Source organism: Arvicola amphibius, chromosome 4 (genome assembly GCF_903992535.2).
Source record: "Arvicola amphibius chromosome 4, mArvAmp1.2, whole genome shotgun sequence".
NCBI classification, from domain to species: domain Eukaryota; kingdom Metazoa; phylum Chordata; class Mammalia; order Rodentia; family Cricetidae; genus Arvicola; species Arvicola amphibius.
Window position 1 is genome coordinate 105,555,819 of NC_052050.1, and position 280,133 is coordinate 105,835,951.

Here is a 280,133-nt window from a genome sequence, read left to right on the forward strand (position 1 = left end):
AGACAGAGCCCCATATTGGAGCACCGTACTGAACTCCCAAGGTCCAAATGAGGAGCAGAAGGAGGGAGAACATGAGCAAGGAAGACAGGACCACGAGGGGTGCACCCACCCACTGAGATGCTGGTGCTGATCTAATCGGAGCTCATCAAGGCCAGCTGTACTGAGACTGAAAAAGCATGGGATAAAACCGGACTCGTATAACATGGCAGACAATGAGTGCTGCTGAGAAGCCAAGGACAATGGCACTGGGTTTTGATGCTACCTCATGTACTGGCTTTGTAGGGGCCTAGTCTGTTTGGATGCTCACCTTCCTAGAACTGGATGGAGAGGGGAGGACCGTGGACTTTCCACAGGGCAAAGAACCCTTACTGCTCTTTGGACTGGAGAAGGAGAGGAAGGGGAGTGACGGGTTTGGGGGAGGGGGAGGGAAATGGGAGGTGGGGAAGAGTCAGAAATTTCTAATAAAAAATAATAATAATAAAAAAATGGAATGGGTACAGGATGTTGGAAAGGGTACAGGAAAATGGAATGGGTACAGGATGTTGGAATGGGTTCAGGAAAATCGAATGGGTACAGGATTTAGGAATAGGAAGAGGATGTTGGAATGGGTACAGGATGTTGTATGGGTACAGGAAAATAGAGGGACTGTAAGGGGTACAGGATGTTGGAATGGGCTCACGATAATGGAAGGGGTACAGGAAAATGAAATGGGTACAGGGAAATTGAATGGGTAGAAGATGTTGGAATGGGTAGAGGATGTTGGAATGGGTACATGAAAATGAAATGAGTACAGGATGTAGGAATGGATAAAGGATGTTGGAATGGGTACAGTATGTTGGATGGAAAGAGAAAAATAGAATGGGTACTGGATGTTGGAATGGGTACAGTATGTTGGATGGAAAGAGAAAAATAGAATGGGTACTGGATGTTGGAATGGGTACAGGATGTTGGAGTGGATACAGAAAGATGAAATTGGTACAGGATTTTGGAATAGGTTCAGGAAAATGTTATGGGTCCAGGATATTGTAATTGGTACAGGAAGCTGGAATGGGTACAGGATGTTGGAATGCGTACAGGAAATGGAATGGGTACAAAAATTCGAATGGTTACAGGATGTCGGAATGGGTTCAGGAATATGTTAGGGGTCCAGGATGTTGGAATGTGTATAGGCAGATAAAATGGGTACAGGATGTTGGAATGGGTACAGGATGACAAAATGGATAAAGAATGTTGGAATGGGTACAGGAACTGTAAGGGGTACAGGATATTGGAATGGGCACAGGATAATGGAAGGGGTACTGGAAGATGGAATGAGTAAAGAAAAAAGGAATGGGTACAAAAATGTTATGGGTCCAGGATGTTGGAATGGGTACAAGATGTTGGAATGGGAACAGGAAAATTGAATGGTACAGCATGTTGGAATGATTTCACGAAAATGTTATGGGTCCAGGATGTTTGAATGTGTCCAGGAAGATGGAATGGGTACCGGATGTTGGAATGGGTACAAGAAAATGGAATGGGTACAAGATGTAGGAATGGGTAAAGGATGTTGGAATGGATACAGGATGTTGGATTGGTATAGGAAAATGGAATGGACACAGGATGTAGGAAGGGTAAAGGATGTTGCAATGGGTACAGGTACTGTAAAGGGTACAGAATGTTGGAATGGGTACAGCATAATGTAAGGGGTATAAGAAAATGCAATGGGTACCGGAAAATTGAATGGGTACAGGATATTGGAAAGGGTTCAGGAAATTATGGGTCCAGGATGTTGGAATTGGTACAGGAAAATGGAATGGGTACAGGATATTGGAATGCGCAGTGAATGTTGGAATAGGTACAGGATGTTGAAGTGGGTACAGGAAGATGGAATGGGTACAGGATGTTGGAATGGGTACAGGAAAACGGAATGGGTACAGGATGTAGGATGGGTACAGGAAAATGAAAAGGGTACAGGATGTAGTAATGGGTACAGGATGTTGGAATGGGTTCCGGAAAATATTATTGGTGCAGGATGTTTGTATGGAAAAAAACAAGAAACCCAGGATAGCCAAAACTATCTTATACAATAAAGGTTCTTCTGGCAGCATTACCATTCCTGACTTCAAACTCTATTCCAGAGCTACAGTATTGAAAACAGCTTGGTATTGGCATAAAAATAGAAAAGTAGACCAATGGAATCGAATAGAAGACCCGGATCTTAACCCACAAACTTATGAACACCTGATTTTTGATAAAGGAACCAAAAGTACACAATGGAAGAAAGAGGGCATCTTCAACAAATGGTGCTGGCATAACTAGATGTCAACCTGTAGAAGAATAAAAGTAGACCCATATCTATCCCCATGCACAAAACTCAAGCCAAATGGATTAAAGACCTCAATATTAATCTGGACACATTGAGCTTGATAGAGGAGAAAGTGGGAAGTACTCTACAACAAATGGGCACAGGAGACCATTTCCTACGTATAGCCCCAGTTGCACAGACATTAAGGGCAACATTGCATAAATGGGACCTCCTGAAGCTGAGCAGCTTCTGTAAAGCAAAGGACACTGTCACTAAGATACAAAGGCAGCCTACTGACTGGGAAAAGATCTTCACCAACCCTGCAACTGACAAAGGTCTGATCTCCAAAATATATAAGGAACTCAAGAGACTAGACTTTAAAATGCTAATTAACCCAATTAAAAAATGGGGCACTGAATTGAACAGAGAATTCTCAACAGAAGTTCAAATGGCCAAAAGACACTTAAGGGTATGCTCAACCTCCTTAACAATCAGGGAAATGCAAATCAAAACAACTTTAAGATACCATCTTACACCTGTCAGATTGGCTAAAATCAAAAACACCAATGATAGACTTTGCTTGAGAGGATGTGGAGTAAGGGGTACACTCATCCATTGCTGGTGGGAATGCAAACTTGTGCAACTGCTTTGGAAAGTAGTGTGGAGGTTTCTCAGGAAATTTGGGATCAACCTACCCCAGGACCCAGCAATCCCACTGTTGGGAATTTACCCAAGAGATGCCCAATCATATTACAAAAGCATTTGTTCAACTATGTTTATAGCAGCATTATTTGTAATAGCCAGATCCTGGAAACAACCTAGATGCCCTTCAGTGGAAGAATGGATGAAGAAAGTGTGGAATATATACATATTAGAGTACTACTCAGCGGTAAAAAAACAATGACATCTTAAATTTTGCATGCAAATGGATGGAAATAGAAAACACCATCCTGAGTGAGGTAACCTGCGGCGAGCGAGCCCCGACCAGCGGGGAAAGATCACCACCGACACAGGATTCTTCTCTGATCACACTTTAATGAAGCGCTGCTTGGTTGAGGGAGAGCTGGAAGCAGGGCCCCCCCCCCCAGCCGGGCTGGGTGGCGGCTTATATACAGGAGGACGGGGCGTGTCTACTGATTAGGTGACGTGGCAGAAAAGGATTGGTGGAAACCTGTTGCTAGGCAGATGTGGCGCGAAAAGTTCGCGCCACATACTTGTTTACTTTAGCCCTCGGCGCCATCTTGTAATGGCGAAATGTAAGTGCGGCCGCCACAGTTCCCCCCTTTTAATTTTATGACATTTAAAAGACAGTCAAGGCTGAGGTCAGAGGACCTTACCCTGAAAATGTAGACATGTCCCGTTTTTCTCAGGGATGGGAAAAATAAGCGGGACTACCCATATGCATAAGGTCATGATCTCCTGAGTGGATCTACTCAGTGCACTCTTAGGTGCAAAACCTCCTGTCCAGGACAACACATCCCCAGATTCAGGGGAACCTCATCGATCCCTCTTTCCGAGTGCAATGGCTCAATGGCCTTCGGGTGCAAAAGCAGGGATTAGGGTCAGGAGTCCTGTAAGATGCTGATCCAAGCTTGGGGGGAGTTGCCGGCCTCCAAGGCTGCGAGGGCACGTGCAATGGCCACCTTTTCCCGTTTCCTTACCCGAATCAGCCTTAGAATCAGAAACAACGCCAATATCACTCCCGAAGTTAATATTAATCCTAGCACGCCAACCCCTGCCCATTCCTTAATATATGAAAAGGTATCTACCAGCCAATCTGTAAATTCCCCCAGCGAAACCATAGTCGCCTGGGTTTGATTCAAAGCCAAAATCTTCAAACTAAAATTGGCTTGCAATTGTTCCAATTCCCTTGTCCAATTGCCATTTAGATATTGAGAAATCGCTCGGGATTCATTAAGGGTAGCAGTATAGGGGGTAACACACAAGTGCTTAGTACGATCCACACAACCAAAGGTAACTATATCAAACATTTCTAACATATTTCTTTCCACCAAATCAACTCTCTTATTTAACAATAAAATACCTGACATTAATTGATGATTAATCTTTTCTTGTATATACATAGCGTCCGAGGTTTTTTGTACCACGGAATTGATAATAGTAACTGTCTGAACTTGATTGGCCATAGCTACTCCTGCAGTAACAGCCGCAGCAGCAGACACTGCAATAGCCGTCACAATAGTTGCTGTAATGCCAAAATCCCTTTTCCGGCGAACCAGGGTGGCTAATGGGAAGTTCTTAGGATTGGCTTTTACAGGCAAAAACACAAAGGTAGGGATGCGCATAACAATCGCACCTGAATGGTAGAAATTCCAACATTGTGACAGAGAGCAATTATCCTTCTTGCAATCAACTGCAGTATTATTTGAACTCCCTGTAGTATTAAACAAAAGCCAGACAAAGGGAGGATCCAGGCAAACTCTGGTTTGCCGTAGAGTAGTATTATGTTTTTTCTCTACACTAGTTATATTAATTTCTTTAGAAGTGTGATTCATAATCCCTGTATAATTATTTAACGTAATTATTCCAGAGCGAACAAATGTAGCAAATGGAGACAACTCAGTTATAGCTCCTCTGGAATTCATAAGTATCCACGGAGTAAAGGGTGATCCAACCTTTATCATAAGTTTTCTTTTAACCTTAAAATGGTTAAGATTCCTAAGAACCCATCCAGAATTATTGTAAAACTTATCATATCGTCCTCTGCAATCCACAAATTCAGGGGGATAGCTCAAATCATTACCAGAGCATCTAGGGACAGACCAAGAAAAATATTATTACTAGTATGATTACTATTGCCAACCTGTGAATCACTATTATTAACCTTGCTAACCTGTACCCAATTGGGCGTTGTAAGGTTGCAACTGATCCCATAAGTGGTAACATTAACAGTATCATTGAAACCGGAATAGGAGCCAGATCCAGATTTAGCTCCAGATCTAACCTGAGGCAGGGCTACGCTAATGGCCTTTCTCAAAAAATTGGGGGTATCTTCTAAAAATGGATCTCTAGCTACAGTAAGATTCATGGCATCTAGCAAGATGCAGTCTGAGATAGAAGTGCTCTGATTTGTGGTAAAACATAAAGTTCCTGCTAGGGGCACTACAGTTTGATTAAATTTTTGTTCCTGTGCATCCACCTTTTTGCAAACTAAGTTCAGTTGGCAACTATCAACAAAAAATTGTGGCAATATTGTGGACTCATTGTGAACAGGAATTGGAATGGGCCATGTACGGGCCACAGCCCAGAAATAAGATTCTTCAGATTCAACTGGAACCGGTAGGTTCACCAACAGGATCAGGAGCAGCAACATCTCCTTGCTCTTCGTCAGGCTGTTCCAGTGTTGTCACGATTCTTGTCAGTCTGGTAGGGATCCACACCGGATCTGGCCGATTCTGAGGAAAGACACAAACAGCTCCCCTGGACCTCTGTATCACAGGGTCCGGTCCATACCATTTGTTATCAATTACATCCTTCCATTTTACTAATTCTGTATTTCTGTGTCTGTGGTCCATATGTCTTTCCGCGGCTGAACGGCCATTGGAATCCAAGGTCAGAAAATTAAATGTAAAGAGAGCGAGAGATATTCTATCTCGCGGGGATGCGCCCTCGGCTATTCCCCCTTTTTGTTTTTGAAGCAATTCCTTAATGGTGCGGTTAGCCCTTTCCACGATGCCTTGTCCTTGTGGATTATAGGGCAAACCAGTAATATGATTAATTTCAAAAATAGAGCAGAACTGTTGAAAACTTTTAGAGGCATATGCCGGGCCATTATCAGTTTTTAAAGAATAAGGCTTGCCCCAAGCAGCCCAGGCTTCTAGGCAATGGGTCCTTACGTTAAGGACCTTTTCACCACATAACGGGGTGGCATGTATAACACCTGAACAAGTGTCCACGGAAACATGCAAATATTTTTGTTTGCCAAATTCTGAAACATGAGTAACATCCATCTGCCAAAGGGTAAGTGGCTTTAACCCACGTGGATTAACCCCAATATGAGGCGGATGATGAAAAACCACACAGGAGGAACATTGTTTAACTATCTCACGCGCTTGGTCGCGAGTAATATTAAACTTAAGGCGAAGGGTATTTGCAGGCACATGAAACTTTCTATGAAATTGTTCAGCCGATTGCATAGGATCCAGGGCAACTAAAGCCATTTCCCTGGTAGCCCTATCAACCATATCATTAGCTTCAGTCATAGGTCCAGGAAGACCGGAATGAGCTCTAATATGACCGATAAAAAATGGTTTAGCACGTTGAACTATACAATTCTGAATTTGTAATAACAAAGATGCAACCATGCTACTAGGTTTAACATATGCAGCCACTTCCAGATGTTTTACAGCATTAACTACATAGCATGAATCAGAATACAAATTAAAAGGCTGATGGGGAAAGGCCTTAAAGACCTCCAACACTACTTGACACTCCACGACTTGGGGTGCTCCAGAGCGAAATTTCAGAGTAACAGGCGGGGAGCCATATACCATATAGGCTCCAATTCCAGTTTTGGACCCATCAGTAAAAATAGTCAAGCCATTATTCAAAGGAGAAGCACTGGTAATCTTTGGAAAATATACAACATTCTGTGCCATAAAGGACAGCAATTTATCAGACGGATAATGATTATCAATAACGCCTGAATATGAGGAAATCAATACGGCCCAATCATCAGTAGTCCCTGTCAAAACCTCAATTTGATCTTTGGTATAGGGCAATATTAACTTCTCTGGCATTTTTCCAAAGGAGGTCAAGCTGAACCTCACTCCCAATAATGCCTGTTGTGCCACTAAATCAGGATAATAGCTTAACGTGCGCGAACCAAGTGTATGACCATGTATCCACCAAATCGGGCCTGTCTGCCACAATACTCCAGTAGGATGACCAACAGTGCGCAGAATGCAAAGCAATAATGGTTGTTCTGGATCAAACCGAAGAACCTGCGCTTGTTCTATGGCCTTTTCCACTATCTTTAATGCTTCTTTTCCTTTTGGTGTAAGCTCTCTAGGTGACGTTACATCAGGATTTCCTTCTAATATTGAGAACAACGGCTGCAAAGCTTCACGGGTAATGGGGAGATATCCTCTCAGCCAATTTATATCTCCGAGCAACTTTTGAAAATCATTTAAAGTGCGTAAATGTGATGTGCGAATGCAAATTTTCTGTGGAAAAATCTGTTTTGGGGTAACACGGGCTCCTAAAAACTTTATAATACTTGTCTTTTGAATCTTATCGGCGGCAATAATCAGCCCCTTTTGTTTTAAGGATGCCTCCAGGGCAACTAATGCCTGTTCTAGCATATGCTCTTGTTTTGCTGCCAATAGGATATCATCCATGTAATGGATCAGCCTAACTTTGGGAAAACTACGTCTCACTGGTTGTAACGCCTGATCCACGTATAGCTGGCACATGGTGGGACTGTTGGCCATACCCTGTGGTAAGACCTTCCATTGATAGCGTTCATCAGGCTGTTCATGATTTATAGAGGGAACAGTAAATGCAAAACGATGTTTATCTAAAACATGCAAGGGTATAGAAAAGAAGCAATCCTTAACATCTATGGCAAAAACAGGCCAATCTCTTGGTAAAGCACTTAAAAGAGGCAACCCTCTTTGGACAGATCCCATGAGTTGCATCTGTGCATTAACTGCTCTAAGGTCATGCAGCAGCCTCCATTTTCCTGACTTCTTTTTTATGATGAAAATAGGGGAATTCCAAGGAGACACAGAAGGTTCAATATGACCAAGCTGAAGTTGTTCTTTAACTAATATGTGTGCGGCCTGGAGCTTTTCCATAGACAGGGGCCACTGAGGCACCCAAACGGGTGTATCTGTGCCCCAGGGGATGCGTAACGCATCATCAGTGGCCCCTAGGAAAAACCCAAGCCCTTCCGATCAGATTTGGGAGTGGGCAACACGGGGTCACTTCGACCTTGAAGGCGAGCCCCCAGCCCTTTTCCTGGTACAAAGCCTTGTGCCTTCATGACATCTTTACTCACTTGAGAATAATCATTGGTAATTATCAATTCTAATTGTTGTTGTACATCCCTTCCCCATAAATTTAAAGGGAGGTCTATGACAAAAGGCTGAAAAATGCCTTGACTGTGTTCCATCCTCCAATGCAATTGCTTAGCACTCATATCTGGAGTATTTTGATATCCTAGACCCTGTAAGGTTTGTGCAGCCGTCTGTAACGGCCACCTCTTCGGCCAATCCTGTTTACGCATCACACTTCTGTCCGCTCCGGTATCCAATAGGCCCGTAAAGAGCTTTCCTTCTATTTCTAGGGTACACATGGGGCGATCATCAAGTCCTATAGACAAGCATGCTAGCTCAACCCCAGAGGAGCCGAACCCTCGCTCGCCCCTCTCTTTCTCACAAGCGGGAAATTTTTCATGGTCTGATCGAAGAATTAACAATTGTGCAATACGATCTCCGGGTGCAATCGAAATGATGCCAAACGGAGAATGACACATTACCTTAATAATGCCTTTGTAGTCAGGGTCGATCACTCCAGGTAGCACTAATAACCCTCTAAGAGTACTGGAGGATCTTCCTAAGACTAGTCCCACTGTTCCTTCCTCCAGAGGTCCTGACATATCTGTGTCTATAGCTTGAACACCCATACTCTGAGTCAGTACCAATCCGGTGGTGGCACGGAGGTCCAACCCTGCGGAGCCTGTGGTGGCCCTTCTGATGACTGGGGTGGTCTCATGTTTGGCTCCTGAATTGCCCCATAAATTCTCGGGCCCTGGGGTAGTGGGCCCTTCTGCCCGTTTTTTGACATGGCTGATGTTGCATTAGGTATGGGCTGTCCATTGATATCCTTTACGGATCGACACTCATTCGCCCAGTGTTTTCCCTTTTTGCACCGCGGGCATGTGCCCGGCTGTCTCTGACCTTGGCTCTTTTTATGTGTGCCTTGGGGGCAATTTTTTCGTACATGCCCCGGCTTCCCGCAATTAAAGCAGGTACCTGATCTTCCCTGCCTCCTGGAGACTGCTAGCATAGCAGCCGCTAGACCAGCATTAGTTAGAGGGCCGCCTAACTCTCGGCAGGCCTTAAGCCAAGCATCCAGTCCTTTATTTTTCCACGGCATGATGGCTCTCTTACATTCTTTAGTAGCCTGTTCAAACACTAACTGCTGAACCAAAGGCATGGCCTCTTCGGCTTCACCAAACACCTTCCCTGCGGCTTCCATCATGCGAGCTACGAACTCCGAAAATGGTTCAGTAGGGCCTTGAATAATCTTCGTAAGATTGCCCGTTACTTCACCTCTTTTTGGTATCATTTTCCATGCTCTTGTATAGATTTCATTAATTTGTTGATAAACCTCCACTGGATAGGCTGTTTGATTAGCCATCCATTGCCCTTGCCCTAATAACATGTCTGCATTCCAGGGAGCTCGATTTGGCGTTTGCGCATTTACTCGAGCCTGAGTGTGAGCAGCTTCTACCACTATAGATCTATAATCTAGATATTGACCTGTAGAAAGGCATGCTCTAGCAATTTCCCACCAATCTGTTGGTGTCATAGCTCTGGTGGTCAACCGAGTCAGTAATGTGCGGGTATACTGCGCATTAGCTCCATAAGTCTTTGCCGCTTCCACTAAATCTTTTAACTCTTTATAAGGGACTGGCTCATGATATCTTTGTTGATTTTGATCCTCAAAAACAGGAAATACCACCACTGAAGGTGGATAATGCACAGCTAACTGCGCAAGAGTGCCCCTGTCAATGAAATGGCAGCTACTCCTGGGCTGCACGTAAGGAGGGGGAAACTCTCTAGTGGGCACTTTTAGAACTGGCCCATATCTCTCCTCCTCATAATGTGCATCTTCCTCCTCTAAGCTCTCCTCCTCTGCCTCTACCAGCTCCTCTTCAGCCAGCCGCAAGGCTGCGAATTCATCCAGCACCGGATACAGGGGAGGTGCTGAAGGTTTATTTATCTTAGGATCCTCTTTTTCTTTTATATCTTTCTTTTCCCCTTTTTTGTTCCTTATTACCGTGCACTTTTCTTCAGTATCCTCCTCTGTCTTTGAACCTGCTTCTGAAAGGCTGTCCTGGTGTCTTGCCAACATTTTCCTTCCTTCTCTTAACTCCTCTACATTTTTTCCGTCTTTCAAACAGGAGTGTACTAATCTCCAAAAAGGATAAGTTCCCTTCCTTAATTGCCCCTGTTCCTTTGCTGCCTCCAAATCTTTGCCTAGCTTTCTCCAGCAATGCAGATTTAGATCCCCAGACACCGCAAACCACGGCGCCATGCGATCAATATCCCCGACAATCACCTTTATGGTGGATTTCGAGATTTTCAATCCTCTCTCCTGTAGTAACCGCTGTATGGGATCTACAAAATCGCATGCACTGGAGACAGACTGATCATTGCCCATCTTTGCTTACTTTTCTACAAGAGGCTTACAAAAGGGCAGAAAAGTCGCATTATCTGCCACGGACTTACTTTCACTTTAGATGTTACAGCAGCGACACTCCTCTCCTGGTCTATGACAACGGATAAAAATGCAAAAGGCATAAACCACTACAGCAAAAACAACCACTGCTAATGCAAACCACAAAGGACTAATTCCTCCAAGAAGCATACCTGAGGATACTTACCGGCGCCGACCGCTTCGTGTGTAGAGTTCTGAATCCTCTTCGCCCCCCCCCCCCCCCCCCCCCGTGTGTGTCCGCCGAAGTTCCCGGGTTTCGGCACCAGCTGCGGCGAGCGAGCCCCGACCAGCGGGGAAAGATCACCACCGACACAGGATTCTTCTCTGATCACACTTTATTGAAGCGCTGCTTGGTTGAGGGAGAGCTGGAAGCAGGGGGCTCCGAGCCGGGCTGGGTGGCGGCTTATATACAGGAGGACGGGGCGTGTCTACTGATTAGGTGACGTGGCAGAAAAGGATTGGTGGAAACCTGTTGCTAGGCAGATGTGGCGCGAAAAGTTCGCGCCACATACTTGTTTACTTTAGCCCTCGGCGCCATCTTGTAATGGCGAAATGTAAGTGCGGCCGCCACAGTAACCCAGGCCCAAAAAGATGAACATGGGATGTACTCACTCATAATTGGTTTCTAACCATAAATAAAGGACATCGAGTCTATATATAATTCGTAAAAAATCCTAGAGAAGCTATATAAGAAGGTGAATCCAAAGAAAAACATATAGTTATCCTCCTGGATATTGGAAGTAGACAAGATTGCCAGACAAAAAATGGGAACTTGGGGGTGGGGTGAGATGGGGGGATGGGGGATGGGGAGAGAAAAGTGTGAAGTGGAGGATGGGAAGAGCTCGGAGGAATAGGATGGTTGGGATATAGGAAGGGTGGATATGGGAACAAGGAATTATATATCTTAATTAAGGGAGCCATTCTAGGGTTGGCAGAGACTTGACTCTAGAGGGGTTCCCAGGTGTCCAGGAAGACGCCCCCAGCTAGTCCTTGGGCAGCTGAGGAGAGGGTGCCAGAAATGTCCAGATCCTATTGCCATACTCATGAATATCATGCATATCACCATAGAACCTTCACCTGGCATTGGATGGAGAAAATGACAGAGCCCCACATAGGAGCACCAGACTGAGCTCCCAAGGTCCTGATGAGGAGCAAAAGGAGGGAGATCATGAGCAAGGAAGTCAGGACTGTGAGGAGTGCATTTACCCATTGAGACAGTGGGACAGATCTAACGGGAGACCACCAAGTCCAGTTGGAATGGGACTGATGAAACAGTGAACCAAACCGGACTCTCTGAATGTGGCTGACGGTGGAGGAGGACTGAGAAACCAAGGACAACGGCAATGAGTATGAACTCTACAGCATGGACGGGCTCACTGTGAGCCTTGTCAGTTTGGTTGCTCACCTTCCTGGACTTAGGGGGAGCTGGGAGGATCTTGGACTTAACATAGTGAAGGGAACCCTGATGGCTCTTTGGCTTGGAGTGGGGGTATGGGTGGAAGGGAGGGGAGGGAAGGGGAAGGAGGATGGGAGGAGATGGAAATCTTTAATAAAAAAAATGGGGCGCTGAACTGAACAGAGAATTCTCAACAGAAGAAGTTCAAATGGCCAAAAGACACTTAAGGTCATGCTCAACCTCCTTAGCTATCAGGGAAATGCAAATCAAAACAACTTTGAGATACCATCTTACACCTGTCAGATTGGCTAAAATCAAAAACACCAATGATAGCCTTTGCTGGAGAGGTTGTGGGGTAAGGGGTACACTCATCCATTGCTAGTGGGAATGCACACTTGTGCAACCACTTTGGAAAGCAGTGTGGAGGTTTCTCAGGAAATTCGGGATCAACCTACCCCAGGACCCAGTAATTCCACTTTTGGGAATGTACCCAAGAGATGCCCAATCATACTACAAAAGCATTAGCTCAACTATGTTCATAGCAGCATTATTTGTAATAGTCAGATCCTGGAAACAACCTAGATGCCCTTCAGTGGAAGAATGGATGAAGAAATTGTGGAATATATACATGTTAGAATACTACTCAGCGGTAAAAAACAATGACATCTTAAATTTTGCATGCAAATGGATGGAAATAGAAAACACTATTCTGAGTGAGGTAACCCAGACCCAAAAAGATGAACATGGGATGTACTCACTCATAATCGGTTTCTAACCGTAACTAAAGGACATTGAGCCTATAATTCGGGATCCCTGAGAAGATAATAAGATGGTAAACCCAAAGAAAAACTTATAGTAATCCTCCTGGATATTGGAAGTAGACACGATCGCCGGGCAAAAATTGGGAACTTGAGAGTGGGACGAGACGGGGCCAAGGGAAGATGGGGAGAGAAAAGCGTGAAAGGGAGAATGGGGGGAGCTCGGAGGAATGGGATGCTTGGGATACAGGAAGGGTGGATATGGGAGCAGGGAAGCATATATCTTAATTAAGGGAGCCATCTGAGGGTTGTCAAGAGACTTGACTCTAGAAAGGTTCCCGGGTTTCCAGGGAGATGCCCCCAGCTAGTTCCTTGGGCAGCTGAGGAGAGGGAGCCCGAAAAGGCCAGTTCCTATAGCCATACTGATGAATTTCTTGCATATCACAATAGAACCTCTACCTGGCAATAGATGAAGAAAATGACTGAGCCCCACATTGGAGCACTGGACTGAGCTCCCAAGGTCCTGATGAGGAGCAGAAAGAGGAAGAACATGAGAAAGAAAGTCAGGACCGTGAGGGGTGCATTCACCCATGGAGACGGTGGGACAGAACTAACGGGAGATCACCAACTCCAGTTGGAATGGGACTGATGGAGCATGCGACTAAACGGGACTCTCTGAATGTGGCCGATTGTGGGGGCTGACTGAGAAGCCAAGGACAATGGCGCTGGGCTTTGATTCTTCTGCATGGACGGGCTCTGTGGGAGCCTTCTCAGCTTGGTTGATCACCTTCCTGGACCTGGAGGGAGTTGGGAGGACCTTGGTCTTAACATAGAGTAGGGAACTCTGATGGCTCCTTGGCCTGGATAGGGAGGGAAGGGGGGTATGGGTAGAGGGGAGGTGAGGGAAGGGGGAGGAGGAGGTGAGGAGATGGAAATTTTTAACTATAAAAAAAATAAACAATAAAAAAGAATGTTGGAATGGGTACAGGGACTGTAAGGGGTACAGAATGTTGGAATGAGCACAGGATAATGGCAGGGGTACCAGAAGATGGAATGAGTAAAGAAAAAAGTAATGGGTCCAGTAAAATATTATGGGTCCAGGATGTTGGAATGGTGACAGGACAATGGAATGGGTACATGATATTGGAATGGGTACAGAAAAATGTAATGGGTACAGGTTGTAGGAATGGGTAAAGGATGTTGGAATTGGTACAAGATGTTTTATTAGTACAGGAAAATGTAATGGGTACAGGATGTAGGAATGTGTAAAGGATGTTGGAATGGGTACAGATTGTTGGATTGGTCCAAGAAAATGGAATGGGTACAGGAGGTAGGAATGGATAAAGATGTTGCAATGGGTACAGGGACTGTAAGGGGTACAGGATGTTGGAATGGGTACAGGAAGATGAAATGTGTACAGTATGTTGGAATGTGTACAGGATGTTGGAGTACGTACAGGATGTTGGATGTGTACAAAAAAATGGAATCAGTACTGGATGTTGGAATGGGTACAGGATGTTGGAGTGGGTACAGGAAGATGGAATGGGTATAGTATTTTGGAATGGGTAGAGGAAGATGGAATGGTTACAGGATGTTAGAATAAGTTCAGGAAAATGTTATGGGTCCAGGATGTAGGAATTGGTACAAAACGATGGAATGGGTACAGGATGTTGCATGGATACAGGAAAATGGAATGGATAGTGGATGTTGGAATGGATACAATACTGAAATGGGTACAGGAAATTTGAAATGTTACAGGATGTTGGAAAGGGTTCAGGAAAATATTATGGGTCCAGGATGTTGGTATGTGTAAAGGAAGATGGAAAGGGTACAGGATGTTGGAATGGGTACAGGAAAATGGAATGGGTACAGGATGTAGGAATGGGTAGAGGATGTTGAAATAGGTACAAGATGTTGGATGGGTACAGGAAATTGGAATGTGTACTGGATGTTGGAATAAGTACAGGATGTTGGAGGGGTTACAGGAAGATGGCATGGGTACAGGATGTTGGAATTGGTACAGAAAGATGGAATGGGTACATGATGTTGGAATGGATAGAGGGTGTTGGAATAGGTACAGGATGTTGGATGGGAACAGGAAAATGGAATAGGTACTGGATGTTGAAATAGGTAAAGGATGTTATAATGGGTACAGGAAGATGGAATATGTACAGGATGTCAGAGTGGGTACAGGAAGATGGTTTTGGTACAGGATGTTGGAATGGGTTCAGGAAAATATTATGGGTACAGGATTTTGGAATTGGTACAGGATGTTGGATGGATACAGGAAAATGGAATGGGTAGTATATGTTGGAATGGATATAAAAATGGAATGGGTACAGGAAAATTGAAAGGGTACAGGAAGTAGGAATGAGTTCAGGAAAATATTATGGGTCAAGGATGTTGGAATGTGTACAGGAAGATGGAATGGGTACAGAATGTTGGAATGGGTACAGGAATATGGAATGGGTACAGGATGAAAGAATGTGTAAAGAATGTTGGAACTGATACAGGTACTGTAAGGGTACAGGATGTAGGAATGGGCAGACAATAATGGAAGGGGTACAGTAAGATGGAATGAATATAGAAAAAAGGAACAGTCCAGGGAAATGTTATGGATCCAGGATATTGGAATGGGTACAAGATTTTGGAATGGGTACAGGAAAATTGAATGTGTTCAGGAAAATTAAATGGGTACAGGATATTGGAAGACGTTCAGGGAAATGTTATGGGTTCAGGATGTAGGAATGGGTAAAGGATGTTGCAATGGGTACAGAATGTTGGATGGGTACATGAAAATGGAATGGGTACAGGATGTAGGAATATGTAAAAGATGTTGGAATGTGTACAGGATGTTGGAATGGGTACAGGAAAATGGAATGGGTACTGGACGTAGGAATGGGTAAAGGATGTTGCAATGGGTACAGGTATTGTAAGGGGTTCAGGATGTTGGAATGGGCACAAGATAATATAAGGGGTACAGGAAAATGGAATGGGTACAGGATGTTGGAATGGGTACATGATGTTGCAGTGTATACAGGAAGATGGAATGGGTACTGGATATTGGAATGGGTACAGGATGTTGGAGTGTGTACAGGAAAATGGAATGGGTACAGCATTTTGGAATGAGTACAGGAGGATGGAATGGGTACAGGATGTTGGAATGGGTAGACAGTGTTGGAATAGGTATAGGATGTTTGATGGGTACAGGAAAATGGAATGGGTACGGGATGTTGGAGTGGAAACAGGAAGATGGAGTGAGTACAGGATTTTGGAATGGGTACAGGAAGATGGAAATGGTAAAGAAACATGGTAAGGGTACCGGAAATGGAATGGGGACAGTAAAAAGGAATGGCTCAGGATGTAGGGTTGTGTACAGGAAATGGAAAGGTTACAGGATTTTGGAATGGTTACAGGAAAATGCAATGGGTCCAGGAAATGGAAAGGGTACGGGAAGTTTTAATGGTTAAAGGAAAATAGTTGGGGACAGGAAATGAAATGGGGACAGGAAAATGTATTGGGTACAGGAAAATCGAATTGGTACAGGACGTTGGAATGGGTAGAGGAAATGGAAGGGTTACAGGATGTTCGTATGGGTACTGGAAATGGAATGGGTACAGAAAAAATGGAATGGTTACAGGAAATTTAAGGTGTACAGGACGTTGTAATGCGTAAAGGAAAATGGAATGGATACAGGAAATGGAATGGGGACAGGAAATGGAATGGGGACAGGAAATGTGAATGGGTACCGGAAAACGGTTTGGGTACTGGAAAATGGAATGGTTAAAAGAAAATGTAATGGTTACAGGATTTGGAAAGGGTTCAGGAAAATGGAACGTTTACAGGAAAAGCAATGGTACAGAATGTTGGAATGGGTACAGGAAAATGAAATTGGTTCAGGATGTTGGAGTGGGTACAAGAAGTGGAATGGGTACAAGAAATGGATGGGTACAGGATGTTGGAATGGGTACAGGAAAATGAATAGGTACAGGATATTGGAATGGCTACAGGAAATAGAGTGGGTACGGGTAGTTTGAATGGTTAAAGGAAAATAAATGGGTACAGGAAATGGAGTGTGTACAGGAAAATGGAATAGGCACAGCAAAATGTATTGTGTACAGAAAAATGGAATAGGGACAGGATGTTGGAATGGGTACAGGTTTGGGTATGGGCAGAGGTTGTTGGAGTTGGGCCCAGGCTTTGGGAAATGTGTGCAGGTGTGGATATGTGTAGAGGAGCTGGAATGAGTGCTTGGAGGAAATGGGTCTACGTTGTGGGACAGGTACAAGTTGTGAAATGGGTATAGGATATTGGAATGAGCAAAAGTTTGCTGGGAATTCTGTCACAGGTCCATTATGCAGTCTGAGAGACAAGGTTTACATAAATGATTGGCAAGACTGGGAAGAAGGGGGGATGCGGAGCGCGAGCCCCTTAAGCTGGGAAGAAAGAGATGGAAGTGTGTTTTCGCGGTTTGGATTCGCCTCAGTTTTTCACCCCCCACCCCTTTTAGCTTTTCATATTTTGTACGGGATTTGTTTATTAATAAATGGCAAAAGAAATCATTTTCATCTTACACTCAGTGTCGGCATTAGTTTCTGCCATACCACCCGCTGTGGTAGAGGAGCACCCGGGGGCACACTTCACTTTTTCCCCATCCCCTTCCTGAGATGTTTTCCTTCATTTGGGGAGCTTTCTGAACCCCTCTCTGGGCTGCCAATCAAGGCAGCTGAGCTCGCCTTGAGACCTGCTTGGGGCTTGGAAGTTTGCAACTGTGGTTCACTGTGAGCCTTGTCAGTTTGGTTGCTCACCTTCCTGGACTTAGGGGGAGCTGGGATGACCTTGGACTTAACATAGTGAAGGGAACCCTGATGGCTCTTTGTCTTTGGAGAGGGATGGAGTGGGGGTATGGGTGGAAGGGAGGGGAGGGAAGGGGGAGGAGATGGAAATCTTGAATAAAAAAACGAGGAAAAAAAAAAAAAAAAAAACCACAGGCGGCAAGCAGTCAAGCCATATCCCACGGCTTCTAGGCACCTCCAGCAATGCCCGGGTAACACAGCTCTCCTCTCAAGCCAGTTCTACCTGGCGCTCCCAAGCACCAAGGTAGAGACTAGCCTGTTTGATTGCCAGAACCTCCACAAAGTGGTCGCCCATGCTCCTAAAGTGCTGAGCTCAGCTTCTCCTGCGCCTGCATCTGCCAGGGCTGCCTTGGTGCTGCTCCACCTGCTGGTCAAACATCATCACTACATCCGCGCGACTCATCGGAGGCATCAGAACTGGTAAGACGCTTGGGAACTTCTAAAGGGTAAACTAGGCTATTTAATTAATTAAAATAAATAAATATTAAAATAAATAAATCTCAAATAAAATTTTAGGAAAGTAAAAATGGGAAAGGATAATTTTAAAATCTTTTTATATAAAGACTGGAATTATCACAATGCAGGGAATTATCACTGCCTCTACGGAAGGAATGCAAGTAGAAAAAAATAAATGAGGAAATAACAACTTAGCTGGGATCAATGTAATGTTGGTCGTAATTATTATCAGTCTGATAATTCACATTTTATCCTTAAAATGGTTTGATAACTGTGCCAAATATGAGAAATTGACTGAGATGATTGAACCCTAGAAAAACTAAAACTTACTACTCATAAGATACAAGCCTTAGAGAAGGTTACTACTGATGATAAGCAAATCCTACAAGAAACACTAAAGAAGGTAATCCAATTTTGAATAATAAGTCAAATAAGGAGAGTGGAGTTTACCTGGCATCCCTCAGGAAGAACCGAGGCTGCCCAGCTCCCTACCACCTCCACACAGCAATGACCTAACCCCAGATGTCCTATCCCAGGCATACTGTAGGCGCTTAATGAGGGTTGGCTGAATTGACCTGGCGAGGATCCAGCAGGGTGACTGCACTTTCCTGAAGCTCACGGAGGGAGGAGCCACGTGATAAAGCTGGAGTCTCCAGAGATGGTGTCCTGAGGCAGTCACTACACGGTCGTGGGAGCCGGAGCCCGAGGTGCCCCTCAAACTGCAGCCGCAGCAGCCAGAACTGGTTCGGATAACGAGAACTGAGTGGACAAGTCACTCAGTCTGAGGCACAGAGGAATTTCGACGGGGTCTACAGAGAACAAAACAGGTGGGGGTCTGGTGGGCAGAACCCCGCCTAGCTACGCCCTCAGGCCGGCAGGATGAAGTGAGAGCCTCGTCCCCAGTTCATACTGAGTCACTCTGGTCAGAATCCTCGCCACGTCTCCTTGCTCCTCTATGCGCACCTAACCAGAAAGGGACTGACAGGGGCCACCGACCCAACACAAAACCTCTAACTCAGGACTGTCTCGGGGAATGAAGATGCTGGCTGCCAAGCCTAACCGCATGACTTCAGTCCCCAGGAAGAACTAATGGCTGCAAGATGGCCTCCGTCCCCCACGTGCTCGGGACGCAGGACTTTATTTTTTTGTTTTATTTTTTGTTTTTCAGGACAAGGTTTCTCTGTGTAGCCCTGGCTGTCCTGGAACTCACTCTGTAGACCAGGCTGGCCTCGAACTCAGAGATCTGCCTGCCTATGCTCCCTGAGTGCTGGGATTAAAGGCGTGCGCCACCACCCCTGGCTAGAAATGACTTTTCAAAAGGACCCCATCAGAGGGGTTCACAAGGCCCACCCCCATGGAGGGGTAATTCACGGCTGCTGGTTAAGGATACCCACTTGTCTGTGTGAGGTGGACATCCGTGGGTGGCTGTGGGGAATTGAATAGGAATGGCCACCATTGGGAGGTATGGCTTTGCTGGAGGAAGGGAAGTGTGTCACTGGAGGTGGAATGGGGGTCTCATATGCTCACACTATACCCAGTTTAGCACATGGCTTCCTTCAAGATGTAGGACTCTCAGCTCTTTCTCTAACACCATGTCTGTCTGCGTGCTACCGTGATGATAATGGACCTCTCAGCTATTAAATGTTTTCCTTTATAGGAGTTGCTGTGGTCGTGGTGTCTCTCCCCAGCAACAGAGACCCTGCCTGAAATAGTTGCCTTTGCCTCAGTGGACAGCACCACATCCATGTGCATGTGAGGAACAGTAGACTCAGTGAGCTACTGAAAAGGGGGAGGAGGCTGGAGACAGGGCTCAGCAGTTAAGAGCACTGGCTGCTCCTCCGGAGGACCAGGATTCGGTTCCCAGCACCCCCATGGTAGCTCACAACCATCTGTAACTCCAGTTCCAGGAGATCTGATGACCTTTTCTGTCTTCCACAGACACAGACAGATATGCAGGCAAAACACACATGCATAAAAATAAAATTTTTGAAGGGTCAAACACACACACACAAACCCTTTATATTAATCCTAGTCCAGTAAACATTTTTCAGCCCTGAACCTTGGGACTGTCCTGCAGTGGCATTCTGGTGGCTGGCTGGGGACACTCCATCAACCCTTGGCTCCTCCGCCCTCTGTACTTGTGGTGACCCAGTGACCCTTAGAGCTCAGTGAGTCCTTGAAATTTATCAAGTTTACAAAATCCCTCCCTCTCCAAGGTCACAGCAGCAATAAGGATTGCTGAGGGGGACACTCTGGCCTGTAGGCTGCGGGGAGCTCTGGGGTTCCAGCTCTTGTGGGCTGTCAACCCACGAAAGGCTCTGCCGGTGAGGCCATCTCTGAGTTACTTCTGCTCCTGTGAGAAACCCCGGTGAACGTATCAGTTCACCACGCTGAACTTGGTGGTGTCTGTCCTTTGCTCCTTTGCTTTGTCTGCCCTCTGTCCCACCGGGGTGAGGAGATGTTTGTCCACATCATTCCAAGAATAGTGCCACACAGCAAATACTGAGTGCTCTCCCTTAGCCCACAAGGAACAGAGATCCACTGGCCTACAACTCCAACTAAACCTGTCCTTGAGGCTTCAACCTCCTTATAACCATCTCTTCCAACTCGGGTGCCCATAAATGCCTCAAGGCCACCAGAAGGGCCACTCTTGCACTGGGTGACTGTAAGTGATAAGCAAACCTAACAGGCTCTCAAACTGCTGTGCCCCCAGGCTCACTCTTCTCACCCTCCATGTAGCCCACGATAATTTGAGTGCAGAGCCAGGAACACATGCCCCCCTGGACTCTCCTAAGGGAGACCCCTAACCACGACCCTCAGGCTACATAGCTCACAGAAGGCTCAGGACATCTTCAGAACATGGGACCTGTGTCCTAAGTATATCCCTCCTTTTGTGGGGCCAGTCCTGAAAAGACCCCCAGGCCCCCTTGCTCCATGTAAGAAACTGAAGGGCACACGTGCTCTAGCAGATACCAGGTGGATGTTATGTTCCTCATCAAAACAAGGCCCCAGAGCTAAGCAATCAGAAGACATGCCACCCAAACTCTAAACTCCCTGTCCCTAACATGTGATGATAGCCTACTTTTCATTTCCAGTGTTGCTCTGAAAGTGGGGAACCTTGCAGAGTATGTGGTACCCCAACCACAGCTGCTCTGAAAGTGGGGAGCCTTGCAGAGTGTGTGGTACCTACCACAGCTGCTCTGAAAGTGGGGAACCTTGCAGAGTATGTGGTACCCCAACCACAGCTGCTCTGAAAGTGGGGAGCCTTGCAGAGTGTGTGGTACCCACCACAGCTGCTCTGAAAGTGGGGGGCCTTGCAGAGTGTGTGGTACCCACCACAGCTGCTCTGAAAGTGGGGGGCCTTGCAGTGTGTGTGGTATCCCAACCACAGCTGCTCTGAAAGTGGGGAGCCTTGCAGAGTGTGTGGTACCCACCACAGCTGCTCTGAAAGTGGGGTCCTTGCAGAGTGTGTGGTACCCACCACAGCTGCTCTGAAAGTGGGGGGCCTTGCAGAGTGTGTGGTACCCCAACCACAGCTTCTCTGAAAGTGGGGGACCTTGCAGAGTGTGTGGTACCCCAACCACAGCTGCTCTGAAAGTGGGGGGCCTTGCAGAGTGTGTGGTACCCACCACAGCTGCTCTGAAAGTGGGGGCCTTGCAGAGTGTGTGGTACCCCAACCACAGCTGCTCTGAAAGTGGGGGCCTTGCAGAGTGTGTGGTACCCACAACAGCTGCTCTGAAAGTGGGGGCCTTGCAGAGTGTGTGGTACCCACCACAGCTGCACTGAAAGTGGGGGGCCTTGCAGAGTGTGTGGTACCCCAACCACAGCTGCTCTGAAAGTGGGGGGCCTTGCAGAGTGTGTGGTACCCCAACCACAGCTGCTCTGAAAGTGGAGTCTTGCAGAGTGTGTGGTACCCCAACCACAGCTGCTCTGAAAGTGGGGGGCCTTGCAGAGTGTGTGGTACCCCAACCACAGCTGCTCTGAAAGTGGGGGGCCTTGCAGAGTGTGTGGTACCCCAACCACAGCTGCTCTGAAAGTGGAGTCTTGCAGAGTGTGTGGTACCCCAACCACAGCTGCTCTGAAAGTGGGGGCCTTGCAGAGTGTGTGGTACCCCAACCACAGCTGCTCTGAAAGTGGGGGCCTTGCAGAGTGTGTGGTACCCACCACAGCTGCCTCACTGTAAGACCAAGGCACAAACCTAATTCTTTTCCCTTTTTTCTGTTTTAGTGTGCATTTAGGGGGTGCATGCACACCTATGTGTGTCTGTGTGTGTGTACTTGGGCAACTGCAGGTGCATCTGTGTGTGTCTGTATCCATGTGTGTGCACACGCATATGAAGAGGCCTGAAGTCATACCTTTGGGTTTTCATTTCTATGAGGAGACACCATGGCCACTGCAACTCTTATAAAGAAAACATTTCATTGTGGTGGCTTACAGTTCAGAGGTTCAGTCCATTATCATCAATTTGGGGAGCATGGTGCTAGCTATATCTTCATCTGAAGGCAATAGGAAGTGGACTGAGACATTGGGTGGGATCTTGAACTTAGGAAACCTCAAAGCCCACCCCCACAGTGACACTCTTCCTTTCTCCAACAAGGCCACACCCACTCCAAGAAAGTCACCCCACTCCTCCCAATAGTGCTTATGGGGGAAAATTACATTCAAACTACCACAGGTTGGTTCTGGGAATTATTCTCCGATCCCCCTCGGTCAACCCAGAGCCCACTGCCTTGAGTCTTCTTCCCGGCCACCTGGATCTGGGTCACCTGTCTCTAAACTCTGGCCCTCACGCTTGTGCAGCAACTGCTCCAACCACCGCTGTCTTCCCGGTCCCTTGATGCATGTGGTCCCACCAGAGGCCAGAGACGGGCATCGGGTCCCTCAGAGCTTGAGCTAAAGGCAGCTGGGAGCTGGGAGCTGGGGACAGAACTCAGATGCCCTGCAAGAGCAGTCACCTTTGGCTTCCGAGCCATCTCTGCAGCCATGATCTGGCTTTTTTGGTGCTATTTGTTCACCGACTTGTTTTTTTAGATGAATGTCTCTATGTAGCCCTGGCTGTCCTGGAACTTGCTATGTAGACTGGATTGCCTCCAACTCCCCTACCTCTGCCTCCCGAGTGCTGATATTCTAGAGGTAAGCCACCACGCCCAGCCTCTGATCTGCTCCCTCCCATGCCAGTCTGAAGCCTCAACAGTGTGGACCTTCCCAGTCACCCCACCTCCTGACAGGCCATTTCTCAGGACACCCAGACTCACAAAAGTCTGCCTCTGTGTTGTGTCTCGGGGACAGGTGGTCAAGGCCAGTACTGGAGTGAGCACAGCCCTGGCCTGACTCCACACAAGCCTGTGGTCTATCTTAAAACCTCCCTCAAAATAAAAGGGCTTCCAAAGCTGTCCCAGCAGCCCCTACAGAGTCCTCCTCCTGTCCCAACGGCAGCTGCAGTTCTTGCCAGAGATGCGCCTACCCAGAGTGGAATTATCTCCTCCCCAGAAGCACAGCCAACCATCTCCTGAGTGTCCTGGACATCCCCGTGTCCCCATTTCTGTCCAGGGAGACCCAGATAAGACCTACCCCGACCCCTGGAGACTCACTCCTGTGAGAACCAGAGTCTCTCTCCTCTCTGAATATAATTTATTCACTAGCTCTCTCCTCTTCACCCTGAATTTTCTATTCCACACCACCTACCAAGGACAGAGAGCTCGTCTTAGGCCTAGCTCTTCAGACAGCGGAGACTATACGTGGAGCCATAACCCCTGTTCCTACTTCTTAAAAAAAAAAAAGAAAAGAAAAGAAAAGAAAAATGTCAGTCCAATGATGGCTCCTGGGCAATGGCATCTGTTGCCAGGCCTGACCACCTGAGTGCCATCCCTAGGACCGACGTGGTGGAAGAAGAGAACCAACTCCCACTGGTCATCCCCTGATCTCCATCTTTTGGCCTTGGCGTGTGAACCCACACCCACAAACAAGCAATAAAAAAAATGAAAAATGTAAAAGATCTTTGTGTAGGAACAGTCTCAAGACCTTCAGTTAGCCCTCAGGTAGAACTGGGAGACTGGCCGTTGTATGTTCAAAGGCGGCCTGAGTTCCAGACACTGCCTTCAAAGGCATCCTGGTGCAGATTGGTCCTCTCAGCAGGCAGAGCCAACTCCCAGCAGCACATTAGCCCCGTTTCCCCAAAGAATGCTGGACTCTGAGAACGCCCGCCCGCCGCCGGGGGTGAGAGAATGGCTCGGGCATCACCCCAGCGGCTTCCTGCACTCTCCAACACCCACCGGTGTCCTGCCCTGCAGCTGCCTCTCAAGGAAGGGTGCCCAATCCCAGCTGGATGGGCTTGGCCCGGTAGAGGCGGGTAGTCCAACTCCCGGCGGGCGTGACAGCAGTGGGCGTGGCTCTGTGAGATCACTGCTTGTGTATCTCTAAGCAGCAGGCCTGAAATTTAGGAGTGGTATGTGTGTCAAAAGAGATTTTTCTGGGGGGTATGGTCTGTTTGGGGGTGCGGTTTGGGCGTGGCCTTAGTTGGTGGGCTTCCTGTGGGCGTGGTCATCTATCTGAACGTGGGCTTTGCCCAGGCTGGGTGGTCAGCTTGGTGCTCCAGACAGGGACTGTTCTTCCTCAGTGGCGCTTCCAGGTGGTGTGACCCAAGACTGGTGGGCAGCCTTCTAGAGGAAGAGGGCAGAGTTTCCCTTGTATCCTGAGAGGGGACGCCCACTACCCTACAACACACACGATATCCCCACAGCAGCGACGCAACCCCAAGCGGTCCACAGAGCCAAGGTTGAGAAGTCCTACCTCAGGCATACAGTAAGCGTTTAATGGGTGTTAACTGAGTGAATGAATACCTGGTGAGGTTCCAGCAGGGTGGCGGGCCATCCTGGAGATCCATCTGGGTGGGGCTGAAGGGTAAACAGCAGGAGGGACTTCCCCGTGTGCCTGCAGATCCTGCTGTGGGCGTTCCTGAGGCTCAGGGAGGAAGGCAGCCACTTGGTGATGCTGAAGTGTCCCGAGAAGGTCACCATGCTGCCGCTGCGGTGGGAGCCAGAGCCCAAAGTGCTGCCTCAAACCTGAGTTGAGACTCCTTAGAAGGGCGAAGGCGGGGTGGGCGGGGCCTCGCGCCAGTGGGCGGGGCCAGACCCCACCCTCCTGTTGGTGGCAGGAGACTGCCTGTGTCAAGAGCCGGTACTTTGTTCTTAGTGGTCTCCACCAGGGGTCACTGATACTTAATATTTTTCAATTTTTAAAAAGATTTATTTTTATTTTATGTGTATAAGTTTTGCCTGCATGTATATTGTGCACCATGTATGTACCTGGTGCCTGCAGAGATCCCCTGGAACTGGAGTTACAGACAGTTGTGAGCCGCCATGTGGGTGCTGAGAACCAAACCTGGGGCCTCTGCGAGGGCAGCGGGTTCTCTCAGCTGCTGAGCCATCTCTGCAACCTCGTTGACGTTATTCATTCTAGGTGATGAGTGGGTACAGACCAAGAGGAAAGTAACCTGTTGCGTTCACAAGATAACAAGTGGCTCTTCGGGTCCTCTGACCTCCACGTGGGTGTAACAAGAACAGCCAACACACAAATGCACACACACGCTCACGCATGCACACACACACACACACACACACACAGAGTGAATGAAATTTTAATAAAACTTTAATTCCATTTGATTAGTTCTAAGTGGTGAGTTGGTCAAACAACATTTGGTTAATGAATGGACTTATTGGGGTGCTTAGACCAGGTGGCTCTCAGTGGGGCCACGGAGAACCCCACACTCACGCTTGGGGTGGAGATTCTGATTACAAACTCAGTGCTGGTATCCCTGACAGCCTTGGGAGGAAGGGCCCACAGCCCAGAAAGGGCAAGAGCAGTTCAGCCCCATGGAATGTTCCCCACAGCATCCCATGAGCCTTCCAATCATGCCCATGTCTCTGACAGTGACAGAGTTCTTATTTTTTTCACTGTGTGTGTATACATGGGAGTGTGTACATAGGCCAGAGGACAACCTGTGGGAGTCGGTTTTCTCCTGGGTCTGGGGACTGAACTTGGTGGTCAGGCTTGGTGGCAAGTGCTTTACCTACTGAGCCCTTTTGCTGGCCCCTCTGAGCCCTGCCTTGAAAATCTGTTGGTTGAATGTCCAGCTGTCCATCACTGACATAAATCTGGACAGAATCCTCTCCAAAGGTGAAAAGGTTTGTGTTGGCTCCTGGTTGCCATGGTGAAGGGTGTCATAGCTCTTCACCTCACTGTAGGCAGGGAGCAGACAGTCTGACAGCTCAAGGGACTTTTTTGGGGGGGGTTGTTTTTTATTTATTTTATTAAAAATTTCTGCCTCCTCCCCGCCTCCCATTTCCCTCCCTCTTCCCCCACTCCCCTCCCCCTCCCTCTCCAGCCCGAAGAGCAGTAAGGGTTCCCTGCCCTGCGGGAAGTCCACGGTCCTCCCCCCTCCATCCAGGTCTAGGAAGGTGAGCATCCACACAGGCTAGGGCCCTCCAAAGCCAGTACATGCAGTAGCATCAAAACCCAGTGCCATTGTCCTTGGCTTCTCAGCAGCCCTCATTGTCCGTCATGTTCTGGGAGTCCGGTTTGGAGGATGAGGAGAGTGTGTTTCTTTGTTTTTTTAAACTTTTCTCAAACTCACAGAGATTCACCTGCCTTTGCCTCTCAAGTGCTGGGATTAAAGACTTGCACCAGCACACAGCACAAAATTTATTTTTATTAATTTCACGTATGTGTGTCAGGAGGTATATGGATATGGTACTTACAGAGGCCAGAAGAGGACGTTATATTCCCCATGAGCTGGAGTTACCGGTGGCTGTGTGACGTGGGATGTTCTTCTGTATATGTGTTGCTTTTATTGGTTAATGAATAAAGCTTTTTTGGCCAATGGCTTGGCAGAGCAAAACCTGATGGAAATCCAAACAGAGACCAAGAGAGAATCGGCAGAGTCAGTGGGACTAGCAGCCGAAGGAGTAACATGCCTCATGGGCAAAACACAGATTAAAAGAAATGGGTTAATTTAAGATGTAAGAACTAGGTAGGGATACTCCTGAGCTATCGGCCAAACAGTGTTGTAATTAGTACAGTTTCTGTGTGATTATTCGGGACAGAAAGCAGAGTCACTGTCTACAGCTGAGCTCTTGACATGGGTGCTGGGAACCCTACAAGAGCAGCAAGTGCTCCGAGGTTGAGCTATCCCTCCAGCCCTCCCAAGGGATTCTCAGGGTAACGCCCTAGTGACCACGTGACTTCCTACTGCTGTTGTCCTGCTTAGCTTTCTGTCTCCGTGGTAAAATACCATGAAAGGGTAAAATACCAGGAAAGGGGTTACTTCACCTCACAGACTCAAGGCAGAAACCTGGAGGCCTGAGCTGATGGACAGGCCACGAAGGGTGCTGTTTCCTGGCTTACTGGCTTGCTCCCCATGCTCGGCCAGGACCATGCCCACAGTGGGCTGGGCCCTCTCCATCAATCTGTAATGAAGAAATTGCCCCAAGGGTTGCCCACAAGTCAGTCTCATGGAGGTACTTTCTCAATCTGTCCCTCTTCCTGAATGGTTCTAGCTTGTGAAAAGGGTAACCAGACAATTAGCACCTTCCACAGACTGCTGACTCTGCCCCAGCCATGCAGGGCAGCAAGGCTGCAAGTGTGCAGGTTTATTTGTGATGTCCCTCTTCTTCCCTTGTGGCTCCAGTAGGGCTCAACACTCACTGCTCTCTCTAGTCCACTGATCCCTCCCCCAGCTCCTTGAATCCTTCGATCTGATCTGCGTTCAAAGCCACTACAATCTGGTGCCTAGACTCCTCCTGCCTGTCTGAGGACATCAGGTCCTGTATCATTTCCCAGACTCCTGGAACTCTGTCTGTGTCCCCAGAAAGTTCCCTCCCAATGCTGATACTGAGGTGATGAGGCTTGGGGACAGCCAAGGTGTCACAGGTGGAAGTGTCGGATCCCAAAGGCAGGCAAATAATGGGGTGCAGACCCCCGAAGTCTAGGAACCAGAAGCAAGTTTTATTGCAGTCACCACAGGGCAAAAACCCTTCCAGCTCACCAGGGCCACAGGGCAGAGTTCGGGCTTCTGACACTGACCATGGGAGTTGGTTTTGAGTCTCAGGAGCAGGTTTTGAGTCTCTTTTTATAGTAAAAATCAAGACCAGGTGTGGGTCAAAGGCGTTTTACAACCTTGAGGTCAGACTTAAAGTCACATTACTGTTATGCCCAAATCTGCAAAGTCCCTGCAAAAACCAACAAGGAGACCGAATCCCATATGTAAAAAGCAAAGAGCCTTCATTTTAATCAAGTTTGCAAACTCAGTCTCTCTGCACGTCCAACGTACTGGAATAACCGGAGAGCCCAGAACTCAATTAGAATTGGGTTTTTAGAGTAGTAAAGGTGGGGGTGAGGGGTTTCTGAGGTTCAGGACCCCCGATTGGCTGACATTTGTCTAGGGGTATCCTGGTGAGTGTGTGCTGGCAGGTGACCCTATCTACAGCAGTTGGATGGTCTTTTCTTGGGCGGTGGTCCAGTAATCTCAGCTTGTAGTTCCTCTTGCAACCAGGTATTGCTTCAGGGTAAACTTCTGAGACTCAGGCCTCTATTAAACTTATCGATGGCTGAGTCCTACTCTGGCAGATGATAATGGTTGGAAGTAAAGAACTTCCTTTGGGTGACCTGCCCATATTTAGCTTACCATGGCTGGCTCCCACAGTTACATTTTAAGATTTACAACTTTTGATTATAGGAAGCTAACTTGTTTGCGGAAGCCTGTGGCTGACCCAGCTTCTTTTCGCTGTCCCTGGCAGAATGCAAGGCAGACAGTAGTGTCTCATAGGAGGACAGTTAAAAGTTAAGGGAGAGACAGGTAAGTGAGTGGCCGCGCAGGTGGGATGGTCCTGGGGGCGGGGCCGGGCTTCCTGGGAGGCCTAGGGGTGGGACAGGGCAGGGCTTCCTGAAGGGCCCGGAAGGCAGCTCAGCAAGTGCAGGCACTTGTTGCAAAAGTCTGACTATCTGAGTTTGACCTGAGGGGCCCACATGACAGAGAACGGGTGCTGACTCCCAGAAGCTGTCCTGTGACCTCCGAGTGCACTGGTGGCGTGCGCAACCACATGTATACTCCTGCACGAATGAAATCAAAAGTGAATGCTGTGTGACAAAACTTTTCCTGGGGAATGCAGCACACTCACTCCAGTCACCGTGGACAGAACCAAACGCCAAACACCAACCTACAGACACCACCAGAGTCCAACCTGGTGAACCAAAGAGTTTTACTGGGGCAGAAATGACTCACAGACAGCTGCATCATCAAAGCCACACAGCAGGGCTGACAGCTCACAGGCTGGGAGCCTGGAGCACATTGCACGGCCTGCGGGCTGGAGAGTGTCCAGTCCATGTAACTCTGGTCTAAACTTCTCCAGGCCGCTGGTCTCAGAGGAGCTCCTTACCCCAGCAGGGAGAGGCCTAGTGAATCTGCTCAGTTTCAAGGACTTCCTGAAGCTGTTTGGAGTTGTTTGCCTTCTTGCCTAAGGAGCTTCTTGGCAAGGTGGAATGTTTCTATCTTGGAAGACACTGTGAAGAGAAACGAATTCTCAGAGAGAATCATACCTGAAGAAAGAGGGCATCCTTTCATAGCGGCAGAGAGAGGGTCCTGCCCTGAGTGCCAGGCCACTGTCTGGAGCTTATTGGAATAGAGTTGAAGAACTCCACTCAGTGTGTTGAAGAAATAAATCTATCTGCACCAGTTGTCAGGGACTTATCAGTGGATTAGATAGAGTGCTTGCAACTCAGTGGATACAGTGCTTGCAGCTCAGAGGGTGTGGTGCTTGCACTTAAGAGGGTGCAGTACTTGTGGCTCAGAGGGTGCGGTGCTTGCAACTCAGTGGGTGCAGTGCCCGCAGCTCAGAGGGTGCAGTGCTTGCAACTCAGTGGGTGCAGTGCCTGCAGCTCAGAGGATACAGCACTGGTATCCTAGCATACACAAAGCCCTGGTGCGACCTTTAGCATTCCATAAATGGAACTGGGCTTGGTGGTGCCTGCCATTCTAATGCTCAAGATGGAAGCAGGAGGATCACAGTCATCTGTAGCTGCATGGTGAGTTTTGAGTCCAGCCTGTGGTGTTTGAGATCTTGTCTCAAAATGCAGGTATGGCGTTTGCTGGCAGGGCCTACACAGAAAGTGTTCCTTCTGTGAGAGACCAGATCACCTCAGAGACCTCTCTGGGGGCATCAGATAACTTCCTGTGTGGCACTGTGGGATGTCTCTTACACAAACCACAGAAACACATGCCTGTAGTGGCATTTCAATTGTATTTAATAAATAAAGACGGCCTGAAGATCTGAGAGTAAAACAATCCCTCTGGTCAGCCTTACAGACCAGATTATGGTAACACACACCTTTAATCCCAGTAGCCACACTAGTTGCCATAGAAATCAGGAGGTGGAGCCGGGCGGTGGTGGCGCACGCCTTTAATCCCAGCACTCGGGAGGCAGAGGCAGGTGGATCTCTGAGTTCGAGGCCAGCCTGGTCTACAAGAGCTAGTTCCAGGACAGGCTCTAGAAACTACAGGGAAACCCTGTCTCGAAAAAACCAAAAAAAAAAAAAAAAAAAAAAAAAAAAAGGAAATCAGGAGGTGCACACCTTTAATCCCAGTGGTGCATGACTTTAATCCCAGCCCTATAGAGGAATAAGATGGGGGAGACAGTTCTCAGACACAGTCTCATTCTGAGAAATCTGGAAGCAGAATCACCATTTCAGACTGAGGTAGAGGCAAGAGCCAGTGGTTGGCTGTTTTGCTCTTTAGATCTTCAGGTTGAAACCCAATTTCTGACCCTGAGTTTTTATTAATCATGATTCACGTGCATTTCAGGACACTTGAAGGCCACGCCCTGTTAGCCACACCAAAGATACTGGGTAGCCACTCACTTTTCCTACTAAAATCTCAAATAGAGCCCAAGTTGGGTTTTAAAATGCTGGGCCTGGAGAGGTGGCTCCGTGGTTAAGAGCACTGGCTGCTCTTGCAGAGGACTTGGGTTTGACTCCTGGCACCCACATAGTAGCTGACAACCACCTATTACTCTCACTCCAGAGAATCTGACGCCCTCTTCTGGCCTCCATGGACACTGCATGCACGTGATGTACATACCTGCAGGCAGAGCACCCATCCACGTGAACTTAAAATCAAACAAAGACAATTTGCTGTGGTGGTGCACACCTTTTTTTCTTTAAAATTTTTTCAATTTTACATACTATTTTTAGTTTGCCCTCCCTCTCCTTCTTCCTCCCCTATTCAATCCCCCAACCACTTTTCAGAAGATGTAAGGCCTCCCCTGGGTAGTCAACAAAGTCTTGTATACCAAGTTGAGGCAGGACCAAGCCCCTCCCCTCTGTGTCAAGGCTAAGCAAGGTATCCCGCCATAGGGAAGGGCTCCAAAAAGCCAGTTCAGGCACCCAGAATAAGGCCTGGTCCCGCTGCTGGGTCCCCCCACAGATCAAGCCATACAGCTGTCTCCCACATTCAGAGGACTTATTTCGGTCCTATGCAGTATCCACAGCTGTCAGTCCAGAGTCCATGAACTCCCACTAGCTCGGATCGGTTGTCTCTGCTGTTTTCCCAATCATGATCTTGAAGCTCCTTGCTCATAGGATTCCTTCTCCCTCTCTTAATTAAGTTCCAGGAGCTCAACCCAGTGCTGAATCCAGTGGGTCACTGCATCTGTTTCTATCAGTTACAGGACGGATGTAGGTTCTATGATAACACTTAGGGTACTCACTCATCTGATTATGGGGGAAGCCAGATCAGGCACCCTCCTCACTATTGCTAGAGGTCTTAGCTGGGGTCATCTTCGTGGACTCCTCGGAATTTCCCTAGCACCTGGGGTTAGAAATATTTTCTAACACGAGCTCTCTGTCGACACAAAAATCTCAATCAAGCCAAATCAAAACAAGCCGAATTAAAAATATCCAGGTTTAATAGGACTCCTGCGTTCTCCCGTGGCCCTGAGGGGAGCCAAGAAGCCGCCAATGCGACCAGACCACCACACGTTGCCTTTGCCCTTTGCGAGGAACAGTTTAAATAGACTAGGGGAGTGGTCCTGACCTCCTCTGGAGAGGGGTCAAGGTTTGATGGGCTACCTTGACCCTCCTTGGGGAGGTGTCAAAGTGCAAGGGGCACAGGGGTGGGGCCTCCAAAGATGGAGGCCAGAGTCCGGGATTTACACCTGGTTTCTCTCTAACTCCTCAGTGGCTCCCTCTATCACGAAATCTCTCTCATTGCTCTCCCATTCCATCTCGGGCCCTCGTATTCCATTGCACATCCCCTCCCTTTTATTCCCCTTTCCAGTTGACCCATGAGATCTTAACTATTTTACTTTCCTGGGGCCCTCCGTGTGTCTCTCTTAGGGTTTTTTCTGTTTTTCCCTAGACAGGATTTCTCCGTAGCTTTGGAGACTGTCTGGAACTCCATCTATATAGACCAGGTTGGTATCAAACTCACAGAGATTTGCCTGTCTCTGCCTCATGAATGCTCAGATTAAAAGGGGTGGGCCACCACCAACCAGAAGGGTCCTCCTTTTTACCTAGCTTCTCTGGGGTTGTGAATTTCAAAATATCATTGTTATTTACAGCTAAGTAATATTCTACTAGTGTGGGAGAACAATTCTATATCTGTCAATTATATTTTAACTAAAACACTGATTGGCCGATAGCCAGGCAGGAAGGGGATACCAGACAGGAAGTAGAGTTAGGGAATAAGAACAGGAGTATTCTGGGAAGAAGGAAGCTCTTTCCCCAGTCCTGCATAGATCACCAAAGAAGCAGGATGTGACCTACCCCGCTGAAAAAGGTACTGAGAATAAACAGGTTAATATAAGTTTAAGAGCTAATAAGTCTGAGCTAATGGGCCAATCAATTTATAAGTAATGCAGACTCTCTGTGTGTTTTCTTTGGGACCTAACAACTGTGGGAACTGGGCAGGACAGAAACCCAACAAGTAGGCCCTCATGTTACACTCTACTGTGTAAATGTACTACATTTTCTTTATCCATTCTTCAGTTGAGGGGCATCTAGATTGTTTCCAGGTTCTGGCTATTACAAATAAGGCTGCTATGAACATAGTTGAGCAAATGTCTTTGTGGTATGATTGAGCATCCTTTGGATATATGCCCAAGAGTAGGATACTTGGGCCTTGAGGTAGATTCCCAATTATCTGAGAAACCGTCACACTGATTTCCAAAGTGGCTGTACAAGTTTGCATTCCCACCAGCAATGGATGAGTGTTCCCCTTACTCCACATCCTCTTCAGCATAAGCTGTCATCAGTGTCTTTTATCTCAGCCATTCTGAAAGTATAAGATGTACCTGAGAGTCATTTTGATTTGCATTTCCTTGATGACTAAGGATGTTGAGCATTGTGTTAAATGTCTTTTGGCCATTTGAGATTCTTCTGTTGAGAATTTTCTGTTCAGATCTATTTCCTGTTTTTTTTTAATTGGACTATTTGGGTTTTTTGTTTGTGTTTTGTTTTTTGGTTTTGATGACAGGATTTCTCTGTGTAACAGCTCTGGCTGTCCTGGAACTCACTTTGTAGACCAGGTTGGCCTCGGACTCACTGACATCCACCTGCCTCTGCCTCCCAAGTGCTGGAATTATAGGTGTGCACCACCACCCCTGGTTTGAGTTCTTTATATATTTTATAGCTCAACCCTGTCAGGTGTGAAGCTGGTAAAGATCTTCTCGTTCTGTTGGCTGCTGCTTTGTCCTATTGGCCGTGTCCTTTGCCTTACAGAAGCTTCTCAGTTTCAGGAGGTGCCATTTAATTGCTGCTCTCAGTGTCTGTGCTACTGGTGTTCTATTTAGAAAGTGGTCTCCTGTGCATTCAAGGCCTCTTCTGACTTTCTCATCTATCAGGTTCAGTGTAACTGGATTTATGTTGCGATCTTTGACCCATTTGGACTTGCATTTTGTGCATGGGGGTAGATATGGATCTATTTGAATTCTTCTATATGTTGACATCCAGTTATGCCAGGTGGTGCACACCTTTAATCCCACCACTTAGGAGGCACATCTCCAAGTTCAAGGCCAGACTGTTCTACAGAATGAGTTCCATGACAACCAGGGCACAGAAATCCTATCCTGGAAAATATATAGGTGCCAACTGGACTTGGTGAGTAGCCCAGGTTGGCCTCCAATCTGGTCCTTGTACCTCACCCTCCCAGTGGCCACCATGAAGAAGAGGACAGAGAGGGAAAGCAAGAGATATCTTGATTGAGGGAGCCACTATGGGGCTAGCAAGAAACCTGGCACTAGAGAAATTCCCAGGAATCCACGAGAATAAACCCAGTTAAGACCCTAAGCAACTGTGGAGATGCCTGAAATTGCCTTGCCCTATAGTCAGATGGATGACTACATTAAATATCATCACAGAACCTTCATCCAGCAACTGATGGATGCAGATTCAGAGATCTACAGTGGAGCACTGGGCTGAGCTCATAGAGTCCAGTCAGAGAGGAAGGAGAGATAATATGAGCAAAGGGGTCAAGACCATGATGGGGGTGTCCAATGAAACAGCTACCTGAGCTAATGGGAGCTCACTGCCTCTGGTCTGACAGCAGGGGAACCAGCATAGATCCAAACTAGGCCCTCTGAATGTGGGTGACAGTTGTATGACTGGGGCAGACTGCAGGGCCACCACCACAATGAGACCAGGATTTATCCCTAGTGCTTGAACTGTCTTTTTGGATCCCATTCTCTTTGGATGGATACCTTGCTCAGCCTAGATATAGTGGGGAGGGCCTTGGTCCTGCCTCAAAGCAATGTGCTAGACTTTGGTGACTTCCCATGAGAAGCCTTACCCTTTCTGAGGAGTGGATGGGGTGGAGTACAGGGGAAGGTGGAGGGAGGAGGAGGGGAGGGAGTGGGAACTGGAATTGGTATGTAAGATGAGAAAATATAGTTTTTTTAAAAAATTAATTAAAGAGGGGCTGGAGAGATGGCTCAGAGGTTAAGAGCATTGCCTGCTCTTCCAAAGGTCCTGAGTTCGATTCCCAGCAACCACATGGTGGCTCACAACCATCTCTAATGGGGTCTGGTGCCCTCTTCTGGCGTGCAGGCATACACACAGACAGAATATTGTATACATAATAAATAAATAAATAATAAATAAATAAATAAATATTTAAAAAATTAATTAAAGAAAAAAGTCTCTGTGGTCATTGTGTCTCTTCACAGCAATAAAGTCCTTGAGACAGCCACTGAGCTCAGCAACTTTATTTTTAATTGTATGTGTGTGTACATGACTGCAGTTGCTTGAGAAGGTCAGAGGAGAGTGTCAGGTCCCCTGGAGCTGGAGTTACAGATGTCTGTGAGCCACCTTGTGGGTGCTGAGGACCAACGCCAAGTCCTCTGCAAGAGCAGCCAGTGGTCTTAACCTCAGAGCCATCCCCAAGCCCTCAGAACAGAATTTTTCCTGTTTGGTTTTTCAAGACAGGTTTCTCTGTGTAGCCCTGGTTGGTCCTGGAACTCACTCTGTAGACCGGGTTGGCCTCGAACTCAGAGATCCATCTACCTCTGCTCCCTAAGGGCTGGGACTGAAGGTGTGCACCACCACCTCTTAGCTCAACAGAGCAGACTCAAGCTAAGCACCTCCCTGCGCTGTCCTCGGGAGAAGGCGCAACACTCGCTGTCTATCATGTGAGCTGCACTAGCAGCAAGCGATTTCTTTTTTCTATAAAATAAACTCCAAATAAAAGCTGAGTCGCTTATGAGCCACAATAGGCAGGGGCCTGAACTGTGTAAAAGTGAAGAGCTACCCAGGATCAGCCAGCGGGCAGCATGGACCATGCATCTTCTCTGTCCATGGTGTGGCAGCAAGGTGAAACCAGGCTGTAACCTCCAACAGCGAGCCAACACAGCCTTCCCCTCTGGCATGCAGCAGACAAGCAGGGCACTGCAGCAACTGCACCCCAGATCCTGGCACCCCAGGCCAAGCAGCCACCACTCAAAGTGTGCTCCTTCTGCTGGGCATCTAACTCCTGGCCCGGGTAGCCCTGACCTCACAGGAAGCTCCAGACACAAAAGGACAAGGTCCCCTGGGGACTGTCCCCAAATGCAGGTGAAACAATGAGGCAGGAGAGGGAGACTCAGCACCACAGGCCGCATGGGACAGCAACATGACAGGCTGGGCCCGCACTCCCAGCATGGAGACAGTGCGGCAGCTTTGCTCTGTGAGCAACCTGAAGGTGACTGTAAACACACTGCATACTGAACCGGCGTTGAACTCCTGACCTCCTGGCAGGATGCTACAATCCTGCTCTGCTAGCTCAAGGTATCCAAAACCTTTTCTAAAGAAGCCGATGAGCAGAAATGGCCAGCCCCTGGTTTAAGGACACTAAACCACAAGTCCGTTGTACTGAGACCGAGTTCTACTGTGCATCTCAGGCTGGCCAGGCACACACCTATCACAATATCCCTCTTTCCTTTTCCTCTTCCCCCGCCCCATCCCCTGCACCTCCAAAGCCTCCTGCAGGCTAGGCCAGCACCCAGACATCTCAGGCCCTCGTGGCTCTAAACCCTTGCTAATGATTGAGTCTCCTTTTGCTAGCTCCACAGGGACATTAAGAATTTGTGCTGGAGCCGGGCGGTGGTGGCGCACACCTTTAATCCCAGCACTGGGGAGGCAGAGGCAGGCGGATCTCTGAGTTCGAGGCCAGCCTGGTCTATAAGAGCTAGTTCCAGGACAGGCTCTAGAAACTACAAGGAAACCCTGTCTCGAAAAACAAAAAAAAAAAAAAAAAAAAAAAAAAAAAAACAAAAAACAAAAAAAAAAAAAAAAGAAAAAAGAATTTGTGCTGGGGGTCTGGAGAGATGGCTCAGCGGTTAAGAGCATTGCTTGCTCTTCCAAAGGTCCTAAGTTCAACTCTCAGCAACCACATGGTAGCTCACAACCATCTGTAATGAGGTCTGGTGCCCTCTTCTGGCTAACTGTATACATAATAAATAAATAAATATTTTAAAAAAAGAATTTGTGCCGGGGCTGGGGAGATGGCTCAGTGGTTAAGAGCACTGGCTGCTCTTCCAGAGGACCAGGGTCCAATTCCCAACACCCACATGGCAGCTCATTACAATAACTCCAGTTCCAGGGACTCTGACACCCTCATACGACATACATGAAGGCAAAAACACAATGCACATGAAATAAAAATAAATAATCTAAAAGAATTTATGCTGGAGCCAGGCAGTGGCGCACACCTTTAATAACAGCACTCAGGAGGCAGAGGCAGGCAGATCCCTCTGAGTTTGAGGCCAGTATGGTCTACAGAGCAGGTTCTAGAACAGTCAGGACAACACAGGGAAATCCTGTCTCAAAAAAGCAAAAGAAAAACAAACAAAACAAAAAAAGTATATGAACTGGGAACCTGGCTTCTTGGCCACAACCAGCCCTCAGCTAGCATTTCAGTGAAACAGAGGGCTGCCATTTCCAAGCAGCCCTGTTGCAGCAGCAGGCAGCAGCACGGAGAACCTGGGGGCGTGGCGCCCGGAAGGTATGGCCCTCAAATGTGTCAATCTATGTCCAAGTAAAGGGGGCGGCCACAATTCCACAGCTTCCAGGTGAGTGTGGTTTCTAGGCTACAAGCCTTGCTGTCTTGCTTTAAGTGGGTGTGACTTGTGGTGGGCGTGGTCTCTGCCTGGGCAGGGCTGTCCTGGAGGACTGAAGAATCAGTGGCGCTTCCAGGTGGTGTGACCTAAGACTGGTGGGCAGCCTTCTAGAGGAAGAGGGCAGAGTTTCCCTTGTATCCTGAGAGAGGGGACGCCCACCACCCTACAACACACACGATGTCCCCACAGCAGCGACGCAACCCCAAGCGGTCCACAGAGCCAAGGTTGAGAAGTCCTACCTCAGGCATACAGTAAGCGTTTAATGGGTGTTAACTGAGTGAATGAATACCTGGTGAGGTTCCAGCAGGGTGGCGGGCCATCCTGGAGATCCATCTGGGTGGGGCTGAAGGGTAAACAGCAGGAGGGACTTCCCCGTGTGCCTGCAGATCCTGCTGTGGGCGTTCCTGAGGCTCAGGGAGGAAGGCAGCCACTTGGTGATGGAGAAGGGGTGAGGACCGGAGAGGCCACAACCTCAGGTTGGCTGGATGCTTAGAGGGCTGCGGAGGGGTAGGGCATTCCTAGGAACACTATAGGCACGCTCAAGCACGCGCGCGCACACACACACAAACACGCATACACACTCGGCTCCCCGTCAGTCCGAGCTCTGCAGCCTTGCTTGACCCTCAATGTGCTCCCAAGAGCATATTTTGGGCCCTGGACTGTGGACACCTACTGGGGAAGGATTGTCACCACTAAACACCCACAGAGGCCTCCAACCAAATACAAATGTATGCCAGTTTCCAGTCTCCAGGCTGGTCTCCAACTAGCAATTCTCCTGCCCCATCCTCCAGAAGGTTGTGGTGGTAGGCCACCACTAACATGTCTGGTCTGAAAGTAGAATGTTCTAGAGGCCCTTCTGCCCCTCGGCTGGTTTGCCCTGCACACACAATGGGAAGCTCACTACCTATCCAGGCGCACCTAGGCATAGATAGCATCACTCACACACTTCAGCACACGCGTACACACTTGCACACACACACACACACACACACACACACACCAAGCCTTTGAAGCCAGAGTTAGGGACACAGTTGGGGACGTGCCCCTGGGATGCACAGACACCCCATGGCTCATGCTTCACTATCATGTCCTCAGCACTCAGCCTCGGGCCTGGATGTCCTGAGGCCTCAGCTCGCGTTCCCCCTCAGCCAGGAAAACCAGCAGAGCCCGGTGCAGCAGATACACCCCCAAGCGCCGCCGCTTCGTGGGTGGCCAATGGGCAACCTCTCCATAGTAGTGGCCCTGTTTCTGGTTGGTCAGTGTCTGGATACCTGAACAGATCAGAGGCAAAGTCATGGCGAGGCCTCCATCCACCCCTCCACCACAAGCGGCACAGACTATATTTCGACAGGCGTGTTCTAGGTATACAGGCGGCGCTCAGTAACTGCCCACCATGGGAATGAACATGAACAGTGAGGGAATTCAGAGCTCACTTTCCCTGAGACCTCAGCCCTAGAAGCCAGACCCTTACCTAGGGCGTCCAGCAGGCAGGCCTCCCGCGTATACGCCTCCACAGCGGCCGTGTGCTGGAAGCAGTGTAGGGAAAGGACACCGCGGCCGCTGGCCCAGATGTCTAAGATCCGGTGTACCTTGGGACAGGCCTGGGGGGTGGTGAATCAGGAGTCGGGTCCTAAGCCTTCTGCCCTCCGACTGTCTGAAAGCTGGCTGGCCTGACCGCTCCTGCCCCTTGTCCTCACCTTTTTCCCTGGGCGTTCACGGTAGCCGAGGGCTTCCCAGAGGTGGGCATCCGGCCGGGCGCGGGTCCCCTTGCCCACATAGAAGATGGCTCCCACGAAACATTGCAGACACTCAGCCAGTGTGAGGGAGGAGGCTCGGGCAGGCAGTCCCTGCGTTTGCCTGGGTACAGAGTGGCACAGAAGGTGAAGGAGCCTGCTGCCTGCTAACCCTGACGCTGCCAACCCTGACGACCCACATGATGGAGGAGAAAAATCAGCTCCCAGAAGTTACTCTTTGACCTCCACATGTGCACATACAGACACATGCACAGAAAATAAAACATGTATAAAAAAAAAAAAAGGGTGGTGGGGGTGGAAGGATGTCTCAGAGAGGGAAAATGACCGCTGTCCCCAGAGCCATGGGCCCTTTTGAACCCACATCCAGGGGCCCCTATTTTATAAGCTATGAAATGGGTACTCACAGCCGGAACTGACTCGATTAACAGAGAAGGCTAGTCCCTTCCCTAGGGACACACAGCAAATCAAAAATAAATAAATCCCCACCAACTTGTGTGTGTGTGTGTGTGTGTATGTGTGTGTATACAGAATCTCCCTGTTACAACCCAGGCCTTGTGCTCACAGTCCTCCCCCTCGTTCTCACGAGGCAGAAGCTACCAGCAAGAGACAATCCAACCCTTCCCCACCTCTGTCAGTGCGGACCCTGGACCCTGCGGAGCCAGGATCCTTCTAATCCCAAACCCTAGCTTTACCGTCACCATCATACCTGGGGTCAAGAAGAAGATATGTAAAGCTGGACTTGGTGACGCCTCCCCGCCACCTTTTCGTGGGGTCGGGCTGCTGAAAGTGCTGAGCCAGGGCGGCCTCATCCGCCTGGCAGTCGGGAACGCGGCCTGTTCTCAGCACCTCCGCCAGTTCTGGGCTGTGCCCTGGAACAGTTGGGAAGGGGAAATCGAGCCAGAGCTGAGGACAACAGCCGGTGAGGACGGTGGGGCTAACAGGCAGGTCTTGGGATTCCAGACTGCCACGGGACTCCCAGTCCTGCCAAGGGACTCACCCGGGCTACCCTGGGCTTCCTGCAGCCGCCGCAAGTAGTGTCCACGGGTGAAAGGGGTGACCGGGCCAGGACTGTGGCCCAGCGCTCGCAAGGCCTGGAGCAGCTGCAGGTCGGACATGGGGGGCACCGAGCCATGTGGATGCAAGGCCCCCGAGTCCCCGTCACCAGGCACGTTGGTGGCCCCTGTGGTCAACGTCGGGGCCTGCAGTTGGCAGCTCAGTACCCCATCCCCAGCTGCCTCAGCCCCATCAGATGGCCACAGGGTGGCTGCGGGCCCCAGTGTCCCCGCAGGGCGCTGGGGCTGCAGAGAGTCCTCCAATGCAGTGGCAAAGGAGGCGTCGCTGCTGCAGTCCGGGCTCCCAGTGGCCTCAGGGCTCCCGGGTTCCACCGCCACCTCACAAGCAGTTGCCAGCTCAGCTCTGTGCATGAGCCGCTCTGAGTCTGGTGACAAACACGGAGGTATAAAGATGCCAGGAGACCTCACAAAGACACGTCCTCGACCCATGGTGGATTCAAGGCCAGCCAGGGCTACAGGTAACTTCTCTAAATACAGATAAACATATATAAATATATAGATAGATGATAACTAAGCAGACAGATAAACAGATATAAATAGATGATATAGACAAGATAGATGACAGATAAAAGTTAGGTGATAAGATGGTTGAGAGATGATGGATGGTGATTGACAGATGGCAAATGGGCAGACAGAATTGACCCCAGAAGTGAGGCAGCGCGGTGACAGGTTCCTTGCACTCCCTGGGCTCTGCTCACCAATTGATTCCAGGGTCTCCTTCCGCGTCCGGGTGGGGGTGTCCAGCTCCCGCAGCAGGCGTGCACAGTCATGGTGTCCCTGCTGCAGAGCCCAGTCCAGTGGCCGGAGCCCGTCCTGCATAGACAGGTCAGCTCAGCAGGGGGCGCCCACGGCCCGCCCTCCTCCATCCCCCACCCCCTCGCCGCGCGAGAAGCGAGGGGTCCTGACCTGGTCTCGCAGCGTCGGGTCGCCCCCTCGGCTCAGCAGCAGCTCCAGGGCGCCACGACAGCCCCACACGGCGGCCACGTGCACGGGTGTCAGCGCCTCAGTGGACCTGGGACCCCGGGAGAGAGGAGGAGTTTCCTTTTCCCGGCCTTGAACTCTGTGCTCCTTCTGCCTCAGCCCCCTGTGCTGAGACGACGGGTGCCCACTACCAATGGGGGTGAGGGGGAAGTTGATACTCTAACTCACGGTCATCCTCCTGCCTCACCCTCCGGAGTGCCAGAATGACCTCGTCCCGACCTCGGGAGCAGACACCTCCTAGACCAGACGCCTGGGACCCGGGAGCCTGATGCCCAGCGCCGCCGGGTCCCCAAGTCACACCCACCGCACCAGGGTGACCCGGACGGCGCCTCACCGAGCATTGGGGTCGGCGCCCCGGAGCAGCAGGATCCGGAGGCAATGCAGGGCGCGCGGATGGCGAGCTCGGGCCGCCAAGTGCACCGCCGCCACGCCATCCTCCAGCACCAGGCTGGGGTCCGCCCCGAGGTGCATCAGCTCCTCCACAGCCCTGCGGGGGACGGTGACAGTGGACATCAGCCCTTTGGCCGCCCGGGAAGCAGAAGGCAAGGGAGGACCAGCGCCCCGCGCTCACCACGGATCTTCCTCGCGCAGTGCGACCAACAGTTGCCGGGCAGCGTCCGCCATGTCCCAGCGGTGTCACGGCCCTCGGATTCAAATTCGCGCGGCGACCTCTGCGCGCGCGCAGGCGCGTCTCCCGGCTCCCCAGCCCTGCCTCTGGGAACGCCCTGGGAACGCCCTGGTTCGACTGGCATCGCTTGCAGCCGCTGACGGAGACAGGGTGTGTCCTGGACCGTCAAATCACAGGGACTGGAGGTGGGGTCGGGGGCGGTGCGCTCGGCTGGGGTCCCATTCCGGGATTTGGAAAGCTGAACCTAATAGATTACCGCGAATTCCAGGGGAGTTTGGGATGAAGAGCAGAACCTCTCCTTGTCTTTAACAAAACAAACTACTGAGCCGGGCGGCGGTGGCGCACGCCTTTAATCCCAGCACTCGGGAGGCAGAGGCAGGCGGATCTCTGTGAGTTCGAGACCAGCCTGGTCTACAAGAGCTAGTTCCAGGACAGGCTTTAAAAAAGCTGCAGAGAAACCCTGTCTCGAAAAAAACAAACAAACAAACAAAAAACAAAAAAAGCAAAAACAAAACAAAACAAAACTACTGGGTATCCTAGACTTAGCCCAAGCTGTCCAGGAACTCAGCGCCATCCTCCTGCCTCAGTCTGCGAGTGCTGGGATCTGCCTCCTGAGGAACAGCGTGGTGCAGAGCTGGCTGTCACTGTCGCTTTGTGAGAAAGGTCTTCGCCAGGGCCTGGAGACAGCTCAGCGGATAAAGGTGCTTGCTGCCAAGCTTCAGGACCTGAGTTTGATCCCAACCCCAGGACGCAGACATTGGAAAGAGAACAGACTGACATCCACAGCTTTGGCTGTGGGCCCCACACACAAATTAATTAAATAAAATTTTCTAAAGAGCTGCATTTTCCTTATTTGCAAATGGAGGACAGGACTCAACACTAAGTGGCCAATAAATGAAGGAGCCAGAAAGCAGTTAATCAAGCTGACCTACTTTTTAAAATTAAGTGTGTGGGTGTTTTGCCTGCATGCCTGTCTGTGTACCATGTGTGCCTAGTGTCCATGGAGACCAGAAGCGGCATCGGATCGCCGGGAACATAAGTTGTGAGCCCAAACGTGGAAATCGAACCCGGGTTCTCTGCATGCACAACCAGTGCTCTGAACGGCCAAGTCATCACCAGGTCCGGTCTAGTGCTCTGAACGGCCAAGTCATCACCAGGTCCGGTCTATTTCTGTTCGTAATCCTTCTGAACCAAGGCTTCTCTATGTGGCCCCTGCTGACCTAAAACTGGCCATCCTCCTGCCTCTGTATCCCACATCAAAGTGAGCCCGACTCCCGCCCACTGCCATTTTGGTTTCTATCAACGGAGAAGGTGGAGTGGATGAACCTCTGTGGCCTGACCTGGAAAGGCAGGAGGACTCCAGGTTTGCCTTCCTCTTCTAGGGTGCCCACCATATGTCCCCATCCTAGAACCCTGGGTGGTGATCGCTCATGGTGAGGCCACATGGTTACACAAGTCCAAACAGTACTACAGGCCAGTTGGGGTGGTGGGGTAATAGATGTCACCCCAACCCACTTCCCACTTGGAGCTGGGACCCTGGGGTGTCCAGGAGGACCCAAAAAGGAAACACTTCCTGTGGGAGCCACACGGGTCTTGCGTGCAATAGATCATCCCTGTCTCTGGAGGAAAGGACGTCTGGGGTGGGTTCTGTAGGGTGAAGAGGAGTTTGCAAAGTGCAGTTCACACCAGTCCGAGGGGAGCGAACAGCCCAGGTCACACTGGCATCAGGACACTGAGATGGATCCTGCCGAGCCAGAAGCCACACCAGACTGTTCAGCTCCTGTCTTCTGTCTCAGCGAACCTAAAGTGACCAGAAGGCAGGCTCAGAAGCCTCAGATTTTTATTCTGGTGACAAACTGGTCCCAGGAAGAATTTACAGCAGACACAGTAGGAGTGGGCGTGGGTGCACCGAGCTGCCACGGGTCACACGGTGGCTTCGCCCTCACCAGCCTCCTCATCCTCCAGCAGGCTATAGCTCGCATGGGTCTGGCAGGGCCTCTGAAGTGGATGGGCCAGCAGCTTGGCCATGCAGTTGTGCAGCTCGAGGGCCGGCCCAGCCAGTGCCACCTCATACTTGTAGCTGGTGCCCTTGGTGTCCAGGCTGCCCATGAAGGAGAATACATCCTGCGGGGGGCCAAGGAGAGGCTGTTCAGGGTTGGCATTAGCCCTCAGAGGCCCTCCCTGCCCCTGGAGGTCTTCCTAGAGGAACGGGCATCTACAGCGGGTCCTGAGGGGTGAAGGTGAGTTGGTCAGGCCAGAAACTACTAATGCAGTCAGCAAACATTGGCTGGCACCCACTGGGCAGCCAGGACCTGGGCACTCTAGAAGCCCAAAGTGCTGGCAAGAGAGGGCTCAGTGAGTAAAGTATCTGCCAGGTAAACGCTCGGTCCTGAGTTCAAAACCAGAACACATGGACAGCTGAATGCAGCAGGACATGACCTTCATCCCAGTGCACTCCCTTGCAGGGTGGCCACCGTGGCAACAAGAGACTCTGCTTCAAACCAGAGGGGAGGGCGCAAAAGGGCCCACAGCAGCACCTGCCACCCGCATTTCCTTGTCCTTCAAACTAGTCCGGAGTTTTCTATGAGATAAACATTCTACCCTGCAGGGAAGCTCCTTAGGCAGGAAGGCAAACAACTCCAAACAGCTTCAGGAAGTCCCTGAAACTGAGCAGATTCACTAGGCCCCTCCCTGCTGAGGTAAGGAGCTCCTCTGAGACCAGCGGCCTGGAGAAGTTTAGACCAGAGTTACATGGACTGGACACTCTTCAGCCTGCAGACTGTGCAGTGTGCTCCAGGCTCCCAGCCTATGAGCTGTCAGCCCTGCTGTGTGGGCTTTGGTGGTGCAGCTGTCTGTGAGTCATTTCTGCTCCTATAGGTGACCCCTCACCCTATTCCTGTAAGCAACCCCAGTAAGTTCACTGGTTCATCAAGCTGGACGTCGTGGTGTCCGTTGGACTTTGGTGTGCCGTGGGCTCCTCTCAAGGGTGAGTGTTGTCTGTCGAGGAAGTCTCCATCACGTCACAACCCCTGCCTCAGCCTTTCAGGTGCCTCACTCACAGGTGTGCATGGGTGTGTGCGTACATGTGTGAGAATGTGTCTGCATGTGCATGTGTGTGCCCACATGCGTGTGTGCATGAACAGGTATGGGGGTGTCTGCATGCACTGAGTGCAGGCGTGTGGAAGTCGGGATATAACCCCTGGGAGTCAGTGCTCCCACCATGCTGGTCCCGGGACTGAGCACGAGTCCTAGTGCTTGCCTGCCCTGCCTTGCAGTCTGTAAACTGAAACTCACAGATCTTAGTGACCACTCACAGGGCGAGTCCGAGGATAGGAGGCAGTGAGACCTGGAGAAGTTGGGAGGGGAGGGCGCTTCAGGCAGCCGGTGTGGCTGGCTGCTAAGGCCACAGCCTCCCAAGTCAGTCACCACCAGCTCAGAGTGGGATGTAGGAAGCAGCTGTTAAATGACTGCCGGGGCAGGTCCAAGTCAGACTCCACTGTGATGTCTCTCTCACCTTCCACCTCCTCTCGTCTTCCTTCTCCTCGGTGCCATTGTGGATGCAGACGATGTCGAAGAAGAAGTAGGGACATTGGAGCATCTTCTGCAGTGAATGAGAGCAGGGTGGAGGTGCACTTCAGCCTCTGTGGTCCTGGGAGGTCCCTTTTGGTGTCTAACCACTGTCCTCCCTTCCCTCCAGGCTTACCTTCATGGGCTCAGTCAGGGAGAACTGGGGCTGGCAGGGAGGGCGGCTGTAGACCAGGATGGTGCGCACGACATAGGGGGGCGGGATGGTTTGCACATTCTCTGTGACTGGCAGCTCAGTTTTCTGCTGGCTGCAGAGGGAGACAGGGAAGAGCTGGGTCCTCAGCCACCTACCAGCCCTGGCTGGAACCCCACCTATCACAGCTGAATCCCACAGCCACGATCCTAGCAGCCCTGCATGTTAAAGCCAGGGCCAGAGAGACAGCGCCGGGGCCAGAGGCACCTGCAGTCAAGTCCAAGGGCCTGAGTTTGATGCACAGACCACAGGAAGAAGCAGAGGATTCTCACAAGTTGCCCCCAACCCACACAGGCACCGTGGCACATGTGCTTGCACACAAAATAAATACATAATGAAAACCGTATGACTTCTTTAAAAGCCTTAACAAATTCAAGCCCCACCGCTGGACACAGAATCTTGTCCCGGGCTGCCCCCCATGCCTTCCACATACACACACACACACACACACACACACTGGGCAGCCTGGAGAAGGAACCCAAGACATCCCCACTCCGGATGACCACTCACATGAGACTGAAGAGACCTTCTAGATCTGAAGGGACGCTAAGGACGAGGTGCCAGCTCGGAGGCAGGGGGCCTTCCTGACCTGGATCCCGGGAGATGATGGGCACCTCTGGGGCCAGGCAGTGTGACCCCTGGCGTAGGCAGTATGACCCCTGTAGTAGGGAGTGTGACCCCTACGTAGGCCGTGTGACCCCTACATAGGCCGTGTGACCCCTACATAGGCCGTGTGACCCCTGGGGTAGCCATGTGACCCCTACATAGGCTGTATGACCCCTGGGGTAGGCGTGTGACCCCTACATAGGCCGTGTGACCCCTGGGGTAGCCATGTGACCCCTACATAGGCTGTGTAACCCCTGGGGTAGCCGTGTGACCCCTACATAGGCCATGTGACCCCTGGGGTAGGCACATATTCCCACCAGCACAGCACCTCTCTGAGCCCGCTGCCTCTCACTCATCATAAAGTAGATGGTGGCCTTAACCCCCTGCAGACCCTCTAGGGCTCTGCTCTCCTGCCACATCTACTGCCTCCTCAATTCTGTGAAAGACAGGGTTGTGACTTTCCAGGTAACTGCATGCCAGCCCTGCTGCAGTGGAGCGTCCCCTGGATGAGTCACGCTGGCTGACACCCACCCCTCCACCACTCTGGGCAGATGCCAGGGACTCTGGGCGGCCTGGGTTCTCGGTGGCTGTGGGTTTGGCATCACTGTGGATTAAAGCCAGCTTTCCATCACCGCTTTTTTGGGGGGCGGAGGGGTGATTTTGTGGTTTTGAAACGGAGTCTAGATATTTGTTGGTAAAGCTGGACTCTAACTTGGAATCCTCCTGCCTCAGCTTCTGAGTGCTGGGTTGACTCTCCCGCACCCCAACACCTGGCCGCATGTTGGGTCTTGTATGTAAGTCCTATAATATCATACATGGAATATTCTATTTGTGATTTCACTGGGCAAAACCCCTGAGCTTTGCTGGGGCTGGGATTCAGGTGCAGTGCCTGCAGCAGCTCAGCGGTCATGTAGCTGAGGGTTCCTCTCCAGCACACTGTCATCTCAGTGCTCAGGAGGTAGAGGCAGGTGAATCAGGAGCTGAAGGCCATCCTGAGCTACACGGTGAATTCAATGCTAAGCTGGGCTAAATGAGAAATAGTCTCAAAAATATATTGATAAATTTGATGTGAGGTGGTGGTGCACGCCTTTAATCCCAGCACTCAAGAGGCAGACACAGGTGGATCTCTGTGAGTTTGAGGTCAACCTGATCTACATAGTGAGTTCCAGGACAGCCGGGACTACATAATGAGACCCTGTCTCAAAAAACAAATATTTAAAAATAAAGAATTAGGAGCATGGTTCTGAACCATTGCCATTCTACTCTCAGGATGCCGAGGCAGGAGGATCATGGATTCAGCCTGGGCTACACAGCAAGGTCCTGTGTCAAAACCCAGCACCTATAGAAAAGTGCTGACTTCAGAGTCTGGAATGCTTTGGGTTCTGGTGCTGTGTGTTGGAGGGAGCCCACACCACCACTGAGCCCCCATGGCAGAGGCGCTATCTGGGGCCGGGGACTGTGACAAGGATACTGAACGTGGAGCAGGACGCCGTCTCCAGGTCGTACAGGCAGCTGCAGAGCTCGCGGGGGTCAGAGGTCAGTCCAGACAGCTGCGGGAAAGGCAGAGTCTCAACACTGGGGTTCCCGGCCCCGAGGTCTCCCAGAGTCCCGGTCAGCCCCGAGCCTCACCCAAGCAGGGTCGTCATTCACCACGACCAGTGCAAACTCGTGGCTCTTGTCAATCTTGTGCTTCGTGCGCACAAACATCTCAACCATCTTCTGAGACACGTTCAGGGCGTTTGTCCTGGAGCTGGGAGAGGCGGGGTGACAGTGGCAGAGCTAGTCTTGGTTGTCAACTTGACTGCACCTGGAATTAACTAAAACCCAAGGGGCTGGGCATGGTTGGGAGGAATTCTGTCCTTTTTTCTCTTTTTCTTTTTTTGGTTTTTCAGGACAGGGTTCCTCTGTGTAGCAGCCCAGGCTGTCCTCGATATCACAGAAATTCACCTGCCTCTGCCTCCCAGGTGCTGGGATTACAGGCATACGCCACTGCTGCCCAGCTGAGACACTCTTTTCTTAATTAAATCATCTGAAGTGGGAAGAGCCACCTTCCATCTGCGCCACAGCCTCTGCTGGCAGCCTATGTAGATGACACGGGTGAAGGGACACTTGGCTCTGCCTGCTTGCTCCGGCTCTCACTAGCAAGTCCATTCCTTCACTGTCATTAGGGCCTACGTCTTCAGGACTGAGACCAGCTGAGACACCCAGCCTCATGCACTGAACAACTTTTCTCTTAGTAGACTGCCACTGTTGGAGTAGCTGGGCCACAGCCTGTGAGCCATTCTAATAATCCCCTTTATAAACATATATATATATATATATAATTGTGTATGTATACACATTCATTCATCAGCTTTGTTCTTTTAGAGAACCCAGACTAATACACCAAGTTAGCCTCAAACTCACCAAAAGTGCAGACTAGCCTCAAACTCACCATAGAGTGCGGGCTAGCCTCAAACTCACCACAGAGTGAAGGCTAGCCTCAAACTCACCATAGAGTGCAGGCTAGCCTCAAACTCACCATAGAGTGCAGGCTAGCCTCAAGCCTGCTGTGGAACCCAAACTGGCACCCAAATTACTGATTGCCCAGACCCCCTGATTCCTCCATCTCCACCTCCCAGTGCTGAGATGGCAGGTGTGTGCCACCGGCTCCTGTGGCCTTATTCTTATCCTACACAGAGCCCTGAGGCCTCTCCAAATGTGACACCTGCTACAACTGCCAGGGGCACACAGAACTCGACAGTGGTCTGCCCCATCAACCTGAGCCCCCACCACACACACACACGCCGGTATCACTAGGCTCCTAAGAGTGTCACACATATGGACAGAAGCCTAGAAGGCCACAAGCCCTGAAACTGTGTTATGCACACCTGGATCCTACTGGGTAAACAAGGTCCCTATGCATTCTGAGCTGCCCATATTCAAGCCCAGTGCCACCGTACCCATTAAAGGACTCCAGTTTTGGCACAGACATCTCCTCTGAAAGATCCAAACAGATGATCTGAAACACAAACAGAAGACAGAGAGTATAGGATAAAACCAGACAGAGATAGGACAACTAGGGTGGGACCCAGTCAGTGCTCGAGAGAGGCTGGGGGCGTGGCTCAGGGGTGGAGCCCCCGCCTAGGATCACCAGTGAGGGGCTGGGGGCGTGGCTCAGGGGTGGAGCCCCTGCGTAGAACCCCCAGTGAGGGGCTGGGGACGTAGCTCAGGGGTGGAGCCCCAGCCTAGAATCTCCCAGTGAGGGGCTGTGGACACATGTGGAGGTCCAGGTGCCACCCATAAAAAAATATGTATAAACCACCAAGTGTGCAGTGCTCCTGGAACCCACAGGAAAATGAGGTAGCAATTTAGAGACTCTCACAAGGCAGAAGTGCCCTGTCTGAGGACCCCATCCCTGCATCTCCGACCAAGACATACCACCTTCTCTGGACAGTTGACCCGTGGTGTTCGAATCTGGACCTCAGGTGCTTGTGCTGGTACCTGCCAGGGCTTGGGCCCGGCTCCTGGGACACTGGCTGCTCCATCATCTGCACTGGCAGCCTCACCCTCGCCCTCGCTGCGGCTGCCCACGTTGGTCTGGGCTCCCAGAGCCCGATCCTCGGCCCCCTCAGGGTTGGAGCGAGTATGAGGCCTGGGCTCAGCTGTTGGCTCCTCCCCTTCCTCCTCCTCTTCTTCCTCCTCCTCCTCGGTGGGGCTGTTGGCCTCAGCCACCTCCATGGCTCCTGAGTGCTTGGATGGAGAGGGGATAGCGGAAGCCAGGGTCCTGCTTTAAGAGTTTTTAAAATCAACTGGTTACTAAAGCCAGAAGCTGAGCTATGAGCCCCTTGCTGCTCTCTGATGGTTGCAGAAAGGCTCCCTCAAGAGTGAGGTCAGGACAGATTCAACACAATGCCCAGCAAAATCCCAGCAAAATTCTTCATAGATCTCGAAAGAACAGTACTCAACTTCATATGGAAAAGCAAAAAACCCAGGATAGCCAAAACAATCCTTACAATAAAAGAACTTCTGGAGGCATCACAATCCCTGACTTCAAACTCTACTACAGAGCTACAGTACTGAAAACAGCCTGGTATTGGCATAAGAACAGACAGGAGGACCAATGGAACCGAATAGAAGACCTGGATATCAATCCACACACTTATGAACACCTGATTTTTGACAAGGAAGCAAAAAAATATCAAATGGAAAAAAGAAAGCATATTTAACAAGTGGTGCTGGCATAACTGGATATCAACATGTAGAAGAATGAAAATAGACTCATATCTATCACCATATACAAAACTCAAGTCCAAATGGATCAAAGACCTCAACATAAAGCCAGCCACACTGAACCTTATAGAAGAGAAAGTGGGAAGTACACTTGAATGCACTGGCACAGGGAACCACTTCCTAAACAGAACCCCAGCAGCACAGACACTGAGAGAAACAATTAATAAATGGGACCTCCTGAAACTGAAAAGCTTCTGAAAAGCAAAGGATATTGTCAACAAGACAAAATGACAGCCTACAGATTGGGAAAAGATCTTCACTAACCCCACATCAGACCTCTGTCTGATCTTCAAAATATACCAAGAACTCAAGAAACTGGACACCAAAAGAACACATAATTCAATTAAAAATGGAGTACAGGCCTAAACAGAGAACTCTCAACAGAGGAATCTAAAATGGCTGAAAGACACTTAAGGAAATGTTCAACATCCTTAGTCATCAGAGAAATGCAAATCGAAACAACTCTGAGATTCCATCTTACACCTGAAAGAATGGCCAAGATCAAAAACACTGATGACAACTTATGCTGGAGAGGTTGTGGGGAAAGGGGAACACTTCTGCATTGCTGGTGGGAATGCAAGCTGGTACAGCCCCTTTGGATGTCAGTGTGGAGATTTCTCAGAAAAGTAGGAAACAACCTTCCTCAAAACCCAGCAATACCACTCTTGGGTATATATCCAAAGGATGCTTAATCATGCCACAAGGACATGTTCTCAACTATGTTCATAGCAGCTTTGTTTGTCATAGACAGAACCTAGAAACAATGTAAATGCCCCTTGGCCGAAGAATGGATAAGAAAAATGTGGTACATTTACACAATGGAGTGCTACACAGTAGAAAAAAGTAACAACAGCTTGAATTTTGCAGGAAGATGGAGCTAGAAAACATTATTTTGAGTGAGGTAACCCAGACACAGAAAGACAATTGTCACTTGCACTCACTCATGGGTGGTTTTTAAACATAAAGCAAAGAAAGCCAGTGTTCAAACCACAATCCCAGAGACCTTAGACAACAATGCCGACACTGAGAGACATAGATCTAATCTACATGGGAAGTAGTAGAAAGTAGAAAAAGACAAGATCTCATGAATAAATTGGGCACATGGTGACCTTGGGGGACGGTTGAAGGAGGGAGGGGAGCAGAGAAAAATGTAGAGCTCAATAAATAAGAGTGAGGCCAGGAACCACCCACAGGTGAAGTAAATAACAACTTCTTCATTTTCCTTCTTTTTTGTTTGTGACACAGTTTCGTGTAGCCCAGGCTGGCTGCTACCTCACCTACATAACATACATGGTTTAGAGTGACCTGGTGACCCTGACCCTCGGCATCCACCTTCTGCATGTTGGGATTGCAGCACCATACCCGGTGTGTGTGGTTCCCAGGGCCTCATGCATGCTGGGTAAGCACCCCACCCACTGAGCCGCAGCACTCCATCCAATGAACTGTGCCCCAGTCTTAGCTTTCCACCTCTTGTAACAGGGCAAACACTGTCTCTGCCCTTCACTGGGCCAATAAACACAGCTGCCTGGTCACCGGAAATACTCAGAGATGGGTATTTGACCCAGTAAGGCCTTCGGTGGCTCCCGCACCTGAGAGTTCCAAAAGACAGAAAAGGAAAAGAGACCTAATGAGTTTGCCAGGCTGGGAACATGCAGTTGAAGGCTTTTCAAAGCCCCCCTTTCCCCTGGGGCGGCGCCTGCGCGAAGAGACGCCTGGCTGACCGCCTAAGCCACTTCTGGGCGCCTGGAAACAGTTGTACCTGAAGCCTTTCCTGAGCGCCCCACTTGCCTTGCTGGCTTTGGCGAGCTTGTGTCTGGGTTTCTGTCGCCCGAGGCTACAGCGCGTGAGTGACTGGATCGTGCACGAGAGCGTGGCGCGGCCTCGGGTGGTCAGGTCTGTGGGAGGCAGACGCCCATCCAAGTCGCCGATGGACCGCGCAATAGATGCACGTTTCTTGCGGTGGCTCCGACTCGGGACTCCACAGACCCCAGCTCCTCAAGCAGAACGAACGTAGAGCTGCAGCAAGCCGGATCAAAGTTTGGTCACAGCGAAACAAAGCTCGCGCGCGGTCACACAGCCAGGGTCCACTCTGCAGCCTAGGTACCGCAGCCAGTCAGTCACAGGATTCTAGATAGGCGCCATCTTCCTGGCCGGAAGTTTGTGCGGAGTTGCCGTGACGCCTTCTGGGAAATGTAGTTCCAGGAACCTCAGGGTCTGGACGCTGATAGGCTGAGGCGATCCCGGAGATATAAATTAGAGTATAACTGGCGGGAGTGAGGCTGAGGTAGGGTACTATTGGGAATGGGTGTGTTCCGGAGTTGATTTAAGCAAGATTGGGCGGAGCTTGTAGTTCTGGCTTCATCAGACAACAGTTGTCAAAGATTCTGCTGTGATAGGGCAGGAGACTGACCTGGGTGGGGCTGATTGATGATTGACAGGATAAGGTTTGGCTTGGGTTTGCCAAAGGCTCTCTTAACTATTTATTTCTGCTCATTTGTTTGTTTGTTTATTTATCTATATCTATCCACCTATTTACTGATTGATTTTTTGAGGCAGGGTTTCTCTGTCTTAGCTGTCCTGGAACTCTCTCTGTAGACCAGGCTGACCTTGAACTCCCAAGTGCTCTCTGGCCCCCAAGTGCTGGGATAAAAGGCCTGTGCCACCTCCACCCGGCTTATTTCTGTTCTTATTTTACATATGTTGACACTCATCCAATACTATCGCTAAGGGGGCTGATAGCGCCCAGCTGTCATTACAGCACCCCAGAGATCAGAAGATGAAGATCGGGTGTTCAAGTTATCCCGCACTATATAAGACCCTTCTAAAAACCAAAATGGAAAGAAAAAGTAAAAAGAAAAGCCAGCAGACACACTGTGGACAGGCTCCATGTCCCACCGGAGCCTTCTGACACAGACAAGGCAGACAAGTAGGGCTCTGTGGGAACAGCAGTCCTTGCTGAAGAGAAACATTGTGGCGTGGTGAACAGAGGCAGGCACCCCAAACCTGAAGACCTGACTCAATCCTGGGGACCTGCATGGTGGAAGGAGAAGAGCATGTAGCTTACCCACCACAAACACAAATAAAAAAAGCAAAGGCATGAAAGACGTAAGTTTATTCCAATGCTGGAGCCCACACCTACAGGGTTTTGTTTTAGAAACACATAAAAATAATAATTAAAAAAGACATTACAGTGGAGTGAGCCCCTCTGAACATGGGGACACAGAAAACCTGAGGAAACGGAGGCACCAAAGGTTTGGAATAAGAGGGTAGCTGGTATCTTGGAGTGGGACAAGAGTCCCCTACCCCATCCTGTCCCTGTTCTGTAGGAAGCTGACATCCTGGAGAAGGAAACAAGACAATAACTGTCCATGTGACCAGGGCAGGGACCTTCCTGTTTCTCAGCGCCTCCCAGACCAGCCTTGGCCAGTGCAGCCTCAGTAGCCAGGGTGACCTGAGATGTGCCCCGGAGCTCAGGCCTTTCCCAGGGTGCCCTGGAGCAGAGCGGAGGGTGGAGACACACACACACACACACACACACACACACACACACACACACACACACATGGAGAGAGAGCCTGGTGCTAGGAGAGTCCTGGGAAGAAAACAGATTCTTGGGATCCCTATCCCACACCTCCATAGGGGAGAGGGGGACACAGATAAGAGCAACACCTTCAGGCAGCTGAGAGAAAAAGATTGTCAGGTAGGGAAGAGGGCGAGAGGTTGGGGCAAATGGACAAGAGTGGGTGCCGTCAGTTGAGGCAGTCAAATATTCAAATGTGTTCAATCGATGCAGTTGACCCAAAACTCCTACGGGGGAAAACCAAGGATCCAGGCCGACAAAGGGAATCTGAGAGCAGGCTGTGATCAGGGGTGGAAGAAGCCATGAGTGCCCGGGCCACACGGCCCCGAAGTCGCCGAGGGAGGCATCCTCCACCCGTAAGTGCGCTCCTCTTCCTGCTGTGCCCAATTCCATGGATCCTGGAGCCCAGGAGTGAGCCTGCTTCACTCAGAACCTGCAGTGGTGGCGAGCAATCATTCTCAGGGGGAGCTGGACCTGACGGCCGAGAGCTTGCGGGATGGGGTGTCATTTGCAGGGGGAGCTGGAGTCAGTGGCGGAAAGCCTGCAGGATGGGGTGTCTTTTGCAGGGGGAGCAGGACCCAGTTGCTGAGAGCCTGCCGGATGGGGTGTCTTTTGCAGGGGGAACTGGACCCAGTGGTTGAGAGTTCAGAGGAGGCGGAGGCCACCAGTGGGAGCTTCGAGACCAAACTCAAGCTGCTTCCGGAACACCTTAGTCCTGACCTGCAGAGACCCGGGAGCCGGTAGGATGAATTTAGTGCTTCCTATTCCAGCAGGTGCTCCTCACAAAGCTGCCCACCCCCACATCTGCCTTAGCTTCCTCTTGCCTCCTCTCCTCCATCCACTCCCTTCCCTTCCCTTTCCTCCTCAGCCACGCAGCTCACTGCCTGCTCACCCTTCCCAGGGACTCTGAGGTCTAGCCCCAAAGTCCCTGCTGGGCTTCAGGTGGCTGGGGTCCCGATTGTCTTCACAGGCCTGAGGATTGTTATTGTGTGGGATCCCATGGGGCCCTAGCCTTGAAGCCAGAAGAAGGGTGCAAGGCTGAGGTGGAAAGCCCCCAGAGCCCGTGGGCAGCCATCCCGGATAGTGGCCCTGCTGAGGCGTCAGTAGCCAGCGTGTTCCAGACCCTGCAGAGCAGGCTAAGCTCCCTTGAGGCCACCGTGGCCGCCTGGCGCCACCACTCCCTAGGCTTTGCAAGGCCAGCGGAAGGAGAAGACAGTGGCCAGGGGGCACCTGGGTCCTTTGGTGGTCAGGAAGAAGCCGGGTCTGGACAGCAGGAGGCAGCTCGCCTCATAGAGAGGAACGCCTGGCTGCGTCTGGCCCTGGGCAGCCGGGAGGAGGAGTTGGTTTGCGCTCAAGCTTCCCTGCAGGCTGCCCGAGCAGAGAAGGAGACCCTGCAGAAACAGGTGAGCTTCTGACTGGGGACGGGCAGATTCTGCCTCCAGAACACATTTGTTCAGTCAACAAACCGATATGGAGCAATGAAAACCATGCCAGAGAAGGGACCAAGGAAGACAACAAAGTAAAAGAGGGGTCTCGAGGCCCAGAGTGAAGGTCAGAAGGAAGCCAGGCAAGGTGCACCCCATGAGCTCAGCGCTCTAGAAGCTGAGAAGAGGCGATCTCAAGTGAAAGACCGTTCAGCCACTCCGAGGTCAAATTCTCCAGTGTAGATTGAGTTGAAGCCAGCCTGGGTGTCCATTTTTTTTTCTGTTTGTTTTTTTAAAGGTTCTGAGTACCTTGGCGGTAGAGGGCTTGCCTGAAGAGTGTGAGGCCCTGGGCACTGCGTGCGCGCGCGCGCGCGCGCACACACACACACACACACACCACACCAAATAATCCTGTTTTAGGGTTTCTTTTTGTGATAAAACACCACAGCTAAAAGCAACTGGGGAGGAAGAGGGTTTTTGTTGTTGGTGGTTTTTTTTTTTTTTTTTCCCATCTTAAAACTCTGAGGGAAGCCGAAGTGGGAGCTCAAGGCAGGGACCTGGAGGCAGGAGCTGATGCATAGGCCATGGAGGGTGTTGCTTCCTGGCTTGCTCAGCCTGCTTTCTTATAGAATCCAGGACCACCAGCCCGGGAATGGCCCCACCCACAGTGAGCTAGGCTCTCCCACGTTAGTCATCAAGAAATGTCCGCAGGTCTATCTGAGGGAAACATTTTCTCAACTTTTAGTTTTCTCTTCTCAAATGACTCTAGCTGATGTCAAAGTGACAGAACCAGCACAAATCCTGAGGTCACTGTGGCTGGAATAGAGTTGGGGAGATGGCGGCAAGTGGGGGACCACCACAGTATTCAGGATGTGGCGGGTGGAGCAGGATTTACCGCTGTGTTTTGTGTGTGGTGGGACCGCAGAGGGTTCTGCGTCCCGAATGGAACTGGACCTGCTGCAGGTGCTCCCTTGCGCCATCTGCTGACTGTGGGAGGAACAGTCTGGTGGTAGACCACGCCCCTGATGGTGGGGGTGGGGTGACAGCAGGGAAGTGGCGAAGGGGACCGGAAACGGGCAGGTGATGGGAAATGTCAAACCCAGCTATAGTGGGACAAGCCTGCAATGCTAAGAACTTCAGAGGCTGAGACAGGAGAATCACAATTTAACAGTAGCTTGGACAAGATAAGCAAACATTGTCTCAAAAGAGAATTAAAAACAGACGGGCAGGGTGCAAACAGCGCCCTGCCTAGACTCCTCTGCTCTTAGCTTGCTGAGACTCCTCTCGCCAACACAGAAATGAAATTCTCCTTCCAGAGTGTGGTGGCGCACACCTGACATTCCAGCTGCACGCAGGGCCCACGCCTTTAATCCCAGTACTTGGGAGGCAGAGGCAGGTGGATCTCTGTGAGTTCAAGGCCAGCCTGGTCTACAAGAACTAGTTCCAGGACAGGCTCCAAAGCTACAGAGAAACCTTGTCTCAAAAAAACAAGAAAACAAAAGAGAGAGAGAGAGAGAGAGAGGGAGGAAGGGAGGGAGGGAGGGAGGGAGGGAGGGAGGGAGGGAGGGAGGGAGGGAGGGAGAGCGAAATCCCAGCTACACGGGAGACTGAGGCAGATGGATGGCTTGAGTTGGGGAAATCCAGACAACACAGAGAAACACTGAGTCTCCTAAAAATTTAGAAAGGAGAAAAGAGCAGTGGCTGCTTTTCCAGAGGATCCACGTTCAGGTCCCAGAACCCACTTGACAGCTCACAACTGCCTGTAACTCCAGTTCCCAGCAACCCAACACCCTCACACAGACATGCATGCAGGCAAAACACTGATATACATAAAATAATAAAAATAAATAAATCCTAAAAGAAGTGGAACTGTCCCTCCTCCACCCCCTGCTAGTAGCTGCAGTCCCCAGGATGGGGGGTGGTAAGTGTTGAGTGGCAGCTGGGGACCTGTCTTGGGTCATATGGACAGGGCTTGGCTGGGTTCCTGCTGCTGACAGAACTGTCTGTCTGTGAAGCCACAGTCTGCTCCTCCATCACTGGCAGGTGCGGGAGCTGGAGGATTCCCTGATGCAGCTTGAGGCTTCCCTGCCCACCCCCCTCCTCAGAGCAGGGTGTACAAACAGCAGCAACTCCAGCAGTTCTGGGGCAGAAGGGCAGCTCTGGGCACCTCAGGTGAGCCTGAAGTCTTCAGAGTCTGGGCCATAATGTCCTCTGCTTTTCCAGTGTGGGGTAAGCTTCAATGTGTGCTCTATGGCTTCCCTAGTGGTATGTGACAAAACTCTTCCTGGGGAGACACTGTACACATCAACTCACCCAGGTAGGGAGCCGTGACAAATGAGAGTACAGACACCACCAAAGTCCACCAATGAGTTTATTGGGGCTACATATAGGATCATGAGTGAGAGGTTACATACATGAGCAGAAATGACTCAAAGACAGCTGCATCACCAAAGCCCACACCAACATGGCTGACAGCTCACAAAGCTGAGAGCCTGGAGTGCAATTCACAGCCTGAAGGCAGCTCAGCAGATTGAAGAGTGTCCCATCCAAGTGACTCTGGTAGCTGGTCTGATCTCTAGTCTTCTTTGCAACTAATCAGCTGGTCTCAGAAGAACTTTTCTTACCCAACAGAGAGGAGCCTAGTGAATCTGCTCAGTTTCAAGGATTTCCTGAAGCTGTTTGGAGTTGTTTACTTTCCTGCTTAAGGAGATTAGAATGTTTCTATCTCAGAGAAAACTGTTACTACAACACATAGTATCTGAAAAATCCTAAACAGGGCCTGGAGAGATGGCTCATTGGTTAGGGGTGCTAGTTGCTTTCACAGGGGACCAGGTCCAGTGCCCAGCACCCACATCTCACAACGATCTGTAACTCTAGTTCCAGGGATCTGACACCCTCTTCAGGGCTCCACAGGCACCAGGCAGGCACATGGTACACAGACAAACTTGCAGACAAACATCCATACACTTAAAATTAAAGTAAAAAAGAAGAAGCTTAAATCACTAATTTTCTGCTTAGGGGCCTGAGACGGAAGGACCATGACCAATAACTGTAGTGAGATCTGTCTCCAGATAAAACAATAAGCATTGGTGAGGTAGCTCAGCTGGAAAGAGCAACTGCTGCCAAGTCTGATGAGCTGGATTCAGTTCCTGGAACTCCCAGAGTAGAAACAGAGAACTGATTTCCACAAGTTGTTCTCGGACATTGATTCATGTATCATGGCACAAACTTGCATACATCCCACATGTGTGCACTCACATACATCTAAAGCACAAACCAAAGCTGAAGTTGTGTCTCAGTGATGCAGCAGGTATATAGCATGTTCCAAGGCCCTGGTTCTACCCCCCCAGCCCTGCCAAAACAGAAGATGATGAGTAAATCAAGTCATGTCCTCCTGGCAGGACTCCCCCTTGGCTCACCCTCTTCTCCAACGCCTCCGGAGTGACTCCAGCACCCACATCTTTGGGTGCCTTTCCACACAGCCTTCAGCCCCTGAGACGCACCTCATGGAGGACCAGATGGGGCAGCTCCAAGGGTGAGTGACTTGAGTCACAGCTGCTGAGCTTTTAAGGGCACCATGCCTCCTGCCCCTGGGTTGTGAGAGAGATGGAGGGGAGGAAACTGGGCTCTGGCTGATTGGGCCCTCACTCATCTTCATTGTTGTCCTTCTTTGGAGGCAGAAGCATTGAGAAGTTGAAGTGCTTCAACCGCCTCCTGCTGGCTGTGCTCCAGGGTCACAAGGGCCGCTGTGAGAGCCTTAGTATGCAGCTGGGCCAGCGGGAGGCTGAGGCCACAGCCCTGCGCCTGGCCCTGCAATACAGGTCTGTGCCTACTGCAAATGATGGTGGTGGCTGGGAGTGGGGCAGGGCTGCATCCCAAGATGATCCTATGTAAAGAGGGACATGGGACCTTCAGAAGGCACATGTTCTGACCCATAAAGTATGTAGGGTGGGGGCTGTCTTTTAGTGGTTTGTGGTATTTTTATTTGAGACAGGGTCTCACTGTGTAGCCCAGGCTGGCTTTGAATCCACAGAGCTCTGCCTACCTCTTACTGGGCTGGGACTGAGTGCTGAAACACTCAGATCCTGTCCCACAGCGAGGATTGTGAGGAGGCATATGGAGTGCTGCTCACTCTGAGGACTGCTGGAGCTGGAGCCACCAAGAGTGACCTGCAGGCTGCAGAGACAGAGGCATCTAGGCTGCTAGTGGAGAAGGAAGCCGCTATGGATGGAGAGATACCATGGCCCAGGTACCCTCAGTGGTGGTTAAGTTTGCCTAACACCAGGTGTGGCAACACAAACCTTTGATCCCAGCACTCAGAAGGCAGAATTTGAGGAGGTCAAGGCCAGCCTGGTCTACATAGCAAGTTCTAGGCCAGCCTGGTCTACACAGTGAGATTCTGTCTCAAATAAATAAATACAACACCAAGCATACAAGCAAATCACCACGTAGTCTCATATAGATGCATAGACCCTGGTTTCAACCTCTAAATCTGGGGGGGGGGGGGGGGGAATCAGTGAAAAAAAAATTATTAAATTTTGGATCTTGACTTCAGAAGTGTCGATCCATCCTGGCAACAGGAAGCAGAGAGCAGTGCTCCAGGAAGTGCCCAGGCGTGGTGTCGCCCTAAAGCAAGGAGGCACCATAAAGCCCTGTGGGGGCCTGGCAGGGTGAGCAATGCACTTTATTCTGCCGTCTGTCGCGGTACCTGTGAACTCACTGCAGAGAGCGTCTCAGCTGTCCGTGCAGCCTCAGTGTCCAGTGTGGACTGTGCATACCACAGAATTACATCCAAACTCCCCTGGTGGTCTAACTACCATCTAGGTTCCTCCACCTTGCTATGTATCTGACCCTCTCGCCTCCATCTCCTGAGAGCTGGGATGTTTAAATGGTGATGGAATGGAGCCGCATGCATGCTGGGCAAGCTCTCTGTGGGCTGAGCCCCAGCACCTGCCATATTATCTTCTGGAAGACTGTGCCGTGGAACAGTTGTGTAGCATGATCTCCCTCCTGTCTCCCGTAGCCCTGAGGGCAGCAGTGTGGACAAGCCTACACCACAGGAACTGGCTGCTCAGCTCCATGACTATATCCAACATCTCCGGGAACGCTGGGCTCTGGTGAAGATCCCCCCGGCGCTCAGCTCTGACGCCACACCCAGGCCCACTATGCCCCACGCAGAAGCAACAGTGCAGGCCATTCTGGAAATACAGCCTGGCCCAGCCCTGCCCCGGCTAGAGAAGTCTCAGATCCAGCAGGACCTGGTGGCTACTCGGGTAGGAATGTGTTGACAATGTCACAGCACACTCTTGATGATGTCAGTGGAGACCAGAGGCAAGCAGGGTTTCCCTTGGATGGCTGTCCCACCCGGTCCTGCAGTCATTCAGTCCCAAAGAAACACGGAGGCTTATATTAATTATAAACTGTTTGGCCTTTTAGCTCAAGTTAATTATTAACTAGCTCTTACAACTTAAATTAACCCATAATTCCTGTCTATGTTTAGCCACGTGGCTTGGTACCTTTTATCAGTGAGGCATTCATTTGAGTCTGGCTGGTGACTGCATCTCTTCCTTCCCTCTTCCCAGAATTCTCCTAGTCTGGTTGCCCTGCCAATACTTCCTGCCTGTCCACTGGTCAATCAGCATTTTGTTAAACCAATATGAGTGACAAATCTTTACAGTGTACAAAGCATTCTCCCACAGCAATAGGTAGTTGGCTTCTTATAGGAGGAATTAGAGTTGAGGAGGGTTTTTTGTTTGTTTGTTTTTTCCAAGACAGGGTTTCTCTGTAGCTTTTGAGCCTGTCCTGGAGCTAGCTCTTGTAGACCAGGCTGGTCTCGAACTCACAGAGATCCGCCTGCCTCTGCCTCCCGAGTGCTGGGATTAAAGGCGTGCGCCACCACCGCCCGGCTGGAGTTGAGGTTTTGAGGGATGCATAGGAGTTTCTCCTCCTGATTAGGTTTCCCTTAAGATTCTGTAAGTTGCCTTTGTGTTGCTGTTATGAAATCCCTGACAGGAACAAGTCCAGCAGAAGGCCTGTTCAGCGTGGCTGGCAGTGACAGGGGCCCGTCCATCATCAGGCTGTGACTGTGAGAGCCTGAAGCAGCTGGCCACATTGCTTGTGTCTGCACTTAGGAGGCGAGAGGAATGAATGCAGCCCAGGACCCCAGCCCCCACCCACTACTCTAATTTAGATACTTCTTCGCAGGTGTGTCCACAGGGTTGGGGTGATTTTAGATCCCATCAAGTTGACAGCCAAGATCAGCCATTGCAAGGGGTGTTCCCAACATCCTCTTCCCAGGACAACGAGTTCCTGGGGCTGGGGGCAGGGTGGCTCCGTAGTAGAGCACTTGCCCAGCACAAATGAAAACCTCCTTGCTCCCCGACCCCTTCCATGAAAGAAATGCAGACCTGATGGTGGTACATGCCTGTCGTCCCAGCCCTTGAACCGAGCTCCATAGTGACATCAGGTCTCAAAAGTATATAATAAGAAAAAATTTAAAAGATAGAGAAATGGAGAGATGGCTCAGTGTTTGAGAGTGCAGGATGCTATCACTGAGGATCCGGGTTCAGATCCCAGCACTCATATGGAAGCTCACAACTATTCAACTCCAGCTCCGCCGTCTCTGATGCCCTCTTCTGGCCTCTTCCAGCACTACACTCGTGTGCAAACCCACTTAAACAGGCACTCTAGCCCTGGCTGGAACTCTCTAGGTAGACCAGGCTGACCTTGAACTCACAGAGATCCACCTGTTTCTGTCTAAAGTACTCGAACTAAGGCCTGCACTATTCTGTCTGCCTGCCATAAAATAAATTTCAAACAATAAAAAGATTTGAGATCTGAGAAATTCTAGTCACTTCCACAATGTCATTTCCCGGCTGTGGCTTTTACAAGAAGGCCATGACGCAGATCAAGGTGTTTTCCTGGCCTCCTGACTCTTGGCCCCTGCAGGACAGTCTGGGGGAATTGATGCTGCGGCTGCAGCTGTCCCGGCGAGAGAAGCGAGGGCTGGAGCTGCGGGAGTCGGCGCTGAGGGCCCAGGGCCCCGCCCACCTGCTGCTACTGCAGCAGCTTCGCTGGGAGCGGACTCACCTGGCTGGAGATGGCAGCAGAGGAGGTAGCAGCGAGGATCCGAGCAGCGAAGAGGAGGACGAGGAGGAGGATGGGCAGCAGCACTACCAGGTACTGTGCCCACCGTCGAGGCGCCTCTGAGCATCCTCCTGCCCAAAGAACAAGCGGTAAAGGCACTTGCTGCTGACCCCAGGTCAATCCCCAGGGGTGCAGGTCTTCTAACTGAAGTATGAAAAATAGGGGCGGGGGAGCGGATGGAGCAGTGGCTCAGTGGTTAAGAGCTCGGGCTGCTTTTCCAGAGGACCCAGGCTGGATTCCAGCACCCACACGGTGTTCACAACCGTCTGTAACTCTAGCTCCAGAGGGTCCAACGACCTGTTCTGGACTTTGGGTACATGCTACACAGACATAGGCTTGTAAACACCCATACACAGAAAATGAAAATCAATGAAACTTTTAAAATAACAAAAAATAATTAGAAATCAGGAGAGAAGGATTACTGAAAATCTTGGGGTGCCTCAGCAGAGCTGGGAAATCAGGGTCCCTTTGTAGGTTCTTAGCTCCATTAAAAAAAGTAATTTAAGGGGCTGGAGAGATAGCTCAGAGGTTAAGAGAACTGACTGCTGTTCCAGAGGTCTTGAGTTCAATTCCCAGCAACCACATGATGGCTCACAACCATCTATAATGAGATCTGGTGCCCAGAACACTATATATATAATAAATAATTTAAAAAAAAGTAATTTAAGAATGTAGCTAAAAGAAACTCAATTTATTAGAATTTGAAAGGAAAACCCCAGGGCAGACAAGCTCCCTGAAGGGAGGAGGGGGATGCACGAGGGGGGTGGCAGCTCGTGGTCCGGGGAGCTTTAGTCCTTAGTGAGGAAGCTGAGTCACTTAGGGTCTTAAAATGCAGTGAGGTTCTGGCAATATCCAAAGGAAAGGAAAACAGTCCTGAGTCATCCTCAGAAGGGGGAACCCCCAGACCTCATGGAGATGCTGGCATGTGTGTCCTATCCTTTGTGCGTGGGCCCACATAGTGGGAAAAGGACGATACCCACGAGTTGTCTTCTGACCGTCACATGCACACTGTAGCACATGTATACATGCACATACAACATTAGTAAATAAGTACAATAAGTAGTGTAATAATAAAAATCAATCTGGCCAGGTGTGGTGGCGCATGCCTTTTAATCCCAGCTCTTGGGAGGCAGAGGCAGGCGGGTCTCCAAGAGTTCAAGGCCAGCCTGGTCTGCAAATCGAGTTCTAGAACAGCCAGGGCTACATAAAGAAACACTGACTTAAAGAAAACAAAACAAAGCCCTGACTGGAAACAGAGCGCCTTCGATGTCCAGCCTGGGCTAAACACAGCATACACATTGTCTCTTTTCTCCTGTCCACTTCCCTTAGGGCCCTCCTGCCCTCCCCGGCGGCCAGATGGGCAGAGCGTGGGATTCTGAGACCTTGTCCCAGGAACTGTCGGCATCCCTCGCCCGGTGTGTGTCAGGGCCCGGTTTGGTGGGGGGTAAGTGGGTGTGTCGGGAGGAGAGCGAGTGGGTTGGGAGTGACTGGGATGGTCTCTATCACCCTTGCAGGACAGTGGGCCTTCGGGCACAGCTGCTATCCCTGCGGCAGCAGCTGGAACAGGTGGCTCAGAAGGGCCGAACCCGACGTGCTCAGAGTGCAGAGCTGAACAGAGAGCTGTGCAAGGCTCACAGGTAGGCCTCTTCTGTGCCAGGCTCACAGGTAGGCCTCTTCTGTGCAAGGCTCACAAGTAGGCCTCTTCTGTGCAAGGCTCACAGGTAGGTCTCTTCTGTGTAAGGCTCACAGGTAGGCCTCTTCTGTGCAAGGCTCACAGGTAGGTCTCTTCTGTGCAAGGCTCACAGGTAGGCCTCTTCTGTGCAAGGCTCACAGGTAGGCCTCTTCTGAGAAAGGCAGCAGCGAGCCCGCAGCCCCTGCCTTTAGTTCAGACAGGCCTGTGACTCTCCCCTCCCCCGGCAGCTCCCTGGTCTTGGCCTTCAGAGGAGCCCACCAGAAGCAGGAAGAGCAGCGCCGGAAGTTGGAGCAGCAGATTGCTCGGATGCAGGCCCAGCAGGTAGAGGAGCTGACAGTGCTGACAGCCACCGCCAGAGCCCTGGAGAAGCCCGGGACTCCACAGCCAGGCCAGACTTTCCTGTAGAACCCAGACCAAGCTTGCATGTAACATGCAGCTGTGGCAGGCATGTCATAAAATGTCTTGTCAGGGGCTGCAGAGATGGCTCAGCAGCTCTTGCAGAGCACCCTAGTTCAGTTCCCGCTCTCCACAGCCACAGTGCCTGTAATGTCAACTAGGAGGATCTGTCTCCCTCTTCTGAACTCTACAGGCTCTACAGTGATGCACACACACACTCTTAATTAATAAGTAAAGCATCCTATTGTGACATCATACCATCTGTCCTTTGTCCCTTGTGGCCAGACCACCTTCTGAGGAGGTGCTGAGTTTCCCAAAGGGGGACAGAGATGGGAAGCGTTCAGGTTAGAGGTGTTCCCAGGGGTGCTGGGGAAGAGGACTCCCAGACTGCTTTGGGACCTGCATTTAGAGGAAGACAAGGGTGGGGTGGTTGCTCATAAGTAGGTCATGTACTTGAAGCCCTCAGAGCTGCCTCTGCCTGCCCATCCCACCAGCCTATGCTGAGGAGGCACTGGGTTCCATCCCTAGCACCGCACACAAAGGGAAGTCTGTCCCTGCCTGTAATGCCAGCACTTGGGGTTCAAGGCTTTCCTCGACTACATAGTAAGTTTAAGGTCAGCCCGGACTACATGAGATAGCATCTAATAATGATGATGATGAAGAAGAATGAGGAGCTGGAGAGGTGGCTCACTGCTGCTCTTGCTGCTCTTGCTGAGGACCTTGGTTCCATTACTGGTATAATGGCCCACAACTGTCCGTAACTTCAGTTCCTGGGGATCCAACACCCTTTTCAGGCACACACAAGGTACACAGACACAAATGCAAGAAATCACACATACATATAAATATTTTAAAAAATGATGACTGAGGGGCTGGAGAGATGGCTCAGAGGTTAAGAGCATCGACTGCTCTTTCAGAGCCCTGAGTTCAATTTCCAGCAAACACACGGTGGCTCACAACTGTCTATAGTGAGATCTGGCGCCCTCTCCTGGTCTGCGGGGACACATGCAGGCAGAACACTGTATACATAATAAATGAATAAATCTTTTAAAAGGTCCTAATGAATGAATAAGTAAATAAAACTAAAAATGGGACTAGAGAGGTGGCTTACTGGATAATGGTGGCTGCTGCTGAGAATGACAGTTTGAGCTCAGTTCCCAGAGCCCACATAGGTGAACTAGAGAGCAGACCCACAAAGCTGTCCTCTGACCGCTACACAGGAACCACCTGTGTTTCCACAAACGCTATTTTTTAGTTGTGTTGGGGCTCAGCAGTTAAGAGCACTTACCTCTCTCTCTCTCTCTCTCTCTCTCTCTCTCTCTCTCTCTCTCTCTCTCTCAATTTTTTGAGACAGGGTTTCTCTGTGTAGCTTTGGTGCCTGTCCTGGAACTAACTCGCAGATCCTCCTACCTCTGCCTCCCGAGTGCTGGGATTAAAGGCGTGCGCCACCACTGCATGGCTCACTTACCACTCTTTCAGGGAACTAGACTTTGGTTCCCAGAACCCATGTCTGGTGGCACCTCTGACCTCCTAGGGCATTTACACACAGACTGAGTGCGGACACTTGTCACACGGTGACATTGCCACCCTGGACTTGTGCGGAGAGGAGGTCAGGAGGAAGGGGGAATGTTTTATGTGTGTAATAGCAGCTGACTGACTGGCAGTGTACCCGCCACAGCCCTCACTCTGGGGGCTGGGATGGGGTCCAGCTGTCCCCTCCAGCCTGAAATCCTAAAGCAGGATTAGTCTGGGGGTGGGCCCTGCAGGCCACACCTGTGCAGGTGTGCTGACCAGCTGTCTGCCCTCAGGGGACAGCCACAGTGCCCCAGGGCCGTGAGCCCGAGACTGAAGCAGTCACTGGGGCTGGGGACCTGTGTTTGTCCCAAACTCTTCCACCCCCTGCTGTGAGGCAGGTTACCTTGCTGGTGTGTGGGGGCGTGGGGGGCAGGGTCCTTCTTTCACTCTCCCCCCTCCCTACAAATCTTTGGTCCTCTCATGCCACCTTGTAGGTCCCTGGAGTTGAATTCAGGTCTACAGGCTTGGCAGCAAGCACCTTTGCCCACTGAGTAGACAACGACATTTTAGCCACCAGTTCATTAGTGGTCAGCCAAGGTCGCCTGCTGGGGTGAGGGGCAGGTTCCCAGCAAACAGTGTCTGGCTGTTCCCACGAACATCCCAGCGGCAGATGGGCCCAGTGTCTTTGTCCCCAGGTCCTCAGCAGCCACAAGGTCAAATGTCACCTCAGGGCCTCGGGCAGGGGTTATGGGGGCGTAGCTAGGCCCTGCCCACCCTCAGTCGGGCCTCAAGAGAGAGGGGGTGGTGGGGACACTGGGACAGGGGCTGTACTCTCCCACCCCAAACTCTCCCTTCCCTTAGACTAGCCCCACAAAATTTGTTCGGGCTTCTGTGACCCAGTCCCCCTTCCCATGGCTTTTCTCCTAAGCCCCCTGCCCCACTTTTAATGGTTTCTCTGAGATACTGCCACCAAGGATTCTAGAACAGTCCAGTCTAGGACCCCTGGCCTCACCGCAAACAACCATGACTCCAAAACTATTGTACCTCCGGGCCCACCCAGGCTTTGTTCCCACTAAAGCAGAGCTGTTTTAATCAGATTCGTGGGAAATCCTTCCTGCTTTGTGTATTTGGCTTGTCACACAGCGCCCAGACAGAGTCTTGGGGGCGGCAGAGGCGTGAGCATCGCTCTTCCTTTAACCCCCCACCCCGCATGTGTAGTCTCATCTTGTGGGGCGACTTTCACAAGGCCCCTCAGGGGCAGAGGACTAGTTAAGAGGGCACAGGGAGTCCCAGCCGCTAGCCCTAGTGGCCACACTGGACCCAGGCCTGCGCAGGAGGCAAAACAGGCCTGGCGGGCAGAACCATGACTCAGAGGTGAAAGGTCACCCCGGGAGGGGCTTTTCCAGACAGTTAACGGGTTAAACGTTAACAGACCTGGAGTTAGGCCTCAGCTTCCCACCTAGACCTCCAGCATGAAGGGAGATTAATAAATGCTTGCCCTGAAGGTGCCCTGCATACAAAGGGTGTTTAATAAATGCTTGCTCCCTAGAACTTGGGTCTAGAGAGGGAGGTGGGAGGCTCCGGGGAGCGGGTAAGACATCTGTGGCCCAGCCGGTCACCAGGCCAAGCCCTTTCTATGAAGCAGAGAAAGAAAAGGAAATGAAGGGGGACCGGGGACAACAGCCAGGGGCTGGCACGCCTTCCGGCCGCCTCGAGCCACGCTGGAAGGGCGACGGGCGTCCTGCCTCTCCCCGCCCAGAGGCCTGAAAGGAGAAGGGGACCCCTTGACCTCACGGCGCGGCCGGCAGACCTCGGGAGGCCGCGTCCCCTCCACTCCCAGACTCGGGGACCAGGTGTTCACCGGAGCAGAGCGCGCGGGGCGGGGCGGGACCGGCCGCGGAGACTTTGGGGAAGGGGGGGCGGCCGGCTCCAGCTGGCAGCCGTGCGGAGCAATGCGGAGCGCGCGTGTGCGGCGGGGGCGTGCCCGGGTGCAGATGTCCCCCGGGGGCGCGGCGGCGGGGCGCCGCGCGGAGCACGCGGAGGCCCCGGGCAGGGCGCGCAGGGGTTAAGGCTGCGCGGCCGCGTGGGGGAGGGTCAGCCGCGCGCCCCGCCCCGCCCTCTCGCCGGCCCACGGCTCCGGGCGGCGCGCGGCTACCCCATGCCCTTATAAGGGCGGCCGTCGCCGGGGCAACGAGCGCCCGCCCCCGGCCGCGCCGCGCGCCCCCGCCCCGCCCCCGCCGGCGCCGATGGAACGCGGGTGTCAGGCCGGCCGCAGCGCGGGGCCGGCGGCGAGCGCCAGGGCGAGGCCGAGGCTCGGGCCCAGGCGCAGGCCCAGGCCGGCCGCGCGCGCGCTCGGCGGGGAGAGGAGCCGAGGCAGGCCGCGGGCCGCACTCCCCACTCGGCTCTATCGCCCGGACCTCCGCGGTTGCGGCCGGGCGCGCGCGGCGTCCGGGACTCCCGGGCTCCGGCGCGCGCTCCCGCCGCCCCTCCCCCCTCGACGCCCAACTTGCGGCCAAAGTTTACCCCCCCGGGGTCGGGGGCGCGCGCGCGCCCTCGGATGGCGAGCTACTAAGTTGGCCTGGGCGGCGGGGCCGGGCCATGGCCCGCGCGTCCCCACCGGGTCCCCAGGACTCCGGACCACGGGACCCGGGCGCCCCAGACCCGCGCCTCTAGCGCGCCCCCGTCGGCCGCGGGCACGCGTGGGAAAGTTGGCCTGGAACCGGCCCGACCAGTTCCTGCCGGGCGCGCGGACCGGCCGCAGGAAGTTGCCGCAAAACTTTTTACTGGGGGTGCGACCCGAGCCCCCCGAGCGCGCGGGCTGCATGCGCGCGGGGTAGCCGGGTCCCCCTCGGGTCGCCAGGCGTGCCCAGAGGGGACGGACTCGCCCCGGGGCGCCCCGGCCCCGCCGTCCCGGGGGCTATGGCCATGGTGACCAGTGGCTGGGGCGGCCCCGGAGGCGACACGAACGGCGTGGACAAGGCCGGTGGGAGCTACCCACGCGCGACCGAGGACGACTCGGCGTCGCCTCCCGGGGTGTCCAGCGATGCGGAGCCGGGCGACGAGGAGCGCCCGGGGCTGCAGGTGGATTGCGTGGTGTGCGGGGACAAGTCCAGCGGCAAGCACTACGGCGTGTTCACCTGCGAGGGCTGCAAGAGTTTCTTCAAGCGCAGCATCCGCCGCAACCTCAGCTACACCTGCCGGTGAGCCCCACGCACGGCCACCGGGCCGGCCCGGACCTGCACGGTCACCTTGGGCCTGGCACTGACCTTTCCCGCACCCGTATCCCTACCCAGGCGACGGGCTCGGCCCCGGCTGCGATCGGGTATACAGTTGGCGATGCATGCGTGAGGTCACCCCCCCCCCACCCCCGCTGGTGGTCTTCGGACCTCTCCTGCCCTAGAGAGAGCTGGTTCTATCGCGCGGGGAGGGCTTTCAGACGATGTCAGGAGTGGGGACCCCTTTCCCAGCCGTCAGGGCCCCCATTCTCGTGGGAGTCCGTCACGCGTGGTGCCCCGCGGGAATCAGACGTGCAAGTTGCACCGCGGGGCTGGCGGCGTCCAGGGGCCATTGTCTGCGGCCGCGCGGATCGATTCGGCGCGCCCTTGGGTCAAATATCACTTCCAAAGTCGCCCCGGCACGGGCAGCTGGAGTGACGCCCGGGTGGCTCGGGATGGCTGCCCTCGCCGGCGGCAGGGGGCTGCTGTGCACGGGGACCTGGGCCTGTCCATCAGAGGGACACCCCATGGGCTCTGGGTCACCGGAAGCCGCCGCCGGAGGGCCAGCAAGGCCACCGGAATTGACCGCACCCCCCACTCCGGGGCTGGTGCAGCCTTGGGGCCCCGGGACTATCCTTTAAACTTCGGGGCCGCTCTAGGAGTGAGAGACCCGTGGGAGATGGGGACCCCTCTGCGGGGCCCGGCAGGGCGTGGCCTTGCTTACTGGCAGCTGCTGGGGACAGAAAGTCCCTTGGAGAAGAGGTTGGGTGCTCAGGCCCGGCAGGGGATGAGGACCACTTTTTGTCTAAGCATGCAGGAGCCGGGCTCTGCGCCACCAGGAGCCTGCAGGGCCTTAGAGCAGGGCTGACAGCCCTGTTTCCCAGGTACCCAGAGCTGAGCCCCAGAGAAGTTGTAGGCCGCCCCGGGTCAACAGAAGGGTCCTGGCCCCGTGGACTTAGCAAGGGGATCTGTGGGGGTTGGGATGTGGAGTTGTTGGGGTGAGGAATTGGTGGAATCAGGAGTTGGGTTTCTTTCCCTCCCAGAAGTTAGCAGCTTGTGACTGGTCAGTTGGGGGCTGCCACCGTGTTAGAATTTGGACTTATTGGAACCTGCTTTGCTCCCCTCCCCCAGCTGTAACTGGGCCACCAGACTTTGGCCTCATTCTTGTGTCTGGAAAGAGTTGCTAGGTCTAGCTGGGTCTTTGGGGAGAGTGAAGGGGGCTGGGGGAGCTTGGGGTCCCACCTGCTCTCTGCATTCCTTGGGACCTATGTTGTGTGATCTTGTGTGGCCAGTGTCCCTCTCTGAACCTGAGTGGGTCAGCAGCTGTCTGGAGGGGGCCCTCAGGAAATGGCCTCAAAGCCCTGGCAGGCAGAAGAGGAAACCCCAGCTGAGGGTTTAGTGGGTCAGGTGAGCCCACCTAGGCCCAGACAAGGCGAGTGGGCGCAGCATGCTAGGCAGTACTTAGATTGGGTTGGGAGGTTGGCAGTGTGTGTCACACACTGTCCCAGACACTCAGGAGGCTGAGGGCAGCCTGGACAGCACAGCGAGGGGACACTGCCCCCTTAGCCGAAAACAACAAATGAATACAGAAGCAATGACAGCAGTTGGAGTTAGACTGTGCCTTTGGTGAGGTAGCTGGAAGAGTTTACTGTGTTTGGTGGGTTTTAATCTGTTCCAACCATACAGTGGGGAAGGCAAGACAGAAGGCCTTCCCTGAGCAGACCTGCTCACCCATCCAGGGCCTGGCCAGTTCCGCCTGGCCGCCCTGATCTTCCACCACCCGCCTGGCTGCTGGCTTTGTTCTGGCTGTGCCTGAGTTCTCTCTGCCCCAGCTGGGCCCCTTCATGGGGCCTTAAGAAGTCACGGGTTTCGGCTCTTCCAGCCCTGCACAGAGCACCACAGCTGGCTCCACAGCTGGCTCTCAAGGCTGTCCCTGGAGGCCTCCAGAACTCTCAGCTCGGTGTCTCCTGTAGAGCTCAGCAGCTGTTGCCTAATCCAGGAATGGGGTGGGAGGCAGTGTCCAGCTCTGGGCTTGATCTCTGCCCACATCTCTACTGTGTCTGGATGCTCCTTGGTACCCAGATTGGACATGGTGGGCTTATGGAGAGACTGGGCGGCTGGGTCCTCAGAGGAGAAGCAGTGCTGGCACTCACTCTTGACATAGGCTGGGGTGCTGGGCTGCACAGTGCTGTGACCCTGCTACCGGTGGCTCTTGGCCTGATGGTGACCAAGTCAAGTGAAACGGATTCATTCTCAATCCTTTCAAATCTGTTTCACCATGTCCTCTGCCAGAAAAGGCTTCTCCATCTCTGCCCTCTTGGGGAATTTCTCTTCAGACGTCAGAACCCATTCCTAAAGTGCTCTCCTTGTGTGCTGGTCTTCACCCATTGTGATCCAGTGGCCCTTCCCAAGCGGGGGACTGAATTCCTACACCTTACCTTTGGAGCTACTGTCGCAGTCTAGGGGGCCCCCACTGGTGGCACAGAGGATGTGGGTGTCACTGGGAACTCTGGCCTCTGTCTTCAGGTCTAACCGTGACTGTCAGATTGACCAGCACCACCGGAACCAGTGTCAGTACTGTCGCCTCAAGAAGTGCTTCCGGGTGGGCATGCGCAAGGAGGGTGAGTAGCTCTGGGTGCGGCCTCAGCTAGGCAGTCCCTCTGGGGCACCAGGCTGGGGGATCCAGCTAGGAATGTGTGGAGTGTGACCCTTTGAGCTCTTTCCCCAGGCCCTCCATGACCTCTGACCTCCCAACTGGAATTTTTATTAATTTGTTTACTCTCTGCTCTCTGTGTTTGCTGAAGGCAGGACTCAGCCAGATTACAGCCAAAGCCTGCCAGAGGGAGGCCCAGCTGCCTGTCCCTGCCCAGGAGTCCTGGGTAGACAGACACACTGGACACCTGCACCTCAGGGTCCCCTAGAATTCAGGTGGAGCCCTGAGGGTTGAGAGCCTGGGCTGGTGGGGAGGGGTGGGCCAGACTAGAATGTCACCCAGCTATTGCTTGCTTTGACATTGGTCACTTTCCTGCGGGACTTCTGAGAATGGCCACTGCTTAAGGTCTTCTGCTTCAGATTGGAGAATCAGGCATAGTGGTGCAGGCTTATCATCCTGGTAGTTACAAGGCTGAGGCAGGAGGATCTCCGGTTTGAAGTCAACAGACTGCATAGCAAACCCTGGTTAGAAAAAGACATATACACAAGGAAAAACATCAGCCTTATTTGATGACTCTTTGTCCCTTTAAGTTTAAAGGTGACTCCTGCCCTGCCCGTGCCCAGCGTGGATTTCTGTCTCAGCCTGTCTGTTAGATGGGAAGTTGTGATAGGTCTGTAATTGGGGCCTGCGAGACTCCTGCTCCCAGTGCCTCTGCCTCAGGGCCTTTGCACTGCGCTCCTGCAAAAGGGGGCCTGGTGCCCTCCCTTGTGTCCTCAGGGCGACCGGCTCATGTCTGTCTACCTTACCCTTCACCCACGTAGCTTAGCAGTCATCAGCTGCATTTGAATTCCAGCAGTCTAGATTGGGTGGAAAAAGGGAAGGGTGGGGCAGGAGTGGGATTTTGAGGCTCAGAACATTCTGGGCAAAGGCCCTGGAGTAGGGCTGGATGAGGGAGTAGTGGTGAGGGTAGGGTTAGCATCTTGAGAGCGAAAGCAGCTCTGAAGAACCATGGAGCGTTTGGGGTCCTGTCCAGCTACAGTTGTTTGGCAGGTGGCTGGGAGACTCCCCATGTTTCTGGTATTTGGGCTGGGTCCCTCCTAGTGTCCCCTGCACTCTGGTTCTGGCTCCACCTGGGTTGACCTGGAGTTCATCCACCAGTTAAGACAGGTGTCGGCTTATTAAAGCACACTCATTAATAGCCTCCTGGCTCCGTGCCCAAGCTGCCTTCCCCGGGTTAAAATACCTGTGTCCCCCGAGCCTCAGTTTTCCTTTTCACCCCGTCTGTGATGAGGACTCGGATAAGTACTGGCTTCTCTTGTCAGTTATATTTTGAAACAGGGTCTCTTGTAGCCCAGGCTGCCCTCAAACTTACTTTGTACTGAGGCTGGCCTTGAATTCCTGACCTTCCTGCCTCTCGGCTCCAGAGCTAGGATGACTGGTATGCATCACCAAGGACAAAGGTGACAATGACGACTGCCCTTTAGGATCACTACTGTGCCACTTTGGTGATGTGATCCGACAGGGGAGCTGTGAGTGGTGGGAGAGCCCCGGTGATTGACAGATGTGGTCTCCACGGTGCAGGAGGAGAGCGTCTGGTGGGTGGAGACCCTCGGGGTGGGCGCCAGACGCGAGCTGTCAGGGCCCTAGTGACCAGCATGTGCCTGGTTCCTTGTGCTGCCACATCGGGTGGGGGTGGCCCTCCTGCACCAACGCCTGACGCTGCCCTATCTCCGCAGCCGTGCAGCGCGGCCGCATCCCGCACGCGCTCCCGGGCCCCGCGGCCTGCAGCCCCCCGGGCGCGGCGGGCGTCGAGCCATTCGCGGGGCCGCCGGTGTCCGAACTGATCGCGCAACTGCTACGCGCCGAGCCCTACCCGGCGGCCGGACGCTTTGGCGGCGGTGGCGCCGTGCTGGGCATCGACAACGTCTGTGAGCTGGCGGCACGCCTGCTGTTCAGCACGGTCGAGTGGGCTCGCCACGCGCCCTTCTTCCCCGAGCTGCCGGCTGCCGACCAGGTGGCGCTGCTGCGACTCAGCTGGAGCGAGCTGTTCGTGCTGAACGCGGCGCAGGCGGCGCTACCGCTGCACACGGCGCCGCTGCTGGCCGCCGCGGGGCTGCACGCCGCGCCCATGGCTGCCGAGCGCGCAGTGGCCTTCATGGACCAGGTGCGCGCCTTCCAGGAGCAGGTGGACAAGCTTGGCCGCCTGCAGGTGGACGCGGCGGAGTACGGCTGCCTCAAGGCCATCGCGCTCTTCACGCCTGGTGAGCCCGCCCCGCCTGCTCACAGGCGACCCTGTGCCAACCAAGGCCCCGCCCCAAGCAGACTCCTAGTTTCACCAAGCTGTCGGGCCCCCTCCACGCCTCCCATAGGCCGCGGCTGAGCAGGCCCTGCTCTGCCACAGACTGGGCTCCCAAACAGACCCAAGCCACCTTCCAACCAAAGGCCACGCCCCTAGCCCGGATATTGCCCTAAACTGACCCAGGCTTCTGCCCTGAAGGCAGGCCACACGCACTATTGGCCCCAGGACATAGCCTTCCCTCTCGGGTAACACTAGCCAGCCTGGGCCATTCCACTGCCTCAGGTCACACCCTTTTGACACAGGTGACATCCCTAATCTGCCCAACCCCGCTTAGACCTAACACTGCCACAGGCCTCACCTCAAGTCTCTGACACAGCTCCAAGCCATTCTCCAAGCTGCTTTAGACCCTGTTGCACGTCCTACTCCTGATAAAGCCCCATCTTGCCCCCAACTTATCCAGACATTCTGGAAGCTACTGTATAGCCAAACTCCAGGCCACCCATAGGGCGGCCCTGTGGGCTCCCGCCTCTGTTCTGGAGCCATGTTCTCTGCCCCCAGTTCCACATGCCCTCAGCTTCATTTCAGACCACTCTTGCCCAGGCAGGCAGGAGTTAGGCTCTGCCGGTGGCCACACCTCAAGGGCCACTCTATGGCGTGCATTTGCCATGGTGAGGAAGGGCAGAGAGTCATGTATGTAGGCAGTGGTCTTCAGAGGCCCTGAGAGGACCTTCGGACCTCATCAACATGCTTGGTGGTGTAGTGCTGGTAGCCCCCACCCTTCAGTGGGCTGTGCCGAGAGTTCCAGGGCAGGATGGACTGCAGATCCAGAACTGCGGAATCCCCACCAGAAAACAATTTAAAGGGATGGCGTGGCCCTGCTCTCCAGGTGGACCTGGCTTAGGAGAGGCACCTCCCACAAAGTGAGGCAGATCAGTAGTGTCCCTTCCCTAGGACTGTGCTCCCTTAGCAACTGTCTGTGGTTGGTTACTCAGGGTTCTCCACGTGTCTGTGTTGGACCCTGGCTTCCACTCACATCGGTGCCCTTGGGTCCCACCCCTACCCCTCTCCCCTGTAGGCCTGTTCGCCCTGCTTCCTCAAAGGTGACTTGTCCTCTCTGCTTCCTGCAGATGCCTGTGGCCTTTCTGACCCAGCCCATGTGGAGAGCCTGCAGGAGAAGGCACAGGTGGCCCTCACGGAGTACGTGCGTGCCCAGTACCCATCTCAGCCTCAGCGCTTTGGGCGCCTGCTGCTACGGCTGCCAGCCTTGCGTGCTGTGCCAGCATCCCTCATCTCCCAGCTTTTCTTCATGCGCCTGGTTGGCAAGACACCCATTGAGACGCTCATCCGGGACATGCTACTGTCAGGGAGCACCTTCAACTGGCCCTATGGCTCGGGCTAGTGGTGGACACCTTCCACGACATGCAGATGCTGGAACCTTGCAGGGACCCTGGGGTCAAGGCCCCGACTTCTTTCCTGAGACTGATTCTTTTTTTAAAAAGACTGAAATGTTTGTCTGTTTTGTTTTTTAAATAATCATGAAACCAAAAAGAATTTGCTTTCCCAGGCCCCAGTCTTGTCCTCCTGGCAGCCCCTGGTCAGAGTGGGGCTGAGGGTCTGGAGCCAGTATGGTGGTGGCCTTGGTATGATGGGTGTGGGCCTGGTATTCTGGAAGGGCCACTGCAGCTGGGCAGGGGTACTGTGCGCCGGGAGGGTCCCCTGGATACATGGCCCATGACGGGCCCTGTGATATGAAACCATGGCCAATAATAAAGATATTCCCCTACTTGCTCAGCCTACCTTTTCTTCTGTGGTACTGGGGGGAAAACCCCAGGAACTAGCCTGTATTCAGCAGGCTCCAGAGGGGTAGAAGCTGTGCCTGCTGTGGAGATGCAGGAGTCCCTGGCAGAGGCTTTCCCAAGACAGCTTTGCATTTTCTGGATCAAGCCACACCTGAAACCCTTAGGTGTTTTTCAGAGATTAACCTACCTTTTGTTTTTCTTTATTTTTTTTTTTTTTTTGTTTTTTTGATACAGGGTTTCTCTGGTTAGCCATGGCTGCCCTGGAACTGAATTTGTAGACCAGGCTGGCCTCGAACTCAGAGATCCGCCTGCCTCTACCTCCTGATTAAAGGCGCGTACCACCACACCTGGCTTCAACCTACCCTTTTAGGTCAGAGTAAATTTGATTCAATTTCCTCTCAACATAAATCGTTTCTAAAGAAGAAGACAAGGTGGGGACAGGCTTTGAAATGTGAATTTTTTTTAAATATGAATTTAACTGTGCTGCTGTGCAGTGCTAAAAGGCACAGGAAGTAGCCCGGTGGTGGTGGTGCACGCCTTTAATCCCATCAGGGGCAGAGGCAGGAAGGAGGATCTCTGAATTTGAGCAAAAAGTACCAGGGAGTTAGGGGTCCAACTGCAGAGTGGTCGAGTCCAACACTAAACCCCCGCTTAGCAAGCCCAAGGCCTTATGAGCTACTTTTCCTGTAAAACCCCACACGAGGCCTCTCTCTGTTAGAAGACATCTGGGACTCACTGGTTTTGAACTTGCCACATTTCCAGGACCAGGAGTAACTGGCTGTCCTAGTGGCCAGAACTGGACGCCTGGCCTGGTTTTTGTTATCCTCTGTGACTCGGGATTAGTCTCAGATGACACACACAGCCTGTGTCTGTCCAACACCATTCTAACTCCACCAAGGCCAGGTAGAGTGAGGCCTATGTGGGGTGCAGGGGAACAGGGTGCACCCCCTGCAGACGCCCAGGAAGCCCCAGGTGGTTGGATCTCACCCACCAGGCATGCCTCCATCACACCTACAGAAATGATTCGTTTGGGGCAGTCTCACCATAACCCAGGCTGCTCCCCAACTGTTCATCTGCCTCTGTCCCCCTCCCCCATACTGGAACCGACTCCGTAGCTGCCCGAAACCTGTGACCTTGGATAGTTTACTCCTCTGTAAAATCAAGGAGTTGCTCCAGGCAGCTGCACACAGCAGGTGTCTAACGCGTGTTTATTTTCTGGGATTCTCAGCAGTACTTGCTTCCCCTGGAAGAACTAGAGTGTGTCCCCATGGGACAAAAAGCCACCACCATCTTCAGGACACTCAGAAGTACACGGAGCCCTCACGGTCGCTGTCCCCTTGGTCATCAAATTTTCGGATCTGGGCCTTGATGTGCCTCAGTTTACTCTTCAGGTACTGACAGCGAGCCTGCTTATCCAGGAAGCCAGGATCCTGGGGGCGGGGGGGGGGCGAGCCTGCTTATCCAGGAAGCCAGGGTCCTGGGGGGGGGGGGAGTTGAGGAAATCCCCCTGGCATTCTGACCTGAGGCCTTCAAGATTTTCATTCAACTCTTTATAAATTCCAATCCCAGCTTTCACTACATGGTCCCCGCCTCGGGACAGGGCCAGAGGCCACAGCCACAGGAGTCTCCACTCACCGCCCGCTTCTTCTCAAACTCTCTCCAGACTCGAGCTGCCACATTAGCCTCCTCCTGAAAGGACGAGGTGGGGAAGGGGCTCAGAAGGATGGGGAAGGGGCTACACGGCCTTGATAGCAGTGCCCACCCGGTTGAGGAAGCACAGTCGCAGGGAGTTGGGGACACTAGAGGCCCGGGGGCTGACCTGGCTTCGAGGTGGGGGCAGTGACATCAGCAGGGCCTCCAGCTGCCGGAGCTTGGCCTGCGTGGCCCCCACCTCGCGCTGGAGCTCCAAGAATTCTCCGTACTGGTCCTGGAACACGGCGGCATAGCGGCTCCGGTCCCTTCTGCTGCTCACTGGCGGGTACTTACTACAGATTGGAAGGGGGTCAGTGTGCGAGTGGAAGGAGATCTGTCTTTCCACTTCATCATGGCAACTGGCTTTTCTTTGCCCATGCTGGGACCCCAGCTCAAAATGCCCCCATTTCCTAACTCAGTCCTGACCCCTCCTAATTCCGAGGCATTAAAAACCATGGAGGGTACAGGAGCGTGGTGACTCAGGAGACTAGGGCAAGGAGGTTCATGACTTTTAAGAGGTTCCCTAGGCTAGAAGGCCTTACAGCAAAGAGCCACATAGGGCACTCACAGCTCATAGTCAGGTACTGGGTTGGGACGTGGTTCCAGAACTTTGGGAGGCTTCTCAGCGTGCAGCGGGGCCCGGGGGCGTAGCTCGTCCGCAAACACGATCTTCCGGGGCCTCGTATGGAGCTCCCCGGGCGCGGGCTGGCACTGTGGTTGCCGAGCGCGAGACACTGGGCTTCGCGACACCCGCTTCTGCGCAACAGTGGGGATCGCGGTTAAGGGGTGTCAGGAAGCGGGGCTCCCCCACGTAGGACTTCCGAGTGTGGTACTCACTCGGGGCTCGTGGCCGGCCAGGCGGGGTTGCGGGCGCTCCGGGACTGGCATGCGCGAGGCCGCGGCGCTCGGGCGCCTCCCGACGACGGGAGACGAAATGCAGGCAGTGCTGGGGCCTGAGCGCCTGGAGCGGAGCCGGCCGGCGGCGGGAGGAGCCGGCGAACCGCGCCTGGGGGCGGGGCCTGCGGATATTTGCACATGCGAGCGCGGTCCGCTGGTCGCGCAACCCAGACTCCGCGCCTGAGGACGCGCACCCCGGAAGGGGGCGCTGGAGAGGCGCCGTGGCGTCACCCCGCCTGCGTTTGCATGAAGGCACGCGGTTGGCTGCCCGCGCAGTGCCGACCCGCCCCCGATTCTGAAGCCGGAAGGGCGCAATGCGGCGAATCCTGGACTCCGAGGCGACCCCAACCGCTGCGCCCACCGCCGCAGCCCACGATCACGTCCCCGCGGAATCCCCGGCCTCCGCCCGCCCGTCGGTCATTCGGGTCGTCCCGCTCAGGGTCACCTGTCCCACAGCCGCGTATCCGCGCCTGGCCCTGCTGCCGGGAACGCAGCTGTGCAGGAACTGCCTGCCGACCCGCTATCCACGGCGTCCGGCTGCCGGGGCGCGGCTAAGCGCGGTGGGTGGGGCCTGTGAAATGTTGACGCGCGGGCCGCTTCTAGGAGCACTGTCTGGACCTACTCACTTTCCCAAATCTATTTGGAAAAATGGGTAGTTTTTTCCAGTTTGACTCACTTTTTTTTTTAGTAATTGTACTTAAAAAAATACCCTGTGATTCTGTGTGTAAGCAGAGGCCAGCTCAGGTTATTGGGCGTCTTCCTCTGCCTCCCCATTTTTTGATACTGATGCTTCCCGTTTTGGCTTTGGCTGGTCAGCGAGCTCCCAGGTGCCTGTCACTACTCCTAGCACTGGGATCACAGCCTCATGCACCCCAGCCCTGGCACCCAATGATGAGTACTGAGGATTAGAATTTTCGTGTGCATACTGGGGCAACATGCACTTTAACAGTGAGTCATAGCCCCATCCCTAAAAAACGTTTAGACTTTTATGATGTTAAAATAGGTGTGTATGCCACATGCGTGCAGCTGCTGAAAGGCCAGAGCTGTCAGGTTCCTGGAGCTGGAGCTACATTAAATATATTTATTATTAAATAGTTTTTGATAGCTGGGTGGTGGTGGCACACGCCTTTAATCCCAGCACTCAGGAGGCTGAGGCAGGCAGATCTCTGTGGGTTCGAGGCCAGCCTGGACTACAGAGATAGTTCCAGGACAGCTAGGACTGTTACACAGAGAAAGCTTGTCTTGAAAAAAAAAAAAAACAAAAAAAAGTTTCGAATTGCCTTTTTCCCCCAATTCTTACTGCACTTTGTGTGTGCTCCCCTTCCGCAGTGTGTGCTCTGGAGCAGAACTCGGGTTGTCAGGCCCCGTGGCAAGTGCCTGTACCAGCTCAAGTGGCTAACAGGCCTTTTGCTATTTGGGGGGATAGAATCAGGGTTGCACTATGTCAGCCAACTTCAGGATAGCGACGGCGTGAGCTGGCAGTGGCTTTATTTCAGCCGGGGCATGATTCGGATGAACAGGATCATGCTGATGAAGACGAAGCACACGACAATGAGCATGGCCCACAGCAGCCAGTTCACCGACTTCTGGGCGTGCTGCTCCAGGCGCTCCGATTCCATCTTCAGCTTCTCCAGGTTCTGGTCGGCCATCTTCAGAGAGTGGGACAGGGTCTGTGGGAGAAGCGGGGACCAAGTGTGACCACTGCCTCCTACGCCGTTTGCGCTTCTAGTCCTAGCGGATGCCCTCTGCTAGGCATCCCTCAGCCACCCCTCCTTGGGCTTTAACTCCTGCTGAGCCTACAAACACCAACGCTGGTCACAGTTCCATCCCTCTTGTTCAGACCTTCCTCAGTGCCCCACACCTGGTTGTCCTTCTTGATGACACTCTGGGCAGCCAGTGTGTTGGTCTTGAGGCTGCGTGCCAGGCCTAGCATTTCCTCCGCCAGCTTTTCCTGGAGGCCCTGGTGCCTCTGGAGGACGAGGTCGAGCTCAGACGCTGAATGCTTCTCATCTGCAGGTCTGGGCCCCTTTGCTCTGCCGACCCCACATGTAGTGGGTACCCAGGAGTGACAGGGAGAGATATAGACACCCACATGGTGCCTTCCCAAGGATCCCTCAGTGCTGCCCGGGACTCAGTTTCCCCTGCTTTTTTACATCCCAGGAACAGCAACCCAGAAAGGACTACCAGTAGGCAGTGGGTCCGTGTAGCAGCACCTCAGAGGCCCCAGCTTCACCCAGAGCCCCCTTTCCCCACCTCTCAGTGGCTAAGATACTCACATGCGTTTCCTCACGTCTATCTCAAGCTCTGGAAGCAAAAGAGGCCAAGGACGAAGGTTGGTTTCCTGTTTCCAACTCTTGCCCATGCCCTGTGCCAACTCTGCTACCCAGAATGCTGTTCGGCCTGTGAACTACTGTCCCCTGGTCTCACCACACTTGATAGGTAGAGTGACATGTAGAACACCCGTCCTATCCCCAAGGTGCCAGGCCCCTCCCAGTGGCCTAGCATTGCACTGGGGTGCTTGATGATGTCTCTTCTGGGGACACCTCCTCTTCCTCAGCCCCCTCCCCCCAGGCATTACTCAGTTGACCCTGGGTGGCCTGCTTCCAGGGCTGGGAAAAATCAGACCAGGCAGGCATGAGGAGTGTGACAGCAGGGACAGTCAAGTCCTCAGCATGACTCACCCCCAGATGGCTCCTGTGGGGAGAAGGGAGAAGCATGAGGCCATGCACTTTGATGTTGTCCCTAAATCTCTCTACCTTGGGATGACCCATGTGAAGTGCTCTGAGGTATTGTAAAGAAACTGACCCAAATTCTGATGGGGGCCAACTCTGGGGCTTAAACAGACATGTTCCTGTTCCTTCCGTTTTTTTTTTTTTTTTTTTTTTTTTTTTTTTTTATGAGACAGGGTTTACTGTGTAGTCCTGGCTGTCCTGGAACTTCTCTGTAGACCAGGCTGGCCTCGAACTCACAGAGATCTGCTGGTCTCTCCTCCCGAGTGCTTGGGATTAAAGGCCAGTGCCACCACCATGGTTTATTTTTCCCATGAACCAATTCCTATTCCTTTGGCAATGTCTTGAGCACCTTCTCTGAGGAAGCTTTGTCTGTGGGCCCTTCAGGGTTCCTGGTACTATGTTCGATCTCTGTCCCTGTACAGACTACTCTGTTGCTGTCACGAGGATGGTCCCAGGGACAAGGGAAGGAATCCTACCGTGCCCAGCAGCTCACTCCGCATCTCACTGGTGTAACGTGCCCGGGACTGCAAATGTACGGTCTTGGTGGCAGAGACCCGCTCCCTGGCTGTGGTGGGCACGCGGCCAGGGGCCAGGAACTGGTTAGCTAGAGCCTTCTCGGAGGAGGAGGTCTGAGGGAACGTGGGAAGGGGGGGATAAATCACTGGAGGCTGTGTCCAGTCCCTTGGGGGGCGTAAGACCCGAGGGGTGGGAGGACAGGCTCACCAGCTTCTCAGCCTGCAGCATGCCCTTCAGAAAGTCCACCTTGCGCGAGTACTCGCTGATGACTTCGGAGGCAGGTTTGCTGAAAGGCAGCAAGAGGAAGTCAACCTGCCACTGTCGCAGCATCGGGGAGGGACTCAGTGTCAAACACTCACCTGGCTTGGATTTTCAGGACCTGCAGCATGTCTTCCAGGGCACCCACATACTGGGAGGGAAGGGAGTGTGTCAGCCAGGCCAGGACCCCAAGGACTGCTTGCAAGAGAAAGGGGTGGGCCCAAGGGGCGGGGCCGGGAGGGGCGGGGTCACGGACCGGGGGAGGGGCATATAGTCATGACGTGGCACAGACAGGGAGTGGCCTGTGCACGAAGTGGTGAGATCAAGAAGAGCAACCTGGGCGTTAAGGACCTGTGCGCCAAGGGGCAGAGCCGCACTTGAAGTGCAGCACCAACCGGAAGGGGCGTGGCCAGTGAGATGGCTCGTCTGCCTCTAGGGTTCAAGGCCTGTGCGGGAGCGTGAGAGTCCCTCACCTTCTCCAGACGCCACTCGTTCGGCTCCCGCTTTTCTGCCGCCATCGACTCGCAGCGACACAGCAACCGCACAAGGTTCAACTCCAGCCGCGACGTCGCCATCGGGCGGTGACTGGCCCCTTCCGCCTGCGCCATCTTGGAGAAGGGCGGAAGTACCTGTAAGGGGGCTTGCCTTTGGGCGTTCGTCCCTTCCCCTCCGAGGTCCGCCCTGCTGGGCTTCGGACGGAAGTAAAGCTTTGTTTCAAGCCGCGGCTCTGCGTCTGCCTTGTTCAAGGATAAATCGTTGTTGTTGTTGTTTTTTAAATAAGAGAGCATCTTTTAAAGCTGTACTTTTGTTGTTTGACCTTTTTTTCTCATTTTGGGCAGAATCTCTAACCCAGACGGGCCTGGGGCCGCATCATGCTCGGGGAGCGTTGGCTGGCAGGACCGGAAGGGCCGTCGTCAGCTTCGGACCCACGCGCAACGCTCCCAGATCACTGCGTTCCGCTTGCTCGTCACAGCTCCCCAGTGCGCCTCTCTCCTCTGAGCCAAGCCCCAGCCTTCGCTTTCTCCTTTCGCCTGGAGCTTTCCCCGAGCCTGGCATGATGACATGCCAGGTGGGCGCTTCCTTCGGACAGACCGGCTAGTTTCCTGCCCAGGCAGTCGGCCTCCCGAGCTCTGACCCAGCCGTTTCTATCCTCAGCCAAGATCCTTTTCATTCTGTAATATATCATTATGATCCATTTTATGATAATGGAGCTCGCCGGCGAATCACAAACCACCATCACGAGGCAATAGGCCCCTCTTTCTTTTTGTTTTGTTTTTCAAGACAGGGTGTCTCTGTGTTATAGTCCTAGCTGTCCTGGAACTCACTTTGTAGAACAGGTTGGCCTCGAACTCACAGAGATACGCCTGCCTCTGCCTCCCGAGTGCTGGGGTTAAAGGCACCAGATCTCATTATGGATGGTTGTGAGCCACCATGTGGTTGCTGGAAATTGAACTTAGGACCCCTGGAACAGCAGCCAGTGCTCTTAATCGCGCCCCTCATCCAGCACTCTTAATATGAAGTGAGGATTTTTTTTTCTCATATTGCCCAACTCTGAAATTGAGCCAGCTTCCTTAACTCTGTTGGAAAAGCAACTGCTACATTTCTCTGCCTTAAGGGGACAGGACCCAAGTGGGGGGCCAAATCTGGATCACATCCAATACTTAGCATCCTATAGGAATATAGGAATCTAATGTCAATCCAATCAGGCCACCGTGTGTGTGTGTGTGTGTGTGTGTGTGTGTGTGTGTGTGTGTGTGTGCGCAAGCGCGCGCGCGCGCGCGCGCGTCTGTTGAGCATTCGTGTTTGCATGGAGGCCTGTTTCCTGTGGAGGTCAAAGGGCAACCTCAGTGTCATTACTCTCTCCTATCCCCCCTCTCTCAACAGTCGCACACAGACCAGGCTGGCCTTGAACAGAGATCTTCCTATCCCTACCTCCCAAGTGTTGGGATTCAAGATGTTTAGCAGCACGCCTGAGTTCCAGACACGGTCTTTGGCCTCTGTGGGCTGGGCTAGCTAGCTCTTCCCAGCACTAGGGTTACAAGCCTCAGTGCTACACCAGCTTTTAGTGTTTTGACTTTGAATTTTATTTAAATTATATGTATGTGTGTCAGTCCACGTGCATGTATGGATTCATGCCTGTAAGTGCAAATGCCCATGGAGGATCATCTGGAACTGGGATCACAGGTGGTTGTGAACTCCCCAGAGTGGGTGCTGGGAACCAGAATCGTCCTCTGCAGGAGCAGTATGTGCTCTCAACCACCGAGCACCTCTCCAGTCCCTCCCATGACTTCTGAGAATGAGAAGTGTAGGGCAAACCATCTCCAATCTAAGCAAGTTTCTAACAAACCCTGGGCTGGATAAATGGCTCAGCAGTTAGAAGCTTGTGGTGCTCTTGCAAGAGTCCCTGAGTCCAGCACCCATGTCAGGTAGCTCACGATCTCCTGTAACTCCAGCTCCAGGAGTTCTGACACCTCTGACCTCTTCAGGGACCTGCATTCACAAGTACACACTCACGCATAGACACAATTAACACACATTTTAAACTGGGCATGGTGGCTTATGCCTTTAATCCCAGCACTCAGGAGGCAGAGACAGGCAGATCTTTGAGGTAGAAGCCAGCCTGGTCTACAGAGTTAGTTCCAGGACAGCCAGGACCATACAGAGAACCCTGTCTCAAAAATCATATATATTAATACTTATATATGAATAAATATGTATTTAAGCCTTAAAAAGCAAAAATGGCATTGGCTCCGCTGATACCGGAGTTAGGGTGTGAGGGTCGTGTGGTCCTGCGACCTGAGCTAGGGTCCTCTGAAAGAACAGTAAGCACTGTAACTTCTGAGCCAGCTCTACCAGGCTGTAGAGCCAAAGCCTCACTCTGCAGCCCCAACTGGCCTCAGACTCACAGATCCATCGTGAGCAGCATACAAACAGAATGTCTTTCCTTTCTAAGATGGGGTGACCCTGTGTTGTTTGTATGCACCATATGTGTTGCTGCGGCCTGCGTGTCTTTAGGACTGACCCAACTGGGTGACACAGGATGAAGAAACGACACGCACAGAAAAGCTGGCACTGGGTGGGATTTTTTTAAATTTTGAAACTATATTTATTTGTGTGCATATGTACTCCTGTGCCCTATGTCACAGTGCACAGAGGACTTGCGGGAGTTGGTTCTCTTCCACCATGTGTGAGTCCACCTGCCACTGCTACTGACTTCGTTAAGGGAAGGAGAGGTCTTCATGAGTACCAGAGCATGGCACGATACCCACCCCTCAGGTCACCTGGGTCCTGCTCACTTCAGAAATACCCTGGAGGACACTGAACCCAGCGTTCACAGAGGGACTCTGGGGAGTGACGATGCCAGGTGTGACAGCCTTCCCTCTCCAGCTTTGTGACTTGGGACAGGCAGAGTGCTGTCAGTATTAGTCGTGTTGAGCTTGCCTTGAATCTGAAACACAAAAGTGCTGTGCATGCCTTGATGACCACATTTGTCCAAGGGGCTGGGACATGGCTCAGAGGGTAAAGAGGCTGCTGAAAAGGACAAGGGCTTGCATTCAAACCCCAGCACTCACATAATGAACCAAGTGTAGTTTACAGTCTGGGGCCAAACTTGAGTCTGCCAGACTTCAGGCTGCCCTGCGGTGGTCCTGTCCAGTTAGGGTCAAGGACAACATGTAAAGGTGGTGGCACTGGGGAGATAATTCAGAGGTTAAGAACACTGAATGCTCCCCAGAGGATCCAGGTTCAATTTTGAACACCCTCAATGGCAGTTACACCCATCCATAACCCTAGTTCTAGGGAGCTGAGAACCTGCTTCTGGCTCCACAGAAATCAGCCATGCCCATGGTACACAGGCATACACATTCTGTCAAAACACCCGTTAACATAAAAGTACATAAGTCTCAAAAATTTTAAAAAGGCAATAGCAACCTTCCTGAGGTCTGGAGAGGGGGACCTCTGGGGTGAACTTCCCTTGGAATTTTCATGTGTGTGGTCCAGCAGGAGGAGGAGGAGGCACAGGGCTCCCAGAGAGGTCCTGTAAGGCTTGTTCGCCAGGCTGGCCCTTCATCCTGCCAGATCTCAGCCATACCAATGGACAGAGATGGACTGTGCTCTTACAGGCATGAATCCATACATGCACGTGGACTGACACACATACATATAATTTAAATAAAATTCAAAGTCAAAACACTAAAAGCTGGTGTAGCACTGAGGCTTGTAACCCTAGTGCTGGGAAGAGCTAGCTAGCCCAGCCCACAGAGGCCAAAGACCGTGTCTGGAACTCAGGCATGCTGCTAAACAAGATCTCCGGCTTCTACAAATGTATACAGAGACAAGTTTAAATTTTTTTTCTTTTTCTTTTTTTCAAGAAAAGGTTTCTCTGTCTTGGAACTCAGCTCTATAGACCAGGCTGGCCTCAAACTCATATTCCCCTGCCTCTGCCTCCCAAGTGCTGGGATTAAAGACATGTGCCACCACTGCCTGGCAAAAAAATATTTTTTAAACTACCAAGAGCTACCTGCTGTACCACTCCTATTCCCCAGTCTCATGCCTAGGAAGCAATGATTCCCACCCCAGGCAGAGAGGGTGCTGCAGGTTCCACGGGAGCAAACACAACCTTAATTTGAATGGAGGGCTGTGACTGGCAGGACACCCTGGCCACACTTCCCCTCCTGGACACACAGACAGGCTCTTTGCTTGCTTCCACGGGCAGCCTGGTGATGCTCTCCTGTGTCCTTATGATAGATTAGCACAGGGTTCCACAAAAGGCTAAAGCAGTCAGTTCTTTAACGGGCACACTATCTAGTCCTGGAACTTGTTACGTCAACCAGGCTGGCCTCAAACAGTGTTGAGTTCACCTGCCTCTGCCTCAGGAGTATTAATATGCCTGGCTTGTTATTTTGAGACGTGGCCGGCCCATGTATGTATCTGGTTAGTTTTATGTCAACATGACACAAGCAAGAGTCATCAGAGATGGCACGGGAAACCTCAAATGAGAGTCTTTATAAGCTGGAGCTGTAAGCAAGCCTGTGGGCATTTTCTTAGTGAATCGTGCGGCCATCCCTGACCTGGTACTGGGTTCTGTAAGAAAGCAGGCTGAGCAAGCCAGTAAGAAGCAGCTTCCATGGCTTTTCCACAGCTCCTGCCGCCCAGGCTCCTGTCCTGACTTTTAATGAGTAGTGACAAGGAAGAGCACACCAACAGACCCTTCCTCCTCCCCAACTGTTCTTCTGGTCAGACAGTAGCCCAGGCTAGCTGTGAACTCTTGGCATGTAGTTAAACTCCCCAATTTTACAGACTCCAGTCACTTCGGAAACAAACCCGAGTGTGCTCACAAGGGACAGCCAAGGCTTAGGTTACTCTGAGCGTCCAGTTGCCATGTCTGCCCTTGTATCATGGACTATGGACTCAAATTAGGAGCCCAAACCAACCCTTCCTTAAGTGACATTTGTTGCCAGGCATTTTGCCAATGCAATGAAGTGGCTAACAGTGCCACCTGTCAGACTTCTCTATCTGCCACCCTTGTGGAGAGGCTGGATAAGAATGCAGGGCAGATCAGGAGAACAGCTCAGAAGATATATTCTCAGCACTACCTTGTGGCTCACAAACATCTGTAACTCCAGCTCCAGGGAATTCAATGCCCCCCCCCCCCGACACACACACACTGAAAAAAGCTTCCAAGTGTCAGGAACAGGGAGCAAAGATGAGAAATATGACCCTGTCACTATAACAGCAGACACACTAACAGCTAGAGGGTAAAAGACAGAGCAAGCAACATCCAGCCTTAGCATCTAGAACAGGCTCTCAGCCTGTGGGTGTCAATCCTTGGGGTGAATGACTTGCACAGAGGCCACACATATCCTGCATATCAGATATTTACAATTCATAACAGTAGCAAAATTACAATTAAGTACCAACAAAAATAAATTTTATGGTTGGAGGTTACTACGTGAGGAACTGTATCAACAGATGGCAGCACTTGGGAGGTTGAGAACTGCTGCTCTGGGGCCAATAGTCTCCAAAACCTGGGCCAGTAAGTCCCAGCTCTAGGGGCTTGAGCTGTGAGCTTCTGCAAGTCTCCCCAGGCCTAAGGAGTCAGGGTCCTTACGGGAGATGAGTGGGGTGAACTTTTTTCAACACAGACCAAGCTAGTTCTCAACTCCTTATCCTGCTGCCTCCATCTTCTGAGTGCTGGTACTAGGTGTGCCCCCAGGACCAGCCTGAAGGGAAGTGTGTGTGCACGTGCTCTTGCACACAGGCTGGAGGAGGATGTCAAGTGTCCTGCTCTATCACTTTGTCCTATTCTCTTGGCACGAGGTATACCAGCTTTTACACGGGTGCTAGAATTTGAGCTCAGGTCTTCCTATTTGTATACCAAGTGTCCTGAGCTGTCTCCCCAGCTCCTAGTGGGAATTTCATACATTTTTAGTACACTACTTTAAAAACAAAAATGGTATTTATTTTATGTGTACAGGTGTTTTGCCTGCATGTTTGTGCACCGCCTGCATGCCCGGTGCCTATGAGGCCAGAAGAGGGCGCCCAACCCCTTGGATCTGGAGTTACAGGTGCACGTGAGGCTCCAGCTGGTGCTGGGAACAAAGCCAGCTCTTGGTCAAGAGTTCTTCACCGCAGGGCCATTTCTCCAGGTCTTGGGCACTTGAGAGCAGGTGTGGAATCTCTCACCTGTTCAACAGTTCATTTCAGATTATGGATGCCTGAACTGGCCTCTGCAGCTGCCAGGGTAACAGCAGCAGCCTCTTCATGGAATGAGGTCTTAATGGTCCTTTTCCTTCTCTTCATGCAGGCCTCACTCTCAGCCCAAGTTAGCTGGAACCTCGTGCTTCACCTCCTTCTGGCTTCACCTTGTCCACCTTGGGAAGGACAGCTCAGGCAGCACTGGCTGGTGCTTCAGGCAGGCCTTTCCTCAGACAGGACCCCACCCACCCGGATCCAGCCCCACAGCAAGGCCACACCAACACTTCTCAAGTACTTTTATTCCACACCTCCAGGAGCGGAGCTTCCTTGGTCCCAGGCTGGTGGCCTGCGTGTGTGTCTAGGAGGGGGTGGAGCCTGAGAGAAGAGAGCTGCGCTCTGAAGGACCCAGGTTGTCACTGGGGCTGCAGAGGAGCTCCAGCCTGGGCTGCCTGCCCCGACAGGTCCGGAGTCCCTGGCTCCTTACAGCCCATAGGGCAGGCAGCCCCAAGGCACAGTGGGCAGAGCCAAGTGGGCTACATTCAGGCTTCCCCAGAATGCAGGTTGGTGGGGCTTCCCACTCCTGTCCTGTCTTCAGCCAACAGCTGTGACCCTGCGGAAAGCTCCAACAATGCTGGAAGGTTCTCTGGCCATATGGCCAATTCTGGGAGGCATCTGGGAGGGAAACAGATGCCCTACAAGTCTACTGTCCACTGTCCAGGGGTGGAGCCAGCAGCCGGGCATGGCCACCCCCATGCAGGTCACAAAGGTGGAAAGAGCTGATATGAAAGCTGTCACATACACATACAAAATAACAGTTTGGTCCTCCAGTAAGGCTGTTAGAACTAGTTATGTAAACAACAAACAGAGAAACAGTTACTGAGACTAAGTACAAAGGTCACCACTGTGCAGACTGGGGCTCCTGGCCAGCAGCCCCGAGCCTTCACGCCACACAGAGCTGGTGCCTGTCTCATCCTTCTGGATGCTTTTCATTTTGGATCCTTCTCAGAGAGCGGAAGGCCAGCTCCGCAGCTGGGGTTCCAGGTCATGCAGACTGCCTATCATGGTCCTCAGCCATTGGCCTGGCTGGAGTTGGGGGGCAGGCAGTAGGTAGGGGGATCCGAATATCTGCGTTTTGCTCCAGGAAGTCTGACATCATGGTCCAGGGTGCCCTGCGACGGTAGGTCAGCCCCAGGGGCGATGTATACAGAATGTACCTGGTCCTGTCGGCGGGCAGGTGGCTCTCGACGCCTCACCAGAACAGCAGCCTCTCGGAGAGCAGGTGCCCAGTCGGTCAGGTGTGACGGCAGGCCCGGCGGGAGCTTGATGTTTGCCATGGGCATGATGGGGGTCCTCCGGGGTGTCTTCACTCTGACCGTGACGAAGGATGTCGGCCTTCGGCGTGGAGGGGCAGCGGCCGCGGGGAGGGGGTTCGGGGTGGACACACTGGGGCAGGGGAGAGCAGGTGCGGGGGGCCCTTGGAGAGACAGACTCGGGGTTACTGCAGCGGGGGCATGGGTGAGCTCCCGCCCTGGGCCTGCCGCAGCAGGGAGAGTCATCGAATGCCACCTTCACACTGACCTTCCACGCCCCCCCGTGCGCCCCTCTCCTCCAGCAGGCTCTCGGTGCTAGCCGATGTCTCTGAGTCCAGATTTTCCTCGTCAGAGCCCCGCGGGTCCAGCTCAGGCAACCGGTATGTGATGTCCTCCCTAAGGGTGGAGATACCATATCTGAAGCCATTCCTGCCAAGAGACAACCCCCAAAGTAGTCTTGCTCTCCTGGGCCTTCCCTCATACCAAGCACAAGCAGTCAATAATGCTCTTGGCCCCTGCCCACCCCACAACCCCACAGTCAGTTTTGCATCAGGCGCCTGCTGGGACTAGATGAGTGTTAGCAGAACGGGCACATGATACTTGCTTCTCCTCCTTGATGGACTGAATCCGCTCCATGAGAATCTCCTTCTCTCGGTCCTCATCGCCACCTGCCGTCTCCTCAGGGAGGGCCTCCAGCTCCTCCAAACTGCTGTCCTGCATCACTGGGGTCCTGGGGCTTTTGGTCTGAAACAAGGAAGTGGCAGATCTGACCCAGAGCTGGAGGGCAGAGTTCAGGGTTTGGGCAGATCCTAGTGCATGGAGGAAGTGTGGGCAGCATCAGCTCCAGGTTAGTTGTGAGGTAGACGCACTCCAGGGCTCTGTGCCTGGAGTTCTGCAGGAATCTAGTGGGAAACAGCATGCAGTTCCAGGAGGTTAGGACATGCTTTATGCTATGGCCAAGACTACCCAGCATGCATCTGGAGACATGCAGCCCGGCCCACACAATGCGTACATACCCGGACCCCCTCATAGGGAGACGAAAACCCCAGTTTGAGAGGCCACGGCTGGGAGAAAGATAACACAGGTGAACCGGTGTGCTGAGCCTGCCACACTAGCATGAGCAGGACCTGACCAGCAGCTGGTAGCAGGTTGAAGATCAATTGGCTCCCATGGGAGCCCAGGACCTGCCCCTCCCCCAGCACCAGAGTGGGCGCTTCTGCAATGGGAACTCCTATGCACTATGTTCAGGCGAGGAGGAAGTCAGGCCAGGCATGTCTGGGCAACAGAGGGGCTGTGTCTGGCTAAGTGGAGCTAACCATTTGGTGATGGCAGGGCTCTGCCCCACTTGCCCACGTGGCCACACCCTATGGCTTAAACCCCTGCCCAGCCACACAAGGACCAGCCCCAAGGCCAGCACTCACAGCATTTTGCCGCAACAGGGAAAGCCTGCGGAATGCGATGCTCTCAGCGGCCTCCAGTTGGCTGATCTCCTCCATCTTCACCTTGTACTTCCTCATCTGTTCTTTGATGAGCATCTCCACACACCTGTGTGCACACTCAGTCAGTTCCTGTCTAGTGGCTGGGCCAGGGCTGGGACCCTGGGATACCTTGTGACCTCAGGGGGGCTCACTTTGCCTCTTTGAGAGCACCCAGGGCAGGAGGTAAAAGGCTGGTGTAGGTTGGCAGGGTGGAACTACTTCCCTAGGAAAGGAGAGGGTCCAGAGAGGCCGGGTGCCCTGGCCTGGCGTCAGCAAGCGCCTGTCAGAGCTCTGCGAGCTTGACCCCCATGGCACCCACTCGACGTTCAGCACCAGCAGGGCTCAGCTCAAAGTCAGCACTAGTGAGGGGAAAGGCAAGACTTCCTGCACTGGGAGTGAGTCTGTGCCTGTCCCGCCACCTCCCAGTGGCTTTGGGCTCCTTCCTCACCCAAAACATTTTTTGTCGGTGGCCAGGAGCATGGCTGGGGATCAGAGGGATTCTCCTCAGCTTTACCTTGAGAAAGCTGCCAAGGGGACAGGCCATTAAAGGTCCTCTTCTGGCAGGCTTTTAATGTTTTCACTGGGGGATAGGGCTAGGAGATGGGACAGAGGTCCTCATGCATGCTGAGCAAGACCTCTAGCACAGAGCCACACTCCAGCCTTTCCGAGTTCTAAAGAAAATGATGGAAAACTGTCCAAAGGTGGACACACTGCTCTAATGGCCACCTTTCCCCATCAGGGGGCTTAGGGGTCTCGTCCCTTGAATGCTTCAAGCAACTCAGATCATGGTCTTCACTGAATAGGGAGACGTGAGGCCGTGCTCTCCCACTGTGTGGAACCCTGCCTGCATGTTGCCTGCACTGGGGTGGCTTCTGGAACCCCAGTTCCACTCATTTCAAATCTGCCTTTTGTTAAATATTAGGTTTTAGTTAAAACAGTGTGCTTGCTACAGCACACACTGAGGAGGGAGGGCCTGGCAGGCTTGAGCATGTGTGTTGGGGACACATGGAACCCCGCTTCCAGCCCTTAGCATCACAGGGAAGAAAAAGAGGTGTATTCGTGTATGCATGGTGTGTGTGCGTGTGGAGGGGAGGGGAGGGAAGACTGTTGAAGAAACCTAAGGGGCCACTAGAAAAGCAGCTCAGAAGGTCAAGGTGTTTGTTGCCAAACCGGATGACCCGAGTTTAATCCCTCAGACCTTCCAGGAAGAAAAGAACCAACTCCTGGAAGTTGTCCTTTGAGCGCCACACGTGTCACGGTGTGCGTGACCTGAGATTCCTGGGTGATGGAGGCTAGGCGGGCTTTGACTGAGCTCTCGTTAGATTCTGGAGAAGTCATGCTCTGTAGCTGACCTGGAACTCCCCGACTGTGAAGACAAAACGGGTGTGGGAACGGGACAGGGGACTCACGTGGTAATCTTCAGTACATCCTTCATGCTGGTCAGGGGGTCCGAGTTGTCAGGGCAGCGGAGTAGGCAGGGTGCAAAGATGATGGCCAGAGCTCCTGGTGACATGCGGTTCACGTCCTCAAGTAGGGCCACCCTGTAGGGCCAACAGTTAGGGGGAACCCCTCCTGCACCCCTCCCTGGGATATCCCAACGCCAGGTTCATGTCTTGGTATTAGTGGCCAGGACAGGCTGCAGGGTCACAGGGCCCAGCCGTCTCGGCTCCTGGGGGAGGGGCACTTGCTTGACAAGATGGAAGATGAGCCTCTCCAGAGAGGTGTGGTTGGCCGCAGGCAGGTGGTCCAAAACCGCATAGATGGCAGCCAGCTGTTCCTGCTTCTCCGGAAGCTCTGGGGGAGGCCGGGTCATCAGTCCTGGGTGGCACCACCCATGCCCAGTCCTCCTTCACCATGCATTTGGGGTGCACCAAGGCCCTTCATGTTTCCAGAGGGAAACAGCAAACCCAAACTGTGGGCCCCAGCTGGAACAGAACATGCTCCAGGCCTCATCCCTTTCTCTGTGGCTCACCAACAGCCCTGAGGAAGTCTCCATACTGGGCAAAGGTCATGAGGGGCTCAGGCAGCTCCCTCAGCCACTGCTTCAGGACCCCAGTGATGGCGTGGATGGGGAAGTCTTCCAGGTTGACTGCAGCAGGGTCTGCAGGCAAGAACATGGTGAGCAGTGTATGGGGCTGACCAGCGGGCCTGGCGAGGGCGTCTGCTCCTAGTGCCTTACCTATCTGCAGTGCCTGCCTCAGTTCCCGAGTCCGGTTAGCAGCGCCTGATTTGCGGTAGAGGCCCTCGGTATACAGGCCGTGCATCTCTACATGTTCTAGAAGTTTCTCCAGCACGATGGGCACGGAGGCCTTGTCACTGGTTAGGCTGTCCACACACACACCGAAGTGGCCTGGCTCGGCACCCGGCTCACTCTACAGTTGGGGTGGAGAATCAGGCCTGATGGCCACTGGCCCCAGCCCTCTATCCCTGTCTGCCCACTTTGTTCTTGAAGGGATGTTAGGGGTGGGTCCTGGGCTTGCGGGCTCCCTCCATGCAGCACCCATAGGCTGGATGGCCCTTCCTGGGGAGAAGGCGCCCCAGCCCCACAGCCCTTTAACAGATTTGGCTCTAATTCTTGTTGTGCCACAAACTTGGACCCCAACACCTTCATGCACATGGATCCCTCTGTGAGGCCCAGGACTCTTTAGCAGGGGTTAGGAGCCTGACTGGCAGCATCAGTATTAGGAATGGACACTGCAGGGGAATTCCTGCAGGCACTCCCCTGGGAGGCCTAGCTGTAATGTTCTAGAAAGCTCCAGGTTTAGGCACTCACCTTCCTCCTTCCTGTGTAGGAGCAGTAGCTCTGAATCTTGTGCACGCATTTTTTGTGGCAGGTCATCTTGCATACTAAAGGGCCAGAGCGGAAGTTACAGAGGGTACAGAGGACCCCAGGTTCCTGAGAACACCCACTCACTGTCGGGGACCTTGACTGCATTCTAAATCGTATGGATCATGCTCTGCTCTGATTCTCAAGAGAAGATGGGTGGGTGGTGACTGGTGCTCGGGAGAGACCTAGGTCTTGGTTAGACAGGAGGTACCCGTGGGAACTCAGCCTGACAGTGGCTGAGTGATACTCTTTCAGCCACACTGATCTCCAGACCAGGATGTCAGCTAAGATCTAGGGCGGTGGGGCTAGCACTGTCAAGGTGTTGGTGTGTGTTTGTGTGTGTGCATGCATGCGTGTTGGGGTGGGGCTTCCAGTCCTGAGCCCAGAGGAAATGAAGAGACCCAGGACATTGAGTCAGGAGGTCAGCTAGGCCTGGCTTGGCCACCCTCCGGCTGCACAACCAGCCAGCTCTGGGTTGCATTTGTTCTTGGCATGCTTTAGATAAACAAGGTGTCTGTGAAGTACTGGAGGGGTGAAGGTTGAAGCTGTGTGAGCACCATGAACCATGGTACATAGGTAGGCCCATGACAGTCAAGTTACCTGCCTCTGTGTATGTATATGCGTGCCTGCCATGTGTTGAGAGGAGCATTCTGAAGAACGGGCAGGAGGACAAGGAGGGTGGCAGAGGTAGGGCACCCATGTGGCCAGGACAGGGTGGGGCTCACCACTGCACAGCAGAGCCTTGTCCATGAGCCAGATATAGGAGAGACACTGCTCACACGACTGCGGGATGTTCACCTGGTAGCTGGCAAACACATGTCCATTGTGCTCCTGGACCTGGGGTGGGAAAGGGAGTGGGAAGGCTGGGCTGAGTGGGCACTCTTCCCACTCCACTGTCTCAGTAGCAGCTCCTTCCCATGGCTCTGATGTGCTGGATCAGGGCTGCACACAATCAACATATGAGCCCAAATGGACACACAGCTACTCACAGCATGCTCCTGCACGCACACACACACACACACACACACACACACACACACACGGCTACTCACAGCACGTTCCTGTTTCCGCTTCTTCTTCTGGGCTTTGCTCTGCTGAGAGAGAGAGAGAGATGAAGTCCAGGTGGGGATGAGTAGTCAGACCACTGTCCCCTAGGGGAATATCTCTGTCCTCAGAAAGGTGGTAGGAAGCTTGGAAGTACCATGACCCACCTGGATTAGCATAGGGCACCCTAAAACCCACAGCCTGCTCAACAGAGCAGCATCGGGGCCATGGCTGACCAGGGAGATGATGGTGCCATGGCCGGTAGGATGAGGTCTGCTAGGGTGGTGGGCGAGGCTGGGAGAGATGTGTGTGACTAAATGGGAGGGGCTGGGCAAGGAAGACATGGGGAGACACAGCCAGCTACTGCACAGGGAGGACCCAGGACAGGATGGGTTGTGGGGGTGAAGCTGCCTACCTTAGTCGGCTCAAAGTCGGTCTTGGTGTAGCTGCGGGTGAACTCATCCAGCAGTGACTGGAAGACATTGAGGACCAGGTTGGTGTCCTTCTGCCCACGCTCAGCAGCCAGGTTGTTGACAACGATCTGGTAGTTCTCCATTAGGTCCTTGTAGCCTACATGGATCTTTCCGTTCTGTAGGAACATGACAAGGTGTCCCCACGACCCAGCCAAGGGGTTGTGGAGTGGGACTGGGGGAGGTGAGGTATGGGCAGCTGGGGTGGGGGCCACGCACAGGCACAGAGTACATGGTCTTAATGTTGCTCCTGAACCGTTCGGTGGCCTCGATGAACAAGCTCTCGATGGGCGTCTTCTGCGAGCGCAGGTCGTTCACCTGCAGGGAGAGAGTGGTCAGGGCTGCCCACGTTTAGTCAGTGCCAGCTGTGAAACCCAAGGCAGCATGGGGCTCCTGTCCTACACAGCCATTCTAGCCTAAAGAATGTCCTGAAGATGGCTACAGGACAGAGTTTTGTGGGGCTTCGCAATGCGTGGATGGAACCAAGGGCCTCAGGAAGGTGAGGCTTGCACTGTCCCACTCAGCCAAACTCTAATTCTTCAGAGCATTTTTTTTTTTAATAGTTTGGCCAGCCTGGGAGTTGTAATCCTCCTGCCTCAGCTTCCCAAGGCCTGTGGCAACTGCAGCTGTGGATTTCAAGCTGGAACAGCAAGATGATATACACTGTGCAGCAGAGAGCAGTACACACTCTGAACATGAACTCCTATCACTACTCTACAGCCCTTTGCCTGGAGCTCTCAGGAGAGAACGGAGTATGGCTTCCCCACACATCCACGAGCAAGGCCTACTAATGTTTACAACACAGACACTGACTTGGAGTGAAAAGTACAGATGGGCAAATTGTCCCCCATGAACACATGATGGGCTATGCAGGGGACCAGCTGGCTTTAGACCTAGAATTTAGAATTTTCTTTAAAAGAACTAAACCACTTTCCAGGCTGTGGAGACGGCTCCCTGCTTTAGAGCACTGGATGCTCTTCCGGAGGATCTGGGCTCTGTTCCCAGCACACACGCTCCAGGGGATTTCATGCCTTCTTCTGGCCTCTGTGGGCACTGTGTGCAGGTGCTGAGCATACATGCAGGCAAAACACTCATACACATTTTTTTTTAATTTAAAGAAGTTTGTGTACACACATGCATGTCACAGCATGTATGGGGTTAGAGGACATTAACCTCTAACGTGTGAATTGGTGAACTGGTTCTGTGTAGGCCTAGAGCATCAGACTCAGGCAATCAGGCTTGGCATAAGCACCTTCACCTGCCACCTCAGCAGCCCTACTCCGCTTTTTTTCTGTAGACCTGAATTTAGCTCCTCCCTGAGTGCTGCGGAGAGGGATAGGGACCTCCTGTGCTCACTGTCCCCAGAAATGAACAGCACCTCACTGCCATCTCCAGCCTGGGTGTGCTAACAGCTGGCACCCTGTGGCGCACCTTGTTGAGCAGGAACTCATCCAGGAACTTGAGCTCGTTGGCATTGGTGATCTTGCGGAACACTGATTCACGCCACTTCTCTGACACTGTGATCTGGCCGACCTTGCGGTTTCGGTTCTTTTTCCCTTTCAGGGGCTTCTCGCCCACAGCATGGCGGTGCTGCTGGCTAGAAAGTGCTGCAGGGACACAGGGCAGTCAGAAGCAAGGTTAGAAATGAGCGCCCAGGTACACACTTAGGTCCACTCCCAGGACTCAGACACTGCCACTGGGACCTGACAGTTGTGGGCATGGCTAGGCAACTGATTCTGGAAGTTATGGGGAACCAACCAACCTTCTAGATTCTTCTTGGCGGAGGCTTCCTGTGCCACCTGCCCTCCATTGCTCTCCATCTCCTCCACGCCCTCCAGGCTAGGTTTCTTATCCTTGGTTTTGTGCAGGAACAGCCGCTTAAAGGCAGATCTGCAGGAGACAGTGTTTTTGTTTAAATTTTTACTTACGGGTGTGCGTGTATTTGTGGGTATACACACTGTGAGTGCAGTGCCTTTGCGGGCCAGAGGAGGTTGTGCGATCCCTCTGCAGTGACAATTACAGGAGGCAGTGAGTCACCAGACATGGGGACCCAATTTGTGTCCTCTGGAAGCAGGGCAGGTGCTCTTAACCACTAAGCCATCTCTCTAGTCCCACTTTTTCTTTCTTTGAGACAGTTTTACTATGTTGGCTAGGCTGGCCTCAAATGCAGAGACAGAGACCCCTCCCAGGCACCAGGATTAAAGGCATGTATCAGTATGCCCAGCCTACTTGCTTTTGAGACAGGGGTGTGTTATGTGCCATGCCTCTCCTCTGCATGTTTTTTTTTTTCTTTTCTTTTCTTTTCTTTTTTTAAAGATTTACTTATTATGCATACAACATTCTGCCTCCATATATGCCTATAGGCCAGAAGAGGGCACCAGAACTCATTATAGATGGTTGCTGGGAACTGAATTCAGGACATCTACAAGAACAGCCAGTGCTCTTAACCTGAGCCATTTCTCCAGCCCTTGGTTTTGTTTTTTCTTTGCAGCTTTGGCTGTCCTGGAACTCGCTCTGTAGACCAGGCTGGCTTCAAACTCAAGTAGATCAGCCTGCCTCTGCCTCCTGAGTGCTAGGACTAAAATGTGCACCACCACGCTCGGCTCTGCATGAAGTTTAAGGCCTGAAAAGCAGAAATTATAAGACTGGACCCTCTCCACGGGAAGCCATGTTCTCATCAACGGAGGCCACCTAACAAAGACAATGGTTCATTGTGGAGATCTGGATGAGGCATGGTCAGACAGACGGCATTTGTCTGCCTGAGCTGAGGAGGATGCTGCACAGGACTCAGCCTGCCCCAGTGTCATAAAAAGAATGCAATGAAGGGCTGGTAAGTGGTAAAGGCGAGCCACCAAGCCTAACAACTTGTATCTGGGACTGACTCCAGCAAGCTGTTCTCTGACCTCCACACATGGCACGTGTGCACACACACGCAATATAAATGAAAATAATTTAAAATAACGAGCTCTTGCCCCCTGATGGCTTTCATGGACACAGTATGTAAAGAAAGCCAGATAAATGGTGACATTATTAACAGTGGCTGCTGGGCACTGAAGGGACTAATGGTTACACACCAAAAAGTTACCTCAGACTCTGGAATCTTGTGTGGGAAAGGTCTTTGTGTTTGTGACCAGCTGAAGAAATATAGGATGAGATATGAATTAACCAACACAATACAAATCCAATAGTAAGTATTATAAAACAAAACAGAAGGGCCTGGGGGTGTGGCTCAGGGGTGGAGCAGCCCAAGGCTTCTTCACTAGAACTGTAACAGACCAAAAACAATTTAAGAAAAGCCACTGGTTGGAGAGAGCTCCATGAAGGTGGGGGCAGGATCAGTCACTGTGAACAAGGATGCCTGGAGTCCCCAGATCCAGGCCAAGGGCAGCCCCTCTGGGCTGAGCAGAGCCCAATTTCATCTGACTTTGGACCTCTTATGAGATTCAACTCCTCTTGGTTATAGCCCCTGGATTCTGACACTTGGCAGCAGAGGCCTCCTTGTGCCCGTGCCCCACCCTCACCCCATTCTATGTTTTTCTATTACTTGCTATGGTTAGGGCAGAAGTATTCCTGCCCCACAGACTCTTCTGTGAAAGAACCATTCTAGAGCAGTCTAGCAAGGCTGTCTGGGCGGCACACCTTCAGGAAGTTGTCAAGTCTGAGGGCCCAGCGTGGTCGCAGAGGTGACGAAGGGGTTTTTGAGATGGTATCTTCATAGCCCACGATGGCTTCAGACAGTGACCACCCTCCTGCCTCAGCCTCCTCAGGGCTGGGGTTACAGCTATGTAAAACTAAGCCTATCCAGGATCTGCTTTTGACTTCACTGAGGAAAAGAAATGGAGGGCTCGGCATGGTGGTACACACCTTTAATTTCAGAACTCAGGAAGCAGAGGCAGAGGCAGAGGCAGGTGGATCTCTGTGAGTTAGTTCACCAGGTCTACAGAGTGAGTCCCAGACAGCCAGGGCCACATAAACCCTGCCTCAGAATAAAGAAGTAAATAGATGAAGAAACGGAGGCGGCTGGGAGGCAGCTCAATGGTAAGCGTGTGCTGTGCAAGTCTGAGGGCCTGGGTCTGCACCACACAACACTGGGCGCAGGGGTGCACGTGTGAACTCCCACCGCTGCGGATGGGGGTGGTAGATTCTTGGAGTCTGCTAGCCAACCAGTCTAATGACCTCCAGGTCCAGGGAGAGGCCCTGACTAAAGTGTGGTGGTTTGAATGAGAGAGAAGCCTCACAAGCTCACTTTGAACTGTTTGGGAAGGATTAGGAAGTACGGCCTTGTTGGAGGAGGTGCGGCACTTGGGGTGGAGTCAGGCCAGGCCCAGTGTCTCTCCGCCTGCTCATAGCTACTGCTCCAGCTCCATGTTTGCTGCCATGATGATCATGGACAAACCCTTCGAAACCATAAGCCAGCTCAAATGAAATGCTTTTTTTTTTTAAAGAGTTCCCTTGGTCATGGTGTTTCCTCACAGCAGTAGAAACAATGACTAAGACGAAGGACACAATGTCAGCTCCTGTCAGCCATCTGTGCAATCAGGGCAGGTGACCTGGTCTGGCTGTGGCTTTCTGAGACATCATTACAAGCAAGTGGCCACCCTGGTCCTTGAGGTGTCTTGAGCTGGGCTAAGTAGGAAGGGTCAATGGACAGGTGTTCAATAAGGCTCTTGGGAACTGTGCCTCAAACAACTGCTGAGCCCAAATGTGTCTCATCAATGCAATCAGCTTAGGGGAGCTGCAGCAGGGCCCTGGGCGTCTCTAGTGGGTGGGTACCCTGATCACTTACTTGGAGTCACCTTGGGAGCCTGGAGATAGGCCTGCATCAGGACCAGCAGACACATCTCCTGACTTCTTCTTGTGGATGGCTGGCTTCTTGGTGCTCGGATCCCCATCTATTTCAGCTGGAGTCTGAAAAGGATAGGTTCAGGGAGAGCACTGGGAGAGAGCCGCAGCTGGGGCCAAACCTCCCTGTGCCCCACCAACCAACTTCACCCTGAGTTTCCTATCTTTAAAGATTTTATATTTTGGTTTTCGGGACAGGGTTTCTCTGTGTGGTCCTAGCTGTGTGTGCAGGAATGTACACACATTTGCGGGTGCTCACAGAGGTCAGAGGTAGGTCCCCTGGAAATGGAGTTACAGAAGGTAGTGGGCCTGACATGGGCTGGGAGCACAGCTTGGGTCATCTGCAGGAACAGCAAGTGTTCTTAGCCACAGACACATCCCACCAGCCCTCTGTTTCACCTTTGGAGGAAGGCTGTCAGGCTGCTCTGTAACATCCCATGTGGCTGAGGCTGGCATGCACACAAGAGCATCCTGCCCCTGCCTCTCGAGCGTCACAATGACAGGTGTGCACTACCAAGCTTGCTCAGCAGTGTGTGTGTGTGTGTGTGTGTATTGGTGTGCTGCAGCTTTACTCGTACCTTGACCGGAGACAACTTGGAGACGTCACTGGTGGAGGAGGAGATGCGCTTCTCCCTGTGAGACCGCAGACAGCACTGTTACTGAAAGGCACCATGCAGAGGGTCCCAGTGCAGTGGCTTTCACTTGGGTGGGGTTTCCTTGCCCATCCCAGCAAACATTCACAGAGCAGACAGAGAGGACAGCTATACAGCATCCCTTCCATCTATCCCTGGTTCCATCCATCACCTAAGGACTCAGCCATCTCATATCCATTTACCAGGCAATCTCTTTTTCCATTCAACCATCCTTCCAACACCCACCTACACACTAATCCATTCTATTTGATTCATCATGTTTACCTACTCACCTGTCAAACTCGTCTACCCTCCACCCACCTACCAATGATCTGCCAGGCACTGGCACGTGATGGGAGGGGCCAGTGATAACATTCAGCATTCTGACACAGGGTGTCCCCAGTTAACTCTGGGCCTCAATCCAGCAGTACCACAGCCAAGAAGTCCTGCATAGGTGGCCTGTCTCCAATTCCACACTCCCTTTCTTCAGTCCAGCATGGGTCCCAGAGGCTAGAAATGGGGTCCCTGAGGTACCTCTTCTCCTTTAAGCCATGGGTGAAATTCTGTGAGCTTGTCACAGAAAGGGAAACTGAGACCTAGGGAACATGGAGTAAAGGAAGACCCACAGGGGCCTGGCTTCTACAGCCAGTCCTGTTACAGACTGCCTGGCCAATGTTCATCATCTCTGCAGTGCTTGGGATGGCCAGGACCTGACACATGCTCAGTGAGCTCCTTGTCAAACCTTACTCTAGCCTGAATGCTGGTCTGCTCCTACTCCTCGCCTTTCATTCTATTGACCCCTGCCTGACAAGCATGGCCACACGGCCACACAGTTTAAGGCATTGGGCTCTGAGCTGGTGCTGCCCACCCAGTACCCCCAGTCCTGCATAGTGGGCAGGCTTACTCTGTAGGAGTCAGGGCTGCCCCTACAGCCCGGTGCTTCTCACTCAGGTCCAGGGATTGGCTCAGCATGGCACTGGTACCACCAGCGGCTATCAGCTTCTTGCCTCGCCATATCTCCACGGCGGTGGCCAGCCGTTCTGTGTCCGGGTGTTGGTAACGTTGAATCTGGGTAGAGCCACTGGGACTCTCTGGCTTGTCCTGAGCCTTGGGGCTGTCCCCACCCTTGGCCTTATCCTTGGGGGATTCGGGAGTGCTGATGGAGACCACTGGGGTGACCCTATTGTCTAGGGCCAGGCTAGTGGGCCGCTGTATGGGACTGAGACTTGGACTCCCGGGTGGGGCTTCCACAACCTGCACCTGCTTTGAAGGAGAGTGGGCTGTGGCCTCAGTCCATGCCCCCGAGGGCAGTCCATCTTCCCTGTATCCCTTTGTGTCCTCAGGGAAGTTCTCCCCAGTTTCCAGACTGGCCCTACTGGAAGGTTCTCTTAGGGTGCTGCTCTCCTCCTTGCAGGAATGGATGTGTTTGTTCTGTAGCTCAACATGTTCCAATCCTCGTTGCCGCCGCGACTCTCTCTTCTCCCGGCTGCTGGGGACTTTCTCGTGATTTTCTGCTGGCTCCGTTTTTTGCATTGGGGTGCCCTTCTCCAGGCTGGGTGCCTCCATCTTAGGTGAGGAGGTGCCAGCTGGGGACCTGTCATTCATCCAGGTTTCAGTCTGTACACCCAGACTCTCAAGGTCTCCGGTCTGCTCCACAACAGGCTGCTCAGACAGCTGTTCCATTGTAGTTGCAGGGCCCAGCTCAACCTCTGATGTCTCTGCTGCAGCTTCCCTGGCTTGTTCCTCTGCCTTCTGCTTCTTTGACATCATCTGGCGGAAGCTAGTGGGAAGGAAAGTGTGACACTGTGTCTGAAGTGGACATCTGGGTGACTTCGGGAGCACAGAAGGCTGAGGTCCACTAGGCCCCACCTGCAGAGACCCATTCAGCATCCACTGGGGGTGGTTTCCCAGCCAGCAGGACTGGATGCTCGGGATGGGAGTAGCGGAAGAGAGGTATTTCGAGTTGGTGCAAGCAGCCCCTCCACCAGGCCTGAATCACCTGTTCTGGATGGCATGTGGAAGAAGCAGCCAGAATTCTCCCTCTTGAGCCTGCAATGGCTTGTTTGTAGGCAGGCCTTCCCCATCTCCCTGCACCCTGCCTGAGGTCCCCAGTTCTATCCTGAGGCTAGGTGCTAGTGATCTTGGGCATTTCTTCAGGGAGTGCTCCTGGATGGGAATTCCTGTTCCACTTACCTCCTGCGTTGCAGGTGGCCACGACAGAGGCTCTGTAGGCGGATGATATTATTCCTCTGTCGGTGGTAGGCCCGACGCTGCAGGTAGCCCCTCCAAGCGGCCTGCAGGTACATAGCTGCCTGTGCCCTCTCCAGCGAACGGCGTACACGGTATGAGCGCCAGTAGGCCTGGATGGCCAGGGCAGCATGCTTCATCTGCAGGAAGTGCCTGCGTTCCAGCACCATACGGAACCAGCTCTGCAGTAGCAGGATCCTACGCAGGACCTCACTATGCAACCTCTCCTGCAGGGCCTGTCGCTCTGTTTCCTTCAGGAAGACCTGTGGGCAGGGGTAGGGGTGGGTCACCTGCAGAGCCCTGCAGAGCTTGTGTAGCAGGGGCAATGCAATCACCCAAGTAAGGAGTGACAGCTGTGGCTTTAGTGACCTGAGACTATGCTGTTTTTGCTAAACAGGCTCTTGTGTAGCCCAAGTTGGCCACAAACTTACCATGTAGCCAAGGCTGGCCTTACACCCCTGATCTTCCTGAGAACTTAGGTGTGCTCACCAGCAGGTTAGGGATTGTAGTGTGTTGAAGCAGAATTCATGTAGCACAGCACTCATCACTGTGTGCACACAGGGCACAGGCCAACACCAGGCTACTTCCACACCTTATGTTTTGAGACAGGGTTTCTCATTGAACCTGAAGGTTTCTCACTGACCTGTCTCCTGGCTCCGCCCCACCATGGTGGGGATTGCGGGAATGAGTCACCCAGCCAGTTCTCAGTGGGGGCTGAGAATCCAACTCAGGTCCTCATCCTTGCATGGCAAGTGCGTACGAACTGCACCATCTCCCAACTGAGCCATCTCACCGCCCTTTCTTTTCTTTTTCTTTTTTTTTGGAGGGGGGGACGACAAGGTCCTACTATTGGAACCCAGGCTGGACAGGAGCTCACAATTTTGTCTCAACTATCCAAACACTAGGATAACAGGCACATGCCAGTTCTGACATTTCATGTCAATGGGATCACACAGCAAACAGCTTTTTATGTATGGTTTCTATCACTCAATTTGTCTCCCAGTTCAGGACATAGTATGTTAGAGTTCTGTTCCTTTTTGTGGACAGGCCACTGTCTGTTCACCCAGTCTGGTGGGCACTTGGACTATGCACACTGAGGGCTGTGACTAGTCTAATATGGTGTGTGTGTTTCTGGGAACATCTGGTTTCAGCTCTCTTGGGCACTACCCTAGTATGGAACTGCTGGGTCCCCAGGTAACCCGTCTGGGACTAGAACTGGACTGTCAGGGCCTGAGTGCAACTGTGCAGCAAGAGCAGCTGAGTGATGCCAACGGCAGCCACCAGCTCACTCTGAGACTCAAGATGGTGTTTGGAAAGGAAGACACAAGAAAGGGAAGCAGCCTCATGCCGACCTATGGTCTGGATGAGCCTCATCCCTTAACATTTTGTTTGGAAGCTTCAGTCAGTGTTGTAACCCTGAGGTGAGGGACCTTCAGGACGTGGGTCCCAGTGGAAAGAGGTGTCGTCTCCACCGGTGCCCGTCGAAGAGAGTAAATGTGCTTCTTATGGGACTTGCTGGCCCTCTGTATAGACTGTGTGGGTCTGGACGAGCTGGCCTGGGTCCTGTCCTCCCTGCTGCCTGGCTCTCCAGCTCCCAGAACAGTGAGTATCAGAGACCTCTGTGCTAAGCACCCAGCCTCAGGTACTCCGTCCTCGTGACAGAGAGCACTTTGCTGCAGAGCCCAGACCCTTCAGAGCAGTGTGGAGTACTGAGAGATGTCACACGTGGGTGGAATGGGTGTGGGATGGCAGCTGCAAGTGTGGCAGTACTCACCTTTGTCTTCCCGATCTGGTAGTTGCGGCCATCCACCTGTAGCTTCCCCAGCAGGGCAGCAATGGCCTCCCTGCAGGGTTGGACATCCTTGGGCAGGAGCACCTGGAACTGCTCCGTGAAGTCCTGGCACAGGTAGGGAAGGACAGTGTAAGCACAGTTGGTGGCTGCAGTTACATCATGAGCAAGGCCAGGTTCCCTCTCTTGGTGTTGGTGCTACAAGTCCTAGGGCCTGTGCCAAGTGAGTTGGGCACAGCTGGACCTCACCTCCAAACTTATTTCCTGAAGCTCAAACTTGGTTTTCTTTATGTGTATGTGCAGTGCTCACAGAGGGCAGCAGAGAGCATCAGACCCCCTGGAGCGGTGTCACAGACGATTATGAGCCTCTGTATGTGGGTGTATGGATCCCAATCCCTGCTCCTCCTGCTGAGTCATTCCTCCAGCTCTCAAAGTTGTTTCCTGTGCTTATTATTCCCTGAAGTTATGCATGAGTGACTACGGAAGACTTCGTGTGACAGTGGGGACAGATATGATTGAATACTTGGACCCAGTTGAAGGAACTGTTTGGGAAGGATTAGGAGGTAAGGCCTATTGGAAGAAGTATGCCATGGAGGTGGCCTCTGAGGCCTCTCAGTGTGCTCTCTGCCACTCCTGATGACATGTGTTCACTTTACCAGCACAGACTAATAACCCTCTGGCCCTAAGCCCAGTTCAACACTCCTTTTTACATGCTGGCTTGGTTTATCACAGCAACAGGAAAGTGACTACGACAGAGCTCAAGCTGGTCTCATGCCAATGGTGACACAGGACAGGATATTTTATTATTGCTTTTTTCCATTTCCATGTGTGTATCATGTTTTTGCATGTGTGTGTGCATGCATGTGTATGTGCAACCAAGTGCGAGCAGAGGCTGGAGACTGTTGTAGGGAGTCATCTTCCTTGGCGTTTCTACCTTATTCTTTGAGGCAGGGTCACTCAGCCAAACCGGAGCTCACGGATCCGGAGAGTCTCAATAATTAGCTTACTCTGGGACCGTCTTGACTTTCTGAGGCTGGATTTGCAGGTAGGCCAGGGTCTTATCAGGGCTGGGGTCTCTGTACTTTAGCACTTGCCCACTAAGGCATTTCCCAGCCACTGAGAAGGGGATCTTAGTGGTGGAAGTGGCACTGCCCTGGCACACTGTGGGGATGTCCGTGGCTAGAACCTGGGGCACTCATCCACTGACACACCCTCAGCCACTATGTCTTTTTGTTTTGTTTTGATAGTCTCTTTCTGCATCCCAGGCTGGCCTGGAAGTCACAGCAAGCCTCCTGCCTTTTTTGAAAGCTGAGATGAAAGATTCGGGAAGTCCTATCCATGTGTTTTAACTAAAAGGAGGCAGAGGAAGGGTCCAGCATGTTCCTGGGCACCGTGGAGCACTCACAACAGTGTTACAACTGCTGTCACTGGGCCGGTGAGGTGGTACGGCTCAGTAGGTAAGGAGCTGGCAGCCAAGGCTGACAACCTGAGTTCAAGATCTAGGACCCACATGGTGGGTTGACTCCTGCTCAAGTCCTTTGACCTCCATAAATATGCCGTGATGAGTTTATGTCATAAAATACAAAATAAGTGTGAACAAACAAACTCAAGACACGCCAAAACACCAGGCTAGAAGATGATCAGTCAAGGACCTGAATGAAACTTCCAGTTCATTCAGTTCACAGGTATTTCCAGGTCTGCTGTGGTGGCCACCCCTGCAGGGCAGAGGGAGCGGGTGTGGGCGGCCTACCTGGAAAGTGTACTTGGCACTGTAGCCGGAGCGCCGGATGCGCACAGTCTCCAACATGCCCGTGTAGCGCAGCTGCTGCAGGACCAGATCGTCATCGAAGCAGAGTTCCTTCTGCAAAGGCATGAAGTGCTCAGGGGCTCTGTGGGACGCAATGTGTACTGTCATGTCGTCCGTGCCCCGTCCTCCCCGCCACTTCACCCTGTGCCCAGCTCAGAAGCTGGCCACTCCTAAAGGTTAAATTTTTTTCTGCCCCAACCTTTTTTCTTCTTTTCTTTTCTGAGGCAGGGCCTCATGTAGCCCAGGGTACCGTATACTCTATTTAATTCTCCAGCCTCCACATCCTCAGCGATGGGATGGCAGGCATGTACCCACCTGGCTAACGTGGTGCCATGATGGACTCTGGGCTTCTTGCTGGAAAGTGCTCTACCCATTGAGTGCCAGCTCCAGTTCCTGCTTGTGGCTATTTTAGCCCCCGCCTTGGTGGTCAAGGCCTGGCCCCCAATATTCTGTGGTCCCCACTCACCTTCTCAGCATTGGAGCGAATGCAGCGGATGAAGAAGGGCTCGGCCTTGCCCAGCGCCTCCAACAGCTTGTTAAGAGATGTCTGCAGGAAGAGGGAATGCAGATAGAGCTGCTGGCCAGGTGCGGAGCTCAGCGGAGAGGAAAGCACTGCACTGCTAAGTGAGGGACACGTCTGGGTTGCTGGGGGTCATATATGCAAGGGAGCCATCCAAAGGCTCTGCTTGCTGTCTCAGCTGTGAGGATCCCTATGGTTGACCCAAGACTCTTTTGGGGCCACACGGCTGCCGTTTTTGCAGAGGTGGAGCAGATGAGTCACCTTGGAGGGGAGCATGGAGTTGACTGTCATCTCTCTTTTCCTTTCCTTTTTCCTTTCCTTTTCCTTTTTCCTTTCCTTTCCTTTCCTTTCCTTTCCTTTCCTTTCCTTTCCTTTCCTTTCCTTTCCTTTCCTTTCCTTTCCTTTCCTTTCCTTTCCTTTCCGTTTCTTCAGGGCTGGGGCCAAACTCAGTCCTTGCACATGCCAGGCAAGCACTTACCCCTAAGCTACATCCTCAGCCTTACAGATCTGTGGAGATGTCCCAGGCTCCATCCCAGCATCACAATAAAAATAATTTAGCACATACCTATTGACTATCTGAGGACAACTTGGAGGACACGAGATCCTGGACCAATAAATAACAAAGTAATATCTCTCAGCTTCCTGGAAGCCAGGGGAAAAGGAATATGACCTCAGAACATGGCTCAACAGCCATGGTGACTAACTTGCTCTAACTAACGCTCTCCTTTGAATCTCAGTGGCTTTCAAATAAGGGTGATTTTGTACCTAGGGCACGTGAGTAACACCAGACACCTATGAGCATATTACGAGGCGTGGGACAGAGGCCGCCCTACCTGGAACTGCGCACTGATGCTGGGTGGCTTCTTCTTCTTGTGAAGGTGCAGCAGCGACTTGGTGGTGCGGTCATGCAGCGTCATGCCGATGATAAGCCTTAGAGACTTGGAGTCCAGTAGGTTCTATGACAGACACATAAGGTCAGGCCTGCTTGCCACAGCCTAAAGGCGGCACTGGCTCCCTGGGTAAGCACACTCTCCCCCCACATCCCTCACCCTCAGGACGGGGCCAGGACTCAAGTCCTTCCTGCCTATGCCAGGAGTTTCATGAATTCAAAGCCATCAGACCTCAAATGCCAGCATGAACTGTTGAAAGACAGGAGGACCATGTTTCCTCTGGCTGTGGGTAGGGCTAGGGGCCTGTTTAGACAGAGGTCTGTGAACATCAGAAGCCATATGGCTCCCAGGACATGCGGATTCCTCGCCTGTGACTGAATGCACTGGTCCAGCACACCACACTGAAACCAACATGCTTTCAAGTCTGTGGTGATACTTTTTCCCCTTTAAAACACTCATGTAGCCCAGGCTGGCCTTGAACTCCTTATCCTTGCCTCCATTCTCCCAAATGCTCTGAGAACTGGCACACACCACTACACCTGGACTGGACTTTTCATTTATGGGGACAGAATTCTGCTCTGTAGCCTCGCCTGCAACTTAGTTCCCCTGCCTCATACTTCCCTAGAGGAATGACAGGCATGCATCACTATACATAGCCAATCTTATACTTAACAAGTTTTTTTTTAAAAAATGTATTTTATGTGCACGTGTGGAGGTCAGAGAACAACTTGCAGGAGTCAGTTCCCTCTTTCCATCATGTGAGTCCTGGGGACTGAGCTCAAGTGGTCAGACCCTATCTGACAGTTTAACACAAACACACACATGTAACCACTAGTGCTGTTGTGTCAGATTACTTTCTAGCTATGAGTCTAAGGTGAAAACGGAATACACTCTGTAGTGATACAGCACCATTCTGGCACCTGTATGCATGGACATGTCTCAGAATGCTTAACAACAGTCCAGAGTCTCAGCAGCTACTGCTCTGCACAGTTTGACAACAACTACCAACTGTATTAAAAACAAAAGAACAACAAAACCCCCACACCGCCTGTTTTCTCTTCACGACTGTAGTCCAGGGTGTGGACAAGTGTGTGCCTTACACTCAGTCACAGACGCTCGCCTTGTCCTTATTCAGCACAGCACAGTGGCAGGTACAGTGCAGTCACTGGTCAGGCTCTAAGTCCCCAGAGAAGGCTCAAAGCCTGTGGCAGAATGAGCCTGGGCTCTGAAGACAGAGTTGCCTGTGCTCCATTGGTAACCAGGGGTCCTGGGAACTTTCCACTGTAAACACTGAGGGAGTTTCCAGGGCTCTGGCCTGCCCTGTCCTGCAGAGGGGTCTCATAAGCAGCACCTGACTCATGCTGGGTAAGGATTAGCCCAGTGGCTTCTGGGAAGTACCAGCTCTGGGGCCAGGAGGACCCTTCAGGGGTCCAGTTGGATCACTAGAGGGGCAGATTTAAGACGGAGTCTGGCTTTCTTTCCTGAGAGTGACCTCAGCTCCTCCTGGGCAAACCATCCCATTGCAGGTCCTACTCTGATGAAACCCCAAGACAACTGAAAGCCAGGTCACCATGGGGAAAAGAATCTGATTTCTGTGCTGGGAACCCAGAGGCTGATAAAGGCTCAGCAGAGGTTTGCATCCCAGCTCCTCACTGGGGATTCTAGAAAGGGGCTCCACCCTAAGCCACATCCCCAACCCCTCACTTGGGGGTCCTAGACAGGGCTCTACCTCTGAGCCTACCCCCAACCCCTCACTGGATGATCCCAGGCAGGTGCTCCACCCTGAGCCGCACTCTCAGGTGACACAATTTTGTGTTAGAGTCAGCTGGAGGAGTGAGAAGGAGGAATGAAAGAGGTCCCAAAAGTTCAGTGTCTCTCTCCCACCTCCCTGTCTCAGAACGACTTGAGAAAGGTGTTCTCAAGCCATGTATGATGTCGCCATCTGCCCATGTGGGTTTACCTTTGGAATGATCTGCTTTTGTTTGATACCTTTACTCTTCCTGTCAAAATATTAAAAACGGTGTGAATGTGAGGGACACAGGGCTGGGGATTGTGTTAGTTCAGCAAGCCACGCCTTGCGGGTTAGATCCAGAGAGACAGAGAGAGGAAAAGTGCAGCAAGGTCGCCACCGACTCCCCAGACACCCGAGAGCTCCTGCCTTCCACACAGCAGACCTGTCACAGCTCAGTGTGCAGAACATGCTGGAGATTCCAGGATCTCTATGCAGCAGTGATGAAGTGCACACAGCACTGAGGGCCCTGATACACTAAGTGACTGTCCCTACTCTGCTATGTCTACTCTCCACTGGTGGGGCAGACTTGCACTGCAAAGAACAATGGCCGGTTGACTCCTCACTCGATTCTCCTAAGGGCATTATTATTGGTTCTCCACACTGGGTACAGAACCCAGGACCTTCATACTGAGATGTCCCTCCTCTGAGCCACACCCCAGCTCCAGGATGCTGATGGTAGAAAGAAAACGTGAATGTTTGGTTCAGGGACTGGCAATCAATCCCATGGTCACACATTAGAGTCTCATGTAGCCCAGGCTGGCCTGTACTTGCTATGTAGCTTAGGGTAACTCTGGACTCCTGGTCCTCTGCTCCGCCACCCCAGTGTTAGGATAATAGCACACAATATCAGCTTTTTTTCCCCCAATGGAGGCAGGTTAGCCTCAAACTCATAATCCTCCTGCCTCCGCCTCTTTTATGCTGAGTATGCTTGGGCAAGTGCCACAGTGCCTGGGTGTGACGTGGAAAAACTAGTGCACACAAGAACCCTAATCACTGTGCACATGGCCAGAAGCTGCCGTGTGCTCTCGTGCCTCAGAGCTGGGGATGCTCACCCAGCTTCGTCCCTAAGCCACATCCAGTCCTCAGCTGCATCTCAATTAATCTGGGTTAAAAGAAAGTAACAGAGAAACTTATGCAAAAATCACCTTTGGATATAGTGGCACATGCCTGGAGCCCCAGCTGTTCCCAGAGCTGAGGCAGGAGGATTCTTTGAATATTTCTTTTGAAGCATGTGTACACACAAGCGCAGTACCCATGGAGGCTAGATGAGGGGATCCTCAAGCTGGAGGTCCAGGTGAGTTACCCAAGATGGGTGTAAGGAACTGAACTCTGGTCCACTGCAAAAGCAGCCAGAATTCTGGAGTACTGAGAACCTCTCCACTTGGAGGAGGATCCTTGAACCCAGAGGTTGGAGGCCAGCTTGGGTGACATGGTGAGCCCCTGGCTCTGGGGTGGAATTGGGAAGAAGTACCAAAAAGTCAGGCTTCTCATGGGCACAACCAGTCTGTGGCTGTTGACTGTGGGTGCCCTGACAGGTCAGCACAAAGGAGTTTGAGAATTATCACCCCGTTTTACAGAGGAATGCTGAACCCCAAGGGAACTTAGTGGAATGTAAGCAGGGGTGGGTTGGAACCCAGGTTTATATACTGGTCCCTGGCTTCATATGTTCCTTGCTTGCATGGGCTTCATAACAAGGTCACAGCAGGCGAAGGCCAGGCAGGGTAAGCTTGTGCTCTGAGGGCTGGCCAGGGTAGAAAGGGTCAAGTTCAGAGCAGGACTCCTCACAGGAGCTGCTAGGGACATTAAGGCTGGTCAGCAATGGCTGGCTGAGAGCTGGACTGTGAGGCAGTGGTGGGGGTAGGGAGAGTGTTAGTGGCTGATCGTATGAAGGATGAGCAGGCCAGCTGCACTGGTGATGGGTGGCGGAGTGGCTGCTGCACTTGGAGGAGCTGGGGGGGGACTCACAGGAAGAAGGTGCGGGGCTTCTGGAGCCGACTGAGGGACTGGAGAAGCCTCCGCGGGTCCTCGCCCTGCCATGGCAGTCCTTTGAGGCTCTTGATGATTTGGTTATGCAAATCGCTAAGGGCCAGAAGGGGACCCGGTGACAGAAAGAAGAATAGTTAGAGCATGGCCCGCCACCTGGGGCCCCCAATGCCCACCAGGGTGTCCCCAGGCCACAGGAGACAAAACATGCATCTGAGGAAGGGGTGCGCACGGAATGACCACTGTGTCCTTCCAGAAGGAGGGGACTGAGCCAGATACAGCCACTGTCCCTGAGCTCAGGGGGTCATGGACTTATAATAGGACCTTGGTTAGCCTGGATCTTGATACATAAACCAGGCTGCCCTTGAACTCACAGAACTGACATCTGTTTGCCCAGCTTCCCTTGTTTTTTTTTTTTTTAAGTATATTATTTATGTGTGTGTATACATGTATGTGCATGTGTATCTCTGTGTGTGTAAGGTACTCTGGAGGTCAGAGGGGGTACTGGGTGTGACAGAGGGAATCAAGCATTTGTAAGTAGCCCATGTGGGTGCTGGGATCTGGGCTCTAGTCCAGCAGTGAATGCTCTCAACTGTAGGTTCATCTTTTGAATGCCAGGGTCTTCTATTTTTAAAGTGGTTTTCTTTACATCCTGGGGGATGTGCCATAGCCTGTGGAAGTCAGAGGACAGCTCCAGGCTGCCATGTGAGGGCTTGAAGATCAAACTCAAGAGTGTTGGGAGTGGCAGCAGGCGCCCTTCCCTGTGAGCTGTCCAGCCAGGCAGGATCCTATATTTATGAGCCTGTATAATTTGTATAAAATAGGTTGGGTCTACAGAGCATGGCCCAGGCCTGAACCTCCCGGGTGCCCTTAAAAGACCCACATTGCCTGGTACTTCTCGGCTGCCTCCTTCTAGCCTCAGGGGACCAACCTGTGTCCAGACATGTATGGGGACATGTGACTATTCCTGGGGTTTGGTACTTTTGGTACCTGTCAAATGGCAGCTAGAGACAATGTTCAACACCCTTTAGGACACAGGTGACCCTCACTGCAGGGACAGGACTAACTAAGGTTAAGAACCGACCCGAAGAGGGTCAATTTTTTAAAAAAAATTATTTTATTTTTAACTATGTCCATATGTATGTAGATACAAGTAGAGTTGGCACACGTATGCAGTGCCCACAAGGGTCAGAAAAGGGTGTCAGACTTCTTGGTGCTAGAATTGCAGGTGGTTGTGAGCTGGCCTAGGAGTGCTGGCAGCTGGGTCCTCTGAGAACCCTGAACCACTTCTGCAGCCCACACTTTTGCTGGGATGGTGTCCAAGGCCTCATGCAAACCAGGCAGCTGCTCTGCCACTGAGTCTTGTCCTGGCTCTCACTTGTTATTCAGTATTTGCTTATATATTTGTGTGTCTGTCTGTCTGTCTGTCTGTCTGAGGGTGTGTGTATTGACTTATGTATCGGTGTGTGTGCACACACACACGCGTGTGTGCAGGGAGGGGGCGTTGGCCCTCTCCACCATGTAGATTCTAGCATGCGAACCAATGTGGGCAGGTCTGTGGCTCCTTTATACAGGAGGCTGTCTCACAGGCCTTCAGTTGTTCTCAAAGCATGTTTAGACTCTGAAAGTTGGCCTGAAGGAGCCCCTGTGTGCAGCCCCGTACTGTGATACATGCACCATGCCTTGTGCCCAAATGGATGCCACACTTACCTCTGCTCCCTCGCTCTCCAGGGAGGCACAAGAGCAAAACAACACGGGTGACACAGGGTTAATGGGTCTTTACTTCCTTTACATGGCCTTCCTGTCTAGAGGGCTCAGAGTAGCGGCCATGGCTTCTGCCAATCCCTCAGTGCCCTGACCTGGCCAAATGTGCCAGTGTGTCCCCAGGGAAGGACACTGCTCTGAACTCCCAGACGGCGGCCCTGGCCTGTGCCTCCCTGGTCTTGGGTGCGAAGGCCTGGCTGCTACTTACTTCCTGCTCTCATAGAAAGCCATGATGTCCTCAAAAGCGTTAACATCCAACTCCTCAGAGCGGTCAAAGGAGAAATCTAGCCCTGCACAGCTGCAAGGGAGAAGCTCAGTGAACCCAGCGGACATGCAGCCCTGACACAGCTCAACTAGGCAGGGGCCACACACAGGAAAGAAACAGCTGTGGGGACGGCACATTTCCTTTACTCGTCCCCTATAGACATGCAAAGCTAACTCCTGATGTGGTTCAGGGCTGTCTATGCAGCCCAGACTGTACTCAGCCTCAGCCCTCCTCTCCTGGCTACTACGGCATAGCTAGGCTGAGAGATGTGCACCACCATGCCTGCCCATGCCGACAGTTTCCAGCCTTGTGGGGTTTGTCCGGCTCTAAGACTGCTGGGACATCACTTCCTCATCTTGAACTCCTTCTGGACAGCTAGCTGTCAAACATGGCTGACCTGCCACATTCCAAGTGCCCCTACTTTTTTGGTCAGTGCAGGGAAGTGAACCCAGAGACTCATTTGTGTTAGGCAAGTACCAAAACACAGAGGCATACTCCCAACCCTTTTATGGGTGCCATGGTCTTGCTCTGTAGTCCAGGTTAGCCTTGGTCTTGCAATTCTTCTGCCTCAGTCTCCCAATAGCTAGCTGCAAGCACAGGCCAACACCCCCAGCCCCATTCACATGCATTTTTACACCTTCTTGGAGCCAAAGAGGAAGGCTTAGGTCTCTGTCCAGGCTCACAAACTCCTCCCACTCAGGAAAACTCAGCAGAAGGTAGTGTGGTGTCCAGACTGGGACCAGAGAAGAACCATCCCTGCACATTCCAGCCCTCCCTCAGGCTCAGGAGCCCAGCATTCTACAGCAGAATCGTACCCTCAGACTGGGAGACTCTCTCAGCGGCTGTCACTTGGCAGCTGCAAAGATCCCATCCCCATCCCCCCAGGCAAGGGAACCGAAAAGCATCCTCTGTGCTGACCTGCCCAGAGCAGATGCTGTCCCAGGACCTGCCTTCTGGGGACAGAAGGGCACCAAGCATGGTCTTTGTGTCCATTCAGCTGCCTGAAAACTTACTCAGGGCCACAAGAACCCTGGTAGATAGTAGAGTGTTCCATAGCCATGTAAACCATGACACCTCACAGGGCCACTGGTGAACAAACTGAAGTCTCGCTCACCGATACAGTTTTTCCGAAGGGGTATTAGCTCCTCTTGGCAGCTCTTCCGTGTGACTTCGAGTGCCAGGACTACTTATTCCTGCTGGAGACACAGAGTGCACACTGTTTGGTGGGGTCCCCCGTGGTACAAAAGCTGCTACTTCTGTGGAGTAAGCAGTCAATGCTTTTTTTTTCTTTTGAGGAAATGGGAATTGAACCCAAGACCTTGTACATGCTATGTAAGCACAAACTATGTCCCAGCCCCTCACTGGGGATCCTAGGCAGGGGCTCCACCTGAGCTACAACCCTAACCCCTCACTGGGGGATCCTAGGCAGGGGCTCCACCCCTGAGCTACGCCCCCAGCCCCTCACTGGGAATCCTAGGCAGGGGCTCCACCCCTGAGCTACGCCCCCAGCCCCTCACTGGGAATCCTAGGCAGGGGTTCCACCCCTGAGCCATGCCCCCAGCCCCTTACTGGGAGATTCTAGGTAGGGGCTCCACCCGAGCCACGCTCCCAGTCCCTTCACTGGGAGATTCTAGGCAGGGGCTCCACCCGAGCCACGACCCCAGTCCCTTCACTGGGAGATTCTAGGCAGGGGCTCCACCCGAGCCACGACCCCAGTCCCTTCACTGGGAGATTCTAGGCAGGGGCACTACTGCTGGGCTGCACCTCAACCCTCTTTAGTCCTGAAATCATGATTTTCTGACTCTGCCTCTCAAATAGCCATGCCTAGATTTAGAACTTGCAGGGAGCTGATTTGCTGGCCACCATCACAAGATGGTGCCAAGCCCCTGCAGCGCCGAGTAAACAACTCCATATTAGGCAAGGCTCTAGACAGAACCTCCCGCAGGCACGACCCGTGTCCATTCCCCCTATATAAGCAGCTGCCGCTTAGTCCTCGGGGGCCCCTCGCTTCCTGCTCTCCCTTCAACCAAGAGGCTCCAATAAAGCGTGATTTGAGAAGAATCCTCAACTGGTGGTTGTTCTTCCCTGCTGGCCAGGGGGGTTCGCCGCAAGAACTGTCAATCATGTTGCTTGCTCTCAGGATTGGAACCAGGGAGGGTATCCCTTCAATTCCTACCTGCTGCCTTTTCAGCTCTCTCTGCACGCAAGCGCCCAGCCTCCCGCAGCACAGCCATGGCCCTGATGGCAGCCCGCAGCACAGCCCAGCGGAACACAGCCACTGGGTCCATGCCGATGAGCTGGCGCACATAGGAACTGTCACTGCCCCGCAGCAGTGCTACAATGTCAGGTCTCATGTAGTCCATGTTCTTCTCCCGGAAGTCCTGGTAAGGTGAGAGTGAAATCATAATATTGGTGCATGACTCAGCCAGGCTCTCTCCGTGTTCCCTCCTGCCCTTGGGCACATGGACTGAGGCATGCGGGCATCCTGGATCTGGACCACTTTTCAACTTCCTGTCTGCTTCATCACTGTGCGCAACACCTACTGAATGGTAAGATAAGTCAGCTCTCACTGACATTCATCTCTGCTAATTCCCATGGCTGAAGACTGGGATCTAGTTTCTCATCTCTGACTGTTGTCCCTTGTCTCAGCCCATTCAGAGTAGCCCTGGTCCCCAATCCCTGTGCCGACAGTCTTTGGACTGGTTTGAATCAATCTGCTTGCTCCTTGCGTTATTTTAGGGATGCCTAAATTAAATTTGCTATTGGATCTCATCTCTCATCCCTTCCTTAACTTTGGGAAATGGCCTATGTACTCCTTAAATAACAACCTAAAATGGCCGCCTAATGACAGATCCCAAGACGGGAGCTTTCTAATTTCTGTCAGTGAACAGGCAGATGGAAAAGTTTCTATCAGCCATGCTAAACTCTTTCCTGTCTGCTTTTCCCTCTGCTGGGCTAAGCCTGTCTGGGGTGGGCTATTCCCCCGCCTCTCTCACTCCTATCCTGCCACTGCACCATCTAGGCCAGAGAGTGGGTCCCCGTTCTCACCACTCTGCAGAGGCAGCGCTTCAAAGTTTCCTGTCTACTTCATGTATAGAAGAATGTGTGAATGGTGTGGCCACACAGATGTAATGTTTTAAATGTATGTTCTATATGTCCTATATGTCTCGCTTGTTATTTCTATCTGTTTAATTCCTGTGGTTCCTCTGTGCTCTGTACCACGTGACCTTGGCACCATCTTTGTTAGTTGGTTTGGTTTGGTTTTTTTTTTTTAAACGGGTGAGATTTTTAATGCCTCCAGTGAACTGGAAAGTAGAGTCCTTGCAGGTGGAGGAGAGCAGATGCACTGTAGAGGTGGTCTCTGTGTGTAATAAATGCCTTAGCAGGCCCTGCCAAGGTGGATCATCACACAAATACACCATGCGTAGCGGTGCATAAAAGTAAATTTTGAAAGCATAGTTGGTGGCTTAAAGTGAGTCATGTAGGGAACCTGCTGCTGGGGGGAGGAACCTTAGGGGAGGAACCTTACAAGTCCATGGCTCCTCCCTCTCTTAAGCTCAAACAAAATGATGGCAGTTGCCCCTAACAAAGATGGTGCCAAGGTTGACTGCCTAGCTGCTCAGGGCAAGGTAGGCTGGTCTTCTTACAAACTCCTAACACACAGGAGTTTCTGAAGCCAGGCAGGCCCTACGCTAACAGCAAAAGGCAGATAGCCCTGAAGCCCCTGGCCTCAAAGGTCATGGAAGATCCTGAGAAGTGGTTCTATCAATTGAGTAAGTTCTCTGTCATTTTTTTTTAAATCAATAACTCCAAGGAAAACTTTATCCTTCTCAAAGATCTCTGATACAGTTTGACAGCTGAGAGGTTTTGCCAGTTTAAAAAGGACAACCTCACAAAACAGATTTCAGGATAACTTCTTTTTTTTTAAAAATTATGTATACAATGTACTGTCTGCACATATCCCTGCAGGCCAGAAGAGGGTACCAGATCTCATTACAGATGGTTGTGAGCCACCATGTGGTTGCTGGGAATTGAACTCAGGACCTTTGGAAGAACAACCAGAGCTCTTAACCTCTGAGCCATTTCACCAGCCCCCAGGATAACTTCTTACCATGTTTAAATAAAAGATGTTTTAAGATACAAAACTCAAACAAAAAGGTGTTTTAAGGTATACAAATGCAAGTTATTAAGGTGTGTACCTACAAGTTATAAAGTTCCAAGGACAAATGCAAGTTATCAGATTTCTCTCTCATTATGCTGCCATTCAGAGTCTTAACATTCCGATAAGCTATTAATCTAACTGGCAGAGTGCTGCCACTACTATACTGCAAGATCAGGATTTCAAAGACTCCTTGGCCGTTTTCTAAAGATACTTTTCATTGTGTAAAAACATCTGTCATGGGGCTGGAGAGATGGCTCAGAGGTTAAGAGCATTGCCTGCTCTTCCAAAGGTCCTGAGTTCAATTCCCAGCAACCACATGGTGGCTCACAACCATCTGTAATGAGGTCTGGTGCCCTCTTCTGGCCAGCAGGCATACACACAGACAGAATATTGTATACATTAAAAAACATTTTTGTCACATTTTGGCATAAATATACTGCTGTATATACAATGCATGTATCTAAAACTTAATGTTTTCACAAACTCAAAGAATTCTTCAAGGGAGCCAAACTAAAGGATTCACCTTAAACAGGTCAGATACACCCCTCTCTCAATTCCCTGGTCCTAATACACTCCTCCTCAATTACCAGGACCTAAGGAAAAAGATTTTTCTTCCTAAATTTAACCTTGTCCTCTACTCTGCCAACACCTTGCCAGGTCCAAGAGGCACTGGACAGTTCCACACCACAAATCCTGGACAGCTACCCCAGGGTGTAACCAACTTTCTCAGGTCTCCCAAGACTGACGCCCACAAATCAGCAGGAAGCAGTCTTGACAACTTGACATCCTCATCCCCTTAACCTGCCATACCTAACTCCTTGCCTTTCGCCTTTTTATTATAAGAAAAAGACGGGAATGTTGTAATTATTCTGGCCTGCCCTGTCACCTAGGAACCCTGGCCCTTTAAAAGAAAAGCTCCACCCACTCCCAATCTCCCCTTTCCCACCAAGAGAAGCTGATCTTCGGCCTCTTCTCTTCCTTTCTCTCTTGTCTGCTCTTCTGAAGAGGCAGTTTCTGCCTCTTTCCTTCATCCCTTCCTCTTCCCCCTCTTTCTCTGTCTCTGTCTTCCCCTGTTTCCCCTCACCCTTATGCCCTCCCATTACCCACTGAATAAACTCTATATACCCAAGCTCTCTTCGCATGGGGTATCTGTCTGTCTCCCACCTGCTGCTCCCATCTGTAGTAGGACCTGCCAGGATTATCCACTCCATAAACCTTAACAGTCAGTTAGCCCTTGGAACCCATGGATGCTCTAGGAGCATTATGAGAAAGGACTGACAATACCCTGGGGCTTGACTGGCATCGGGGGTGAGTCCAAGCATCCCCAGAATGTGCTGTCCCCACTGAAAAACAGCAAAGGGTCCAAGAGAGTGTGGGCGTGGGGCCACACCTACCTTGATCTGATACTTCACTCTGCCTGCAAAGTGCTGGATGATGAAGGCGGGCTCCAGGACTGGCGTGCCCAGGAAGTACTTGTTTTCCTCATGCTGCTGCTTGAACTTGGCCAGCAGGGTGTGACTCGTAGCATGTGGGAAGCTGCAGACAGGGAAGGACACACTCAGCCAAGAACCCACAGTGAGCGGAGAGGGGAAAGGCACCAAGCTGCTGAGAGGGGCTGATGCCAGGTAGTGTGGACAGAGGATGGATGAGGAGAGGACAGATGAGTGCTAGCCCCTCTTTAGTTAGTTCTTTATTGGCATGGCGCTTAAGTGTGAGCATGCATTTGTAGAAGTCAGACAGCCTGCAAGAGTTGGTTTTCTCTGTGCACCAGAAGACCCTCGGGATTAAACTCAAGTCTTCAGGCTTGCTGGCTGTCATCTTAACTGACCAAGGGATTAACACAGAGCAGAGTTCCAGGGGTACAATTCTTATGTACCCCAAAATGTTGTTTCTGCTGTCCACTCCACTGTAGATCAGGCTTGTTTGTCTCTATCAATCTCCAGGCATGGGTCTGCTAGCTTCTCAGATCCCACTCTGGAATGGCCTTTAGTTTTGGATCCATGTGTACCTGGATGTGTGCCTAGAGCTGAGGTCCTTGATCCCCACACGAAGGAGAGTGAGCATGGCCTCACAGATAAAGTAAGGTTCTGTTCTGCTGGGAGGGAGGAGATGGAGGAGTAAGAGACTCCTTGTACCTGGCTATTTTTGCCACTTGGAAGCGAAATGCCTCCCTGGGTTTTGGCACACCCTGCTGGTTCCAGCCTCACTGTAAACAAAGGCAATGCTAGGTATGTACCAGATGCCTGGCTCTGGGGCTCCACAGCTTGATGAGGAAGAAGGGCTTTCTGGCAGGGGAAACACAGTAATTCAGGGCTTGGAAGAAGGTCTGGGAGGTGGGATACTCACTGCCTTGGGCACCCAAAAAAAGAAAATAGTTTTAAAAATTGCAGTGATAAATATTAACATGGCTGTTTCAGGAAGCTTAACCAGGGCCAGCAAGACAGCTGATGAGGATACTTATGGCCAAGCCTGACGGCAGGAGTTCCATCCCTAGGAACCACATGGTGGAAGGACAAAAACAACCAAGTTGTCTTTTGGCTTTTGCATGCACAGTGCACACCGGCCACCCGACAACAACACACCTGCCTCCCTACAACACACCTGCCATCCAACAACATACCCGCCACCCAACAACAATACAACTGACACCTAATAACAATATATTTTTTAAGAGTGTGACACAGGGCGGGGCACCCAGTGAAACTGCAGGCAGCAGTAGGTTGTAGGCTGGTTTTCCTCAGTGGCTACAGACAGAGTCAGCTTCTGTGGCTCCTGTCACAGAGCTCGCCTGGTCCTTTTCTCCACGCGAGCTTGGTCACAGGCTGGGGATTTGGCCTGAGGCACACAATCTGAAGCAGGGGATTCTGGAACCCTACCCCTTCTCTCAAGAATGACCTTGGAGCCGGGCGGTGGTGGCGCACGCCTTTAATCCCAGCACTCGGGAGGCAGAGGCAGGCGGATCTCTGTGAGTTCGAGACCAGCCTGGTCTACAAGAGCTAGTTCCAGGACAGGCTCCAAAAGCCACAGAGAAACCCTGTCTCGAAAAAAAAAAAAAAAAAAAAAAAAAAAAAAAAAAAAAAAAAAAAAAAAAGAATGACCTTGGAGTCCTAATTCTCTCGCCTCCTCCCTAGAATGACAGGCGTGTTATGTGGTGCCTATGGGCACGCCAGGCAGGAGCTGCACCAATAGAGCCTCCAGCCTCACCACAGGCACAGCACCACAGACAGGGAAAGCTCCTCTGGCCTCTTCTAGTGTTTCTAGGGGAAACTGTCATGGGGTGGGACTCTAAGATTCTGACGGTTTCTTGATTTGGGGACATGTAGTCTCCAGGACCATGAGAGGTCAGCACAGCCATGGAAACCAACCCAAAGCCAACTGGTTTCTGCAAGGCAGTTGGGTGACTGAGATCCCTTTCACCCTTCCCAGCACACACACTGCTGGTTCTGCAAAGCCTCAGCCCTGCTTCTGGGACACAGGAGCCTTCCTGTGAAGATGTGTTCAGCCAGCACAGGTGAGTCACACGCCTGCTGTTTCCAGAACATGCTGCAGAGACACTAGGCAAATGCATGTGAGAAACTGAGCAGTTCAAGGAAGCTGACTGGGCCCCTACATTGGCAGCCAGGGCAGGGACACTCACTTGCTCTCCTCGTCCAACAGGTAGAAGAGGCCTGTGGGCTTCTTGCTGATGAGGTGGATACAGCCCACGTTGTCCGTGTAGTCAATGTTGTGCCATGCAATGCCCTCACCCTGGTACTCCTCCTGTAGGGTGAGGAAGGTTAAGGAGGGCACCACCTTGGATTTGGAAAGGGGGCCCCCTGCACACAGTGGGGTTGAATGGAGGGCTTTGTATAAGCTCAGCGGGGGCTCCACCCCCTTGCCCACCCCCCCAGCCCCTCAGTGGGGGATTCGAAGCAAGGGCCCAGCTCTCCTGAATCGCTCCCTCACAGGAACTAGTCCCTCTGATCCCCTCAGGCTTCAGGGACAACAAAGAGATGGTTCCCTGTCACAGTGGACAGTTCAGGGAGCCATGTGGGGCTCCAGCAATATCCCCCTCAGTGCGACTCAAGAGAACCCAAAGTGCAGGTCCAAGAGGACTTGTACATGTGTGTTCACAAGACAAAATGCCACAGCCACAGTGCCAGATGATTGAATAAATTCAACACAACCTGGCCATGAGATGGAATATCACTCAGCCTTAAACAGCAAGCAGTTCTGACACTTGAGCAGGGATGAAGATGGAGCCATTCTCCTAGGTTAAACAACCCAGCAGTGGAAAGGCACACACTGCACAGCTCCACGGGCCAGGGGCTAGAGGGTCACCAAATTTACAGCGTTTCCAGGGCCTGTGGGAGTGTGGGGTGAGCGGGTGAAGGGGTGAGGAAGTGACTAACTACACTAGTTGTGTAACTGGGATGGAACCTCAGACAACTGAGATATGAGAATGTGCATATGGCTGCCTGTCCATACCTACGGGTCCTGCCTCCTCAGAGAGGTTGCCATGGTGAAAGGAAAAGACACAGAGGTCATGCTTTGAACACCTTTAGGGGACACACAGATTGGTATAATAGAATGTGCACCCCCATTGCCTTGCTGCAGTGGCATCTAACATCCAGAAGGATTGAAAGACTCTAGGAGGACTGAGTGTGCCACTGAGTACAGGGACAGAGCATTGGAGACCGGGGAACCTGTGGTCCTGAGCCCCATGCACTGGTACTGAAGGGCACTGCTAGGCCTTCAGGGTGCTTGGATTGGGGTGGGGAGTAGGTGTACAGGTCTCACCTGCTCCAGCTTGAAGATGTGCTGGGTGAAGTAATACTGCAGCTGCTCGTTGGCGTAGTTGATGCAGAACTGCTCAAAGCTGTTCCGTTCAAAGTCCTCAAATCCAAAGATGTCTAGGACACCAATGGACAAGCACTGGGAAAACAAGGTGTAGTTATAGCCAGGGCCTCCCAGGGAAGCTGAGCTTGCTGCATGAGCAGGGATGTGTGGTCCTGATGTCAGCTGGGCACAGCTGCCACCAGCTTGGCAAACATCATTTTTGCAAACTTATTGACGGAACCGGGCTCCCACATATGCAATAAGCGTTGGGGTGGAACCCAGGGTCTGGGGCCTACATGCTGGGTGGGCTGGGACAAAGAAAGGCTGGCCCACCACATTGTGTTGTTCTAGTGCCTGCATGAAGACACCAAGTTCCTGTAGAAGGTAAGGGGTCCTCTGCCGAGCCTGCTGTTTGCAGAGACCCTACAGGTTCCCAGCCTCCATGGTTTATCCCAAGGATGGGGTTTGTGCTTGGCCAGTTCAGGGCCTGTGTACTCACAGAAACGGCCTCTTCCATGTCCTTCTTATTGAGGAGGGCATGGTTGATCCTCAACACAATCCAGTCAAACAGGGCACTGTACAGAGACTTGGCCATGGAGTCCCGAGCAGTTATGGCCTGTGGGGAGAGGGGTGTCTCACTTGGGGTGGGTCAACCTTGCCAGGTGCAGGCCATGGTACTGAGATTCAGGGAACCAATCTAATTTTGTCTTAGTTTCATCAACAAAATCTACGTATCCCAGGCTGGCCTTGAACTTGCCGTGTAGCCAAGGACGGAACAATATCAAACAACTGACCCCGCCTTTCCCCCATGGATGGTTGGTTGCAGATGGGTGTCAGCACAGTTAGCTTTTGTAGGTATACCAAAGATCTGGATTTAGGGCCAGCACATGCATAGGCATTTCTGACTGAACTATCCCCTGGCCCTCATCCAGGGTTTTTACCTTCATTGTGTTGAGGTCTGCCTGCTCCTACACTGGTCACTGGGTCACACCTGTTGTTTAGGCTCAGAGTCTGAGGGCTCCAGCACCTGGCATGGGTGTACAGTTTGGCAAGCCAGCTGAGGTGTGTGTGAGACGAGTCATGCCACCTGCACAACTGTGGAATAGCCATGGAGCAGGCAAGGGAGCACTTCTCAGCACACCTACTATAAAGAGTGTCTATTCTTTCCTCCTCCCAATGGATGTGGCCAGCTGCCTTAGCTGCTGAGTATGTCCCTCTGGTTCTGACTTTCCTGGATGTCATGGCAATGCTATCACACAAAATGCTGCCTCTGCTGGGGATACTCGCTAACACAGCCTCTCTGGGGGATACCTGAGCCATACAGGGTATGGGCTCACTGCAGAGATGTCAAGTCATGTCAGGGGTGCCTTGGCCCACAAAGGCTCAAACTGTCCATGCCGTCTGCTGGCAATGTAAGCTGATTCCCCTGGGCAGGGTTCCTACTGGGAGCATCCCACACCCTGTTATCAGGTCCTTTCCTGGTGCAATCCAAATTCAACTTGTAAGTCGCACTGGTCTTGAGATGTAAGGAGCTAAGAGAACTGTACTAGGAAGAATACACCAGCAAATTGAGAAGATAACATAGAGACCTATGAGCTGAGGGTCACAGAAAGGCCAACTCAAGCACATAGGCCAGTCACCTCTTTCCAGAACAAGGCAAGGGCTTGATATTTTCAGGTTTGGGGGCCTGAGAGGGGGCCCTCTATTGCAGTACTGAGCACTGCAACTGCAGCCAGAGCAGCAGTGAGCAGGATGTAAATGAATGAGCATGGCTTTGTTAATAAAACTTTATTTACAAAACCAACTGGGGGCCAGATTTGTCCTAAATCATGCTGGACTTGCATGGCCACTGAACATCTGAAAGCACAGAGGGGAATGTTAGGCTCCAGTTCTGGCTCTGAGCCATGCAGAACTTCTCACTTAGCTATACTTTTAGATATCTGGAGCTACCTACGGTTGGAAAATTCCAGAAATTAACAACTCAATACTTTAAAAAAAACTCTGAGCACTTGTGATGCAGCCTTGATACATCTTGAGATGGTTGTACTTCATCTGGGTGAGGCCTCATCTGGTTATCCAGTGGATCCTGGTGTTATATGCTATCTGCCTGTCAGTCACTCAGTCATCAACCAGTGCCCTGGACTGGTTCATGAAGAACAACTCTGCCTAACAGGCAGAGCAGTAGGGAACAGTGGCATGCCGCCATCATCCTGGAGGAGGTTGGGGTGTTCTAAATTTAAGGATTGCCTGGGATATGGAGTAAAATTGTCTCTGGCCAATAAGAAAATAAAGGGTAGATGCTGGCAGTTGACAAGAGCTTGGAAAGACTCCCTTCAAGTGACAAGGGAGCCACAGGAAGCATCTCTATTTTGAGCCATGAGACCACGCCCATTAGACTGGTGAGTGAGCCACTGTTATTTCTGGTCTGTTCTGAGGGGCATTACTGCTAACTTCATGCTGCACCCAACTCCTACACCAAGTTCTCCAGCGTGTGTGCAGAGGAAGGAATTTTCCACATGGGCTCTGCACTTTGTGGCTCAGCAGCAGTTGCACATTTGAGACGATCTCATGAGAAGCAGAGCCACAGGAAGCAGTCTGGCCACAGCAGAGGTGCCCTGGTTCTGCAGGGCTGCGGTCCTACCTCACTCAGGCTGTAAGGCAGGATGAGCTTGTCGTTGACTGTCACTGCTTTCCTCTTGGTCAGGACTTCCACCAGGGTCTCCCGTTTCACCTATTTCCAGGGTGGGGAAGGAAAGGTCGGGAGGTAAGGCACTTGGTGGGCCTTCTGCATCTGGAGGCCAGCCCTGAAGAGCTGGGGAGGGCAGGACAGACCACAGAGGCTGGCCTGGGAAAGGCCTCCCCACACCTAGCACTCTCTTCTGGCCTCCTTCTCGCATAAGCACATACCTATTTTTGAGACTCTGTCTCAAAAATAAACAGGTAAATAAAATAAAAACTAAAAATGTAATATAAAACTTGAAAGCAAAACCCCACAAGGCCAGGTGTGGTAGCACATGCTTTTAATCCCTGCCCTCAGGAGGCTGAGGCAGGCGGCTCTAAGTTCTAGGCCACCTAGAGTGACACTATCTAAAAAATAAAACAGAAAGGTAAGCTGTAAGCCTGGCTCACCAGGACAAGCTTAAAGATTTATCTAGCCAGCTCCAGGCCCTGAAGTTCCACCCCCAGCAGCGTTAGGAAAAAAAAAAAAAAAGAAATAAAAGAAAAAGGAAAAAAAGAAACAAACTTGTGGGGCTCAAGCTCTTCACTGAAGGCGTCAGGGGGCATCTCCACCTCCAGCCACAAGGTGCCAGTAGTGCTCCCAGAAATCTCCCCAGGCGAGAAGCAGCAGAGACCACACCTGCAGGAAAGCTGGACTTCCCACTTCAAACCATCACTAGCTGTGTCTGCACATGTGGGCTTGGCATGTTTGGTGTAGTGAGAGGGGCCTGGGATTCCATGTGTGTGAGGGAAGCAGCCATCATGGGCCACATCTCCAGCCCCCATCATACACTTTCTTGAATTGGGGAGGGAGGTCTCACTGAGGTTCTCAGGCAAGTCTTAAATATGGAGACTCCTATCTCATTCTCTGAGTGACCAGGACAACAGGCCTATGGTACCACACCTAGCCCCAAACTATATGGTTTAAATTTATTTATTTTTTAAATAATTTATTTAGTTTTATAATATTTGCATTGGTGTGAGGGTGTCAGATCCCCTGAAAATGAAGTTACAGTTGTGAGCTGCCATGTGGTTGCTAGGAATTGAACCCGGGTCCTCTGGAAGAGCAGCCAGTGCTCTTAACCACTGAGCCATCTCTCCAGCCCCATATGTTTTAAATTTAATTGTCAAAAAAAAATTATGTTCAAGGCTGCCTGGTCTACAGAGCAAGTTCAGGACAGCTGAGACTACAAAGAGAAAACCTGTCTTAAAAACAACAAAAGCCCCAAATCATGCATATGGGTATGGGTGTTCTGTCTAAAATCTGTGCAGATGCCTGAGGACACCAGAAGAGGCTGTCGGATCTCCTGGGACTAGAGGTACAGACAGTCATGAGGGTGCTGGGATTCACACCCAGTGATCTCAACTTCTAAGTATGTTTAGCTCCCAATTGTGTTTTTTGGAGACAGAGCTCCATGCAGCCCAGGCAGCCCTGAACTGCTTATCTCCCTACCTTTACCTCCCAAGTGCTGTGCTGACAAGGGCATGCTAGCACATCAGCTTTATGTGTGGTTGGAGGGCGACAGGGTTTAGGGAAACTAGACAAGCCTCTGCCACACAGAGCAAGAGCAGCAGCCCAGGAAACCATGGTCTCACTTGTTTACATGGACCTGTGTGTGTGGACATGTGCCCGTGAATGGAGACCACGGAGGCTGTGGCCAGGAAGCAAGTGCAAGGAAGGATGGTGGAGACAGGAGGTACCTTCAGGAGCTCTGAGAGGGTATCCAACACCTCAGGGGGCCCAACCTCCAGGCCTTCATCACGGCCTGTGGCTCTCTTTTTGTAGGTGACATTGCCCAGGTACAGGATAGCTGAGAGGACAGAAAAGATCCTGGGACAGAGAGAGAGGTTACTGTGGCCTGTGTCACTTGTTTCTGTAGCAGTGTATCGTGCAGCCAGGCCAAGGGTGCTCTCCACTTCACACCCCCATCCCCACTCCTGAGTGCTGCTGCCAGATAGACATCACAGACAGAACCCAGAGTTCACACCTGCTACCAACTGCGCTCCAGCTCCAGCCCTGCTCGTTTTAGAGATGGGTTCAAGCTGTGTAGCCCAGGCTACCCTCACCTGACACCTTCCCATGCACTAAGGGCGCAGATATACACGACTACACAAACTTAGTTTAACTTTTTTGCTTGTTTGTTTTTGCTAACAGACAGGGTCTTGTTTATGGAGACCACGCTGGCCTTGAACTTTTAACCTTCTTACTGCGAAATGATTATTGTTTTGCTTTTTTAATTTAAGGTCTCACTATGCAGCAAAAGCTGCCCTTGAACATGCAACCCTCCTCTCTGTCTCTCCAGTGTGGGGATGGCAGGTGCACATCATCACGCCCAGTTTTAACTGGTTTGGACGACTGCCTCCCAGATCTTGGCCGCAGCCCTCTCCTGTGCTCTGTGTGGAATCCCTCCTCCCTCCTACTTTCTATAGGGCGGCAGGTCAGAGCTCGAGGCTCAGCAGTCCACTTACTGCTTCTTGGTAGCAGGTAGGAAGCCCACCATCTCCATGGCCTGCTGGAGCCTTTCAAAGTCATGTCTGAGGTCTTCTCCATCTTCGATATTCAAGTTATGCTGAAAAAAACAAAGGCGTGGGCACTCAGGCATTTCCGGTCTAGAGGGCAGTGAGCAGGGCAATCCAGGCTGGACAGAAGGAGGGCCAGGGCTGCGAATGAATTGCAGCCTTTGTGTGTGTGCTCAAGGCTGGGCTGGTGACCCAGCAGGGCCAGGGTGGTGGCCTGACCTCCCTGTGGCAGACAGTCTTGGGGCCAGAGGTGGCGCCATGGCTGGAGCTGTTTACCTGGTTGAGGTAGAAATAGTCTTGAGGCTGCTTCAGCCGGAATTCCTGGCGCTCCTCCTCACTAACACCCAGCAGCAGATAATAAAACACATGGTAATTCCTGTGGGTGACCAGCAAGGGGAGTCAGTATGCAGCCAGGTCCACAGCACAGAAAAGGATGGGTGGGATGGCTCAGCTGGTCAAGGCACCTGCTGCTAAGCCAGAGGACCCAAGTTCAATCCCCAGAACTCGCTTGGTAGGGAGAGGGAACTGACTCTCCAGTTGTCCTTTTACCACATATGTACATGCACACACACACACACGCACACTGAAATAAACAAATATAAAGTTAAAAAAAAATAAAATCTCGGCTGGTGTGGTGGTGCATGCCTTTAACCACAGCACTCAGGAGGCAGAGGCTTTGAGGCCAGCCTGGTCTACAGAGTGAGTTCCAAGACCCCGACTTAATATATAAATAAAAATTTTAAGTGCTGTTAGAAAAAAAGAGGGAATTCCCCAAGTGAGTGAGTGTCACAAGAGCAGGGAATGCACGTCTCATCCGCTTCTTAAGCAGGTTTGTTATTCTGAGTTGGGCTTTCCATGAAGTCCCGCCTGGTCTGGACCCTGAAATCCTCCTGCCTCAGAGTCTTAGTGCTGGCTCACGGAATACCAGCTGTGCCAGCACTGTGGTATTACTCAAACACATTTCAGTGTGGGCAGTAAGGAGCACAAGGCTGGAGGGCATGGTGGCAGGTATGTGGGCAACACAACACTTACTTCACCTCTGTGAGGGCAAAGATTAAGCAGGGCTGTGTTCAGCAACATCCCACACCCTGGGTGCTGAAGAGGTGGCTGCTCTCGTGGAGGACCCATAGTTCCCAGCACCCAGATACTGGCTAACTAACTTCTCCCTCTTCTGTTCTCCCTGGGCTCCAGGCACACACAATGCACTTACAAACACATACACGAAACAGCCACAGACATAAAAAGGAGAAACAAATCACACCCCACCTTTCATCCTTCTCCCGGGATACCAGGCGCGATTTTTCAAGCAGGTATTTCTCCACAACAGCTCTGTCATAAAAGAAAAAAGGGAGAATTTAGTATTAATATTTCTTCTTCTTCTTTTTTTTTGCCTTGGCTAGAGTTGAGGATGGAACCAAAAACCATAAATTTAAAGCAACCACCATACCACCAAGCCCCACTCTCAGCCCCTCACTTGCGGGATCTTAGGCAGGGGCTCCACCCCTGAGCCACGCCCCCAGTCCCTCACTGGAGATTCTAAGGCCATTATCTATGTCTAAGTCAAAATCTTTACTTGGATGTTGTATGGTTGTTCTTTTTCCCTTCATTTCACTCAGGTTCTCATACAGCCCATGAAGGCCTCTAACTTGTGCCTAGGGGACACCTATCTGCTCCTGATCCCCTCTCTGCATCTCCTGAGTGTTAGCATGAGTGACAGGACCATGCCACCATGGCCTGGGTTACAGAGTGTTGGGTGGAACCTTGGGCCACTCCATATACAGAGCTAAGGCCTACTGTCCTCTTCTAGTGTTTGAGACATACCTCACTGTGTGGTTGAGGTTGGCCTTGAACTGCTACTCTCCTCAGTCATCCTTTCTGCATGCTGGGTTAAGGTGCACCATACACAGGGTCTCTGTGGTGCTGAAGGGGAACCCAGAGCCTCAAGCTCGCTAGGTGTAGCCACATCCCTAAGCCGTATCTCTGCTCTGGCCTATCATGTGGCACCATAGTACTGCCTGCTGCAAATTCCCTGAAGATCACCCATGTTCTGACGTCAAACTCAGAAATCAGGAATCGGCTGACCGATGTGTTCCCGTGCAGAGAGGGCTGAGCATACTCCAAGGAAACCTGACAGGACCTGGGCAGGTGAAGGGACCGCAGGCTAGCCCCGCATAGGTGAGGAGAAGGAAACCTCTCCTCAACAACAGAATGCTGTTAGATGAGCTTCAGGCATCTGCTTGGGCATACATTGACCTGGAACTTCTGTGTAAGCTCAAAGACGATGTTCATGGCTTGACTGCTGACTGATAGGCAGACAACAGACAGCTCATTTTTAAGGTACAACCTGGGTACATGCTGGCCTTGAACCCAGAGATCCGCCTGCCTCTGCCTCCTGAGTACTGGGATTAAAGGTGTGCGCCACAACTGCCCAAGATGGCCCTGCACTTATATCGAAGTCTTTTTCTATTTTTACTGGGTTGTTGACCCTATTATCTAGCCACGTATGCTAACATACGAAAGCACAAGGCATTCCTTGCACTCACTGGCAAGTGCTCTATGGCTGAGCTGCACTCCATCTCCTCACTTTATAAGTTATGTCCATTCAACATGAGAACACACGCAAACCATGGCACACATGAGGACGTGTGTCAATGGACGGTGTCTGGGAATCCCTTGTTTCCTACCTTGCTGAGGCAGAATATCTGTCCTAAACTGCTGTGACAAAAATACTCTCACCAAAAGTGGCCTAGGGAGGAAATCAAGACAAGCCCCCACAGGGCCAGTCTGGTCCAGACTACCTGTCAATCCAGGCTTTTCTCTCAGACTGACTCTTGGCTAACTGGAGTCTCTCCTGTTGTGCTAAACACAGCTTCTGGCCGATTCTGGGCTTGCTGAATTCCATCTCTCCTGGCAGGAGTGCCGGGATGGCAGATGTGTGCTACACTGGCTTCTCACATGGCTTCTTGTCAGGCTGTGCAGTCAGTGCTTTTCCCACTGAAACATGCTCCTGCCTGCCACATCACCTCCGCTACAGCAGAGGCCTCTGACTCTGACCCTCACAGGTCCCTGGCTGTGTCCACACAATCTGGTTTTCTGGAGCTACTGTTTCCTCCCAGTTCAGTTTGGGTCACCCATGAGGTGCAGGGAGCAATGGAGACTGCAGTACTCTTGAAGCCCAGGCTTGAGTCCCCTTCATCTCCAAACAATAGGGAACACAACTACTCTGAATTTTTCATTTTGAATCCTACATATGTGTATCTCTATATATGTTTGTGTGCTGTCATGTGGGAGCTGAGGACCAATCCTCTCTGGCATGCTGAGGAGCAACGGGCGCTCTTCACTGCTGAGCCAGTGACTGGAGTATCTGTATGTATGTCATGTTGTGGGGATGGAATCCAGTGTACACATGCAATTATGTGTATCACATGTAGATCCTCCACACAGTTATACAACCTGAGACTCACAACCTGAGTCTCGCAGGGTCTCTTGCTGAGCAGTGAGCTCATTCATGTGGCCAGTCTAGTTGGCTAGCTTGCTCTGGGGATCCCTCCTCTCTGTGTCCTGAGTGCTGGGATGACAGGTGGCTGCCACACTCACCCACCCAGATTTCATGATGGTTCTGGGGATTCAAAATCTAGTGCTTACACCACACAGAATTTCAGTCCCTTGGCCGTCTCCCCAGGACCTCTCGGGTCCTTTATGCCGTACTTCTAATTTTGAGTAGGCCTATCCCTGGAAGTAGAGGCGTGGCATCTTTCAGCTACGGTGCTTGCTGAACCTGAGAATCTGGAACATCTTGGATTTAAGTTTTGAATTCTGGGTCCTTGGGCTATAGGAGGGGCAGTACACATTTCTGGTGGGGGCTATGGTGTTCCAGGCCTTATCTCAGGCATTCTTAGGCAACCCTCCCACCCCAGAGCAGGTGCTACAGGTCCTAACAACAGACAAGGAACTGAGGCCCCGACCTGTAAGGGTTTGTAGATCTTTCCATCTGAGTCTACCTTTTGATTTTATTTATTTTCTGTTGTTATGAGACAGGGTCTCACTGTGTAGTCCCAGCTACCCTGGAACTTACTATGTAGACCAGGCGGAGATCAGCCCTCTGTAGAACAGTGCCAGTAAGCCTGTAGGAAACTCAAGAGCACAGGGTGGACACGTAAGGTACTGCCTGGACTCGTGATTTCTTTAAACAAAGAAGGGGCTGGAGAGATAGCTCAGCTCTGCTGTTCCAGAGAATCTGGGCTCCATTTCCAGCACCTATAAGGCAGCTCACAGCCATATGTTAAGTCCAGTTTCTGGAGATCCAGTGCCCTCTTCTGGCATTTGTGGGCAACACACACACACACACACACACACACACACACACACACACACACACACATATACACAGAGCACAGCACAGCACAGATATGCAGGCAAAACACCCACACAAAACAAACCCTAAAATAATTTTGAATAAATAAGCTAAATAAGAGAAAACCTTGTTTTTTTTTGGGGGGGGGGTGGTTTTGTTTTGTTTTTTGTTTTTCTAGACAGGGTCTCTCTGTAGCTTTAGAGCCTGTCCTGGAACTAGCTCTTGTAGACCAGGCTGGCCTCGAACTCACAGAGATCCACCTGCCTCTGCCTCCCGGGTGCTGGGATTAAAGGCATGTGCCACCACTGCCTGCCTTCTTCTTTTTGTTTTTACAGGCACAATACTGCTATAGGGTCCAGGCTGGCCTGGGACTCCTGACACCCCTGCTTCTGTCCCAAGTGCTGAGTCACACAAACACTTCCTTCTCTTCCCTCAGCCACTTAGCCCCTGTACTAAGTTCATGTTTCTAGGGTCAGACTCTCCTTGCATCCAGGGGTGGGCAGTCATCCTTTGGTGGACAGGCTAGCTCTGTAGAACCAGGCTAGCATTGCTGGAAAATGGCTGGCCAGCTCCCTCCCCCAGTCTTTGGTGATTTCTTTTTTAGATTCTAGGCAGGAACTCCATTCCTGACTACACCTCCATCTTTTCAAATTTTGAATTTAATTTTTTTTTAAAAAAATTTATTTTATCTTACACCCCAGCTGCAGTTTCCCCTCCCTTCTCCCCATCTCTCCCCACATTGCCCTTCTGTTCTTACCCCCCAGTTCACTCCTCCTCCACTCTGTTTAGGAAAGGGCAGGTCTCCCATGAGTGCGAACAGAACACACCATGTCGAGCTGCAGTAAGACTAAGCACACCCCATGTATTAAGGCTGAGCAAGGAACCCAGTATGAGGAACAGGTTCCAAAAGTCAGTAAGAGAGTCAGGGATAGCTCCTGTTTCTACTGCTAGGAGTCCCACAAGAGGCTAGGTACCAATCTGTTCACAGGAGAAGGTTAGTTCAGGCTACATATCTGCTATTGCTAGGAGTTTTAAGATGGGGCCATCCTTGTAGACTCCTGGGAGATTCCCTTATGCCAGGTTTTTACCTGACCCCAAAATGACCCCTCTTTTGGCACTGAATTTAATTTTATGTATATAAGTACTTTGTTTGCATGTGTGTCTGGGCACCAGGTGAGTGCCCATGGAGGCCAGAAGAGGGCGTCAGATCCCCTGGGAATGGAGTTACAATCAGCTGTGAGCCCCATTTGGGCACTCAGAGTTGAACTTGGGTCCTTGCAGGAGCAGCCAGCCTCTAATTTGTTTGTTTGTTTGCTTGGTTGGTTGTTTTTTGAAACAGGGTTTCTCTGTGTAGCCCTGGCTGTGCTGGAAATCACTCTGTAGACCAGGCTGGCCTCAAACTCACAGAGATTCACCTGCCTCTGCTGCCTCCTGAGTGCTGGGATTAAAGGCATGAGCCACTACACCCAGCCTAATTTTTGGTTTTAAAGGTCTGAGGCCAGTAAGGGGGTCCTGTGAGAGGAGAGGCCTCCTCTGGGCCAATCTGCACTCACAGGAAACTGAAGCCTCAAGAATGAGGAACTTGGACTCAGACCGGCCCTGACCCTTCCTTGGTTTGTGAAGAAATAGTGACAGAAATATGACCAGACACAGCAGGCAAAGGCAGCCGTGGGTGGCAGCCTGTTTAGTACAAGGCTGTGGCAGCCCCGAGGCCAGGAGGCTAGACCAGAACACGGATACTGGCCAACATGAAATTCCTTTCTTGAACCCAAGACTAGCATTTGAGCAGGGCAGCTTGCTGGGAGCCCACGGAAGGGAGGGGCAGCTGGGCTAGTGTACTAGGCCAGTCAGTGCACTCAACAGACCTGTGCATGTGACCTAACCAGGTACTTATTTATCCGCTCATGTCCTGTTTTAGTAGTTTCTATCTACCCAAGGTTAGAAAGAAAGAAATGGAAAATTCCAAAGTAAATGATTTGTAAGTCTAAAGTTGTGTGGCATTTTAACAGCACTATGAAACCCATGCCACCCTCACTGGCCTACCAGGATCCTGACTACTCTTGTATATGCCTACCTCCTGTTAGCTACTCACCAGACACCCTGGTTACCAGATCAACTGTCACTGTACTGTGGTGCTGGCTTCCAGAGGCCAGATTTACCCTAATAATGCCCCAAAGCCCGCAGAAGTCATTAGAGAGATTTACTTAGCCCAGGGTCCAGACGCTGTGATAGAGACTGTGTGGCAGCTGGACATCTGAGCATCAGGGCATGGGCACCCAGCTCAGGTGGCAGAACTCAGGGTACAGCTGAACCCTAGGCGGGTACATCGGGGCTGAAGTCAAGCAAAGAATGTGCAGTCAAGAGCCCAGAGCTGACTTGACCTTCACCAACTTGTACCCCAGCAGAGCCTGCCCCTGCTCATGTGGGGATGGAAGGCCGTCAGAGGCTCAGATCCCCTCTTCCACACCCAATGTGAACTATCAGTGGACAACTGGGACTGTGGCAAACTTCACTGTGCTGCAGAGCTTCAAGGTGCATCTGCTGCCACATAGCACAAACCTGTGAGTGACTATGTTGCAGGCCCACCAGAATGTCACCTCCACCCACCCCTACCTAACATCCTCATATCCACCTGCCAATGATCTGCTGCTCCACAGGTATGTCTGTTTACTCACCTACCAGCCCATAAACCTTCTGTCCACCAATAGATACACCCAGCCCTGAGCTACATATCCTCCCACCCACCTACTCACCAACCCGTCACTCTATTCAACCACCTATTTCCAACCACCCCAAACCCATTAACCACTCCATGAGCCAAGCTACCTACCAACATACCCACCTAAAATCTATCTACCCACTCAGGAATCCATCTGTGCACATATCTTCCCATCCACGCACCCTTGAATCTACTCACTCACAGATGATCATCCAGCCCAAGTCTACCCACTGACATACTTGGGAGTCTTCAGTATACCTGCCCACCCATAAATCACTCACTTCCCTGATATAGATATGAATAATTTACATTGGTATGGATCTTGGTTTATTGATATAAATTTAAGGTCAATCTTGTTATATGTATATTTCTGCTCTTGATTGAGGTGTTGTGATTGTGTAGTTCAGTTTAAAAATGTAATCTATAATTAAGAAATATAGGTTAATAGATAATCCTCTATAACAGTCAAGTTTGTAGTCATGTTAGTTAGATTTTCTAGATGTACAGAGAAGTATTTCAGATGAATAGGGAGTCTTCAAATCTTTCAGAGACCTTCAGAAAATGGCATTTAAATGTTTTAAAAATTTAGGATTTTTCATAACAGTGAGACTATTGTGCTCCTGGCAGCACCAAGCTACTTCAAGAAGAAGATGGGCATCGAAAAGACTACTTAGTCATTTGGGCAAGAAACTGCTCTTGCTTGGACTGATTCACTGGACATGCAGTACCCACAGAGAGATGACTGCTGAACTTGTCTAAAGGTGAGATAGTCCTTCAGGGTTCCTGCTTCATGAAAGAGTCTGCCAGACATTCTGCAGGACACAGAAGAAAGTGACTGACCTGTCTCTCAAATTTCCAGCTTCATGGAAAAATCTGCTGAATACTATGGGCCTGTAAGCTGAAGATGGATGCCCCAACCATACAGAACTTTGAGTAAATGTCTAGGCAGCGAGATGTCTCTGTCAATTCTAGAGTTTTGGAAGTTGTTTATAATGCACTTCCTGTTTACTTAGGTAGTATTATATCCTTCTGGAGTCTTTGATGGAGTTGAAGATAGATAGTTATAGTTTTCCTTAGTTATGATAAAAGATGAAGTAGATATAAATATTGTAACTAATTCTTGCTTGATAACTGTTTTGTTATATATAATTTTACTATATTAAAGTTAAAGCCTTCCTTTTTGTTTAAATAGAAAAGGGGAAATGGTGTAGGAGTTCTTCTGTTTGTGTGTTGCTTTCATTGGTTAATGAATAAAGAAATTGCCTTGGCCTAGTTGATAGGACTGAACTTAGGTAGGTGGAGAAAACAGAACTGAATGCTGGGAGGAAGAAGGACAGAGTCAGAGAAGCCATGGATCCTCTGCCTGAGATGGACGCTGGTTAGAATCTCTGGTAAGCCACTGCCACGTGGTGATACACAGATTAGTGGAGATGAGTTAAACTGGTATGTAAGAGTTAGCCAATAAGAAGTTAGAGCTAATGGCCAAGCAGTGTTTAAATTAACAGTTTCTATGTGGTTATTTCGGGCGTAAGCTAGCTGGGCGGCCGGAACAAACAAGGGGCCCCCTCCTCATGTAACACTTCCCTCACACAAAATCTATCAATCTACCCATAAATCTATAACCTACCCATCTACCCAATTCATATACCAACCCTCCCACCCAGGAATTACTCAAGTACCCAAAATGCCATTTGCCTATACACAAAATACATGCATAAATCCAGCCACCCAGACATGGATTCCTCAGCCCATGAATCTATCTGACTGCCTTTGTGCAGTCACTGAACCTCCTTCAGGTACTTCCCTGGACCATCTCATCATGTTGCTGCCCAGAACTGTCTCTTTCTGGGTAAGGGCCTCACATTTGGTTGACACTGGGGTCCACACCCTACTTTGCCTGTGACACCCCAATATCTTACAGAGTGGAAACCTTACAAAGGCCAGCAGGCTATGCAGTCTGGTAGGTTCTGACTAAAGGGTCAAAGATCCTCACTGCATAGACCTGAAACCCTCAACACCACATTCGCAGATGGGGGTACACTTCAGGGGCAGAGTACTGGCTAAGCTCACAGGGGGCTCTGAGTTCCAGCCTTAGCTTGAGGGGCACACAGACAGAGCGACTTACCCCCGCACGATGCCGCTCTCCAGGTAGTTAACTTGGATGAATTTCCCAAAGCGGCTGGAGTTGTTGTTGTGGGCTGTCTTGGCATTCCCAAAAGCCTGTGGGCAGCAAAGACAACAATTCAGATCCTGGCCTGGAGTCTCCACGGCTCCACCCTGGTCCCAGAACGCTTTGTGTGCACAACGTCCTCGTCTCCAGAACCAGCGCACAGGGCAGGAAAAGATGGTTCAGTGGCTAAGAGCACTTGCTGCCAAGTCTGACAACCTGAGGTTGATTCCTGGGACATACATGGTAGAGGGAAAGAACTGAATCCTGCAAGATGTCCTCTGATCTCCATACATGCACACATGTACACAGACACACATATAAATGTAATAAACTTTTTTTTATTTAAGGGCTTGTTACTATAGTTTGTGTGTTTGTGGGAAGGGTATTTTGCTTGTACTGTGCACCATGTGTGTGTCTGGTGACTATGGAGGCCAGAAGAGGGCATTAGATACCCTGAAACCTGAGTGTCAGATGCTTAAGTCACCATGTGGGTGCTGGGAATTGAACCCAGGTTCTCTGCAAAAGCAGCCAGTGCTCTTAACTGCTGAGTCACCTTTCCAGACCAACAAAAAAAAATTTTTTTTTTTGAAAAGCAAGTCTCAGGTGTGTGTCTGAAGCACAGTCTGCCTCATGCAGAAGTCAGGAGTGCAAAGCCACACCCAGCTTCTCACGTGAGAGGTGGGGATTCAAACTCTGGCCCCCATACTTGCACAACAAGCACTTCTATCTACCCTCTGAGCCATGTCTTCAGAGCCTGTTTGTTTATGTTTTGAGACAGGTCTCACTCTGTAGCCTGGAGCTAGCAACCATCTTCCTGCCTCAGCCTCCCAAGTGATAGAATGATACACTTGCACTCCTGTGCCCAGCTTGTAACCCTCCTTCTTTAACAATTATGCAGCTTTAGCTGGGTGTAATGGCACATACCTTTAGTCCCAGAACTCAAGAGGCAGAGACAGGTGGATCTCTGAGTTTGAGGCCAGCCTGGTCTACAGAAAGAGTTCCAGGACAGCTAGAGCTACGCAGAAAATCCAACCAGCCAACCAACAAATGACGCCATCTATAGCACTGGACTAGTGATAGAGGATTAAGACAACCAGCAACAGGTGGCCTCTGTGTGGTAGCCCAAAGGGAAATTCTACAAAGAACCTGATGGTGGAGGACCATGTGTTCTTCTGGGACAGTGGAGGAGGGTCCAGGAGTTCCTCTGTGATGGAGAACCAGGTGTTCTTCTACAGCTGTGACACTTCAACACAACAGCTGAGTGAGTACTGGTGACTACATGCAGGCCCCCAAAAGTCAAGCTCCTCAGGTCCAGAGGAAGAGTAAACAACCAGGAATTACCAAGCATGTAGTAAAACCTGAGTCAAGGACCAGGCCTAGTGGCCCATATCTTTAATCCCAGCACTCAGGAGGAAGACACAGGGAGATTTTAACAAGTTCATGGCTAGCCTGGTCTACATAGAGAGCTCCAGACCAGCCAGGGCTACATAGTAAGACCGTCTCTGGGCCAAGCAGGAAAGCAGTAAGGACCCATGCTGGGAAGGGGCCTTCAGGGGCTGGGTGGCAGCTGGGGACTTTGAGGCCTCCATAAGGGCCCACATAGGTAGCACCTCAAAGGACTCAATCTTACAAGTTAAAGTGTTTGGAGCCTCTGAATGTCTAGAGCAGGCACAGTCTCGATACCTGACGACTCTGTGATCCACATTCTCAACAGCCAAGTGAGGGCAGGCTTTGAATGGGCTGTGTGAAACCAGCTTGCTGCAGGCACAGGGTGCAGGGGTGTTGCTAAGGTCCCACAGAACTCGTGTTCCTCAGCCTCTCCCTGTGGACCTGGAAATGGAGTTCCACCCACCCACCCACCCATCCACGTATGGCACTGCTGGAGATGGAACCCCTGGGGCTGTCACTGCACACGGTGTACGGCGGGGCTGCTAGTTGTGTCACCATTCTGGCCTACAGGAGGCCAGCTAGAGTCAGAAAGGGGCCCCTCCTCTCTCGGGGGAGACTTCAGCGGAGCTGCCTGCAAGCTGCTGCACAGGCCCCACCATCTCTAACAATACAGAGGGAGGCTAGCACTCAGCAATGTTCTGGCCCGCAGCCCCCATGCCTGGACAACAGTCTATCCTGGGAGACATTTACTATCTACACAAGAGGCACATGCCGGCTGTTGTTTGTTCTTTTTTTTTTTTTTTTTGAGCCAGGTTTCTCTGTGTAGCTCTGGCTGTCCTGCTGGAACTCACTCTGTAGACCAGGCTGGCCTCAAACTTAAGAGATCTGCCTGCCTCTGCTTCCCAAATGCTGGGATTAAAAGTGTATAGGTGTGTGTCCCCACTGCCCAATTTTTTTTCCATTGAGATTACATTGTAATTAATTTATTTACTTAACTATTTACTGTGTACCAGTGTCCTAGAACAAACCATCTGGTTGGTTCAGCAAACAAACAAACAAACAAACAAACAAACAAAAGAATCCAGCAAGGGGCAGGACTAGGAAAAGACAACTTTCTGTGTCTGATCGCTGTTTCTCCCAAAGTTCAGCCCTGAAACTGTGGTTTTGTTTGGTTGAGTTCCAGGGACTCAAGATACTAAGGTATGAGCTCACATGGGGCATGAGCTTAGCCTGAGGGCTGGGCCTTGTATACAGGTGGAGGACCAGCCTCTCCCTCCCCACTCCCAGTCAGCCTCTGATCCCAGACTCAACAAACAGAGCCAGGAGGATTTCCATGATTTCTAGGCAAGTCTGGGTTACAAAGAGATTCTTATTATTTAGGGAAAAAAAAAAAAAAGACATAAGCCCACGTCAAAGGGTACATGGAATGGGCCCACCCATCTTGTCCTCCACGGGGCTGGGGTGTCTGCACTTGGGACAGTTCATTTCTCAGAGAAATTGCCATGGTACCTCAGCCTAGAGTTAAGCAGTTGCTACAGATGAGTTCCCCAAATTGCTTCCATATCCCTTAGAGGCAGAGCTCACTTTTAAGGCCCTGCAGACAACTTTCCATGTAGACCTCCAAACATGATGGTCAGGCCCAAATCTGGGGACAGCCAGCCAGCAATGCCACAGGGTGAAGGGGAGGCTGCTTTCTGGTTCTGTGATTACAGATGACCTGCAGGCCAGGGTTTTGTCTGTGCCTGGTGACCTCACGTGTCTGGTATGTGTCTGAGTACGCAGCGACTTTTCAAAGCCCAGCTAAAAATATCCAGTTGACACTATGATATATAGAGGAGGAAACGCCAGCTACAGGCATGCTGCATGGCTCAAAGCAGAGTTGGCCCAGAAGCTGAAGGGGATGGAGCTGGGCTCTGGGTGGCCTGGAAGGACGAGCCAGCCCAGGGGTGGACACTCTGCTAATGCTACTGAATCCACAGGCCCAGATAAGGTGCCAGGGCAAGGGCTCAGCTTTCACAGAAACATGGTTTTCCTTCTTTCTAACATAAAAGACGCACTGCTAATATTAGTTTGTGCACTGCTAAAAATAGATCCTCATTAGATCTACTGATGCCCGTGCGGGTACAAGTCCAGAGGAAGACAGGGCAGACAGGGTGTTGAGGGCACACAGTGGAGGCTGAGAAGAGTGCTAAAAGCAGCAGAACCACAAGGATGGCGGACACAGGAAAACTGCCCAGAAGCGAGCAAAGCAGGACCCTGTGCCTCAAACAAGGTGAATGAGGGAACTGACTCAAGTTGTCCTCTGACCTTCATATACATGCTGTAACATACAGACACGCAGAGACACCCACATGCAGACTTATTCAACGGTACACACTTTATTAAGAGTCAAAGTCTCACTGTGTAGCCCAGACTGGCTTGAAGTTTCTGATTAGCTGCCTCAGCTGGGATTATAGTTATGAGCTATCAGTCTCAGATTTAAACAAACAAAAAATTTAGATTTATTTATTTTATGTGTTTGCCCATTTGCCTGAATGTTTATCTGTGCACCATATGTGTGCTTGGCACACAGAGGTCAAATTGGAGTTACAGACGGATGTGATCCAAGTGGGTGCTGGGAATTAAGGGTAGCCAGTGCTCTGACTGCCCAACCATCTCTCCAGCTCGACCTTGTCCCCTTATTTTTTGGGTCTTACTATTTAGTCCAAACTGGCTTGGAACTCGAGATCTGCCTGCCTCTGCCTCCCAAGTGCTGGAATTAAAAGTATATGTACCATACTGATCCAGACTCAGATTTTTAAAAGCACATTTTCTAGTGAGTTCAAGGCCAACCTAGATTACATGACACCCTATCTCAAAAAGAAAAACCCAAAGCACATACTCTGTACCCTTGCCTTACCTCACCCCAACACTCACAGGCTGTGTCCCCCAGTCTGTGACACTCTCCAGCTCCCCCTCTTAAATCTTGACTGGTGGCCGGCCACGAGGTGCAAGTGGCAGCTGTCCCTCCAGACACCAGAGACTGAGCAGTGCATTTCCATGGTTGTGATGTATGGTGCTACCTGCCTGTCCATCATATTCTGGCACCTGGGAAGCTGAGGGAGGAGGACTGTGAGTTTCAGACTAGCCTGGGCTATGAAGTCAAGACCCTGTTTCACCAAACAAAACTACAACAAAAGGAAACACAGCCCAGGCTGAAGGCGCACGTGCAGCAGGATGCACTCACTCCTCTTGTCAACTTCAGACCCCTGAAGCATGTAGGAGGTGCTCATGGGAGGCCTTCTGCTTGGAAGGTTCAGGTGAGCCTGGGGTGGCTTCCTCTAAGGAGAAAGAAGGGGCCATGCTAGGGGATGGGTGAAGTAGTACCACCCGAAAAACTTTGTTGTCCCCTGACTAGCAACTAGGTTTTTGCTTAGAAAGTTCTAGTGTCTCCTCCTAGGTGTCTTCTGTGGCCGTAAGTGAACTGGCTGCAGGCCCACGGTTCCTAGCGTTCTATGCAGCTGCAGCTGGGATGTGTGAGATGAGTGGGAGACTTTACATGTCTTTTGTCCTTTGTCTTTGATGAGATAGGGTCTCATGCAGTCCAGGCTGGCCCCAAGTCCTGAGTAAGCATGAATCTTCCTGCCTCAGCCTCCCAAGTGCTAAAATGACAGGTGAGACCTACCCAGAATGACACAGGGCTGGGGGCAGAACCCAGGACTCTGCAGCTCTGTGCCCCTGCCCTTTATGGCTTTCTGAGATGGGTCCTTTGCTCTATGCTGCCCAACCTGACACTGAACTCCTGCATTCAGAAGACACCTTGCCAAGCCCTGAATGCTGGGGTCACAGAGGAGTGCTGTCAGACCCGGTCCCCCTTGCTTTGACAGCTGCTGTGAAGGACAGAGGTCAGGTCACGGTAGTCACAGAGAGAACCTAGCCAATGAAGACAACCAAGGCCATGGCAGCAGAGGTGAGCAGCAGATGCAGGGACAGAAGAGGAGCATCACCCAAACCTCTTAGCTCCTTGCTCCATGAAGGAGGAAGTGGAGGCTCTCAAGGGCCTGCTTCATACCCCACTTCCACTCAGAGGCCCTTCTGGTCTCTTCCGGTCTTAGGGCTCAGCATAGGCTCAGGAAGGCTGCTGGCCCCAAGGCCACATGACCACTACAGCTGTCAGGGATGTGGTTAGGCCGGGTGACTGTGGGGCACAAAGCCCCCCCCAACCTTCGTGCCCCCCCCCCAGTGCCCCTGACCATGGGAGCCACCAAGTGTCAGCCGCAGATGAAGTGGGAAACGCCGCAAGGACTCTGAAGGCCACGGTGAATCCTCCAACACGGACCAGTTCCTATGCAAGAACAGAACAGTAGCAAAGTCTCAAGTATGGCTGGAGATGGCTCGGTGGTGAGTGGGTGAAGTGTTTGCCACCCAAGTGTGAGGAGCTGAGTTTGAACCCCTAAAATAAAGAACTAACATAAAGCTGGATGCACAGTGTGACAGTCTGAGTAGAGAAAGAATGCCCAGGCAGCAGAAAACAGAGACCGTGTCTCAGCAAGATGGATGGTGAAGACCACACCTCTTGAGGTAGCCCTGACTCATTCACACAGACACACACACAGACATATTCTCTCTCTCTCTCTCTCTCTCTCTCTCTCTCTCTCTCTCTCTCTCTCTCTCTCTCTCTCACACACACACACACACACACACACACACACACACACACACACACACACACAAACGCATACGCCAGCAGTGGTACAAATAACTACTGTTACAGGAGTTTACCATGTAGCCCAGGCTGGCCTTGAACTTGCTATATATAGCTCAGGCTAGCCCACAATTCTCCCTCTCTGCCTCATGGAGCAGCAGAATGGCAGGTCTGCACTAGCCTGCTGAGTCACTAAAAAATCCTGAGACCCTGTCCGTGTCACAAAAGGACATCTAGGGTTCCCCTCAGTTAAATGGCTCCTGAGACTACAGAGAGGGGGAGCAGATGCACCAGCCTGGCTCCAGCTGTGCAGGCTTATATCACATCTTTGAGGCTGTCTTCCCCTGCAGAGACCACAGCTTCTCTGGCTGCGTCTCAAGGCGTTTTCTCTTTTTTACGGACAACAATGTCCACAGCCCACTCCGATGTTTGCTTTTTTAATGACTTCATAGATAGAGGACAGACAGGTTCAGGGGTCATTCCTCAGGCTTTGTCCACCTTGTTTTTTGGAACAAGTTTTCTCATTGGCCAGGAGCCCCGGGGGCTGGACTGAAACCCAGATCCTGATGAGGGTGTTGGGGATTGACCCAGGCCCTCACGCCTGCTGACAGCTATCTAACCAACTAGGCTACATACCAGCCCCATAACCACAATGTGCCTGCCGACTGTCTCCATGTGTCCTTACAGCCAAGCCCCGCCTGTTCCCAACCGAGGGCCATGATTGGCTGCCCTGTCTGTGACAAAGGAGCCCCACAACAACTTGAGATGGGAGCCCTGCCTGCTGAGCCATCTCCTGTCATGAATCACCATACCAATGCCTTAGCCACATCAGTGGCCTCTGTTACCTTGGATAGCCCGTGGTCTCTAGCACTAGGCTATATATAGGGTGGGGCTTAGGGCTCATCTGGCATGTGAAGGCCCTGGGTTCTAGCCCACAACCACATAAACCTACAGTGGGACATGCCTGTCATCTCTCTCAGCACTTGGAAGATGGTGGCAGGAGGATCAGGAGTTCAAGATCATTCTCAGTTAAATACTATGTTAGAGGCCAGCTTTGGCTTCACTCAAAAACAAGGAAAATTATAAAGCAAAGAAATCATGAAATTTCTAAAAACAAGCCCCTCAAGGGTATAGTCATTGAGAGTCTAAACACTGTAGCCCAGGCTTGTCTCCAAACTCCTGGGTTCAAGTGCTCAAACAATCCAACCTCAGCTTCCTCAGGTGCTTGACAACAGGTGCAAGCCACTACAAGCAGCTTTGTCTACAAGCTAAAGGGTTTATTATGCATCATACGTATAGAGTCAGATGTGGTGGCAAAGGCCTGTGAGCCTAGCACTTGGGAGGCTGAGTCAGGGGAATTATGGGTTTACAGCTACATTTGTTTAATGTGACACCATTAAACAAGCACAACAGAAAGAAGCACAGTGCTTGTCCTGATGAGTTTTACGTCAACTTGACACAGCTAGTCATCCGGAAAGAGAGAACCTGACTGAGAAAATGCCTGCATCAGACTGGCCTAGGCAAGCCTGTGGGGTGTGTCCCTGACTGATGATTTAAGTGGGATAGCCCAGATCACTGTAGGCAGTACCCATCCTGGGCTGGTGGTTCTGGGTCCTATAATAAAACAGGCTGAGCCGGGCAGGGGTGGCGCACGCCTTTAATTCCAGCAGAGGCAGGTGGATCTCTGTGAGTTCAAGGCCAGCCTGGTCTACAAGAGCTAGTTCCAGGACAGCTAAAGCTGTTAAACAGAGAAACTCTATCTCAAAAAACCAAAAATAAATAAATAAAAATAAAGCAGGCTGAGTAAGCCACATGGAGCAAGCCAGTAAGCAGCACCCTCCATGGCCTCTGCATCAGCCCCTGCCTCCAGGTCCCTGCCCCGACTTCCTTCAGTGATGGACTCTGATGTGCAATTCTAAGTAAAACAAACCCTTTTCTCCTAAAATTGCTTTAGTCATGGTGCTTCATCACAGCAGCAGAACCAAGAAAATAGTGGTGCACACCTTCAGCCCCAGCACCTGGGAGGCAAAGGCAAGTAGATCTGAGTCTAAGGTCAGCCTGGTCAACAGAGGGATTAGGGCTACATAGTGAGACCTGTCTCAAAAAAAAAAAAAGCACATATTTTATAAGTATTTTTTTCTTTTTCTGTCTTTTAAAAAGTTGTGCTGTTGTGAGCTACCTGACTGTCTCTATAGGGTGTGCAATAGCAATTTAAGTTCTTAATTTACTTATTGGGGGAGGCACATTGCACTTACAGGGCAGAAGACAAGTTGTAGGAGTCAATTCTCTCTTTACAGTATGTGGGTCCCAGGGATTAAACTTAGGTCCTCAAATTTAGCAGCAATCACCTTTACCCAATGAACCATCTTGCTGGGCCCAAATTATTTCAAGCCCCCCAGAGTATTTTCATTTGTTGAGGTAGGGATGACAGGAATGCACCCCTCTCCTGAATGACATCTGTTACCTCAGGACACTACCAATACTGGCCATCAACTGCACTGCTCCAGTCCTGACACCTGACACCCTAGTCCTTGCTCCCCTGCTTCAGGACAGAAGAGATCCTTGCTCTCAACCTACATTGCTAAGAAGCAAGTGCTGGCTGTCCCCCAGAAACTGGGGAAACTGAGGGCAGCAGAGAGAGGTAGTTCAACCAAGTCAACTTCAAGGCATGTGGGTGCAGGATCCCTGGGAACCTGACTGGGAAACTCCTGATGCCACTGGAGCCTAGAGGCAATGTAACCTGTATGCAGGTGTATCACAAGGACCCAAACTGGGCAGCTTTTAGAGGCTTCAGCGACAGCTACCTTGGAGATGGAGGGCAGGACCAAAGGTCCCTGAACAGAGCACTGCCACCAAAATGGGGAGGTGGGGAGGGATACTGTTCCCTGTGATCACTGAGGCAGCTGGAAGCCTCCTGGTTTCTTTAAAGATAGGCTCTCACTGCGTAGCCTGGAACCTGCTGCCTGGATCAGACTAGAGTAGCAGACAGGCTCTCACTATCAAGCCCCAGCAGCCTGGACTCTGCTACATGGATTGCCCTTCCCTGCAAATGCTGAGCAGACAAACCAAGTGCTTAGCTGTCACCACTCCAGCAGACCCTGGAACTGCTAAGGCACCACCCCAAAACTGAAATGTGCTGCCTCTGACAACAACGTGTGCCCTACCTTCCACTCCACAAGTCTCTCTCACTCTCTCTTGGTTTTCCAAGACAGGGTTTCTCTGTGTAATAGCTCTGGCTGTCCTGGGACTCTATATATAGACCAGACTCGCCTCAAACTCACAGAGATCCACCTACCTCTGCCTCCCGAGTGCTGGGATTAAAAGCACAAGGTACCACGCCCAGCTTGATTCCTCATGTTTCTAAATGATCCCACATAGCCCAGACTGGTCTCAAATCTGGCCATGTGGCTGAAGCTGACCTGGACATCATGATCCTCCTGCATCAGCTTCTTGAGCTGGACTACTTATCTGTGGGCTGCACCCTGCTTCTCTTTACCTGGTCATGTAGACTCCAGGAGATTTGGGGCCACAGGGTCAATGCTGGTCTAGTGGCTTCAGGAGTTCTGGTAGTGGGGGAGGAGAGGTCTAGTGGGGGAGGTTAGTGTATATCTTTTGTGATTTGTCCATAATGGCTGAATAGCACGTTGGCCTTTGATGTTACAGCACTGTGCACTCTGGTCTGCATATCCATGGGAGTCCCTCCCCCAAAAGACAGCACACTCTGGTCCCCCACAGTACTCACACAGGCCCTGAATATTTCTTCTGAGACATTTGCTACTCTGTTTTGGGGATGGTGCCAAACTTGCCTCAAATTCTTAGGCACTGGGATAACAGGCGTGTCCTACTGTATCCAGCTCAAGGAGACTTTTTTTGTGCGCTTAAACTATACCCCATAATTTCACTCTACTCTTAGATGTGGTCTTCCCAAAAATTTAACTTCCCCCAGGTCTGAAACAGCTTTGAAGGAGCAAAGGACCTTCCCTCATTGGCTATGCAGGGGAGAAGCTGGGAGGCTGCGTGGCACAGGGCAAACTCAAAGTGCACAGCTGTCTCCTGGCAAGGGATGCTCAGGGCCACCCTGACCCTGCCTGCAGCTCGCAAGGACCTTTTCAGGAATGGTCCCAGGACACATACCTCTCCTCATCCACCCAACACCCTTCCTGCGGGCTAACTGCTGGTCTGCCCTCTCCCTCCTCCTGCAGATGAACTGGCTCTTGTAAGTCTCCACTGTTCTCCAGCTTCCAATGTCCTTGAGGTGGGCTGGGTGCAGGCAGCCTGCTGGTTTGCCTCAGCTATTGGGTGAAGGCACCAGAGCCAGGAACTCAGTATCCCAGTGACCACCTCCTCCCCAGCTGTGGCTAAGCAAGAGCCCCTGCCTCAGCCAAGCGTCCCTGCTTCACCAGCCCTGGTTGTGTGACTTGCACTTCTTGGAGTTCCCAGGGGCACATCAGACACTACAGATACTGGCCACAATCCCAGGTGCCCACAAGCTCATGGTACTGTTCCACTCATGTAAGGAAGGAAGTGCAGGGGTGCCGAAGAGGGAAAGGGACTCCTGGGCCTTGTGCAGTCTTTGGACCTGGGTGTCCCCAGGTCCTTGGCAGACAGAATGAAGGCAAGAGTGAGCGTTTCTAGGAGGCTGCTGGAAACGCTGTACAGAGCTGGGAGCACGGTGATGGGAGATTCCTAAGGAAGTGGGGCTTGGTAGACAGCCATGCAAGCATGAGGACCCGAGCCCAGCACCTACTCAGGAAAGGCAGCTCTGTGCTCAGCTTTCTTTTTTCACTCCAACAGTCTAGGACCCAAGCCTAAGGGATGCTGCTGCTGAGCGTGATGTCTTTCCACCTTAACGACACCATCAAGACAGACAGTTCCCACCTGATCCAGACAATCCCTCAAACACCATCTTCACAGCTGATCCCAGACTGTGTCAAGTTGATAATTAAAACCATGCATCCCAGACTCCCAGTGGACGCCCATAAGCATGGGTGGTGCCAAACCAGACATTCAGCTGAGATGGTCCTGCATACTCACTAAGCCATCAACGGTGAAACCTGAAACTGCTTATTTCTGGATTTTTCTACTCAGTATTTTCAAACTGCAGTTAAGCATGAAAAACTGAAGCCCAAGAAATCAAAACCCTTTAGAAGGGGATGAATGTCATTGTCTGTAGAAAACCTGCACTGGGCTGCGGATACGGCTCGGCTGGCTGACTGTAGCTTATTTGGTAGGGTACTTACAGCTCAGTGAGCACAGTGCGTGCATAGCACTTACACGGGCTTCCATTCCCAAAGCCACATAAAGCAGGCCTTTAGCACACATCCTGGCTCTCAGGGGATGGAGGCAGGGGGATCAGGAGGATCCTCAACTATATTGCAAGTATGAGGCCAGCCTGGGCTATATGAGAGCGTGTGGAATGACAGTAAAGCTGATGGAAATGGGGTGGAGAGAGGTGCGGGAAGCCTACTGATCTTGAAGACAGTCAGGCATGAACCTCCATTTCTGGTGAATTCCTGCTATTGATTTTCAAGCCCTCTTTCCAAGTCAGTCTAGAGACCCAGCTCCAAATCCCACACCCAGGTCTCCTCCTCAGCAACAGAGAACATTCTGGCGGCAGGTGGATGGTGATGTGCCTGCAGGGCTCGGTCACATCCACACACAGGTGCAAAGACATGTGGCTCGATGCACCACAAACACAATACCCTGAAAGCACTCAGGCTGGAGGCTCCATGACACCTAGACACCCCTGCCAGCAGCTCTAAGTTCAGTGGCTCCCAGAGGAGCCTGACTGACATCTGGACACATGGTGGACAGGGGCCTGAACCCCAAACATGAACAGCAGGGAAGGGACTGGATTTGAATAAATGTGACCTTTGTGGGGCTCTCTGTACCCTGATGCATGTGTGACCTGTTTGTCTGGCTCCTTCAGAAACTCTGCAACCCAGGGGGTCCCCTAGACTGTTTCCTGCCATGGGTCTGTATGTATCTGGTTGTTCCTCCATCCATCCCTCAGGGACCTCAGATCCCAGTCACAAGGTTCCTTTCTGCTTCTACGTAAGACACCCACTCCCAAACACGACAAACACTATGGTCTCCCTCCTCCATTGTGACCCTGATGGCCACAATGAGACCTCTGGGGACCCAGACAGGTATAAAGTGGGGTGGCAAGGGTCTCCTGAGGAAGCAATCCTTCCCGCCTCATGGGTCTGCAATGACCTTGTCACCTCCCTGTTACAATCCAACTCCCCAGCTCAGCCCCAAACACATCAGGCCTCCCTGATCAGCAACATCCTGATCTGTCTTCCTCTCAGATACCCACAACACCCGTCTTTGTTTAAACTTTGAAATATTTCTATTTATTTTGTGATTGTGTATGTTTGTGTACCCACATGCACACACATGTGGAGGTCACAGGACATCTTTCAGGAGTCAGTTTTCCCCTTCCACCATGCAGGGCCTGAACTCAGGTTCTGAAGCTTGGCAGCAAGCTCCTGTACTCATTGAGTCATCTCGCCAGCCCACAAGCCTAGGAAGCCTCACTGTCTAAGGTGAGTCATGGTCCTTGAGCCTCAAGCATTCTGTTCTGTCTTGGATAAGCCATCAGTTGACCAAGGCCCACCAAACGGTTCCTGCAGCCATCTGAGACCACTGTCTGACTCCACCGAGATTAGTCCCTCAGTCACTGGTCCTGCTCCTGAGTCATGCCTAGCTCTGATGCCTCTGCTCAGGAAGCTTGAGCCAATGGTCCTGCCTGCTTCTTGCCACCCACAGCTCTCCAAGGCAGATTGCCCTTGACTGCTGGTCTCTTGGTAGGCTGAGGACAAATGTCCTGAGGTGCACTGGCCTTCTTTTCCTACTGCCCCAGGATCCTTGGGCACTTCAGCCCTCAAGCCACCCTCAGGAGGCTGCTAGAGCAGATGCTGCTTCATGTGGGCAAACAGTGATCCTACAGCATTGCTCTGTGGGGACCCTGAAGAACAGAGATTCAGATAGCTGGGGAGTCTAACTGTAGTCAGCCATGCTAAGGAAGGAAATGTGAACATAGCTAGCAAGCAGAGGAACAAGGTGGGGGTCTGACTGCAGGGTGCAGTATTACTCAGCCATGAAAAAGGAACAAAACTCTCACATACCAACACATTGTAACACAGATGTATCCTGGAATCATGCTTTTGAGTTGACAGAAGCCAAACCAATAGTCACCTGACACCTGCTGAATTCACATGAACCATATCAGGCAAAGCCAGAGATGGGAAGTAGATACAAGAGGAGTGACAGTGACAACTGATATGGACAGGGTGGGGGATGGCACGTTCTGGGACTAGACTGTACAACACAGTGACGATACCAGATGGTTGTAAAACAGTTGATTCTGTCAACATGACACACCCAGAGAGAAGGGACACCAATCGAGGAACTGCCTCCATCAGATTGGCCTGTGAAGCATTAAGAAGAAGGGCACAGTCCACTGTGGGTGGTACCATCCCTCAGTAAGCTGACCTGAGCTGTAGGAAAAAGGCAGTTGAGCACTGGATGTGATGGCGTATGCCTATAATCCCAGCACTCTTACAGTTCTAGGCTATGAGAGACCCTGCATCAGAAAAGAAAGGCAGGCAGGCAGCCTGTGAGCCTGGGGTAACCAGTGAGCAACATTTCTCTGTGCTTTCTGCTTCAAGCTCCTGCCTTGATTTTCCTCAATGGCAGGCTGTAATCTTTAAGCTAAACATGTCCTTTACTACTTGCATTGCTTTGGGTCACAATGGCCATCACAGCAGTAGAGAGCAAGTCAGGACAAGCCTTGTGACAGCCCCTGTGTCACTGTGGTGAAATGTGGAGGCAGGCTGACTCTGCAAATGAGTGCTGGCTCACGGTGGCCAGGGCCCTCTTGCCTGGATCACACTGCAGCATGAGCACACATAACAGCAAGCAATCAAGCCAAGCCTGAAGCCAGAGAAGAGACTAAGGCCCCTAGACTCCTCAATGCATAGCCTCAGTAATGTCACCAACTCCCACCAGCTCCTAACATGGGCGCCTGGGGACAAATCTCCAAAATGGGGTATTTTAGAGGCTCCCTTCAGATCAACAGCTGCTGAGCCATACTCTTGGCTGACTGACAGAGACAGGGTCTCATAATGAAGTTCAGGCTGGCCTCAATTCCTCCTGCCTCAGACTCCAATAGCTAAGTGACAGACCACCATTCCCAGTATATCTACACACTTTTTATCTGTCAGTATCAAGCCTCTTAAACACCCCTTTGGTACTCCCAATTCCAGAATCTGTATCAGCCAGGCTAGATACCTTTGTCTGAATTCTCAGGTTCCTTACATCAGTGAAGCCATGTGGTTAGGCAGAGTCAAGCCACCATACCCCATGAAAGCCATGGCCTACGGGCAAAGGTCCAGTAATCACAGTGCCGTGGCCCTGGTGACCAGCAGGGTGGGGACGGAGTTTGGTTTGCAGAGTCTCTAAGGACACAGAGCCTGGCCTTGAGTAGGAGGCAGCAGCTTCAGGACCCTTCTCTGTTCTGGAATGCAGGTACCTGTGGTGACTACAGTTGTGTTCTGTCTCCCTCCCTCTCCTCTCCTGGTCTGGCAGAGCCTGTGACTCAGTGAAGCCAGGGCCCCTGGGGAAACAGCCCCCAAATGTGGTCCATGTTTCATTTCTGCTTTCAGAATCAGAACCCATTCTGGCTCACACAGAAGCATCTGGAAATACACTAGGACCAGCCAGGCTGTGCCCTGCTTCCCTGGAGTAACCCTGCCCAATGTCCTGGGTGTGCTTTAGGATGAACCCCATAACCAGAATTCCAGGCTACTCAGCTGAACTCAAGGCTGTCAGGATTGCTGTGCCCAGCAAGAGTGACAGTCCACCAGGCTTAAGTCCCCGGATGGTTTACTGTCCTTTTAGCTAAGGCAGCCCACAGCCCACACAAGCGTCTCCTTTCTGAAGGGAGGCAGTGTGGGGGGTCCTGTTCCTTGCCTACTGGAGAACGCTCCAGTCCTGCTGTCCCCACATCCTTTGAAATGGCAGCTGTCACTGGGGCATGCAGGAACACTGACTGATAGGCCCTTGTCTTCCACAGGCATCTTCCTGTTTTCTGGTCAACACTGCACTATGAGGCTGCACCCAGGCCTGAGGGGGACAATAGGCCCAGAGACACCCTAACCTCAAAGCAACCCAACTTCTTCTTTTGGGGAGTCAAGAAAAAGTCCCTGGCTCTGCAAGCTGCATGAATCTTTGGCCTTTGCAGCCTGGAACCCTCAGAGAACAGGAATGAGTTGGAAAGTCACATGAGTCAGACTGACCTGTGACCCAAGATGTACCAAGGCCTGACTCCTGGCAGCTGTGACCAGGGAACAGGGGCCTCAAAGATACAGCTAACACAAGGTTCTTTTTTGTTAGTCAGTGCCTTTCATATAGTACTCAAAAGCTGAGGCAGGAGGATGAACAAGTTGGAACCAGTTTTGGTAACATAGAAAGAAAAGAAGGGAATCAGGTGTAGTGTAGTACATGCCTGTCACATGAATACTTGGGAGGTGAAGACAGGAAGGTCAGGAGTTCATGGTCATCCTTGGCTACGTAGGAAGTTTAAAGCCAGCCTGAGCCACATGGGTACCTGTCTCAAAACAAACATAATACAAAGAAAAAAAGCTTTTGATCACATGTACACACCTCACCCAACACACATAATTAAAAATTAGGCTGGGTGTGGTGGTGCACACCTTTAATCCCACCACCTGAGAGGCAGAGGCAGGTGGATCTCTTTGAGTTCAAGATTAGCCTGGTCTACATAGAGTTCCAGGACAGCCAGGGCCACAATGAGACCCTGTCTCAAAATAATAAGTAAATAAATAAGCTAAATTAAAATTTTCAAAAAGAAAACCTGGCCAAATTCTCTGCCTCCCAGGATAGCTATGGGCAGTATACACGTGGGCGGGGACAGTGTTCGTGCACGAGACAGTGACAGTGATCAGACACTCTGGTGTTATGCCTGCAAGAGCACTCCTGACATGTGGTGGATGGAGGCTGCAATACTAGCTGATGCCCTCAGAGTACAGTTTGCCCACTCTGCAGAGAAGGACCTGGCACCAGACATGGGAAATGCCCACGCTGAGAAGGCCAGCTCTGAGCTCTGAGCATGGGAACCCCAAGCTAATGGGTACCCTGGGAAGCATGCTGCCTCTCAGCCCCAGAACTGGCTCTAGTTCACCTCTAACCCAGCAAGGCCACCACCCTCCCCAGCCAGTGACTGCCAGAGAGAACTGGTCAGGCTGCTCCATGGCTGAGGCTCCAAGAAGGAAGTGGTAGTTGGCTCACACCAGTGACTAAGCGCTTGACAGTGACGACAGCCAGTGTCGTGCCAGCATCCCTAAGCAACTGATGAGGAGGCTGGCAATGGCTTCACCAGCTCAAGAGAAAAGACAGGTCCTAAGACAACTATGAAGTTGGTCATTGGTCCCCAGGAACAAAGTCGCTGAGTATCACCAGTGGTTGGTCTATAGGGGCCACAGTGGTCAGACCTGGAAGTGTGACCTCATTTGGAAACAGAGTTACAGAAATCTGTATTCTGTGGTTGTAACAAAACATTCTGGAATGGGAACCTCACAACAACAACAGTTCACTTAGCCACCTGCCCTCCTCATGGTCAGCTCCTTGAACTTTTGCCTTTTCAGTTCAAGGAAGGGCTCTGCAGGTTCTGCTTGAAGTTTCCCAGTGACCAACAGCACCACTCTTGCCTCTGTTGCCATTAGTAAGGCAAACAAGGGCCATATCAACATAACCAACAAGATACCACAACCTCTTGTGACCAAGGCAACTAGTGCCCATCACAAGAATCACATGCACAGCACAGCACCACTGCAGACACTCCAAAATGTAAAGGAAGCTCACTGTGCCATACTGAACAAGGCCCATTTAAAACCTACAAATGAGGGCTGGAGAGATGGCTCAGAGGTTAAGAGCATTGCCTGCTCTTCCAAAGGTCCTGAGTTCAATTCCCAGCAACCACATGGTGGCTCACAACCATCTGTAATGAGGTCTGGTGCCCTCTTCTGGCCAGCAGGCATACACACAGACAGAATATTGTATACATAATAAATAAATAAATATTAAAAAAACCTACAAATGACTTCTTTGGGAATTTTCCCATTTCTTAAGTTCAGATCATGGCTCACTGTTGGTAACTGAGGCTGAGGGAGGCTTATATTTGTGGAAGTCCACACAGATGGACTGATACAAGTTGGGAACGTGAGAATCTAAAGAGAACCTAAGTTCTCTTCTCTCTTCAAGACAGGGTCTCATGTAGCCCAGGTTTGCCTCAAACTCTAAGCAGTCAAGGATGATCCTAAACTGATCCTCCTGGCTCCGCCTCCCAAGTACTGGGACAAGAGATGCACGCCATCGCACTCAGCTTAGAAAAATTAATCTGCTACTCATTGGTTTTTTTGGATTTTTTTCTTTTTAAGTTTATGAGACATGGGCACTGAACTAACTAAGGGTTGTGGAAGAGAAAGCAGAAACACATCACCCATGCTGGTGCACAGCTGAGTCCTGTGACCTCAGACAATGGCCTGCAATGATCTTGGAAGGAAGAGGAACCCAGATGAATGCAGCAGGCTAGAAGCAACTGCATCAAATCTGAGAGCAAACAGCAGCTCTCTATGCAGGGGGTGGTCAAGAGGTCATAGGTCAATGGGGGCTACCCACCCCCAACTCCCTTCCTCCAGGGACCCTAAGGATAAAGAAGCCTTCCACATCAGAGTCATAATCCATTCTTATTTGCCACTCCAGGGGTGGGAGTAGCCTTAGTTCAAGGCACCCCATGCCATAACCTCCTGTAGCCTTTTTGCCATCTCCAATGAGAATCTGGAACGGTCCTGCTTGGGGACAATGACAGAGAAGTCTGCATGATCAATACAGACCAAATGTGGCCCCTACATTCCTGATTTTTTTTTTTTTTTGCTTTGTTTTTTAAGATTTCCTATGTATTTTATTTGTTCTGTGTGGTTGCTTTCATGAGTTTATATGCACTATGCATACAGGAGTCCTTGGAGACCAGATTTCCTGGACCTGGAGTTACAGATGGCTGTGAGCCATCATGTGGGCACTAGGAACTGAACTCTGGTCTTCTGCAGGAGCATTAAATGCCTTTGACTGCTGAGCCATTTCTCCAACTCCATTTACCTTTTAATAACTGTGCACAGCTTGGGTGTCTGGCTGCCACACCCCTGGAACTCTGTTGACCTCCTCTGAGACACGGTCTTTCCCTGGCCTGGAGCTAACCCCTTATTCAAGCTTCGCTGGCTAGAGAGCCCCAGCCTCCCGTCTCTGCCCCCAAGTACTGGGATTACAAATGTGCACAACCACGCCCAGCATGGAGTCAAACCTAAATCCTTGTGCTGGTGAAGAAAGCACTCTGCTGACAGCCACCCCAGCCCCACACAGACTGGTCTACAGTAAGCTGGCTCTGGAGACAGAGCTGCAATATGGAGGATCAACTGTCAGAGGATGTTACTTAGTGAGGGGAAAAAAAAGCAAGCCCCCAAGTCACAAAAGGCAGAGGAACCTTGGGCACAAATGGATTAGCAAGGTAGGGGTTGCCAGGTGACAGTGGGGTTAAGAAGAAGAGCAGGTTCCCATGATGGTGGAACAATGCACCACACTAAGGTAGTAGCCAAAGGTGTCACACTCGTGCCCCCATGCACCAAGACCCAGCCCTGAGGTATGCTGCAGGCTTAGGGACACAACATCAGCACTGACTTCAGTTACAATGAGCACAACACAACAGCCATGAACCAAAGACAGGAGGTAAGAGGCGACTTCTGAGAAGTTTGTTACCTGCTGACATGGCTTTGAAGAAAAAAAAAATCAGTCAGATGGTGGTGGCACAGGCCTTTAATCCCAGCACTCAGGAGACAGAGGTAGACTAGTCTCTGTGAATTCAAGCCAGCCTGGTTTATACAGTGAGTTCTAGGACAGCCAAGGCTACATAGTAATACCCTGTCTCAAAAAACTAAAGTAAAATCCACTGGCCAATGGGTAAGACACTTGATACCAAGCCTGATGACCTGAATTCTATCCCTGGGATTCATATGAAGGGAGAAAGACCCCCAGAAGGTTGTCCTCTGACCTCCACATGTGCACCGTCCATACACACACGCTCACATAAATTAACTGACTTTTAAAAGCCTATTGAGCAAGAAGAGCTGGAGAGATGGCTCAGGGTTAAGAGCACTGGCTGCTCTTGCTAAGGCCTCAGATCCAATTCCCAGCACCATGTGGCAGCTCACAACTGCCCATAGCTCAGTTCCAGGGGATCTGATGCCTCTTCTGGTTTCTGCAGGCACCAGACATCGACACACATGCAAGCAACCCTACCCCCCCAAAACATGCACACATACAAAGACACACACACACAAACACACAGAGAGACGCTAGCCCATGCCCAGAAGGCTTGCCCGCAGTGACACTCAACGGCTCCTATGGAATCTGGTAAACGGGGACCCCGGACAGCAGGCATAAGGTACAGGGTCTGGCAAGGTTTTCCCTCAGTACAGCCTGGCATCATCTCCCCGATGCTCCTGAAATTCCCTCTGATATTTAACATGAGCTCAACCTGTTCATCTAGGACCCAGAGGGCAGATGAACACCAAGGAAATTTGAATCCTGCCATTCTCCTCTCCTGTTCTGAAGCCAGATCATGCAGCCTCCTTAAGCAAGCAGATCACTAGCAGCCTCTGTAAGTGCCTCTGGGCAAAATGCACAACTCATGGCTCCCCTCACATCCTGAGCCTCTAACCTCATCCCAGTTGTGCCAGAGCCTAGACCACTAGGAGTGGCCGACACCCCAGATACACAGAATGTCTCACCCAATCCTGCCCTCCAAAGCCAGAACATGTGTGCACTTTCTCTGTGTGTGCTGCTAGATGTGGAAATGTGAGTCCCAAGCAAGATCAGTGCACTCTGAGATGGAGACCCAGCTTCGCACAGCTCAGTAAGTGGTGGGAAAACCCTGAGCTTCACACCCCCCACACTCACCTCCAGCACAGGCCCTGCACCTAGGATGGTCCTCTCGACACCACTGGCATAGCCCTTCTGACTGAGTGCTGTGAGGCAGTGGATGAGAAAGTTGGTGCTCTGCGTCTTGCCAGAGCCACTCTCGCCTGAGATGACGATGCACTGGTTCACACGCTTGCGCAGCATGGCGTAGTAGGCCACATCTGCCAGAGCAAACACATGTGGCTCCAGTTTGCCCAGCTGCTGGTTCTCATACATCTTGACATACTTGGGATTGTAGATGGGCAGGAACTTGAAGGGGTTGATGGCCACCAGGATGCTACCCGCATAAGTGTAGATCTTGTGCTGCATGAAGCGCAGCTTCAGGTTCTGAAGCAGATTGGCTTCAGTCAGTTCTGGCAGGTTACACAGGTCGTCAAAGTCGGCCTGTGGCCGTGGCAACAGCCCACGCTCCACCAAGCGCCGAGCGGCTGTGGGCTGCGCCAGCAGTTGCATGTGCACGTACTGAATGCTGCCATCGGCATTGCGCTCCTGTAGCACAAAGTAGTAGCCATCCTCCTGCGGGTGGTCGTCCTGGGCACGTCGAGGCCAAAGCAGTACACGGTGCACGGGCGAGTCGCTGGCATCCAGCACCCACTCCTCCCCGCCTGACTCCTTCACCTCCACCAGCACGTAGTGCTTTGAGCCATCCAGGCGCAGGCTGGACACCGCATCTCGGATGACGTCGGTCGTGGTACTGTCCTTGGTGGCAGTCACACGGCATGAGGTCTGGCTCCCAGTGGTGGACAGCTGCGGGTAGATGTGCAGGTGGTAGGTGGCCTGCTGCCGACGGCCTGAGCTGCCAGCCTCGTGTCCACTCATTCTGTCGGCCTCCTGGCCTCAGCATGCCTCACCAGCGGGTGCGTACCCCTGGCAGCTGGAAGGAAGACCAAGATTAGCATGGTGACCACCCTGGCACAAACCGCGCCAGTCCCACAATAGAACCCACCAGGCAGCTCAGACCAGAAACAATCTGCTGGTCTTGAGAGTGACGACTCAAGTGCCTCCATTTACCTTCTTTTCTTCATGGCAAATATGGAACCCAGAGCCTATTGTGGGTAGGGCAGGACAGATATCCCCGAGTTATGACACAGCACGAAGGCAGAAGTGGGGTGTATGATTCTAGGCAGGAACTCCACCCCTGAGAGATGACTCCAGCCCCTTGCTGGGAGATTCTAGGCAGGGGACCCACCAAGCCATGCCCTAACTCTGGCAAATATTATATTTAACAAAATACGTTTACCTCTGTAGGATGCAAGAACAAGGAATGAGTAGAATGCTGATAATAGCCTGTCTGGTATCTTGCAGAAAAAACACAAATGCAGGATGGGTCAAATGCATGAGAACACTGTGCACCAACTGAAGACAATGAGGCCTTTACTCAGGCCAGCAGGAGAAGCTAGTCTGCAATCCCAACAGTAAATGAAACACAGGAGGAATTTCTCTTAGGGAGCTGAGAAGCCTTAAAAGGGAGTAGCAACCTGAAAGAGGGGCTCCGAAGGATGAAGAGGAGTTTGTTCATGAGACTAGCCGATAGAAGGGGGTGTGGTAGTCTTCACTGCCTGTTTTGATAAATAGAAGTTTTATTCCAAGGCAGAAATGCTATATGTGACCACTTTTGCTACAACACCAAAAAAGCAAGGTCACAAGAGAGACCGAGGGCTGACAAGGTTGCAGTATTCACCTCGCAGTCACTCCAGATGTTTGATGGCCTCTGACTTTGCAGAAGTATGACTCAGCACAAGCCTAAAAGACAAGCAGTCGAGGGCTGGCTCTGGCACTGGGATCCTAGGCTGTGAAACATGAGGAGGGACAAGGCTGAAAGAAGCTCCCTATGACAAGGTGACAGCAACAGTTCCCACAAGCACCATGGAAAATGCTCAAGGCAGACAAGACACAAGCTTCACTTCAGGTCTTTCTCCATGAAACCAAGGAGCCATCTTTTGGTAGAATATGGATCACTTGAGGTCAAGGTACTGCTCAGTGGTGGGAAACGCCCCTGGTAGTCTCGAGGTCCTGTGTTCTAGCCTCGGGCCCCCAAAATAAAATATTTGGTTCAATAGTTACAGGTACACCTGGTTGGCAGCACACACCTGTCACCCTAGCTATCAGGAAGCAGAGACAGGAGGATTTGAATAAAAGGCCAGCCTGGGCAGGTCAATCTCTGTGAGTTCAAGGCCAGCCTGGTCTACGTAGTGAGCTGCAGGACAGCCACAGCTACACAGAGAAACTCTGTCTTGAAACAACAACAACAACAAAAAGCCACCCTGGCAACTCAGCTTGATTCTGTCTCAAAATAAAAAGTGAAGAGGGCTGGGGGAGGAGGTATGGCCAGAAACCAAGCGCTAACAAGGTTATGGTATTTACCTCAGTCACTTCCAGACGTTTGCTGGCCCCTGACTTTGCAAAAGTGTGACTCGGCACAAGCCTACCGGGCTTCAACACCCAGTATTTCAAAACAGCAGGAAACAAACCCTCAAACACCCAGCCACACACAGAGATCCACAAAGATCTGAAGAAAACTTCACACATGCGAATCCCATGTAGACACTTCTTATCATTACTCCAAGCCCACACACAACCCTGACACTGTCTTTGGTATTTAGGACATTTAGAAATGGAGGCCACAGAGCTGGCTCAGCAGCTGAGAACACTGGCTGCTCTTCCTTCCAGAGGATCCAGATTCAGTTCCTAGCACTACATGGCAGCTCACAACCACCTGTAACCCCAGTTCCAAGGGATCTAGCACCCTCTTGTGACCTGCTTGGACACTAAGCACGCATGTGGTACACAGACATATATGCAGGCAAAATACTCATATACACTAAATAAAAGAAAAATCAAAAAAATAAAGACATCTAGACATGGTTTACTGTCTTCAGGACAGACAGCTGATGACCCTGAGGGTAGACATGCCTGCTAACACCTGACAACTGGGTTGGACCCTGGAACCCACAGAGAACCAGCTATGTTAGCGCATGCATGTAGTTCAGAGTCCCACAGTGAGACAGGGGCCACAAAGAAGCTCAAGGGCCAGCTAGCCTGAGGTACACAGTACCAGCACTGCAGAAATGGGAGACAGTACCCAGAAACAAGGCAGAGGTTGGTTGGGGTGGCACACGCTTGTTGCTGTGGCATCTGTAAGGCAGAGAGAGGTTGGAGGATGAATTCAAAGCCAGCCCCAGTTATATAGTAAGTTGGAAGCAAGTCTGGGCTACACAAGATCCTGTCTCAAAAAAAAAAAAGGAAAGGAGAGAAAACTGACTCCCAAAAGGCCTCTGACCTCTGATTGTGCACCATGGGAAGAGTACACGCAAGTGCAAACACGCACACACATGCACTTACACATGTGCATGCTTGCTCACACACACACACACACACAAACACACAGGCACATGACATGCTGTGTCATTGGCTGACTCCGGGCCACACACTTTTGTTGTTGCTGTTTTTAGCTTGTCCTTTCAGACAGGGTCTCACTATGAGGCACCGGGCGCCCTGGAACCTGCTATGAAGACCAGGCTGGCTCAATTTACAGGCCGTCTTCTGCCTGTGACTGCCTCTGCCCTCCCTGCTGTGGACTGGGGTCAAAGTTGTGCACCTTTTCCTATTGTGTGTATGTACCTGTGCCATGGGCACATGTGGGGGGTCAGAGACTACCTGCAGGAATCAGTTCTTCCCTCTACCATGTGGGTCCTAGGGATTAAATTCAGGTCATCAGGTTTAGCAGCAAGTACGTTCCTTTAACTGCTGAGCCATTTCACTGGCCCCTGGAAGTCTGTTTAAATGTTAAGCATTACTCCAGCAGATCCCAGGCATTCCCACCACCTCCCCTCTGACCCCCCCCCCCCCCCGTAAATCTCTCTGGAGAAATAAAGTGGAGGCAGATGAATGCTGCAGCAGTGTGGTCCCAAGAGCTCTGAACCAGTCAGCACTGCAGCATCCACAGCCAGAGGAGGAACAAGTGCAGCACAGCACACATCCTCTGCCACTTCCTAAGACGGAGCCACTGCAGCGTGAAAACACTGCCAAGAGTACACACAGACTTGGCAATTTGCTCTTGGTTCTAGACCCAAAAGCACTCAACAAAGAAACTCAAATCCCAGCACACAAATGCACACAGAGTGGCTCGCATTACAAGGCAGAAACACACCAAATGCTCATCAATGGATGAAGGCTAAGTAAAATGTGGAATACCACTCAGCCACTAAAAGGAAGGCTCCACTGGGACAGAACATGGGTGAAACCAGGAAAGATGATGGGGCATTAGTCACCCGGCAGAGCAACAACCTAACATGTATGTAAAAGTCCTGGGTTCCAACCTCTAAAGTGTAACCTGAAGGCAGTTGTACCTGCCATCCCAACACTGGGGCAGTGGAAGGAGGAGGATCGAGGACAACCTTGATTATGTAAGAAGTTTAAGGACAGCCTAGTATGTATGACAAACAAAAGAAATAGACAACAACACTGATATCCAGTGTGTGATCCCACTGAAAAGAAATGTCAAGAACAAGCCAATCAGAAAGGCAGGAAGAAAAGCAGAAGCTGCCAGGGGCCAGAGTGCTGTGTCTTCCACGGCAATGGACAGGTTCTGGAATGAGCAGCTGTGAGGATCGCACAACAATGAACCACTACCCTCTGAAGAGTTGTCCACTTTCAAGTAGTAAATTTTACACAGCTTCACTTCAATAAGACGGAAGCACTCAGGCCGTGCACTCCACATCCACAACAGTCTTTAAACCATAGCTGACAGGCTGTCTTGGGTGTAGTGGGGCGATAAAGGAGGGTGAGGAGACCCGTGCATCTCTGACCTTGGTCACAGCATTAGGCTCATGCCACAACCATACAAATGCCACACATGGCTTCCGGTGAGGCAATCACACCTTTGTAGACTGTTTGGGAAACTAGGCGATGTGAGTCTGGAGATGGCCTGGGCTCCGCAGATAAAGGTATTTGCCACCAAACCTGACACCTGACTGAATCCCCAGGACCTACCTGTGGCTGAAGCAGAAAACCTCCCACAAGACCCACAAAGTTGTCCTATGACTGCCACAACACGCCAACACACACAACCAATAAAATGGAAAACGAAAACCCACAGAATAAAAAGATAGGCTTGCTAATTCACACATGTCATCCCAGCACTTCCGAGGTTGAGGTATGAGAATCCTGAGCTCGAGGTCAGCCTGGGATACTGCTAGAGATCCTGTTTCACTCAGCAAGAGAGGGGTGGGAGGCTGCTAGTGCAGCAGGGGCTCTAGGGTGGGGCCTGAAGCCATGCTCACCTGGCAGTTCAGGTCACTCTAGGAGTCAATCATAGAATGTTCCAGGTGATGCCCGGAGGGCAAGCACAGTCTAGGTGAGAAACACAGGGACTCAAAGTGCAATTCTATACCTTATCAAGTCACACACACTCACATGCCGACAGTCCTTCACTGCGTGTGGACTTTCAGTTAAAGGTGCCCTGTGGATACCACAGGGGTCCTGTACATAACATCACCTAATGATGGTGAGCTGGGTCAGTCCACTGTGTAACGTTTAAAAAAGTGACAGAAAAGGCTAATGATGTTGCATTTGAAAAAAAAAAATCTGTCAAATGACACCTGACTGCACACTTCTTGTGGACCCACTAGTACCAATAAGGGTGTCTACATGCCCACAAGCTCATCTGTACAACACATGCACGAGTACACACATAAAAACACATGCCCTGTGCACCCAAGCCCCCACACCTTTGCACATACGATCCTGCATGCATTCACTCATGGGTCTATGTCCAACACCACAAAAATATGCCCATAGCCAGGCTCAGAGACCGTCACCCCTCCTAGGGCATGTGTTCTGAGAAGTGACCCCTGGGTACAAGCCTACTTTGGACTGTCACCAGACTTCCTAACTTCCTAGATACAGATGACCAGAGGTTACACTGGTGCCTACCCACTATCCCTAACAGGGACCATCTCCCATGGGAGAAGCCAGCAGGGCCTGCTGATGGGGTGTGGCTAGTCCCTGGAGCACTGCCACCTGTCCTGCCCAAAGCCCTTGACTGAGTCCCTTTGACCATGCTGTAGATGTAGGCTGGGCAATCTATGCCCAGTTCAGGCCCTTGCTTCAGAAACTGCCCTCTCAGAGGCAGGAATGAGTGAGGTTTGTGGGACAGCTAACAGGACCTGCTCAGCAAGCCCCATCTCAAACCGGAAGAAAGCTGATAAGACTTCTTGCCCAAGATGCCTGCTGCCCTGCTAGGCTGTGGGTAGAGGGGATGGAAGGCAGCTAACAACAGGTAAGGAGACTGCACCTTAGACAGCACCTCTTTCCATGTTGGACTGCCTGCTTCCTGGGAAATCCCTGCCATGGGATCAGCCTAGGGAGCCCCTGGCAACTTGCCACCCTCCCCAGGTGCATACTGATGCAAAGAGGAAGAATTCTGCTTGAAGGGAGCACTATACCCACCTTCAAACCAGAGTCCAGCAGCCCACAGGTGCAAGTAGGGGGATTGCTTGAGCCTAGGGTTTCAAAACCATTGAGAGTCTGGCTCAAAAAAATAAACAAAAGCTATAAACAAAGATAGAGACACAAAGATACAATAAGAGAAACATCTAGCCAGTCAGTTGTGGCACGCACCTTTCGTTCTAGCACTCAGGAGGCAAAGGCAGGTGGATCTCTATGAGTTCAAGGCCAACCTGGTCTACAGAGCGAGTTCGAGGACAGAGAAACGGTCTCAAAAAAAAAAAAAAGACAGACAGACAGAGAGAAAGAGAAAGAGAGAGAGATCCAGGGCTCCACTGGGGGATCCTAGGAGGCAAGGGCTCCACCTCAAGCCATGTCCCCAGTCCCTTATAAGGGATTCTAGGCAGGGGCTCCACCTCTGAGCCACGCCCCCAGCCCCTCACGGGGCATTCTAGACAGGGGCTGTACTGCTGAGTCACAGTTTCAATAATTATAGCTTCATGACATCTTTCTCCAGGGGACTTGGTTTTCTGTGACTTCCGGTACACCTACCTCATGCAGTGTTCAGAGTCTGGGACCCGGAAGCTCATCAGGCTGTGGCCCAACATCCTGTCTTAAGTGGATGTGAAACCCATACCCTGAGAATCCCCGGGTGTGTCTAGAAAGGATACACACATGAAACCATGAGCCACTGTCTGTGTTCCCTGTGGAAAACAGCTTGGCTGCAGGGCAGGCTTGAACAGTAGGTCCTGAGAAACTATATTCTGTCTCGCTTTATTATTAATTTATTTCAAGAGACACAGTCTGTGGTCTTAAATTTACAGGAAATGCTACTGCCTCGGGACTACAAGTGTGAGCACATGACTGGTGATTTTCTCTCGTTAAGTGTGGATTTTTTTTTTTTTTTTAAAGAAAAACTGAAGAGGTTTACTGTGCAGTGCATGCTGACCTGGAATTCCACTGTCTGCCTCAGCCTCTGGACTGCTGGAATCATAGACATGGAACCATGTCTATGGAACATGGCATGGAACCATGCCAGCTTCTCAGTTCTTAAATACTGAAAAGCTAATGTGCTTGACCTCCTCAAGTACCAACCACCCCATTATGCTCCCCCCCCCCCACACACACACGTAAGCAGAGGAAAAAAGAAACAAGCTGTCAGAAGCAGTTTCTCAAAAATTAGTACAAAAGCAATCCCCTTAGGGCTGGGGAGATGGCTCAGTGAATATGTGTCATGCACAAAGTAAGTCCTGATCCCCAAACCCCCATAAAAAGTCAAGGATGGGCTGGGTGGTGGTGGCACATGCCTGGAATCACTGCACTCAGGAGCAGAAGCAGGTGGATCTCTGAGTTTGAGGCCAGCCTGGTCTAGTGAGTAAGTTCCAGGACAGCCAGGGCTACACAGAGAAACCCTGTCTCGAAAAAAAAACAAAAACAAATAAAAAGACAAAACCAAGAGTGGAAACGCAGGCTCACTGGCCAGTCTGGCTAGCCAACTGTGTAGCTTCTGGTTCCATGAAAGACCCAGCCTCGAAAACTAAAGTGAAGCACAACTGAGGAAACATCTGACATCATCATCTGGCATCTACATACAAGTACCATACAAGTTGCTAACATGTATGTGAGTACACACATTCAAACACACACACACACACACACACACACACACACACACCAATCCTTTTGTCCAGATCAAATCAACCTGGTAAATCATTAAAGGGGAGTCATCAGAAACAAAACTGGTTAGTAGAATGTGGAACTCCCACCCAACAGAATACTACTCAGCAACAAAACAGAATCAAGTTCAGGTCCATGCAATAGTGTGGAAAAACCTCAAAAACACCATGCTGCAAACTTCCTAGTTCACAATGCAATCCCAGCACTAGGGAGGCTGAGGCAGGAGGACTGCCACCAGTTTGAGGTCAGTCTAAGTACACAGTGAGTTTGTACTTCAAAAAAAAAAAAAAAGCCACAATGCTAAGGGCAGACAGCCAGACTAGAGAGGGCATGTGGTACATGAGTCATCAATGACAAACTCCCAGGTAGACCACTCCACAGAGGATGGCACATCAATGACATTAGTGCCTGTACTGGGCTAGGAAGAGAATATCTATGGTAAAGGATTCCCTTTAGGGGATGTGGAATGGCCTTCAAAGGAGATAATGTCCACACGTGTGCACACGCATGCACGCATGTGCTTGTAGCATACTGTGTCTCTGCTAACATCACAGCTAGCAGCATGTAAGTTGGAATGTTCCCATGAACTAAGACCAAGTCTCAATCTGCAGTCAAGACTGGTCCAGAGCACACGATCCTTCTCTCCAGCCTCCCCAGTGTGCCGAGCACAGATGAGTGACCACACCTGACCTAAGCATGCCTCCTAAAACCTGAAAGACAGTTGGCGAGAGGGCTTGGCCACTAGGACGTTCACTACCCAACAATGAAGACTAAAGTTTGAATTCCCAAGCCCATGTGAAAAGCCAGGTGACACCTTTAATCCCAGCACACTGGAGGGAGAGGCAGGCAGAGGAGGCCAGCCTGGTCTAGGTAGTGAGTTTCAGGTCAGTCAGAGCTACACACTAAGACCCTGTCCAAAACAAAACAAAACAAACAAACAAAAAAAAAAATCCAAGCCTGGCTACATGTGGTGACCAGCATCCGAGGGTGGTATAGACATAGGAGGAACCCGAGAGCGCAACCATCAGCCAGCCTCACCCAACAGCAGCACATCCTGTCCAAAGGACAGAGGAGAGAGATAGCCTGCTCTGGGCTCCACATGAATGAACACTTGCACACATGTAGCACATGAATTCAACACACACACACACCTCCATGTGCACACCAAGCTTTTATCAGCAATCCAGACTCAAAGAAGACACCAACTCTTGGCCCATGCAAGGACAACATGAGGCCTAGTGTTGGGATTCGGCTGAACACAGGCAGCCACTCTTCAAGTCTCCTGCGTGAAAAGCCAGGCTCAGAGCCACATTCTGGCAGCCACTTTGGAATTCACTAGAGGAGGCAGAATGGGGCCCCACAAAGAGCAGGGCAGCCGACTCGTTTATATAAGGCCATAATTTGAAGCCACGTGTTTAGCGGGTGAAATCATTCCCCAGCTAAAAGAAGAAGGCTGGCGTTAGGGCAGGATGGGCTGAGCAGTGGGGGGATCAACTACCCATGGTACCTCTCTGTTCCCTGTGGCTCTTAGTTTCCTTTTGTATTTGTATGTGTGAACATGTGTGTGTGTAGCCCGCTGCCCCCCCCCCCCATGAAAACCAGGGTCTAGCTATGTAGACCGGGCTGGCCTGGAACAGCCCATTCTCCTTCCTCAACCTCTAGAGGCCTAGGACCACAGGCATGCACAACCATGTTCCAGAGGGCTAGGATCATAGACATGCACAACCATGCTCTAGAGGGCTAGGATCACAGACATGCACCACCACACCCATTACTTAATTACTATTTGGAAGGATCCGAAATGCGCTGATGAATGGCTGAAATCAGCTGATCTGACAGTTGCAGAGATCAGAGCCGAGGAGCCACAGAACAGCCCTGTTCCAGTGTTGGTCCCAGCCCCAGACAGAAGACAGTACTATGCACAGGAGAGGTTGGGAGTTAAGAGAGCACCTCATGCCAGGCAGTGGTGGTGGCACTCGCCTTTAATCCCAGCACTCAGGAGGCAGAAGCAGGTGGATCTCCGTTAGTTTTAGGCCAGTCTGGTCTACAGAGCAAGTTCCAGGACAGGCTCCAAAGCTACAAAGAGAAACCCTGTCTTGAAAAAAATAAGAGAGAGAGAGAGAGAGAGAGAGAGAGAGAGAGAGAGAGAGAGAGAGAGAGAGAGAGAGACAGAGAGAGAGAGAGAGAGAGAGAGACAGAGAGAGACAGAGAGACAGAGACAGAGAAAACACCTCACAGCTCAGTTTATAGGAGATGGTCCAGTGATAGGAAATAGGATCTCACAAGAGGAACTCCCTCCTCCCCCAAGTGGAGATGGGTTGGGGCATGGTTCATGGGTGGAGTCCCTGCCTAGAACCTCAGAGTGAAGGGCTGGGGGCAGATAGGGTTCACTGGTGGAACCTCTGCCTAGAATACCCCAGCAAAGGGCTGCAGGCCTGGCCTAATGCTACAACAGTTGCCTACTATGCACAAGGTCCTGGTTTCCATTCCCAACACTGCAAAGAATAAAGAAAAAAAATAGTGTAGGTGGCCCTAGAAATGTATCATGAGTTGACTGGACTCCAGCCAAAGTCCAGCATGGAATATTAGAAGAACTATTAGGTGTCTAGTAGCCCAGACATTGCCACATTTCGGGATGCCCAAGGGCCACGGGGGCAAAGCAGAGGTCTGCAACTTCTACCTAGAGCTCTCAGTGAGCCAGCATGGAGGACACCATTGGCCAGGCTGGAAGTTGTCTGGACTGCTCGCTGGGATCCACACCCCCTGGGAACACTGGAGTATGAAGCTACTCGGGAAGGGAATCTTGATGGAACAAGAGTTGAGAAAGTATCACAGAAAGATAGAACAATCCCTAAAAGCAATGTCTGGCACTCTCAGAAGATACAGGGTAAACATGGGCTCACAGCACTTGAGTGGTGTGGAAGTCTCCCCTGTATGCTGTGAATACACTCAGTTTTGGTTTTTTTTTTTTTTTCCTTTTCAGCATTGGGAATGGAACCCATCACCTTGCACACACCATGCAAACACTCTACTACCATAGAGCTAGAGCCCCAAGGCTGACCCCACACAGGAGAGGCTGAGGCAAGCGGTCTAGAAGTTCACACCAGCAGGGCTACTCATCAAGACCCTGTCTCAAATAAGGACATAAAAAAGAACATACAAATTCAGAGGGAGGCAGAGATGGAGACTGCTGGGATGTGACCTGAGCCATAGGCCACCCAAGCCCAAGATCCTGGAGGGAGCAGGAAGGAGCTTTTACCTGGAGCCTCTGAAGAAGGCAGTCTCCTGGACTTGGGACTTTGGGCCTCCAGAACCCAAAAGTTTCATCCCTGCTGTTTTAAGCCATCTGGCTTGTGGCCACTTATGGCAATCTAGCATCCATATCTATGTGCCCAAGAGGAGACATGGGGTGTTCTACATGCAATGGTTCTGGGGTGCTGCCAGCAAGACCTGGAGGTGGCTGCGGCCTTCTGTCTCTCCAGCTTGAACATGGTACAAAGGTCCTGTGGAGTCTCCCCTAACTCCACAACAGAACTCAGAACATGCCATTTTTCCTTTCTGAGGCCACTCTTGACATCTAAGGATCAGATACCATGGAGAAGTATGAGCTGGGCCACTTTAAATACCATCTGCCACCCATTTCTCAAGGCATTCTCCCTGCCTGAGGTCTACCTGCCTATGTCCTGAAAAGCCAGTGTCTGTCTTTCTCTCTCAACAAGGTCTCGTATAATCTGGCTGGCCTCCCACTCACTATGATCTTCCTTCCTGTCTGGATGTCAAGGCATGTTTACATGATGCTCATATGGAGCTTGGGGCTTTGCGTACCCTAGGTAGGCTCTCCAAGAACTAAACTCCCATCCTGGTCTGCCTGTCTTCTTTGAAGCAGAGTTTCTGTAGCCCACGATGGTCTTGAACTATTAATCTTCCTATATCATTTTCCCCAAAGCTGGAATGACAGGCTTGTGTCCTCTTCTTCCAGTCACTGAACACCACCCCAGTGTCCCCAGGGTCTGGCATTGGGTTACTATCTTGAGAATGTGGCCATGAGGGAGGTGAATGACACTCAACTAGAACAAAGGCACATTCCCACAGTCACTACGCACCCTGGCATACCTACTCACTGATAAGCTCAGCACCAGTTTTAGCTGCAACTACTTGGGTGGAACACTACTGGTATAGATGGAGCAGGGGCCTCAACGTTGGTCTGCATCCTCCAGTGTCAGGACAACCACAGCAAAGAACGACTTGTCTCAAACATCTGAAGAGTGGAGAGACCCACAAACCCACATGTCATAGTGGATGTTTGGGATTGGGAGGTAGGAATGCAGGGAAGCAACCAGAGGTGGACACAACTGGAAGGAGCATGGGGGCAGGTGCCAAGTGAGGGCAGTGACGGCAGTGAGGGCACAGGCCAGCTATGGCTAGTTAGGAAACAGGTCCAGTACGGATGTGAGATGAGTCAAAGAAGGATGGTCAGATCCTGAGGCCCTACAAATGTGGGAAGGAGTTTAGATAGTCACGTGTGTCAGATAGGGACACTGTGGGGACTGATAAGAGTCTGGAAAAAGCAGGATCCCATGCAGTGGTCTCTGCAGGTGTCAGGGGAGCTTACAGTGGCAGATGTCAGACCTATGACAAGCAGGCAAGCTCTGGGTGCAGGTGGGAGGCAGGGCACAGGCCCTATAAGTGAGTAGGTTTGGGATCATTCCCCATGCCTCACAGGCTGCAAAATAAAGGCAAAGCACACTGAGAAGCAGACAGGTCCCATGTACAGAACAGACATCTCTGTGGATCTTTCTAGAATTTCCACAGACCACTGAACACTAGGTCCCAGAAGCAGAGCCACCTGAAAGACACCAACATCCTGCCTGCTGCTTAAAGTTGGTGAGACAGCTAAGCCTTACTCCAGTCACAGGGCCCCTGGGAGGGCAGGAAATCACTCAACTCCCCCCACACACACACCCATTTGATTACTGAAACAGAGTCTCTCATGGAGTCCACACTGGCCTTAGGCTCCTACCCTCCTGCCTCAGAGTGACTGGGCTCCCAACTTGTTTTGAAGGACAGTTGACTTACAGTCTAGGAGGTAAGACCAGTTAAGGTTCTGTAGTTGGGGTCATCTAAGGCCCTGAGGGTGGTAGGATAATCAGTGACCTAGTGTCAGGCTCTTGAGTGGGTTTCCCCAGCCTAACGGCTCTGCTGTGTGGGAACTCCCCAGTGATGTCATACCATGGGACTCTCCATCTTATTGGCTGCTATGTGGGTCTGGGCCTCAGGCTGGGAATGAAGTAGTCACTCAAAAAATACTGTCTCCTATATTTCCAAAGGTTAAGAATCCTCTGTGGGAAATGCCTGGAACCATAGCATTTTAGATTTTTGATATTTCTGGATTTTACAACATTTACAAATACAAAAAAAAAAAGCAGCCTGGCATACATGCCTGTGATCCCAGTACTTGGGAAACTGAAGCAGAAGATTGTTACAAAGGAGACTGAACACTGCAAGTTCCGGGCCAGCAGTCTAGCTCTCAAAAAAAAAAAAAAAAAAAAAAAAAGCATGCTGATGATTCCACCCAACTATACGCCAAAAAGCTTCTGCATCGACCCTGCCATTCATCGGTCAGCCCTGCAACATTTGCACTGGGTCTCTGTTGATGGCAATCCATCTCATGATGCCGCATGAGGAATATTCTATCCATGGCATTACGTGAGTGGCTCAGAAAGTTCCAGTTTTGGGAGAATTTACAAGTTTGGATTTGGAAATGATCTTCTGCTGTGGCAGAGCCCTTGCCCGGCATGCAGGGACCCAGGTTTGGTTCCAACAGTGAAAACAAAATCCCAAATATTAACAGTAACAAATTCCTGTCAAGTTTCCTCCAAAGTCCACAGGGACTCCACCTTCAGGACCCAGCAGGACCTCTGTGACCTGTGAGACGGGATCTAACCAGGAGACCCAGTACCACATGCCCTGCCCTTGTGTATACTTTTGGTGACACTCACCAACTAACCCACTGGAAACCTATACACATGGGGGCTCGGTACTCATGTCACCAAACAAAGCCCAGGCCCTAGGGCCAGCATGGACAGGTAGTGTGGAAAGCGTGTCTCTCATGTACATCAGTGACTGCCACTGGCCGACTGTCTTCAGGGAACGCCATCAGGAAGTATGGGTGTCACTGAATCCTTACAGACCAAGGCCGGAATGCTGCTCAAGTCCCACAGTACAGAACACTGCCTGCTATAGAGAACAACTACCATCCCCAAACGTCACGGAGTGACTGCCACACAGTTCAGGGGTGCCCTAAAGTCTCAGGGGTACAGAAGGTAGCTTGGCTCCTCCCATGCCCACAAGACTCATGACAGATCCAGCAAAGGGACGTAAACACAGTGATCTTAAGAAATAACCACCTGGGCTGGAGAGATGGCTCAGAGGTTAAGAGAGCTGACTGCTCTTCCAAAGGTCCTGAGTTCAATTCCCAGCAACCACATGATGGCTCACAACCATCTGTAATGAGGTCTGGTGGCCTCTTCTGGCCTGCAGGCATACACACAGACAGAATATTGTATACATAATAAAATAAATAAATATTTAAAAAAAAAAAAAAGAAATAACCACCTGTCTCAGTGGCCGAGTCCACACTCCACTTCCAACCTCTCTGTCTTTCCCTGCTAAGCCCATGAGAAAAGTCAGACCAAGTCCCCAGTGGACCAGATGCTTCTGCTCACATTTCCTTTCGACAGTCATGCCTACCTATCCTGATAAATTCCATCTCTGTGGACAATGAGATCCTGTCACCATCCCAAACCAAGTCCAGGAACCCAAGCATCCTCACCAGGAAATGAGTGCCTGGGGAAGTTCCAGTGACCTAAGGACAGAGAGGGGAGCCCCTTACTGGCTTCACTCATTCAAGAACAGATTACGGTAGCTCTGACTCTGGGAAGGGTAACAGGAAGAACCATGGTCTGGGTGCTGTTACTGATGCACAGCTGTAGCCTTGCTGCTCAGGAAGCAGCATTATTACCTCCAAGGTCTGGCTCCCTGGTACTCCATAAGAGCTTATTTACTTTTAATTATGTGTGTCTGTGTTGACTTATACTGTGTTTGCAGCTTTTCCAGAAGACAGTGTCAGAGTCACGTAGAGCTGGAGTTACAGGTGACTGTGAGCTGCCCACATTGGCTTGCTGGGAACATATTTCTGGTCCTCTGAAAGAGCAGCAAGCAATTTTAACCACTGAGCCATCTCTCCAGCCTTCCCCATGGCTCTAGAAAGAAGCTTTCTGCCCCTGGACACCTTCACAGCTCCTGCCAGGGTGTGAACTCCTGACTACACAGACAAAACAGTTCCTGTTCCCCTCACTGTCCCCAAGGGCCAACTCCAAGCCTGGATCCCAGTCAACCCTCCATTCTCACTGAAAGATTCTGAAACCCTTCCAGAAGCTTCTTTAAACTAATTGTCTCAGATAGTAGCTGATCCATGATGGAGTAGCTTTGGATGTTTTTCTCTGTGACACAGAAATGATATGAATGGGGCATCCCATTTCATGCTGTTTGTAAATTTCACCTGGCCCCTTATCCAGTACTCACAGCCCCTTGCAAACCACAAAAGAAAGCCAGCCAGGTGTAAGCCAGGTGGTGGTGGCGCACACCTTAATCCCAGCACTCGGGAGGCAGAGGCAGGCGGATCCCTGTGAGTTCGAGGTCAGCCTGGTCTATAAGAGTTAGTTCCAGGACAGGCTCCAAAGCTGCAGAGAAACCCTGTCTCGAAAAACCAAAAGGCTAGGTGTGGTGGTTCAAAACCTGCCATCCTGCACTTGAGAGGCTGAGGTAGGAGGACTGGGGAATTCAAGGCCAATTTGGGCAATCCCTCTCCGCAAAAGTCCCCAAAGATCACCAGCTCCTTCCAGACAGAACCCCAGCCACTCTGGATTTACTGTGAACATAAGAGGGTAGAATGCAGAAAACTCCCTTACCAGGAGCTTCCCAGAGTTGACGTGGTCAACCAACTTACTCATTCCTTAAAGTGTTTATTCAACAGAGAAAGAACTGGATGAACAGTGTGGGGGGGATGATGTGTCTCCCCAAAGCCCTCTACTGGCTGAAAACCAAGTTTGTCACTGATCCAGTGTTAAGGGCCAAGACGCCCTCACCCTTTGCTCATGAGCTCAATTCTTAAAGCCCAGGATGCTTAATTTTACCTTTTTGGTCATTGAAACTGTAGCTGTACAGCCCAGGTTGATCTCAACTCAGGATCTTCCTGTCTCAGCATATCTGCTGGGGCTGCACGTGAGGCCACTCCAAGATCCCCACCCCTGCACTTTAAAGACAACTCCATCAGGAAACAAGGTTCTTTACAATGACGATTAAAATGAAGCGAGATCCCCAACATGGACTTTCATCTGTGTGGTTAGTGTCCTCCTAGTTAAGACACAGGGACAAGCTCAAAGAAAGATGACAGGAGACAAAGGGGGAAGATGGGGCCACCCATGAGCCTGGGGTAGATTACCATGAACCCCAGTGGAGGCGGCCATGCCTGTACATGGTCTTGGACTCCTGGCCTTCAGAAGCTCATGACGGCCTGTGGGTTGTCCATCTAGTCTGTGGCAGACGCAAAACTGCCAGAATTAGCTCTAGCTTGATCCATCTCACACGTACACACATGTGCGTATGACACCCTGCAGAGCCGGGATCTACATAATGAGTCAACTCTGCCAGCTTATTCATCACCACACAATCCTCCAGGCTGAACCCCTGAATCACTTCTCAGGGATCCCTGACTAGGAAATGAGCAGATCCCTAGCTTATCGGCTGCATTTTTCCAATGTGCCTTAATAGTGGAGGCTTTTCCCAGTCAAAGTGGATAGCAGTGCAGAGACAAGGCCCTTTGTTCTGTCCCTCCGGGAACCACGAGGGCAGAAGAGAAGGGCCTGTCTTGCTCTGTGAGGAGGCCACGCCTGGGTCTGGCTGAATGGTGGGCCGGGCAGGGGCTGCCTGGCACAGCTAGGTTGGGGACCTCAAAGACACAAAGGCTTGGCAGGTGGGACATGGGGAGGGGTGTACATCTGAGAGAGGGTCATTAGCTGGATGAGCTCCAGAGTAGACGACCTTCCCCACTGAAGTAAGCAGTTATGTCACTGTCATTGGTGAGAGGAGTCAAAAGAAACAGGCAGAAAGAGAGGGAACAGCAAGGAACAAAGATACAAACCCCAAAAACTTCAACAGTGTGGGAAAGGATGAGTACCTTGGGGGCCTGGGCCCGTGGAGAAGATAATGCCATTTATCAGAGGCATGGCGATCAGACAACCTTTGATAATGGAGTCTGGTATAGCTAATCTTGCAAGAAAAGTGACAGTTTGTTCCCAGATGGGGACAGAGTCTCCTGAAACTCAGGTCAGTGATGATACAATGGCAAGAGAGACAATGGCCCTGCTGTGCCTGTCAGGCTGTCTCATGGGGCCCACCTGCCTTGGTCCCTCCAGGGTATCCCTCCTCCCACCCAGCAGCTAGCAGAATTGGCATCCAAGGTCTCCCCACCTATCCCTCAACTCCTGCAAATGCCGGGGAGAAGCACTGAGTCCAGGAGGGGCTGTAGCCATAATTTCACACACACAGCATCTATTCTTGACTTGGGTCCGTTCCAAGTGGCTCACTCCACACGACACAACCTGTCATCATCTCTGGTCACCACCCTCATGATAGTGTGAGCCAGGGATGCTACAGCATCACAGGGTAGACAAGGTGGCCCTGCAGCCAAAGAATGACCCCCACACCAAATATCACAACAGTTTGACAGCCACATCTGAATTAAGGGCTATTGTAGAGGGTTGAGGATCAAGAACTTCTTGGCTTTTTGTTCTCTTGTGGTGCTGGAGATGCCTGGGCCTTGAATGTGCCGAGAGCTGGAGTATGAACCTGGCCTGTCAGCTATGCTCCCTAGTTCTAGAGTCTAGAGATCCATCTTCGAAGCTAGCACTATTTTGAGGAAACAAAGACCCACTTTTGGTGGTTGAATGGAATAGACAGCTGAGACAAACAAAAGCAGGGGTCAGCAAGTGTGCCAAAGGGCAGACCCCATTGCGATTGGGTCTCTGCTCATGTCATTGTGGTTCATCACTAACATGACTTCCCAGGTTTGGCTGGGATCAGCCACCTCTTCGGAGGATATATAATGAACTCACCTCATCCTAAACCTCGATCTCCAAGTCCCCAATTCTGCCCCTTTGATAACCCATGCCGCCTGTCACTGTGCGCACCTGCCTGATGGGAATACCATTTTTTCTATGAAAAGGGACAGTAGTTGTCCCTCTGAGGTACAAGGAGGTCTCAGCTCTGCTCTCGGGAGGCAGCCAAGCACTTGGCACAACCAGCTCTTGCTCTGTTAGACTTTGAACCCATCCAGCACATGCCACTCCAGAGATGAGGGAAGAGAAGCCACTATTTCAGAGTCCTGTCAGGAAGGGTGTCAAGCCAAGAGTCCTGAGACCCAACTGACCCACACGATCACCAGCTGGACTTGAGAGAGGGTTTTACCAGCTTTGTGCTTTGTGCAAGAAGCACACTGGATACCTGGATAGGGGTGTGGCTCCACGGTGGAACACTTACCCAGCATGCATGTGTAAGGCTTTAAGTTCCATGCCCAGGAATATGCAGGAGACAGAGGAAAGTCGGGGCTGCATAAAACCAAAGGGTATGTACCAGAAACACGAAAGTTAGTAAGTGGGGTCAGCTCTTGAAAAAGAGACCAATCCAGTTACTTTGCAGAGGAGGAAACCAGACACAGGGCACTTCTTCCAGGAGACCCCCACGGAGTCACATGCTCTGAGTGCACAGTGGAAACCACATGGCCTTGGCATAGGAAGATTCAGGTCCTCCCTGGGGTCTCCAGACCCAAGCAGTCTTTGACATTGCAAGAGGCATGACTGAGCAGTGTGCCCTAGGGCAGGCTAAGATGAGAGCTTTCTTACAGAACATTCCAGAAGTGAATAGGGCAGTCATGTCTCTGAGAGTTTCTTTATATTCAGATTTGTGTACTAAACCTGGCTTTCTTCTGCAAGCACACAGCAGATAGGGAATCCTAGCAATCGGGGAGGGGAAAGAAGAAAGTCATGCCATCCAAAACTAGGCAGTTTCAGGCCCCTGTAGGAGCAGATGGGCCTTTGACAACTTTCCAGTTGTCTATGTCACCTCCAGTCATTCCTGGACACCTTAAGATTCTGGAGTCTAAGGCCAGACAATACTCAGGGAAGGAAGGAGCTGTAACATGAGGGGCTGCATCCGAGCCAAAGAGGCAGATAGGCCTCCCCTCAGAAGCCCTGGGGCTAGGAGACCCCAGAAAAAGAACGGAGGGCTTGCTGGAGCTGTGCTTCCCTGGTGCTGAGCTCACAACCACTGCCAGGGGACACATTTCCTGTATGTCGGGTTTTACCCATTTAAGTCCAAGGATGCAACTCTCTTGAGAGGGTGGCTTCCACCCTACCCGGCTCCTTTCCTTCTGATATGCCGGCCGGCCGTTCGGAGTGTTAGCACTTCTCCCTAGCTCCCCTAGAACCCGGCTAGTCCTTTCTTGAGCGGAAAGTGATGCGCGTTCCAAGGCAGAGACAGACCCAGAGGGCGCTGGGACTCGCCCCTGCGGATCACCCAGCTGTCGGGGTGTGAAGTCAGGAAGAAGATGAATCAAGAAGGGGAAGGCGGGGGCGAGCCTCCAGAGGCTGCACCCCGTCATCTCCCGGGCCGCTGGAGCCCATTCCTCCTCCTCCCCCCACCTCAGGCTTTCTGAGGAGCTGTTCTCCCATGGCTTTCCAGGCCCATCTTTTGCACGCTCCACTTCCAATAGCGGGCTGCCACAGACCTTGTCCCGTTCTCTGAGCGCCGGGCACACCTCGGCGACACCCGAGAGCTAGGACCGCGCTTTAGACGCCTCTTTCCCCAGCTCGGGCTCTCAGCTCCGCCTTCCTGGCCTCCTTGATTTCCTGAGACCCCCCCCCCGCCTCAGTTGCCACCTCAGCCACGTCCTCTCCGCAGCCGCCGCTCAAAGGCGCCGTCGAGCCCCGTAAGCCCGCCAGCCTGCCCCCATCAGTCTCCCTGCGACCCCCAGGCCGCGTCCCACCCTCGCGCCCCGGGACACCAGCACCAACCCCGGTTCGGGTCTCCGGTCAGGAGAACCGCTGCGAGAACTCACCTGAACCTCGGCCGCCGCGCGCCGCCGGTCCCCGGCCGGCTCCCCGCCCGGACGCCCGCCTGCCCGCCCGCTGCTCCAGGCCGCCCCGCCCCGCCGCGCCTCGCCCGCCGCTCCCCCGCGCGCTCCTACTTCCGGGTTCCGGAGGGGTCGAGAGGGCGGGACTCCAGCGTGCCAAGGAGGCGAGGCGCCTCCAGGCCACGCCCACCGAAGCCACGCCCCCTGTGGTTGGCGCGGTCCTGTTTTCCGACTCCCACGAGCTGCGTAGCCTTGCCCCCTCCGAACGCGCTCCCAGCCGGGCCGGAAGCCGGCTCCAAGCCGTCGCTCGCGCGGCGCTCCGCGGTCCTGCCTGCTTCCTAGCGGGCGGAGCCCTGAGAAGCGGCCCTTCGAGTGGAAGGCGGGAAAATGGCGGACACCTCGGAGCGGGGCGCGGGGTGAGTTGAGGGCGCAGTAGGGTGGGATTTAGGGGCGTCGGAGGGCTGGCCAAAAGCCAGAGCCTGGGCTGACGGGTGCCCGAGTGGGAGAACGGGGATCCTTAGAGCCACTCCCCGAATCCCTCCCAGCCTGGAGGCCCGGGCTCTGAGCATCTTCTGTGCGGCTCAGAGTGGAGTTGTGCGTGATACTTTGGTGTCGGCAGCAGGTCGCTTAGCCTCACGGTTCCTAGCTTTTGCATCTAGGGGCGCGCTCAGCCTCCTGACTTCTGTGTGCGACTTGTTCTGTTTTGGTTCCAAGACAGGGTCTCTTGTAACCCAGGATCCCTTTGAACTTTCCAGTTCCTGCCACTCTTCCCGAGTGCTGGGATGACTAGTATGCGGGGATTCGTCCTTGTTGGTGAGCTTGGGAAGTATTGGAGCCTCGATCGTTTTTTCTTAGAATTTCAGGTTAACTTCTTTCCTGGAAGGAGTTTTGTAGCACTGATAAGGGAAGAGTCAGGGAGTTACAAAATAATTGCTTGAGAGTAATGGTCTGGAAATTGATAAAAATCTACACCTGGGCGGGTTGATGCTAGTGGCACCCACATGTACTCAGTGACTGTCAAGAAACTCTCCCACCCCACCGGAGTTTCGGAGCTTCGCTAGAAGCCTGCCTGTCAGCACAGGCAGGAGGTGGAGGTGGGAGAATCCCGAATTCAAGGACAGCCTGAGTTACCTACCTATAAGTTACCTATAAGTCAAAGAATGCTAGCACACTGTCACAGAACTCCCTGTGGAGACCTGTGAGCCTCCAGCTCACAGATCACAGAGATCTGAATGAAAAATGAGGATGTGGCCCAGCAGTGGTGGTGCAGGACTTTAATCCCAGCACTCGGGAGGCGGAGACAGGTGGAGCTCACCAAGGCTTTTACACAGAGAAATCCTGTCGCGAAAAAAAAAGTGAGGACATGGCTGCTCCAGCGCCCATGGCTGAGGAGAAGGGTATTGCAGAGATGAGGGGAAAGCACAGCCAGAGGCCTCAGGAGGAGTCCATACTGGACCTGCCCAGCAGCCTGAACCAGGCCATGAGAAGAGAGACAGGGAGCAAAGAGAGCACTAGAAACGTGCAGACCAAGTAAGTAGACAAAGTGGCTGAGTTATATAGAAAAGAGAAGCTGGGGAACTTCAGGGTAGGGGCAGGGTATGCCTGCCGGGCTGGCTCTGTGACAGGCTCTTGGGATGCTGAGAGATGATAAGTAGGCCCCTCACTTAGACACTTGACCCAAAGTTCTTTGAGACCTAATGAGGTCCACCTGCCCCTGCCTCTGACTCTGCAGATTATAGGCTTGCACCACCACACCCAGCCCCAGGCCAGCTTCCTTACTCGCAGGTAAAGGTGCTGCCACCAAGCCTCATGGCCTCAGGATTCCCAGGACCCAACTATGGAAGTTGTCCTCTGCCCTCCCACATGTCAGGGGACATACTGCATCAGATTTAAAAGGCTGAAGTGCTAAAGAGAAGGGGCCGGTGGGTGGAGCCTCCTGACCAGCACTACACCTCAGACTTCCAGCTCTGAACACGGGTAGTGATGGGCACAGGACAGCTCCAGGCCATGTTGCTGAGGCCTCCATGACCGATGGGCAGACCCCAGGGCACCCTGAGGGACCACAGCAGGTGCACCTGCCCTGCTTCCCAAGGCCAAGCCCCACCACCTGTAGGCTTCAGGAAGAAGCCAGCACCAGAACCACCAGCCCTGCTTTTAACTTCCTACATGTAGGTATGCTCGTGTGAGTGCAGCAGAGGCTTGAGACCCCTGGAGCTGGAGTGCTGGGGACTGAGCTCAAGTCCTCTGCAAGAGCAGCAAGCTGCTTATCCTGCGAACTGTCTGTCCAGTCCTGGTAGGAAGATGATTTCTGGGCCAGCCTTGGCTATGGCATGAGACCCTGTTTGGGGCGGGGTGTTAATTATCACTGAACAAGCCTGACAATCTGAGTTTGGGTCCCCAGAAGCCACGTAAAAACTGAATGCAATAGTGCCTGCACTCCCAGCACACCCTACAGGGAGATGGGAGGCCAAACAGGAGAGTCTCCAGGAGTGGGGACTGGCTAGCCTGGTATACACAGCCATGGATGAGAAGGTGGAATGTGACCTATGCTGAGATTGTCCCCTGACCTCTCTGCAGGTACCACGGTACACACAGACGGTGGCACTTACACACCTGCACTCACACAGACATACACAGAATAAATAAAAATTAAAAATATTTAGAGACTACAACTATTTGGTGACACATGAGTGTTGTGTGACCCAAAATGTGCTATGTCAGCAAAGTTTTGTTACCACATGGCCCACCCATTGTGTCAGCTTTGGTACTAGGATAGCAAAGTTGAGTAGTTGCTGGTATTGACAGTGACGGGGAGCCTAGGAAACTGACGCTTTGCAGAGAAAGGCTGTGTCATCGTCCTCTCCCCAGCCTGCCATCTCATCCCTACCGCTGGACCCTTTCCTCCTGTCTTCTCCAGCCTCTGCTTGCAAATCCTCAGCCCTAGCCCTTCCTAAGCCCTCCCGCCATGCCAGCCTGATGAGACAGGGATCTTGCCCTGGTGGGGAAGCTCTGATCCCTGTGGCCAGTGTTCTACTGCCTTCAGGAGGAAGCTGGTCTTGTGGAGGTTCCACCTCCTGCCTGTCTAGAGACGGCCTTCACATGTCCCGCTCCAGCTGACAGAAGGTGGCTCTGGCCTCTGCAGATCTTGTAGCTGCATGAATAGCACATCTCTCTTCTCTCTTGTAGGAAGCCCGCAGCCACTGGTGCCCCCAAGACCAAAGGAAGAAGAGTACAAGGTGAGCGCTTTAAGGAAAGTGTTTTGTTTCGTCTTCATTAACGATTTTTGTTTAATTTTTTTATTACATGTGTATTGATCTCTTTGGAGGGGTATGCATATCGTATCATGAGTATAGAAGTCAGAAGGGAACTTGTGGGAGTCAATTTGTCATCAATCAAGCTGGGCAGCAAGCACCTTACATGCTGAACCTTCCTGCTGACTGTTCTCTGAGAAACAGTCTCATGGAGCCCAGGTTGCCGGTCAGCTCCTGATCCTCCTGCCTCAACCTCCAGGGTGCCATCTAGTTCATGAAAGGGGTTTCTTGGGGGCAGGGGAGACAGAGGCAAGTCTGAAACTTCCACTGCTCGGTGGCATGCCTTTGGGGACTCGGGTTGTCTTTGTCCCTGAGGTGTCGTGTGACTGTAGTTATCCCTGGAAGGTGTAGCTCTAGATGTGCACAGGCCACAGATCCAAGTTCTATTCAGAAACCTGTGGAGCTGCCCCGTGTGGGTGCTGGGAAACCAACCCAGGTGCCTGGAAGAGCAGCAAGTGCTCCTTCCTCAGCCTCATGGGCTTGATTTGTTGTTGTTGTTGTTGTTGTTGTTACACTTTGTGTGGGCAGGTAGCACATATGGCACACACATGGGGGTTAAGCATAATTTGGGCGGTTGTTTCTCTCATTGCGCCATAGGAGTCCGGAGGATTAAATTTGGACCCTCAGGGTTGACGGTGATCACTGGACCTGGTGGGGTTTGGGGCTTGGGGTTTGGTCTTAGGGATGGAGCCCAGGGCCCCACATTTGCTAGGCAAGCGCCTAACCACTGACCTACATCCTCAGCAGATTTGTTTGTTTGTTTACTGCGATGGCAGAAGTAGAATTGGGGCCCTCACTGTGCCAGTTGAGCACCGTACCACTGAGTGGCCCCGGCCCGGCAGTTTTGTGTGTAACCTATGACATGTTTGCATGCTGCCTGCTTTTGTTAATACTGGCCAGGCCAGACAGCCCAGCCGCCGCCAAGGGGGCCTGGATCTGTGTGTGAGTCTCATGAGGGTCCCACCTGTGATAAAGGCTGGAGTGGGTGGGGGAGGAAAGAGCATGGACATAGACCTCCCCCACCCAGAGGTACAGAGTCTGACCCCTGGGCTGCTGTGGGATCTCCTGTCTTTAACTTTATTGTTACTTTTTAATCTGCTAGTTTCATTTAATTGAGAAGTATGAGTGGTCGATATACAAACGAACACAGACCAGCTGTAATGAGAAACCTGGAGTCTTCCATGGTTGGCAAACAGGGTCTGGGACCAGTGGGCCTCTTTGTCCTGGCTGCAGGCTCAACACGTTTAAACTGAACCAGGGTCAGATTCCTACATCTGGGCTGCATTTTCCAAGCTTTTTCCTGGCACAAGCCCCAGGCAGAGTCTCACTTGGCCTTTTACGTCCTTTACCTATGCTCTCAGAGTCTCTGCGGGATCTCAGCGAGAACCCCCAAATCCATGCCAGCATGGCCGTTCCCTCATAACAGTTAACATCATCTAGTGTTACAGGAATGGATCTTTATCCCTCTGATTTAAAGATAGGAAGGTGGGAATGGCAAGACCTCGGTGGTCAGCCTAGCTTTACTGTACTGAAGCACAAAACAGAGATGAGCTCCACCAGAGAGGGTAGACCCAAAATGCTGTGGGATTTTTGTTGTTTTGTGTTTTGGTAGGTGGGAGGGGGTGTGCGCACGTGCATGTAGATGCTCTTGGACACCAGAGAGAGAGTTGAATCTCCCAGAACTGATGTCACAGTTGTAAGCATCCATGTGGGTGCAGGGACCCTAACTCCAGTCCTCTGCAAGAGCAACAAGCGCTCAACCACTGAACCATCTCTCCTGTTCCTTTTTTTAAAAATTGCACTTATTAGCCGGGCGGTGGTGGCGCACGCCTTTAATCCCAGCACTTGGGAGGCAGAGGCAGGCGGATCTCTGAGTTCGAGGCCAGCCTGGTCTATAAGAGCTAGTTCCAGGACAGTCTCTAGAAAAAAAAAAATTGCACTTATTTACTGAAGGTGAGGGGGATACCGTGGTGCACATATAGTGGTCAGAGGAAGGCTCTTGGGAGTCAAACTGAGGTCATCAGGCTTGGTTGCAAGCCCCACACCCAATGAGCCATCCCATTGGCCTCTGGCTTTCACGGTCTAGAATGTTTCTATCTTTGAACTTACTTGGCACTTGCTCCTACGCCAAGGACCACGTACAAGAGACGTTCTATCAGTGTCTTATAAACACTGAGTGTCCTGTGAAGGTACTACATGCAGTAGCTGCCATGTGCATACATGGGGAGACTGAAGGAGCCGGGGCTTTTCCTGTCATTGTCCCCGGCTCTCCACTGTGGGGTCCTGCTCATGCTCTGTGCCTTCATGCTGCAGTATTCCTCTTCTCTAACAAACACTGTGTCGTTTGCAGGAGGAAGAGTGGTTGAGTCCAAATACCTACAATATGAGAAGAAAACTAAGAAGGTAATAATGGAGTCTTTTACTCTTGGAGCCACTAGGAATGGGTGGAGGGCACATGGCAGCTGCAGCCCGATCCTGGAAGACACCACTGGGGCTTTTGCAGCCTCCAGGTTTTGGGCACAGTCGTGAGTCTCTGGTGAGAGTGGCACCAGTGTCCGTCAGTCCTGTGTACCTCCTCTGCCCCTCCTGCTTTGGGGGCCTCTGTTCTGTCAAGTCTGTCCTCCAGCACTATCCCTCCATACCCGGGAGGCTCCTGAGTGATGGGCACTGACAGCGGCATTTGGTGTGGGCCACAGGCACAGCTGGCAGGGGGTGACATTCACTTCTGCAACTTCCTGTGTGATACTTTTTCAGCTGTCAATAAGCAAGGCTGGCAGGTCTTCCTGAGGCCCCAAAAGCTGCAGTGCATAGCAGGAATGGGGGAAACATGTTCGGGTCAGCTGTAGGCTCATCCCTGTGGGGACACATCCCTGGAGCCCAGGATCCAGGTTCCTGGTTGTCTGTCAAGGTCAGGGAGCACTGCTGAGCACAGGCTTGGTTTATGACAATCAGAAGGTTATGTTCCCATCTGCCTGGCCTGTGCCCCAGGAAGTGTGCTAAGGGTTCCCAGGATTCTCACATCACCCTGCAGGCAGCTTTCCCAAGCTACTTATCCCTGCTTCCATTCACCCTGTGGCTGTTGCCACCTTGAAGGCTTGGCCACAGTGCCTCCGTGTGTCTGTACAAAGCATTTTGGTTCTGGTATCCCATCAGGTGACCTCAGCTGGCTGGAGTCTTGAGAGTCTGTTGTCATGGTAACATTAGCCTGCTGCTTTCTCCTGAGAAGGGCTGGTCCAGGGTGGAGTCCTCTCACAGGTTGATTCTTGGAGTATTTTATGAGATGTCCTGAGTGGAGCCACTTCCAGCTGAGCAGCCCTTCCCTAAATGTGGGGCAGATGCTCTTGAGTGTCAGATTTCAGTTTTGGAGAAGGGGTGCTTGGGCTGTGTTGTATGCCCCCATTCCTTCTGGAAGCTAATAGGAGACCTGTACAGACTGTATGTTTGGCATCACCAGAACCTACCCAGTGGCTACTCAAACTGCCACACCATCTCACGTTTCTCCCAGGCACACTGGAACGTCCTCCTAGGGATGTGCTCTGACTTCTGTGATTTCAGTGGGTGTCACCAAGGCAGTTGATGGTGGGCATTGCTCTGCAGTGGTCCTTGTTCTTTTTCCTGTGTGTGTGTGTGTGTGTGTGTGTGTGTGTGTGTGTGTGTGTGTTGCAGGTTGTACAACCATGCATGTGCACATGGATGGATGCCAGAGTAAAATATTAGGTGTCTTTCTTTTGTGACAGGATCTCACTGAACTGCCAGCTCTCGGGATCCTTTTGTGTTCCTCATCCCTTGCTAGGGTGAGAGGTTCTTGTGGATTTGTTTCTGTGTAGATGCTGGGGATTCAAACTCAGGTCTTCAGACTTGCAAAGTGACTGCCAGACCACTGCCAGACCACACACCACACAGCCCTACTTGTTGGCATTAAATTCTCACATCGTTGTTGGTTTGTTTGTTCAAATATTTTCCACCTTGGACATTTTCTTGCTAGTGAGTCTGAGGGTTTTCAGTGGTTGGCTCTCATGGCCTGTTGTCAGTAGCCATAGGCAGCAGCTCTCATGTCATCGAGCACAAGTTCTAAATTTGCTTTCGAAAGACCGATATTCCAGCCAGGCGGTAGTGGCAGGCATAGGTGGCTCTCTGTAAGTTTAAGGCTAGCCTGGTCTACAAGAGCTAATTCCAGGACAGATAGGGCTGTTGCACAGAGAAACCCTGAAGCATGATTAATAAAAGCTCAGGGTCAGAAATTGGGTTTCAATCTGAAGTCTAAAAAGCAAAACAGGCAGCCACTGGCTCTTGACTGGCTCTTGCCTCTACCTCAGTCTGAAATGGCAATCCTGCCTCCAGATTTCTCAGAATGAGACTGTGTCTGAGAACTGTCTCCCCAGTATTATTAAAATACAAAATGTATTATTAAAATACAAAAAACCCTATCTCAACCCTTCCCCAAAATAAAAGATCAATATTCCATTATGGACTTTTCTTCCTTTTTTCTCTTTTATAGACAGTGTCTCTCTACATATTCCTACCTGGCCGGGAGAGATCCACCCCCTCTGCCTCCTGAAGGCTGGAATTAAAGACAGGGCCACCATATCCAACCACGATTGTTGGTCATATGTTGTTGGACCTTCTTTTTTGTTTTTTTTAGATTTATTTAGTATGTATACAGTGTTCTGTCTGCATGTATGCCTGCAGGCCAGAAGAGGGCACCAGATCTCATTACAGATGGTTGTGAGCCACCATGCAGTTGCTGGGAATTGAACTCAGGACCTCTGGAAGAGCAGCCAGTGCTCTTAACCTCTGAGTGATCTCTCCAGCCCTTATTGGACCTTCTTTAGACTGCCAGTTCCCAAATGATGGCACAGAGGCTTCTTATTAATTATGGAAGCTTGACCTTAGTCTAGACTTGTTCCCAACTAGCTCGGACGGGTGGTGGTGGTGGCACACATTTTTAATCCCAACATTCAGGAGGCGGGCAGACCTCTGTGAGTTCAATACCAACCTGGTCTACAGAGAAATTTCCAGGGCAGCAGGACTGTTTCACAGAAAAATTCTGTCTCAAAAAAAAAAAAAAAAAAAAAAAAAAAAAAAAAAAAAACCCACTAACATGTCTGTATTAGTCTACATTTTGCCCTGTGGTTTGTTACCTCTCCTCCATTCTGCTGACTCCTCAGAATCTCGCTGGCTTAATTATGAGAGCCTCTGATTCTTCCCCAGTTCCCTTCTCTCCTGGAAGCCCTACCTGTTCTCTCCTGCCTAGGTATTGGTCATTCAGGTTCTTTTTAACCAATCAGAAGGCACCTTAGGCAGAGACACATCTTTACAGTGTACAAAAAGATTATCCCACAGCAGTCAGGTGTGTACACAGACCTGTTGATGGTAAGGATGGAGCCCAGGCCTTCATGTGCCAGAGCCCAGCACCTGCTGGGGATTGACTGCATGGAATCCCGAGTCAGTATCAGGGATGTGCTGGCGTGTCTGATGAACGTAACTGTCCACTGTTTGACTGTCCTGTGTTCGCAGTCTCAAAACTCCTGCTTCTCCATCTGACCTTTAAGCAAATGCATCAAAGGTCAAGTGGCCTGACTCTGACTGTTTACATAACAGGCTTCTGTGTCCTCTGGAGGGAAGTCACCAGAGGGAAGAAAGACTAGCACATTGCAGAAGATCAAAGGTGAGTCTTGGCTAGGTGTGGAGGGTGGGACTCTGGCAGCAGGGAACGAACTGCCAAGCCTCCCCCAGTACAATCAAGACAACCCCTCACAGACATGTCCACAGTCCAGCCTGATCCAAACAGTCCTTCAATTCCCGGGTGATCCTAGATGGTGTGAAGTTGTCAGTGAAAACTTAGCATCAAGGGTCTCTGTCAGAAAGGATGTGGTTCAAATGTGTGATGGGAGCATAGGCAGAGTGTCTGCGGCCACAACCATATGTCCACGGACCTACTTGCAGATCCAGGGAGCTGCTACTTGCTGTTAATTTAGGGATGCTGCAGAAATTATAACCAGTGGGGTACCTGACATTTGGACACTTGGGAGGTGGTAGCAAGATCAGAAGTTCAAGGTCATCCTTGGCCACATGGACTATGTTGAAGCCAGGGTGTACGTGAGACCCTATCTCAAAAAACAGGAACAAAAATTTCTCTTCCCAGGCAGGGATGAGAGCAGCACATGAGCCTGGCTGGGACGTTTTCATGCACGCATGAGCACTGTGCCTGAAGATGGGCCAGTCAGGAGTCAGGACCTGCCTGGGCCTAAACAGGATGCTCACCTAACAGTGACTGACTAGGGTTAGGGTATATGCAGACATTTTATTTGGATTTTGGCTTCTGATGGATGAACCACAGCCGCTGGTTGGGCTTGTGCACAGGATGCCCCTGGCTAGGATCTAGTGGCCCAGAGGTCTGTAGTATCAAAGCTGAGGAACGTTTTGTTTGTTTTTGTTTTTCTCATTTTGTTGTCATTGGTAGTTGTTCCTGATGCCTTGGCACATGTGATGTCCAAGGACAACTCTGGAGTTCTCTCCCTCCAGCTTCCTGTGAGTTCCGGGGATCGAGCCCGTCGTCGGGCTTGCCAGTCAAGGAAGCATCTTTATGGGCTCAGCCAGCCAAACCATCCCATTTTTTTGACACAGGGCCTCATGTACCCTCGACTGGCCCAGAAGTTGCCTTGTAGCTGAGGACAACTCTGAATTCCCGAGTGCCAGGTTGGGCCTTGAGCATAGGAGCGACTAACTTCACAGTTCCAGGAGCCGGAAGGCCACTGTCACTGCTCCACCTGGCTGCAGAAAATGAAGTGTCTGACTCTTCCCTGCTCAGCCCTACTGTAAAAGCAGGAACTAGAGTCCTTCCCCACCTTTCTCACAGGCCACCACTTTGAATGGATTCTTTTTTATATTTAGGAATTGCAGATTGTGGTGTATGGGTGTAGTCAGCCCAGGGCTTGTCCAGCAGGGAAGGATGTGCCTCCACAAAGAAGAAAGACTGAGCCTGATAGCACCATGGTGCCCTTTAGTCTATTTCTGGGCTGTAACAGATGCCTGTGCCTGAGAAGTTGACAGGTTTTTATTTGTTTTGTTTTTTATTTGTTCATTTTGAGGCAAGGTTTCACTGTGTGGCCCAGGCTGTCCTGCAACTCGTCATGATCCCCCTGCCTCTGCCTACTGAGTACTTGACTAAAGGAGTGTGCCATTAAATTCTGCTTAGTGGTAATTTGCTCTTCTGAGAAGAGATTTGTTGGGGCTACAGAGATGGCTCAGCAGGGGCTGGAGAGATGGCTCAGAAGTTAAGAGCACTGGCTGCTCTTCCAGAGGTCCTGAGTTCGATTCCCAGCAACCACATGGTAGTTGACAACCATCTGTAATGAGATCTGGTGCCCTCTTCTGGACTGCAAGGATACATGTAGGCAGAACGTTGTATATCTAGTAAAATCTTAGAGAAAAGGGGGAGGTAAATCTTTTTTGTTTGTTTTTCTTTTTTTCTTTTTTTTTTCAAGACAAGGGTGTCTCATGCAACAGTCCTAGTTGTCTTGGAACTCGCTCTATAGACCAGTCTGGCCTTGAACTCACAGAGACCTGCCTGCCTCTACCTCCCTAGTGCTGGGATTAAAGGCGTGCACTGCCATCACCCGAAGTGTGTTTGTTTTTCAAGACAGGGTTTCTCTGTATAACCCTGGTTTGTCCATTAGACCAGGCTGACCTTGAACTCAAATCAGCCTGCTTCTGCCTCCCAGGTGCTACAATTAAATGCATATGCCCTTAGGATTAAAGGAGGTGCCCCCCCACACACATACACACACACACACACACACACACACACACACACACACACACAAAAATCTTAAATTGAAAAGGTTTCTCCCATGTGAGATGACTCAGCCAGTAAATACGTTGGCTACATGCCTGGTGACCTGAGTTCAATCCCTAGGACCAGCATGGAAGGACCTCAGCCCAAACAGTTACACTCAACACAGTAAATAACTTATTAAAAACAGAAGGCAATTAAAGAGGCTGTCAAGCTCACGGTTCTGTAGTCTGTGCCCAAGAACAAGAGACCTGAGAAGCTGCCCCTTGCCTAAGCTCTAGAGCTCACAGGCCCAAGGGTTTAGCACTCACACATCCTAGAAGAAAGAGTCCTGGTGGCCCCAAGATGTATTGTACTAAGGGGTGCGGGCCCAATGGCACTGACCGTGGCATTCTTCTCTGGGCAGAAGACAGCCTGGTGATGGGAACAGGAAGCCTGCAGTCCACCATGCTGGAAGGGCACAGCACAGCTCCGCCCTACCTAGACCTTTCATCCATCAAAGGTAACCGGTTTCTTTTAGCCCCTTGGAGGCTGAGCTTGTAAGGATGGCCCCAGCCTTGGGCAGCCCTTGTCGCCAGTTTGACTCACTGCCTAGGAGTGGGTCCCAGGTGTTCTCTCCTGCCAGGCGGGGTGGCAGATCCCAGGTCGGGTGGCGGCAGCTGCATCTCCAAAAACTAAGGGAAAGAATGAACTGGTCTATTTTAGACACAAGCATGTTCAGGACGGCTCCCCAGCTAGACAGGACAGTGTCAAAGAAAGCGGAGTCCATGTCCTTTACCACTCAGAGAAAGACGCCCCTTCCCAAGAAGAGACAGGTGAGCACTGGGGGAGCGGGCGGTGGGCAGGTCTGACTCCCGGCAGCCGAGGCTTCAGGGCAAAGGCAACCAGTCCTCCAGGATAGAGGCTAGGGCTGTGGTGTCCATGGGTCCTTGCCCATATACTGAGTGGGGAGACACTCATACACTTCTGGGCAAGATGCGACCTGACTCCATCCCCAGCCCCGCAGACACTATTTGTATTTGAACCTATAAAGTACACAGAGGTTGAGGTTCTGCCATGCCTGGAAGAGCCAGGTCAACATGGCTTACTGGGAACTGAACAGCAGGATCCTTGCAGGATCTGCAGGAGACCATGGACATGATGGAGTCGCAGACACTGCTGCTGACCCTGCTGTCTGTGAAGGTGAGCTTAACTGGGCCTCACGAAACACCATGTGTCTTCTGTCACCTCCCCCACCCCACCTGAGTTGGTCTGGCGACCCACAGATGGAAAACAACCTGACTCTGCTGGAGGAGAAGGCTGAGAAGGACTTGGTGGCCATATGCCGTGAGAAGGAGAGTCTACAGCGGCGGGTGCAGGAGCTGCGGCACCAGCTGCTGCTCCAGCAGAAACATCAGGAGCTGGCTACCATCCTAGATGCCCAGGTGGGTTTGAGCATGCTCCTGGGGCCAGGGGTGCACAAGGGAGCCAGGATCAGGAGGCCACCACTTGCATTCTGCCCGCTCTGCTTAGGCTTCTGATATGAATTGGTACTGTGTATGGGACACCTGTCTGCCACACGGTGTGCAGAATCCTTGGCACCTGCCAGCTTTGATGTTGTCCCGCTGTGGAGCTTAGCACAGCAACAGTGCCCCGTCCAGGGCAGGTCAGAGGGGGTCCTGTTACCTGGAGGCTGGCCCATGAGGCTTAGCACATCAAGACCCTTCTTGTGCAAGTGAGCACAGTGTGTCTTACAGTGTCCCCTTCTGCCTGCAGATGGAGGTGCTGGGCCCTTTCCAGGCTGTAGCAAAGCACTTCAAGGAACAATACAAGACACTGGCCACAGCCTTGGACACCACTCGACATGAGCTGCCCGTGCAGGCCATCCACATGCAGGGAAGTGGGCAGGAGCTCCTAGGTAGGAACAGCCTTGCTGTGTGGCGTTGCCTCAGCAGGAAGGAACCCCAAGGCTCACTGCACCATATTCTAGGTGCCTCTACCCTGGGGTGGTGTTGGAACCCGTGTGGAACAAGTAGGATACAGGGAGCAGAGTCAGGATTCCAACCCCAAGCTGGACCTCACAGCTGGAAGACTCTGGGGGCAGGGTGACCTATCTACTGGCCCTGAGTCCTGGGCCCTACCAACAGGGTGGGGGTGTTGGAGAGGTCACTTGAGGGATTCTCTGGAGGAGACATCCTCATTAGGACTTTTTAGCTGCACAGGGTTTACTCAGCCTGGGCTACATAACAAAAGAAAAAGGTACAGTGACCTACATTTATTGTCTGACTCTTGGGAGGCTATGAGTTCCAAGCCAGCCTGAGCTACAACACAGTTGGCTCCAAAAAAGAGCAGTGTTGACTTGGAACCTGTAGCAATCCTCCTACCAAACCGCCCCTAGCAAGTCTGTACCCAGCACAACCCCGGCGCTGACGGTGAGGTGAGGACACAGCAGGAAGAGGTCCTTTAACCCTCATGACCATGCTGGGTTGTGTGTGGTGCAGGTCTGTGCCTGGGACACACAGCTGCTGCAGATACCAGAATCTCAGCTCTTTAGATCTGGAGGCCAGGAAGTGCGGGTCCAAGTCACACCTGGCAGGTGCATCCTGCTTGTCGCTCATAGTGGAAGGACAGAGGGTGAGAGAACAGAGCAGCGGCTTGCAGCCTGAAGCCTCAGCTCCCCTGGTCCACAGGAGCCCTCCTGGGCAGCTGTCACACAAGCACCTGTGCACTCCCCACTGGGTTTGTCCTTGTCAGCATGCACTTGGCACCCACACTCCAGGGACGAGTGAGATCTCCTAAGGTCCCTCCCTTTGGCCCCGTTCCCCGAGTGTGAGAGAAGAGCCAACTCTGCACAGCTCAAACAGCTGCTGCTTTGGGCACCAGAGTCCTGCTGACAGCTTGTATCTCCACAGATGATCTGGAGCCGGCCCTGAAGACTACCCTGCAGCTCCTGGGCGAGCTGGGCATCTGCTCCCCAGACGCCAGCGCGCAGGTGCCGGACGCCAGCGTGCAGGTGCCATGCCTGCTGGAGGAACTCAGGGACTTGATTACCAAGAAGGACCTGGAGCTCTACAGGTGTGGGTCAGGCTCCCCCTTTCCCCTCCATCCCTCCCTCCTCTCTCCATCCTCCCTTTCTTTTCAGTTGGGTTGCTGGAGGTTGAACTCCACCCAGCTTCTATCTTAGGTGAAGACTGTTTGGGCTTTTGGGGACTCTGCTGTTGAGTGCCTCACTGCTACCGCACTGCCAGAATGACCAGTCAGGCTGTGTCATTCATTGCTGCCCGAGTGACAGGCAGTCACTGTTCAACTCCTAGCCCACTTCTGAGTTCTGAGACACTGGGACCTTGGGTGCAGTGAAGCCATCGATTCATACTGTGCCAGAGTCCAGCAGAGTAAGACTGGGGACAGTAGAGACCTGAGGTCACCACGGGTGAGGAAAGCATCCCACACTCAGTCTCATGCCTTAGACAGGGCAGCTCCGGGCCAGCAGGGGACAGAGGGAGCCTTTTCTGAGCCTGACAGTTGCTCAACACATGTTAAATGTCATTCAGAAGTCAGTCTTAGCAGGATGTTTGGGGGTTCCTTTTGTTTCTAGACAGAGTTTCTCACTCTGTAGATCAGGCTGGTCTCAAACTCAGAGATTCACCTGCTGCCTCTGCCTTCCAAGAGAGTAAAGCTGCACACCACCACTGCCTAGCCAGTCTGGTGGTTTCTTTTTTTTTTTTTTTGGTTTTTTTCGAGACAGGGTTTCTCTATAGCTTTGAAGCCTATCCTGGAACTAGCTCTTGTAGACCAGGCTGGTCTCAAACTCACAGAGATCCGCCTGCCTCTGCCTCCCGAGTGCTGGGAGTCTGGTGGTTTCTTGAGGGACATTGTTGGTTTGTGTGCTTTTCTAAGACAAGGTCTCAATCTGTAACCCAGTGTGGCTTTGAACTTGCAGAAACCCTCCCACCCCAGCTTACAGAGTTCTAGAATGGCAGGCATGAACATCACACATGTTGGGTTTTTTTTCTTTTTTTTACATATTCTTATGTGTTTGGGCACATGCATGCCAAGGCATGAGTGTAAAGGTCAAAGGACAGCTTTGGGAGTCTGTTCTTTCTTTGCACTTTGTGGGCCCTAGGGATCAGACTGAGGTCATCAGGCAGGCTTGGAAGCAAGCACCTTCACCCACCGAGCCATTTTGGCCACCTCCAAAAAAATGCATTTAAGGAGAAGCCCATAGTAGTTCTCAGGGATTCTGAAGCGCGCTGTATCCAGCACTGGCCCACAGGATAGGTCAGCCACCACTCACATGGAGCAGAGGCTGAGGATGTCTCCCCCGTGCTTGTGACCACTGTACGGCCACAAGTTTCTCCTGTCAGTGTCCGAGCAGGACAGATGTACCTGGTATTCACACTTGGACACATGCCCTCCATCACCTATGGCTCTTAAAGTCTTCAGGCACCTGGCCTGACCATGTGGTAATGGCTGAATCTCACATCTAGCCTGGCATCAACAAGGTCTCCTCACATAAAATTTGCCCACTATTGAGGATGTGGGGCACACCACTGAGGTCCCAGGTGAGCAGGAGGATGAAGGCATGCATTCAAGGCTGGCCACACAGCTCTTTCCTGCTAGGCCTGGGGGCACAGACCTGTCAGCTGTCTCAGCTGCTTGGGGGCTAAGGCAGGAGGGTCCTCAGTTTAGGGCCAGCCTAGGAACCTTAGGTGCTGTCTCGGGAATTCAAAAGAGGGAGAGCTGTGGATAGAGGGAACTCAGAGTTCTTGCTCGGTATGCACAGGCCCTGCTTCTGTCTGCAGCACCATATGGACACATGCACACTTTCCCCCAAGTTTGCAGACACCCTTGCTGACTTCCAAAGACACCATTAGGATCCTGAGATCAGCCAGCAAGGAAAGCCTGGTGTCCTGAGTTCAGTCCCCAGGATCTGTATGGAAGAAGAGAACCTATTTCTCTAACAAGTTTTTTTTTTTTTTTTTTTTTTTTTTTTTTTTTTTTTTTTTGGTTTTTCGAGACGGGGTTTCCCTGTAGTTTCTAGAGCCTGTCCTGGAACTAGCTCTTGTAGACCAGGCTGGTCTCGAACTCAGAGATTCGCCTGCCTCTGCCTCCCGAGTGCTGGGATTAAAGGCGTGCGCCACCACCGCCCAGCACAAGTTTGTTTTTCTAAGATCTCCATTAGAGTTCTTGGCCAGAAGCGAAGTTGTCCCTTCTCTTTCTTCTGCCCACAGGATCTTCGGTCAGGTGCTGGAACTTTCCTCCCAGGCCAGCAAAGAGGCAGCCTTGATAAACCAGGAAGTCTGGGAAGAGGTCCAGGGCACCCCAACCAGCAGCCAGTGGTACTTCGGTCCAGATGCCCTCGGGGACCCACAGCCCCCTCCCAGGACAGGACTAACCCCAGTGTAGGCCTCACCCCACTTTTCGGTTGTCTCCATTCCCTCTGGGCCTTTACCTCATAGATTGAAGGACGTTCCAGCCAGGCAGTTTTCTGAAATTTTTGTGTACTTTTCTTTTTCTGCACTTTCCACTTGGGACATCAGCAGCATTTGTGGGTTTGGGTTTTGGGTTTTTGAGACCAGGTCTCCCTGTAGAGTCTGTCTGTCCTGGACCCGAGTGACTGTCAGGTGTGGTGGTACGTGCTTTTAATCTCAGCACTCCAAGGCCAGCCTGGTTTAGAGTGACTTCCTAGACAGCCAGGGCTACACAGAGAAACCCTGTCTTAAAAAAAAAAAATGATAATAAATTCTGATTGATGTGTGCTCACGTATCTGTCCCTCTGTACTGACCCTCTAGCATCCTCCTGTGCTGCCTGGCTGCTGGAAACAGGAGCACAGACCACCCTGCCAGTGTTTTCACTTGGGTTCTGGGGCCTGAACCAGATTCTTATCTTTACATGGTGCCATTTTAGACTGAGGCTTGTTGGCGGAGTCCGCTTGTTCGTTCCCGGCTGCCCAGACCACAAAATAATCACTCAGAAACTATATTATTTGCAGTACTGTTTGGCCAATAGCTTAAGTGTATTGCTAGCTCTTACATCTAGGATTAATCCATTTCCATTATTTTATATTTTACCATGAGGCTCCTGGCCTACCAGCAAGGTTCCAGCTGGCCACTTGCATCTTTCCCCTCTGGTGGCTACATGGTGTCTCATGGCTCTGCCTTCTTTCTCCCAGCATTCAGTTTAGTTTTCCCTGCCTAGCTCTACTCTGCCCTATCATGGGCCAACGCAGCTTCTTTATTCATTAACCAGTAAAAGCAACACATATACAGAAAGACTTCCCACACCAAAGGCTGACTCTGTCTCAGATTCCAGAGAGTTCAGTCCAAGGTCATGGGTAGCCAGTCACCTTCCTAACTGTACTGAGACTGAGCATCAATCCTGTGGTGGTATAGGAGATCCTTCTGTATTTGTGGTGCTTTCATTGGTTGAATAAAGAAACTGCCTTGGCCTTTTGATAGGACAGAACTTAGATAGGTGGAGTAGACAGAACAGAATGCTGGGAAGAAGGGCAGTGTGGCAGACGCCATGTATCTCTGACCTGAGATGGACATAGGTTAGAATCTTGCCAGTAAGCCACAGTCACATGGTGATACACAGATTAATTAATACAATTTCCGTGTGGTTATTTCTGGGGTTAAGCTAGCCGGGCAGCGGGATGTGGCCCACTCCCCCTCGTACAACATTGTGGGAGCCAAGGAAAAGGGGGGGTGTGGTCCAAGAATAGCCTTCCAGTATACATGCCAGGGGCCCAACTGCCTCCCTCCACTCTGAGCTTTTATTTTATCTTGACCGGCTCCCCCGTCCTACTCGTACATTGGGACTTTACTATCCAATCAGGGTCTGGAAAGATAGTGAAGGTGCCTGCTGCCAAGCCTAGGAACCTGAGTTTGATCTCTGGACACATGGGAAAGACCCAACTCCAACAAGCTGACCTCTGAACTCTACACACAGGCTCATACAATAAAAGAAAATTTTAAAGAAACTAGGCTGGGCCAGCAGTTGTGGCACACACTTTTGATCTCAGTACTCAGGTAACAGAGGCAGGTAGACCATTGAGTTCTGTCAGCTGAGTCTACAGAGTGAGTTCCAGTCTAGCCAGGACTATACAGTGAGACCCTTGTTTTGTTATGTTTTTTTTTTTTTTTCCAAGACAGGGTTTCTCTCTATAGCCCTGGCTGTCCTGCAACTCAATTTATAGACCTGGCTGGCTTTGAACTCAGAGATCCACCTGCCTCTGCCTCCCAAGTGCTAGGATAAAAGATCTGAACCACCCAGCACTCGGGAGGCAGAGGCAGGCGGATCTCTGAGTTCGAGGCCAGCCTGGTCTACAAGAGCTAGTTCCAGGACAGGCTCTAAAAAAGCTGCAGAGAAACCCTATCTTGAAAAACCAAAAAAAAGAAAAAAAAAAAAAAAGATCTGAACCACCACCACCCAGCAAGACCCTGTCTTATATAAAAAGGAGTTCTGGGTCATCCACGGCTTCCTGGTAAGCTTGAGGCTAGCCTGGACTACATAAGACTCTGTCTTGAGGAGTTAAAAATGGGACAGGCATGTAGCTCAGTTGGTAGCCTGCTTGCCTGGTATGCACAGATGCTTGAGTTCAGTCCCCAGCTCAAAGTTGGTTTGCCCTTGTTATCCCATTGCATGGTCAGCCCAGAGGAGGCTCAGGCTGGAGCATCCTGAGGCCAGGGTTTGAGACCAGGGAGGGGGCCTTTCTTTGCAGTATGGGGTGGGAGTGTTTCTTAACTACTTGACTGATTTGAGATGACTCGTGGGTTCCAGCTGCAAAGAAGCCCGTGGAGCCTCTGAGCATCCAGGCTGCTGTAGCCAATGACCAGCCCTCTTCCCTGCAACCACTTCCTCTGTGGCCTCTGCCAAAGCAGCCTGATAGCCTCCGGACTGTTCCCAAAGGACAGATGTTTGCTGACCTCAGCTCTCAGGTCCCCCAGAGGAGTGCTTGCTGGTTGCTTAGTGCAGCCAATATAGTGATGACCCCAAGTTCCCGTCTTTATTGTCTTTACAAAGTCACGGTCATGCAAAGCTCAACTGAAAAGCCCATCAGTGTTTGTGACCTCGAGCTCTCTGGGGAGCCCTGCCTCGGGTTGACAGGGCAGCTGTCTGTGCAGCTCTAAAGTGTTCCGTTCCACAGTGAGGGGCACAGAGGCCGCAGGCATCACCACTGTCCACACATGTGAGGGGGGTGCAATGATTGGAGAGGCTAGGCAGATTTGGATGGTCACTGAACACCTTGGAGTCCCCACACACAGTAAGGTCCACAAGGAAGTTCTGAAGACACTGCAGGGCCAGCAAGCCTGCTCACCAAGTAAAGCTGATTGCTGCCAGACCTACCCCAAGTTTCATCCCTGGAACCCACGTGCACATGGAAGGAGAGAACTCACCCCTGCAAGTTGTCCTCGGGTCTTCACACTTGGGCTGGCTCACACACCCTGGACAGACATTTCCTAAAATACACAGCATCCTGGGCCAGCCATGTTGGTGCACACCTTCAATCCCAGCAAGAGGTAGAGGGTGGGTTTTAGAAGAGATGTCTGTTCCCACAGGGGAGGTTGCTCCCCTATGGGCCTGGTCTCTCCAGGACTGGCTCCTAGAACTGCAACAATTGGCTTAGGCCACATAGCCTCTGCACAAAGTGGGACTAGATGGACCATCCCTAGAGTGCAGCTGAGGGGTGGCAATTGTTGGAAGCATGTTCTAAAGATAGCATCCAGACCTAGACAGTGTGGGTCAGCTCTCCACCTGGCACAATGGGAACTAGGTGTGGTCTCCATTCCTGTAAATCTTGTTTGAAGGCTGAGACAGGAGGATGTTCAAGTCCATCCAGGGCTACATGGTAAAAACTCAGAAAAAAAGGTTGGAGAGCCGATGCAAGGGTTAAGAGGGCTTGCTGCTCTAGCAGAGGACTGGAGTTCGGTTCCCAGCACCCACATCAGATGACAAACAACTGTCTGCTTCCAGGTTCCTTTACCAACCTTCCCTGATGACGGACTGTGACCCAAATAAACCCTCTCCTCCTTGGCATTGCCTTTGGTCACTGTGCTTATCACAACAATCAAAACTAAACTGGTAACAGTCCCCAAAGTGAGGAGCAATAGCCAGCATCACCAGAAATGCAAGGTGGCCCTGGGGGGCTCGCACCAGCAAAGGTCAATCTTCTCTCCCACAAGGACTCTGCTGGCTAGTGCCAGCAAGCTGGGGGTTCCTGGTATGAGCGAAGAGAGAAGTGCTTCCCACTGGACGTAGTAGACACCAGTGGGAGAGAGGGGGTGTGCATCAGCACTGTCCCGGACTTATTTACCAACTTCAGGCTCTTGGCCTCGCTCCTCACTCTCCACCCTACCGGTTGTCACCCTTGGTCCCTTAAGGCCCGCACTACAGCCCTTTCACCCCAGGTCTGTGCTCAGAGTCCATGTGCAGGTAGGTGGCACATAGGTCCTGGTGAGTTTGTGGAACCTGCTGTTGTTGCAAACTCCCATAACCAGGGCGCACCCCTTCTGACTCCAGAAAAGGTTTGCCCTTGAGATCAGAGACCAGGGGTCAAAGCAGAACAGCCAAGGTCCCAAGACAAGACCGGGAGGAGCAGGGTGGGAGGGGTGTGGAGTTGGACCTGAGTAGGATTGGGGCAGTTTGGGGTGGGCTTCCTGGGTTGGGGTGTTGCCCGGCTTGGGGGCAGATCTGTGCCAGTCTCCTTTCCCAGCACCTCATGTTTCAGTCCGCAGTGGGGACCCCATGGGCCCGGGAGCCCCTTAAGGCACCTATTCAAAACTTCCAAGTGCCTGGGCAGGTTCTGACTCTAAACTTCAGGTGCTCTTAATCTAAAGGTTTGAAAGTTAACTATCCTCCCTAGCGACTATTCCCCGTGCCATTTTCTGTCTTTCCAGAGGTCATCAGCCTCCACCTCCACCACCTGCAGTGATGTCCTAGGGCAAGATGCCAGGTTGTACCCACAGACGTCCGTGCCTACACTTTCTGCGCTGGTCCAAGAACAAGCTGGTCAGCAGAACCTGCTCAGAGTGCACCCCAACTTAGTACTATGGGCTGGGTCATGGGCAGACCCCCAGAGACCCCACACATTTGAAAGGCTGAGGCCCAAGGCTGCTGCAGCCTGAGAAGTCTGTGTTATCCACACCTTCCAGCCATGTGGAAGTCCTGTGTCCACTGCTGCAGGGGCCAGTAGTAGGTACAAGCTGACTCCCGAAGTCATGTGTGATCTTCAGCCCTCAGCCAACAACAGAATGTAGGGCTAGTCCCGAGGGCACAAGCCTGTTTGCACACAGAGCCTGGCTGCAAGTGACTTAGAGGCACCGTGGCTGGCCCCTGAGAGCAGTGGCCCCCATTGTTCCACCTGCAACTGACCCTTTGGGCTGGGGGAGGGGACAGGACACTAATCCAGGCCACGAGTGATGGTCATGTGTGTGCACGCTGCAGCACGTGACTGTCACGTGTGTACGCTGCAGCACAGGTGTGAAGGTCAGAGGACACGTGGGACTGGGTTCCCTCCTACCATGGGGGCCAGGGGACCAAACTCAAGCCCTCAGGCTTGGCAGCAAGTGCCTTTACTCACGGAGCCATCTCGCCAGCCCATGAGGGACCTTGTTAAGCACAGGGACACCAAGAGCAGAGCTGAGGTATCAGATGGGCCAAGGAATCTTCATTCACCCCTTGCAGCATCTTAGGACAAGCATAGCAGAATGGATGAATGAGCCGGGTGGCTTTTAAAGAGTACTCACAGAGAGAGGGCAGGCAAAACAGTCAGGGGTTAGCGCTTGCTGTGCATGCATGGGGACTGAGTCTGGATCCCCAGAACCCGCGTAAAAGCCAGGAGCTGTGCAGAGACAGTGGATTCTGGGAGTTCCTGGTGGGCCAGCCTTGCCATAGGCAATGAGTTTCAGATCTACCGAGACCAATCTCACAAATTAAGGTGGAGGCTGTGGAGACGGTTTGGCAGTTGAGCATCGGTCGCTCTTGTTGAGGACCCACGTGATAGCTCAGAACCATCCGTGACTCCAGGCCAAAGGGACCCTCTTACGACCTTGTGGGCACCAGGCACATGCAGTGAGCAAACTTATATACAGGCAGAACCCATGCACACATAAAATAACTAGTTTTGGTTTTTCAAGACAGGGTTTCTCTGAGTAGCCCTGGCTGACCTGGAACTCGCTCTGTAGACCACAGGCTTTGTACTCCAAGATTCACCTGCCTCTGCCTCCCAAGTGCTGGGATTAAAGGCATGTGTCTCCACCACATGACCATAAAATAATTTCCCACGCCCTCTTGTGGCGTGGGAAACCTCACACACGGGACACAGATGGCCCATGCCACTCTGTGACAGAACCGAACATCGGGACCAGACCCGGGGTTCGAACCCGGGCCCTCGGACTCGCAAGCGCCACGCTTAACAGGCTGAGCCACTGCTCAGCTCGGTAAAATAATTTTTTAAAAATTTAAAGGTAGAGAAGGACTTGAGTAAGGCACCTGCACCTGTCATCCTCTGGCCCCCTGGTGCAGCCACAGGCTCATGCACACACACATGCCTACACACATGCCTACACACACAACTACACAATACAGACACACACCTACACACACACGCGCACCTACACACACCCCCACACATGCCTACACACACATGCTTACACACACACACACCTACACACACACACCTACACACACACACCTACACCATACAGGCACACACCTACACACACATGCCTACACACACACACACACCATAAAGACACATGCACAAAGCACAAAGGTTTGAAGTTTATCAGCTCACGGTTCTGACAGACCCCTTGACAAGGTCAGTGTGTCCCCGGCTGGGTTTCTCTGAGGCTTTGAGGCAGAAACTGTCTCACTTCTGGTCTTCAGTGACCCTCGCCACCCTCAGCATCTCTTGACTTGTGGCCTCGTCTCTCTTGTCTGCCTCTGTAGTCACACATTCTTGTGCTCTGTTACTGTATTTTTTTTTCAAGACAGGGTTTCTCTGCAGCTTTGGAGCCTGTCCTGGAGCTAGTTCTTGTAGACCAGGCTGGCCTTGAACTCACAAAGATCCACCTGCCTCTGCCTCCCGAGTGCTGTGATTAAAGGCATGTGCAATCACCGCCTGGCCCCTGTATTTTTTTTTTTTTTAAGAACAGAGTTTTACATAGCCCAGGCTAGTTCTAAATTCACTATGTAGTCAAAGATAACCTCTTCCCTCCGCCCTCTTGGTGCCAGCACTGGTGCCCACAGGTGCGCAGCACTGGGGCCCACGGCTCCTCTTCTACAAGGGTGTCGGCTACCGCCCTTCTCCTGTGGACCTCAGCTCCACTAATGACGGTCACACCAGTTGCATTTCCAAATAAGGTCATGTCCTGAGGGTTCAGAAGGGAAGTAGTTTAAGAGGGGATCCAATCAACCCTGAACGCCCTCTTCCCGCCTCAGCCGTCTGTCACAGAAGTGTAGAGGAACAAATGGCAGTCCCTCGGCGTCCAGCCTCTCTGGAGGCTTGGGAGGAGCTGCTGGTCTCCGGCTGGCGACACAGTATGGCCCGTACCTTATCCCTGAACTCATGGGACACATAGTAGTAGATGAAAGGGTCCACACAGCTGTTGAGGGTGCTGAGCGCCAGGCTGGGCACGTAGGCTCCGTAGAGATCGCCCCATGCCTCAGGACTTGGGTTCGAATAGTGCAGCACCAGCAGCACGTTGCTGGGTGTGAAAGAGGCCACTGCGGAGGCCAGTACCAGGGCAGTCAGTCTGAGTGCATGGCCGTAGCGCTGGCCGCTGGCCGCCAGTGCACGCAGGGTGGCCCCATAGCACAGGCTCATAACCAGCAGTGGCAGAAAGCAGCCCAGCACGGCCAGGCAGGTGAAGGCCGGGCGCCAGTGGGAGGTCTGCTCAGCCAAGGGCAGTGCGTCATGGCACAGCGTGCGGTCAGAGCCGGCCAGCCGGAAGGTCTGCCGCTGCAGAGTGAGAGGCAGGGCCAGGGTGGCTGCCGAGAGCCAGGCCACCAAGCAAAGCCCGGTGGTCAGGCGCCGACCACGCAGCACACGAGCTCGCAGAGGATGCACCAGGGCCAGGTACCGGTCCAGGCTGACGGCGGCCAGCAGCAACACTGAGCTGTACATATGGCCATAGAGGGCAGCTGTGGCCATCCGGCAGGCAGCCTCCCCAGAGGGCCAGTGCTGGCCACGCAGGTGGTAGACCAGGCGTGGTGGCAGCACCAGGGCCAGCAGCAGGTCCGCGACGGCGAGGTTCATGAGCAGGACGGTAGATGGCAGGCGGGGCACCCGTGTGGCCAGCACCCACAGCGCCAGTCCATTGGCCGGCAGCCCCACGGCCACCACCAGCCCATAGAGGGCAGGCACCAGCCTCGTGGGGACCCATCCCAGCAGCAGCGCTTGAGAGCTGGCAGGAAGCTCCAGCGTGTCACTGTCGTTGGCACAGAACTTGCCTGGGAAGCCTCGTGGGTGAAGCTGGCCTGGGGACTTCGACTCCTTGAGTCCAGCTGTGGGACCCACAGTGCCTTCTGTAGGAGAGAGGGGATGTCAGTCAACCCGTGCCCTGCCCTGCCTTTGGGGACCTTGTGGGCTGGTGAATGGAAGGATACAATCCAGCCCCAAAGGCTCAAGGCTTAGGAACTTAAGGCTGTAAGCCTGCCTAGCTGTGGCTCCATTTCTGATCCACCCCATCAAGGGACAATCACTTACCATGGCCTCCCCCGGTACTTTCTCCATCATCATAGACGCTAGGGGTCTGGGTGCCCTGTGTCAGGCTGAGCCCCAGCACCAGTGGACACAGCAGCAGCCAGGACATGCTGCCAGGGTCAGACTCCACTTCTCGGCTGCAGCCTGGGGCTTCCTGCCTTGTCAAAGCCACCCTTGGCTTCCGGAGCCGGGGCAGAGCGCAGACTGTACTTCCAGGGAGATAACCCTGGAGCAGTGCTCCCACCCCCACTTAGGCACCAGAGTCCGCTTGCTCACCCTGGAGCCATGGGAGGTCCCTGTGTGCGCTTAAGAGATCAGGTCTCCTGCCTAGGTCTCCATCTTTCCAAGATGCCTCACAAGAAACGGGGCCAAGAATGGAAAAGAGGGTCCTGTGCTTCAGCCCCATCCCCACTCCCACCACCCCATCTCTACAACACTGTCTACTCCACCCAGCCCAGGAAACATCTGTGGATCAAGTGGCCACTTCCTGCTGGCTAGTCACACAACTCCTGTCCAGCCCTCCTCCAAGTCACCACCATGTCGGGTTCTTAACCCTTCCTGAAGCCAACCCTTACTTCCTCTCTGTGGCTGGCAGGACAATGGCCCATCCCAAGGTGTCCTGGCTCTGTCAGAGCAGGCAATAAGGGCTAGCAAGATGACACTGTAGATGAAGGTGCTTGCCACTAAGTCTGATGGCCCGAGTTCCCTCTGCAGGACCCACATGATGGAAGGAGAGAATGAACTCCCATGAACTGCACTTTGGCCTCCTTGTATGGCACTTTGGCATATGTACACACACACACACACACACACACACCAGGCCACACACACACACACCAGGCTATGAATGATGGTGCAAACCTTTAACTCCAGCACTTCAGGAAGCCGAGGCAGGTGGATCTCTGTGAGTTCAAGGATAGTCTGGTCTATGGAGTGAGTTCTAGGACAGAGAGGGCTATATGGTGAGACCCTGTCTCAAATAAATAAACAAACAAACAAATAAAATAAATAAATAAATAAATATAGTGATTGTATGCATTAACAAAAAAAACCCTAAAGGTTACATCAACAATTGTTGTTTCCCAGAGTACCCCAAGTCTTCTTGGGGGTCACCCTGCCATATGGATGCCTCCTTTACCGCAGCTCCTTGCCTGACCTGGAGTAAAGTGAGGTGCAGAAATTAGGCCTCCATGTGATTCTGGGGTCAGGTGGAGACAGCTGAGGGGATCTGTCCCCTTCCATAGATGTGACACGTTCCAGGTCTGACTAGTGAGGGAGGTGGCCAGGCCTCTGTAGAGGGTCCCTGAGTTGCCTTGGTGTCCTTGACACTCTGGGGAATTGTCACAGGCAATGATCTGTGGAGACCACCTGCTTAGACGAGGTGGTGGGCATGCCTGTCACCCCAGCACTTGCAGGCTGAGGCAGGAGGATTGCAATTTCCAGGACAGCATGGGCTATGTGGTGAGAAAGTCCACAAAGAATAGTGCGGAGAGGGTTCCTTCAGAGAGGATGCTGTGCAAGCAAAGGACCCGAGTTCAAATCCCCAGTGCCCATGTGTGACACCTGAGCATGGCGGAGCACATCTGTAATGTCCAGCCAGTGAGTGGACACTGGAGGAGTCTGGAGGTCACTGCTCACATCTGTAATGCCCAGCCAGCGAGTGGACACAGGAGGAGTCTGGAGGTCACTGCTCACATCTGTAATGCCCAGCCAGTGAGTGGACACTGGAGGAGTCTGGAGGTCACTGCTCACATCTGTAATGTCCAGCCAGTGAGTGGACACTGGAGGAGTCTGGAGGTCACTGCTCACATCTGTAATGTCCAGCCAGTGAGTGGACACTGGAGGAGTCTGGAGGTCACTGCTCACATCTGTAATGTCCAGCCAGTGAGTGGACACTGGAGGAGTCTGGAGGTTCACTGCTCACATCTGTAATGCCCAGCCAGTGAGTGGACACTGGAGGAGTCTGGGGTCACTGCTCACTGAGCTGCGGGTTCACTGAGAGACCATGGTGGAGAGTGCTGGGGGAAGACACGTGACTTAGACCTCTACCCTCAATGTGTACACAGACAAGCTTTCTGGAAAGAGGTGGGGAGAAGAGAAAATCAGAAGGAGAAACTGAGGTCTGGGGGGATGTAGCTAAAGTCCACGTCACAACCCGAGTACTCTAGCTTTATGTCCAGCAATGCTTACAAAAAAAAAAAAAAAAAAAAAAAAAAAAAAAAAAAAAGGCTGCCTAGAAGAACCCCTCCACAGTTCTGTCCTGGAGCAGGGCTAGCCTCAGAATGTGCAATGTGGGCTGGATTCTGGGAACAGCAGAACCCAGGACACGGTGGCCAAAGCCTGGAAACGTGAAACCATCTGGGGAAAGGGAGATCCGCATGGTCACCTCCTACCTCCCACACCCTAATCTAGCAGGATGTGGGTGAATAGTCAGGCCTTCAGGATTAGTCCCTGCACTAGGAGGGGAAACTGAGGCTTCTCAGGAACAACCAGGGCAAGAAGGTTTGGTAATTGACTCTTTTCCACTCAAGGCAGACATGTCTGAATTGAGGCTAGAGCTGCCCCCCCCCCAAGACATGAAGGTGCCTGGAGCAGGATGCTTGTGTCTGAAGGGGAGTGGGGAAGGGGCAGATGTGGTGGGGTGCCCATCAACAGATCCTCCACAGGAACAGCATTGTGACATGCAAGGGAAGGATGCAGGGTTTCCTGTGAGGGACACCGTGACAAGTTGGGTACAGGATGGCCCTGGGTTCCAGCCCTAAATAAGGAAGGACATGGGGCACATCCACCACATAGATGGGCACTGAAGTCTTCCTGTTGAATGAACTAAGCCCATCACAGACAGGCAGAGTCTGGGATTTTACACATAATGGGGTCCTGGAGTCACCAAGGTCACCAATAAAGATGGGGAGTAGGGAGGGGGTACCAGTTGATGAGTCTAGGGACTGTCTACAAGTTGGGAGCATTCTGAAGAGAAAAGATCGTGACAGTTGGGCATGTTATTTTCTCCTCATAGCTTAGACTGGACTCCTTCTGGGTTGTATTTTCAGTTAGTGTTAGGCTGTGTTGTGTGTGGGGTGTGTGTGACCCACTGGAGTACGGACTTGAGGGAGTCTGTTGGGTCTCATTCTACAATGTGGGTCCCAGACACTGGGCTTCAGCCTTGGTGCAAACGCCTTTAGCTGCTGAGCCATCTTCCTGGCCCAGTGTTACCACACACACACACACACACACACACACACACACACAACACACCATGTATGTAGGCGTTGTGATTGCCTGACACGTGTCAAGACCACACATTGCATAGGCCGTATGTGGGCCTCGATTGCTTGGCGCTGGTGAAAACTGGAGGGAATGCCCTGAAACGGAAGTTAAATGGGTTTGAAGTCTCCGTGTAGGTGCTGGGAATCAAACCTGGGTCCTCTGGAAGAGCAGCCAGTGCGCTTGACCACGGGGCCATCACTCCAGACCTCAGTATGAATGTGTTGGGTTTCTTCTCTTTTCTCTTCTGAGACAAGGCCTCACTCTGCAGTACTGGCTGGCCTTCAACACAGAGACCTGCCTGCTTCTGCCTTGATGGAGGACTCTCATTGGTTAAGAAAGAAACTGCCTTGGCTTTTTGATAGGGCAGGATTTAGGTGGATGGAGTAGACCGAACAGGAAGAAGGAAGTGAGGTAGATGGCTCAGACAATTGCCCCGCCTCTCCTCTCTGGGACAGTCGCCATGAAGCCAGCCACCAGGTCAGACACGATGAAGCTCCAGCCCAAGATGGACATACACTATAATCTTCCCGGTAAGGCACCACTTCGTAGTGCTACAGATTATTAGATATGGGTTAATCAAGATGTGAGTAAGAGGCTGAAACTAATGGGCCAGGCAATGAATACAGTTTGTGTGTTGATATTTCGGGGCATAAGCTAGCCAGGTGGCTGGTCTGCCCGCAGCTACTCACTACACTGCCTCTGCTGGATTAACCGTCTCTGTGCTTCACCACTGTCCTGGTAACCAGCATAGTTTTTAAAAATAAACTTGTTACAGCTTAAAGTAGTTTGGTGCTTGTGACTTGGTTCTCTCCTTGGGGTCTGGGAATGGGACTACGGTTGTCAGCGCCTTTAGTTGCTATGGCAGCCACACTCCCAAAATGGTTTATACAAGCACAACCCAGGTGTGGGAAGGAGGTGCCTCTATTGGATGTGAAAAGATAAGTGGGAAAGAATATTCTGGAAAGCAGTCCTAGGTTAGGGGAGCTGCTGTCATTTCAGGAAGTTTCTGCTCTTCTGCGTAAGGGCTCTGGAGTGGGCTGCTAACACCACTTGAGACTCAACCATAGGCAAAACCTGGCCGGTACTCTTGTAGGAAATGACGGGCGGATCCCGAGGCTTGCCGTCAATATTTAACTTTAATGTGCAAATAAATAGAAAAAGAAAACTACATTCAAAACAGCTGCGAAGGGAGGTCAAGGCCGGAACATAAATTCCTCAAAAACGTTAAGGAGTGGCTCCCCAGAAGCATGCGAAGGTGCCTGGCCTCCTTGCTGGGGAATGGAGGCCCAGAGGGGCCTGGGGCTCGGGGTTCCCATGAGCAACGCCCTTCTCAGGAAACTAGGATGTGCTCAAGGTGCCCGTGGATCCCTTGTGAGGCACGCAGTTGGGCCTGGGTAGGCACATCTGCTCCCGAGTGCCCAGGCCCGGGGTCAAAAACGGGTTCAGGAAACACGGAGAACAGGTGTTCTCTGGAACCTTGGGTTTGGCACAGCGATGCGAGCCTGCGGAGAGCAGCTGCTGGACAGCGGGAGGTTTGCTAGCCCACAAGGAGGTCTCACCCGTGGGAAGCCAGGGGAGCTGCTGCTGCGAAAGTCACAACCACTATGAGCGCAGGAAGGAATAAATACTTGTGCATAAGCATCTAGAATTCTGTGGGAGGGGCTGCCCGTGCGGGACCCCTGCCGTTGCCCAGGGTCTGGTCTGTACTGCAAGAGCTACATACAGCTTCTGCTTGTTTGAGGTCAAGCTGTGACCTCGAGCTCAAAGTGACTACGGCCCTGTTGGGGCATGACACGTGGGGTGGGGATGGGGTTCACGTGCTGGAGCCTCTTCCAGCTGCTCACGGTGATGCAGGGCGACGGCTGTACTGCACCCGGTAGCGCGTCACAGGCAGCCCGTGCACGTGCGCAGTCTCGCAGAGCGTCTTGCAGGGCACCATGTCCTCCTCTTCCTCACCCATCAGCCAGTCCTGCACCAGCCCTGCAGCAGCCACAGTCACATTGTCCTCCAGCCAGCGGCCGTGCCACTCCTCGAAGTGACGGTGGTGGCGCAACAGCACTAGGGGCTGCAACTGAGGAAGAATATGTGTGTGTGAATTTCTGGGGCTGGGGTGCAGAGTGGGTCATGAGATATGAGGTTCATGAGCTCAGGTGGGTGGGTGTGGATGCAGCACCTGTTTGGCACGGCACAGCGTCCCGCGGCGGTACATGTAGTCCTCAGAGTTGACGATGAACACCATCTTGTGTGTGCCCAGGCGGAAGCGGCAGTCCACATCGCAAGCGCTCTCCACGCCCATGAGCCGCTTCCACGAGCTCTTGGCCTCACCGCGCAAGGCACGCACCTGCTCACACTGCCAGCGCCGGAATTTCTTCAGGTTCCTGTGGGGACAGGGCTTCGGGGAGGGGACTTGCGGGCACCAGAGGACCAGGTGATGGTGACTGCCTAGCATGCGTGTTAGCTTGTTCTCCTACTCTCCATTTCCAGAAGCTTCTCTCAGCAAGGCTGATGGCTGCCCCTTTTGATCCCTGGGGGTGGGGTAGCCTCCTGCCGGCCCAAGATTACCCCCTAAACCTCCCGCATCCTCGTTCCATGCCATATCTCCCTGCACACCAGGCACTGGTGGGTGGCACACGTGGGGCCCTGTACTCACCTCTGCAGGAACACCGGCTTCAGCAGGAAGCCCTCAGCGGGCGAGTTGGATGCACCCTCAGTCCCCACGTACTGCTCCACATAGCGAGCCAGGTGCTGGGCATGGGACAAACATACCTTATGAGTCCCTGGGGATAAGGTGGCCCACCTCTCATCCTGGATCCCAAATCCTAAGAGTTTGTACCCAGCCCCAAAACATAAGGAGGCCAGACATGGCTGAGGAGCTGACGCCATGGGAAAGACCACCAGAGCCTCAAGACACTGGGTCTGGGACCTGCAGGCGCGCCTCCATAGGGAAGTCTAGGCAGCTGTCGCATGGTGTCCTCACCTTAGGACAGGGTTTGAGCCAAAGAGTACAGTGCAGGGCAGCAGGGTATAAAAAGGCTGGGGTGTGGCTCAGAATAGAGCCCCTGCCTAGAGTCTCCAAGGAAGAGGGACCCTCAAATGAAGAATTGCCTCCATCAGATTAGCACGTGGACACGTCTGTGGGGGCCCCGTACGCTGTGGGCAGAGCCACTCCTCAGCAGCTGAGCCTAAGTTGCAAGCTAGTAAGCTCCTGCCTGTTTGCCTAGATGGACTGACTGTGGTGTGGAAATGTTAACCCAAACATCCTTCTCTCCTCCCCAAGCTGCTTTTGGTCCTGATGTTTATCACAGCAACAGAAAGCCAACCGGGACAGTCTCCAGACAAACTCCATGGAATGTTTCCTCTTGACGTGGGAAGGGAAAAGGGCAAGGTGTATGGATATCTCTTTCTTAGAGTGCTGCCTACACGGGGAGCCTTTATGTGTGGGGCGGGGGACTGCTGGGGAATAGAGGCTGTGGGGAAGAGGGCTTTTGACTGCAGCAGGCAACAGGGATAGCCTGGTCTTCAAGGAGGAATGGGTATGTGCCTTCAGGTCTAGCCTGGACTCCCTCCCTCCTCCCTCCCTGTGCTTAGCCAGTTCAGCCAAGGACAGGAAGGTGTGGCTACCAGAGTACTCACATTTCACATCTGTCTAGAGACTGTGGCTAAGAGGAAGAGTGGAGGGAGGCCTGCAGTGTGTGTGTGTGTGTGTGTGTGTGTGCATCTGTCTGGCTCTGGCCCTCTAGAGTCTTGGGACCTACGTGTGACCTCATTTGCAGGAAAGGTCCTTTCCACACACAGTCAAAGTGGGGTTGTAGAAGGTGGCAGTCTTCATTTTTATATTCTGTTTTGCAGCACCGAGGAGGGAACCCAGGGTCTGGTCACATGCCAGGCAAGCGTCTACCACCGAACTACAGCCCCAGGAGCTCGCTGTAGACCAGGCTGGCCTCGAACTCACAGAGATTCCCTGCCTCTGCCTCCTCTGCTGGGGTTAAAGCTGTGCACCATTACCTGGCTACGGCAACTGGAGATCACGAGGGGCCTCCTAGCACTTCTAGGGGTTGGGACCCCAGTCATCCAGGACAAGAAGGTATGGCTCTACTCTTGCAATATCCTGGCCTGTGGTCACTTGTGCGCACTCAGGAAGTGAGTGTTCACACTGAGTGACAGGCACACAGGGACCCTGGAAGGTACCAGGAGGACAGAGGAAGGGTCCTCAGTGACAGCTTTGGGCTTATATGGGTGTATTTTTAACTGTAAGCAGAGTGGGAGATGTGGCCAGGACTGTGCTACTGTGATCTGTGGTGTGAGTGTAGGCAGGAGGAAGGCTGCAGGGCCGACCTACACGCTGACTCCAGACGACGGGAGCAGACTCACCTGCACCTCCACAGGGTCCTCTGCCTGCGCCTCCTCAGTGTCCAGGAGCTCTATGGTCATGATCACCTGTCCTCTGCGCTGCAGGAACATTACCTGGGGGGTGGCCAGAGCCTGAGCAGTCATCACCCGCCCCTAACACCCTTCAAGGTCCTGGCACTGCCCTGTAGGAGGGACCCAACAGGTGCTACCACAAGTGTGGTCCACAAGTGTGATGACAGTGCCCCTGGCATCCTGCTCAGTGTCCAGTCCTTTCCCAGTGGCCTTGCCTTTGGTCCCAGGCCACCGCACAGCCTCTCACCTTAAAGCAGTTCTCGTCGGCCATGCAGCGCTCTGCCTTCCACTGGTAGCTTGTCTCCCGGGCAGCACGGACGCAGCGGGAGGACAGGTTCCCGCCTGCTGCCCCTCGCTGCTGCTCATTCAGGTACAGCTCCACCACCTTCAGACACACGTCGTCGCTCACCAGGTGGTGAAGCTGGCAGGGAGAGAGCAAGGCCACAACTGCCACCTCCTGCAGCCTGCCCTCCACCCCTGGATACACTGGCCACAGCCACACCCCCCAGAAAAGTCTGTGACTGAGGGTGGGTGGGGGGTGAAGACTAAATCACAGGGAACAAATAACAATCTTTTTCTTTTTTTTTTTTTTGGTAGGTAGACCAGACCAGGCTAAGTCCAGAGCGGACTAAACCAGACTAGACCAAGCAGCAAACTAATGGAGAAAGCAGTGCCTCATCTAAACGTTCCTCCCAGATGTGTGGGGAAAAGCAGTCCTTTTACCCATTTTTACGAAGAACATAATACAAAGAAAGGTCGGGCCAGGTCGGCAGGTCTTAGGTGCTACTTGGCACCACAGGGATGATGGTCCAGATCCTACCCACCCACCATCTCCACAAGGACAGGACAGAGGGAACAGGAATGCTGCAGACAAGGTAGGCACAGTGCCAGCATGGTAGCCCTTGGCCAGCCACTACAGTGGTTTGACAGCCACAGATAGCACCCGTCCTCCTTACTCAATTTCATTATTTCCTTCTTAAAATAGTTTCTACCATCTATGAGAGGGTGTGTGTATGTGTGTGCGCGCGCATGCACGTGTGTGCATTTACACTTGTTCACTCGTACAGGCCAGCAGAGAGGAGTGGGTGACAGTGTGTCCTCCTCTATCACTCTGTCTTACTCCCTTGAGATGGATTCTCCTACTGGACCTGGAGTCATCCCTATGTCCAGCAAGCTCCAGCCACCCTCCTGTTCTGTCCTCCACAGCGTGGGGCACAAGTGTGCTCAGTAGTCCTATGTCAACTTGACACAAGCTGGAGTCATATGAGAGGAGGGAGCCCCAGCTGAGAAAATGCCTCTGTAAGAACAGGCTGTAGGTCAGCCTGTGGGCATTTTCCTAATTACAATTGATGGGGCGGGCCCAGCCTATTGTGGGTGGTTCCACTCCTGGGCTGTGGTCCTGGGTTCCATAAGAAAGCAGGCTGAGTAAGCTAGGGGAAGCAAGTCGCCAGGAAGCAGCACCCTCCATGGCCTCTGCATCAGCTCCTGCCTTCAGGTTCCTGCCCTGTGTAAATTCCTGCCCTCACCGCTTTTGATGATGAACTCTTACATGGAACTCTAAGCTGAAACCTGACCCTTTTCTCCTCAGTTTGTTCTGGTCTTGATGTAAAACCCTAGGACAAGGAGCACGCTGCCATTCCCAGCTTCTCATAGCTTCTCGACTGAACCCAGGTCTTCACGACTGCACACAGCAAGTTCTCTAACCACGAGAGCCGCCTCCTCAGTCCTAGAAGAGCTTTAACAAAAGGGCCCGATCTGGTCCAGTAATCTAGTGCCAAGAATAAGGCTGTTGTTCCAGGGGGTATGGCCCTTTACTGTCCCCCCTAGCTGCCCTGACACTGTGTATGTGACCCTGAAAGCTATGTTTCCCCATAACCCAGGTGCAGTGGCCACTGCTGTGGACAGGGACAGGAAGACTCACTCCTGGAACACATAGGAAAGAAAAGGACAGAGGGACCATGACAGTTGCTGGCTGTGATGTGGTAGGGTAGGGTGGGCTGGAGAGCAACATGGGTGCAAGACAGGCTCTCTAGCTTCCCCTAGTGGTCACAGGAGGTCAGACCACAAGCCACTGGGGAAGTACAGCATGAGCTTAACTAAAGTGGGTCCAGCAACCAGAGGTGGAGACAGGGCGTGGCCTCACTCACCACTGGGAGGGACCACTGCCGCATACCAGGTCAGAGCCCATTGCAGAGGTGACTCAGCCACTCAAGCCCAGAGAGACCCTGCCACGGGTCACTCTGAAGGCCAGAGGTCACTGCTAGGATGAGCCACTTCCACACGGCTTGAATCAGGGTGGGGAAGTTTTGCTCACGAAAACCCACTGAGAGATCCCTGGAGATCTGGGACTCTGTGTGCTTTTCCTCTAAAGTCCTGGGGCTGTGAGATGGCTCAGTGGGTAAAGGCATTTGCAGCCAAGCCTGATGACCTGAGCTGAGTTCAACCCCGAGACCCATAGTGGAAGGAGAGAACCAGGCCCTGAAAGCTGTCTTAGGACACACACACCATGGCTCTCGTGTGTCCAGACCAGACACACATATGTAAAATGAAGAAATACTGGAAGGAAACAGCTTTCTAAAGCACTTCCGGTACTGACTCAACTCACAAGAGGCACACTCTTCCCCAGAGGGTACAGCTTTGTGTTTGGGCTCTCATTTTGAATGTTGGAACAGCTGGGGTGTAAGGGCTTAGCCTTAGAGACAGTTAACAGTGTTAAATGTTATGAAATGGTTAATTCTGTTGTGTGAACTTCATCTCACTGAAACGAAAGGGAAGACTTGCTATGTGACCAAGTGTTGAGAAGAACAATTCCCAAGGTGACAAGTAAAGAGAGCTCCCCAGCCTGCCCTGCCCGGGCCAGCCTCACCTGGCGAGCAATGTTTTGCACCAGCTTATCCATGGTGAAGCCAATGTAGGCATGGATGGTGAACATCTCGCGGAGGGTGTCCTCATACTGAGTGGGGTCGATGCTCCCCTCCAGCAGGCTCCGCACCATGTCCAGGAAGGCCGGGTAGTACTCCTCCAGCTCCACCTCACCTAGAGGGAGGGGTCGGCAGCTTCATTCACCTGCAAGGGCAGCCCAGACTCTCTAGGGACTCTCCAGCGTAGTCGGGGCCCTGGATCCTCCACCACCCTCTACCAAGGAGGCCTAAAGGGGCAGAGGCTGGCCCAGCGCCTGGGCCCGGATGCTCACTGGGCTGCTTCAGGCGCAGCTCCATGGCAGGGTCGGCGGCCTTCTCACGGCGACCCTCACACAGCAGCTGCTCCCGCTCCTGCTCACGCCGATGCTCCAGCAGCTGCTTCTGCGCTTGCCGGTAGATCTTGAGCAGGCGTGCGCACAGCGTCTGGTGCAGCCGCAGGAAGAAGTACCAGTTGTTGTTGGCAAAGAACAGGCTGTACACGTCGTCCAGGGCCTTGGGCGGCTCGGGTGGCGTGTCCGCTGGGGGCTTCTCATCGGCCGGCCGCCTGCGCTCGGGCTCCCCATCGCGCTCGCGCTCATCCGCGGAGTCGTCAGAGACGCCAGGGCGCTGCTGCGAGAAGAACAAGCTAGGCAGAAAACGATGGAGCAGCTGGCGGATGGTGCCCTGGTCTTCCTTCTGGATGGCTGGCTGACGCTTCACATAGTAGCTGATGAGCGCAGCCGCGTCCTCCAGGATCTGCCGGTCCTCGTACACAAAGATGAGGTGTGGCTCACTGGATGGTGCACTGCGGCCCTCTGAGTGCTGCTCCTGGTGCTGCAAGGGTGGCAGATAGTGGGCACGGCATGCCAATCACCCAAGCCCCATCTCCAGCCCAACAGCCTCCTCAGAAAGCATGAGTGACCTTGGCAAGTAGGGTACACACCCTGAGTAGTGGGGGGCCACTCACCCACCCTTCCTCTTCTCACAGGTTCGAGGACTGCAATGAGATGGCAGAGCCACTCTTCTGGGCTTCCCATAAGCCTGGCCATGGGGGAGGTCTCCCCTGGGGGAGGTCAAGAGTGTACCAGGGGCCCTCACCATCTGTCACTCAAAAACTCAGCTCCACTCCATAGGGCTGGAACTGCACTCAGCAGTACCTACCCCATATCCCTGCCTATCACCCAGGCCTTTAGAAACCTCAGTCCTCTGTTAGTCTACTCTCTGACCAGGCTCCCCTCTGCTGAGCCCACGCCTTTGAGCATGCTGGCTGCTCACTGCATGGCCTTGTAGTGCTGTTCTGAATAATGACCTGCCCAAACCCAAAGGTGACCACTACTTGCCCTTCCCCACCCAGGTGCCACCTCTGTAAGTAGCCACCCTCTGGGGGGCACCAACTCCAGGCACTGCATGGAGTTCTGGAAACACTCTCTTTAGATAGGGAGCTTTTAGGAGTGGCCTGGGTATCACCTCAGCTCTCACTGGTTAGTACATGGTGAAGCTCAAGTGCCATCTGAGGCAGGACCCCGTTTACCAGCACAGGTCTCACCAGAGGTCAGACACTCATGGCCAGAGTCCAGGTGGGCCCAATGCCCCACCAACCAGAGAGCCTCACACACCCTGGGCTTCCTTCCCTGGCCTCCCAAATCCCCTATTTTGTTTATGTGGCGGTGCTTTGCTCCACTCGATTTTGTTGTTGTTGTCGTCACCTTGACACAGGTGAGAGTCACTTAGGAAGAGGAAACTGGATGAGGCGACTGTCTGCCCCAGACACTGTAGGTGGCATTACCCCCAGAAGGTTCTGCAGCACAGAAAGCAGGCTGAGCAAGCCACGGGGAGCATGCTAGTAAACAGTGTTTCTCTACCTAGAGCTCCCGTTCCATCTGCCCTGACAATGGACCTGAAGGCTAAATAAACCCTTTTCTCCCCATTGCTCGTGGTCATGGTGTTCACCGCAGCAACAGGAAGCACTGGACAGTGCTGGAGTCTGGATGCCCTGGTCCCAGTTGGCAGAGCCGACTGTGAGGCGAATGGCCCACGAGGCTCATGGATAGCTGACCTCATGATGGCTTCCTAATTGGTGCTACTGGGAAGTGGGGCAGGCGGAGCCTGAGTGGGGGTGGTGGGTACCCGGGTGACACCTCGGAGGGTGCCTGTGCCCCTCTCCCTTTACGATGATGCTGCCAACTTGTGAGCGGTCTGAAACAGAGGAGCTAGGCGGACAAGCTGAGGCGTCCCAAACTATGAGCCAACACCAACCTTCATGTTGAATGTTTTTTCTCAAATGCTTATCACAGGGATAGAGTCTGGTTTACTAATATATGGACCCCTCAACAATTTTTTTCCCCATGTGGCTGTCTCAAATTAGCCAAGTGCTCTACCCTACGCCACCACATCTGCCCTCAAAGGTCACACTATGGAGGCTGGAGCTAAGAGTGCTTCATCTTCCTGCAGAAGACCTGAGCTGGGCTTCAGCTAGAACTCCAGCTCTAAGAGGAGAAGCCTCTGGCCCCTCAAGGACACCTGGACTTACATTCACTCTTATACAAACCGAAAACTCCATCTGCACAGCAGAGAAGCCCAGAGCAAAGTCCAGCAGGCAGCAGCCTTTCACACCCCAGCCACACTGCAAGGCAAGGGCTCTGCAGGCCAGGGGTGAGGTCTCTGCCCAGGCGCCTCACCTCGTCATAGACGCTTTCGATCTCGTTGAGCAGGCTCTTGGAGCGCAGAGCCTTGGTGTCATTCTGCTTGAAGTTCACAGCCTGGTGGTCCAGGGACTTGAGGTACGCCTTCTCGTACTGCTCGCGCCAGATTTTGTTGAAGCCCTGCTGGGCCTCCCGCCACTCCTCCTCCTTGGCCTTCAGCCTGTGGAGAGCGGAGCTCAGTGTTGATACATGCCTTTAACCCCAGCACTTGGGAGGCACAAGCAAGCAAATGGATCTCTGTGAGTTCTAGGTCAACCTGGACTATAGAGCAAGTTTCAGGACAGCCAGAGCTATTACCCAGAGAAACCCTGTCTAAAAAAAAAAAACCCCAAAACAAAACAAAACAACAACAACAAAAACAAAACAAAAAACAAAAAAACCCAAAACAACAACAAAACAAAAACAAAAGAGCACAGAATGGTGGTGCAGGATGTCATCCAGCACTCAGGACTGGAGTTAGAAGGCTAGCCATGGCACATGGGAAATAATTCCAAGCCTGGGCTACATAAGACCATATCAATCACCTAAACAAACAAACAAAATCCCAAAACCACACAGAGGGAGTGGGAGGGGCAGTAGTCCCACATAGCCAAAATGGCTACTAAAAAAAAATGATTATTTTATATGTGTGCATGCTTTGTCTGCATGTATGTGCATGCCTGGTGCCCCTGAATTACAGACAGCTGTAAACCGCCACATGGGTCCTCTGGAAGGGCTGGCAGTGCTCTCGACTGTTGAGCATCTCTCCGGCAGTGGCTGGTTTTAGACCTCCACCTCTCCCAGGTGCCCAGCTGCCTACTCAGCTGTCACTAACACTGTCAGGAGAAGGCAGGCTGGGGAGGTCTGTGTTTTACAGTCACAGTCTGCCCTTCACATCCCAGGACTCAAGCACACCCAAGCAGGAACACATAGCATCTATACTGCCACCAGTGTTCTAAGTCACCTGGGGTAACGCACAGGCATCGACAGGGTGTAGGTTTTACGTAAGCACCGAATCAAATTCTAGAAGGGTCTGAAGGGTTCCAGAACCACCCCCAAAAGTGAGAATGCATATCTACACCTGAAGACGGATGTGACCACAACAGATGTCTGGGAGTCTGGCTGTCAAGACTGTTCAGGACTAGAGTGTGGGAGAGGTCAGCTGGGGGTCAGTACCTCCCTTTGGCCCTGGGAACAGGGTCAGGTGACACCACTGGTCAGGAACCCTAGTAGCTCCCTGAGTCAGGGAGGGAAGTGGAAAGGAGGGACACCTTTTCAGAACAACAGGCACAGCGGTGACAGGGTTCCTCTTGAGGCTCTCGATGACTTCGGGGGCCTTGTCACCATAGATGCGGTGAATGGCGCGGCGCTGGATCACCTCTGACGTGCCGCCCAGGCAGTCATCCAGGCGCAGCTTCTCCTGGTCCTCAGGCGCCATCCTAGACAGCTTCTTCTGCACGCTCTCCAGCACGCGGATGGTGGCCAAGTTGGTCTCCAGGACAACGTCTAACTGCAGGGAGGGCCAGGTATGGTCAGCACTGGGGCCTCAGTGAGCTGTGCGAAGGTGAGCATGGTGGTATGGTAGGTGGTCAGGAGCTGTCAGTGGAGCCCGTGAGCGTGGGCGCCCACCGTGCACACCATGTGGGAAGGGTGCAGTTACAATGGGACAGCAAGTGGTACATACCACTTCATGGGGTGCTTGGGTACCATAGTGGCCTACCCTGTGACATCATTTATACTTTCTATTCACTTGCTGGCTTTCTTAATGATTTATTTCATTTTTAACTTTGCACCTATGTGTAAATCTGTGTGCGGTATGTGCAAGTGAGTGCAGTACCTCTGGAGGCCAGAAGGTGCTGTTGGACCCCTTGGAGCTGGTATTAAGGAGGATGTAAGCTGCCCAAAGTGGGTCCTGGAACCTAAACCACGGTCTCTGCAAGAACAGTCAGCATTCTTAACTGCTGAGTCCTCTTTCCAGGCCCTTGTTCATTTTTTCATCTTCCAGAGACAGGAAACTTAGGCAATCAATCCTCTTGCCTTTGCCGCCACACAAACTGCATCTGTCTATCTGAAAACGATAGCGGAGTGGAGGATGGGACAGAAGGGAGTGCACAGGAGGAGGGAAGGGCAGGCTGAGTATGACTACTGATTATTAGGACAGCAGAGAGATCAGGGGGATGTGTGGCTCAGGCCTCGACTCCACCGCTGGCAGAACCATACTCATAGACACACTCAGATGCACACACACACTTTCCACTACAGTTTGATCACCGCCCCCTCCCAAACTCACACTGAAGTTTAGAGGTTGGTATGACAGTATTAACAGGAGGCTGTGCTTAGCACAGGTCCATAACCCCATCACATGAGAGGCAGAAGGAGACTGTGCATTCTAAGACAACTTTGTCTCAAATAGAACACAGGACTTTGAAGAGGTGCTTCAGGCACAGGCTGCCCTCATGGGTGGGCGGCAGTGCTCAGGAAGGGGGAGAAAAACCACAACTGGGCTCCTTTGGGTCCCTCCCACTATGGGATACCAAAGCCAGGCCTCCCCAGGTAAGGCCTTCACATCCCACTTCCCAGCAGCTGCCTTACCCACAGGAATCGTGTCATAGCACAGATAGAACCACACACACAGGACCCTCAGGACCTGGGGTAGGGAGTGCCCCCCCACATCCTAGCACTCGGAAGGCTGAGGCAGGATGATTACAAATTGTACACCAGCCTATGCTACAAAGAGAGACAGTTTCAAAAGGAAACCAAAGGCTGGAGAGCTGGCTGCTCTTCCAGGGGACTGAGGTTTAATTCCCAGCATCCACAGGGTGGCTCACAACTGTCCTTAACTCCAGTTCCAGGGGATCCAGTAGCCTCTTCTGGCCTCTGTTGGCACCAGACACACATGGTGCACAGACCTACACGCAGGCGAACACCCACACACAAAAAATAAAAATAAGTAAATCTTAGAAAGAAATAAAACCGAATCAACAAGAAGACATGTGAATTTTGGGATAGGAAGGGTGGTTTCTGTCTGTCCCCAGGAGGGACACTCAATGAGGGATGAAAGCTCAATTTCAGCATCAATAAAAATAAAGCTAACAAAAGTTTTAAGTTACTGAGAAGGCTCCCACAGAGCCTTCTCAAAAAAAAAAAAAAAGTTTTAAGTTAACTAACCCACTGCCTTTAGTTGATGTTTTTTTAATTTATTATGTATAAAATATTCTGACTGTGTGTATGCCTGCAGCCCAGAAGAGGGCACCAGACCCCATTACAGATGGTTGTGAGCCACCATGTGGTTGCTGGGAATTGAACTCAGGACCTTTGGAAGAGCACGCAATGCTCTTAACGGCTAAGCCATCTCTCCAGATTTTAGTTGATTTTTTTTTTTTTTTTTTTTTTTTTTGCTTTTTTCGAGACAGGGTTTCCCTGAAGTTTTGGAGCCTGTCCTGGAACTAGCTCTTGTAGACCAGGCTGGCCTCGAACTCATAGATCCGCCTGCCTCTGCCTCCCGAGTGCTGGGATTAAAGGCGTGCGCCACCACCGCCCGGCGATTTAGTTGATTTTTTATATTTATTTATATTTTATGTGTGAGTTGCTCAGCGTGTACACCTGCAAACCAGAAGAGGGCATCAGATCTCATTAAGATGGCTGTGAGCCACCATGTGGTTGGTGAGAATTGAACTCAGGACTCTGGAAGAGCAGCCACCTCTCCAGCTTCCCCTGTCCTTAGCTGGAAGAGGGGGCAGAGCTGTGATGAGAGCTCTAAAGCTGGCAGAGCTGGCCAGCAGGGGCTTTGGGAGCCGCTCTGAGGGGCAGGGGAGAAAGACTTCGGTTCTGGGTTGCACAATGAAGACACTGAGCTGGGTGGGCAGAGGGCAGGCAGGACAGGCAGGCAGGGGTGTAGGTGGGTTAGATGCGTAGCTTCACCTACCTCAAACCTCTCATCCTCACAGCGATGCAGCTGCTCCTCATAGGGTGTCTTCTTGGAGCTGACAAAGGTAGAGTCTTCAGACCAGGACGGGAAGGACACCCATGTGTCATTCAGAACCTGGGCCAGGGAGAGGAGTGTCAGTAAGCATGCTGGAACAGACAATATGAGCAGTTACTTCCCTCTCTAGCTGCTCCTGAGCAGGCTGCAACTGTGGTGCTGAACATATAGCCGTGTCTCAGGGCCAAGCACCCAGCATGATGGGCTCGAGACCCAAGATATGAACCTTCATACGCTGGGTGCTCTGTCTTGAACATGCAACTTGGCCTTTGTCTGACAAAAATAGCCACAGGCAGTGTGCCCACCAAGGGCGGGCTGTCAGCTAGCAAAGCTTTACTGACAAACACAGCAGTGGACTAGTGTGCTTTTCAGTACTTTGCAGACCCTCAAATTGTCTGGACTTCAGTCGGATTCCTGAGTTCCCCCTCGAGGACTCCAAACCTGATGAGTGTCACACTGAACACATATGGTGTCCTGGCTAGTTTTATGTCAACTTGACACAAGCTCGAGTCATCTGAAAAGAGGGAACTTCAGCTAAGAAAATGACCTCCCAGACGGGGCTGTGGGCAGCGGCTGACCTCCTTGCAGATGGCTGTCCTCCCGCTGCACTTGGGCTGCTGGTAGGTCTTGGGAAGTGCCCGATAGCTGGATCCAATTCGCTTACAAGATGCGTAGTCAATCTCTCTGCTAATGCCATCTGCAGAGCGGTCACTCACGGGTGGCGCGAAGGACAGCTCTTTCACTCCCAGGAAGGACCTGAACTGCGCGAAGAGCTCGGGGAATCTCCTTCAAAGACATAGAAACTGTAAGTGGGGATGCCTCCTGACAATGGCCTACAGTCACGAAGATGGTCTTGTGCATGTGCAGCTTCAAAGACGGTCTGACTCAGAACTCAACGCTGGGAAGGGAGGAGGGTCCTCTCCACCCATCAGCCGCATCCCCCTTACAACTACAGATCTTGCCAGCTGCACTAGACCACAAAGCACAATGGGAACAACCTCTGTGGGCCCCACTGCCCTCATTTTCTGTCCTCTAACTTAAAAACAAAAAACAAAGGGGGAGGGGGGCTGGAGAGACCACTCAGCAGTTAAGAGCACTGGCTGCTCTTCCAGAGGATTCAGGTTCAACTGTCTGTAATTCCAGTTCCAGGGGATGTGACATACTTACACAAACATGCAGGCAAAACACCAATGCACATAAAATAAAAATTAATTAAAAATCAAAAAGAAACAAAGCTGGGTGTAGTAACACACCTTTAATCCCAGCAGATTAAATCAGGAGGCAGAGGCAGATCTCTGTAAGTTTTAGGCCAGCCTGGTCTACATAGTAAGTTCCAGCATAGCCAGAACTATGAGAGAGACACTGTCTCAAAGAAAAAGAAACAAACAAGCAAACAAAAAACAGAAGGGAGAAACAAAACAAAACAAAAAATACCAAGAGCCCTGTGGCCAGTAAGTCACCTGCAGAGGTTCACAGCCAACTGTGCCTAAGCTATAGTCTGGAATGTTCTAGGCTAGAAATGAACTCATTTAGGCTATTTAAACAGACAAGACGCCAGTCTTGCCCCTTGAACCCTGACATTAGCAAGGGAGGCCAACCCAGCCTACCCCAGAACGCCAGCACAGGATAGAGGGAGCTTTGTGATACCTGTGGCCGCATGAGGGATGGCTAGGGGCAGGTCAGGGGACAGCCAGCAACTGGAGGACTAATTCAGGAGGCTGAACCTGGACTCCAACAGCAGGAGCCTAGGGTATCACACACTGCAGCCAATCAGCCCATGGACTGTGTCTGTATAAAGCTTTATTGGCACACAGCTCTGCCCCACTTACTTCTGTCCATGGCTGATCTACAGAGCAGAACAGAGAGCAGTTGTGTCCACTGTGGCTGTCTTCTTGGGTGAAGTCTCCCTCCCTCATGAGGGGGACCCCACCCCAAAAGGCCCCTGTGAATTCATTCTCAGAAGTCAGGACAGAAGTAGGACACATGCTAATGGGACAATTTTACAGCAACTGACATCCCATGCTACCTAAGATTCTGTAATTTTTTTAAAAAACTAAGACCTTTACATTTGAGTTTGTGTATTTTACTGTTGTAGGGAGGGCACATATGATATGGAGGTCAGTGGACTTATCACCTGCAGAAGGGCAACTTGGACAATATGCACAGCACAATATCAATATGTGTAAGAACTTGAAAAAACAGAGACTATCATTAAAATGTGAACTCACAGCTCAGCATACTACAGATACAAGCTGTACCAGGAGGGCACACCTGAGAAGGGCTACCAAGAAGCTACCTTTAATGCCACTGCCCAGCATCCTACAAGGGAGGAACTGTGTATCACCAACCCCCAAATATCCACATCTACAACCTTCAAATCACACGTCATAAGGTCAGAGCCATAATCCGAGAAAAGGCACTGTCCATACACAGTGTACAAGGTCACTGGAGCCCAGGGACTGTCAGCTTTTGTGACCACCTAGCAGTAGGCGTAGGGAAAAAGGGCCAGCCAAAGAAACCCACCCTTGGCCCTGAAACCAGAGCCAGGGAAAGAAACCCACCCTGGCTCTGAAACCAGTGCCAAAGAAACACACTTTCGCCACAGAATCAGAGTTGGTGAAAGAAATATGCCTTGGCCCCAAAATTAGAGCCAAATGGTTAACAAGGGCCACTGAAAGAAACACACTTTGGCCCTGAAGCCAAAGCCAACTCTGCTCCTCACCAACTAAGCAGAAAACCAACCAATCCCCGAGCAGAGATCTAGCCAAGCTGAGCTCAAGGGACTGAAATCTGACCAATTCTCACCTTGAAAATCTTCCTGGAAAAACTCCGCCCCTAAGTAGCCCTATATAAACCCTGTTCCGTTTGCTGCTGCCTTTTTTCCACCCTGGCAGAGGCAGCCACTCTCCTGGGTTCTTCCCTCCCAATAAACCTCTTGAATGAGGTTTGGGCTAATACTTTCGCTGGGCAAACCTTCCCCTAGGCAGAGCAGAGTCTTACACTGCAGCACAGCACAGCTGGACTGCAATAGCTTGGCTGGGGAAGCCCTCTCCTGCTGCAGCAGAGCTGTTACACTGGGGAAGCCTTTCCCTAGAGCGGGCTGTAAGCTGCTATGCGAACTCTGACCTATGCTAGTCCTTGGCTCCCGACTGCCTGGATCCCTTTCCACCTGAGCTGCAATGCTTTCACTAGGGACCTGCTTTCTCCAAGTCACTTTTTAAAAAACAAATGTGAGCCTATCAACAATAACTGGGGAACAACTTCAGCCAACCAATGAGGAAAATGAAAGGTGGGAGAGAAGGCTCAGTGGGTCAGGGGCTCACTGCCAAGTCTCAATCTGAGTTAGCTTCCTGAGACCCACAAGGTGGGAGAGAACCCACACAAGACCGTGTGCACACATAGGAAACAAGGCAACGTTTAAAAAAATGCACAAACACACACTTCCCGGCTCACTTCCCTGGGTCTATGTGTGGGATGGGCGGAAGCCACTCACCCCAGAAATGGGCTGACAAGCTGCAGCAGCTCAGAGCCGGACACCAGCTCCTGGTTGAAGAGCGCAATGCAGCGCAGAAAGTTCTCGTACACCTCCTGGCTCTTCAGCACCCTGCGCACCTGTGGGAATATGGAGAATCGGAGGCTAGGGACACTACTGCAGAAGCTGACGTGTATGTGTGCGTGCGGGGCGTGGATGTCTATGGCCTTGAACTGTTTGGGAGAGCTCTGCAGCCTATGCTGTCCTCTCCCAGGCACTACGGTAGCCTTGCTTCCGGACCCGTCATCAGGAAGCAGTCGTGCCTGGAAGGATCGGCTCTCGCTCACCTTATCAAAGAAGGAGAACTCCTGCAGGGTGCCGTACTTCCCCACGGCAGCAATGGACAGGTCTTTGGTGCCCCGGAGCTTCATCTTCTTCTGCAGAGAGAAACCCTCAGCTTAATGGTGAATCCCCGCCACAGGCAATGCGGGGTACACGGAACCAGAGGAAGCACCAAATGCGGTTGGCAGGGCCCTGTCCCCAGGACTCCAGGTGAGGTCTGCTGCCCAGCATTAATATGCTGTTCCCGCCTTGGCCCCGCGTGATGTGGGGGGTGGGAGGGGCGGGCAACTCAGGACCTGAGGAGAAGCAAGCCCACAGCAGCACCCTGCCAGATCTGGGGTCTTAGATTCCTGCTACGGCTTATTTTCTGCCGACCTGGGAATCGAACCTGGCGCTGAGCACACTTGGAAGGCTGGGGAGAAGATGATCTGGGTCACGGGTATGTGCAGTAATGGTCCAAGCCCCACAAGAGCCAGGGAGAGCACAGGTCCTGTACATGATTGACAGCCGCTGGGGATATAAACCCAGGGTCTCACGCATGCGCAGTTAAGTACTAGGGAGACTAGAATTCAGGCCTCACAGGTACTACGCCGATGCTTACAGTGGGAACGGAACCATGGCATGGCGCATGATCTGCAGAAACAGGGAAATAGAACCTAAAGACCTCCCGCAAGCTTGGAAGACACGGGCTGGGAAAATGGCATTCAGGGCTTTGCGCATGAGCGCTCAATGCGGCACGTACTCACTCTGGGAAATAGAACCTAGAGCCTTGAGCATGTTTGTAGACATGGACTGGGAAAATGGGAAGCCAGGGCCCCACACGTGCACGGACTGGGAAAACGGAGGCCAGGTCACTGTGCAGGTTGACTGATAGTGGGGAAAGGGCAGGCAAACACCGAGGAAATAGAACATGGAATTGTGCATGTGCATTGGGGAAACTCGGAGCAGGGACATGCTCAGTAAATGTTAGTGCTGTATCCTAGGGCTTCAACTCAGTGACCTGAGAAAGCACTGGGCCAATGAGCTCAGTTCAGCCTTTACCCTGGACTTGGGGACACAGACACTGTAGCTCCTGTCCGTCCTGTGGTCCAGAGGGAAGGGTGGGGGCAACACCAGAGGCATCCTGGGTCGGAAGCCAGGTCTAAAGCTGGGTGCAGACACTTGTCTCTAAAATGGTCTTTGGGACAGGGGAAATAACTGCAAATAAACCTGCCTGTTGCAAGCTTGACAACCAGAGGCTCCCAAGTGAGTCTTAAGTTGTCTTCTGATCTGAGACATGTCTCATTCTCATTCTTCTCTCTCTCTCCTCTCTCTCTCACAGACACACAGATTGGACCTGCATTTGACCCAAGCCCATGGCATGAAGCATCCTGCTGATGATAGCCATCCTCAAGAGTGGGGTGAGGGTGAAAAAGATGGACATGGTGGGAGACCCATGGGCAGCCTGAAGGGGCCCCACTGGCGTGTCCAGGACAGTCTGGGAGTCAAGATGCCAGTAATAGTAATGAATTGTAACTTGAGGTTGAGACTGCTGCACATAACTAAATAAACAGAAATGCCAAAAATCTTTATTACTATAGAAAGTCAACTAGTAAACAGAGTGCTAGGACTAGAGATCCACCATCACGGGGTGATGAGCGGGACAGGAACTGTTGTCAGCCACCTTCACTCCTCAGTTGTGCAGTAACCAAACCACACAACTGCACATTTCAATTGCAGCCCCACCTACGAAAGAGTCACGACAGTGAAAAGGAGAATCAACAGCGCGCCATGCCTTTCCTTCTAACTCCCCCTTCCTCCTCACAACCACCTCAGGGCAGGAGAGCAGGTGAAGGAGCACCAGGGCAGTGGCTGTCCTTTCCTAGCGGCTAGTCTCTGGCCCCGGGGTCCCCTGCTCTTGGGCCTCCATACCACTCCCGTCATGTGCAGCAGGAACCCACACATGGACAGTTACCTTGGCGGGAGCAGACACAGGGCGCAGGAGTGAGGGTCGAGAGCGCTTCTTGCTGTGTTCCAGACTCTTCTCCTCGTTCTTCTGCGCACTGTTCATCTCACATGGCCCATTCCCTGTGAACTAAGGACAAAACGCAGGAGGTGGTCAGACTGGAGGAAGGGATGTACACACATGCAGTCAATTCTCATTTCCCATGTAGCCTTAGTAGGCACTGTCTGCCTCTGAGTGGTCCTATTTTCCGGGGCAGAGAACAAGTACACAGATCACTGGGTGAATGTTACACACAGCAGTAAGAAAGCTCCCTGTGGTCTTGAGAGCCAGAGTCAGAGGCTTGGGAGCACAACTGAGTGTGTCCAGGTTCATGGCCCCTGGTGCATAGCTGACCAGGGTGTCTACAGAAAAAACAAAGCATTCTAAGTGGGGGGAGGCAGCCGCGCACAGCCCCAGCAGCAGCTGACGTCATCTAGGTCACAGTGGGGCTTAGAACCAGGTTGTGGAGTATTTGTTATGCACGACAGAACATGCCTAGGAAGTGGCCTTGTTCTGTGCTGGATTGGGGAAGAGGGGGTTTGGAGCAAGGTTTTTGGATCTTTTGTTCTGTGGGTTTATTTATTTATTATTTTGGTTTTTTTGAGAAAGTTTTTCTGTGTAGCTTTGGAGTCCTGGAAATTGCTCTGTAGACCAGGCTGGCCTTGAACTCACAGAGATCTGCCTGCCTCTGCCTGGGATTAAAGGCACAGTGGTTGGAGCAAGTTTTAACCAGTGACAGGGCAAGGATGCTCCTCCTCTGGGAAGTCATAAAGACATTCTAACCCCACTGTTCCCTACTCCACACCACCATGGGACCTAGACATACAGACACTACAAAAAATGTGCTATTGGCCCAGACTGTGGGCAAAGTGAAGTAACTGTGTACTCAAACAGAACCAATGGCAGCAAAACGCTGTACCAGCTTTGCTCTGTGCTGCTGCGGTGGCAGGTCAAACACAACAAGGAACAAAAAGGAAAACAAAGGAGAAAAAACCCACAAAAGGCAGAGGCAGTAGCAAGTCATTTGTTACTGTTTCTAAGACTCAGGAGAGCTGGACAGCAGGCACACAGCACCACTCTGCAGCCACATCTTAAGGGGATCATCTCTGAAGGAAAAACTTATTTGAGAGGAGAAAATTTTTACAACACTAACTTCAGCCATGGTAAGACAAACCCCCTAAGTCTAACAGCCAGGTGTGGTGGTACATTGCTGTTATCTTAGCCCTGAGGAGGCTGAGGCAGGAGAAGCACCAGTTTGAAATAGTGTAAACTACATAGCCAAACCCTATCTCAAAATAAATAGCTCAGTTAGTCAAAGACTCAAAACTGTTCCAGGAATCCCAAGTACAGTGGTATTCCCAAGAATTCTTCACTGGAATCCTTAAAGCTCCAAACTCCCAGTTCTGAAGAGGCAGGTGGGGGCCGTGCAGAACAGAGTAGTGTGGGCCCTCAAGGGTGACCTGACGCTTGCCAACCAGCCTGGCTTCAGGGCATTCAGCACTGCTCGGCCTACCAGAGCCCGTATGCTCCTCACTCTAGCTGTTAATGTTCTTTGCCTGACAGACACCAAATCAGGGCTGCATGGCCAATCACTCACACAGGGTCTCTGGCCAATGGGCACAGCTATTCATTCTGTAAATGAGGTTTTATTGGTTTGCAGTCCACTCACTCTGTAAACAGTCCACTTTGTAAGTAAGGTTTTACTGACAGACAGCCACGCCCATTTACTCTGCTGAGGTCACAAGAGGCTGCCTACTTTCAAGCTACTAGAACAGGGCTGATTCTACACTAAGGCCACTTGGACCCGACTGGGTGCTGAACAGCCAGATTTAGTAAGGATGACAGCAGTTTATCCCTGGCTTAAAATGAAGACTGCAAAGGTCTGTGACCTCACAAGGCTTACGAGATGGAGAGTCCCTCTGCCTCCATGAGCAGGACAACTCTCCACACACTGCACTGACTGCTGCTCACACACTGTTATGACAGAGGCCGGGACACTGTGGACTCTCAATCACAGCAGTGACAGAGGAAAAAGCGCAGAGGACAAAGTTTCTTCAGTTCCACAAACAGGGACTGCTGGTTCCGGAGCGTTTCTTTTGCATGTTTTTCAAGACAGGGCTTCTCTGTGCAGCCTTGGGGTGGCAGGAGCAGGAGAAGAGACAGAGTAACCTGGGAGGGAGTCACTTAGGGTGGGGAGTGCTCAGAGGACTCTGGAAGACAGGTACTGGCTGTGTTAAATAGGCGCCTCAGTTCGTATTCTTTCAGGTTTTCTTTGAGGCCTAACAAGAATAAGAATTATATAATAAAGGAACAGCTCCTGTGTGGGAGACAGAGGCAGGTGAATCTCTGAGTTCAAGGCCAGCCTGGTCTACAGAGCGAGTTCCAAGACAGCCAAGGCTGCACAGAGAAGCCCTGTCTTGTGACATTCAATCTGGACCAACCCCTCCAGATGCCTCTGGCTCTGCTCTCCCTCATAGCTACAATAAACCTCCTCCTCCACCCTACCTGGGAGTGCTCATGTCCACGTTCTTCCTTTTTTATTTCATCTGGTGAGGAGACACACACGTGTGCATACATACATACAGACTCACAGACCAAGAGAGACACAGGAATGGAGTCACCCACCAAATGTCTTGAGTTAGAAAGGGATCAGAGCCCCCAGGGCAAGAAAGGCAGAGGAGCGAGGACTCTAACAGGCAGTGCCAGCCACGCTGAGAGACTAGTGGCCAGTGTTGGCTTCACTATGTTCAATAGGCACCTCAGTTAGCCATTTGTCCTGGGTTTCTGTGAGATCTATTATTTTGTTTATTACTACGTAGCCCTTGGTGGCCTAGAACTCAGATATCCACCTACCTGTGCCTTTGCCTTCAGAGTGAGGGATTAAAGGTTTGCACCATCAACCTGGCCCAGCAGACAAGCTGTTTGGTGTTTCTGGCTTTCCTGTGGGCTAGGATGGAACCAGGGCCTCAGGCTAGCTACTAGTTGAATTGGCTACTAAGCCCGTTTCACCACTAGCCTAGGAGGTCAGAATTACCCATACAGTCTGCAAGACCTCAAAGAAGTAAGACTTATGTTAAGGGCTACAAGCCCCTTAGTTTCAAGGTCCACTGCTCCCTGACGTTATCAATTCCATGACATCAGGGGTAGCTCAGGGAAAGGCAGTGGAGGATGACATAGGCTCCCAATTCCAAGGGGTGCTGAGAAACAGCCATGCTGCTCAGATGCAGCACCCATATCTAAGGACAAGACCCAAATACAACTCCTAATTTGAGTAGCAGATGACAGGAAACTATCCTAACATGTATGTAATTTGTAGCTATGCCTTCGGGCCCTGGAAGTGACACCCCTCTCCTGCATTTTATTATGGGGTCCAGAGGCAGTCAGAATTCTCCTGATAGGAATGGGGTACCATGGTATCCAGATGAAGTGTTCCCTCAAAAGCTCACGTACTGATGGCTTTGTGTGCTCATCTGGGAGGTGCTAGAAGCTAAGAGGTAGGGCTTGGTTAGAAGGAGATGAAGGCTGTCATCCCAGCAAGTCCATTGTTTGGTGTGTCTATGGAGCAACCTCTGCCACCAGTCCCAACTGGTCCCCACCGGTCCCCACCAGTCCCTACCGCCCTACGAGTCTCTCCACACAGCAGGCTCAGAGTCCAGGGAAGAAGGACAGCAGCAGAGACCTATGGAATCATAAGCCAAGATGAACCCTTCCTTCAGGTTTGCGCAGTGTCTGTCACAGTGACATTAGAACAAGATTAATAGCCATGATTTCAAAGGGGATCCTTGCTGTGGAACAATGGTCTTGTACCCTGTCACTTGTATTGTTTTAATAAAATGCAGAGAGACAGGAAGTATAGGCAGGGCAACCAGGCAGAAAGTGGGGGGGGGGGGGCAACAGGGAACAGAACAGGACGATGAGAACAAGAGAATTCTGGGAAGAGGAAAGACTCAGTCTGCAGTTGTCACCCAGATGCAGAGGAAGCAAGATGAGAATGCCTTGCTCATAAAAAAGGTACCAAGCCATGTAGCTGACACAGACAAGAACTATGGGTTAATGTAGGATATGTAAGACTTAATAAGAAGCCTGAGGTAATAGGCCAACCAGTTTATGATCAGTGTGCGTTACTTTGGGATTGAACGGCTGTGGGACCGGGCGGAACAGAAACCTCTGTTAACAGATTCTCACTAGAACTTCTAAACTTCACAGAGAAACAGGCAGACAGGAACTCAAGACAGCAAAAGTGAGGAAGGGTCCTAGTCTCCCTCCAGGCACACTCAGGGCGTCTCTGAGTCTGTGCGGCAATAAGTAGGGTAGTGCTGCTCACCCCGTGGGGACATTCAGGGAGGCGATGACAGGGACATGCCTCAGCAGTTTGCTCCGGGAGTTGGTAAAGCACTTACAACCTGAAGTGAGCCAGCAGCTCACGGTCTCACCTGAGTGGACAGATGTCTCAGATATGAGGAGGAAGCAAGGCCTGAAGGCAATGCACAGCATGGCTCTGCCTGAGGCTGGAAGGCACGGAGGCTACATGGCACCCATGGCTTTGCCATCATCTGGGCCCCGGAGGCCAACCAGATACCAGGTAGAAGCAGAGTCAAGCCACAGCCCTAGGCTGGGTAACACAAGAGTCTCTGATGTACGACGTATTTTCAGGTTCATCCCACCCACGGCTGACACGCTTGTGATCAAGACATGATGACAAAACTGGTGGCAACTAGCCACAGGCCTGGGTAAGGCTAAGGGAAGTGAGGAGTCAGGTGTAAGGGAAGCTGAGAAAACAATGGAAATATGCCAGGATGCAAATACTTGATTAGAGCAAAAACCAGATCAACATCAACATGGCTCAGTGGGTAAGGGGCTTGGACCTGAGTGTGATCTCAAGACATACAGGATAAAGGGGAAAATTTACGCCCCCAAGCTGTCCTCTGACTTCCACACCAGCCATGGCATGCACACACATACACACACAAATATGTAATGGTAAAAGAAGATTCGGCAGTAGTGAGTGACCCACGCCAGTGATTCCAGAACTCATGGAGCCTAGGCAGGAGGATCACATGATGAAGGCAAGCCTGAGCTACACTAAGACCCAGTCTCAAAAAGAAAATAAAAAAACATCAATCAGGGATCTCTAAAGCTGCAGCAGTTCTGACAAGGAAGAACGGAGGTGGAGTCCCAGGCTTCTGCTCTCAACTCACTGCAAAGGCTTCAGGCAATGCCAGGCTAGCCTGAGAACACACATAGACCAACAGATGGCAACCCTTCTGGCTGTACAAGTGATCTGAAATTGGACCCACCTCACACCCCACATATGCAGCTCAAGTTTAAAAACTGTAAGAGAATAGGGAAACCTCATGATCTCAACTGTGCAACAGCTTCTAAAGCTTAGTACTAAGAGTGATGTGGGAAAACAATCAAAAAACTATGTGCACCAGAAACAGGATGAAGCAGAAAAGAGGTGGCAGGGTGCGGAAGTGAGACTCTGAGATCACACATCTCAGAGGACTCAGTCAGCTCAACGGTTACGAGCACCAAGCACTGGCTGCTCTCCCAGAAGGACCCAGGATCAGGTCCCAGCACCCATTGGCAGCTCACAACCATCTGTTACTCCAGTTCCAGGGGCTCTGACACCCAATTTGGGCCTCCGTCGGCATCTGCTTCCGTGTGATGCACATACACTTACATAGACAAACATGCACACACATAAGTAGTAATAAATAACACATCTTCAAAGCCAGTACACAAGACATGATACACTGGAGAATGCAGTCGACGCCAAGACATACCCCAGTCAGCAGTTGTCACACAGTCAAAGACAAAGTGGACACGAAAGTTAACAGAACTGCCGTGTGATCCAGGAAGCCCACAGAGGCACAGGGCCAAAGCTGCCACCAGACATAAACATGTCTGTTCATGGTGGCATTATTTAACTTCAAGGCAAACCACCCCGTGTCCACAGCGTGAGGGGTGAAATGGACACACACACTCGGGAACACTAGCAAAGGCTACGTGCAGACAGATCTCAAAAGACTTGACACTGTCACAGCCACAGACCAGTGACAAGTCCAGAGAGGAAGCAGATGGGGGCCGGGGAGTGAGGGGTGAGTGCGGAAGGGACAGGGTACTACATGCTAAGCAGGCTGCACAGCACTGGATTGTGTCCTTTTTATTAGACAGCATCTACGTAGTCCTGACTGGTCTGAACTTGCTACGCCAACCAGGCTGGCACAGCGAAGTCAAATTCAGAGACTGCTTGCCTCTACCTCTGAGTGCTGGGATTAAAGGTGTGCACCAAAATTGTATACTTTAAAGTGGAGAATTTCATGGCTCATAAATTTCATCTCTACTTTTTTAAGATTTATTATGTACACAACATTCTGCTCCATGTATGATGACATACGCCAGAAGAGGCCGCCAGATCTCATTACAGATGGCTGTGAGCCACCATGTGGTTGCTGGGAATTGAACTTAGGACTCTGGAAGAGCAGCCAGTGTTCTTAACCACTGAGCCATCTCTCCAGCCCCCTCATCTCTATTTTTCAAAAAGATTAATATGTTTAAGAAAAGAAAGAGGCCGGGTGATGATGGTGCACACCTTTAATCCCAGCACTTGGAAGGCAGAGGCAGGAGAATTTCTGTGAGTTTGAGGCCAGCTTGGTCTACAAGAGCTAGTTCCAGGATAGCCTCCAAAGCTACACTGAGAAACCCTGTCTCAAAAAACCATTTTAAACAAGAAGAAAAAGAAAAAAAGAAAAGAAAAAAGAAAAAGAAAAGGAGGAAGAGGAGGAGGTGGCTGAGGCACCTCTAGCAGGCCTCAAGCCACTGCTGAGAAAGAAAGCCAAGTGCAGTCTGTTCCTGGGCCAAACCCCCCTCACCTACTTCTCCAAGCCTGGGACCATATTCCTCACTCTGGCTTCATCTCCATGTGAAGCAGTGTTCTTCCTCCCACAGTACCGCAGTCTGTGTATAGGACACATCTGTCAGACTCTAGCTCCCCATGCACCTTGTGGGCAGGATCCTGGCACTTGGCACTCACCAGGGATCGCTTTGCCTCAGGCAAGAACTGTCCGAACTCCGACAGCAGGTCCTCCTGACCACGGAAGAGATTGGCCACCTCTGTGAAGACCTCCTCCTCAGACATGCCACGGAACGGACGACCCTTAGTGTGCAGCTGTTCCTTCTGCAAGTGGTTAGAAAAAAGAGGGTGAGGCAGGGCACCAGTGTGGGCACGGGCAGTTGTGCAGACATCAGTCCTGTGCCTACACTGCCAGAGTATCTGCTCTCAGTGGCTCCAGTCCTGCCGTACTGGAAGGGAAGGGTATAAAGGGCTGCAGGGCAATGGAAGAATAGGCATGAAGTAAGAGAAATTTGGTGCCCTTCTACAGAGGGAGCCAGGCCTGCTGGATCAGGGGATAGGTAATAACCAAGAAGTGTTCCTCCCACTGTGCCGCTGGACTGAGGGAGAATTGAGGTAAGGGAGCCCTGAAGGCAGGCAGACCTGGAGCTGAAGGCAACAGCACGGACAGAGAATGGGGATGGGGATATAGAATCCAGGTGGCCTTTCAGGAAATTGAGGGAGGAGGATTGCCAGTTTCAGGCCAGGCTGCTATATTGTGTTTTTTTTGGGGGGAGGGGTTGGTTTTTGTTTGGATTTTTGAGACGGGGTTTCTTGGTGTAGTTCTGGAATTCTCTGTGTAGACCTGAGTGGCCTTAAACTCACAGAGATTCACCTGCCTCTGCCTCCCAAGTGCTGGGATTAAAGGTGTGCAGCACACTACCACTTCTGGCTGGGATAATGTTCATTTTAAAAAAAGAGAGAGAGAAGAAAAAAATTAAAGAAAAAGGACTTTGTCTAGAAATATGCCTCCTTCTACTCAATGTCATAGTTAAAGGCACAGTGCTGGGCCTACAACAGCAGTCACTGTAGCTCACTGCCCCCTTCAGGAAGGGGAGCTGTTTGGGTTTTTGGTTTTTTGCATAGTGCTAGGAATGAACCCAAGTAGTCCTGTGAGCGGCACCCTTGGGCCCCAGGGAAAGAACTGAAGTTGTGGCATTTACACAGCCTAATAACGGGAAGGGGCGAGAACCAAGTCCAGATGCTCTGAACCAGTTGAGATTCCGTGCCAGCTGAGCGGAACTGCACCCCAACTGCTCTTGCTGGCTTTACGGAACCTGCAGTGGCTCAGGAAGCAGCCTGGGCTCACGGTGCAGTCCAGGATGCCCTTGAACTTACAGCAATCCTCCTGACTCAGCATTCTGAATCCTGGGGATGAAGGTGTGTGCCACCACATCTGGCTTCAAACAACTGTTTAAAAAACACAACTAAGGGGCAGGCAAGATGGCTCAGCAGTCAAGTGTGGTGTCCCCAGCGGAAAAAAAAGGCAAAGAGTGACAAGGAGCCTGGCGTTCTAGCCACCTCTGTACCCCAGGGACTTAGACAAATCGCAAATGCAGGCTGGAGGGTCCTTGAGCTGATCTCACAATTGGTGGAGTGCACATGCCGTGGCCGACACTCTGGATATGTTCTCTGCAGGGACCCTGTTGCCACCAAGCTTCCTTCTAGTGTGCCCCCAAGAATTGCAGAACTACACCAGCACCCCACATCTGTTCCCTTGCTGGGAGCCACACTGTCACTGCCTGAGGTGTCTATATCCACATAACTCAAGCTGTTTCCCTGTCATACACTGATGGAGCCTAAGCTATCAAATGTGGACCATCACTGGGGTTCTCCAAGTTCATGGGGAGTCTAGGTTAGCTCTACGATAGTAAACTTGTATACCAAAACATCTTATTTATCTGTGCAACTTTGTTGTGCAATGATGGGGATAAAACCTATCATTTTAAGTGTTAGCTGTTGAGTCAGCTTAGAAAGTTTCCTTTTTAAGAATCAGGGCTATGCACTTGAACTCCTGGACCTTTGTACAAGCTGTTCCCAGCCGTCTTTCTCCCTGCTACTGTACTGGGGGTTGACAGTGGCTGGTCTACAAACCTCTCAACACACACTCCTTTTCCACCCCAACCTACTTCTGATTCTCTCAGAACTAGACTGAACACAGTGTGACCTGACTGACAGAAACTACCTAGAGTCTCTGGCTGAGGAGCGGCTTGCAGCAAATGTCTGGCCAGCTTGTGAGGACCTGATCTTTACTCTCAGCTCCAAATGCCAGACAAAAGCCAGGTGAAGCCAGGCCCCAGGTGCTGTGGTAGGCTGGGTCTTACCTGGTAGGTGTGAAGGATCTCTAGGAAGGACCTGTAGATCTCAGGGTGGTCTAGAAAGCGGGTCTTGATCTTGTTCACATAGCTGATAGCATTGTTGAACTCCACAGAATCCGACTCCAGGGGCACCTGGCCTCTGTCCTCCTTGTAGGACATCTGCTTGAAGTCCTCACCACAGTCACCATGGCTGTGGGAGTTCTCCTGCAGAACATGGGCAGTGAGTGGCATGGTGTGGCCAGAGGATGGTGAATTGTCATTGCATGCTGAGAAGCATTGCTCCTGTAACCCATGGGAGCAAAGTACTTCCTCCCTCTAGAGTCTCCTCAGGTCTCCTGTGCCTGGAATTGCAGTTTCAACAAGGCCCTCCCCTGTATTCCTGAGACTTGATCTCCCCATGCAGCCTGGCTCCAACTCTGGCCAACCTCCTGCTTTAGCCTTCCCAGCGTTGGGATAGAGGTTTGCTTTCTACTCTTAAGAGATCAGCATGTAGGGGAAAAAATCACAAATCCTGGAGGCTAAACCTTGTTGGAGCTATGAGTAGAGCTGTAGGTGATGGTCTCCATCTTAGCAAGACTATTCGAGTGGGAACAGCGGCTGCTGGCTTTGAGGGACCACCACAGTAACTGTGCATCTAGCTGCAGCTGGCTCAGGATTCTCACCACAAGGCCTTCGGTGCTAAGCCCCTGAACAATTCAAGGGATAGCTATCAGTCAAACTGATAGTCAGAGCCAAACTGAAAAGCATCTTACTTGTACCTATTTTTCTCCAGCTGTAAACAGATAACAGAAACATGTCTCTCTCGTTCTTATGGAATCCTGTTTTGCAGGGAGAACTAGCATCCCGGTCATTAGTTTTCTGACAGTTCTACGGGTGGAACCTGGGTCGAGTCCATGTGAGAGCTTAACCATAGCTACAGCCAGGCCAGAGTCCTGGAGGAACAGCAGTGGGGTTTCCCGAAGCACCCTCACTTGTGCATCGAGGCCCTAGTCATGCTCAACACGACCTTCCAGAACCATCCTGGAGAGACTCTGAACACCTCTGCTGTCTTCCCCAGCAGTGCTGCCCTCCTCTGGGCAGCAGGCACACACATGGCATCTGTTCTTGAACTATAGATCATTTTCCTCAGAACGCTGACGGTGCCAGCAGAGGGGTTCGGGTTCCTGAGATAAGGATTGTGCTGTACCCTCAACACTTCTTAAAACAGTCCCAGCAGCCAGGCAGTGGTGGTGCGCCCTTGAATCCCAGTACTCAAGCGGCAGAGGCAGGCAGATCTCTGTGAGTTCAAAGCCAGCCTGGTCTACACAGTGAGTTCTAGGACAGACAGGACAACACAGAGAAACCCTGTCTGGAAGAAAAACAAAAAATGCCAGCCAAATTTAATTAATGGCCTCATTTGTTCCATGTTTCCTCAGTCAAGGCCCCATATCCAAATAGTAGTCCCTTAGTATCCAAGGGGAACAGACTCCAGAACCCTCCTCCACAGATTTCAAATGCAGCCCAGCATCACACAGACATACACAGCCCCCACAAGCATCCACATCTCCAGGCATTTTACACCAGGCACACTGTCAACAGTCAACCTGTGGACTAGGGATGACTATCACATACAGCACAAGAATAGGCTTTGTGATTCAGATACAAACACCCTACCCCCCAGCATGGGCAAGGACCAGGTTCCATCCCGTCTGTATGCTCAGCATACATGTATGTTCCCTGAACTGTTCAATCCGTGGTGAATCTGCAGGTGCAAAACTCAAGGATCAGAGGCCAATTAGTGGTGTTCTCAGGTACTAGTGGCTGAGACACAACTGGCTGACGACAGTGAACAAACAAAAAGCCAAAGCTGAGGACACAGACACTGACTGCCAAACGTGACTCTCATCTCAGGAACCTCATGTTCCAGGTCGCAGGGGTCTGGGTCTGCCCAGCCACGTAGGGACATCTCCAGCACTGTATGGTTCCTCTGGTCCCGAATAAGCCAGCACAGCATGACAGAGAGCCAGCTCTCTGGCCAGGGACTCTGCAGAAGACACTAGATGGTGGTGAGAACAGTTACTATGGCAACTGCCTTCAGCTCCTCAACAATCCAACAGAGAATTTCCCTTCAGCCCAGCAATTGCAATCCTACAAAGCAAATCTAAAAAACTGGAAAGACTCATACACCAACATTCAATGAGGCACAATTCACAACAACCAACTCAAACACCCACCAGATGATTGAGTAGAAACACAGTCCACCAGTGGAACGTTACTCAGCCAAGAAAATCACCACTGACACAGACTATGTGAGCGCTCGGAATAGGCAATCTACAGAAACAAGCAGAGGAATGACTGGCAGGGTCTGCTTCTGGGGTGGTGGAATGTTCTGGAACTACTGGTTATGGCTGTACAGCTGTAATACAATTTTCTACTGTGATCTTTGGAAAATAAAAATCCGTCACTACAGAGCCTACAAGCCACAGCAGATGCCCTGCAGGGGACTTCCTACAAATCGCTTCATCCTCTCCATTTCTGTCTGCACTTAAGATCCTCTTCCCCTTGGGGTGCCTGTTTAGACAGCTGATACACTGCAACCCACATCTGCCCATGAGGTCCTCCTGGATACTCAGGAGCCTAAACAAGGAAACCACCAGGCCCAGCTGCCAGGGCCTTGTGTCCTCTGCCTAGGAACCAACCTCCACCTCACCAGAAGGGCCAGCCTGGGTCATACAAACACCTTACCTCACTGACCCACTCCTAGGTCCTGTCCTCCAAGGCCTGGGTCCTCCCGACTCCATCTGGGCAATTCCTGGCCCAGCAGCAGGAATATTCCTGAACATTTCAAGTTCTGCAAGCCTACATCTCAGCTCCCCTCCAGTCCTGCCCTACTTCGTAGACAACCCTCCTAACAGCCCATCCCTCCAAGGCCCTTCCTTCCTCCTCCCTACTTGCCCCCACCAAAGTCCCTGCTATCATTGAGAATCCCACACCCCAAATTAAACTGAGGGCCCAGTTCCAAGGAAGTGGTGGTTCCAAATTAATCAGACATACTGAGCCTCCCCAAAGAGTGTGTCAAAGGGCTTCCTGTCCCCCTCCAAAGAGGACCTAGGAACTCACATGCCCGCTGACATCTGGTTGCCTATTCCTCCCTTGACATAGCTCATTGACAGACAGGCAACTGAGAAAGGTGCTCTGAAGAGCTTGGTCAGACACAGGAACACACACTTCTCACAGCTGATGGCCAGCAAGGGCTCTGAAGCAGCACTCAAGATGCTTACTCAGGTAGAAGCAACAGCAGCTCAAATTTCCCAGGCTTCCTGCTTCTTCTGGCGTGTCATGGTTATCTGTCCCCTCTCTTCACAGAGGGAGGTAAGATAGGGTCTTACTCTGTAGCTGGCTTTGAACTCATGGCAAATATCCTGCCTCCTAAATGCTGGCAGGACACCCTGAATCTAAGTACCCAGTTCTACTTGACCCTTAAGCCCTACTTACAGCTGCTACCAAGGGCATTGGTGTCCTTGGCACTGGGAGGGCAGGGGCCCTGGGCGCCGCATCACATGCCAGAGTGCAAAACTCCTCACAAGAAAGAGGCTCCGAAACCTCATCACAGAACCCAAATAGGTGGGACTCCCTCGGCACCTTTCTCGGCACATAAGTGGACAGTGCTCATCTGTAGCTGTCAGGCCAAACTAATAAAATGGAAGAGAGAGAGAGAAAAGGCTGTGCTTCCCATCAGTGAAGCTAGGGTGATAGGCAGTAGGTGCCTTTCATTACAGCACTCTGGGAGCTACACAGGGAAGGTCAAGTTCCAGGCCAGCCTATAGAGACCATGTCTCAACGGGGAACACAGCAAAGACAGATGCTGATGTGTGGGGACTGTAAGGCTCCCTGCTGCGATGGCATGGCAACGGCTCCAGGAATCCTGAAGACATCTCGGTGATCACTGTCCTCAAGACCAAGGAGCTCTGGAGCACCCTGAGGGAGGGTGACTCAAGACGGGCAGGGTCCCCTGTTCACAGGTCCAAGACCGTCTTTGTCAACCCTCTGTAAGTCACTGGGGCCCTTTGGCCGTCTAAGCCACCTATGAGGAAAACAAAACTGCTCTCGGCGTCACTGTTGAGTCTAGACCCGTGTCACACACAGGGCCCAGACTACCATGGCCCAGACTCTGCTCTCTAGGGAGCAGCCACGATGTTCAGACAGCATAAAGTCTAGGAACAATTCTCTGCTCTCGACAAAGCTGCCACTGGTTTCCAGGAGTCCCTCCTGATAAGGCTTGATGGCTCTGGATCCTGGGTTCCAGGTACAGCTGGGAAAGTCCCTGTCCAATGTCACTGAAAGCCTGCTGTGGTGGCTCACACCTGTCATGCTAGCACTTGGAGGGCTGAGGAATGATGCATTTCAGACCTGCCTGTGCTACGGTGAAACAGTGGCAGTGGCAGAGTTGGGAACCAAGCCTGAGTTGAGAAAGGAACCTATGCCAACTACCCGAAACTGTGACAGAAAACAAAGTTATTTCCATGCACACAGCTCAACCACTTGGGTTTATTGATGGCCTGGATGAAAGCCAGCGGATGCCACTATATGCTTTGGCCTAGTAGACTTGTTGGGAAAGCCCCGAGGCCAGACCTCAGCAACTAGTGATGCGATGACTCTGAACACAAAGTTCTCTTTGACTCCACCCCCCGCCCCAAGTGCTGGGGATTGAATCCAGGGCTTTGCCCATGCCAAGAGCTCTCCCACACCGAACCACAGCCCCAGCTACTACACTCGCTTTAAGACCTCCAACCTGTTCACTTCGGAACGCAGAGACTTGGACTAGAAGCTATCAGAGAACTGGAACAGGCTGTACAAAGGCTTCCGGCAGCACCGCAAATGTCCAGCTGTGCTCCGGGTAGGCTGACTTGAGTTCACATCACCCAAACGAAGCCTACCTGGCTGGTCAAAGGAGACTGGATGTTCACCTTGCCGTTCTTGGGAATGTCTATGCGGTATCCAAGTGGGAGGAAAGCATTAAACCCCACAATGAGGTCAGGGTGCTCATGGAAGAGCTGGGACACACGCCTGATGACGCCAGGGGTGTCAATGCTGGAAGAAAAGAACGCAAGTGGGCAAGAGTCCTGGGAGCAAACAGAATGAACCCCCTCAAACACCCGCCAATCACCACAGGCCAGGGTTTCAGTAACAGCAAAGACGCTTAAAACAGACCCCATCCTGTTCTTGTTTTTTGTTTGTTTGTTTGTTTTTCCATTTGAAACAAGGTTTCTCTGTGTAGCCCTAGCTGTCCCGGAACTTTCTAAGAACAGACTGGCCAAGAACTCCAGAGATCTATCTGCCTCTGCCTGGGTTAAAGGTGTGCGCCACCATGATCTGCTTAAAATAAAAATGGACCCCACCATGTGAGCCCACCTGTGATTAATGAGATCCTGGGTCCAGTTCGGAAAATGTCCCAAGACCTGGGTGCTGGGCTAAGAATCTACAGGAAGACACAGTACTCCAAGCAATGTGAGATATTTCCTAATAGTTTATGAACCAGGGAAGGGTAAGGATACATTTTGGGGTTTTAATGTTTTTCAAGACAGGGCTTCTTTGTGTAGTCCTGGCTGTCCTACAACTCCTTATAAACCACTCTGGCCTTGAACTCAAAGATCCCTCTGCCTCTACCTCCTGAGTGTTGGGATTAATGGCATCTGTCACCACTGCCCAGCCATTTTGATTTTTTTTCCTTAACTAAAGGAAAAGTCTTAACACCAGAGCCTTCAAGTTAGAGGATGGGGGGAAAATAGGGAGACATGTGGAGGGTCATCTTCTGGCCTCAGTATCTTGAATACCCAGAAGAAAACAGCCTAGGCCTTTCACACTTCCTGAGACCAGAAGGTAGAAGAGTGGGGGAAGCTGACTGACAGCCACCTGTCACTAGGGTAAGTCCCTCACCTAAACCAAGCCATCCCTCACAAAAGGTTCTAGAAGACAGAGGTCTAACTCAGAGGCACCCCACTACACCAACGGCTCTGTGCCTACAACAGTTCCTGTATTTTATGTCTCTTATCCATATAGGTGCCAAACTAGGAAGAGCTAGGAGGAGCATCCTGGGAACAAAATTTAAGAAGAAACCGTGCACCCTCCCATAAGTAACATTGTCTTGAAGTATTTATTTTACCACTGTTCCCCCCCAAAAAAACTTGTACCTCCAACCTTTCATAAACAAAACTCTTGAAAGATTTCAAAACTGTTCCGCTTAAATTTACTTTTTGCAGGGGGTATGTATCACAGCTCCCAAGTGCAGGGCAGATTACAGCTTGAGGAAGTCAGTTCTCTCCTATCATGTGGGTTCTGGGGCTGGAGCGCAGGTGGTCAAGCTTGGAGGCAGGCACCTTTACCTGAGTCACCTCACACCCAAATCAACATTTCAATTAAAAGAGTGCTCTCTGTCCAGGCCTGGATCTCACCCCTTCCCCAATTCCTGACCTCCTTCTAGGAATCCTCATCAGCTCCTCAGGGTTACCTCATCCTGTGACTATTCCAGAACCTTCCCAGGCCAACCAGAGCTATGAAAGGTCACCAGCTTCAGGGCTGAGATGTAGTTAGTACTACATGGGGGGGGGGTAAGGGGAGTAAGGGGAGGGCTCATCCAGCCTACTGCTCCCGGGTGCAGAACGCCCTGCAGGTTACCTCTGGCTTTTGAATTCCTTCATGATCTCCAGAAAGCCATTATAGGTGGCAGGGTCGCTGCCAAAGCGGATCTTCACCTGGTCGAGGTAGGTGAGGGCGTCCTCCACCTGCGAGGAACGAGAAGGCCGACGGTGGGCCGGGGTCACGCGATTCAAAGACTGTGGACTGGAAGGCCAGGGACAAGGGGTGGCGTGAGGCTGCAAAGGGCCTCGAGGATAACTGCGGGGTTCCAGGGAGGGCCGACGAGGACGACCGAGGGCCAGCGGCCAGTCTCGAGGGGCCTCGGAAGCCCGAGGAGTTCCGGGTTAGACCGAGGACCGGCGGGGAAGACCGAAGGGTCTCGGGGAGGCCGCGATGTCCCCTGGAAACCGAGGGGCGGCAAGGATAACTAAGGGCCAGCGAGTAGGACCCGGAGGGTTCCGGAGCGCACCGCGGGGTCCCGGGGATGACAGGGGCCGCAGGAATGACTGAGGGATGTCGAGGAGGTCCGCGGCATCTCCGGGAGGGTCGAGGAGAGGCGAGGAGTGAAGCGATAGGGGGATATCGAGGGGCCGCCGAAGGATTCCAGGGAAGGGATGTGGGGTCCCCGGGCCCCGACTGCGCAGAGAGGAGGCCGAGGCGGGGCCGCACGGAGGGACGCCGGCCCGCGGGGCTTCGGATCCCCAGAAGGAGGCTGGGGGCGTCACTCACGTGCACCGGCAGCTTCTCGTGGCCTCCGGAGCCCGAACGACCCCAGCGGGAGCCGCCGAATCCCCGGCCCGCGGAGCCTCCGCCGCCTGCGTGCGCCATGTTGGAAGTCACAGCCGCGTCTGCCCCGCCTCCGCTGGAGCCCAGGTCGCGCTTGCGCGGGCCCCACCCCCCTAGGGGCGAGAGTCGTGACGTCACTATAGGGGCGTGTTCGCACGAGGAACTCGCGGGGGTGGGGGTGGGGGTGGGGGTGGGGCTGCCCGAGGGGGTGGGGGTCGTTCTAACCGCGGGTTCCTTAGGGCTCTACGGCGACCCGGAAACTCAAAGAATTTTTGCTTTATTTTGTTGGGGGGGGGGGTACTTTTTAGCAAAGTTGGAAAACATTCTAAAACTCATTTAATTTTATAAAACTGACATTTCGGTGTTCAGGCTCGCCTGTCATCTCAATACCAGGAAGGCTGAGGCAGGAGGATCACTCAGAGTTCCAACCCAGACTTAGCTACATGGTTAAGACCATGTCTTAAAAGAAATTGACATTTAGATGTTGACATTATCGGAAACAAGTCTACGTATCTGTTGACCCGTGACCTGAAGACATATTTGTAGGATTTGCTTCTTCCTGGGAAGTTTCTGGACTCCTGTTCTGTGGGGTTGATGTGGCAGTGGACTGTGAACAGCAGCTATTATAGAGCTATGTGGACTGAGTTCTTGCACTGAGTGTGTGCGTGTGTGTGTGTGTGTGTGTGTGTGTGTGTGTGTGCGTGCATGTGTAAGCTCGCTCCTTTGTGTGCTGTGGCCAGAGGTGAGCAATGGTGTCTTTTGAGACTGGATCTCTCACTAAACCTGGAGCTCACTGTCCGAAAGGGACAGGGTAGCCAGCAATGCCGTCCCCACCGCTGCAGTGCTGGTCAGAGCCAACCCGTGTGCATCTTCCTGCTTGCTTGAAGCAAGCTCTTTTCCCACTAAATCATCTCTCCAGTCCCACTTTCTCGATCCCGTTCACAGCTGGGTTGGAGTCTGGACCATGCCACTGCTGCTTCCAAACTTTATTTTTGTGGAGCAGGCTCTGGGGCCCAGGGCCTTGCTCGTGTTTGACAAGTGTTCTGTGGAGCCACATTCCCAGCCCTTGGTGTTTTGAGATGAGGCCTCACTAGGTAGCTCGGGTTACTCTCCAATTCCTGCCTTCACCTCCTGAGTGCCTGGAAGACAGGTGTGCCACCAGTCCCCACAAGATTTCCATCTTCCCCGCTTCAGAGTTTTCATAGGCTGTGGCTAAACAAGTCAACGAGTATAGGTTTATTTTAAGGAACAAATACACGGGGAGGTCCATCCCAGTCACTGATTTTAAAATATAAAACAAGAAAAATAAACTGTATTTACTTGTGGGTGAAGTTATTCAAATACATTCTTCCTATACTATCTTCTAGAAATGTCCCCTTCCATAAGTGTAGCTGTGGCCAGGCATGGTAATGAACACCTATTAGCCCAGGCAGTACTTGGGGGTCAGGGGCTGACCAGCCCGCCTAACTGAAGTGATACTCCCCACGCCAGGCAGAGACCCTGTCTCAAAAATAGGAAATGAGGTGGACGGCTTCATGGTTGAGAGCACTTGTAGCTCCTGCAGAGGACCTATGCTTGCTTCCCAACACCCATAACTATGTAACTCCAGTTCCTGGGACTCTGACACCTTCGTCGACCTCTGCAGACACCAGGCACACATGGTGCACAGACATACATGCACATCGAACATCATATTCATAAAATAAAGGACATGCACATCGAACATCATATTCATAAAATAAAGGACTTTTTTTGGTTTTTCGAGACAGGGTTTCTCTGTAGCTTTGGAGTCTGTCCTGGAACTAGCTCTTGTAGACCAGGCTGGCCTCCAACTCACAGAGATCTGCCTGCCTCTGCCTCCCGAGTGCTGGGATTAAAGGTGTGCGCCACCACCCCCTGGCTTAGGACTTTTAAACAAAATAAAAAGGTGAAAATCAATGGTGCTCTAGTCCCCACATGCATGTGTACACACAGATACACGCCCACATGCACGTGTACACACAGGTACACACCCACATGCACGTGTACACACAGGTACACACCCACATGCACATGTACACACAGGTGCACGCCCACATGTATATGTACACACAGGTACACGCCCACACGCACATATGCCGCACACACACACACACCCACCCCCCATAAGGTGGACGTAAGGACCCACTCTCTGGAGAATCGGCCACTAGAGACCCACATTCATCCTTCGGAGGGTTCTGCCCACCTGACCTAACTCTCTCTTAGCAGCTACCTCCTGCCAGTGGCGCTCACAGCACACACCCTCAGCTGAGCTGGGTCCAGCTACATCCTTTCCAGCACTCACTGTGTAGGAGTCAGGCAGTGGTGGCACATGCCTTTAATCCCAGCACTCAGGAGGCAGAGGCAGGTGGATCTCAGTGAGTTCAAGGCCAGCCTGGTCTACCAAGCAAGTTCCAGGACATCCAGGACTACACAGAGAAACCCTGTCTCAAAATAAAAATAAAAAATAAAATAAAATAAAGGCTGCAGAAGAGTTGGTTTTTAAGCAGGCATGGTGGCCACCTATCCTCCCAGCAATTAGGAGGCAGTGACAGGATCCCTAGGGCAAGCTGGCTGCCTAAACTGGCTGAATTGAGCAGCTCCAGGTTAAGAATGAGTGCTGGATAGTTTTGTGTCCACTTGACACATGCTAAGAGCCATTTGGGAAGAGGGAACCTCAGCTGAGAAAACACCTTCATCAGATTGGCCCCGTGGGCACATCTTTGTGGATATTTTCAAGACCGATGATTAGTGTTGGAGGCTCTGTTCGCTAAGGGCAATGCCAACCCTGGGATGCTGTCTCGGGGTATTTAATGTTGGAGGCTCCAGTCACTGAGGGTGGCTAACCCTGGGATGCTGTCTTGGGGTATTCAAGAAAATAGGCTGAGCAAGCTTCATGTATCCTCGTGTGAGGCAGAAGCAGCACCCTTCCATGGCCTCTGCCTCAGTTCCTGCCTCCAGGCTCCTTCCTAAGTTCTTGTCCTCATTTCCTCAGCAATGGGCTGTGATGTGGAGCTGTGGGCTGAAGTAAGCCCCTTTCCTCACACAAGCTACAGCAAGAGACCAGGGCTCAACACATGAGATCAGTCTTTGGCCCCCATGTGAATATGCACATGTATGTATGTGATTCCATGCACATGAGACTAAACATACAGACCAGAGAGACAGAGAGGTTAACCTGCACATGGCAATGCCCACCTGTCATCTCAGTACAACCTGGGTTTCAGAGACATGTCTCCAAGCTGCAACAGCAACAAAGAGGAGGAAGGGGAGTACACTGGGTGCCTAGCCTCAGAGTCCTGACAGAAAGGGCTAGCCTGTGGGCCAGAGGCAGAACAGAGAAAATCAACCCTGCTGGCTTTTGCTCCCAGAGACAGGCAGGTCCATGGGAACTGAAGCCTGGCCTTGAGCAGAGAGCCCCGGGGAGCTGGCATCCTGTGAGATAATGAACAAAGGCCCTGTGATGCTGAGCAGAATTGCTGACCACCGCAGAACAGGAGCAAGCAGATAAAAGCATGGTGGGGTGGACAGAGCTTGCAACAATTTGTTACCGAGCAACAAAAGACTAACTCACCCCCAAGTTCTGCCCCAGAAAGCGCCTCCCAGGGTGCTGGCTGCTGCGAGGGAGAGCTGGGTCAGATCTTGCTTATCAACCACAAATCAGGCTCTGCCAAGAGGAAGGCTGACAGCTGCTGAGTGTGTGGAGCGCGAAGATGCGGAGGGACAGCGACACCCTGGAACTTCTCAGTTTGGCTGTGAAGGAGAAACCGATGTCTAAAAAAAGTCTAGGCCAGACATCATGGCTTTTGTCTGTAAAGCTAACACTTATGAGACTGAGGCAGGAGAATTACCATGAGTTTCAGGTTAGCCTGGGCTACACAATAACCTGTCTCTACAGAACCTGTCTCAAAACAACAACAAAAATCTACTATAAAAAAAATTACAGCTTGAGTCATTAAAAAGATAGCTCAGTAGGTAAAGGTGCTTGCTGCCAGGCCTGATGATGTGAGGTCAATCCTTCTGGCCCGCACAGTGGGTCCTGCAAATTGTCCGCATGCTTTGGCACACACCCAGTGTCTTGGTCACTGTTCTGTTGCTGTGAAGAGACACCATGACCAAAACAACTCTTATATAAAAGAAAGCATTTAATTGGAGGCTTGCTTATACCTTCAGGGGCTTAGTCCATTATCACCATGGCAGGAGCACAGCAGTAGGTACTGGGTAAGTGGCTGAGCGATCTTCCTGGCCCATAGGCATGGAATGAATAAGAGAATGGCCTGGCATGGACTTTTGAAACCTGAAAGCCCACTTCCTCCAGTAGGGCCACACCCCCTAATCCTTATTATCCTTTCAGACAGTTCTACTTCCTCGGGACCAAACATTCAAGTATATGAGCCTATGGGGGCCATTCTTACTCAAACCACCACACTTAGCCACACCCACATGGCTCACAAACACATGCCCCTAAAAATATGTAAAAATAATTTAAAATTTTTGTTTGGGGTTAGGGAGATGACTCAGTGGGTAAAGCATCTACCACAAAAGTTTTGGGAGCTGAGTTCAAATCCCACATATCCACATAAAGCAAGATACAGTCGCAGAAGCCTGCCATCCCCGCACTCTGAGGGAGATGGGTATAGAGATAGGAGACCTAGGCCAGCCTGGCTCCTGCAGCAGTCAGTGAGAAACCTGCTTCAAAGTGCCCTTTAACTTCCATGAGCACACCATAGCACACGTACACACACACACACACAGTGCACACACACAAACACAAAAATTTAAAAATATTTATAAAAAAGCATCTGTGTAATAGCCAGCTGCGGCCGTCCACAGTCTAGGAGGAAGATGAGGACGATCAGGGATTGAAGGTCATATTTGACTACATAGAAGCTTCCAGACCAGTCTGGGATACATGAGACCCTCTCTCAAAAGAACACACTGTGGCCAAGGTAATGGCTTAGCAGTTAAGAGTCCATGCTGTTGTTGTAGAGGACCCGGGTTCAGTTCCCAGCATCCATGCGAGGTGGCTCACAAACACCTGTAACTCCAGCTCAGGCACCCTTCTCTGGTTTCCATGAGCACCTGCAATCAGGTGCACACACATTCATATATGAGAGTGTAAGGTGGGAACAGAATTTCTCCCCCCTTGCTTCTGCTTAGCACCTCATGTTAGAGTCTTCCTCAAAGCACATAGGTTGTTAACATCCAGAAAAGCCAATTTCTTCTTAGTTGTCTTTTTATTTTTTTCCAGACAGTGTCTTACCCTGCAGTCAGGCTTTCCTGAAACTCAACTGTGTATTCCAGGATGGCCTCAAACTCCTAATCATCCTGCTTCAGCCTTTGAGTCTTGGCAGGACAACTATTATATGAGAACTATTTAGCTGGGTGTGGTGGCCTTTAGTCCCAGCACTCAGGAGACAGAGGCAGGGGGGTCTCTGTCTAGTTAGTCTACATAGTAATTCCAGGACAGCCAGGGCTACATAGATTCTGTCTCAAAACAAACACCAAACAAATAGAAAAAACATCTTAAAAAAATTTGTGATCATGGTGGTTAAATCTTGCTGTGAACCTGACTGGCTGTGGGTTGCCTAGGAGACACTCCTCTGTGTGTCTGCCAGGCCTGTTTCCAGGGACCTGACTTGGACAAAAAGACTGAGAAATAAAGCCTTATGTTTGTCCTCCTGCCTACTCATCGGCTCAAACGTGAACCGCTGCCCAGAGCCGCTGCCCAGAGGAGGAGCTGTAAAGATGCTTTCTACTGGATGGTGGTGGGGGACGCATGAGAAATAAACTTCCCCTTCCTTGAGAAGCTGCTTAGCTGAAACTTGAAAGATTCGTGAGCACCTCCAGGGTTGGAGAACCCGCAGACCACTTCTGGGGAGGAGACCCTGCCCAGGAAGCTGCAGGTTGTCCGGTCAGCTGGAGTCATTAGCATCAACGTTCTAAAGAGACCTTGCTTCCATACTAGGTGCAGAGGGCCAGGGGTCTGGGAGAAAGATGCTTGGAACAGCGCACAGGCCTTCCCTGCTACAAAAGGACACACTGGGGAGTGTTTTCCAGGGTCAGCTTCAGGGGCACACACAGCTCCAACAGACACCCAGGGGAGCGTTTTTCAGGGTCAGCCTCAGGGGCACACACAGCTCCAACAGACACCCAGGGGAGTGTTTTCCAGGGTCAGCCTCAGGGGCACACACAACTGCCCCTGATCATCCTGAGCGGGAGCAGCATCCACGTGGTACTAGTTTTAGCAGCATTTGACTGGTTTTATGGGATCCAAGTCGGTTATGGGAGCTGGCTGTGGGAGTTTCCCCCAGGGTTCCAGAAGGTCAGGCAATATATAAGGACAGGCCAGATCCTAGAAGGCCATGGAGGGGCCGTTGTGGGAAGATGTAGAGATGAAACCTGTATTGCAATGGAGACCCCAGGGGTTCGGATTTTCAATCACCCGCCTGCAGCACTGCAAGCGTGGAAATCCGAGGAGAACCTGCCTACTCAGTTCCCGCCTTCCGGGTCAGTTCCTGCCTTTCGCGTCAGTTCCTGCCCTCAGCCAGCTAAGTCCCAGGGATCTAAGATGGCTCATCCGGCTTCAAATGCCTTCGTCCACTGAGCCATCTTCCTGGCTCCAGACCCCAGGATTTTTAAAATGCCAGGACCATGGGATGTTTATCAAAGAAAGACCTAGGCAGGGAGAGGACCTGGCCCGAAAGAGTTCTGTGTGCGGTAGGTGGGCTGTGGGTGCCCACATGTGGGTGCCAGGAGCTCCAGCTCCTGAATGCGGCACTTCAGGTATTTTCCTGGCAGTTTTCTGTCTTGCTTTGGTCTGATTTTCCTTGCGATGTCCCTATTATTTTCATTTGGAATAGAGTGTTTAACCTGTACCCTTAGATAGCAATAGGTTGGCTGTTCTTACTATGTAGTCCTGGCTAGCCTAGGACTCACTATGTAGACCAGGCTGGCCTCACATGTATTGAAAGTATGTAACTTCCTTGGTATTAATTTACAGAGGGTCACAGTTAAGGGGGTGCTGGAGCCTCAGTACAGGCTTCTGAACAACGCTGGAATTGTTTAGACTTTGAGGGACTGGAGAGAGGATTCAGTGTGTAGAGGTGCCTGCTGCCAAGCCTGACTACCTGAGTTTGATCCCAGACAACCGTGCGGTGGGGGGAGAAACAACAAGTATTAGGAATTTTCCTCTAAGATCCACATATGTACTGTGGCAGTGTGCACTGCACCACCCCCTAAATAAAATAAACACAATTATTTTGAGCATATTCAGAGATAGACCAAATGCACCTTGTGATGTGGGAGTCCTCTCTGTATGCTGTGAATATCATTGGTTAATAAAAGAACTGCTTTGGGCCTATAGCAGAGCTATAGGGGACAGAGCTAGGCAGGGAAAACAAAACAGAATGCTGGGAGAAAGAAGGGCGGAGTCAGAGAGAAGCCATGGAGCTACCACCAGAGACAGATGCTGGGAACTTTACCCAGTAAGCCACTGCCACGTGACAATACAGAGTAATGGAGATGGGTTAAATTAAGATGTAAGAGTTAGTCAATAAGAAGTTAGAGCTAATGGGCCAAGCAGTGGTTTAAATAATATGGTTTCTGTGTGATTATTTCAGGGCTAAGTGACCGGGAATGAAACAGGCAGCCTCCCTCCAAAAACCTTGCATTATGAGATGGTCTAGAGGCCCTAAGGACTGGGCAGGCTGGTATGATGTAGGTGGCATATTGCCGAGTTGGTAAGGGGTGGACTGGCCATGGGTCAGCTTCACTGTCAGTGTGACTGAGAGTCTGTGAGGGCATTTCCAGAGAGCTTTCGCTGAGGAGGGACCATCCACCCTTAACAGGGATGGAGCCATGCCACCAACCAGAGTTCTAGAATGAACTTCAAACAACAACAGAGTTTCTGCCTGACTATGAGTCTCCTCCTTTGGCCTTGATGGACAGGAACCGTAAACCCTGACCCCAAAGAAACCCACCCCACTTAAATTGTTGTGCCCGGTGTTTGCTCACAGCAATGAAATAACGGGAACAGCCAGCAGCCTGCAGTAGGGCTTAGGGAGCAAAGTCGTCTGTGCGAGATGTTTCCACCCACAGCACCTGTGGGAGTCTGGGTCACGCTCCATCCACACTCCCCCCCCCCCCCCGTGAGGGCCGGGGGTCACGCTCCATCCATACCCCCCCGTGAGGGCGGGGGGTCACACTCCATCCACACCCCCCCCCCCCCCGTGAGGGCCGGGGGTCACGCTCCATTCATATCCACCCCCATGAGGGTCGGGGGTCACGCTCCATCCACACACCCGTGGGAGCTGGTGGTCACACTCTGACACTCACACAGCAGTAGAAGCCTCTTACAGCTTCCACCCTGTGTACCTACCATCCACCAACCTGGAGCACATTGCTTAGTAACTGAATCTCCCTCAGATTGTTGCAGTGAACATAGGATTTTTTTTGTTTTGTTATTGAGATAGTGTCTTGCTATGTAGACCAGGCTGGCCTTAAACTCACACAGATCCTCCTGCTCTGCCTCCCAACAGCTAGGATTAAACAACTCTGTGACCAAGCCCTAGACACTGGGATTTTAGGCCAGAAGCTGTACATCAGCTTTCCCTGTCAGGACTAGAGGGGTGGGGAGGGAGCCAGGGAGAGGCAAAATTGTAACATTTCCCCCTTCAAGGGTTCTCTGCTCAAGCTAAGGGTCCTTCAGTTAAGTGGAGATGGTGGGAGACTTCCTAACTAGCAATTGCCAACAGTCACACTTCAGTGTTGGAAAAGAATATGTGGTACAGTCAATAATGGAATATCATGCAGCCATAGAGAAGGCCATTATGTTCCATGAAATTGGATGCAGGATGGCAGTGCCACATTCCCTCGTTCATACACAAGAATTAGAAGGGCGTGGAATCGTGAGGACCAGCGTGGGACGGAGCTGAAGGTGGATAAAGAGGCTGTTTGATGAGTGCGTGCTGCAGTCAAGCTGAACTATCTCATGGGCCCCTACTACTATGTACAGTTAATACACAGTTCATACAGGTTAATAAAAATAAAATATTATTTTAAAAATCTAAAGTTATTGCTCAATGTACCTGAGTGCATATTTTCAAGCTACAGCTTAAAATATACTAAATTTCTTCTTCCTCTTCCTCCTCCTCCTCCTCCTCCTCCTCCTCCTCCTCCTCCTCCTCCTCCTCTTCTTCTTCTTCTTCTTCTTCTTGTGTGTATGTGTAGGAGTTCCTTCTGTTTGTGTGTTGCTTCATTGGTTAACGAATAAAGAAACTGCCTTGGCCTAGTCGATAGGGCAGAACTTAGGTAGGCAGGGAAGACAGAACTGAATGTTGGGAAGAAGAAAGGCAGAGTAAAGGAGAGACACCATGGAGCCACCAGAATCAGACATGCAGAATATTTCCTGGTAAGCTACTACCACATGGCGATACATATATTAATAGAAATGGGCTAAATCAAGGTGTAAGAGTTAGCCAATAAGATGTTAGAGCTAATAGGCCAAGCAGTGATTTAATGAACACAGTTTCTGTGTGGTTATTTAGGGTGTAAGCTAGCTGGGCAGCCGGGACGAACAAGAGGGCCCTCACCCTGCAACAGGGTGTGATTGCTATGGTGAATGTGTGGGTTCAGCAAGCAACTCTTGTGAAGTCGGGTCTTTTCTTCCACCCTGTGGGTCCCAGAGATTGAACTCAGGATATCAGGGTTGAGTACCAAGTGCCATTATTCACCAAGTCAGCTCATTGACCCATAAGGTTTTTCTATTATTATTATTTTAATTTTCCTTTTATTTGCATTGGTGTTTTGCCTGCATGTATGTGTGAGGGTGTGAGATCTCAGAGTTACAGACAGTTGTGAGCTGCCATGTGGATGCTGGCAATTGAACCCAGGTCCTCTGGAAGAGCAGTCGGTACTCTTAACCACTGAGCCATCTCTCCAGCCCCTATTATTATTTTTTTTGAGACAAGGTTTCTCTTTGTAGCTTTGGAGCCTGTCCTGGAACTCTCCATGTAGACCAGGCTGGCCTTGAACTCACAGATCTACCTGCCTCTGCATCCCAAGTGCTGGGAATAAAGGAGTATGCTACCATTGCCTGGCGGCCCATAAGTTTTTAAAAGATTGATCTTATTTGTAAGTGTGTGTGTGTGTGTGTTTGTATGAGTGCAGGTGTCTGCAAAGGCCTAAGGTTACTGAATTCCCCTGAGGCTGGTTGTGAGCTACCTGGTGTGGGTGTTCAGAATTAAACTTGGGTCCTCTGCCAGAGCAGCATGAAGCTTAACTGCTTAGTCACCTCTCCAGTCCACTATTTATTTATTTAAAGATGCATTTATTACATATACAGTGTTCTGCCTGCATGTATACTTGCAGAACAGAAGAGGTCACCAGATCTCATTATAGTTGGTTGTCAGCCATTATGTGGTTGCTGGGAATTGAACGCAGGACCTCTAGAAGAGCAGTCAGTGCTCTTAACTTCTGAGCCATCTCTCCAGCCCTATTTATTTATTTATTTATTTAAATTAATTTGGTCAGTAACATTTTCAGAACTGCCACAGCGTGCATTTTGGAACCCTTGTTTGGGAAATAACTGAAGGAGCTATCTTCAATGGCCTCATTTTGAAGCTGGAGCTCAGCAGCAGGGGCAGGCAAGGGGCGTGGCTCTCGGTCGAGCACTTGCCTAGCAAGTCCTGGTTCCATCTCCAACACCAAGAAACTTGCTCTGTCTGTCTAGAGTCCTATGCAGTGAGGAAAGCTCTTCCTAAGACGTGACTGCAGCAGGGCCCCAGGCACAAGCCCGGCTCAGTAGATGGCTGTGGGCATAGGGAGGCCACTTCGAGGCAGATGGCTGTGGGTATAGGAAGAGCCACTTCGAGGCAGGCGGTCTGGAGCAAAGCAGGGAGATGTTAGCGTGTTCTGATGTGTCAGGGAGTTGAGCATGACTATGATTGTGGTCCTGCAGGATCGAGAGTTCAACAGCGCACACGGAGTTTGAGGCCAGTTTGGGCATCATAAGATGGTGTTCGTGTATATACACATGTGTGTGCATGTTTATTTGTGGAGGCCTGAGGTCGAGTCAGGAATCATCCTTGATTCCTCTTCCACCTTATTCCTTGAGGCAGGATCTCTTTATTAAACTGAGGGCTTACAGATGTGTCTCGCTCAGCTAGCCAGAATGCTCATGAGCCTCTGTGGCCTAGTCAGCTTTAACTGTCAACTTCACACAATCTAGAGTCATGTGACAAGCGAGGACGGCTCCATCAGGCTGGTCTATAAGTGTGAGGGGGGGGGGTTGTCTTGACTGTGAACTGGTGCAGGAGGGAACCCATTGTGGAATGCGCCATTCCCTGGGCAGGTGGTTCTGGGGCCAGAAAAGCAGCCCAGTCCGTGCTTCCTGCTTGTGGTGGTTCAAATCGGAACAGCTCCAGAAGACACATATATATTCGAATGTTTGGCCACTAGGGAGTATAACAGTTTGAGAGGATTACAAGGGTTAGGTGTGGCCTTGTTGGAGGATGTATATCATGGGGTAGGCTTTGAAGTTTTCAAAAGTCCATGCCAAGCCTGGTCTCTCTCTCTCTCTCTCTGCCTGTCTGTCTGCAGATCATGATATATCTCTCAGCTACTTCTCCAACACTATGCCTGCCATGCATGCTGCACGCTCCCTACCATGATGATAACGGACTAAGCCTCTAAACTGTAAGCTACCCCAATTAAATGCTCCTTTTTAAATGAGCTGCCTCTCGACAGCAACAGAAAACTGACTGGGACACGGCCCCCTGGTCCGAGGTCATGCTGTGTGCAACAGCCAGCAGCCCTGGTGCCCTGTGGCCTGAGAGTGGAAGCCAAAGGACCCCTTGCCTCCCTAGGTCACTTTTGGTCAGAGTGTTTTTGTCACAGCAGCCTGTGAAACGTGAACAGCCTGTCTCCACACCCTGGGGCTAGGCCTGCAGGCCGGGGAAAGTGTCCACCAGGCATGGTCCTGGGTTCTGAGGTCCAAACTCTAGCGCTCACAGCGGGACTGCAGGTGCTTTAAGCCCTGAGCCAGCCCTGGCCTCAAGTGGATTTCTTTCTTTTTCTATTTTCTGTCCCCCGCCCCCTGCTTTTCTACAGGATCTCTCTCTCTCCTGTCTATCCTGGAACTTACTCTGTAGACCAGGCTGGCCTCAAACTCACAGGAATCCGTCTGCCTCTGCCTCCTGGTGCTGGGATTAAAGGCTACGTCACCAAGCAGCCAGAGTAGATTTTGTACGATCCATTTGCGTCACTGTCAGGGCAGGAGCTACACATAGACTAATGGTGATCACGTGTGCCAGTCACCAGCTTCAAATGGGCAAGCGTGTACGTGGTATGACAGCCCAGACCTCTGGCTTCACACATGGAAAAGGAAAGGTTGAGCCACAGGCTGGCTTTGCCATGTGGATTCTGGACCGCAGCTGGATGCCTACTGCCTTCTAAGACAGGACAGTGCCCACCACGTCCCTGCAGTCTGTCACCCTGCCACACAGTGTTGCCCTCCAGTGGGTCACCCGTGGTTCCCACAGTGATTATGGATCCTCCCAGAGCCAGTGATTGATGCAACCATAAGAGTTCTGTCTACTGGAACCAACAGAGGCAGAACCAAGGCTTTGATCCAGGTTCTCGGAGCAGGGTGGGAGATACAGGCTGCTAACCTGAGGGGAGCAGGTTTGAAAGCCCAACAGAAAAAGAGGCGGGAAAATGGAAGATGCTAGAGGGAGACCTGGGGTCTACATGGCACCAGCAGAGCTGGACAGTTTGTTCTATCAGATGAGCCGAGCCCTAGCCTCCAAAGACCTTCACAGTATCAGGCAGACCTGTGAGCGCTTATTTGACTTTGATTCTTTTCCATCTGCGGCCACTGACCCTGTATCCTGAGAGGCCTCTGCGGCAGTCAGCTGCTCTTTCCTTTGCCTGGTCTTGACTAACCACACTGCCCTCTTGAAGTTCTTGAGAGGATCTTGCTGGGAGGCTCTGGCTGATGGGCACTGGAAATGTTCTCTGATGAGATAGCCGTGGCTTGTGGGGGCCATGAAGCCATTGGAGGTGGGGATGATTCGGCTGACGACAGCGTGGACAAACTGGACAGCCAGCAGGGTGCCTGTGATGGGGAAAGGGCTGCTTACAAGACAGCTGGGGCACAGAGGTGGGAAGGACATTGCAGGTGGCAGTGTGCTTGGTCTACAGACACAAGACATGAGTTTGATCTCAGCACACATGGAAAAGTTGAGTGTGGTGGTGCACACTGGCAAGCCTAGCTGGGGAGGGAGAGTGGGGGCTCCCTGCACGCTGGCAATCCCAGGGCTGTGGAGGGAGAGTGGGGGCTCCCTGGGGCTCCCTGCATGCTGGCAATCCCAGGGCTGTGGAGGGAGAGTGGGGGCTCCCTGGGGCTCCCTGCACATTGGCAATCCCAGCTTTGGAGAGAGAGTCAGGGCTCCCTGGGGCTCCCTTTCCACCTGGTTTGACTTAACCATTGACTCTAAAGTCCTCTCCAGCACATGGTCACCACCCAGGGACAGAATGCACATTCACTGGGTACTTTCCACCCTCATGGATGCCTGGGGAAGAAGTTCGTGCTGTCCCCAAAGGGGTCTGCAGGCCATGTGCGGAGGGCATTGTGGATCTAGAGCACCGGCCTAGCAGGAAATCATGGGTCCTGCAGACCTCCTAAACTTAGGGACCAAGCTAGAGCCTGAAGCAGGCCCGTTAAGACCCAGGATGGCTCTTTTCTTGTCAGGTCAGAGCCCAGCCCTATGGGATTGCTCAGCAGGTGTGCAGTTAGTTTTCTGTCAACTTGGCACCAGCTCAGGTCGTCTGGGAAGAAGGAACCACAACTGAGAAAATGCCTGGATCTGACTGGTCTGTGTGGCATTTTCTTGATTAATGACGGGTTGGGGAGGGCCCAACTCACTGCAGGCAGTGGCACCCCTGGACAGGTAATCCTGGCTGTATAAGGAAGCAGGCTGAGCATAGGAGTGAGCTGGTAAGCAGCACCCCTCTGTGGCCTCTGTTTCAGCTCCTGCCTCAAGTCGGTCCCTGCCTGACTTCCCTGAGGGAGGAACTACATCCTTTAAGCCAAATGAACCCTTTCCTCCCCAAGCTACTTTGGGTCAGGATATTTTATATAGCAACAGAAAAGCAAAGAAGGACTGTAGGTGAAGGGCATGCCACACAAGCGTGATGGCCTGAGTTCGAATCCCTGGCACCTATGCAAAAGCCAGGTGTGTCAACATGGATCTGTAATCCTAGCGGGGTGGAGACAGTCTGTGGTGGGTCCCTGGGGCTTAGGTGTCTAGTCTAGCTGAATAGGTGAGCTCCTGTCTCCAAAAATAACATGGAGGACTAGGCCAACCTCAGCCTCCACCTCTCACTTATACGTGTACACAGGTCCAGGTACACTCCTGTGCACATGTGTATACACACATACACATATACACAGAGAGGGAGTAAGGGAGAGGGAGAGAGAATAAAATAAAACAGGCTTCTACATAGCTCAGCTCCATGCTAAAGCAGGACTCACCGTCCAGTGCACTCCAGGCAATGATGGAGCGGTCCTTCATGCCCGCAAACACGTACTTGTCATCCTTCGAGAAGCAGGCACACCGCACCCCTCTGCAGTAGGAGCTCTGTGGAGACAGACCATATGACGGACCTTGTGTGAGAAATGTCCCCTGCTCACACGGTATCTGTTGTTGTTTACTTGTATTGAATTTGTTTGTGGGGGTGGGGGGCTGCATGTCACAGCGCTGTATGCAGTCAGAGGATAACTTGCAGGAGCTGGTTCTCGACTTACATCATGTGGTTAGTGGGGACAGAACTCAGGTCATCGAGCTTGGCTGCAAGCACCTTTTCCAGCTGAGCCCTCTCGCCTGCCTGGGATCATGTGTTTTAACCCTTGGTCCACAGCTGTTGTTGGGAAAGTTGAAGACCTTTCTCAGGTTTGTCTCCCTAGAGGACGCGGGCCACTGTGGTTCTGGTTTATGGGCTTTATAGCCCAGTGCACATCCTGTTCATTCTCAGCTTCCTGTTCCACCAAGATGCGGAGTTCCAGCTTCACACCCCTGCCACCAGAGAGACATCTATGCCTTCCCTCCAGCTTAGGTTGTGTCCTCTACAACAGGGAGCCCGGATGGCTCTTCCCCCTTCAGTTGCTTCTAGTCAGTGATCTGGTAACAAAATAACTAGTGTACCCATGATGCCCTTTCCAGCTGAGATAAGACCAGTCCTTCACCCTGCCAGTGTCCCAAACCCAGTTCCCCTATAGGAGGCCGAGCAGAGCAAACCCCAGGGAGACGGACCTTCCAAGGAGCAAGGACTGTCTTCACAGAGGCAAGAGCTTCAGGGTGCAATGCACACGCGGGTGTGTGTGCAGGCCGCAGCTCTACAGCTCCTCAGTGTGGCACAGCACCCGTGGGTGGCTGGGCACGCACCTGGGGGCTAGGGGACGCCTCGTTAGGAATGCCTTCCTCCTCATTTGAGTCAACTGTTAGGCAAGTATGAGGACCTGCGATGGAGCCCTAGTTCTCATGTTTAAAAAAAAAAGCAGGCATGGTGGCCCACACTTGCAATCCCAGCTTTGGGGAGTTGTAGATAGGAGCATCCTGCCCACTGCAGCCCCCCAAAACAAGGTGAGGAATGACACCCAGGTTGACCTCTATCCATCACACACAAAGATGTATGCTCACAGCTAGAAACAGTGTAAACACAAAATAAGAAAGGAACACAGGAGGGAAGAGGAAAGGGCACAGCATGGATGTCAGTGGGCCAGGCCACCCACCTCATAGCTCATCTCGAACATTCCCCTGCAAGCTTGCAGGTCCCAGAGGCAGAGCAGCGCGTCCTCCGCCCCGCTCACGGCCAGCAGCTCCCTGTGGCTGACCGCCACGCAGCTCACCCTGCTCCCGTGGGCCTCCAGCGGGAAGACTTTGGAGCTTGCGCAGTTGTACAGGAAGAGGCCGCCGTCAGTCATGCCGTAGAGAACACGGTAGTCGGCCAGCAGGGCCACACTCGCTATGGTCTCCGGCAGCTGGGTGTAAAAGGTGTAGGTGGGGCCCTCGATGGTGGGACATGGATCCCCGGGGCTGATGTCCAGCACCAGGACGATGTTGTCATAGGCGATGGCCAGCCGGTCCTCACTCTTGCTCAGGGACATGCAGTTGACAGCCTTGCGGGCCTCGGGTGGGGGGATACACAGCACATCTTGCCTGGAATTCAGGGGGAACACAAGCACAATCCCCGAAACCAGGCCTGTGAAGAGGAGCTTGGCCTGCTCGGCCACCTCCAGACACCGGACCTCATTGGACGTGTCCAGGGAATCCTGTTCCTCACCTGCTCAGGGAGAAGAGAGTCAGGGATGGATCGTCTGGTTTTCTTAAGCTTTTAAAAAATTACAATTATTTATATGTGTGTGGAGGTCAGAGGACAAATTCGTCGTCCTTCCCACCATATGGGTCCCGGGGCTCAAACTCACATTTTCAGGCTTACCTGGTGGACGTTTAGCTGACCTAGCTTTCTTATTTTCTGACCCTAAGGTTCAGCTTGGATAGTTTTCTGACTGAGCCTGGAGCTGCTAATGAACCCTGCACCTATAGACATTCTCAGTAAGCCCTGAGGCAAAATGGAAGCCAGGGCCTGACGCATGCGCAGTAGGCACTGGAGGAGACGAGGGGGACCCCGAGCTCCCACAAGCTTGAGAGGCACCCGAAGCTAGGGAGAGGGGCTGCGCTCGGCAGGGGGAGGGCAGAACCTGGGTTTGCACGTGCTCCATGATACTACACTGTCTACCTGGCCCTGCTGGGCCCTGGGGAATAGCACTGGGGCAGCCTTCTCCAGCACCTGCTCCCGCCACGCCTAGACTGGCCTCTGGGTTAAATTCAGAGCGGTGTCATGAACCATATTGAAACATTCCCTTCTGATAGGAGAGGGAAGTGCCCCAGGCTGTGAGCTGTCTGCAAAGGGTGCACAGAGCTCCACACCTGTAGCTTTCACTAGTGTCTGGGCGCTGCGTGGGAACTGGGATAACACAGCAGGCTCCCCCCCCCTCCCATGCCCGTGCTCCTGTAACTCCAGCAGACTCCCGGTTCTCCCAGCACGGCTTTTGATTGCTTTTGATTGCCGTATCTGGGGTGCACAGAGATAGACGCCCAGGGGAAGTGTAGCAACATGGGACCTCTCTAATCACCTAGGCTGATCTCTAGCACTTTGGTTTCCTGCCTCAGCCTTCCTGGTTTGGGATTACAGCTAGGTGCACGACCAACCTGACTGGAATCTAATCTAGTTAAATGAAAACCGCATCACCTCATAGTCTGCTTGAACCTCCCAGGGGTGTCCTACAACCCTCAGGACACAGTGCACCTGTCCCCACTCCCCTTCACACCCTGGTAATTATAGGCTGAACATTTGAGCCCTCACACTATGCCAAATTCAGAGTCCATCTGGGGAATGGAAAGATGGTTCAGTGGTTAAGAACACCAGCTCCTCTTGCAGGTACCTGGGTTCAGTTCCCAGCACCCATGTGGCAGCTCAGAAGCTCCAGCTGCAGGGATTCTGATGCCCTCTTCTGACTTCATGGGCACCAGGCACATGTATACATACTTGCAGATAAAACTCAAACCAAAGAAAGAAAGAAAGAAAGAAAGAAAGAAAGAAAGAAAGAAAGAAAGAAAGGAAGGAAGGAAGGAAGGAAGAAAAATTCCATCTTCATGATGGTTTTGGGAGGTGCAGGCTTAGGATTTGATTAGATTTCTGGGGTGGACCCCTCAGAAGAGGGGTAGTGCCTGATTTAAAGAAAACACAAAGACGAGAGCATTGCCGTGTTGGGTCAATCCTGCACAGACATAGCAAAGGCATCTGTTAACCAGAAGTGTGCAGCCCTCGGCCCCTCCAGCACCTCTAACCTCGTCATGCATGTCTGTGCGTCTCTGTGTCCGTGTTCACGTGTGCACATCAAGGTTGAGTGCAGTTTATTCACGTGCTCTTCAACCTCTTTGCACATGTATATGTGGTGTGTGCATGTTCACATGAGCATGGCTGCAGGTGAATGCGTGTCCACATGCTTGTGGAGGCATGTGTAGGTGAAGGTGTGTGTGGGACAAGACTGAGGTCAGCAGGCTCCCTCAGTTGCTTTCCATCCATCCATTCACCGAGGCAGGAATGAACCTAGAGCCAGCTTGCTCTGGGGACCCGCCTTCCAGCTGCTGGATTAGAACCCAGCACTCATGGGGGGCGGGATCCAAACTTAGGCTGAATGCTTGCACGGCAAGTGCTTTGCATACTGAGTCATCCCCCTAGTCCCTTTGTTTACTTTATGAGCCAGAGTCTGTGGTTTTATATTTGTTCTTTTAACTTTTACTATGAACCATGGCCAGCACACATGGTTTCTGTGGTGTTGGGGACAGAACCTGGGGCTTCCCTTATGCCAGAAAAACACTGCACAACTGAGCTACAAGCACTCTACCAACAGAGGCAAATCCTGGCCTCATCTTGGACTTCCGCCTCCAGGATAGTAAGTCCAGAACTCACTATGCAGATGCTAGTCATCTCTCACAAACCTTCTGCCACATCCCAAATCGTGACTTTGTTTTTGTCCCCGACCTTGGGGACGTAGACGTAGCTGCCATGATGGGACACCGCAGCGAGCCCCGTGCGGTCCAGAAATGGAGCAGGAGGCCTTGGCTTCTGAGTGGACCTGAGATCCCAGACTTTTACAGACGAAGACTTCGAGGAAGCAGACGCCACCAGAGTCCCACCCCGGACCAGCAGGCTTGCAGGGGCTCCCACGCCCTCGAGGACGTCCAGCAGGGTGCCCTGTTCTGACAGACTCCACACCTGAGAGTGAGAACAAAAGGATGGGTCTGCCCCAGGGACACGCGTCGGCTGTGCAACTGCCTCTGCTGACGTGGAGGCTCTGGCTCCAGAGCCATCACCCACCTGGCTGCTGAAGACTTCCAAGGGCCCCAGCATTCTCACCCCAGGAGACACCCTGGGGGCCTGTCCTCCTGGGTAAGAATTCTGTAAGAGCTGAATGAGTGAGATTGTAGTATACATGCATATGTGCACATGAGTGTGTGTGTGTGTGTGTGTGTGTGTGTGTGTGTGTGTGTGTATGGTGTTTCAGGAAACCACCGTGTGATCTGGGGAGATGGCTCAACTGTTATGAATACTCAGTGCTCTTGCAGAAGACCCCGGTTCAATTCCCAGCACCTACATGGCAGCTCATTGCCATCTGTAACTTTAGCTCCAGAGGATCCAAACTCTACTGTCTCCGAGGGCACCGGGCACGCACATGGTACAAGATGCTCATACACATAAAATAACAAGAACCGTGATAAAAATGTCATCATGTGAACATGTCCTGGTGAATCCACGGCTGTGTGTTCTTGAATTGCCTCCTTTTTTTCTATTTGAGATGGGGTCTCACATTGCCCAGATCAGCCATGAACTTGCTATGTAGCTGAGACAGGCTGGGCTTCGTCTCCTCACTCGAGTGTGGTTTCCTAAGGGCTCGAGGGTGGGAGGCTTGGTCTTGGGGGTGGCAGAGGTGGCATGAGAGGTGATGGGACTTAAGAGGTGGAGCCTAGTGGGAGGCGATGCAGTCCTTGGATGTAACTAAGCAGCTGTCTGTGGTTGTGCACATCTGTAAATCCAAGAAGGCAGAAGGTGGGAGAGCAAAACTCCAGGATTGTCCCTGGCTCCATATCAAGTTCAAGGCTAGCCTGAGCTAGAGACCCTGTCTCCAAAATGAGGGTGAGGGGTAAGTAGTTGTTATGGAACTCAAATTAGTCCCAGGAGAGTGGACTGTTATGCAGGCAGGTCTGACCTCCTATCCCTAAGTGTGATCGCCCCTCACACAGGTTCACACTGTTTGCACAGATGTGCTACGGACAAGGAAAGCTCATCAGAACTGGTGGCATTCTCTGCAGCCAGTCAACTTCTGAATACTGTGAGGTAGGCAAACCTCTTTTTATATACAGTTCCCAGCCCCAGGTATTTTATTATAGTAACAGAAAATACATCCCTGACATTGGCATATATATATTTATATATATAGCCTATAATAAATAAACATGTGTTTCTACATAAATAAATTCTATTGGGTCCTTAAGAACCTCTAAGACTGTAGGGAGGTCATAAGACCAAGATGTTGGGAAAACTCAAAGTCCCTACCTTGCCAGTCTTGCCTTTGCTGGCTGCTGAGAATTTTCCTCTCCTGTGGCCCTGAAGAACACTATCTTGAATGCTCAGGTCAGACAGGGAATGCTACCTGCTTTGGGGAACACTCCAAGTCTGAGCACAGAATACCAGCACCCCACATCATCCCACTAAACACCCCTCTCTAGGTCTGAGCTCATCTGTTTTCTGTGTATATGAACTTAGGAGGCATTAGGGATCCGTTGCTCTGAGGTCAGAGTCCTGGGTCAGCCCTCACCTGGATGAGCGCATCCCGGGAGCCTGTGACGATCATGTTGTTCTCAGGACCCACAGCTGCTGTCTCTACCACGTCCTCGTGTTCCAGATCCGTGGCCATGAACCGGTGGAAGCCTTGAGAGTCGGCTAAAAAAATCCGCACAGATCTCCCGAAGCCTGTGGTAGCAGAGCCCAGTCAGACCTCTGAGCCTGGCGGAGCTGTTACCCAACCCTGGAGCCTTCTCAGAGCACCTATGGCGTCCCAGGGGAAGGCTGTCCCAAGGCCAGAGGGGACACAGCCTCACCCTGAATGGCAGATGTGTGTTGGAGGTGACAGCCGTGGAGCTGTTGAGAAACTCGTGAAGTTCTCTGTTGTCAGGACATGCTGAGTTCCCTCAGATCCAGACCATGGAGGCACTGGTCCCTGGGGCCTGGAGCCACCACATTGACTTTCCCTGCCTCAAAAAGGTTGTTCTATTCTGTTCTATACTTTATTGTATGTGTGTGTGCACGTATGTACGATTACACACATGATTCGCTATGGTGCACATGAGGAAAGGAGGCCAGAGGACACCTTGAGGAAGTCAGATCTCTTCTACCATGTGAATTCCAGGGACAAAACTCAGGTCCACAGGTCTGGCAGCAACCACCCTTGCCCCCTGGACTCTCACTGACCCCACTTTCCCTGTCCTCAGTGTGTGTGCACGCGTGTGCACGTGCATCCCGTCTATGCACTTTCAGAGGACAAAGGAGGCCATGGGGCTCTTCTCTATCACTGCCCACTATCTCACTGTGCCTGGAACTTGGACAGAAGCCAGCAAGTCCGGCTGGCCTCCTGCCTCCACCCCCCCCCCCCCAGCACTGGAGTTGCGCACATGCACTATACCCATTTTTCCATGCTGGGATGTGAACACTCTGTTCATGCTTGCACAGCAGATGTTCTGACCCACCGAACCATCTCCTCAGCCCTCGTTCCCCCATGTATGCATAAGGATACCAACGGTGTAAGCTCCAAAGCTGTCATGGGACAGCAGAGTCAGTACATGCATACCATTGAGGATAGTTGTTACAACAGCAAGCACACACACACACATGCGCGCACATGCACATATGTACACACGCATGCACACACATGAACGCACGCGCGCGCGCACACACACACACACACACACATGCACGTACGCGCGCACAGCAGTGACACCATGTGAAGGCTTCACTGTGGGATTCCCCAATACGTGCCTCAGGCTCATCCTCCCTGAATTCCCAGACCAAGCTGAGCCAGCTGGAAACTGAGGTTGTTTTAAGGCATAGTGTCATGTAGCTCAGGCTGGCTTCAAACTCCCAATCTTCCTGCCTCCACCTTCCAAGTGCTGGGATGACAGGAAGGCATCACTTATGCCTAGTTTGTGTGGTGCTGGGGATGGAACCAGGACCTCAGGCTTGCTAGGCAGGCACTCTACCCACTGAGCCATGAGCACTCTACCTGCTGAGCCACAAGCTCTCTACTGACCGAGTCACAAGCTCTTTACTGACGAAGCCACAAGCTCTCTACCTGCTGAGCCACGAGCTCTCTACTCCCTGAGCTATGAGTACTGTATCAGCTGAGTCCAAACATTCTAGCTGTGGAGCCCCAGCCTCAACTCCAAGTCTGTCTCTTGCCTCTCCACACCCTCTGTGGTGTTCTTTCTATTCTAGGGTCCTTGAATGCTGCCCCCCCAGGATAAAATGTTCAGGATTCTAACTGATGAAACACACCATGTTGTTTTCTGCACTTGTGGTCTAATCTTGGACACTAAATAAATGACTCTTTGGGGCCAGGGCGATGGCTCAGCAGTTAAAGGTGCTTGCCACCAAACCTAGTAACCTGAGTTCCATCCCGGGACTCACATGGTAGAGGAAGGGAACAGACTCCCTGAAGTTGTGCTCTGCACTCACAAGCACCACGCTACACACACGCACACGTCCATCAGCCAGCACCATAGGTGCAAGCTGCAGCCTGTCGCCCTGGCCTGGCCTGGTTCTGGGGACAAGGCCTCTCAACCCATGGAGCTTCCTTCCTGATAACCATGTTCTTTCTTTATCTATGTTTTCCAAAGTAACAAAGAGAGTTCCTGGAGGAGTATCGGACAGGCGTCTTAGGAGAGGCTGGAGACCAAGGTCAGCCTCTCGGGCTGTCAACAATGCCAGTGTGTCTAACTCCTGGCAAATTTACTCTCAGGGCTTGGTTGGGGGTACACTGCACACTGTGCCTCATGTCACAAGTCTCCTGGCACCTCTGGGGGACGAGACATAGGAATTCCTCTCTCATGTTTCCTGGACACTGCCCATGTTCTTTCCTTTGCAGATTTTGCATGTGTATGTATGTGGGGACACACACACGCACACGCACACACACGCGTGTTTCGTTACTGCACCTATCCCAAGGCCAGAGGCTGCTGTCAAGTGTCATCAATCGTTTTTGAGGGAGCTTGGCATCTTGTCGAGGACACTGAACTTTCAGCATCTGCCTGCGGTTACAGACGGCTGTCTCCGTGCCCAGCTGGTGTGTGTGCTGGGAATCTGAACTCAATGCCTTGTACTTGTCTGTTGAGCACTTTACCCACAGAACTACCTTATGGGCCCCACCTCACGTTTTGAGACAAAGTTTCTGTCAGGCCTAGGGCTGACGATTGGCTAGGCGGACTGACCGGGAGGCCCTGGGATCCTCCTGCTTCTGCCTTTTCTGTGCTAGTCACAGGAGTGGACAGGAGGGACAGCTGCTGCTTTCTCTGAACTCTTGGGGACAGCACCCCACAATTCTGCTCATGAAACAATAGCTCTTGAAAGACTGTAGATGTGACCCAAGTCAGGGTTAGATAGGTCCCAATGGCAGTGGTCTGGATCCTTCAGGCTGAGAATAGAGAAGCCAGTCAGAGCTCTTCCTCCCTGACTTCTGGACACACCATCTCCCAAACCAGCTAGGCACACTCTGAGTGTTCCCATGCTGGGGCCTGGACTCGATCTGGCTCTCGGGTCATCTCTTTCCTGGTCAAGACGGGTCTAGATCACAGGCAGGCAGGCCTGCTGGCTCTCAGAGGGCCGCTCGGAACCCACGGCTGTTCCTCTCCTTTCTCTGCGCCAGTGTGTTTTGGGGTGCACGTGTCTGTGTGCTGTGTGAGCGTGCCTGTGAGAGCTGAGCCCACAGAGGGCAGGGGGGGCTTTGGGGCCCTCGGAAATGAAGTTACACAGGGTGAGCACTGCCTGTCCTCGAATGTGCTGGGGACCAGACTGCAGCCTCTGGAGGAGTGGCTCGTGCTCTTAACTGGTATTTTGAAAACTTGGTACAATTAACAGAGAAATCACTCATTCATAATATTTATATTGATTTTATGTTAAATATTTGGGCATATGAAGTAAAAATAATCTGTGTGAGTAATATGGGTTGATTTAAAACAAACTGAATATTCACTCAAATTTATTAACTATGATTAATATTAATATTAATTTAAATAATCACAATTAATTAAAAGATTTTTATTGAGACTGGAGCAATGGTTCAATACTTAGCAGAACTTGCTGCTCTTGCAGAGGACTTAGGTCCAGTTCCCAGCACCCAGATGGTGGCTCACAACTATCTGTCAGTCCATCTCCAGGGGCTCTGTTGCATATTGCCTTGTTGGGTACCCACACCTTTCACACATACAACTAAAAATAAAAAAAACATTTAAAACCTCAAGAGGGGATTACAGGTGTGTAATGTGCATGGTGGTTAAAGGTTTGTGTGATGTAGAGAGGTGTGTGGGTAAGATATACGGTGGGACACGTGCTTCTATGTTACAAGTGTGTGTGGTGCATGGTGGTTAAAGGTTTGTGTGATGTAGAGGGGTACGCATGTAAGGTATATGGCAGGAGACGTGCTTCTATGTTACAGGTGTGTAATGTGCATGGTGGTTAAAGGTTTGTGTGATGTACGTGTGTAAGGTATATGGTGGGACACGTGCTTCTGTTACAGGTGTGTGGTGGGCACAGTACAGGTCTGTGTGTTGTATGTAGGTGGAGGTGTGCACGGTGGATGCAGCATATGATGGGAGACGGAACCCTTATAATCCTCTCATTCGTGGGAACATGAGCAGAGCTAATGAGCTTCTTGCTGAGTGGAATGATCAGACATGGAGACAGACGGGGCTCACTCTCACTTACACAGGGAAGCTAAAAGTCTTGACTTCAAAGTAGACAGAGGACTACACAAAGATTCAGTGGGAAAAGGCTCCTGCTGATTGTCCCAACGACCTAAGTTCAAATGCCAGGATTGGAAGGAAAGAACCAATTGGTACATGTCCTCCTTTGCCCTCCACATCTGCACACACACACACACACACACACTACACAAAAGTACACACACATGCACTCACACACGTGCACACACTAGCACGCACACATGCACACACACATACCCACATGTGTATACACGCACATACACAAACACACACATGCATACATGCATATGCACGCACGTACATACACACATGCACACATGCATGCATACATGCATGAGGACACACTTTTATACACAAAAAGTAACAATATATTATAAAACGAAGAGGTAGAAAGATAATGGTGGGCACAGTTGGGAAGGAAGAAGGGGGTGCGGGGAGACAGGGGAGAGGTACCAGTGCCTCATTCTACCTGGGAGCCAGGCACCCAACCTCCAGTCAAATTTTACTTCCCTTCTCTACACTCAACGAGAGACGAAAGCTACCTGCTGCAAGAACGGAATCGTCTTCAGACACCACCAGGAACCCCACAGCTTCTGGAAGCTTCTCCAGTAACCTGTCTTCTCCCGAGGAAACCTGCACAGTGGAACATGAATGTCAAGCTTCTGAACCGGGATGCAACTCACCCCACCCCAAGCTGGCTCTGTCACACCGAAGAGCTCCTTAGCCCCCCAGTGCCTCAGTTTCCCTATTGGACAAGAGGTAACCCCAGGCTACACTCTCCAGGATGAAGGGCTACAGTGTGTGTAGAAACCGTTTCCCAGTGCATGACCTTAGCACGGTAACCGCTGTGATGATGTGGTTGCTGCTGCACAGGCGCGGAGAACCTACTGGACTTTTTGGCCCTGAAGGAACCGTGGAGCTCAGTGAGACAGAAATGTGTTTGGAATAAATGAGGCAGAGTGGCTCATGCCTGTCATCCCAGCGTGGAGGAGGAGGAGGCAGGACTGCACAGAGTTCAAGCCAGCCTGGACTATACAAGGCCATCTCAAAACCAGCTGACTGATGTGATGTGGCCTGTACCTGCTGTTAAAGACTGTCAGATCTCCCAGCCAGGAGGAAACTTTTTTTTTTCTATTCTGCTCAGTCCCTGGACAGGGGCTCAATGTGTAGCTCTGGCTATCCTGAAATTCTCTCTGTAGACCTTGAATTCACAGAGATCTGCCTACCTCTGCTTCCCTCAGTGCTGGGATTAAAGGTGTGCACCACTACGTACTTTCTTTTCTTTTCTTTTCTTTTCTTTTCTTTTCTTTTCTTTTCTTTTCCTTTCCTTTCCTTTCCTTTCTTTTCTTTTCTTTTCTTTCTTTCTTTTTTTCCTTTTTTTTTTTTTTTTTGGTTTTTCCAGGCAGGGTTTCTCTGTAGCTTTGGAGCCTGTCCTGGAACTAGCTCTTGTAGACCAAGCTGGCTCAAACTCACAGAGATCCACCTGCCCCTGCCTCCCGAGTGCTGGGATTAAAGGTGTGTGCCACCACCGCCCGGCCTCATCCTTTCTTTTTAAAAATTATTTCTATTTATCTTGAGACATGGTCTCATTGTGTAGTCCTGGCTGTGGAACTCACTGTGTAGACCAGGCTGGCCTAGAACTCATAGAGATCTCTAGTTGTTAGGACAGCAGACACTGTTGCTACATTAGCTCCTTGTATAACCTCTGTTGTCCTCCCATCCATGCCCACTGCTTCAGACGCAACTCCGTGCCTGTGTGTGGTCACCTCCCCACACCGAGAATGCTGGGCTGTGCTCTAATACAGAGGGAAGCGTGTGACCACCAAATACTGCTCCAGCCCACACAACTTGAGGAAGCAGGATTCGTCTTGGCTTCCAGTTCCAGGTCACACCCCATCACAGAGAGGAAGGCCTGGCTGCCCTGGATAGTGTCTGAGCTTCCGGAGGGATCAGGAAGCAGGAAGCGCCAGCCAGAACTGGAAGAAGCTGACTCTTTCCAGCCCATTCCAAGTGAGAGGCTTGTAGCTAGCTGTGCCCCACGTGCAGAAGGCCCCACTAACTTGCAATGCAGCACCAACAGCTGGGGACCAAGTTTTTAAACACATGAGCCCGTGCGGGACAGATGGACATCTGCTGCAGCCTGGAGCAGGGACTGCCCCCAGCTCTGTGGGGACAGCTCTGCTGAGGGACAGCTCTGCTGAGGGACAGCTCAGCTGAGGGACAGCTCTGCTGAGGGACAGCTCAGCTGAGGGACAGCTCTGCTGAGGGACAGCTCTGCTGAGGGACAGCTCTGTGGGGACAGCTCTGCTGAGGGACAGCTCTGCTGAGGGACAGCTCTGTGGGGACAGCTCTGCTGAGGGACAGCTCTGCTGAGGGACAGCTCTGCTGAGGGACAGCTCACAGGGCCTTCAGTGCTAGGATTAGGGTTTTGCTGTTGTTGTTCTGTTTTTTAAGAGTTTTGCTTATATCCAGGAATGGTGGTGCAAATCTTTAATACAAGCACTGGGGAGGAAAAGACAGGCTAATGTCTGTAAGTTTGAGGCCAGCCTGGTCTACAAAGTGAGTTCCAGGACAACCAGGGCTACACAGAAAAATCAGTCTGGAAAAACCAGGCACAGATGCATTCAGAGGCCAGAAGAGGGCGCTGGAGCCATTGGTTCTGGGTTTAGAGGTGGTGAGCTAGCCAGTGTAGATCTAGGAATTGAACTGGGCCTCTGCAAAAGCAGCCAGCGCTCTTAACCGTACAGCCTGTTCTCCAACCCTTGTGACAACTTTAATGGCATGTTGAAGTGAAGAACCCAGGGAGGATCATCAGTAAGGGATTATCAGGATTGGGAAGCCTGAGGCATCTGAGGCAGCTGTCTCCATCTGTTACCTGCTGTGTGAAGACTGGACCTTGTTAGGGGCTGGGCCCTGGCCTGGGTGAAGGGAGGGAGCCTAGAACTGGCATGCAGGCCTCTGTGCTCCCTGATCAGACTGTGGATGGAGCCACCATCTTGACTTGTACTGTAACCTGGAAGTGAGAGCTGATTAAGCTTATTTCTCCCCAAGTTGCTCTCGTCAGATTCAGTACAGCAACAGGAATGGGAACCCAGCAGCCAAGAAAGGTAAAAGGTGCCATTATTCCTCCCAAATTCCAGGACATCTGTGCACTTCCTGAGGTGTGCACAGAGGTCAGAGGTCAACCTCAGTATCTCTCCTCTACCACTCCACCTTAGTTTTTAAATTATTTATTTTATTTCATGTGTATGGGTGCATGTCTAAATGTGTCTATATGCACCTCATGCATACAGTGCCCATAGAGGCCGAGGGGGGCATCAGACACCCTGGAACTGGAGTTACAGACAGGTATTGGCCTACATGTGTGTGCTAGGAATTGAACCTGGGTCCTCTGCAAGAGCAGTCAGTGCCCTTTTTCTAAAAATAATTTATTTTTCTTTCAAGTACATTTGTATTTTGCCTGCACATATATCTGTGTAAAGGTGTTGGATCCTCTGAAACTGGATTTACAAACAGGTGTGAGCTGCTATGTGGGTGCTGGGAATTGAACCCGGATCCTCTGGAAGAGCAGCTGGTGCTCTTAACTGCTGAGTCATTGCTCCAGCCCCTCCACTTTATTCCTTGAGGTGGGATCTTTTGTTGAACCTGGAACACACAGATTCCACCAGATTGCCTGACCCAGGCGCCCTATGGATCCTCCTGACTCTGCCTCCCCAGGGCAGGAATAAACATTTGGGGCCCACATCTGGCTTTATGTGGGTGCTGAACATCTGAGTTCAGGTTCTCATACCTGAGTGGGAAAATCGCTTACCAGGAAGATGGAGCCGCTGCTGAAGCCAGTGATCAGCTTTGCCCGTGTCTGGATAGAGACGGCACAGGTGGGTGTCTCCTCTTTGATGCTGGAAAGCTGGTATTTCTCCTGCAGCTTTCCCATGGCTGAGTCCCACAGACTGACTTGACCACCCTTGGACACAGCGAGCAGCACACCCCGAGCAGCCAGCACTGCCACGCAGGACCAGGGGTCAGACGCATCTCCTGGGATACAGAAAACCAGCTTTGCGGTTTCCAGATTCCACACGCTGATCTAGTGGAGCCGTGAAAAGCAAGAGAAACATCAGCATTAGTGGGAGACATGGGCTGGGACCCAGACTCACATAAACAAGGTATGGTGCGTGTTATCTTAGCACATGGGGAGTGGAGGCAGGAGGGCCAGTGTCACTTTAACTACATAGTGAGCTCAAGGTCAGCCTGTGCAGCAAGATGCAACCCAAACAACAAAATAAATTTCAAAAAATTAGAAAGGAGATTCCCAAGCAAGAGAGCTTGCCTTCCAGTCTCTCTCTCTCTCTCTCTCTCTCTCTCTCTCTCTCTCTCTCTCTCTCTCTCTCTCTCTCGTGTTTTCATGTTGCCACATGGAGTCTTGTTATATTGGCCATGAACTCTGGGCTCAAACAATCCACCTTTGTCAGCTTGGACCATTTAGCACCCATCATTGTGCCCAGGTGCACACATTCTTTTGTAATTTATAAAATAGCATTTGGGCAGGTGTGGAGCACACACCTGTTTTCTAACCACCCTGAGGGTGAGACAGAAGGGCCTGTGTGCACTACATGTCTAGAACAAAACCTCTTTCTTATTATTTTATTTTATTTTCAGCACAGGGTTTCTCTGTGTAGCCCTGGCTATCCTGGAACTCGTTTTGTAGACCAGGCTGGCCTTGAACTCAGAACACAGAGATCTGCCTGCCTCTGTCTCCTGAGTACTGGGATTAAAGGGGTGCGCCATCATCTCCTGTTGAAAACCTGGTTCTTTCAACACCGGTAACTTTAAACAAGATTTTATAAGATGGCAACAGAGACAGTGATGGGACAATTCTATATCTGTCAATTATTTTTTAAATAAACATTGATTGGCCTGTAGCCAGGCAGGAAGTATAGGTGGGAAAACCAGACAGGAAGTAAAGGTGGGGCAATGAGAACAGGAGTATTATGGGAAGAAGGAAGCTCTTTCCGCAGTGCTGCCCAGATCACCAAAGAAGCAGGATGTGACCTGCCCTGCTGAAAAAGGTACTGAGCCATGTTCCTAACACAGATAAGAATAATGGGTTAATGTAAGTTATAAGAGCTAATACAAAGCCTGAGCTAATGGGCCAATCATTTTATCATTAATATAGACTCTCTGTGTGATTTTCTTTGGGGGCTTACCAGCTGTGGGAACTGGACAGGACAGAAACACCAACAAGCAGGCCCTCATGTTACAGGACAAGGTGTCAGTTCCATCTGACAGGAGTCAAGACTGGTCTCATCTGCGACAAGTGTGCCCTTGTAAAATATTGGTCACGGGGCCTATGAGATGGTTTACCAGGTGGAGGGGCTTGTAGCTAAGCCTGATAACTGGAGTTCAAGCCCTGGGACCCACAGGGTAGAAGGAGAGAACCAACTCCCCCGGTTTTTCCTCTGACCTCCACATGAGCCACACATGCACACACACCTTAAATAAATGTTAAGATATTGATGTTAGCTGGGCCATGGTGGCGCATGCCTTTAATCCCAGCACTTGGGAGGGAGATCTCTGTGAGTTTGAGGCCAGCCTTGGTCTACAGCGTGAGTTCCAGCTACAGAGTGAGTTCCAGGAGCCAGGGCTACACAGAGAAATCCTTTCTAAAAAAAAAGTAAATAAAGAAGAAAAATATTGTTGTTAAAGCCAGGTCTCACACTTGGAAAGCTGAGGCAGGAGAGCTGTCACAAGTTTGAGGCTGTACAGCGAGACCCTGTCGCAAAAAACAAATGAAAAGATGCTGAGGGCTAGAAGACAGCCAGCAGGCACAGAGCTTACTGGCCAAGCTGGGGTCGGATTTCAGGCCCCAGCATCTATGGAAAGGCCAGGCAGGTGCAGCCGCTGCTGTCACCCAGCCCTTGGGAGGCAGAATCAGAGGACCACAGAGAAATCTGGCTGGCAGACAAATCAATCCACTTCACATTCAACAGGACCCTCTCGGAGTGAACGAGGAGGACCCTAGAACTGGAGCTCACTGACTAGGCTGTCGCTGAGATCCCGGAACCCACGTGTCAGGTCTGCCAGTCTGCCCCTCAGCCCTGACTTATGGATCACCCCACACATCCAGATGGCACGTGGTGCTGAGAATCTGCTCAGAGTTCGCCAGGCGTGTACCAGCGTCATCCTCTGAGCTTCCTCCCCAGCCAGTCTTTGTGGGAGGCTCTGCAGCCCAGGCTGGCCTTGAACTTTTTACACACCTGGTGGCCTTGGTCTCAAGCCCTGCCTTGGCCTCCTGAGGCTGCACCATCAGTCTGTGACTGTGTATCTCCATTACCTCCCTGTCAGATGGCAGGGCTATGAATGCCAGGACGGACACACTGGGAGACATGGGTTCTAGATGCGTCTGGAACTAAGTGAGATTATAAAGCAGGATTCAATGAATAAGAGCACAGGCTTCTTGTCCAGAAGATCTGAGTCCGGTTCCCAGCACCCAAAGGACAGTTCACAACTGTCTGGAACTCCAGTCCCAGGGGGTCCGACACCCTCTTCTGGCCTCCGTGGGACTGCGCATGCATACTGCACAGACACACATGCAGGCCAAAGAGCCCTAGACATAAAATAAAAAAACCAAAATACTCAGACACAAATATCACATGTCAGCATAAACCAGCATCAAAGAAGAAAGCAAAAGGAAAATTTTGGAGTCCAGAGAAATGGCTTGGTGGGTAGAGCACTCGCCATGTAAGGAAGAGGACCTGAGTTTGAATCTGCAAAACCTGCACACAGCAGGCACAGTGTGTGTGTGTAGTCCCATTGCTCCTGTAGGAAGGTGAAGATCTAATCTCTGAGATTATCACAGGCCAGCCAGCCTGGAGTACACGACAGCAGCAACAGAGATTTCGTCCTCAAACCAGAAGGACAGCAAGAATTGATGTCCAAGTTGTTCTCTGGCTTCTGGGTGTGCACCACAGCACATGTGCCCCCACACACCCACACACCTTCACACGCCACCCCCCATTATCTCATGCCATCCTTGGGGGTGGGGAACTGAATTACAGTCATCAGACTTGGTGGCAAGCCTGTGGCGGCGTCCCGCCAGGCCGCTCACCTCCTCTGCTGGGCTGTGCTGGTGGCCAGCGAGCTCCAGGCTGCTCCAGCACAGCTTACAAGTGTGCCACCCACTTGGCTATACTTGAGTGCTGGGTTCCGACTCCGGTCCTCATGCTTCTACAATGCTTTACCCAGAACCTACTCTCTTACAAACGCCGAACAAGATGGCCTGGGGCATTCAGCAATCCTCCTGCTTCTGCTTCCCAAGTTCTGGGTTTCTAGCTGTGTACCACCACTACTGGCTGCTCTCTCTCTCTCTCTCTCTCTCTCTCTCTCTCTCTCTCTCTCTCTCTCTCTCTCTCTCTCTCTCTCTCTCTCACCTCAGTTTGTTACCTTTGCATTAGATGTCAAGTATACGACTTTGTTCATCTCATTCACATGGAGTGCCCAGCTCTGAGGCTCTGTGGAAGTTGGTGAGCCTCTGTCCAAAATGGTGAGTTTCTCCTGGCCAGAGAGCAGGCTCCACAGGCGCAGGGTGCGGTCCTTTGATGCAGAGATGGCGAGAGTCCCTAGGGCAAACACTCGAATGCACCTCACCTCAGCTGCAATGGGCACAGTGTGGGAGAGCATGTTAGGGGGACAGTTTATCCTGGTTTCTACCTCGGGCTAAAGAATCTAAACAACTGCTGGGGGTGGTGGTGGTGCACACCTTTGATCCCAGCGCTCCAGAGGTAGAGGCAGGTGGGTCTCTGTGAGTTCAAGGCCAGCCTGGTCTACAGAATGAGTTCCAGGACAGAAACAAAACAACAAAAAAACCCATCGTCTTTGTGTGTGCACACATGATGTTAGGGGAGGGGATGGCATACATGCTGCCACCATCAGGTGCATGTGGAGGTCAGAGAACTTTCTAGAGTCTTTCTCTTCAGCCACCTTTACATTGGTTCTGGAGATCAAACTCAGGTCACCAGATTTTTGATGTAGGTGCCTTTACCGAGTGAACTATCTTGCCAGCCTGAGCAGCATTTATACCATATTTTAGAGTCATTTAAAAAGAGATTTATTATTATTATTATTATTGTTATTATTACGACTACTATTATTATTAGTGGTGGCTTTTCAAAACAGGGTTTCTCTGGGTAGCCCAGTCCTGGAACTTACTCTATAGACCAGGCTGGCCTTGAATTCACAGAGATCCACCTTCCTCTGGTTCCTTATAGGTAGGACTACAGGCATGCACCACCACTGCATTTGACAACATGACCCTCTCTCCTGATGCACACCGTTGGCAACATGACCCACTCTCCCGACGCACACCATACACTGTTGACAACGTGACCCACTCTCCTGATGCACACCGTTGACTACGTGACCTCTCTCCTGAACACCGCACACTGTTGACAATGTGATTTTGTAGTTCCTTACACCAAGGCGTCAACGGGCTCAGTCAAGAACACCGTGAGCTAGCCACCTCCCCCGTGCGATTATGATGGGGTATCAGTGCTTGTCAGCTGGGCGGGGCCTGAAGAACCACCCTGCAGAGCCCGCCTGAGTTAGCAACCCTCAGAAGAAGTGGCTTGTGAGAATAAAGTGATTGCCCCTCAAAATAGGTCATGTATATCAGTCCTCCACAAAGCTCAGAGATAGGCTCATGGGATGGGAAGAGAACAGAGTGTAGGATCTGGAAGCTGCGCTGGAGCATTGTGGGAAGGCTGCCCTTTGGGTGTGATGAGACTGTCCCTCTCATGAGTTCACAGTAGCTGTGATCCTGAAAAGGTCGGTGCAGGGTAGGGATTGTCACCGGCGGTCGTAGAGGGTGTGGACTTTGAATGTAATCGACCCCCTTCCCCCCCCCCATCTCATAGGGAGTGGCACTATTAGGAGGTGTGGTTTTGTTGGAGGAAGTGGGTCACTCTGGGGGTGGGCTTGGAGGTTTCCTATGCTTAGGATACTGCCCAGTGTGACTGCTACCCCTTCAGCACCACATCTGCCTGCATGCAGCCATGTTCCCTGCCACAGTGATAATGAACCGAACCTCTGAACTCTAAGCCACCACCTCAGTTAAATGTTTTCCTTTATAAGAGTTGCCATGGTCAACTCTTCACAGCAATAAAAACCCTAAGACAGAAGTGGAGGGGTCACAAGGCCCATCTCCCCCTGAGGATTTTCAGGCAGTTCACAGGGAGGGAGATGTTTACTTCAGTGGAAGAGGTGTTTGGGAGGAGCCCATGCTCCTCTGGTCACCCGCTTCTGTAAACAACCCCAGTGAAGTGCATTGGTCCCCCCCACCCCTGCATCCCCCTTACAGGAAAGTAGAAATGGGTAATTGGGAAGAGAAGGGGACTGGCAGGAAAGGGAGGTGAATGTGATCCAAAGATGTTATAGATGTCACATGTTATACATGTGACACACGAGATGTTACAATGAAACACATTCTTAAATAGTTAATAGTTGCTAAAGAATTTGTTTTAGTTTTATATGAAATTACCTGGCGTGAGTGGGAAGGAAACACGGAACACGCAACAAATCCGCTTAGGAGTTTATTAGAGGGGGCGTGCACAGGCCTGTGAAGTCAGTGTGCACTGAGAGGGAGGAAGATGGTGTGTCCAGCTTTTAAAAACTGCCTAGCGCATGTGCACAGGGGATTGACATGGCTACGTCATAGGCAAATAAGGGGGACTCACGAATGTGCACAAGGGCTCAGCTGAGTCATACGTGGATCACACAGGGCCCTTTAACACTTCCAGGGGCCATTAGGCACTTCTGCCTGACTTGTCTGCACCTGCATGACCCCTAGAACCTGGAAATATAAGCCTTGTGTGGCTGAAATAATTTATATATATATATATATATATATATACACACACACACACAATATATATATATATATATGTGTATATATATATATATATATATATAATATATATATATATGGTTGTGAGTCTAGCTTTTTAGGTTTTTGTTTGTCTGCTTTTTTTGTTTTTGTCTATGTTTTTGTTTGTTTGTTTGTTTGTTTTGAGAAATGGTTTTTTAGTAGCTATGGAGCCTGTCCTGGAACTTACTCTGTAGACCAGCATGGCCTCAAACTCAGAGATCTGTCTGCCTCTGCCTCCTGAGTGCTGAAATTAAAGGTGTGCACTATCACTGTCCAACCCTTTTAGACTTTTTAAAATTAACATGTGTGTGTGTGTGTGTGTGTGTGTGTGTGTGTGTGTGTGTAGGTCAGGACAACTCCTGCAGCTTCTCCTGGAAGGTTGCTCTCCTTCCACCACATGGGTTGCAGGATTTGAACTCAGCCCACCGGGCATATAGATGAGTACCTTTACCTGCTGAGCCATCTCACCAGCAGTGCCCCCTCCCTGAAACAGTGTTAAGATTTTAATTTATGTGTATGTGTGTCTGTCTGTCTGTCTTTGTGTCTGCAGGTGCCTGAAGAGGCCAGGAGGTGTCAGATATCCTGGAGGTGGAGTTACAGACAGTTGTAAGCCACCCAACATGGGTGAACGTTTATCCTTGGAAGACCGAGAAGCACTCCTAACTACTGAGTCAATCTTTCTGGCCCCTGCCCTCCAGTATATGTTTTTTAATAAAAAAGCTTGTTTGCGGCCACTGTGTGTGAGGCAGCAAATTGTTTCTTGTGCAGTTCTAGCTGACTGATGCAGTCTCAGCATAAGGACATCAGTGTGTGAGGGTGAAGTCACTTTGGGGACAGTGTGCAGCCACCCCGCTTCCCACTCATCACCTGTGTGTCCTGTTAGAACGTGGACCACCTGTTGTTCCTCTACATCCCACACTACCATGGCGCCATCTTGGGTGCCCACCACCAGCAGCTTCTCTTCCAGGCTCCATGCTATGGCAGTGACGCCTGCAAACACACAAAGGGGTCAGTGAGGACCTGGTGACCCCTGCAGACACACAAAGGGTTCGGTGAGGACCTGGTGACCCCTGCAAACACACAAAGGGGACGGTGAGGACCTGGTGACCCCTGCAGACACACAAAGGGACAGAGAGGACCTGGTGACCCCTGCAGACACACAAAGGGGATGGTGAGGACCTGGTGACCCCTGCAGACACACAAAGGGACAGAGAGGACCTGGTGACCCCTGCAGACACACAAAGGGACAGAGAGGACCTGGTGACCCCTGCAGACACACAAAGGGGACGGTGAGGACCTGGTGACCCCTGCAGACACACAAAGGGACAGAGAGGACCTGGTGACCCCTGCAGACACACAAAGGGGACGGTGAGGACCTGGTGACCCCTGCAGACACACAAAGGGGACGGTGAGGACCTGGTGACCCCTGCAGACACACAAAGGGACAGAGAGGACCTGGTGACCCCTGCAGACACACAAAGGGGACGGTGAGGACCTGGTGGCTCAGACAGAGTCTGTGAGAGCCTCCATTTACAGATGGAAAACCAAGGCATAAGTAGACCAAGTGGCCATCCTAAAGTCACACAGCCAAGAGGACAGACTTTAGGTGACCCAGAGACTGCCTGCAGTATGGATTATTTTTGTTAAAAATTTATTTTTACTTTAAATGGAGTATGTTGTAGGACCCAGCCAAGACAAGCTCAAGTCTGAGTCTGAGTCTCAGTAGTTTACCCAAAGACAATACCTGGTTCAGAGAAAGACCACAGACTGAGGCCACCCAGGCACCACCAAGCAACAGACCATCCAAAGGAAATTCCTGACGATGCAACCATTGTAGATAGGATCACCTGCCAGCACACATCCATCGCTTTTTACTAAAGCCTTTCTCGCTTTTCAGACAACATAAAAACGCTTACTGAAATCTTTCTTATGGCTTACCTCAGTAGTATATAATATATTGTATAGCCACAATATTTTAAACAAGAACAGAGACTATAACAAAAATAACTTTAAATTCGCATCACATAAAATCCTGCACCAGCGTGAAGCATCTGAGACAAACAGTGGGGTTTTTTTTCCATACCCTAACCAATAGT

General features: G+C 51.6%; 11 protein-coding genes across 40 annotated transcripts in view; 3 read left to right on the top strand and 8 right to left on the bottom strand.

The window, feature by feature from the left end:
• Nucleotides 1-38,419: 38,419 nt before the first annotated feature.
• Ankle1 (ankyrin repeat and LEM domain containing 1) lies at nucleotides 38,420-42,357 on the bottom strand. Its single transcript, XM_038328101.1, has 9 exons — nucleotides 42,239-42,357; nucleotides 42,002-42,154; nucleotides 41,593-41,698; nucleotides 41,385-41,499; nucleotides 40,611-41,153; nucleotides 40,320-40,482; nucleotides 39,557-39,716; nucleotides 39,331-39,460; nucleotides 38,420-39,130 (listed from the first exon to the last, which is right to left on the bottom strand). The coding sequence occupies exons 1-9, from the start codon at nucleotides 42,289-42,291 to the stop codon at nucleotides 38,958-38,960; spliced, it is 1,596 nt and encodes a 531-aa protein (XP_038184029.1). The 5' UTR covers nucleotides 42,292-42,357; the 3' UTR covers nucleotides 38,420-38,957.
• A 1,761-nt stretch (nucleotides 42,358-44,118) lies between these two features.
• Nucleotides 44,119-53,202, bottom strand: Babam1 (BRISC and BRCA1 A complex member 1). 7 transcript variants are annotated; one of them, XM_038325878.1, is made up of 10 exons: nucleotides 52,711-53,202; nucleotides 52,419-52,540; nucleotides 50,100-50,448; nucleotides 49,622-49,680; nucleotides 48,309-48,429; nucleotides 48,151-48,229; nucleotides 46,584-46,608; nucleotides 45,999-46,128; nucleotides 45,810-45,896; nucleotides 44,119-44,419 (listed from the first exon to the last, which is right to left on the bottom strand). In XM_038325878.1, the coding sequence occupies exons 3-10, from the start codon at nucleotides 50,397-50,399 to the stop codon at nucleotides 44,219-44,221; spliced, it is 1,002 nt and encodes a 333-aa protein (XP_038181806.1). In that variant the 5' UTR covers nucleotides 50,400-50,448; nucleotides 52,419-52,540; nucleotides 52,711-53,202; the 3' UTR covers nucleotides 44,119-44,218. The 7 variants fall into 7 exon arrangements, with proteins under 7 accessions (XP_038181806.1, XP_038181801.1, XP_038181800.1 ...); XM_038325873.1 differs by having other exon boundaries at nucleotides 50,100-50,445; nucleotides 52,314-52,540; XM_038325872.1 differs by having other exon boundaries at nucleotides 52,314-52,540.
• On the top strand, nucleotides 52,444-65,447 carry Ushbp1 (USH1 protein network component harmonin binding protein 1). 3 transcript variants are annotated; one of them, XM_038325870.1, is made up of 13 exons: nucleotides 52,444-54,056; nucleotides 54,745-54,887; nucleotides 55,150-55,271; nucleotides 55,502-55,934; nucleotides 57,999-58,127; nucleotides 59,357-59,490; nucleotides 59,636-59,776; nucleotides 60,052-60,204; nucleotides 60,979-61,228; nucleotides 62,904-63,134; nucleotides 64,431-64,516; nucleotides 64,616-64,738; nucleotides 65,022-65,447. In XM_038325870.1, exons 2-13 carry the CDS (start codon nucleotides 54,834-54,836, stop codon nucleotides 65,197-65,199), a joined length of 2,034 nt encoding a protein of 677 aa, XP_038181798.1. In that variant the 5' UTR covers nucleotides 52,444-54,056; nucleotides 54,745-54,833; the 3' UTR covers nucleotides 65,200-65,447. The 3 variants fall into 3 exon arrangements, with proteins under 3 accessions (XP_038181798.1, XP_038181797.1, XP_038181799.1); XM_038325869.1 differs by lacking the exon at nucleotides 52,444-54,056 and adding an exon at nucleotides 54,164-54,651; XM_038325871.1 differs by lacking the exons at nucleotides 52,444-54,056; nucleotides 60,052-60,204 and adding an exon at nucleotides 54,164-54,651.
• Nucleotides 65,448-69,131: 3,684 nt separating this feature from the next.
• On the top strand, nucleotides 69,132-76,658 carry Nr2f6 (nuclear receptor subfamily 2 group F member 6). The gene is made up of 4 exons (XM_038327651.2): nucleotides 69,132-69,905; nucleotides 72,447-72,541; nucleotides 74,310-74,834; nucleotides 76,000-76,658. The coding sequence occupies exons 1-4, from the start codon at nucleotides 69,625-69,627 to the stop codon at nucleotides 76,269-76,271; spliced, it is 1,173 nt and encodes a 390-aa protein (XP_038183579.1). The 5' UTR covers nucleotides 69,132-69,624; the 3' UTR covers nucleotides 76,272-76,658.
• Nucleotides 76,659-77,865: 1,207 nt separating this feature from the next.
• Ocel1 (occludin/ELL domain containing 1) lies at nucleotides 77,866-79,815 on the bottom strand. The gene is made up of 5 exons (XM_038327456.2): nucleotides 79,201-79,815; nucleotides 78,932-79,119; nucleotides 78,491-78,656; nucleotides 78,307-78,360; nucleotides 77,866-78,101 (listed from the first exon to the last, which is right to left on the bottom strand). Exons 1-5 carry the CDS (start codon nucleotides 79,249-79,251, stop codon nucleotides 77,973-77,975), a joined length of 588 nt encoding a protein of 195 aa, XP_038183384.1. The 5' UTR covers nucleotides 79,252-79,815; the 3' UTR covers nucleotides 77,866-77,972.
• A 916-nt stretch (nucleotides 79,816-80,731) lies between these two features.
• Nucleotides 80,732-83,670, bottom strand: Use1 (unconventional SNARE in the ER 1). Of its 2 annotated transcripts, none has more exons than XM_038326852.2 (8): nucleotides 83,240-83,670; nucleotides 82,868-82,917; nucleotides 82,716-82,794; nucleotides 82,469-82,621; nucleotides 81,942-81,954; nucleotides 81,537-81,564; nucleotides 81,122-81,293; nucleotides 80,732-80,930 (listed from the first exon to the last, which is right to left on the bottom strand). In XM_038326852.2, the coding sequence occupies exons 1-8, from the start codon at nucleotides 83,552-83,554 to the stop codon at nucleotides 80,748-80,750; spliced, it is 993 nt and encodes a 330-aa protein (XP_038182780.1). In that variant the 5' UTR covers nucleotides 83,555-83,670; the 3' UTR covers nucleotides 80,732-80,747. The 2 variants fall into 2 exon arrangements, with proteins under 2 accessions (XP_038182780.1, XP_038182778.1); XM_038326850.2 differs by having other exon boundaries at nucleotides 81,122-81,320.
• Nucleotides 83,671-89,204: 5,534 nt separating this feature from the next.
• Myo9b (myosin IXB) lies at nucleotides 89,205-179,070 on the bottom strand. Of its 20 annotated transcripts, XM_038325193.1 has the most exons (42): nucleotides 179,011-179,068; nucleotides 177,435-177,502; nucleotides 158,691-159,585; nucleotides 138,539-138,633; nucleotides 130,607-130,669; nucleotides 129,617-129,716; nucleotides 129,290-129,390; nucleotides 128,522-128,651; nucleotides 126,744-126,833; nucleotides 124,602-124,718; nucleotides 124,064-124,198; nucleotides 122,922-123,043; nucleotides 120,679-120,820; nucleotides 117,299-117,503; nucleotides 116,237-116,378; nucleotides 115,066-115,155; nucleotides 113,076-113,189; nucleotides 111,279-111,318; nucleotides 109,262-109,384; nucleotides 108,375-108,455; nucleotides 107,852-107,962; nucleotides 106,087-106,209; nucleotides 104,259-104,575; nucleotides 102,970-103,845; nucleotides 102,012-102,066; nucleotides 101,378-101,499; nucleotides 98,354-98,481; nucleotides 98,023-98,198; nucleotides 96,811-96,909; nucleotides 96,537-96,710; nucleotides 96,130-96,171; nucleotides 95,803-95,914; nucleotides 95,024-95,097; nucleotides 94,430-94,622; nucleotides 94,223-94,351; nucleotides 93,939-94,044; nucleotides 93,660-93,791; nucleotides 92,194-92,317; nucleotides 91,789-91,836; nucleotides 91,377-91,516; nucleotides 91,041-91,168; nucleotides 89,205-90,936 (listed from the first exon to the last, which is right to left on the bottom strand). In XM_038325193.1, exons 3-42 carry the CDS (start codon nucleotides 159,528-159,530, stop codon nucleotides 90,530-90,532), a joined length of 6,546 nt encoding a protein of 2,181 aa, XP_038181121.1. In that variant the 5' UTR covers nucleotides 159,531-159,585; nucleotides 177,435-177,502; nucleotides 179,011-179,068; the 3' UTR covers nucleotides 89,205-90,529. The 20 variants fall into 20 exon arrangements, with proteins under 20 accessions (XP_038181121.1, XP_038181126.1, XP_038181125.1 ...); XM_038325198.1 differs by lacking the exon at nucleotides 177,435-177,502 and having other exon boundaries at nucleotides 116,237-116,315; nucleotides 179,011-179,070; XM_038325197.1 differs by lacking the exon at nucleotides 177,435-177,502 and having other exon boundaries at nucleotides 96,130-96,168; nucleotides 116,237-116,318; nucleotides 179,011-179,070.
• Nucleotides 179,071-179,239: 169 nt separating this feature from the next.
• Haus8 (HAUS augmin like complex subunit 8) lies at nucleotides 179,240-195,747 on the top strand. The gene is made up of 11 exons (XM_038326759.1): nucleotides 179,240-179,441; nucleotides 182,212-182,261; nucleotides 184,687-184,739; nucleotides 187,938-188,004; nucleotides 190,538-190,633; nucleotides 190,837-190,946; nucleotides 191,248-191,313; nucleotides 191,397-191,555; nucleotides 191,887-192,028; nucleotides 193,023-193,185; nucleotides 195,342-195,747. Exons 1-11 carry the CDS (start codon nucleotides 179,413-179,415, stop codon nucleotides 195,514-195,516), a joined length of 1,110 nt encoding a protein of 369 aa, XP_038182687.1. The 5' UTR covers nucleotides 179,240-179,412; the 3' UTR covers nucleotides 195,517-195,747.
• A 6,815-nt stretch (nucleotides 195,748-202,562) lies between these two features.
• On the bottom strand, nucleotides 202,563-203,941 carry F2rl3 (F2R like thrombin or trypsin receptor 3). Its single transcript, XM_038324633.1, has 2 exons — nucleotides 203,823-203,941; nucleotides 202,563-203,641 (listed from the first exon to the last, which is right to left on the bottom strand). The coding sequence occupies exons 1-2, from the start codon at nucleotides 203,926-203,928 to the stop codon at nucleotides 202,563-202,565; spliced, it is 1,185 nt and encodes a 394-aa protein (XP_038180561.1). The 5' UTR covers nucleotides 203,929-203,941.
• Nucleotides 203,942-208,203: 4,262 nt separating this feature from the next.
• On the bottom strand, nucleotides 208,204-243,538 carry Sin3b (SIN3 transcription regulator family member B). 2 transcript variants are annotated; one of them, XM_038325297.1, is made up of 19 exons: nucleotides 243,427-243,538; nucleotides 242,737-242,843; nucleotides 240,999-241,152; nucleotides 236,089-236,286; nucleotides 233,906-234,049; nucleotides 226,840-226,959; nucleotides 224,891-224,980; nucleotides 224,565-224,683; nucleotides 221,650-221,857; nucleotides 221,015-221,131; nucleotides 218,361-218,599; nucleotides 217,087-217,270; nucleotides 214,702-215,242; nucleotides 214,375-214,544; nucleotides 211,756-211,929; nucleotides 211,458-211,550; nucleotides 209,737-209,831; nucleotides 209,260-209,464; nucleotides 208,204-209,157 (listed from the first exon to the last, which is right to left on the bottom strand). In XM_038325297.1, exons 1-19 carry the CDS (start codon nucleotides 243,523-243,525, stop codon nucleotides 208,927-208,929), a joined length of 3,288 nt encoding a protein of 1,095 aa, XP_038181225.1. In that variant the 5' UTR covers nucleotides 243,526-243,538; the 3' UTR covers nucleotides 208,204-208,926. The 2 variants fall into 2 exon arrangements, with proteins under 2 accessions (XP_038181225.1, XP_038181226.1); XM_038325298.2 differs by lacking the exons at nucleotides 208,204-209,157; nucleotides 209,260-209,464; nucleotides 209,737-209,831; ... (8 more) ...; nucleotides 224,565-224,683; nucleotides 224,891-224,980 and adding an exon at nucleotides 226,432-226,610.
• A 12,778-nt stretch (nucleotides 243,539-256,316) lies between these two features.
• Nwd1 (NACHT and WD repeat domain containing 1) overlaps nucleotides 256,317-280,133 on the bottom strand; it is a 26,375-nt gene continuing 2,558 nt past the window's right edge. The window contains exons 3-12 of the mRNA XM_042054913.1: nucleotides 279,120-279,463; nucleotides 278,905-279,027; nucleotides 275,559-275,767; nucleotides 271,930-272,202; nucleotides 268,661-268,751; nucleotides 263,945-264,099; nucleotides 262,068-262,344; nucleotides 259,295-259,845; nucleotides 258,038-258,143; nucleotides 256,317-256,618 (exon numbers count right to left, since the gene is read on the bottom strand). Coding sequence (XP_041910847.1) covers nucleotides 256,317-256,618; nucleotides 258,038-258,143; nucleotides 259,295-259,845; nucleotides 262,068-262,344; nucleotides 263,945-264,099; nucleotides 268,661-268,751; nucleotides 271,930-272,202; nucleotides 275,559-275,767; nucleotides 278,905-279,027; nucleotides 279,120-279,463 — 2,431 coding nt within the window. The remainder of the gene's footprint in view (nucleotides 256,619-258,037; nucleotides 258,144-259,294; nucleotides 259,846-262,067; nucleotides 262,345-263,944; nucleotides 264,100-268,660; nucleotides 268,752-271,929; nucleotides 272,203-275,558; nucleotides 275,768-278,904; nucleotides 279,028-279,119; nucleotides 279,464-280,133) is intronic.

Bases quoted from the DNA above. Each gene is read 5' to 3' on its own strand.
- Haus8 (XM_038326759.1), top strand. From the start codon at position 179,413: ATGGCGGACACCTCGGAGCGGGGCGCGGG. The intron at 179,442-182,211 runs GTGAGTTGAGGG...TCTCTCTTGTAG, and splicing joins ACCTCGGAGCGGGGCGCGGG to GAAGCCCGCAGCCACTGGTG. The intron at 190,634-190,836 runs GTAACCGGTTTC...GGTCTATTTTAG, and splicing joins AGACCTTTCATCCATCAAAG to ACACAAGCATGTTCAGGACG.
- Babam1 (XM_038325872.1), bottom strand. From the start codon at position 52,345: ATGCATGAGGCCCTGGGAACCACACACACCGG. The intron at 49,681-50,099 runs GTATGTCTTGGT...TTTGTGTTTCAG, and splicing joins TCAACTGTCCAGAGAAGGTG to ATCATCTGTTTGGATCTTTC. The intron at 44,420-45,809 runs GTGAGAGAGACA...GGCCCCCCGCAG, and splicing joins AAGACGAGAGGAGGTGGAAG to GATGTATTCTCCTTCATGGG.
- Ocel1 (XM_038327456.2), bottom strand. From the start codon at position 79,251: ATGCCAGTCCCGGAGCGCCCGCAACCCCGCCTGGCCGGCCACGAGCCC. The intron at 78,657-78,931 runs GTGAGTGCCCTA...TCCAATCTGTAG, and splicing joins CCAGTACCTGACTATGAGCT to TAAGTACCCGCCAGTGAGCA. The intron at 78,361-78,490 runs GTCAGCCCCCGG...TCGTCCTTTCAG, and splicing joins TGCCCCCACCTCGAAGCCAG to GAGGAGGCTAATGTGGCAGC.
- Myo9b (XM_038325192.1), bottom strand. From the start codon at position 159,530: ATGAGTGGACACGAGGCTGGCAGCTCAGGCCGTCGGCAGCAGGCCACC. The intron at 124,199-124,601 runs GTGAGTACACAG...TTGTTTTCCCAG, and splicing joins ACATGGAAGAGGCCGTTTCT to TGCTTGTCCATTGGTGTCCT. The intron at 92,318-93,659 runs GTGAGTCCCCTG...GTGTGCACACAG, and splicing joins GATGTACTGAAGATTACCAC to GTGTGTGGAGATGCTCATCA.
- F2rl3 (XM_038324633.1), bottom strand. From the start codon at position 203,928: ATGTCCTGGCTGCTGCTGTGTCCACTGGTGCTGGGGCTCAGCCTGACA. The intron at 203,642-203,822 runs GTAAGTGATTGT...TCTCTCCTACAG, and splicing joins AAGTACCGGGGGAGGCCATG to AAGGCACTGTGGGTCCCACA.
- Sin3b (XM_038325297.1), bottom strand. From the start codon at position 243,525: ATGGCGCACGCAGGCGGCGGAGGCTCCGCGGGCCGGGGATTCGGCGGC. The intron at 221,858-224,564 runs GTGAGTGGCTTC...ATGTCTTTGAAG, and splicing joins CTTGTCAGCCCATTTCTGGG to GAGATTCCCCGAGCTCTTCG. The intron at 209,158-209,259 runs GTGCTGCATCCA...ATTCTTCCTCAG, and splicing joins CGCTGTGCCGTGCCAAACAG to TTGCAGCCCCTAGTGCTGTT.
- Nr2f6 (XM_038327651.2), top strand. From the start codon at position 69,625: ATGGCCATGGTGACCAGTGGCTGGGGCGGCCCCGGAGGCGACACGAAC. The intron at 72,542-74,309 runs GTGAGTAGCTCT...CTATCTCCGCAG, and splicing joins GGTGGGCATGCGCAAGGAGG to CCGTGCAGCGCGGCCGCATC. The intron at 74,835-75,999 runs GTGAGCCCGCCC...TGCTTCCTGCAG, and splicing joins CATCGCGCTCTTCACGCCTG to ATGCCTGTGGCCTTTCTGAC.
- Use1 (XM_038326850.2), bottom strand. From the start codon at position 83,554: ATGCTCTCTTATTTAAAAAACAACAACAACAACGATTTATCCTTGAAC. The intron at 81,321-81,536 runs GTGAGTATCTTA...CTGTCACTCCTG, and splicing joins ATAGACGTGAGGAAACGCAT to GGTACCCACTACATGTGGGG. The intron at 80,931-81,121 runs GTGTGGGGCACT...CTTCTCCCACAG, and splicing joins TCATCAAGAAGGACAACCAG to ACCCTGTCCCACTCTCTGAA.
- Ankle1 (XM_038328101.1), bottom strand. From the start codon at position 42,291: ATGGCGGACGCTGCCCGGCAACTGTTGGTCGCACTGCGCGAGGAAGAT. The intron at 41,500-41,592 runs GTCAGGACCCCT...CTGTCTATGCAG, and splicing joins ACCCGACGCTGCGAGACCAG to GACGGGCTCCGGCCACTGGA. The intron at 40,483-40,610 runs GTGAGTCCCTTG...CAACTGTTCCAG, and splicing joins GGAAGCCCAGGGTAGCCCGG to GGCACAGCCCAGAACTGGCG.
- Ushbp1 (XM_038325870.1), top strand. From the start codon at position 54,834: ATGAGTGCCCGGGCCACACGGCCCCGAAGTCGCCGAGGGAGGCATCCT. The intron at 59,777-60,051 runs GTCTGTGCCTAC...CCTGTCCCACAG, and splicing joins CGCCTGGCCCTGCAATACAG to CGAGGATTGTGAGGAGGCAT. The intron at 61,229-62,903 runs GTAGGAATGTGT...TGGCCCCTGCAG, and splicing joins AGGACCTGGTGGCTACTCGG to GACAGTCTGGGGGAATTGAT.